Below are 288,358 nucleotides of genomic sequence, written 5' to 3' on the forward strand. Positions count from 1 at the left end.
TGCTTTGTCTGTTACCTTCCCCTTGAGTGTGGGTGAGACTTATCAATTGCTTCTAACTAATAGAATATGGCAAAGGCGACATGATGAACTAGATTATGTGTATATATTACAAAAGATTGTGACCCATCTTGCCAAGAGACTCTCTCTCACTGGATTTGAAGAAGTGAGCTGCCATGTTGTGAGGCACCATGTGGACAAGGACATGTGGCAAGGAGCAGAGGCTAGCCCTTGACTTACAGCCAGCAGGAAACTGAGGCCCTCAGTCTGGCAATCTGCAAGGGACTGAATTCTGCCAACAACACTGTGAGTTTGGAAGCTGATCCCTCCCAACTGAGCCTCCGATAAGATCCCCATTTGGCAGACACATTGATTGCAGCTTTGTGAGACCCTGAAGCAGAGGACTCAGCTACACTGTGCTCAGACTCCTGCCCTGGAGAAACTGTGAGGTAAGAAATGTGTGCTGTTTTAAGCCACTAAGATTATAGCATGATTGTTAAGCAGCAATAGATAACTAGTACACTGAGTTTTACAATGTTCATTTTAATTTAAACACTGAACACAACTCCTGAATTTGATTTTATTCATTTGCTCTAAATGAGCACTCCTGTTGAAATTTGCCACATGAATGGGAAAAATAGCCAACCTTTATTGGACTCTTCCTAGGTACCAAGCATGCACTAAGCACTTTACAGGCATTATCTTACTGACTGTTTTCCAGCATGGAAGATACACCTCTCATCATCATCCATTAAATCAGTCATCAATCAATCAGTCTGAAAATCACAATGCACCTTCAGTACAGATAGAAGAGAAAGCACTTAACTCTAAGAAATAGCTGGTAGGCTGTAACAACCAGAATTCACTGAGCACAAAACTCTGTTACTAATAATACAGATTATTGAAAACAAGCAAAATTCTCACAATCTTTGGCAAAATTATTAAAGACAAACTACTGGCTTTGAATCAGTATGACATCGACATCATCTCACTCAACCCTCTTGATAGAATCAATAACTCATCTTGACAGATGAAATTATATGAGAAATGTAATCACCAGAAGGGATGAAAAACAAAGAGACACATGTGCCATTTGCAAGCAGTTGTCTACAATAAGGTCATGATTATAATGTATCCTCCAAGAGGCAAAGATGAAACGTAAATTACCAACGCAAAGATGTTTATTTCAAATCATAATCTTCTTTTAAAGAAAATCCTTAAAAAGAGAAAAATAACATGTCAAAGACCTGCAGACAGTAAAAGAGTTTGAACTATCCTCTAACATGTTGGATGTAAACTTATTACTACCAACCTCCTGACTTAAAAGCAACAAAATATTTTTATAAAATATCGTTCAAATTTAATATGCAGATTCCCAAAAGAACCTCATGATAGGACTTCAGAGTCGTATTTTGGTTACTTAAAATGTAGTAATATCAGTGATGTATTTGCTTTTACAGAAAGTATTGACATGACATTAGAATTTCTTCAAATGTATTTTTTTATTTGGAACCAATAAAACTTTTAGTTTTTCTGAAATATTTGTCTGTGCATTACTATGACTACATATATAGGCTTCTGTTCAACTTGGTGATTTACTGTTCCCTTTGAACTAAATCTTATTAATATATTATCTTATCTGAATTACTTCATTTGAATTGTTCAAATTTGTTTAACAATGAATACACTATTAGTATTTCCTTTCACACAATCATATTATATTTGACTTTATTTTCCTGTAAATATTTTAATATATTTACTTTATATTATTTTTCTTGTTTGTCTCCAAGGTTGGTAGAAATTTACTGTAAATTTTGAAATTTTGTGTATATAACTATGGAGTGCTGTTTTTAAATGGATAAAACTGTTTCCCTTCCATAAAAATTGAAATTATATTTTCAATTTTTCCCCAGTATAGGTATGACTAACAATATTTAACTTTTGTCTGGAACTTTTTCTAATTAAATTGAGATATGTCTCATAACCTGGCAGATGGTAATCAACTTAGAGTTACCACATGAAGTGATTTCTCTCATTTTACAAATGAAGTAGTCAACCATGAATGTTGAAATGACTTACACTTGATCCTACTGATAGTAGAAAGTGGAGTCAGGTTGGATCCAATGATTGTGAGATTCTAAAACTGATGTTCATTTAAGAGCGAAAATTAAGAGTCTTAACCAAAATAACATCCCATCTGTGATGGCCTATATGATTTCAGCTTAACATTGTTTTGTAAATATTAAACTGTCACTTTTTATTTGTTTATTTCTCCAGAAACATCTCCTTAATATAACCATACACACACATTTGAACTGAAAGTAGTTTTTCTATGCTTTGTGTGTTTATTTTGTGTTTACTGTTTCCTTGTGTCTTGTTATGAGGCCACGAGTAGGGTGAGAAGGAAAGGGTTAATATGTTCTGCCCCTCTGAAATTACTACCCACAACCAAAATCATAGCTTAGTTTCTTCTCAAAACACATGTTTGCCATTTTTAATCACAGACTCAGTGATTAAGAATGGAATGAAAAAGAGACATGACTAAGGAGCAATTCAAACAAACAAAGAATTAAGATGTTGTGATATGTTTATAAAGACTAGAGACATCTGGAATATTCCAACTAAATAGTACAGATAATGCACTCTTTCTTTTAATAAGGGCTTTGAGTACCATAAAATATCAAAGTGCTTAAGTATTCCTGAGATCTTCTTTTATTTTTCTTTTGTCTTCTAGTATATGCCAAGTTCTGGGTTTTTCTTTATCCCAATGTGTATTATGTTCACTACTCCTGACTCATATTAGATTTTAATCTTTTTTATTAAAGAGAATATTGTATTCAAATAGTATCATGTTAATCAAATCTTGATGAATTATGCTTGTCATATGATTATTCACTTAGGCTGTCTCTATTCAAAAGGAAGATATGCGATGTTAAATTGGCGGTAAACATTCTGATACTAAACAGAGTTTCTCCTTTATTTGAAAGAGAGTAATATATAAATATGGAATAATTTTTATAATCTGTGACTGTATCAGTCAAGGTCCAGTTGCAAGAACTATTAGGCAATCTAGCTGCTTCAAGAAGCACATTTAGGGAATTAGTGCTTTCAGAATTATTGGGAGGGTGCTAGAAACAGAAATACACTACCATGGGCACTGTGAATTCTGCCACAATCAGTGAGGTAGAGAAATAGGAGGTCATCACTGAAATAACTAACTTCACCAACCCCCCGAAATAACTGTGATCTGGGGTTAGAAATTCCCTGCAGCTGCAAATGGAACAATTGTTGCTTCTCAACACACACAGATTGGACACTGGCACACCAATGTGGATATGCATCCATGGCTTTGCTGGCTGGCAGAGAAAGAGCTAAGCAAAATGAAGACAGCCTCTTGCATCTGTTTAGCTAACAAATTCCATGTCTGTGCATTTAAATAGAGGAATATTATATGAAGAACCATGGATGAGAGAGTGTCTGAAGTTTCTAGAAATGCATACTAGAGGTAGGCTGGAAGGAATAGAAGGCAAGCGTCAAGCCACAATACCCACCATAGTGTTTTGATTTTTTTTTTAAATTTCTCATTAAATATTCTTTGTAGTACTGTTCTATATCCTCTTTTGAGCCCCTGGAATCATCTGTGAGTACCACCTTTTACCACATTTTAGAAAATAATATTTTCAACTGTGGCATTCAAACTACTTATTCCTGCATTTTTAAATTTTTTGTGTGTGTGAGGAAGAATTGCCCTGAGCTAACATCTGTGCCAATCTGCCTCTACTTTGTATGCAGGATGCCTCCATAGCGTGGCTGATGAGTGGACTAGGTCCGCACCCAGGATCCAAACCTGGGAACTCAGGCCACCAAAGAGGAACACATGGAAATTTAACCACTTAGCCACCAGGCTGGCCCCCTTTATTCTTAGTTTTAAGCATCCTATGTAGGATGAAATTGAGCAAACATTTGTTGAATACCATCTGAATTCCAGCTATCACACTAGTTTCAGAGAAAACAAAATTATTTATTTTCCCTGCACCTGTGACATCATGCCAGTCAATATATCCTAATTAAGACAAAGTAGTAGAAGGAGGAGCAGAAAGAGGAAGCTAGAAATAAAGTTTTATGAATACTTAGTCTCTAGACAACAGAAATAATTACAAATTTAAAAGAAAGGTAGGTATTTAGAGAGGAAAACAAATAGTTTTAACAACAATAGCAGCAACACCGAAAACAACATCTGAAACGTCAATTGATTAAATTAGCAATGAACATGAATGATTTCTTTTAAAAAAAGGAAAACAAATAGCTAATATGTGACAAATGTAGTAGAAATACATGTTAAAAGAAGGTACCTCTTTAATCCCCCTTAGGGCCAGGATTTAAGAAGTGCTATATTAAAATGCATTTGTTTCTCTGTTTTGCTGGGAGGAGAGCTCTGACACACCTTGGTTTCGATTATAAATTGGTGCATCATTTCTGGAAAGCAACTTGGTAATAATAATAAGGGTCATTAAAAATTTAAATTCTGTTTAAATTTCTATAATTTGACTAAACATGGCAGAAACTATGTCTATTTTAAACACCACTGTATCTTCTGTAGCTTTTAAAGTACCTGACACAGTTAGTTTTCAATAAATTTTGTTGGATGAATGAATGATGATTATCAAAGCATGAATTTTAAGAGCAAAGTAAACTAGAAAAAGTCTGAATATTAACATTAAAGGAACTATTAATAATTTTTGGCCTATTCATAAGACAACATATTATTCAGCTAATAAAATAATATTTATATAAAATTATAATAGCAAAGGAATGCCCATTAAGCAATAATACAAAATAAGATAGTCTCATAGTAGCCTGTACTCCATTATCTCAAATAAATTTAAAAGAGAAGATATGATAAAATGTCAGTTGTGGGTCAAGGTTATTTGTGTTCTTACAATCCACTCTTGTGGTAGGATTCTCCTAATTCTTCACTCGCCTGTTGATGATGGAAGTTACAGTTCAAATTGTTCTGCATTTTCAAAATGTTTCATATGTTAAAAGTCTAGTAAACCTAGACAGAATATCAGATCATTCTATTTAACACTTCCTGACATGACAAATAGATATATTACATATAAATTAAAGGCATCTATTTTCTTTTTTCTCTTTATATTCTAGCATGAAATTCAATGTCAGATTCATTTTAATGTTAATGCAGTCTTTGACTATTACCCTTATTAATATATTTTTAGTTTGAGGTAAATTGGACACTTATTACTAATAAAGATTAAAATATGACGAACTCTTGACATATATATTTCAACAAAAGGGTAGATTGTCACAAACAGTTGCTGGACTGAGCAGTTTCTCCAAATTATGGTAGGTAATTGCTAGTTTGTGGCAAATGCCACAATATTCAGAAACCTAGTCTCACATTTAGTATAAGCAATTTCCATTCCAGTGGGTTTACTCACATACTCACATGCACTATATTATGAAGGATTTTAAACCTAACCCTTCATTTTGTTTCTCCCATAAGTGTGATGTTAAAAAATATGACTTTAGTTTCCATCGTGTAGTTTCAGATTTATTCACATACACCAGTGGTTCCACCTAATCTTTGGAAATTGAACACTGGCCAGAAAAAAATGGGTAAACATACATATATATATATAATATAGAAAGGAGATATGGAAATGGAAGGAGAAAGTTAAGTATCAAATAATAAAGACTAGAAAATTTTTATAAAAGACTAGAAAGGATGAAAGTTTAGAAAAAATAGCTTTTGCTTCTACCCAGGGCTGCCTTGAGGCAATTATTGCCAGTTTCTCTACAGAGATCAGCAACAGCAGCCAAGACATCAGTGTCCTCATGAAGTAAGTGCCAACTGACTAACCAGTTGCCCTTAGGCATCAAATATCTCATCCTACTCTCTAAAAATCCCCAGGGCTGTGGATTATAATTTTTTCGTGGATTACAATTACAAGGGAGATTGTCACTTCACAATCATAGTACACCTCATAGTTTAAAATTTGAGATTACAAAAGGTCAAAAGGTAAAAGAAAAAAATACAGTTGATGTAAAACAGACATAGAAACTTTGAATCATGTTCAAAATATTGACTTTATATTTATACACATATATGTAAAAAAAGAAAGATTACAAATGGGAATGATCAACAGTGGTCACCTGGTAGAGTTTTCAGTACAAGGCCTATCTCTTACGCTCTAAAACAGAGGTCAGCAAATGCAGCCTGCAGGCCAACTTGGGCCTGCTTCCTATTTTTGTAAATAAAGTTTTATCGGAACACAGCCATACCAAATAATTTACATATTATCTATAGCTGCTGTCACATTACAAGGGCAAGGTTAAGTAGTGTGACAGAGACCGTCTGGCCCTCAAAACCTAAAATATTTACTATCTTGGCTTTTACAGAAAAATTTTAGTCTAAACTCACAGACAGGCCTGGCCTTTTATCCCTCCTCAGCACACATTACCAGCACAGCCGACACCCACTAGAAAAACAGCTCACGAGCCAAAATAACTAAACACATAAGGAAAGCAATATTTCAGAGAAAGACAAACTGGACAACGTAAGCCACAATAAGGAAAGAACTTTAACAGATCAAACCAGTCAAAAATAAGTGTGTTAAAGATAGATGATTGAGTGATAGATAGATATTGTCAATACAAAACAAGAATTAAAATTCATTTAAAAATGAATGAAGTAGAAATATTAGATATGAAAAAGTATGAGTTAGTATAAAGAGAACAAAAGATTAATCAGTGATAGATTGGATAGACCTGAAGGGTGAAATAATGAGTTGGAACATCAGATTGAGAAAATTTCCCAGAAGACAATAAGAAAAGCTAAAGAGACCTGGCTTACCGATAAGTACCAAATAACGAAATTTCGCAAAGGAGGAGAAAAAAAATGGAAAGAGAAAAATATTTGAAGAAATAATGGAGATAGACTTACTATGCTGGTAATATGGCAGTCTATTACTCAGCACTAAAAACAACTAAATTACTAAATTCTAAAATATTTTCTTAAAAGATCAAAGAGCTGACATAATGTGATAATTAGGATTACCATATGAAGTCTAGGAAAAGATGAGAACCCATAGAGGTAAACTCGACATTGAAGTAGCTTTTGCCCTGAGGACATTTGCCAAACTTCACAAATATGAGCTTTGGCTTTTAAGGTGTAGTAGGGTGTGAGAGTGAAGAGAAAAAGCCCAGGCTTCCCCACAGGTGTGGAATCCAATAGGAAACTTCTCTCAAACCTGGAGCCCCCAAATCCCAAGTCTCCTGTTAAGATGACTAGATGCATTTACCCAGTCACACCCTCTTCTCCAAAAGCCTGAAAATAAAGTTGCCTTGGCACTGATTAGACTGAGAAGTGGAGAAGGGGAAACCTGTCCCTAAGAATGTGGAGCCACAAGGCAGCTCTTAAAATCATACCGTTGAGATGGTGCAGAAAAGTCCCTCAAGTTGTGAATTCACCATATTTCATTGTTCTAAGACCCAATTTTCTGGAGGGGGGGTCCCATTTTAAGATTTATCAGTCAGGATGTGTATTATATTTGCTAAAGGCCCAGCAGCAGTTGTGACTTAATCATTGGTTGACCGTACATGAACGTTAAATATGCAGTGTCTGGGGCTGGCCTGGTGTCACAGCGGTTAAGTTCACATGTTCTGCTTCTGCCACCTGGGGTTCGCCGGTTTGGATCCTGGATGTGGACATGGCACTGCTTGGCAAAGCCATGCTGTGGTAGGTGTCCCATGTATAAAGTAGAGGAAGATGGGCATGGTTGTTAGCTCAGGGTCAGTCTTCCTCAGCAAAAAAGAGGAGGATTGGCAGTGGATGTTAGCTCAGGGCTAACCTTCCTCAAAAAAAAAAAAAAAAGTGCGCTGTCAGTATGTCAGAAAAAAAAATCAAAGAGATAATAAAGGAGCACTTTTTCAATAAATGCTATACCACTTTGAGCTGGATTTTCAATGTGAAAAAGATCTAAGAGTACCTTGTTGAATTTATTTATTTATTTATTTATTTTGAGGAGGATTAGCCCTGAGTAACTGCTGCCAATCCTCCTCTTTTTGCCAAGGAAGACTGGCCCTGAGCTAACATCCATGCCAATCTTCCTCTACTTTATACATGGGACGCCTACCACAGAATGGCTTTTTGCCAAGCAGTACCATGTCCTCATCCAAGATCCGAACCAGGGAACCCTAGGCCACCAAGAAGTGGAACATGCGAACATAACCACTGTGCCACTGGGATGGCCCCAAATTTATTTTGCTTGTTGTTTCCTTTTGATACATAGAGATGAATGACACTTAACAACAATCTAAGTGAGTCTAAAAGAACTCTTTAAATAAAAATCCAAAGTGATGATACAGCATTTCTTATGGTTTACTTGGCAGCATTACTTAGTGATTCACAAAATATTGTTGCTTTTTCATTCTTGACATTTATCATCAATGAAAACAGCAGTATTTTCAGACTAATGGTAACTCACAAGCACCCAAAGGAAGAATAATCAGATCTTCTTTATAGGAGCTCACCTATCCTAAGCCTTAAGGAACATCACAAATAATTTGCCAATGAAAATGACCAGTTCATATTCAAACATAACTAATCACACAAGGAAACAAGTTAATATGAGCCAATATCATCAAAAAAATGAAGGCAGAAACAGAAAATTAAATATTTCTGAAATTGGAATTGTCAGACACATATTTGAAACAACATCAAAATTATGTTCAACATTTTCAAAGAAATGGAAAACAAGCTTGCAAATATCTGCAGGGGATAGTAAACTACAAAACATAGCAGGATGTTAAGTTATAAGAATTCAGTAATTAAGCTGAAAATTAAATGGATGATTTCAGAAGTAGGTTAGAAACAGCTGAAGAGAGAATTAGAGAACTGGAAGAAAGTCAGAAAAATTTATTCAGAATAAAGTATAGAGAAAGTAAAAAGGAAAATATTACAGTGATATTAAGACACATGGAAGATATCATAAGAAGTTCTAATATATGTCTAAGTTGAGTTCCAGAAGGAAAAGCAAGAAGAAGAAAACCAGGAGGGTTATTTCCAAATCTAATGGCTGAACATTTTCCAGAAATAATGAAAGAATGATTTGCATCATGAAGACTTTCATTTCCAAGCAAGATACAAAAGCCTTTACACTGACACACACATATCAAAGTAAAACTGCAAAACACCAAAAATAAAGAGTGATTTTAACAACAGTTGGTGAAAAGTGACAGACTGTCTTGAGCAAGAGATAAAAATTTAGAAATAAGAATTGGATGGCAAAACAAAAGTTAAACTTCTGTGTAATTAAACTGTGCTGACAAATATGGATAGTGATGATTCTGAGAAAAAAAATTCACGTGAATTGAACTATCAATGTATAGCATTAGAAACACCCTAATTTATTGCTTCATTTTTCCTTTTTTCATGTTTCCACTAGAATGGCATATGACAAAGAAAAAATCTAGGTCTAAATGATTCTAAAATAGCTTTGAATTTAAAATTTTGTTCTTAAAGAAAAAGTCTTTGAAGAACAGGTGTGCTATAAAATGTTTCTACCAGCAGCTGCTATTCTAAAGGAAATTCCAAAAGATATATTTCAGGCAGAATGTGAGTGGTCCAGGATAGAAAGTATGTGATAGAAGAAACATTGAAAAGCAAAAATTGTGTGAAATAAATTATTGCCTTTTTAAAAATAAAAATGCTATACAAGGTTAAAATAAAATCAAGTATTAACAAGCAACACCAAATTAAGATGTAAGTTGGGGGGCTGGCCCTGTGGTCAAGTGGTTAAGTTCGTGCGCTCTGCTTCACTGGCCCAGGGTTTCGCTGGTTCAGATCCTGGCTGCAGACATGACACTGCTCATCAGCCCATGCTGAGGCGGTGTCCCACATGCCACAGCTAGAAGGACTCACAAGTAAAATATACAACTATGTACTGGGGGGATTTGGGGAGAAGAAGCAGAAAAAAAATCAAAAAAGAAGATTGGCAACAGTTGTTAGCTCAGGTGCCAATCTTTAAAAAAATAAAAAAAGATGTAAGTTGGGAAGTAAATGAATGTATTTAAAATGTATTGTTCAAGAATAAGCCTCCTTTTTCCTTAAGGTATTCAATTATTTTAGACTTTGAGAAGAATGTATTTTGTAATTTTTGGAGGTAAAACTAAAATAGTTGAAACAGAGCATATATCTTCCAAAGTAGTAGAAGAAAGTAAAAGAAATATCTAATTAATTAAAAATAAGGTAAGAATCATAGAAGTAAACAAAAACAGAAAACTAGAGAAAAATAGCAAAACAAAATCAGATAGGAGATACAAACAGAAATATGAGTAGTTATATCACATGTAAATAGACTAAAACTCCAGTTAAGAGACAATGATCATTAGAATGTTGATAAAAACCAGTGAACGTTTTCAAATATAATGCAGGGTCAAAAGGACACTTTTAAAACATTAGGATACAGAGACTATGAAATGAAAAGATAGAAAAAAATCAATCATGATAATACCAAAGAATGCTGGTTACCTGTGCATGTGTCAGACACAAGTATACTTTAAGGATGAGTACATTATTTGGGATAAAGGCAGTCACATCTCAATTAGAAAAGGTTTCATTCACAAGGAATATATAAAAATTATGTGTATTTATTATTTATATATATATATATATATATATAAGTATGCCTTAAAATACAAAACAAGAATAGCTACATAACTATAAGGAGATTTAACTCTGCAATCATAAATGCAGATTTAATATGCTTCTTTTAGTATCAATGCATGAAGCCAACAGAAAATAAGTAATAGTATATAAGATTTTGAATACCATGATTAACAAACAACTTAATGGATGTAGATAGAACACTGAAGCCAAGAGCTGCAGTGTTCATATTCTTTTCTGAGTGTTATTAACTTATCTGAAATCTTGAGACAGGATGAAATCACCAAGGGACTGAGCGCTTAGAAAACAGAAGGGGACAATTTGTCTCTTGAGCCCTCGGGTGTTACATAGTAAAACATCTGAGACTGAAAAGTAGTGGTCCATGAGGCGGGATGGCGTCCTGGGAGAAAAATGAGTCAAGTTAATCAAAGAGAAGGAAGTAATCAAGTGGAACCTTAATAAGAAAAATTTCTGTGCATTACTTTGGGTAAAACTGATTAGAGCCTGTTAGGAAAAGAGAGGAGAGAAATCGGAGACTTCTTTCTATCATAGATTATCCAATTTGAACATAACTCAATGAGTAAGTAGTAACAAAGGGCTATAGAGCTATGTATCAGGGAAGGTCATGAAAGGTAGCAGGGTTTGCTGAAGGAGAGGGCTGTTTATTAGTCTACACATATTTTAAATGTAATTATACATTAATCAATGATCTTGTGCTGCAGAGGAAACTATAACATAAACTGATAAATATTTAAAGGTGAATGTTAATGAAATCACTACGTGTAATATTTTGTAATTAATAGTTTGTAGAGTAAGGCTAATGCAGTACTCTGAGGGATATTTACAGCTTTAAATAAATTTATCAGGAAATAAGGAAATCTAAAATACTGAATTAAACATTTAGCACACGAAGTTGGAAAGCAACAGAGCCAGACCAAAGAAATAAGAGTAAGAGAATTAATACAGAAAAGGACAAAGATCCTATCCACCTGCATCAATGTTATCAAGAACCAGTTACAAGAACCAGTATTAAACTCATTCCAAATCAACGTTGAATTCACATCACTAACGACACATCTGAAATTCAGTCAATCGGCAAAAGCTAGTCTAGTAATTTCAATTCCACGGGTAAAAATTAACCAATCTCTAACCTTTCCCACTTCTGAAAGTTTGCCATCTTAAACCCCATGCTTCCCCAAGCCTAACCAAGATCAATTCTCTTCTTTGCCCAGAAACACTGCGTCCTACAAAGACAGCTCTCTCTTGTGTAGCAGTCAGGTATTCATTTTGGATATGGAGTCGAGGCCTCTTCCTTTGACACTATATATCACAAAGATATTCACTTCCACATGGTGATAATTACAAGGATGTTCATCGCAGACTAATCTGTGATGTGAGGAAGGTGGAGGCAAACTGGATGACTCTAACTCTGTAAGTAGAAAGGTGAAGATTAACGGAGACACACCTTATAGTAAAAGGCAAAAGTCAGAAACGATCATTTAGATGTACACATGGCAACATGTATGAATCTTAACGACAAAGTGCTTGGTGAAAAAGGTAAGAAACAAGATGAGACACATATACAAATAACCCAAACCATTTACTTGGAGTAAAGATACAGGACAACTAAATAATACATATTTTGCAAAAACATGGAAACAAAAAGATACACATTTCACTCATTAGAATGTTTACCTCTGGGAGTCCTGTAATGGGAGTGAAGAATGATAAGGAGAGGAGAAGAGAGTAACGTAGATTAGAGTAAACAGAAGTGAACAAAATATAGTAAAGTGAGGGGAGAGGAGGATGGAGGAGAGGAGGGGAAAGTAGAAAGATTAGAGGAGGGTAGGGAAGAGAGGAGAAGGAGCTGGAAGGGAAGAAAGAAGAAAAAGGAGATGAGGAGAAGGAAGAAAGGGAAAGGAAGGGGAAGAGAAACACAGGGCAAGAAGGAAGAAGAAGATAAGAGGAGAGAGGAAAGGAGAAGAGACAAAGAGGAGGCAGGCAGGAGAATCTTTTTCTGGAACAATGTTGCTAACGCGTCATGAATTGAAGAGTATGACTAACTTAATTTCCTTCACCTGGGGTCTAAAACATGAAAAAAATTATTTCAGGCATTTAATGAAGTAATGATGGCAATGTGTACAGATCAGGATAACGGATTGTTATGAAAGCTATTTGTTTTAATGTATGTTCTAAAATTCAAATGAGTTGTATTCTCCAGTTTCTTTCACGCTTGGACATAAAAATAGAATTTTCCCCCATGGTCTATTAAAATTGATCAATATCTTCTCTTCTAGAAGCATCTAATTTCATGTTTCTAGAAAGCTTTCAGTAATTTTTTTCTCAAAATAATTAAACTTTTGGTGGAAAAGCAATTATAAACTAAACTTTGTTTTTTCGTGCATACAATCTCTACATGTCTTTATTTTCTTTCATTTTACATTTTTAGGGGTATCTTTACTTTTTTATCATGCATCATATTATCACAATTTTTGAAATCCAAAGGAGAAAAAATAAAATATAACAAAGGCTTCATTCCTTGTCTTTCATTAAAATCATTGTCCATATCATACCGTAAGTTTGGTATCTATGCATACGTAGATTGTAATTTTATGTGTAGATTTTACCTATAAACTAATGTGTTACTTTAAAGAAGTTATCATGGAAAGGTTTCACTTATTCAAATAACCACACTATCGTCTAAATCATTTTTGATCATCCTCTTTAAGAATTATTCAAAAAGTTATTTTATGTACTGATATATGCACATTTTCTGTATTCCTTAATTTTGCCATATCTTGTTTTTTATAATAAAAATATATATTATACAGAATGAACACTCCCTAGTCCACAAAATGACTGATTTTCACCTTTCCCCCAATTAAATCCACTCATAAATGCTGCAGATTTAATACTATTGAGACTAAACATGAAGATTATCCCACAGGCTCTCCAAACAGGCAAGCAAACAAACAAAAGTACCTGATCTACAAGTATCTAAATCTTTTCTTTCTACTTCTTCCTACCTGAATGCCTGAATTGTGGAGGATTAGCAAAAACACAGCAACAACAAACAAGCAAAAACACCCTAACATTCTCTTAAAATCACGTATCATACGCATGTTTCGTAAAAATTTTTGGTTCCACTTTAATCTACTTATCTTTGTTGGCTAAATTACACTGAAATAATGGTATCGAGATATGAATTTTTGAGAAAAGGCTTAAAAATGTCTCTGTTTTAAAGGAACGGTTTCCAATGCTTTCAAAAGTTTTCAAGTCCTAAAAATACAGAAATGAAACTTAACTGTCTTGTCTGTTTCCAATTCACTCATTATGTATACACTGTATGTATATTATATGCAGTACAGGAATATGTAGAAGTGAATGTTCTAACCTAAACAAAGCGATTGGTGGTAGCATTTTTAGTATTCAGGTTTCCATATATGGGTTTTGGGTTACAGGCTGTCCGCATCAGAGGATTTGAATTTGCTGTTGGCCCTATTGCTCTTAAATTTTTTTTTTTTACCTTAAATAAAGAAAGGCACCAGGAGATTCCTACAGATCTTTTTTCTTTGCCACTATCCCTAGGCAAGAAGGAGGAATTAGCCTTGAAACCAGATCCTTCTAGTCCCTGTATTTAATTTTAAGTAAGAAATCAGGCGACCGAAGATGTAAGATTGTCAGAGAACAGCAGAGGGCAGTATTTACTCATGGCTGAATCGTCTCCGTGCTCAGAAAAGTTTTAAATTTGGAGGGGTCACCGTGGCAGAAATGCATGACATATGCCCTATATTTGCATTGCTTGGCTTAAATTCTGATTTTCTAAATGGTTTCCCTTAAAGGGGAAAGAATACTGACCTAATTCCTAGTCACATTTTTTATTCTTTTAAAGAAGCGACGCATGCTACCACAAAAACTAGCTACAGTAGATGGCAGGGGAATTAATGGGAGTGCAGTACGTGGCACATGGACATTTTTAAAATTTCATTTTTTTCTATTTCTTTCTATTTTTCTCATATCTGTTCTTTCCCCAGACCAAAAAACAAACCACAACACAACGAAACAAAATTTCATCATGATTCCTTTGGCTACAAAATGTCAAGGGGGAAATACTACAACAGAGATCAAAATTCCAAACTTTGCAACAGGAAAAGATCTCCATCTTTCCAAAGGGCTACCATTGTTATTGTTGAAACTCTAAGGTTTGGCTACCGGCACCTGGGATCCATTTGGGAAGGGAAACAAAACAAACACGAAGTTCCCCTGGCTTTTCCTATAGGAAGTCCAAAGTGCGGCTGGTACCGAGACCTTGGTGTCACCTGGAAGGTGGGGGACGGGGCAAGTGGGTGCAGGTTTAGGGTTCAGCTCGCCCTGGACCGCAGGGAGCTCACTCTGTAGACAGAGGAGGAATGGGAGGATCGGGTTTGGATTCTGTCGGATCCCATTGTACAGCAGCTCCCTCCCCTCCCATCGAAAGAGACGGGGCAGGAAACGGTTAAAGCAAATCCTCGCTGTGCATTCCCAGACAGGCTTTGCTTAATCCTTCCTCCCCGCACGAACAGACCCTCACCCCCCGCCTTTCTTTTATTTCTCTCGACCCCCTTACCCCTGAATTATTACTAGCATAACAACCCAACGGTCTTCCCCCAACCCCCGCCACTAAAGTTATTTATCTGCAAACCTGACCCCGCCTCCATCTATTCTGCGGCAGCTTTTTGCTGTTATTGCTCTGACGCCGGCCAAGATTTGACCAAAAGTAAAAAAAAGGGAAAAAAGTCAGCCCCCCTCTCAGCGCCTCCGACTCGCCGGGCTCCCACACCCGACCGCCTCGGTCCTCCGGGAGGCTGGAGTGATTAGCATCCCGAGAAGCCAGTCGGAGGCCGAAAACGCCGGCGAGCGCTCGCGGTAGGAGTTCCAGGCGGGGCTGCTTCAGCTCCGGCCCAATGGGGCCGGGGCGAGGGAGGGGCAGTAGGTGACAGGACCGGGAGCTAGGGGGAGTCCTGGCGAACTAAAGTGCGGGGATCAATGAGTGGCGAGCAAAGTTTCTGAGTCTGGCTCCAGCTCGCGGTCTTCCCTCCCCCTCTGTTTGTGTTTCGGCGACGCGCTGTGTGTGTGTGTGTGTGCGTGTGTGTGTGCGCGCGCGCGCGTGCAGCAGGGAAGGGGCGGGGAGTGTGAGGGACCCGCCGGAGGTGGAGAGGGGCTCTCTGTGCTCCGGCTCCTCAGCGGTACAACCCTCAGCCCGGGCAGGCGAGAAGGAGAGCGCTGACAGCGCGGTCCCGAGCTGCCGCGGGCGCCGCCACCGCCCAGCGCCGACCTCCCCGCCTCCACCGCCAGCGGGGAAGGAGACCGAAGGACCAACCACCCCCCGCCCCAAACAAAAAGCCTTGTGGATTACAAAGTGAAACTGACACGGGACAATAAAAACAAAGATAACCAGGGCAGGGGCGAGGCGCACGAGAGTGGGCTTCTGACTGGGGCCGCCGGAGAACGAACCCCCTGGCATGGTGAGGGGAGGGGACTCGGGGACCGCGCGCTGCTCCAGCCCGACCCCTGCGAGGCCAAGAAGAAAGGGGGACTTGCGCTCGATTTGGATGTACAAATAATGGGTCGGCATTGCTCCCCAGCACAGGTAAAAATTAAAAAATAAAAAAATGCCAAGGAGCGCTGGATGTTGCCTGCGCCCGACCACGGGCTCGAAGCCGCACCAGGGGCGGCGGCGGCGGCTGCTGGAAGAGAAGGGACGGAGCTGAGCGCTCCCAGGTCCCGGAGCCCTAGCGCCAACTCGAGCGCCAGGAACGCAGTTCGAGAGCTGCTCGCGCGCAGACGCCGCCGCCTGGGCCTCAGCGGCCGCTCCTGCAGCCCTGTTGGAGGGGCGTTGCAGCCTTGTTCTTTGAGGAGTGGGGGCTCGAGGAAATCCCTCGTCTCCAGCTTTTGGGAAAGGAATTCGATCATCTCCCGGTTCCCCATCGCCCTCTTCTCCGGGCGCATTTGTTCGTTCCACACATCGCTCCAGACGCTCGTTCTTCCCTCTTCACTTTCTCTGCCTTGGGTAAGTTCTAAAGTTTCTGAAGACAATTGTTTGCAATGATTCCTCATATACCTTAAATACAGGCAACCTCTCCCAACTCACATCCTCCACCCGGGCGAAAACGCTCAGACTCTGGATTCAAAAACAAAGTGAAGAGGGAAAATATAGGAGGTTTGAGAAACTTTTCAGGGAACTCATCAACGCGCAGGAGTGTCCCGCGGAATGCCGTGCCGCTTTTCGTCCCGGCATCTCTCTCGCACTACGCGCCCAAATGGCTACCTGGAGCCTTTGGATGATGCGACTTGCTTCTGCTGGGCTGGAGGTTCTTTGAAATAGCAGGGCTCTCAGAGCCATCGGCTGCATTTTTGCTGGGGCTACTTAATCCCTGTCATTATCACTCCCTTTGCCTCACCTCTTCCTTCTCTTTATCACACCGTTCCAGGGAGCCAGGACCATGGACTTGGCAGCAGACAGGGCTCCTGGCCGCCCGTGGCTCCCGCTGCCCACTCTGTCAGTATTTCAGCTCTTTCGCATCTTTTGGCTGCTGTCACTGCTCCCGGGGCCGGCCCAGGTGAGCGGGGCAGAGCAGCGCCAGGTTTTCCAAGTGCTGGAGGAGCAACCTCCCGGCACGCAGGTGGGCACCATCCAGACGCGCCCCGGCTTCACCTACCGGCTCAGCGAAAGCCACGCCCTGTTTGCCATAAACAGTAGCACCGGCACCCTGTACACCACCGCCACCATCGACCGCGAGAGCCTCCCCAGCGACGTGATCAACTTGGTGGTCCTTTCCAGCTCGCCCACCTACCCCACAGAAGTGCGAGTGCTGGTGCGGGACCTCAACGACAACGCCCCCGTCTTCCCAGACCCCTCGATCGTGGTCACTTTCAAGGAGGACAGTAGCAGCGGGCGCCAAGTCATCTTGGATACGGCCACCGACTCAGACATCGGCTCCAATGGTGTGGACCACCGCTCCTACCGCATCATCCAGGGCAACGAGGCGGGTCGCTTCCGCCTAGACATCACCCTGAACCCGAGCGGCGAGGGCGCGTTCCTGCATCTGGTGTCAAAGGGCGGGCTGGACCGCGAGGTCACTCCGCAGTACCAGCTATTGGTGGAAGTGGAGGACAAGGGCGAGCCTAAGCGGCGGGGCTACCTTCAGGTAAACGTGACTGTGCAAGACATTAATGACAACCCCCCGGTTTTTGGCAGTTCCCACTACCAGGCGGGGGTGCCTGAGGACGCGGCCGTGGGCTCCAGCGTCCTCCAGGTGGCGGCGGCGGACGCGGACGAGGGCACCAACGCGGACATCCGCTATCGGCTGCAGGACGAGGGGACCCCCTTCCAAATGGACCCCGAAACCGGGCTTATCACGGTGCGAGAGCCCCTGGACTTCGAGGCCCGGCGCCAGTACTCGCTTACGGTGCAGGCTATGGACAGAGGCGTGCCTTCCCTGACTGGGCGCGCCGAGGCGCTGATTCAGCTGCTGGACGTGAACGACAATGACCCTGTGGTGAAATTCCGCTACTTTCCTGCCACCTCGCGCTACGCCTCGGTGGATGAGAACGCTCAAGTGGGCACTGTGGTGGCTCTGCTCACCGTGACCGACGCAGACTCCCCCGCGGCCAACGGGAACATCTCCGTGCAGATTCTCGGGGGCAATGAGCAGCGCCACTTTGAGGTGCAGAGCAGCAAAGTGCCGAATCTGAGCCTCATTAAAGTAGCCAGCGCCCTGGATCGCGAGCGCATCCCTTCTTACAACCTAACAGTTTCCGTCTCTGATAACTATGGGGCGCCCCCTGCCGCAGCGGTCCAGGCGCGCTCTTCTGTGGCAAGCCTGGTGATTTTCGTCAATGACATCAATGACCACCCTCCTGTCTTTGCACAGCAAGTGTACAGAGTGAACCTGAGCGAGGAGGCGCCCCCGGGAAGCTATGTGAGTGGAGTGTCTGCCACCGATGGCGACTCTGGTCTCAATGCCAATCTGCGTTACAGCATCGTCTCTGGCAATGGACTAGGTTGGTTCCATATTAGTGAACATAGCGGCCTGGTGACCACTGGGGCTGCTGGGGGCTTGGACCGTGAACTTGCTTCTCAGATTGTACTGAATATCAGCGCTCGGGACCAGGGGGTTCACCCCAAGGTTTCCTATGCCCAGCTTGTAGTAACTCTCCTGGATGTGAATGATGAAAAGCCAGTATTTAGCCAGCTAGAAGGGTACGATGTATCTGTGGTTGAGAATGCCCCAACAGGGACGGAACTATTGGTGCTGGGAGCAACTGATGGGGATCTGGGTGACAATGGCACAGTGCGCTTCTCCTTACAAGAGGCTGAGACTGACCAGAGGTCCTTCCGTCTGGATTCTGTGTCTGGGAGGTTGAGTACTATTTCCTCCTTGGACAGAGAGGAGCAAGGTTTCTACTCCCTGTTGGTTCTGGCCACAGATCTAGGCTCCCCTCCCCAGTCTTCAATAGCTCGCATCAATGTGAGTCTCTTGGATGTGAATGACAACAGCCCTGTGTTCTACCCAGTCCAATACTTTGCTCATATTCAGGAGAATGAGCCTGGAGGCAGCTACATCACCACAGTGTCTGCTACTGACCCAGACTTGGGTCTCAATGGAACTGTCAGATATAGTATATCAGCTGGGGACAGGTCTCGGTTTCAGGTCAATGCTCAGAGTGGGGTTATTTCTACAAGAATGGCCCTAGACAGAGAAGAGAAAACAGCTTACCAATTGCAAATTGTCGCTACTGATGGTGGCAATTTACAGTCTCCCAACCAGGCAATAGTAACCATCACTGTATTGGACACTCAAGACAACCCACCTGTATTCAGCCAGGCTGCCTACAGCTTCGTGGTCTTTGAGAATGTGGCTCTGGGATATCATGTGGGTAGTGTGTCTGCATCCACCATGGATCTCAATTCCAACATCAGTTATCTCATTACTACTGGGGATCAGAAAGGTATGTTTGCTATCAACCAGGTCACTGGGCAGCTTACCACAGCAAGTGTGATTGACAGAGAAGAGCAATCGTTTTATCAGCTGAAAGTAGTGGCCAGTGGGGGCACAGTGACTGGAGACACTATGGTTAACATAACAGTTAAGGATTTGAATGACAACTCTCCCCATTTCCTTCAGGCGGTAGAGAGTGTGAATGTGGTGGAGAATTGGCAGACAGGTCACAGCATTTTCCAGGCCAAAGCTGTGGACCCTGATGAAGGTGTCAATGGCATGGTACTCTATAGCTTGAAGCAAAATCCAAAGAACCTGTTTACTATCAATGAAAAGAATGGTAATATTAGTCTGCTAGGGCCCCTGGATGTTCATGCTGGTTCCTACCAGATAGAGATCTTGGCATCTGATATGGGTGTTCCACAGCTCTCCTCTAGTTTCATCTTAACAGTTTATGTCCATGATGTAAATGACAACCCACCAGTGTTTGACCAACTTTCTTATGAGGTCACCCTTTCTGAGTCAGAACCTGTGAATTCTCGATTTTTTAAAGTGCAAGCTTTTGATAAGGATTCAGGAGCAAATGGTGAAATTGCATACAGCATTGCTGAAGGAAATACAGGGGATGCTTTTGGCATATTCCCAGATGGTCAGTTGTATATAAAAAGTGAACTGGATCGTGAACTTCAAGACAGATATGTTTTACTGGTTATTGCTTCTGACAGAGCAGTGGAACCCCTTAGTGCTACTGTGAATGTTACTGTAATTTTAGAAGATGTAAATGATAACAGACCTCTTTTTAACAGTACCAATTACACATTTTACTTTGAAGAGGAGCAGAGAGCTGGGTCATCTGTTGGCAAAGTAAGTGCTCTAGATAAAGACTTTGGGCCAAATGGAGAAGTAAGGTATTCTTTTGAAATGGTGCAGCCCGATTTTGAGTTGCATGCTATCAGTGGGGAAATTACAAACACTCGCCAGTTTGACAGGGAGTCCCTTATGAGGCAGAGAGGGACTGCAGTGTTTAGCTTTACAGTCATTGCTACAGACCAGGGGCTCCCTCAGCCTCTCAAGGATCAGGCCACAGTACATGTTTATATGAAGGATATAAACGATAATACTCCCAAATTTTTAAAAGACTTTTACCAAGCTACAATATCAGAGTCAGCAGCCAACCTGACACAAGTTTTGAGAGTATCTGCCTCAGATGTCGATGAAGGTAATAATGGACTTATTCATTATTACGTAATAAAAGGAAATGAAGAAAGACAGTTTGCTATAGACAGTACCTCTGGTCAGGTGACACTAATTGGCAAATTAGACTATGAAGCAACACCTGCCTATTCCCTTGTAATTCAAGCAGTGGATTCAGGGGCAACCTCCCTCAATTCAACCTGTACCTTAAATATTGATATTTTAGATGAAAATGACAATACCCCTTCTTTCCCTAAATCAACACTATTTGTTGATGTTTTGGAAAACATGAGAATTGGTGAACTCGTGTCTTCTGTTACTGCAACTGATTCAGATTCTGGTGACAATGCTGATTTACATTACAGTATTACTGGGACTAACAACCACGGAACTTTTAGCATTAGCCCAAACACTGGGAGTATTTTTCTTGCCAAAAAACTGGACTTTGAGACACAGTCTTTGTACAAATTAAATATAACAGCAAAAGACCAAGGAAGGCCTCCTCGTTCATCTACGATGTCAGTGATTATACATGTGAGGGACTTCAATGACAATCCTCCTAGCTTTCCTCCTGGGGATATTTTCAAGTCTATTGTTGAGAACATTCCCATTGGAACATCTGTCATTTCAGTGACTGCACGTGACCCTGATGCAGACATTAATGGGCAACTATCCTATACAATCGTTCAACAGATGCCAAGGGGCAACCACTTTGGCATAGATGAAGTCAAAGGCACTATATATACTAACGCTGAAATCGATCGAGAATTTGCTAATCTCTTTGAGTTAACTGTAAAAGCCAATGATCAAGCAGTGCCTATAGAAACTAGACGGTATGCTTTGAAAAACGTGACCATTTTGGTTACAGATCTCAATGACAATGTCCCAATGTTTATATCACAAAATGCTCTTGCTGCAGACCCTTCAGCTGTGATTGGTTCTGTTCTGACAACAATTATGGCTGCCGACCCAGACGAAGGTGCTAATGGCGAGGTGGAGTATGAGATCATCAATGGTGACACAGACACCTTCATTGTGGACCGTTACAGTGGAGACTTGAGAGTTGCTTCAGCACTGGTGCCTTCTCAGCTCATCTATAATCTCATAGTTTCAGCGACAGACCTTGGCCCGGAAAGGAGGAAGTCAACCACTGAATTGACCGTCATTCTTCAGGGCCTTGATGGACCTGTTTTTACTCAACCCAAATATATAACTATTTTGAAGGAAGGAGAACCCATTGGTACCAATGTAATATCCATAGAAGCAGCTAGCCCTAGGGGATCAGAAGCCCCAGTGGAGTATTATATTGTTTCAGTTCGTTGTGAAGAAAAAACTGTTGGACGCCTCTTTACTATTGGACGACAAACGGGCATAATTCAGACGGCAGCCATTCTGGACCGGGAGCAAGGAGCATGTCTTTACCTGGTGGATGTTTATGCCATAGAGAAATCAACTTCATTCCCCAGAACACAGAGAGCAGAGGTAATGATTTTGTAGTCATTTATGAATTATTTGTTGATGTGGTTTTTAGAAAGAGCATTCTCTTTATATTTACTTTCTATAACTATTTACCCTTGTTGTTTATTGTTCATTTTATTCACAGGAACATATAAAAGTGTACTATCACAAAGACTAACAAGAAATACATGCAATTTAGTTTTAATCCTGGTCAAAACCAAACAATGAGCAGTTTTTACTTTGTATTTCACCTCATAGCAATCACGTGGAAGGCCAGGGAGAAATCTTTAGTCATTTCAGAAGTGCAAAACAGAAATCCATGTATCTAAGCTAAATCACCACACTAAACTAAACACCCCTCCATAAGGAAGTCTGCTGGAGGATGGGCAGTTTCGGACTTCTAGGGGGAGTGGCAGTGGAGGATGGACTGACAGTTTACATCAGGGCGGTATTATCTTTCACATCCTCAGCAGTCTTGGCAGTTTCTGTATAGGCAGTGACTAATTTTAATGTGCTGAGCCAAGTTTGGGGAGATTCCTGATTTCATCTGCCTTCACATTTTAGGCACTATCTTCTGACTTGGGGTAATCCTTTCTCTTCCCTCTTGAACTATAAAGCATGCAATGTGCTGTGAATGATCAGAGATTAGAAGCTGTTTCTTGAGACAAAACCGTGTTGTTCAATGCCATGGTATAGGTACATGTTCTTCTGTCTGCTGGTGGGTAAGAAATTCTTGTTTCACAGTATAAGCCAAAAGAATTCCAAGCTTGACCTTCCTTAGGCTTGTACTTCCATGTATCATTGATTTGTTTTTTAATTGAACTACCTCCAAAGTTGTTTTGATAATCAACTAGAAATAATATAGCTATACTCTGGAAAGCTCTCATTTGCTGTCTTCTTTCTCTCTCTCCCTGCTCCCTTCAAAGATATTCTAGCGTCACTCAGCCAAAAACACAAAATATCAAATGTGGTTTGTGATACTTGGCATTAACCCAGATACCACATGCTAGTGAAGTTGAGGCTCGTGTGTTTGTTTTCTTGCTTTCTTTTCTTTTTTGGGGAGGTGAGGGGTTTCCTTCATTTAAAATGTTCATTTGCTATTATTATCTCTCTGAATCCCCTGTGATTTTGTTTTTTTCCGTAACGGCTAACTATGTCTGTTCTATGGATGGAACAGCAAATTCATGGCCTAGAGGGTATTAGAGATATAATTAGAGATATAATCCTTAATAGAGATATAATTCTTAGATATAATTCTTAGAGATGTAATTCTAAGTGGAATTCAGTTTTGTCTTATATACATTGCCCTGAAGGGACTTCTAACCCAAATGTCCTCTTTTGCCTAATTAGGTTTTTAAAGATCTTAACACAGGGCTTATATATTGAGCTATTTGGTTTAACTCAGGCCATGATTTACATGTAATTTTATTTGATTTGAGGTTATTCCTATGCTAAACCCACTTCCTGTCTCTACCTTCCTTCTCTGGAATTATTTCTTAGAGGAAGAGATTTAATTAGCTTGAAAACTGAAATATTTATTAAAGACGGGCAATTAAGTCATTATAGACTTCAGATGAATTTGTTAAACTGCAGAACAAATTATGTTATTGGTTGTTGTTTGGTTTCTTACATTAAATTTTATTAGAACAACATGGAGAATGAGGATAAATGTCCATTGTTATCATTAGAATGTATACTTTGGCTTGTTATTTACTCATTAGATATGCAAAGATTGGTTTAGCTTAAATTTGTTAAATAGTGGTGTCTCTGCAATAGACATGAAGATTAAAATATAAATCATTATAAATTATTTTCTTAGTAGAAGATACTATGTTACTTTTTTAGCCTCAAATGATATCAATGTGAAAAGTTATTCATATTTACTGTACCCTATTTATTTAAAATCTGGGGAGAATTCATTATGATGGCTTTTTTATAGGAAAAAAATTGTTTGTCAGGGTATCTTCTGTGAACTAAAGTGCTGAAATTGTAAACCAAGTTTGAGTTCCCAAGCTCCAACCACTCCTAAAATTAAAAGCAAATGTGTTTCTCCAAAGAATATTGAAAGCAGTAGTTGGGGGCTAGAATTTCATATTATTATTGGTTGTATCTTTCAAGTATATACAATAAAGTTCTTTCTTCCTTCTGCTCAAACAATTAATTTACCGTGGTTCTACCTCTGGTTGTCAGAGGTGATTTTTCAACTGTTTGTTTTCAAGTGCAAACTTCACTCCAGTGGATTTTGTACAAATTTATTCATGTACATTGATAGGAGTCTGGGTTGCTTACTCAGGTTTCTGGCTAGAGTCATGACTGATCACATTCGTGGGCAACAAGAGGGTCAGTGGGTAAAAGAGAATGATTTAATCTGCATTCTTTTCCAAGCTCTGATACTTGTGGAGGAGGACTGGAGACTGCAGATCTGCGGATCTTGCTCATTCTAGAGACCTGTCCAGTTGTCCACCTTCACTCACCCTACTTATTGTATCTCAAACTTTCACATGAACAGGAGTGTCTATGAAGGCTTTTGAGTTGCAGACACCAAGTTTATTATCCTTTTATCCTTGTGTCTTTATAACCTCAGAAGGGTCTTGATTATGTCAAATAGCTCACACAAATTTTGTACCATTTTTTCTAGATTCAGCAAAAAAATGAAGATGTAGTACTTCAATGAGCATTTCTGTTTTAATATGTGTTGGATAGGAACATGTTACTTAGGGACTTGGTTGGACCTCATCAAGGCCAGAGGCTTGGTTTCATTGATCTTTATGATCTCGGAGCCTCATATATTACCGGATGTGTGGTACGTGCTCAGTCCAGGTTTGCTGAGTGAGATGGTAGAAAAGCTAAGACCAGAACATGTGTTCTTGTGCCTCAGAATAAATCAACAGAGAGAAGCTGGGGGAATGGTGGAAGTTAGTAAATTTGATGTTGATCATTAATTGAACTAAGGATATGCTAATTATCTCTGTTCTACAAAAGAATTGAGAATTGTCAGAAAACACAAAGAGGAAAGAGGAACTTAGATGGGTGGTCTCACATGGAACTTAAGGTTTAAATGGAAGGAGATACTGTATAAGCGTCCAGGTTGCAGTTCTAAAATTTGTTGGTTTCAGGACCCCTTTCTGCTCTTAGAAATTGTCAAGGACCCCAAAGAGCTTTTGCTTAGGTGTGTCTTATCTATTGGTATTTATCATTTTGAACATTAAAACAGAAAATTTTAAAATATTTATTAATTCATCTAAAAATCACATTAAACATATAACATTTTTGTTTTATTTTATTTAAAAAAACTTTATTTTAGCAAAATTAAAAAAATAATGAGGGGGCTGCCCTGGTAGCATATAAGTTGGGTTAGTGTACTCTTCTTTGGCAGTGAGGGGTTTGTGGGTTCAGATCCCAGGCACGGGCCAACACACTGCTCATGAAGCCATGCTGTGGTGGTGTCCCACATACAAAATGGAGGAAGACTGGTGTAGATGTTAGCTTAAGGACAGTCTCCCTCAAGCAAAAAGAGGAAGATTGGCAAGAGATGTTGGCTCAGGGCCAATGTTCCTTTAGAAAAAGAAATAATAATAATAATGAAAAGAGAGACATTATTTTACATTTTCTTAATTTTTTAATGTCTGACTTAAGAGAAGACAGCTGGATTCTCAAATCTTCTCATTCAGTCTATTGTAATGTATTATTTTGGTTAAAGTCTATGAAAAGAACCCATCCTCACTCCAACATATGGAGTTGGATAAGGGAGAGAGACTTTGATATCCCTTTTCAGATATTTGTGGGTTTTCTTTTGATACTACACCAGAACTGTAGTATCTGTATCTGTAGTATCACAAGTGGTAGTTTCTTAAAACTTACGTGTGATGTGGAATGTGAAACCATATCAATGAACTTCTCATGTTTTGTTACATAAAAATATATTGATCTATCTTGCATTCTGAATGGATCTTTTACCTATGCATTTCTTAGAAATAAAGATCAGGCATTGATCATTTGGAAAACATTGGTATAGCTTATAAGAATCTTATCAAAACAGTCTTTAAATATATTGACTCTCAACCTCATGGTGATGGCTGGAAGTTTTCCAAAATCCAAATTTTCATTTCAAAGCTCAAATTTTATCATAAATAACATGTATTATAAGTTATTTTCCTTGATGTATCAGCCTGCCTTTGTTCATTTTCAAACAAACGAAAAAATGTCTGCCACATACTCAAGTCCAAAAAGCATAGTTTCTCTGTCAGTGGTTCTTTCAGGTAAAAATCATGTTCCATCAATAAAGCAGCTAGTTCAGCTCGCAACTCAATTGCACGCATGCTTTTCCTTGAAATAGCTACAGTACTTAGGTCCAGATTAATGGTTCTTTGTGCACAGTTCACTATTTGTAATACAAAATATTGAAAAGACATCAAGATTTGAGTCTAGATTTAATAAAATTAATAATGTTACTGTTTCTTCAAGGAAAGTTTTTAAGTGAAATTGGCATTTTGTTTTCGCTGAGATGCCTAGCAGTGAAGAACAGTCTGCTCTAGAAGACTAGGGAACTACTGCTCGGATCGGTGCTCAGGCACAAGCAGCTTCCCCCACCATTGTGTTTGCACCTCTAGTGTAAATGTCAGCACAGGGAAAAAGGCAGACGTTTTGCATTATTACGAAGATAATTTTGATTTTCCGGGCCTCTTTAATCAGTTTCTGGTGTGCCTGGAGCCCCAAGTTCCACAGTCGGAGAACCATTCTTCTAGGTACTGAGATTTTTGCAATTCAGTAAAAGAAGAAACCACTAGAAATACTTTATTAAAAGTGTATTTAGAATATTAGGTGAATGGACTATGATTCGTTAAAGATTAGAAATGAGTTTTAGCAAATTAATAATAAATTAATTTATTTTCACAGTGAAATCATCAAGATTTCCAAGAGAAATGATGGCAACATTTGTAAGATCAGTGCTGAATACCAAGTTTAGAAATAATTTTCTTCCAGAGGGTTTAGAATCGGAATTAGCACACCTTAGATTAAATACCTATATAGCTTGTGTATCATCCTTCACAGGCAAACTATGAGCAACAGAACCGGGTATATTATAATAAATAATTACTACTATTATTATTATAAAATGTATTGAGTATTGCTATGTTCAATCATGGGCTAAGTGCTAAGTGTTTTCTTAGTGATTTTGTCATTTGACCCTGACAACAGTAGTAATATCATTCCCTTCAGAGCTATAAAAACAGTCTCAGAAAAGTTAGATAATTTGCTTAAGGTCAGATAGAAAGAAAAATCACATCCAGACTTGCCTAAGTCCATTATTTGTACTCATAGCTACTATTCTATAAAGTCAGAGCAATCTGTGGTTTTAGTTAAGAGAAGGGCTCTTTACTCTGTAGATATGACTTTATATGTATGCTTTTAATAATCTTGTTTTCATGCCCTTGTTTGTTGTTAAAAAGTCTTTGAAAAGTAGTCTTATGTATTGTCTGAACTACGGGAACCAGGCTTTTTCATGCTTCAGTTAAGGCTGTCGGCAGATGCTGGATTCCTATGGGTCAGTTAGTGGCGGTAGCCGTGAGCCCAAACTGGGCACGTGTGGAAGTGTTTCCGGAGCAGGGCAGAAGGATGAGAACATGAGCAAGGGGAAGCAGAGACAAATGAAGAGCTCAGGTACATGAAGTGCCTCTCCTCATCCACAGGACTAGACAATCTGGAAGAAGTTGTTCCCATTTATAAAGGCGGAGAATCCATTTTTGGATTTTCAGATATGAAATCTTACTCTCCGAAGGAATCATGATAAAGTTGGATGGAGTGCGAAGACTATGTTAAAATTAGGAAAACATCTTATTGCTTTCTCTGCTTTTGATCTCCAGAGTGTTTTTTAAAAAACAACCTGTGATTATTTTCTGATTTGGTTTTTTCTCCCTATTGGTGTGTTTTTAAATTTATTAAAAAAAATACTGTGACTTAGAGGGCTCTATAAATTTTCAGGACATGTACAAATGTGGACCACAAACAGGAATATTGATGGCCAATTAAACTCAGGCTGCATGTTTTATATATGGCTTCAAGATGTTTCATTTGGTCTCTGTTTTGGTGATAGATTTCCATAGACCTAAGTTATTGTCTGATGAATTTATTATTGCTTTTTTGCCTTTATTAAAATCCTAATCATTTTAATCCTTTATTGTTTCATTAGATTTTGAGGCAACTACTCTAGGAACAGTTCTGAAAAATATTTATATACTTAGCATTTTGTGGAATCAATTTTTCATCGTGTTGTCTGCAGCTTGAGCTTTGTCATCATTACAATGAAAAATTGCCTAAGAACCTCATTAGTTGTGAGGCACTGTTGAGTTAATGACTATAAAAAAATTCCACAGGCCCTGAGGTGGGTCCTCTAGTCCAAGAATTAATAAATCTAGGGCTCAGCTTTTTATAATACCCATGAAACTAGGTAGTATTCTGAATTAGGAATGGAAATTGAGAGTGGAAATAGGAAAAGAATAACTGGCAAGTGATATGGGCCAAGATAAAAAGTTCCTTAAAATGTCCTAGATATAGATTATGGTAAATCTTTTCTAATGTTTTCAAGCTTTAAGTAGTCTATGATAACAGTGGCTGATTTTAGTAGTACATTAAATACGGACGAGAGAGTATTTTTTTTTTTTATTTTTCCTTTTTCTCCCAAAGCCCCTGGGTACATAGTTGTGGGTCCTTCTGGTTGTGGCATGTGGGATGCTGCCTCAGCATGACTTGATGAGCGGTGCCATGTCCACGCCCAGGATTCGAACTGGCGAAACACTGGGCTGCCAAAGCGGAGCGCGTGAACCTAACCACTTGGCCACGGGGCCGGCCCCAGAGGGGAGAGTATTAAGCATGCATGCAGACAAGTGAAAAAGAAAATTCTATTAGACAAATATTCTTTATAAAATATACACATATAATATATTATATATTAATATATATAATAGCATATATTAATGGTATGCAACCATTCTACAAAGGCTGCTGAATTTTCCCTGGTGTTCATATCCTAAGACAAAATAGGACAATAATGTCATGAAGATGAAACATAATCTAATTGGCAGATAATTTACATGTGGTAATGAAGAATTGACTATAGGAACACAGTCTTTTTCATTTTCTAGACATATATCCATAATTAAGAAAGAATCAGTGAGTAAAAACCAAGTTTTACAGTATTGAAGAAATGTTGAGAGACATTTACAAACCCTGCTTGACAACTGGCTGTTGGGAGCCAATGGCATTGTTACTGACTGTTTCAGATTATTTGACCTTTTTCTGAAATGTTTTATCATTTATACATTCGAAAATACACAAAGTGCTTACATTATGTCAGACACTGGTAAGCATCAGGGACTGTCTTGCCTTCACAGTAGGTACATATGACATCTCATCATTTGACACGTGAGAATACTGAGGCTCAGGGAGGTTAAGTTTACGGAGCTGGTTTGTGGTCGAAGCAGGATTTGAATCCAGCAGTCTGACTCCAGAGTATGTACATTTGATCCCCACACAGCACTGAGTAAGCACTGACATAAGAGTGGTTGATACTTTCATAGTGGTGACTGAAGAAATATAGGGAAAAGTGAAATTTAGGTAATGACCCAGTAGTAGGTTTACTTTATGCTCTTATCAATCTTTATTTAGGTTAGGCTTGAACAAATGGACCTAGAATCTGTCAGTTCTTCATTTTAATTTTTTAAACTTGAGATGGGAATATATTTCCATTCTTCTAGTTACTGCCTCAGTTATTTCCTTCCCTTTTCAGCAAAAGTTTCTTGAAAGAGTTGCCTATACCTGCCTTCTTTCTTCTCTTTCTCTCTTAAATCCACTCCATCAGGCTTGGCTTCTGCCACTCCAGTGAAATTGCCCTTACCCAGGCCACCAAGATAGTCACATTTCTACATCCAGTGGTCAGTTCTCAGTGCTTACTGTATATATACTTCTGAATCATCATACTCTGTGGATGTTTCTAAGTCATCATAATCTGGGTTTTTCCCCTATTTCTGGGACCAATTCCTTCTCAGCCTCCTTCACCAACTTTTCTCCATCTCCTCAAATTCTAAATGTTGGACTGTCCCCGGAATCAGTGCTTGAAACTCTTCTCTTTTCAAGCTACACTTACTGTACACGTATCTCAATCAATCTCATGATTTTAAATAACATGTACACACTAATGACTCTGAAATTTTGTCTCCACTCTGTGTATATCTCCTAAATTCCATATTTGTATAACCAACTACTTACTCTTTATATTTGATTAGGTTCTTAATAGATATTTTAAATTAACATTTCCAAATCTGAGCTCCTGATATCTTCCCTAATAAAAACCTACTCTACCTTCAGCCATCTCCTCAACTGATGGCAATTCCAATCTTCTAATTGTTCAGGTCAAAAAACTTGGAGTCATCTTTGACTCCTCACTTTCATACCCTATGCACAATCGGTCAGTTAATCTTGACTCTCTCTTAAAAATATATCCAGAAACTGATCATTTCTCATCCCTTCCATTGTTAGTTACTACCTTGGTTTAAGACACCGTCATTTTTCCCTTAGATTATTGAAGACACCTTATTGATCTCTAGCATTCTTTCCTACTATTCTCCTCCCTTGCTTATCTCCTTTACCCACTCTGGCTTCTTGCTGTTCCCAGAACTTGCCAGGCACACACCTGCTTCGGAGCTCTTGCTCCTGGCTCTTCTCTTTGCATGGAACGCTCTTTCCTCCTGATATCTATTTGGATAATTTCCTCTCATGCTTCAAGTATTTGCTCATATCTCACATTCCGAGTGAGAATTAACCTTCCTTTACTAACTTATTACCATCACCACCCCCTCGTCCTTTCTGATCCCTATTTCTCTGCTACATTTTTTCCTCTTCCTCCCCTATAGGATTTACCAGCTTCCTTCACCTGCTTCTTCTCATCTCCCTTGGAATGCCCTTGGAATCAGTCCTTGAAATTTTTCTTTTCTAATCTATACTAATCCATTGAGGAGCTTAACCAATCTCAGTATTCTAAATAATACATAGACACTATACATGTGTCAGTGCCTGTGTGATATAACTTACTGATCTGTAATTTTGATTATGTTTTATCTGTCTTCCTTCTACTAGAATGAAATGCCACAAGGGCAAGTATATTTATCTTCTCTGTTCACTGATGTGCCCCACAAGCCTAGAACATTACTCAGAACGTAGTAGGAACAGATAAATTTTTGTTGAATGGTTGAATGAATGAATGAACTGACTTCCCTTCTTCTGTCCTTGACCCCTTCCGTCTAGTGTAACAGCTGAAGTCATCCTTCAAAATGCAGGTCAGATCATTTCACTCATTTGCTCAAAGCCCGTGGCTTTCCATTTCACTCACAGTAAAAGTCAGATCCTTCTGGTGACCTGTAAGGCCCTATGTGACCTGCTTTGTCAGTTATTTGTCTGCCTTCTTTTCCTGCTGGCTCTCCCACACTGAGCTTGCTCAGCAACCACAGCCAGGGCTCCAGGGCCCGGCCTGGATGCTTGTGCCTCAGGGTCTTTGACTTGCCCTACTGCCTGTCTGAACTGCTCCCTTCACGCTTCCTTCACATCTTTCCTCAAAGTCACCTTGCAAAGTTCTCCTTCCCTTAACTTTCCTTTTTCTCTTTCCTTCTTTTCATTTCTCCTTAGTCTCTCTCATCACCCAACATAACACATATGTTACTTCTTTATTTTGTTTATGATATGTCTTCCTTCTAAAATATATGTTCCATGAGGGGAGAGATTTTCATCTGTTTATTACTGCCGTATTCCCAGCACCTTCAATAGGGCTGGCTCAATGCTGACACTCAGTAAATCTTTGATAAACTAAGGAATTACTGTCGAACACACTGCAGATATGCTGCCTCAGTGCCAGGAACTCAGTCAGTGATGCATGCTGAGGGAAAGGGGTCATTTTTCATATCTCAAGCCAAGCTGTGGAGCTTCCTCTGAAGTTACTGAAGCTGGCTAATTGGCAAGGGCTGATTTTCCTGGATAAAATGACAGTGGCTGCATGACTTGACTGGCTAAGAGCCTGGTAACCCAATCTCTAGAAATCTGAGTGTCTTGAGGTATAGCGCAATCACTGATGCTTATTTTATAGGCATTTTGGTGAAGTAGGACATTTTAGGATATATATCATAATGTATGCTACACTATCACTGTGTCTTATTTCCTTAGAACTTACCTAATTTTGTTTTAGGGTGCAAATCTTAGCTTATGGTAAACCACGTTGCTCTTCAGCAAAAAGATGCATATGGAGACACTTCTTAAAAATTACTATTTTTAATACAGATAACTTTAAGTGCCAGCATTCCTCTTTCAAGTTTGCCATCCTTGCTCAACATTTAACATCCATAATATTAGTAAACTTAAGAAAATGCAGCAAAGAAAATATTGCTTAATAATTCATTGTGATCTGTACTTTAGTTGAAAGAGTGTATGCTTTTGTTTTGGAATAAGTTTGATTTAAATGTTTTCACAGCTACTCTCTGAATCTCATTTTCCTCATCTGGAAAATGGGAATGATAATACCTCTTTCGTAGCTTCTTGTGAGGATGAAAAACAGACAGGTACTCTGTAAAGTTTGTTAGTTCATTTTTCTTTTCTCCAAAGTACAGATATGCACAGAACTATTAACTTTAATAAACACTTTCTAGGGGCGAGCCCAGTGGTGTAGTGGTTAAGTTCGTGTGTTCTGCTTCGGTGGCCTGGGCTTCACTGGTTTGGATCCTGGGTGCAGACCTGCGCATGGCTCATCCAGCCATGCTGTGGAGGTGTCCCACATACAAAATAGAGGAAGATTGGCACAGATGTTAGTTCAGTGACAATCTTCCTCAAGCAAAAAGAGGAACATTGGCAATGGATGTTAGCTCGGGGCCAATCTTCCTCACCAAAAAAAGAGAAAAACACTTTCTATTTCTAAAGTGTTTTAGCGTGCTATCCATCTTTTTTCTTGATTTCCCTAAAAGGTTAGTAAGGAGATAGGTCAGGTGTTTTTCTCTTCATTTAAGTAAAATGCAAAGAGAATTTTTTGGTTTGTGTGTGGTCACAAATATAGACTAACATCCAGGTTCTTCTGACTTTGGTCAACATGCTTGACATTAAACCACACTGCCCAGTCTGTGGTTTAGTTGATGCTATTTACCTGTGTACCATTTTATTGTTGTGACATAATTCAATAATAGTTATAGTCTCTTACCGGAAGTAATTTATTAATCCAACAACTTTACTGGGAGGCCTCATTGCTTATGTAACAAGCAAATTAAAATATAAGATTATTTAGTGTCCATTTCATTTTGAAGACTTATCTCTGATTTAGATAGGGAATATTCATCTGTCAATTTTCAGTGATGATGGTGAAATATTGACTACCATGAAATTGCATGTTTATCTGTGAACCTATTTTGAAAATATTTTTTGGTCAACTACTTAATGCATTTCTCTTAATTGAGGTCAAATTGGCTTCATCGAACACAGGTAAAAGTCTTTCTTCAAAACCGCTTTGTTTTTTACAAAACATATATCCTGGTAACTTCTTAAGTGAGAGTTTTCTAATTCATAAGTAAAACATTTCCCTTAAAAGAAAAATGTTTTATTACTTACTGAAAATTTCAAAATAAGCAAATACTCGAAGATGATGGTCTTCCCCCAGCTTAGTATAGTGTTCTGTAGTATATGACTCTTTGTCCTTTAGTTAAAACTATTACTATTTATATCTATATATGCATCCACTTCATTCTATGATGGATTTGAACCAAGTTACAAAAGGATATATACAATGAAAAGATAAAATAGTTAAATGGATTTCTAAGAAGTAAAAATAAGTATAGCTAAAAAATAACCCTGGACTATATAAGATTAGTGTACAAATCTATACGCCTTGGGTGGGTGGCCTGCTGAGTTTACGTTTAGCTTTCTAAACATCAAATCAAACAGAGAAATGAGATCAGGTATATGTCATGGTGTCCTAAGACTAAACAGACATCTACATGCATAAGAGAGTTAACAAAACAAATATAGATTTTCTAAATGCAGGGACCTAAGAGGAAATTGACTCACAGGTACTCAAAAAAGGATCTATTTTCAAGTGCTGATTTTCTCAATGGTACCCTCACCAGTACAATGACAGGTTTTCAACATCTCTTTATTGTGATGTCTGTTAGTATGGGTTTATGGCAAATTGTGAAAGCATGATTCTAGCAAATACTTTATTTATGGATGAAAAGTAATTCCCCATTGGTAAAGTGCTTTTATATGGCTTTATTTCATGTAGTGGGTTAATATTTTCTAATCACACAGAGAGCATTCCTGCTGGGGTTTTCACATTGGCACATCTGCAGCACATCACGGGGAAAACCTGACTATAGGAGTTTTCAGTAAAATTTTAGCTTAATCCATGAGGAGACTTACTTGTATTTTTTAAGGCAGAATTGGTTAATTTAAACACTATTTGATTAAATTGGTTAAAACACTAGGCACCAAGCTAACAATCTGTGTCTTGGATTGTGACCATTTCTTATAAACATAATTCAGCTTTACTAACTGTTACTTGAATTGATTATATTACTTTATTGTACCATTTTTCCTCGCCAGTAGCTGTATGGCAGTCCTATAATTGCTACCAAATGGTGACTCATAGTCTATTTTTTTAAGATGGTACATTAAGTTCTCCACTAAAAAGATTAAAATTCTAATTCATGTGTAGAACCAAGTGGGACAGCACTACCTGTGTAGCAAGGCCACCTTAATATTTTATTATATTACATAATAAAATAGGGAAGGTAATTTATTTATCCATTGAGGTTATAATTAGTTAAAAGTAAGTCAGGAATCCTTAGTATTTCCAGTCCAGAGCCTGGCAGACTTAACACCATTTGACCCCTGACTTGCTGGAATATGAAGGAAGTGGGAGGACACATTTTTTTATAGGACAAGATGGTTTGGGATGGGAGACACAGCATAAGCGTGCCAAAAATTTGGGTCAAACTGAACCCAGATGGCTGTAGCTGATAGAGGTGTCTATTATTGTAATTTCTTCTCATCAGTTTTCTGTGTGTGTCACTGTGTTTATACTTAGCTGAAGAATTTTTGTTGCTCAGCACCAAGAAAAAATACCTTCAGAGAATCCATTTTTGTTAAAAAAAAAAAAAAATTGGTCGTGGTAGATATTAGATAGTGGAGGATGGGGTCCTGTTGCTATTGAGCTGTATTATCATTCAGCAGAAGCGATTTTCCAGGAGAGAGCTGTTTGTTATGCACGTCTAAAATTAAATACATCACATTGTGCACTTACTTCTTAGCGCGTCTCCACCTCTACCTCAAATAGTATTGGAAAAAAAAATGGCCTAAGTAAATGCATTACGTTAGTTAATAATATACGTTATTATAATACACAGGGTAAACACTTGAAGAAGTGAATCTATAACTGAAATTCTATTTTCATAACATTAATTTTTCCTAAGTTGCATTTTTTTCAAACTTTGATTTAAGAATTTAATGTGTACTTCCTTTCTGAGGGAGTTCTATGTTATTCTTAATATTGAGTGCAGTTGTTCACGGCATGGTTAAATACTAAAATAAACATAAATTTGGAAGTCAGAATAATTTTGTTCAAATCCTGGCTTTACCTTTCCATGCTGTGTGACCTTGAAGCAGAAGCTAAACTTCTCTGAGCTACAGTGCCTTTATCAGTTAAAAAGAGAGAATTCTAACCACGTATCTTTTTAAGTGTTGTGACAAACATGTCCGGTACACACAGCAGTGCAGATTTTCCTAAAAGACTGGTTTACTTTTATTGATGCTACATTCAGTTACTTACTCCTTGTGTGGTCCAGAAGGCAATGGTTTAAAAAACAAAAAAATGTAAACAGCTACCGGGCATGTAAATAGCTACTGTTCATGCAGGACTTGCGATAACATTTCTAATGATACCGTGTGGAAGGAAGCAAAACCAAACTTACAAATTCTATTTCCTGGTTTTAGGAAAATTATTACGGAGGCAAATTAAAAAATACCTCTGTGGTAATTTCCTTCATTATACTGTATCCGGAGGAAAATTAGCTTTTAAATGACAGTGATCAGTGAGCTGAAAGACATAACTAAGAAACGAAAGTTTATTGACTAAGACAGGGAGATGGATGTAGTTTTTAAAATATTGATTTTGCGTATGATTTAAGTAAATTGCAGAATTACTTTCCAAACCTTAGTAGAATGCAAAGCCAGAGCAGCATTATCCAATTTGTAGACCGTGTTCTGATAAGAGTATCAAATATTGAAGTCAGTTTAAAACATGGGCAGCCTATCTGGGCATAATAATAAAAACAAAAACTTTATCGAAAGGTAGGGTGAGCGATTTGTTGATAAATATACCAGAAATTAGACTTCAGAATATATTTAGGGCTCTAAAAGACCTTTATTTTAATTTAATACCACGTTTGGAACATTTAGTCGAGAGAAATCTTTAAATATTCCCACTAATGTCTCATCATTGTAAGCATTGCGGTTTTACAAGTTCTATTCTAGGAAGAGTTATTTTGTTCATTCTATTTGTGCTTTTCTGATGAGGAGTCTTCTTTGTGTTGTAATAGAGGAAATGAAACATGATGCTGCTCTTGTAACATGTTTATTCTGATGTCAAGGCACTTACAGTGGAACAATTTTAAATGTACTATGACTATGCAAGGAAATACACTTCAGCAGAACTGGAGTGAGAGGAGGATGCTAGTTTTTGTTGATTTCCAACTTAAGGGTCAGACATTGTGCTATACACTTTTCAAATATTATCTTCTTTAATTCTCTCAAAAATTCTTTGAAGTAAGTAATGGTATTTTCGTTTCATGGATGTGGAATCTCAAGGACTCTGACAATTTGAGTACATTGTTTTGTGGTAGAACTGGATTTTAATTCATTTGGTTCCAAAGATTTTGTTCTTTCCACCACACTCTAGTGCTCTTTGATTACTGTAAATCATTTTCTGTTAATGTAGTAGAAAGAATGAGATTAAAGGGATAAAACATAAATATAAAAGAAAGCATTGAGTGTTGACCTATATCATTTTGTAATAATATTCACTTTTTTAAGACTAGAAAATATAATCAAATAATATTTTTTAAAGAGTTAATAATCTTGCTTCAAAGGACATCAATGAATCATATTAAATTAACCATTAATCACATTAAAAGGCAAGACATGCTTAGAAACCACAGAAAATTTATATTTGCTGAGGGTTGAATCTATAATTAAGTGGATTAACTTAGATGTTAAAATAACTTTGAAGAGGACATCTCCATCATTGATATACCCAAACATATCTCCTAATTAAATACTTAAAAATGAATAAATCAAAATTTGCTTTTAATAATGGCTCTAGGAGAAGGAAAAATACAATATTTAACTTCAGTTTAATAACTGATAATTAATATAGATTTAGTAATGGAAGACTGGGTAATATAGAGTTTTATACGTTAAAACACCTATATGCATGTAACCAGGTATAGTTCTATGTGGGTTTCTTTGAGGATTAGTATTATTGCATGTCAAATTTTCTTTACAAGAGCAGGTGAACAGGAAAGGATTGTTGAATTCAAATTTTGGAAACCTTGGAAGAGAGATAAAACTTCTCTTTCAGAGAGGCTACATAATACAGTGGGAAGAGGAAGGACTTTTGGTACAGACACACTTGAGTACAATTCGTGACCTAGGGGAAGCTGTCTAATGTATCAGAGTATCAGTTACCTCTTTTGTGCAATCTATTTCACTGAGCTGCTTTGAGAAATAAAATAAATGCACCCAGGATATTTACCCAAAATAAGTATTAGTTCACTGCTGTCTCACTATTTTCATTTGCATAGATGCAAATTTTATCTTTGATCGTGCAAGAGAGCAAGGATACAACATTGAGAACTGCACAATGACACCTCATCTGCCTTGAAAAGAGAACAAGTCTGAGCGCTTTATTGCGGTGTTTCCCAATAGAGTATTCAACCTACTTAGGATTTCCAGTTTTCTTCTAAGATGGAAGATGGACGTAGAGACAGAAGAGATGTTAATCCTTTTCCTGGCCATTTGCCTGGCTGTGTATGTTCACCTTGCTAAAATCTTGTTTCTGCGCATTGTCACTTAGGCAATAACCAAGGACTTCTAAATTAGAAGGGATAAGCACCGGGACCTTGATCTTATTTTTCATTGTGAACAGTTTATTTGCCTTGGTATTGCCTTCCCTTCCCATCCTTAACTTGCTTTCCAGTATTCAACAAGCCAGATATAGTGCTTTGTACTGGGGATTCAAATTTGCATTTTCCAGATCCATGCCTCCAAGAGACAAACAGCCTAGTAGGAAGGCAAACATCACATAAACCATTATCAGAAAATGTAGAAGAGTGCTATGATGCAAAAAGCTTTACCAACTGTTTACAATAACTGGTTTCACACAGTTGAGATTATTTATCCTACTTATGCATTGTTTTTATACTTCATAAGGGGTTGTCTGCATGTTTTAAATTATTTGAAGTGAAATCATTTTCTTGGTCTATATTCTGAGAAAACATCTGTAAAACAACACCTACCTTTATTATCTACCCATTTTTTAAATATTTGGTATGAGATTTCACCATGTAACTAAATGGAGTTTGATTTAAAGTATGCCCACCTTGGATTTCGGCCCAGGGACGCTCTAGTGTCTTCTTGGTCCTAAGGTGCCCTCCCTCCCTTCCTGTTTGGATGCAGGCCCGTTCTGCGCTGCTGCATCTCTGCCCTTCAGAGCTGCCTTTGCCCTAAAGTGTCTCGACTCGTGTTTACATTCAATGGCATTTTTGTACATCATGCTCAAGAACTATATTTGTTCATCTGTCTTTCACTTTATTTCTGTCTCTGGTAATAGCTATTAAACAGTAACAGCATGCTAATTAAATAATAATTACTGAACAATCATAACTACCCCTAAAACAATACAAACTATGTTTTATACTTCTTAATTCAAATCTCAAAATAATGTTATGAAATAGATGTTGCTATTACCATTTTACAGATGAGAAAGCTGAAGCTTAGGGAGGATAAATTGATTCCCTTTGAATCATAGAGCCAAAGGCATAGAGCAGGATTGGAGCCCAGACATTAACTCGAAAACTCATAAACTTCCAGTAGCACATCCTGACTGAAGTTTCTAAGAAAGATATCAGTTTGGGAACTTTTTGAAAAGTAATTAAGATTTTAAATATCAAATATTAATATATTTGTATAGGTTTATGTATGTATATAGCATAGATGGTTTTAAACATAGCACTTTAACTCCTTTTTGGAATGAGTCATAAATAAAAAAAATTGAATGTAAAAGCAGAATTTTAATCAAATGATTCTGGAAAAATATTGTTTAAAATATCATTGACATAAAGTAAGGAAATGTATGAAAACATCATTTTCTTCAATATGTTTTTTCTAGAGCTTTTATTGTTTCTGTTTTGTGGATGCTCTATTTAAGCAAATTTAAAGTTTTCAAAATATTCCATTGTCATATAGTGATATATTTTAGTTTGATTAGTTCTCAAAACTCAATACACGTTAGAATTCCTTATGTGGATGCTTGTTTAAAATGCAGATTATTTTTCAGAAGATTCAAGGAAGGTCCTTGGAACATGTCATTTTAACAAGTCCCTCAAGTGATTCTGATGCAAATGGCCCACAGACCTCATTGTAAGAACCCATTCTTGTTTAATAGGCTAGGTTTTATATAAAGGATTAATTATGCTTTTGCAAATTCGGAAACTTCCCTGAAGTAGTAGTGGTGATACTAACAACAGTCGGACCCACCCGTGGAGCACTGGTGGATAGTTACCTTTTCTAATTTGACGGCTACTCAAAAATACTCCAATACTTTGGCTTTAGTTGACAATATGGCAAGTATCTGTAGCAACTAGTAAAACAGTAAAATGTAAATTGGACTGCATAAAAATGCACACCATCCTATTTATTGATTAAGCTCATGTATATGTGTTATAAAGAGCTATACAGCTTTCAGAATCTCCTTGCCGCCTTCTCAGAAATGATCTTTAAAAGGATAGCTTTTATGTATGTATGTATTTATTGTACATTTAGAAAGAAGATGAGAACAATAGCTTGTTGTTAGTATAAATCAAACTTTAAGTGATTAAGACTTCTTCAGAAATGCAATATTATAGGAAAAAAGAACAATATGAAAGAACTGTGTCGTGTTCCAAGTTCAAGGACTGGCTTTATGAGCCATCCCTAGGAGGTCATGTTCAGGAGGAACTAAAATCAGGATCGTTTGCTCAGAACAGAATGTATGTATGAGGTGTTTTTAAATGTACATGAGGTAGCCTGAGACAGTTGATATATGGAAATTTATGCTAATATTAGAGACTTGGGTTTAATATTAAAGATTTAGATTTAGTAGTAAATGATATATTATGGACTTTACTAACTTATTTGAGTAAGGTCTCTCAGTTTTCATATTCTAGTTCTCTAATTCTGGAATTACTGTTAGTATAGAGTCCTAAAGTGTTTCTTATTTCTGAAGTCTTCTGAGAAGCGAAATGATGGGCAGGTAGAGTAATATTCCCTATGAGAAAACTGATTAGTAATTAATAGAATAAAAAAATTAGAATTCCTCATGCTCTCAATATCTTTTTAAGTTCACTTGATGTGTTGCACAGTATCTTTAATTCATATATATTCTCCTTTATCTAAAAAGCATTCACATGATACAGAGAAGAGTATGTTTACCTGCAGCGATCAAGATACAATCAGCAGCTGTAGATGCAACATTCTATATGTAACAGAGTACGAGAACTCTTGTAATTTAGCTTAATTGAAACATGTGCCTAGCCATCTGGAGCACTTCTGCATAATATAAAGACATTTGGCATTTTAAATAAAGGATTGTGAATTAAACCAGAAATCTTTTGTGTCTTCCAAAGACATTGATTTATTGAGACTATGTGTGGCTTTCCCTCATATGCAAAAGATTAATGATTTCCTAAATGTCCTTTCATTCCTTCGTTTTATAAAATGAATACGTACAGTTAAGCAAAATGAAATCTTTGAGGTTCTGTGAACAAAGGTGGCAGGAAATATTGCAAAGTATTTTGTTTCAACAATTCATTAAATGATACAAAGTACAAATTTTCCCAAAGTAAAAAATGAGCTTGGCATTATTGAATGTTGGTTGAATGAATGAATGAGTAAATATATGACTATCTTAATATTATATATGAGTGATTTTTATGAAACACATTAAAGAGTACTATAAAATAATTCTGGCTTTTGATCGATGAACTTCTAAAATTTCAGCATCGTGGTTGTGTTGATAAACTTAAAGCACTGAGCAGATCTGGTCGTACCAATATGAAGTAGTTTTTGTAACGGTATTTTTGAGAGTAAAATGTTTATTAAGCTCAAATAATTCTAAATCTTATAGTTCAAGTGATTAAAAAAATAGCTTTTATATTGTGAAATATGACATTGAAGTTGCTATTGTTCTTATTATAATAGCTCCTGGTATTTTAACTTTTGAATACTATTTTTAGTTTATCAGGACTATGTAAGTGAAACTATGAATTTATTATTTACAGTCAAAATAAGCACCTGAGTCACTTCTTCAGTGGCCTATTGTAATGCAAAATGTTCATGTGGATGACCACCAGAGAGGCAGATTTTTGTTATTTCTGGTCCAGGACACGCACAAATCTCCATAGTCAAATAAATTAGATGGTTTTATATAGTTACATATATACAGGGTTGGGCAAAAGGGTTACGCCAACAAAAACAGGAAAAAAATCATTTTAGGACCACCACCAAAACCCTGAAAACCCACTTGAAAGTGAGAATTTAATCAATTAGTTCTGTTTTGGCTGATCAGAGCTCCCTTTCACTGACTGACATTTATAATATTCTGAATCAGAAATAAAACCATATACTAAAAAAATACTATGTTATCTGTGCATAAAGCTTGTCTTATGATGTCTAAAATAATTAATAGGTGGTTTACCTTATTAAAGGCATCCATTCAATTCACCAATAATTACAATTGTAGTGAGATTCTGTAGTAGTTAATTTATATTCTAAACCAAAGTGATATGAGAATTGCTAAGTTACTTCTTTGATTATATGTTTGCACGAGAAACACAATGATTTGGTGGAAAAATTAATAAATATAATTATATTTTTAAAATAAATAATTAAATGCACTTTTATATTTTGTTGCTTGTTCGATGGAGTAAATGCATTCTAGTAAATACTCTAGTAAACCTGGAGTAGATTTCTAATCAAAATATTTAGATAATTTATTAAATTGCTATATGATTTTTTTAATTTAATTTTACTGCATGCTTTGAGTTCTAATGTAAATATATCTAATTTTCTTTTGAAAACCTAAAAATTGTATTTTTAATATTGACAGCATGAAGTATGTTATGTATATTTAGAAGAGTATTTTTGTTTAGCATATCACTTTTTATTTGATGTATAAAAGGTTTCTCTTAGATTCTTTTCATATTAAAAAATTGAGGTTTTTATGGTTTCACATTTTAAGGCTCCTTTTATGTTTGAGGCTGCTAAATTCCATCTGTGCATTAGATACTTATTGATGAATGATGGCCATATTATCTTTTTTTGTTTTCTGCTTCCAATATCAGGCAATACAATTTGATTTGTATTATAAATCATCTCATTACACTTGGAAAATATTTCTTTTCTTAGGAAGTTTATTCAAATTGTTACTATAAGTAGCAAGGGCAGTGTCCAAGATTGGTTAGTCGAAGTGTTTCATAATTCTCTCTCTCTCTCTCTCTCTCTCTCTATAGGCACACACGTATACATTTATATACACGAACCCACACACGTATACAAATGGCCATTAATTTTAAAAATGTGATGAGTTTTTGTTAATAGCTTGTATTTGAAACCAAATAATCATATGTTTGGCATTGTATTTTTGTTTAGTGTAGGCTCCTGAATTAGAAAGATTACTTTTTTTAAAGATCTTTTCTCCTATTTTTTATTTACTATAAATATGGTTTTAAATACTAAAAATTCCTAAATACTGTATTTGTCATAATTTAATGTGACCATGGCTCACACTTAAAAATTTTGTAGACGTCATCACATACATATAATTTTATTCTTTATAGTAAGAACAATTGGTTCTTAGAAGAAAGAAACAAAATGTTATATTATTCCATAGCTAAGAATATTAAAATGAGATCTAAAAAGCCATTGAGTAAAGCTTTGTTCATTCATTTTCACTGCTGTTTTTATTTTTTAGTTATTATATTAAAACAAGGTTTTAAACAGAGAAATGTTTCATCTCTGTACAATTTTTTGAGTAAATATTCTAAAGAAAATAAATCAATGCTATATAATTTGGAAACTATACATTGGGTTATAATTAACTGTACTAGCTAATATTAGTTGTATGAGCATTTTAGTTACTAGATAGCAAAAGTTCTGCCCAATTTTACCGTAATTTTACGTAGAAGCTATGTAAGCTCTTTGCAATCAATCATTTTGCAGTTTTCAATCCTATCCAGTGGGTTCTTTGAAAAGAAACCTGTGGTTTTATATGAAGGCCTCTTTATTTTCCCATGAAAGCTGAGGTATGTCTTTAAATTCTCTGTGTCTGCTCTTCTGCATACTGATGGCTTGCCCTGCTTCAGCTAGGGCAGACATTTTCAGAAATGTCATGTTTTATCCCAGTTACATTGAACTCTGTGTCTACTGGTTTAAAAGCAATGATGAATTAAGCAGCTTCAGTCCACGGGCTGGTTCCTTTCTGGCTGTCAGAGCTGGAATCCATAGCACCAGGGCCAGAGGTTGCTCCTACTTCACCATCAGTACGTTACCATCCACTTACTGTGCTATTTCAACCCCTAAATCAGTCAAGAATGTTCGTCTGAGTTATAATTCCATTTGGTTAAGAAAAATTGCTGAAAATTTAATTTTATTTCTTAATATAGTATTAATAGTAATGCTTAACTTTATTTATCTCAAACTTTTAAACGTATTTTTAAAAACCTGAGTTTGAGTATTGACTACCTAATTTGTGAAGAACTTCACTGCTCAAGAAAATAAATTAAAAATACATATTGGCTTTTCTCTGACAGAAAATTTGAGAAGCTATACTACAGAAAAAAAAAATGTAGGAAAAATTGTGTGAGTAAAAAAGTAAATTAGTGAACCACATGATTAGGTAGGTTAATTTGAAAGGGCTTCCTGAAGAGAAGTTTGATCTTGGACTTACATGAATTGTTAAACATCAGTGGGCAGGGAGAAAACACCAGGCATATTCCAAAGGCAAATTCAACCCAGGACTGTGTAAAATGAGGACGCAGAACAGTAATTGAACTAGTCGCAGGGCCATGTCATGTTGCAATAGGTGAATTGATACAGATTTGGTTCGTAATGTGAATTACAGGAAGAGGGCAGGGGGAGTGCATTAGGAGAGAGAGGTTTTTTTGCTATATTAAACAATTTATATTTTTAAAGTTGAGGGACCTCTCATAGCGCAATTAGTACAATGCAGAGACGGTTCTTGATAAATATTGAGCACTGCTATAAATTTTATCAGAGCGTATCCAAGAGATATTGTATACAGATTTTGAATAAGATTATATGCTTTATAAATTTTTTATTTTAATATATTGTACTCTTGATTCCCTCTTTTCGTGTTGAATGAATTTCCCGAATACCTTGAAAAATTAGAAGCAAATTTATCAGGTTAATTATTTCATTTTTGTTGTAATCGAACAAATGGCATGAGCATAGCAAGAGTAGGAGGCCTGGTGCACAATTTAATTTCCTTTTCCTTGTGAACTTACTGATGTGGAGATGCTCCATTAGAGCCAAAGTTTTTGTTGCCAGAAATGTCTGGAGCATACCAGTCCCCAGTTTTGGAATACCTAATTGCTACTGTTGGCCTCTTGCTTGGTCTAGTGATGGACATTACTCGCCTTTCCCATATGGAAGATTCCTTCTCATCATTCACGGTTTGGGTCTAGAACACTCTGAAAAAAATCCTCAGTTGCCTTCCATGTAGAATTAATTATTCCCTTCTCCTAAATTCCTTAACATTTTATTCATACCACAAATGTAACGCTTACCACATTGAACTGCAGTTACTCCGCCCTCGGAGGAGGAGAGCACCTACCCAGGCCGCCTGTCGCTACTGACATTTCCAACCCTCTCTCCCACCTGATTAGGACTCCTTTGTGCCTGGCCCATTTCTCACCCATCCCTCTATCTTCAGCGTCTATAGTGGTGCCTGGCATATGGCAATGATAAATAAATGCTGAGAGAATGAATTCATTATAGTGAATTTTATGAATTACTGTGTTTAGCTTTTCTGGTGCTGTTATAGCTGTTATTTTCAGATTATTTCCCTCTTTTGCCTTCAGGAGGTACATTTATAATTTGATCAGATGTGAATTGCTGATAGAAACAAAGATCATCCTTTCTTTAAAGTGCTATAGTAGCTGACACTTTCTTTTACACATTATAGGTGATCAGTAATGTTTGTGAAATTGGTGAAGTAGGTCAATGTCCAGGTGTCCCCTGGAGGAGACAGTGACTGAAGCCGGTCATCGTCCTGCTTGATGGCCACAGTGTGTATTCTTAATCACCACAATGTGATTTTTACATTGGAAAGTAGGACAGTGGGAAAAAAAACCTCTGTAAAAGAAAAATATTGGACAGTGAAGGCGCTAAGTTTACTTTTTTTGTGTTTTTGTTTTGGGGACTCTGTTTGAAATGACGTCACTGTACTTCTGGTTTCTTCCCCTGTTAACCTTCTGCTGAAGGCCAAAGAGAAATGTCCAGGGACCTCTTAAGAACCATTGGAAAAAAAAGGAAAACGTGATGATAATAATACCTATTGTTTTCCTTTTAGAAAATTATTTTCCCTTAATTTTTTTCTGGGATTTTGTTGATGTTGCTATTATAACCATTTAAAGATAGCTAATCTTAAAGACTACCTTTGATACCACAAAAAGAAAAGTGATACATAAATTATGTGTTATTTTTCCTTCACTTTTCTAGTAGTAAGGGAAAGCATAACTTTAGAAAAAATTCTTCTCTCTCAAGCCTATAGGTAGAGTATAGGCTTTTTAGTAGCACTTAATGATTTTTCCTTCTCCTAAATATTGTTCTGGCATGCATTATTAATGAACTCTGATTGGCATTTGCATGTTGGAATTTCTTTTTGGCTTATAATTAAATTAGAATGCTCTTAGAGTTTTAAAAGATTGTAGTTTACATAACTTACATTATTAGCTTTAACTAGAGTTATAGATTTATCCTTAAAGTGAAGTATTACTGATGTCTATATTTGAAGTAAAATTATATATATATATATGGTGCTTTAAATGTTAACCAGGCAGATTTTCCCAGCCAGAGAGCACTGTCATCGGTGTCACAGTTCAGCTGAGCTGTCGTTATCTGCATAAGATCAATCTTTTGAAGAAGGCAATGAAGGTTTTCTTATTTAATTTGCTTTCAACCAGGCTTCTTTTTTTTTAAATTTTAAGTAATGCTTTTAGCAGGTCATTAGACTTTGAGAGTTACTCACTTTGTTAGTCCAAACACTAAAACCTTGTGTCTTTTAACTCTGATTAGTGACACTTTAATAAAGTCATTTGAAGTTCAGTGGACTGAATTTTCCAACTTTTCTGATGTTTCTATGGTCACGGAAAAGCAACCTGTGTTGAAGCTTGTGTACAATCTTTTAAATGCAAATCTTGGAAAGCTGTGTGATTTTGTGTATCTGACTTCAACGCCAACTGCAAAACGTGAGGGATTAAAATAAAAGCGATAGTAGTGTTTTCCTTCTTTTTTGTTTTTCAAGTCGGGGTACAGTCTGTGGTGGGAAATAGAGAAGTTGTCACTTGGCTAAACTTGGGTCTTTGAAGATAAAAATTTGTGGATGAACTCTTATGGCTACTTTCTTTTGACAAACCAGTAGACCAAACCTCATTTTCTTTCACATGATTGGATAGTAGCGGTAATGCGAAACTACTGAGTGAAAAATTTCTTAGAGATAGATCCTTGAGCTATTTTTTTTCCAAAAAGTAAAGGAAAAGTATGTCCAATGGGCTATAATTAAATCATGCACGGTGCACTCACTTTGGAGGAATTAATGCATTTTGTATTGGATTGTGGACTTGAGTGAACATTTACAACACGTGAGAACGGAAAGGATGAAAAATTATGGTTGTCTTTTGGTTCACAAGAAGCCAAGGAGGCAGGTCATTGACTTGATTTTCATGGGAAGACTGACTCTAGTCTGCTCGCATATTCAGGGCCCCGAACAACCTGGTATTGACAGCCGCGGTTTGGGAGGGGAACATGCCGCAGCATTGTGCCATGGTTTGTTGAGGAAAAACAAGGGAAGATTTAAAACAAAGCTGTGAATAGAAACAGTAGTCCTTGTGTCTTGAAGCTGACTGACTTTTCCTCTGTAGCGCTTCATGAAAGTGTTGCCCTTTTCTCTTACTCAGTCCAGACCGTGCTAAGAGAAATATTTAAGTTATAATTCAGTGACTCTCAGGAGTGAAAGGACTTACACTCTTGGAAGAAAATAAGGTGGCAGCCGTTAGTTGCAAATGCCATAATAAAGCATGAGCCTGCGCAGTGTGCTCTGTGCAAGAAGTATGTAAAAATACTAATACTGAGATGTTCATTTTTCTAAACCAAATGAATTAGTAGCCTTGCATTTTTTTGACTTCTAAATCTTGATATTAATAAATTTGGATATTTGTATTATATGTACAATTATGTAGGAAATATAGCTCAGCATTTAGTTATTGCCTTAGTGAATTTTAAAAGACACTTTTTTTCTTTTATATCAACTTAATTCATCCATGGATATTTTTTATGAGTTAATTTTATGGAAACTCAACAGAAATGTTACTATGTAGGCAGGATCTAATAGCAACAATATCAATATGTTCACTAAGGACTTAACAAATGCTGGTGTCTAACAAGTGAGAACATTCATCCATTATGACAAGGTCATGGAGAAGCTTGTCACTAACGCTGAATAGAGAGCTTTGTTGCATTTTTAATGAGTAGTAAAATATATTGTGTGATGATGAAAATGAATACTTATTTTTAATGAGGTAGTCTTCTGAAAACTGGTAAAAGAACACAGGCGTTCTTCGAGTTGATATCTTGTGAGAATAACTGATAAGAAATGCTTTAATTTTGGTTCCTATAGCCTTAATTAATAAACATCAATCATAGATATATGTTAGCAACTGTATATGCAATATATAGTTTATGTCATATATATACATAATATGTAATATATATTATCCCTCTATATTTCAAACATATGAACTACTTTATATGTAGATATAGACATATACATAGAAAAACCAGTTTATTAATAGTACTAATCAAAAATGATACAAAAAAGTATAAAAAGAAAGATAAGCAAAGACAGTATAGTAACATTTGCAGATATTTTTAGAAGTAAAAGTAAATGTCCATTATACTTGCAGGAGAAAAGTAGTCAGTTTTCTAGAACTACCTCTCTTATACCAGTAACTCTTCAATTTGTTGATATTTAAAAAGATAGCTGCTAACACTTAACCAAAAACATTCATTTTGAAAAAGAAAAATTAATTTGTATGTTTGACTATATATTTGATATATAATTTGAACATTAACTATAAAAGTATAGCATTAATATAAATCATGAATAAGTACCACTAATAAATTACATTAGAATTCTCATTTTGTTGTATTTCCATTGGGGTTTGAATCCATTGTTCACTAGATTAAAATAATAATCACATTTATGTTTGAAAATCAATATAGCTTAAAATGCTGAGATGATGTTAATACATACTTCCTAAAATTTTTAAAAGACCCAAGACTTACAATCACTGAACCTCTGGGATATGTAACTGAAAATTAAGTGACTTTTGGATTTGGATATATAAGCAATTCACCTAGCCATTTTAATTGGATTTACCAGTTATTAACAGCTAGCAATTTTACCATAATAATCATATTGATGCATAATAACCTTTGCATCTACTACTTGGGATTTTTAGAGTTGAGAAAAATTATAACACAACGTTAAAAGAGCTGGAAAGATCAGGAATTTTGGAGTCAGAGGACTCAGGTTTCAAATTTCACATCACTCAGCCCCTGAACTAGCTCTATGACATTGATAAAGCTGCTGAATATTTCTGACCCTCAGTTTCTTTATCCACGAAATAATGATGTTAATACCTACCTTATTTAGTTACTATGTGTCCTATTAGTTAACATAGCAGAACATCTAATATAGTCATTTCTATATTGTAGGCAACATGCTTAAGGAAATAATTGTTTATCACAAGTTGGCACATATCCTTTGATATTATAAAATGGCCCAATAAATACATAACTTCAAGGGCCAGAGAAGATCACAGCAAAATATCAAAGTGCCCACATCTGCAATAGAATGAAGCTCTATATCCAGGGTGAACATTTTGGAAAGGTGAGCGATCCTTTCTGTCCTCATTTGTCCTGCTCATCACGGTATCCCCTGCAATGAGTCCAGCACCTGACAGCTAGAGTGCACTCAATAATGGTTTATTGAGGAAGTGAATAAACACCACAGGATTACGGTAGGAGAAAATTAACTCACGTGAAAATTATATTCTTAACCTGGATTGCACCCTGGCGGGGCTGATTTTTTATTGCCATACCATAAAATACCCATAGTACATAAAATAATAATCCTGGAGTATATATATAGATGATCTAAGTCAGTATCACAACTTGGAATGTATCATGTGCTGTCTACATGGATAATCTCAACCAAAGTGAGGTTGATAATGCTATGTTTTACTTGTGATTGAAGCAAGGCATTTTTCCCTGAAATAGTATGCCAAGTTAATTATGAAATTGAAGATAATTTATATTAAAATGATCATATCTAAGAGAAAACTACAGACATATTTTGTGATGCTAAAGAATATGGAAGAATCTGGGAATTCTATATAGATGATTCTCAGAAAATTTAATTATCTCCCAAAATTCCAATTAAATTCAAGAAGAAGCCTGGAAACTAAAATAAATCATCATACAAGAAATAATTAATCTCTGCATCAGGAATATTGTATATAGTCATGGTTGCTACAATCGAGAAAGATACAATGATACTGAAAAGGGGACATAAATTATCCAGAAGGGTTTAGAAGAGTATAATGAAAATATAAAAATTAGTGCTCTTAAGTCCAGGGAAGAAAATAAAAAAGGTATTTTTATTGAAGTTTATAACTGCTCAAACTGGCATTTGTTCAGAATTTCCCAGTACATTAAATATAGTGGCTAACACTTGTAGCTTGAAAGAGATGTATTTAGGAAAGTAATATACAGTATTCTATTATATATACTATATTAATATATATTTTATGAATTGAATTCCACCAATATCACAAGAAATGAAATGAGCTGAGAGTATAATTTTAAAAGAGGTTTAAGTTAGTCTGTGAATGGCTTTCACACCCTTCTGCAAATGGCCTTGGCCTTCCATAGTCAGAGATGGAATATTGGATCTAGTGACCTGAAGTTCTTGAATTCTAGGTTAAAGTTCATACCTAGAGAGATTTAAAGGGACTTAAGCAGACAAGAAATACAAATAGATTTATATATGTAAAATATGCCATGGCAAGATTTAATATATATGCCTACTTTTAAACTTTTAAATGTCCGGCAGTGCATTTTGGAATATAATAAATGAATTCATTTAGAATGTTGTCATTTTGCTTGACATTCATATTTCACATAAATTAGATTTAAATTATATAGAGATGCACAAAGGCTCATTTCAGAAATAAAAGACAAGTAACTGTGATTAATTTTTACAAAGGTGAAGGACTATAAAAACGGATTAAAATCTGTCTTAATACAATTTGGAGTGCTTTCATAGGGCCCTACACTCAATGTGAAATGTAGACATGAATTTACAATTACTGACTACGTTAAATTTATTTTGTAAATATGATGAGGTTTTCATGTGTGAATCCATTAATTTCAATTAAATTTGGAATCACCAAATTTCTATCCAGTAAAGCCTGGTTATTTGGTACTTCATAAAAATGCACATTTCACATAATGAGTGAATAATTTATGTTATGATTTCTCTTGGGTAGGACAGCTTCTTAAACGAACAGTAAATTTTGATTCCAGCAATTCACACACTTTAGAACCAGTTGAATGTTGAAGTAACTCAGTTGTGTTTATCTTTGGTCACAGTGTTTTCTTTCTTTCTCTCAAACAAGATGAGAGATTTGAAGGTTTTTCTCTACTTGGGCCATGTGAATTCAAAGACAATGAGAAAAGCATAGATTTTGGGTTGACCCTATAATCACTGTAATTTTATCTTTATTTTCCAAGTACAAAAAAATCAAAATATCATACCACTTTATTTAGATGATCTTCCAAAGTCCTGTTCCTTAATGCTGACTTAAAAAAAAAATCTGTTTCAATGACTTAGTTTCTTGTGTACAACAGGAAGAATCCAGTTTGGTCTTTGTAAGGAGTGAAAGACTAGGAAGGAAGTATGTGTTGTATAGCCAGTATTTCGAGTTGGTAGTTTTTGCTTTTGTTTACTGTGTTTCTCATTCAGTCCAAATGTCCCTATCTGTAACAGCTTTGGAGAAGCATCTTTGTCTCCAGAGCTGGCCTCCAGGAAGGCCTGGATCCTTACAAATTTGGAGAAATGGGTACTGGCTGTCATCCACAGGAAAACAGAGCGAGTGTACAGAGCTCCTGCTGATTTCCTTGAAAGTTCTCTTCCCCTTATGCACTGCAGTAAGCCATTTACTGTTACCAGGGAGGTATCTATTCATCTTTCCCAGTCAGGCAGTCCATTACATTTGAGGACGAACGCCTGACCCTTTAAGGCAGCGTGGTTCATCATATTTCCCATCCTGACAATTTCAAATGAAAGGACCGTTAGATTGTTATTTTTATTATTGGGTTAGAGGCATGGGGATAGTGGCTGAGGTTTCTCAGTAGAAGATTCCTGACTCCAGGCCTTGTATCACTCGGCAGCGAACCAGACTTAGGGCGTAGTGGACTTGTGTATGGTCGTAGGATGCGGTTGATCATTCAGATTGGAGTAAACTTTGGTTTTTTTGTTTATTAAATTTTTTTTTTTTAAAGATTGGCACCTGGGCTAACAACTGTTGCCAATCTTTTTTTTTTTTTTCTTGCTTTATCTCCCCAAAACCCCCTGTACTCGGTTGTATATCTTAGTTGTAGGTCCTTCCAGTTGTGGGATGTGGGACGCCGCCTCAATGTGGCCTGACGAGTGGTGCCATGTCCCTGCCCAGGATCCAAACCCTGGGCCGCTGCAGCAGAGCGCGCGAACTTAACCACACGGCCACGGAGCCAGCCCCTTGTTTATTAAATTTTGTTTTACTTCATCTTTATGTAATGAACTTACATTCAAAGGCCATGAATCATATGAGTTTCTAATTTTAGGATTAAAATATTTATAAACATAAGATTGTTGCCATCAATTTGGAATTAAAATGTACGGATGAAATGCAAGAACCATCGCCAATACAGTGACTACATTAAAAGGTTTCATAAATTTCATTTTCATGTTGTTTTTGGTCAATGTGCTCTTTTTACATTTAGTTTTACAATTTTAGTTCCAGCAGTATTAGTCATAAATAAATGAGCAAAACAGAATTTCACGTTTTTGAGAAACCATGAATAACGTGATACATTTTCTTTTGTTATCCTCTGCTGTCTTGCTCACAGACTATTTTTGTCTAGTCATATTATTTGTATCAGCCTGTCTGCAATACTATGAATCTTCACATTTCTCTTTTTTATTGGAATAAGTTCAATTTCTTTGTATGTGCAAGAGCTTTTGTTTGTACCACAGCTTTTTAGCTGTTTCAAGTGATAACTTGATTGTGCTAAGGTACAGAAATCAACTGCATATGAAGTTAAATGCTTAATGAGTGAGGGAGAAGAATTTTTTTATAATTTTTCAAAATTTGTCAGTGAACATCAGAAATATTTGTACAAGTTTCCTCCTAATCATGACCCATGACTAAATTTTTGCATTCACAGTTCTTCCTGCCATAAGATAGTCTTCATTCGGAGAAAGATGGATTCTTCAGAATTCCCACACTTCCTATAGAATTCTAGATTCTTCCTAGCTCGGGATAAACTTGTTTTTGAGGGATATCCCACTTTAGGCAGAGGATTTGGTGCATCAATTCAAATCATCTCAGAAAGATAGATACTCCTGTTGCAGCATTTTATATTGAAATTTCAACAAACAGATATATTAAACTTTTAACGTTATTATAGTATAACTCATATTTTATCCAACAAACACTTTTTTATAAAGGAATTTACATTGTTGCAAATAGTTGTTATTTTGATTTGCATGACTTGTATAATATATAAAATAGTTTTTGTGAAGACTCATACATTGAAGTTCTGTGCTTACATATAGTATAATTCTAAGGGATTATATGAAAGGAAATTAAAATATTCTGGGAGCATTTTTGATCACCTCATGCAGTGATTCCCAAACTAGAGTTGAAGTGGCCTCTAGGGCCTCAGGAAACTATAACCAGTATTTCTTTCCCTCTTCACCATTGCAATCAAAGCAGCTCTAAGTTTAACTGTTTTAAGTATTTTCTTCCACCTAACGTTTACTTTTAATATAACAATTCATTTTTCATGACTAGAAAAAGAGTTTGAACAGAATAGGTAATCACTAAGTGTTTTGTTTGAAAATGTACCAGCGAGTGGGTTGCCAACAAATTTGGGAAATACATCTCCTGTGCTTGATGTCCTCTTAAAGAGTTCTTTTTCAATTGTTACTTTTTAAGGCAACACATCAGCATTTAAAGTACTCCATTTGTGCACGTCACAGTAGATATTTTTAAAGTGGGATTTTGGGGTCCTGACTTCAAAGAGTGGTTCTTCAGATTGCTTCCCCATATGAGTAACTAATGAAAAGGACACTTTCTTCTATGAGTGTGGACTGTCTTCTCCTTTGCAGGTTCAGCATGTGTAAGTTGTCCTTCTATGAAATAAAACTGGGGCTTTGCTATGCTTCTTCCACACACTGTAACCTTGACATTAAAGGGAAAAAGCTAGCATCAACTGTATAGGCCATAATCCAAATTCTATTGGATACTGTAGTGGTATTAGAAAAATTAGTCACTTCCATATTGCCTTGTCCTCAGCAGAGGGCTTTGCACATAACAAGGCTTTAAGGAATGTGTTTTAACTCATAATTAGCCGTCTTCTGTACGGTAATGCTAAAATATGATCCCACTCGAATTTGAAGATATTTTCAAATCCTACTGAAATTTTAGAAGTTGGCAAATTTTAGAAGGATGCAAAGGATGCATTCTTAATGGCTAGGAAAGATTTTAAATGACCCAAATCAGATCTTATTTTTTAAGAATGTCCAATTCTATAGAAAGTTTGGCATTCAGTTAGAATGACTTCTTTATTCAAGCAGTTTTACAATAATTTGAAAATGAAAACCAGCCAGCATTTAGTAGTGATAGTCTACAGAAGTTTCACCAAAACATTACTTCATCACAAACAAAGAAACTATTCATTGCCTGTTAGGCACCATCTCAACATCTGTCCACTATCGACTTGTCCATTTTTATATTGTTCAAGAATATGAGGTAAATTAAATTAAAATTTCACTGTTTTCTTTTTAGTTTACATTGTGTTCTGTCCCCATTGAAATTGGCCCAAAAGTGAGACAAACATGTTTTAAAGTAAACCTTTTTCATAATATGTTTACTATCCTTTGTCAATCTGTTAGCTGATCTAAGACTTGATATTATCTTTAAAAACAGAAGTTAATATTTGTCTTTAAAATAAAACAGTGCTGTGACAGAGATTATGGGCACATAGATTTGGAAGGACCATGGGTCAAATTATATGTGTCACTAAGTAAAAAGTCTCAGTGTTGGTGTTGTGTTATAAAGGAGATCTGTTGTTTCTATAATATGACAGGTACACACATCTTCACTTGTAAACGAATATTTGTTACACTGTAATCTTTAGAGTAAAATAGTTAATGGCTGAAAAATTCCGAATGAAGACTAAGTAGAATATGCTTTGGTTGAACTGTGGTGTTTGTGAATTTACGAAGCCATCATTACGGAATTGACCCAAAGGTCTCAGAAATGTTATATAATCAATCATCCTTTCTTCAGACTGAATTAGATTTTAGTCATCATAGGCAGATAGATATCTATGCTGTTATTCAAATCGTTCCAAAGTGAGTTTAATTCATAAAGTGAAAAGGAAATACTGAAAATATGCTATTAAAAAATAGAAATTGATGTCCATGTTTCAAAGACAAAGATGAGAAATTATATTGCATTTTATAATATTTTAGAAAAATCCTATAAACCACTCTAACTAAGGTTGTTTTAAAAGATTTTGCCCCATATTTCCATAGATTACCTATGGAGCAAATAAATTATTATTTTGTCTAATCAGCTGGTGTTAAAATTAAAGGAAATTTTTTATTTATGAGATTTCTTATTAATGAACGTTTCTATTTGTAACCCTCAACATATATTTTATTTGCTTTTGGATAAAGTTTTTGATCCAAATGCAGAAAGGAATAACTAAGATATTTTGAGTTTATGTGTAGATAGTGTCAACTTTCAAAATTCTACACATAGACTCTTTTTATTGTGGTTATCCATAAATGAATTCTGCTTATTTCTTTGCTGATGGAATATTAAGCAAATTATTACTCTCTTTTCTTATCCAATGTATAATAATAGTGTATGCCAAGTAAGAAAATAGAGTCTCAGGCCAATCTAAAATGATGAAGGTCATTCTTCTAGGTCCCGAGAAACCAGGTCAGGGAGTGAAATTAAACCATAGTCTAGAAGGTCAAAGGCTATAACTAAGAAATTAGTGTCAAGCCTCAAATCCAACAGGGAAATATGCATGGAAATCAGAGTGAAGGGAAGATTAGTGAATTGGAGAGTAATGAATAAGCCACGCAGAGCTTAGTGACAGGAACAGATTGTAACAATTGGGTAAAAGGAAAAATAAATCTGAAGTTCAGTGTTTAACTTGATCAGAGTCTGGGACCAAACATGGTGTCCTAAAAGAAGTGTTCAAAGCAGTATTCTTAGAATGATTTCCGAGACCTTCTGAATTTTTGGATTAAGAAATATGGGAGAAAATCACAACAGTGTAGCCTCAACTGTACATTTGTATCATGGCAACCTTTCCTACAATCCACACATTTTTTCATTCAGGTGTGCATATAAAGAAATTTAGTATAGCCTCCACTTATTAATAATTTCAATACTTCACCTTTCTCAAATAATTCCCTAGATACCATCAACAATTTATATTTTTAGGCCATTTAGTTTTAGAGGAACTTCATGTGGTATATCCATACTGACACAAGAGTTAAAGATCTTTTTAAGGAAGAATTCATTTCTAAGCAAATGATTTATAAATACATTTATATGTATCCTGGTCTTGTGGTGATATGATGGAAAAATGATCACAGATGTAGTTTGAATCTCAGCTCTTTTTACCAGCTCTTGGTCAAATTACTTAACTTTTTCAAACTTACATTTTCTTCTCTGTGAAGTGGGGAAAACACATTTAGGATTTGTAAAGATTAAAGGATGTAATTTATGTGTTATTAAGATAGCAATGCCTTTATGATATAGGTAAAGTATTTGCATATTTATCTCATTTGTTTCTGGTGATCTGGTTCAATCTTTTCCTTTCTTTCTGCATGAATCAGCGGACTCAAGTGAATTGGGATGGATGATTTTTGGGGGAGAGAAAAAATATATGATAATGACGGTGATGATGATGAAAGTGATTTCCAGGATTTATTTTACAGATCATCTTGCTACACGGCCATTGACAATTTGCCTAATACTGTTACAGAGAGGCGCAAGTAGTCTCCCCGCACTCAATATATTTGTGTTAGAGGATTTTCTCTATCACAGCTGCATCCCTTGATTGACACAATAATATCCTGTGAGTAGCAGCCCTGCTGTTTGGATCATGTTTTGTTTTCTGTCAGCAGTGTATCACAAGTATTTTCCTCAGTGGGCTAAACAGACCCCAAGTGGGAGGCTGATAAAAGCAGCCTCGTCCTCATGCATCACTTTGAATGATTTCAAAGAGAAAAGAAGCAGCTGTGACAGTGTTCACACGAGCCACTCAGGGTGGTCTTATCTTTGTAGTCTAACAAAAATAGTACACCCTGGCTTGCATTCCTCAGCTTGAGAAGAGCAAAGTCGCCTAAGAGTCATACATTTTTATTCCTTGACATGTCTTAAAATTGGATCTGTGATAAAGGGAATGACATCTTTACCTCCCTGAGTAATTTGTCTTCAAAGTAAATGTAGAGAAGTGCTGCTTATGGATTTATTGGACGTCTGACTCAATATTTATTTTATACAGATACTTGAACTAATATGTAACAGATTGGTATTCATATTCAGTCTGAAATTTTTTTATTTGATTAGTTAAAGGGTTATGAAAAAAGTCTTCTACATGTGCAGATGATCATTATAGTAGTAATATTCAGCTCTAAAATTGTACATCTAATTTTTTTTGCCATTTTATAGCTCATGAGCCATGTTTACATATTTGAAAATATCCTATGTCGTCGTTATTTTCAAAAGTGGCTGAATAGTGCAAGTGATAAGACCAAGTAATACAAGTAAGATATGGTTGAGTTAGAGAATGTTTTATATAATTTGGCCTAATACGATACACATACAAATGGAAGTCACTCACCAATAGATAGAATGTGGGGCATTGCATTAAATTTCCAGCAGTTCTATGTGGAACATTCATGAATCCAAAAATATGAAAATTAAGTTCCCTGAGGGTGTGACTATGTCTTTGCATTTCTGCTACTTCATAATCTAATCATAACCACCCCAAACATCTTCTATTGCCTATCATACAAAGCACATGGCAATAAGGATGAATTAATGAAATAAAAAGTGAATACACCATATGATGTGTTGTAGAAAATACAACATAAAGCAATACTCCAGTGGAATAATTGATTATCAGTGTGCTCAAGTGTAAAAGTCTGTGTTTCTGTTTCTACAAATAAAAAGGAGCATTAAAACCTCTCAGGTGTCGCAAGGAATCGTAGAGTAAAATGCAAAATTTGCTTCTAGCAAGTAAATGTCTGAATAAGATATTCTTTTTTTTCAGGATTTTTTTTATTTTTCCTTTTTCTACCAAAGCCCCCCAGTACATAGTTGTGTATTCTAAGCCGTGGGTCCCTCCAGTTGTGGCATGTGGGACGCCACCTCAGCATGGCCTGATGAGCGGTGCCATGTCCCTGCCGAGGACTTGAACCGGCGAAACCCTGGGCCGCCGAAGTGGAGTGCGTAAACTCAACCACTCGGCCATGGGCCCGGCCCCAAGATATTCTTGATTCTAGCTATTATGTTGAATGTTGGCAGATGTACAATTTATTTCTAATAAAAATTGTCATTCGCTCGCTTAAATTGATACAGATTCCTATAGAGCAAAAAAGACCCATAAAACCAGATCTGGGATAGGTTTATATTTTAACCCAGGCAATTCTGGACCTTTATTATTACTATAATAACAAAACAAAGGAATCCAATGGAATTTTAATAGAAATTATTTTACTAATATGCCCACCAGCATTTAGCTAAGTGAAATATGTTTAACATTCCAGCTGCATTTGATAACATTAGGTTTTCACACAAAGACACAGGAAATGTTATTTTACTGCTCATTCTTGTGGATTTTACTCCTTTCACTAAAGAGAAACAAAATATTTTATCTCCTCATTGCAGCTCAGATTCAAAGTCTAACAACGAAAGCATAAATTGTTGAACCCTGCTGGCATGTGCTCTGCAGATATGTTTGAATCAAGGGTTTTTACAAAGGGTTCAGACCTTCCTCCTAGGGGGCTGTCATTTACCATCAACTCTCTTGTTCATCGTGGGGAATAGCCTCAGAGAACCTCTCAGCGTTGTTTGTCACATCCTATAGATTAAGGAACTGGGCCATATATCCCTTCCTCTTCACGTATGAAAGGAATAGCTAACTGCTTCATAGAGCTGGAAGATTATTTCCTTTGCCCTTTGGTATTAGTTTCTTTTGTAGTTATTTAATCTCTAAATACATAAATTCAACTGGAGTTCTTTTAAGTAAGCCAACAAGGGGGGAAAAGCCCCACTATTGTTATGAGTGTGTAGTTAGGAAAAAAGTAAGTGGAACTTCAGTTGACTAATGTTTGCCCTTTTTTCCTTAAAAGAATGATGTTTAATTTTAAGTCTCTATTTTTGAAATAATTGGGACTTATTATAAACAAATAACCTATTATGTTGTGAGATATATAATTTTCTATTACCAATTACATGCACATTTTCTGTCTTTTGTGAAGATTTGATGTGGGGTTATGAATTTAGGAGCCAAAACTTATATCTATTCAAAGAAAGAAGGTGACTAGAAATGGAAAGTATGGCAGTTTACATTGTACTTTCTTTAGAACCCACAATCTAGGTATTATAAATTACACATACTTGTTGGCTATCTGACAAACTATTGAGTATTTTACCATTATTTTACTTAGAAAGTAGTTAGCTGTGCATGAGTGGTAATCACCATTGTTAATTTGCTTATATCAAATTTATCATCAGACTTAGTAGCTAAATGTTAGACAAATAATAGAAGCAGCAGCACAAACATCTGTGTAGCATTACCAGGTTCTGTTCTAGTGTGTCGACACAGACTAGCTCATTTGATGTCCCCAACAGTCCAGTGAGGTCGGTATTGCTACTCTCTCCATCTTCCCGATGAGAAAAGTGTCATAGACAAGTGGAGGTAATTCACCCAAGGTCATTAAGGCCAAATGAAAAAATCTTCTTACTGTAGTGAATTAGGTTATTTGTTAAATATCCTTGATTTTAGGGCTATTATTGTTTTCCTAATAAATTTATCTGTATTAGAATGCTAAACTGGCAAAAAAGAGGAATGCTAATATATCCCCCAAATATGTTATCTTCATATATCTTTGCTAAATGGGATATTTTTAGACAACACACTGCTTCCATAGTCAAATGCAAATTATTTTACTGTGGCTGGTCATACTCCTACTCAATAAATCAACTAATGAGTAGTATCAGATTTACCAGCCTTGAAAATCTATTTGTAAGATCATTATTTATAATTCTGTTGTTATCTAATTTTCCTTATAAATCAAAAACATGTACCTTCTTGTCGATATGAGTATGGTAGCCCAAAGAGAATAGAAGCTTCAAAGGGACCACTGCAATAGCGGAGAGTAGCCATTAGAGGAAAATCATCTGTGCGTATAAATTAATATTGAAACGTAACCATGAAACCAGCATTCGGAGAATGAATGCCCTTGTGTTTTGCCTGTTTTTCTGTGTTTTTATTTTCTTGCCTGTTTACTTTTCTTTTGCTCATAGGTCCTAACCAGCATTTCTGGGAGAAATAATTACAAAGTTTACACTCCTTAACCTTACTCTCAAAATGCGACTAGTTGACTCTCCACTGGAATCCCCTTACCCACATTCTCTGCATGGATTTTCCATTGGACACATGCACCTAAATTCAAGTGTTCTAAAGTCCTCTCTTTCTCTCCCTCCTGCCATTGCCTTTTCCTCAGTTTCTCCACTTTGATTCAGCTTATCTTTTATTCTTTTCCATTAACCCTCTGACACTCTAAAAGCTCTCATGTTCCTTCCTAGTGTTTCTTCTTTACACATTCCAGCACCAGCCCTCCTGACACGATAGGAATTATCACTTTCTTCCCTCTTTCCTAAATGGTTAAGAGATCTGGAGTCATAATGTCTGGATTCATAGCCCACTTTCACAATTTACTGGCTTTATGACCTTAGCAAGTCGCTTAACTTCATTAAGCTTCCATTTCTTCATCTTGAAAACGTGGATAACAACATTTCCCTCATAGGCTTGTAAGGAGGATAAAATTATGTAATGAATATAAAGGTCTTAGCAGAGAGTCTGGCACATAGATCACATATTAGCTATTCATATTATTGCTCCCACAGTACAACCCCACTGTTAAGTCATTATTTCTCACATAATTACCTAATTCAGGAACTATTTAATCAAGTCTGTTATGTCCAAGGACCTGAGTAGACAGATACTGTCTTTAAGGAGCTCACAGACCCGTGAGGGAGGCTGACCAGCTGAGGGATAATTATATTGCACCTATACGATTTGCATTGACCAACAATGCATATGCACTGAATTGTAGTAATTCCCCTGGAAATACTCACAAAACTCAACATCTTTAGGGGTGGGGGATGGGTTCTAGACATTATATGAGAGACTTGGCCATCTTTACTTCATTAAAATTTTAATTTACTAAAGTAAAGATTGTAAACATGTAAAATATAATTTTGCTTAGTTTTGGGATAAATATTTATGGATACAAGTACACTAATGTGTATGGTTTCAGGTACTTTTCATTAAATCCAGTGTCAAATTGCTAGTTACTATATGGCTAAATGTTGCATTTTTTCCCTATGGAGCAAAGTTCAATTCAATTAGCTGCAATGAATATGTATTAGATCTCAACTCTCTCAGAGAGGTACTGTGATAGATGTTGGAGGGAATTCAAAGGTAATAATAAAAGTGTCTCTGTTCTTTGGGATTTCAGTCAATTATTAGCTAAGCATATAAAGCAGTTACACATATGAAGCAGTTTGGTATAACATGTACAATGAAAGAAATATAACAAGGTGCAGTGGGAATAAGGGGAATGAGATCCATCAAACTGTGGTAATCTGGAAGGCATCGTGAGGGAGATGGCATTTGACAGCATAAACAAAGGATGATGCATTTTCAACAGTTAGTGATTGAGTAGGGATCCGCATGCCCAAGAGAGATTTGGGAAATATAGTCACTGTCTTTCTTTTAAACTTAGGATGGTGTGCAGGCCATAATGCTGAGAGGTGATCTAACAATGTTCATTCAAAACCTACTACCTTGAACAAAGGACTGTGTTAGATGGTATAAAAAGACATGAACTTTACCATAATAGGGAGGATAAGTATTTAAAACAACTGATTTTAAAATTGTGATATTTGCAAACTTAGGGATATTATAAGCCTCCAAAGCTGCGTAGAGAAGGAGTAATTCACTCTGTTGGTAGAACAGGATCTCACAAGGATGGCGTTATCTGACCTGAGTTATGCTAAATAGAATAAGAGAAAAAAGCAGGGGAGATGCTGTGGGAAGCAAGAACATCCATGTAGAAAAGTCATCATTTCCTCCCCTGTAATTGTTGTTGATCCCTTTTCCTATGTCCTGTGTCCGTCATGAGCTCCATTCATTTATCCTCATGTGCAAGTCCCAGACTCTCTGAGATGGATTTAGTCACTCAAGAAGCACAGGGACTGCCACAAGCAGTGGGAGAAAGGGACTGTTGGGTTCAAACCAGACTTTGACTGCTGGGTAGAATGTTGCCCTGTTTATTTTGTTCCTAACTAAACACGGGTGGACTTTGGATCACATCTTCTCACTGAAAGACCTTTGCAGTTTTCTGATACCCAATTGCTGTGAACGTCCCCTCTCTCACTAGATGCACTCTAGATCCATGACCTACTGATAATACCATATAAATTTCTTTCCATTGTTATTCTATGGTATTACCCCCTCTATAATGGGAGTTATTGCTTAATAATGTGTGTATGTGTGTGCCTGTATGTGTGTGAGCACATGCGTGTTTTTTCTTTCTTAACTCCTTAGGGAAATACAGCCTGCATATTTCCGTTAAAGAAGGCAAGAATGTGTAAACTCCTTGAGGCCAAGCATCATGTTCTTTGCAGCATAATATTCTGAGATCCTAGGCAGACATCAGGTATACATTGAAAGATACTAGCTGAAGGAATAAGTAGAGAGATCATTATGACAAGAATATGGACTACTTTATGGAGTTTGATGGTATGATTTTTAGAAAAGAAATGATTCCTTTTTTTTGACTAAGAAGGATAAAAGGGATAAAGCTTCTCAAAACACAGAAGTGAAGAATCTGTTAGAGGAAACCTTCTATGGAGATAAACAGATTTACTGTTTGACCTTTTCGATATAGTTCAAGGAAATATGAATTTATTAGTAAAATATCCGAAATTAATATTGATAAAAAATAATTTGTTGAACTGTATGTTCTTTGAACAGGGAGCTTAGTCAAGTGAAAGAAAAATAAATACAGGAGAACTTCTATTAAATATATAATATCCAAAGTCTATGTGAGTGGATCCAGCGATTATGATCAAGTCAAGAGGAATGATAATCTTTTTCTAGCTTGGCATTAATGGGATGGTTTATACAAAGGTGGTGAGCCTTTTAGAGCTCATTAGAAAAAATTCTCCAATTATGAAAAAAGAAATTTCTCCTTTAGTTAAAAATAAATGACAAACTATTAAATCAAATTTCACAGCAATTGAAATGCTGTACAATGCAAACTATATACACACATATATATCCATATACATCTATATACATAGGAAGGCATAAATGCATACCTTCAAGGAAGTATAAATTACATGCATTAGTCATGTTCTCAGCTGCAATAAAGCAATATATTAAAGGAATTGTGTGCTTGCCCTGTATTTATATATAATTTCTTAGTTCGAGAGAATAAAATAGAAGCATGTATTCGTATTCAACTATATTGAATATTCACATTCAACTATATTCATGTTCAACTATAATTTCTTCTGTTTGGTCCTTGTTTTAGAGTGATGTGCTCAGAGTGGGATCTTAAAATTATACTTCAGTTTTAGGGTCATCATATCACTTTATCTAGTAAAACTAAAATTTGCTTCTTCTTTGGTTACTTCCCTGAATGTTTTCGTTTATATTCTCTCCCTGTTTCTCTCTGCCTCTCCCTCTCTCTCTCTTTTTTTCTCTCCTAAGGTCCCCCTTGCTACAAATGAAATGGATCTTTTCTCAAAGACCTTTCCTTGAACTTTTCCTCTTCTCTCTCCAGTGTCTCCTTAACAATCTCATAGCATCAGCTGTCTGTCACATTTCTGTTGATCTCCTTTTACCTCTTTCTCTTTACTTCAATAGCATCACATTCCAACTATTTGCTGGAAATTTCTACCTGGAAATTTAGCCTTCAACCTACTCCAAGTTCACCCTGTCCATTGAGAAAAACAATTATTAATAAGGTATTTCAATAAATTATGGTGAGTGTATAACAGAAAAACAAGCCCTTTAAGAATATTTTGGAAGAGAACTGAAACTAGACTGTGGATCACTGAAGGAGACACAATGGAAGTGATATTTAAACTGCAGCTTGAAGGGTCACTGGAAATTAATTAGGCAAAGGTCAGTGGTCAGGAGGCTGTGTTCCATGCAGAAAGAATAGCATACGTTAATGCCCTGAGGTGGGAGAATACACAACTCTGAGTAACTGAAGAAAGAGAAGTTGACTGAGCTGGCACATAGAGTGCTGAAATGAAAGAAGTGAGAGATGACCCTGGAGAGTTACCCTGGGTTTGAATGTACGAGCTCCAGAAGTTGGGTTAAAAGTTTGCTATTTCTCATGCCAAAAGGCAAAGCCACTTAAGAGTTTTCATCAAATTATTGATTTGGTTATATTTGTGTTTTATAAAAAGCCTTCTTCCTGAATGGAACCATGTGTGGATGCAAAGAGACCAGTTAGAGGTTGGGAAAATGATGGTTTTAGTAGTTCAGCATAGAGAACTTGGAGTCCTGGACTAGGAGGTGGCACTGAGGGTGGAGATATGGGCATTGATTTGAGGTGTGTTGACAAGGTGGTACTGGTGGTTCTTGGTGATGAATTGGAAGTGAGTGTGGAAGATGATGGAAGTGACAAGATGCTGGGGAAGGTTCTGCCTTGAACAGCTAAGTGGCTGGTGAGTTAGGGAGCACTGGAGGAGGAACAATAACAAAAAGGTGATGAATGTAGTTTGGGTCCTGTCAAATGTGAGGTTACTCTGAGACACCCAGTGGAAATATCAGGCGGGTGGAAATTTGCATGTGGAGCGCTACAGAACAGTCTAAGTTAAAATTTAAATCTAGAATTTAGTATTTGTGAAAGTAGCCACGAAAGCAGATGTGTTACCCAAGGGAGACTGGGTTCTCTTTATATTAAACACCATCACTGCAAGTTCAAAACCTCAACTTCATCCTTTGATTCCTCTCCTTCTTTCTTTCTTGTTCCTTATGTGTAGGTCAGTTGTCAAGTCTTAGCAGTTTTGCTCTCTATTTTCTTTCTTGTTCATATTGCCGTTTCTACTTCCAATAGTCTAGTTAGGTTCTTATTATTTCTCACCAGAACTGTTATATATTTGAGCCTAGTAAGACTGGTTTCCAGGAAATTAGTAGATTACTGTTGTAAAGAAGGACAGTGATGACTGTCATTAGAACAAGGGTATTAGCTGTGGGGAAAGAGGAAAATGGGTAGATTTAAGAAATACAGGATATGAAAGGAGAGAATGGAAAATGAATACTTGATTAAAACCAGCAGCAGGGAAGACATTAGAAATTTCTCAGCGTGTGTGTATACTAGAACTTTTTTCCCTTTCATTTTTAACATAAAAAAAATGTGTCAAATGGTATTAATTTATTTTACCACACCGCTCTACAAAGCCTCATCTAGCAATAACAATTCTTTCAGGTCAAATTGATTTGAAGCAATTTTTGATAGAGCTAGGAATAATTATTTACCAGACATTTTAAAAAATACTTCAAATATATTAAACCATTGAATATTTATAAAAATTCTGTGAAACACTTCTATTATCTCATCTAACAAATGGGGAAATTGAAGAACAGAAAGGTTATGGTGTGTCCGTCCCAAGGTCATTCAATTTGTAACTGTCAGAAATAGATTTGAACCTAGATGTTTTGTTTCCAGAGTCTGTACTCTTATCCAGGAAAATAAGGAATTACACATGTTTTAAGCACCGACTAATGTGCTAAGAACAATGGAGTATACAAAAGATGCATGACTGAATATTTAAATACACGTAGATATTCAAAATGTCTACAAAAACATGGTATTTAAAAACTCATAGAAATGGAGAGTAGAAAAGTGGTTGCCAGGAGCTGGGGAGGTGGGGGAAATAGAGAGAAGTTGGTAAAAGGGTACAAATTTTCAGCTATAAGATGAATAAGGTCTGAGAATCTAATGTATGACATGGTGACTACAGTTGATAACACTGTATCATATAATTGAAATCCGTTAAGAGAGTAGAACTTAAATGTTCTCACCAGAAAAAGAAAGAAATATGTATGTGAGGTGATTGTTGTGTCACTTAACTAAATGGGGAGAAATCCTTTCACAAGGTATGTATATCAAATCACCACAATGTACACTTTAAATATCTTACAATTTTATATGTCAATTCTACTTCAATAAACCTGAAATTAAAATAAATAAATACCCACAGCTTAAGTATGAGGCTGGGAGAAAAAGAGCATACTCTGTAACTAGTTTTAAATCCATACATTATAGAAAGTTAGCAAGTTATATAGTTGTTCAAAATGAGTCATGTTCAATGAGAGATGGTTGAAATGAAAAAGGTTTCCCGTCGGGGAGATTCAAGGGGCCCGTGGCCATTTGCACTCTGACATCTACAGCATTCACCTTCCCTTCAGCAGCACGTAAGCAACTTCTGCAAACTCGGATATCCAGAAATCAGGTTGGATGACTTCTGCCAGCAGATCTACCCTGGTTTTTGATCAGAGGAAAGGGCGTGTGTGTGTGTGTGGAAATTGCACCCTGTCTCAGGTAGATACACATTGTGAACAAAAGGGGAAAACGCAATTTCCTACCTGATGATGTGGAACTCTCTAAATCTGCCAGTCCAGTTCTTTTTCTCTTCTGTTTTAGGTTTTATAGGACTTTCTAAATAGGCAATTTAGTATTTGTTACTCATTTGGAAATTATTTTTCTGGAGCCAGTATGAAGTGTTAAGTATTTATAGACAGAAACTTTGGCAAAGAATATAGAGAATCTTGAAATGGCCTTTCACTGTGGGAGAGGAGCTTGAACAGATTCAAGCGCAAATCCAGATTTGTAGAGAGTTAAGTGTGAGTTTGTGGAAATAAAGTGTATGATTGAGAAAGTTGGTTTTTCCCTTATGACTTAGTGATTATTAAATAGCTGTGTGTTTTATCTGAATTGCTTGGAGGGAAGCTCCATAGCATTTCGTAGTAAACAATTTATGCAGTTAAAATATGAAAAAGACAAAGAAAAGCAAACTGAAAAGACGTTTTAGAGTAGGATGGGAACTGAGCCAATAAGCTTGACTGGTAGAGTCTTTGGAGGGAAGCCAGGAAGTCTGTGATATTTCTCTAGTTAGGATATATATATGTGGCATTGGATAAAAAATGTTAACTCTTTCCACGGAATTTGAGACTTTCCTGATTCTGAAACTCAAAACTGAATGCAAATTAAGATTTTTTAAAAGTATGATTAAAAAATACCACATGCACACATGACATTTGGCAATGGCTTGAATCTCTCTAAAATGTCAAGATAGGAAAATATCCAAAACCTTTTTTTGAGAAAAAGAGAAAGTTGAATTCTAGCCAAATGCCTGCTGAGGAATTCTTATGAGAATTTCTGGAAACTGTACTTTTTAAGGTAATCATGTTCTCCATGCTTGCATGACCCCAAATGTTACTTGAGTGAATTTAAGGTCTCATCTATTTGTGTCTTGTTGTTGGACATCCTTTAGACTTTGGTGGTCAAGTTTCACTTTGGCGAGGTGACAAAAAAAAAATATTGTATTTGGCACTACACAATCTTAGAATACTTTCAGCATAAATATGCCAAGAAAGAGTCATATTATGTAGCTTGAATTATACTTTTCATGTATGATATGTATGTCTCCTTATGTTAGACAAATCTATATCAGTCTTTTGCATTTCCATTAAAATAAATACACATCAGATACCTGATAGACATGTGCTGTGGTTGGAGGGCATAAGAGAGATATGAGGTCAGGTAAACAGTGTAAAATCAGCAGAACTCTCATCTGAAATTAATGTTTCAAATCTTATCAACATAGCTCTTGAAGGGAGAAAGAATGATCGTCTACAATCAGAAATGGCCAAGAAGAAAAATGCCTAACTTTCTTGCAACAATTGGGGAGATTACTATCACCTATATTAATTAATTCATTCTATTGTTTAATATAAATGGTGAAAATGTGGCTACAGCATTGAGTTTTTGTTTTGTTTTGTTTTTTAATTCGGTAACATAAAATTTGCCATTTTAATCATTTTTAAGTGTACACCATCTACCACCAGAACTTCCCAAACTGAAGCTCTGGATCCATGAAACATTAACCCTCCATTTCCCCCTACCCCTAGCCTCTGGCAACCTCCATTCTGCTTTCTGTCTCTGTGAATTTGATTGCTCTAGATACCTTATATAAGTAGAATCATACAATATTTGTCTTTTGTGATTGACTTATTTCACTTAGTATAATGCCTTCGAGATTCATCTATGTTATAACAAACATCAGAATTTTCTTCCTTTTTAAGGCTGAGTAATTTTCCATGTATATGTACACCACATTTTGTTTATCTATTCATTTGTCAATGGACATTTGGGCTGCTTCCATCTTTTGCTATTGTGTGCATTGTGTTTTAATATTATATGACCCTTAAAAAAGGGTGCCGGGAACATAGGAATGAATAAGATCAACAGTGTATCTCTTTTGGGAGGATCAGTTGTGGGGAGAGATGAATGATGACTCGACAAATATATAAATTGGATAATTCTGGATAATGAAATATTTTATGAATAAAACTAAAGATAGGATGTAGTGGAGAATGATGGAGGTATATGGATAATACCCTTTAGATAGAGTCATTTAGGGAATGCCTCTCTGAGAAGGGAGCATCATAAATGTCAATTGTTTAACTCGTCTACACCATGAAGATGGGAATCATGCTTTCCTTGTTGCCTGGTATATCTGTAATGCCTAATACAGAGCCTGGCACTTGATAGACATTCACTAAATATTTGTTGAATGTAAGAAGAATGAAGTGGAATGACAGTAAACAGGCCTTCACCATGTGAAGGAGCCGTCTCCACCTCCCATAGTTCTTTCTCCCCTGGCTTGTCTGCTCTGGATGTTCCTTTTTCTGTACCTTCCCAGTCAGCCTGGGGAAGTGGTTAGTTCAGAATTTGACAGAGGGAAGACAAATAAACACTGTATTAACAAGAAAAGCAAAAAGAATGATAGATCAACAAAAGTGATATCAATAGTAATGACACGGATAAAATATAGTGTGATAATGCTTTGTAAGTATAAATCACTTTAAAAATATTTTAATAGATATTATGTTAGTTAGTGTTTAGAACTGTTTGAAGTAGTGTGACAGGAATTATTAACTACATTTGATGAGTTTGAGATACTTAGATCACACAACTAGTGAGTGGTGGAGCTGGCTTTAAAAAAGGTTGGGGGCCTTCTCAAATAATCCTCTTCTAATATATGGCACAGCGATTCATGATTAATTGTGGTGTTAGTGTTGAGGGTGGAATTTTTGTAAAAATACAAATCACGTTCATTTACATAATAGTAGTAAACTGATTTCAAAGTGTTTTGATATGCTTGTATCCTTACAATGGTCCAATGAGAAAGACAATATTATCATATTCAGGTTTATAGACATGGAAATAGAGTTGAGAAAAGTTGTCTTGATCAATATCATGTACAATAGCAAATGGAAAACTCATGCTTTTAATCTAGGATAGAATGCTAGAAATCTATGTTCTTATGGATTTCTTTATGCAGTCAAAATACTTTTTAAAAAATTCTAAACTGAAGATTTTTTGTTTTTAAAATAATATATATTGGTTTTTTCTTTTTTACAAAATATTAGCTTCTTATTGTATCGAATTTAGAAAATACACCAAAGAACGAAAGAGGAATGACTACCATTAATAATCTAGTATGAATAATCGAACTCCTTTTTTCCTAAAAAATTGCAAATTTGAAATGTGTTTTTAAATTTATGTAAAAGTGAGGGGATGATTTGATTTAAATCTATTATTTAAATTAATTTTATGAGGCTGGCCCCAAGGCCGAGTAGTTAAGTTCACATCCTCCACTTCCATAACCCGGGGTTTCTCCAGTTTGGACCCTGGTTGGGCACATGGCACCGGTCATCAGGCCATGCTGAGGCAGAGTCTCACATAGCAGAGCCAGAAGGACCTACAGCTAGAAAATATAACTATGTACTAGGAGGCTTTGGAAAGAAGAGGAAGAAGAAAAAAACGAAAAAGGAAGATTGGCAACAGACGTTAACTCAGGTGCCAATCTTTAAAAAAAAAAATGTATTTTAGTGAAGTAATAATAATTCAATGACTTGTTCAAGTTAGAATTGCCATGATGTAGTTTCACATACATGAAGCAAACCAACATGAGGAATATTTCCCTATACTTTCTTTCCTATCTTGATTTTATCTGAATTGCTCTAACAAAGGCATGTTTTATCCAAAAGGAGGTGTAGAGATCAGAATAAGGGTCAGAGCTCTAGAAAAGATTGATATTTATTCCTGTGGGCCTAACAAAATGTTCTTTCTAGTAAGTGAAGCTTTATTTCTATAACTAGAATCTATCTTTGTGTGTATGTGTGTGTTGAATATTTGTGTTCTGTTGCTTACCAAAGACACGTCAGCAGTATGTTATTCAATGAGACGAGGGCTAATATCAGCTCTGTTTTAATGAGCTCTGTGTGCTGGACACTGTTCTATGTGCTTCACACCATTTATCTCATTTGATTATCACCACAGCCTTGTGAGCGAGGTACTTTAATGTCAAGGTTACTGATAAAGAAACAGGGGCACATGCAGGTTAAATAATTTTCTAGTCATACAGGTGAAAATGACAAGGCCAGGATTTGGACCCATCAGTAGAGCTTTAGAGTCCATGTCTTTCTTTAGAAATTAATTGAGGGCAAGAAAAAGCTCTTGTTTAATATCTAATTTCAAATAGCATCTAGATGAAGGTAGTAAATGTATTAGAAAATAATGGAGGCTATATACATTCAATTTTTGACTACTTCTACTTTGAATAAATTAGGATGAATGGCGTATTTGTTAAAGGGTGAAATGTTAGGAAAAATCTCAATTCTAGTCACAGACCTCTACTAACCCTGACATCAGGGATACCACTTTAACACTTTGGCGTCAGATTCTTTATTCAAAGGAATCAGATGAGGTGATGTATAAAGTCTTTGCCAATTCTGAAATTCTGTTGTCATCTTCTATGTTATGACTCGATGGTCTGTGAGTCGTATGGGATGGTGATGGTTTCAGTCTTCTCCACGTTTCTCTAGAATCCTTACTTGTAAAAGTGAAACTGAGCGTCGTGAAAGGATGTAAACCTACGAGCATGTTCGCTTATCTTTGAAGCTCTTGCCACATTCCAGAAGTTTGGGGACAAGCTCCTATTTTCAAAACCATGAAACAGTGTAAATTGGTAAGCTTGACAATATTCCACAACAGACTACTAAAAATATTCTTTGGAAAAACTCAGGAAGGGAGGTGCTCTCTATAAGGAGCCATCTTGGCTTCAGTACAAATAAGTTAAATGCAATAAATATCACTTCCTTATTCTACAGATTTCCTGATTTCAAAAGAACCCTGGCCTACTTTTTAAGAGCTTTAGCAAAATGTATTTCACACATTGTAAAGTTCACTCTTTTAACGAGTACAGTTCAGTAGTTTTTAGTATATTCACAGAACTGTCCAGATTGACCCTTATTTTCTCTCGTTGCTTGTTCACGAGTGTCTATCCCATTAAAGTGTGCAGTGGTGGCGTTCTATCAATATTTGCTGAATAAACCACCTAATGAATATAAGGATAGAGCGGAGGGAGCCAGTTAACCCTAGCTAACCCAAGATGAAATCGCAAAAACACAAGGAATAATTGAGTATTCACATATAGATTCCCAGAAGCATGCAAGTGATTAAAAGAACACATTTATTTGTAATATTAGCACCTAGAGAAGCAATATAGGCTTGTTAGCATCAGATCAATTATCAAGTATGACATTTGTCCCTTATAGAGCTTGAGTAACTTTTTGTAGGACTTAAGTTCACGGACACATCTTGGCATCTTCAGAACAAAATGAATTAACACTGAGGAGTTGTTTTTTTTTTTTAAATATATTATCACTTGAGAAAAGGCATCACATTCAGTGGCAAAGTTTGAAATTTTCCTATAGGCCTTAGTGATTTAGCAACTTAAAACCAAGGAAAAGAAAGTTTGAGCACTGTTTTAGGTTCCTTCTTGGTGAATCTAAATTGAAAGTATAGCAAGAAAATTTTCACTGGCAACTTCTTTTGTCTTAACATTTAATGGCAAAACATTTGGGGACATAATTTGAGATTTCTTTTATTGACATGTTTAAAAACATGCTGTCAAAGAGAATGAAAAATATTAACTTGCTAAACTAACTTTTGAAAAGTGAAAGTAATAGATTGTAAAACTCTAAAAGAAACACATTGATATTTTCTAGTAAATAAGTTGTATGTAGTCAGTCTTTCACTTCAAATTTTGAACTTACTTCATACTTGCTGTATTTTAAAAAATCCAACTTCTAACTTATAGTTCCCATGCTTTTATGGAGTTTATTCTTAGGGAAATTAGGTGGGAGAAGATGGTTATCTACTTAAATATATAAATTGAAAGAGGTAAACCTTGGCTTCTTTGAATACCATTAACATAATCAAGGAGTAATATTAACTTGCAAAAGTCAAGTCATTTTTGTCACAATGAATAGTCTATGTTGAGGTTTTTTTAGAAAATCCTTTAAAAAAGAAGGACCTATACAATGTAATGATGTAATGTACAAGTGATTTTTAAGTTTAATGGGAATTTTACGTAGAAATTTGCATAATGCTTTTTCATGTATAATATGTAGAATATTAAAAATTATTGTCAATAAAATCATGAAGATGTTTAATCACTCTTTAGTATTAGTAAAAGAGTTAATAAAAACTATTAAAACTCTAGTTTATTCTCTTATTAAAAGCTATTCTCTGATTAACTGAATAATCACAGGCTCGAGTGTCTAAGTACAACCATTAGAGGAAAGGGAGAGATTTCCTGTGACATTTATTAATATAAACAGACTGTGAGAATTCTATTAGTCTAGACAGGAGAACTGCAATGTTTCTTTTGTCTTCTTTATTAATTTTGACGGATTTGAAGTGCTTGCAATTCTGTACTACCAGGTTTCCATGATTCACCTACTCAGATATAGTTTAATTTTTGCTTACTTACCAGGTGTTTAAAAAATGTGATCGTTTCTTAAATAGGAGTGCAGAAAAAAGCTAATGAGTAATAGATTACACAAAACATTTTTCTTTCTTTTTGGTTTCACTGAAGAGAGCATACCTTTGAAAAATAAAATCAAAGCATCTATAGATATCGTCCTATTCATAGTTATGTAGTCATAAATTGAGAAGGAGTGAGAATGTATTGGAGAAAATCATCAAACCATATTTCATGGAGAGGGTTAGTTGTAGTCAGTAAGTATTTGTCATTGGCATGTCTCTTCCATTACTCTTGAGTCTTATCTCATGACTTGCATAAGAATACAGATGTTTTATCGTATTTTGCATGATTTTTTCTTTCTACTGGGAGAATATTTTTCTGCTGCAGTTCAAAGATTTCTTGAAAGCGAAATATTTATTTGAAAATTTACCTTTCTTTTGATATTGTTATTTTACTAAAAAACTTGGTACTTTGGCTTTGACAATGAAAAATAGAAGACAGCCTTCGATACTGAAATATTTTTTTTGGAAAACTATTTTGTAATTTATTTCTTTATTTTTGTCGTTCAAAAATTTTCCTCCTATTGATTAGTTTTTACTTTGAAAATTGTCAGGGGACCATTCTTAGGACTTTCATTATTCAACGTTCTTGTAATAGTTGTTGGTTCACCCCTGCTCATGTCCTCTGCTCTTAATTTTGTTTATAAAACACCATTCTCTTCATTTGTGTGTATCTAACAACAAAATGTGCTACTGCAATGAGTACATTGGCTTTTTTTTAGGAAGATTAGCCCTTGGCTAACATGGGCTGCCAATCCTCCTCTTTTTGCTGAGGAAGACTGGCCCTGAGCTAACATCCGTGCCCATCTCTTCTACTTTATATGTGGGACTTTATATGTGAGACACCACAGCATGGCGTGCCAAGCAGCGCCCGGGATGTGAACCAGTGAACCCCGGGCCACGACAGCAGATCGTACGCACTTAACCGCTGCGCCACCAGGCTGGCCCTACATTGGCTTTTAAGTCATTGAATAAACATATATTAAGTGCCCCCGTATGTTAGATATTGTACTAGAAACTAAACATTCCATTGAAGCTCAGAAGAGAAACTGTCTTTCTAAGTTCATTGAAATAGTATTTCCAAATTTAATTAAAGCACAGAACATTGTGAAAAAATTTTATTTGGACAATAAGTTCAAGATTTTCAGAAGATATATTTTACGTTTTACATCAGATAAAAACTATATTCATTCCTGTTTATTGATGAGTTAATACTGTTTCTATAAATGAAAATTATTGTTTTGAAATAAAAACCCCACAAAACTCAAAAATGAGACTTTAATCTTACAGTTTGAGATAGTTGTTTAAAATATATAAGGAAATGTAAGCAATATACTGAGTAACTAAAATAAAATAGGATAAGCTATAAGTCAAAACTTCATGTCTTTCGTATCAAGTAATAGAAATTTCTTCCAAGGTGAAGACTAATGTGCAAAATTGAAATGGGGCAGAGGAATTATTTTGGCATTGCAATAATTCCATAAGAAAAGTCTAGCCAAGCCTCATGTGGTACTTGAAAGCCGCTAAAGATGGAGTCTCTGTATTCATGGGGCTGCATTCTCTTGTTGTAGTTGTGCTATTATTGTTCTCTTGTAGTGTTCCCTTTCTTTCATAATTTTCTACTCTTGAGAAAGACAGTCTGATTCACCCAACCCAGCCATGATTTGCTCCTCTTGAGTCAGGTATTCCCACCCGCTTCGCCTAGTCTTTGGATTGTAGGAGGGGGAACTTGAAGGTCCTGTCTCATTTTGAGCTGCCCTTCTACAAGTTAGGGGTATGGCATATTACGTGAAGATGGAAAGTTATGCAGGGTAGGAAAATTTATTAGTAGGCTCATAGCAGTAAAATATCTCACAGTACAGGCATATCGCAGATATCACTATACATTAACTTTTTTCTCTTCTTTTTGCCTCTTATTTTAAACAGAGCACTAATCCATTATTTAGAACATGAAAATTAAGTAAAATAGTCAGTTAATGAATCCATTGTTTTGCCTTGTGTATCTGTTAACTATTGCCACAATCTTGCTGCATAATAAACAGCCACAAAATCTCAAAGGCCTACAGGAATACACATCTATTTTCATGCATCTGTGAGTAGGCTACAGTTGGGCTGACCTAAGCTGGGCTCAACTGGGAAGCTCTACTTCAGATGACAAGTCTGTCAGTTAGCTGGGACTCCTTGACTCAATAGCTGTTGTTTTCCTTGTGCTACCAGGGGACTGGCAGGGACATATTGTTCTAGCGACCGTGACAAGGTACAAGAGGGCAAGTATATTTCAAGTCTCTACTTGTGTCATATTTGTAAATATCCCATTGACCAAAATAATTATTGTGGATGAGCCCATGGTCAAGAGACAAATTCCACATTTAGGGGGAGGGACTGTGTCATTGCTTACAGGGAGGGTGAAGAATTGGGGTCAATGATTCCATCTACCGCAGTTGTATCTTTAATATAAATCAAATTATTTTTCTGTTTTTCAGCAGTCTTAATAGAAGCCTTATGTATTTTATAAAATCCAGTATCTACTGGGCAAAAACAAAAGTGAAGAAAAAAATTGCTGGGATATTTTCATTTGTTTTATGCTACATTTTCCTTTTGATATGTGTCTGTCACATTCAGATTAACATCTATGAAAAGGGTACTACAGGATGCTTTTGCAGGGTGTTTGTTTTGAAGAATGGTATAAAAATTTCCATAAGTTTCATGTGCAACCACACATATTTTAACTTGATCTTTTATTCTGCATTTACTTTTGGGCGTACTTAAGAATCTGTTAAAATGCAGAAATTATGCAGTATTGATTTCAGGAAAAGTTGAAGTGGTTACACATGATTGCCTTTGCCTTAAAAGAAAACCTTATTTGGTTCTAATTTGAACAATATTGAAAGCACAACAAAACTAGCTTTTTATTATGTCACCACACATTTAGCAAGTTATGGAAAGCATTTTGTTTCAAGAATGGAGTTAACTGTGTCTTGTCCGCACTTCTAGCCATTCTTGTAATTTCTGGCTGCTCTCCAAGTCTGCCTGTTGTTACTCACACATATTTCTTTCCTAGTAAGAAATAGATTGAAATCCCAGGAACATATGTTGTTGACTGCTAGAAGAATTTTAGTGGTGAGAGATTAATGTAATTGCTTTTGTTTGAGAAATATAATTGGTCATAGTTACATACATGTAGCTTATATAAGAAATATGTTCTGCTTTAAAACTCATTATGTTTATCTGTGCTTTAAAAAATTAAACTAAAAAGAATCTCAAATGTCTATCTTCCTTCTTTCTTCATATTCCAAAATACTTGGAATAGAAACAGTACAAATTGGTGTGAAACACATACACAGATAACTAAATATACACATAACTTAATTTCAAAATATTTATTAGCCTAAAATTCCAAAAGGAGGAGTATTCTATTTCTAAAATTAAATGTCACTTCCTCAAATATTATCATTATATAATGTTTCTTTTAGAAAGTGTTTTCTATAAAACAGTATAGTAAAATGGTGTTTAGTATGTATAACATTTTAATGCTTATTTTCCAGTAAAATGCAATGGTTTTTCAATTTTTCCTTGCCTTTCTAAAGAAAAACTGCCCCTAAATGCAGAGATTTACTTTCTGATGGTCCCTGACCTTCAGTAGAGTTTGGGCCTGCAATAGACCTGTGTTCTCAAGAATTTATGGTTCACTCACCCATGCAATAGTGCCTCTATTGGTTTTCCCTAATAGGTCACAACTAGCCCTTGCCAGTCTTTCCTAGCGTGGGATCATAGGTCTTTTCTCCAAAATTTGATTTCTCCCATTTTCTTTAAGATTTCAGTTTCAAAGCTTTTAAAGAAATACCGTCAAGATGAGACAGTACACTATTATTACAGCTACCACAGTCTACTTTGAATTAGGTCGGTTATACATCATAAATAAATAAATACCTAAAAGCATTGTTCACAGAGATGCTCGGACCTTGCATACCTATGTAGTCCAAACATTACGGTCCTGACATTTAGGACTTTTTCAATGTAAACTCTTCTTTGCTAGGGCCTTCTCATAACTAAAATATGAGTCACTTGCAAACCATAATAGATTTTGGCTCTGCAACATGATGAAGTGTTCTGGATGTAGTGAAACATTTCACCCAGACTCATGGCAGCAGAATTCCCAGTGGTCACCCAAAATAGGGAAAGAAATGAAGAACAAAATTGAAGGAAATATGCAAACCCTGGCACCATCCTTTCATGGCAATACAGCTCTTTATTGTTGTTAAGAAATGGAATTACTTAGAGTTTAAACCCATAAATGATAGTACTAGGAAGTGTTGAATTTTCTTTTTCCTAATGGCTGAATTTAACTCTAAACTTGAAATTTTAAAAAGGAGTCAGATATATGTTCTACCAAATGAAAATATGTGGTTAGTTCTACAAAAAAAATAATGTAGAATGTCAAACTTTCTGCTGAAATTTAATTAGACCTTCTGCTATGTAATCTCAGTATATACAGGCTTTGACATAAATTTACTAAATAAAGCCTTGTTATTGGAAGCCTAGATAGCATGCAAAACGTGTCAATCGCATTGAATTAAATGAGTCATGTAGCGTTTGGCTTCATTTAAAGAGAGAACACGTGAAGCTATTGCCAAACAGTTTAAATATAAATTTGATTATTTACTTGAGCCATGGTTTTGATATTTCTATCCTGACATCTTTGTTTAATACATGTTGCTCTTGATTCCCAAGTTTAATGTCAAGTCACAGAATGTTCCTTTGCACACACCACCCTGGCTCGGTGATGTTGAGTTGTCCCTTAGCATTGAGCCTCTCACGGCATTGCAGGCACACTCCTACTGCACACACACTCATCGCAGGCAGGAAAGGTGGAGTTTTCCTTTTCAAGGCCAAGGGAAGTGACAGCTCGGGCGTGATGTTGTACTGATCCCCGGGTGGATTTCAATTTGGTGAATTTGCTTTCGACTTCAACTCCTCTCTTGAGCCTCCATACAGAACATTAAGTGGTGGGTCTCAGCATCTTGTTTCACTCTGATGAAATAAAAATTGTTTTGAGTGTAAGATTAGACTTTTTTCTTCACTAAATTTCAGTAGCACCTACACAATATAAACTAGGACATCATCTAGCAAAGTGTTATTGGAGTGACATCATAATGACCTATTAAGGGTAATGTACACTTGAACAAGCTCAGTTATTCTTTCAGGTTTACTCATGACGTTTGTACTGTTTAGTGTAGCTGCTTCTGAAGTAGTGCTGGGCCTTGCTTAGGATCTTAAATACCAATCTCCCAAGTGGGAGATTTTCTGAACAAAATATACATAAGATGTTTTTCTGAAGCTCTTTAAATTTCAAGTCAACATTCTGAGTATGAAGTTATTGAATTATCAGCTATGACTTCATAGCATAAACATTTTACATGCTGGCATGATGGGCACACAAGAACTAAGAAATCAATAAGATTGCATTGGTTCTAAATATCATTGTAATATAGGACAACTTTGATTAATCACTACTTATACACCAGTAATATATCTATTTTATTAAATATGCTGAGCATGTGACTCCAATAAAAATGTAAAAATAACCTGGGTTTGCTTTTAAAACAGAATTATCTCTAGGGGAAAAGTTACATGCTAGGCATGGATAAGTTATGAGAATGGAAATATGAGCAGGACAATTCTTACTTTCAAAATCTCAGAGCCTAGAAATCACTAAATTGAGCAGAACAAATGACCTTCAGTAACCTGAGGATATTTGCAATGACCAATTTCTGCAATATATGAATTTATTAAAGAAATCAGAGCAAGAAAATACTATTACTGAAGAATATTCTTGGCAGAACTGTTAATTAAAAAGTGTATTTGAATACAATCTTGATGGCATTATCATACTATCTTTGGAGGTCATACGTGTGAACTCTAAGCATTATTTTTGGTGCAATGCTTTGTCACAATTTATGTGGCCTAGGTTATAGTATTATTTGAGGAATTTCATTTTGGGGTGTCAGTTCCACAAAAATAAAAAGACAATAGTGTAAATAATTATGTTTGCCATGAAAAAAACAACTAATCAAGCACTATTTACCTTGGTGCATCTTCTTTTTACTATTTTATAGTTGGTGTATTTTATGTCCATCCCACCAAATGATCTTAATCATTTCTGAAAATGAATATTTATGATTATGTCTTTTAAGAAAAAGAAAGCTTTGTAGACATTTTAAAAGCAATAACCTTCACTGATATCTACAGAGAATTTAACTACAGTTTCTTTACTTACAATATATACCCACCACCTTTCTGCCTTGTCATGAGAACTCTCACAGATTAGTTTCCCTTAATGTAAATATGAAGGAACTTAAAAATGAGCAAGAATGTGGTAAAAAGTATATATGGAGTAGACAAATATTAATTTCTTCAAAAATCATTTTTCTGTGGACATCAAATGCATATTTGTATGCAAGATCATTGTCTTCATGCAAAGATTAGAGGCATTGATCTAAGGCATATCATTCAGCTTGCTCCCAGCTCTGGCTCTCTCTGCAGGTCTCTGGAAAAATCAATGGGCTAGTGTTAGGAGGCTGATGATGGTTTTTCTTAGATAGACCACTTGACATTTCAATGCCTCGCTTTTGATTCTCTGTAAAATAAAGGAGATGGACAGATGATATTTAAGATTCCTTCTAAAATTTTTAATACATCTACTTGCAAGTAAATAGATTTCTGAACTTTTACTACTGTAAAGTCTATAATTTCCCAAAAGGAAAAAAAACCCGATTGTTTTTCATCCTTATTTTATTAGGAACCATTTTATGTAGGTTGCGGGAAGGTTGTGAATTAAAAATATGTTTTAGTTTTTTATCTTGATTCACTAAGAACTACTTTATTTAGCTTGCAGAGAGGTTATGAATTTAAAAATATGTTTTTCGTTGTGGTTGAGATAGTAACCACAGTGCAATTATCAGTTTATTAACCAGGGAATGAGCTCATAGTGGATCTTGCTATTTTAGTCAATTCCTTAGCTGCGACTAAAATGTAGTACTTTCATAATATCAATTTAAATAGATGAAATACCATGTTTTATGGTTATATCTACACATATGTAATGATTTGATAATTGCTATTGCTCATTAACAATTACTAATGGATTATATACTTGTAATCTGATTCATTCACTTAAAAAAATAACGATAAATCCCCAAGACATAATATCATTCTTGATGCAGTGCAGGATAAAATGATAGATTGCATATTACAGAAAAAATTTTAAAAGAGGAAAGCCTTGCACTAATTTCATAGCAACTATTTGCACAGTAAGATTTTTGGTTTCTAAATATCCATTTAACTATTCAGCAAGCTGAATATCAAGGACTCTTTTCCTTCGGCATAAGCAAATTTAGTGACAATATGTAAAGCCATATTCTTTATTTAACTTTTACTTTTATTAAACTACCAAAAGACTGACCGTTTTTGAATTAATAGGTCATTAGCTCCCTTAGTCTCTGTCATGTTTTTGCCTCTAAATATAATTGTTCATTTACCAGGGTTTCACTGCCCAGGGATCAGGTGTCTGAGCTGAGAAAGTCATTATTCTGGAGGTACCTAAATGGTGATGGAGGTGGTAGCAGTGGACAATTGGCTGCAGCTGATGTTTTTGTTATGATTAAGTCAACCACAAAGCTGCCAACTGCCCCTGTAATTGTAGCAGGTGAAACCACATATGTTCCCGAAGGGCCAAATAGCTAGGACAAAGGTCAACACTCGATAGGCAGACGTAAAATATGCAACTGCCTTATCTTCATGGTGTAATGTTTCTTTCATCTTGGAGAGTCAATTTTCATGAACTTTCAGAATTGATACCTTGAGAATGCTGCCTAGACTTAAATTATGGAAGCTGTTGGCAGTTTTTATTTGCTTTGTTTTCATTTAAAATACAGCCATTTGTGAAGGGAAGCTTCCGAGTTCAAAATGAGATTTTGTGGGTTTTTTTCAAAGTGAGTATTTTGGTGCACTTATTTTCTTTATTCAAGCCTAAACAAATGTACAAGATAAATGTAAAGCATTAAAGGGGCAGTGCTAGCCCTCAAAGCTTAGCTATGCAGTAGTTTTTGGTTTGTCTTGTGAAAGAATGGAATGTATTTTTCAACATATACATTGTTTACTTTAGGAATTATAGACTATTTTTAAAGAAAGATCTCAGAATTTTAAAATAAACCACTAATAACCATTGTCTGTATTATTTAAAGGGATCTAAATTGTACAGAAAGAAAAGAGTCTTGACTTAATTCTTGTTTCCAGATATCTTCTCTAAACTTTGTTTGATTCCTGTGTTTTATATGATAACCTTTCAAAACAAATCATACCAAATCTTAGTCCAAAGAAAGCATAGTAATGGAATAAGACTCTTAGGTTGGTGGCAGATCCAAGAGTGAGCCAAGCACATGTGAGGATCTGGAATCGTCAGGAGGATGGTAACCGCCAAGGGCAAGATGTAAGCCAGTTTAAAGAATGATCATTGGCGTAGGGGGCAAACTTCTTGGAAACAAGATGTCAGCAATGTGTTTTCCCAAAGATAACTGTAAATGTTTCTATTTGTATATATTTCTATTTTCAAACTTTCCTTCTTCCGTGCAAGGGACCATGACCTCTCTTATTTTCTTCTGTATTTTTAGTGACTAACGTATGCCTATTACGTGGTAGATTCTACAATATTGAATGAATAAACATTGTAATCAGTGACCACTTTATAGACAAACAGAGTCCACAGTCTTGGAATTCTTGATGGGTAGACACATGGCACAAAGGGTCAGGAGAAGTGAAGGGGTTGCAGGATAACACCTACCTGTGCCAATGAGTTCACATCTCCTCTCCTAGATAATTCGTGCTCCAGGAATGGAGAGAACTTAGAGAAGGTGGGCAGAAAGCTTTCCAGGAATCTCTGAGAAATTGTGGAGTAGAGAAGAGGGACTGAGGGACTGGACAATTAAGAGAAAATACCCAGATTTTCCGAAAAACAAATGGAACATGAAGTTCTTAACTTTTTGATTGACAATCTAACACTGATTTTGGGAAAAAAGACAGCCTGACTTATTAAATGGATGACCTATGGTATCCTTAATCAAAAATATAACCTTTGCGTATATCAGAATACCATCATGAAATGTTCTAGATCTGTGTTCATAACTGGTTGATTATGGCCACATTCAGAAATGTTTAGTTTTGAACTGATTAATATATAACTAAATTTATTCTTTCAAATAAAAAAGGAAACACTTTTCTATACCTGAAATGATACAGTTGGCCCAAATCTCATAGAGCATACATGACGAAAGACTTCTAGTGCTCTGCCTAGGGATCACCTAGTCTAGTTTGTGTTTTATAAAAAATTTTGACACAGAGAAATTTATTGGCTAGCCCAAGGTAATATGTTTAGTTAATTCAAATGTAAGTGATCCAGATACCAGACAGCAATAATATGCACATTTATGAAAATATATTTATATAGCTGTGACATATATTTTTCAAGTATGATTCATTGTGTTTATTGAACACACACTCCTACACATGAGAGAGACGGGTTTGTATAGTAGTAAAGAAAATTTACTGACTTATTGGCTCTGTGGCATTGAGTAATTACTTAACCTTTGTACCTTTGTTAACTCATTTCTCTAATGGGGAGATAATATTATTTGCTTTTGACGATTTTATATGTATAAATACGTGTGTGTATGTGTATGTATGTACACACACACATATACCCTAAAACAATTTCTGGCACGTGTGCTAGTTAGTTTGTTATAACTATTAAAATATAGAAGGGGCTCACTCATTTCATGCACTCACCATTTACAATCAGGAGTCTTTCTGGTCTACCCACATGTTTCTAGTGCGTCGTACTGTTTCCTGATGCATCTTTGATGTCATATTTAATTGATGCCAATCTGGATACTCCCTGCTCTCGATTTAGTATTCTTTCCTACATACACACACACACACACACACTCATATACACTTACATAAACACACACTCATATATGCACATTCTCTCATAACTATATTTACAAAATCTCTCTCATGCACACACACACCCAACCTCACACAAGGTTGGCATGTTGATTTCCATTTAGACCAAGTGACAAAATTATGGATGAAAGATAATTGAGAATCTTAAAAAAATTCTATTAAGTTAAAAAGTCAGGGTTAAATTATGAGCTACTTGGATCAGTTGTCTCTTATTCTTCATTTATTTTTCTACTGTATTTTAGGACTATGCAACATCTATGAAAATTCGCACATATGTAATATGAAGATAATTTCTGATGAATGTTAATGATTATATTCTTGGATGACCTTCAGATGAGATTTCAGAGTTGTTGATTCTTAAATCCGAAGTTTTTAGCCTTTTGAGTTACATGTATATGTATGTATGTGTGTATTTCACAGCTCTTCCTGCGTGAAAGCTTAGGACATATTCACCATGTACCAGAGATGAACAGTGAAGTGTACTGGTTGAATTCAGGTTGTAGGACCTAGAATTCTGATTTAGTGAATCCCTTTTCTCAAGGTCTCTCTCTGGCTCTAAGGAACCCATAGGTCTGTCCTCACAGCTTGAAAACCGAGATTAACTTTTTACTGAACACTTTCCTCTGCGATAAGCATTTTGCCAGCATCATTAAAGTTTAGTCTTCATAAAATTCTCTAAGACACATTATTATCCCCATTTTAAGATGAGGAAATTGAGGCTAAAAGAATTAAGTGCTCAAACTTACCCAGCTAAAAGTTGTAGAGCCATAATCTGAACGCCAGTCTTTCTAATTCGAAAACCCACGCATTTACAACCATTCATGGAAGCCGGAAATGCTCCTTATGGCCTGCAGTTGGAGCTATTGTGGATCTACTCTGAAAGGAAGTGTAGAGAATGATGCTAGCCAAAACCAAAACCAGAAGTGACATATTTCTGCATACCGAGACTGCCTGTCTTAACCATTTCCTAGACTAATTTAAGCCATTTGTTATTATTAAAACTCTCCTATTAAAAGGCAGAACTAGAGGTATAATATTTACTTAGTACTTAATTTTGTATATTGTTTTATGGTGGCGTCTTTTTATCAATCCCTCATCCAGTTATTTGCATGGTTCTCCTATGTTCCCATTCATTCTCTGTCAGAGAATAATGACAGTCCTACCTACTGCTTCTCCCTCCACCCCACCCCATTCCCTCTCCTCCTGGAAGGGAGAAACCAGAATTCTTTTGCTCTCTCCTCATATTAGTCCTCATCACTCTGGGATCTGATGGAGTTTTTACAGTACAACTATAAAACATGACATTTCATCCTGTAAGAAAAATGTCCTGGTTATATCTTAGCTAAATGGATGGGTAGATTTTTCTTCCTGACTTAACTTTGTGACCCAACTGGGGAAACTTTCAGTTTTATTAGCAGCTGTCTTCCCTTTTCTTATCAGATATTCAGCTTTTACGGCACCTAGCTCAAAAGAGAAAACACATGGTTTGAAGTTATTATTTAGACTCCACAAATCCTTCCTTCTAAACAATTTTTTCTTAGGTAGAGAAACAAATAGCTTTGACTAGGATCTTCCAAACCTGTTAATATTTACCATCTATATAAACACTGCATCTGAAAGGAATGGTTGTTTAGCTTTAGTCACATTAAGAAGCCCTGATACGAGTGGAAATAGAAAAGAAGACGTGCGTGCGCATTTTCCCCCCAAAGGTTGCGAGCTGGCTTTAAAGGGGAAAACTCTGAGAGTTTCTTAAAACAAAATGTGAACGTCTTTATTTTCCCCAGACATTAGTTGACAATATGTCAACATTTCGGGAAGAAATTTTATGCCACCTCATCTGTGTGTCAGGCAACATTTAATGGTTGAATGACAGACAGTCGTAAGTCTGGACATTTCTTCACTGATGCGCATATCTGGGAATCAAAATGGCGGTTGCTCAGTGGACCTTTTCTAGTATAAACTCCAAGGCGACTATTTAAAATCAGTTACTGTTAACCAGTCAAATGATCTTTACTTGGATTTTATATTTTCCTACAAAGATTTCACAACTTTCTCTAGGGTATTTTGTTGTTTGGATGTTATGTATAAAGATTCTGACCTTTTTGTGGAAGGCCTTGTTGAATGGACTCCTGGTATACGCTTTAATTGGGATCTTGCAGACATGTGGGGCCTTCACGTGTTGTTTCTTCCTCTCCTTGTAGGTAGAAATAACACTTCAGGATATCAATGACAATCCACCGGTATTTCCAACGGATATGCTGGATCTCACTGTGGAGGAGAACATTGGAGATGGATCTAAGATTATGCAACTGACAGCCATGGATGCTGATGAGGTAGCTCAGAGCCTGCTTCTGAATTTTTGAAACCTAGTATTACAGTGATCTATCAAATTTCTACTATATGTTGACAAATCTTATTACCTAATAGTTAATCTTGAGCACTGTGTGCTCTTTTACAAAGAATATTAATTGTTGAAATGTGATACAAGGATGCCAAGATAGAGACTATCTAGAGGTAATTTTCCTTTGATCCGCAATTCACAATTCAGTTAATTGCTGGTTACATTTTAGATTTCTTACCCGAATTATTTTAATTTCTCAAATAATAGAAAATATCTGCAGACATATCCCTATTTTTTATGCCTTTATCATTCCAATTTGCTATCTTATAGCAGCTAAGGATTGATTTTTATTTTATTTGGAATTGAAAACAGTAAATTATTTAAAATTTTTCATTTAATTTGCATATATATATCAAAATATATAATTCAATAATAGACATATATGTTAAGAAAATTGGGCAAGCTAACAATTTTTCAATTATGTTAATAAACAGGAATTTCTTGCCTAGTGGTGAATGTGAAATTTGGGGGTACAATTTCAATTACTATCCTCTATATTTATATTTTAAGTTTAGCTATGTAATCATCATGCTTTAGATGGAATGGCAACTTATATAATTTGTAATTTACGTTTTCCCATGAAAAAAATCCATTGCTTGTTTTCTCTTTCTTGCTAAATATAAGGTTTAATTAATGTTCTGAAGTTGTGGAAAGCGGAACAATGTTCCCAGACACCAGAATCCTCTTTCTCCTTAAGCTAAGCCCAACACAGATGGGCGAATTTAATTTCCTTACCGTCAATTAAACTCAGAATTATCTGAAAACTTGATTTTGGGCCTATGATTAAGATCTTTAAAAATTTATTTCTTTAACTTTAAAAAGATGAATAAATCAGTAAGATTAATTTTAACAGCCAATACGGAAGTGTAATGGCACTTAGTCATAAATTTTGCCAAAAATCTAAGAAAAAGGAAACAAAATACAGCATAAACATTTAAATGATTGTAGTTTTATGTTACAAAAGATTTGGTGTTTTAAGTTTAGTACCTTGTACTCAATTTTATATACAGAAAAGTTTATTCCTAATTCCAGCTACAATTACAAGAGTCATGTGACTGAATATTTCTATTACTATTGATAGATATGAATATCATCAACTATAATTTAGTAGATATTGCATTTTCTTAAAGCTTATCATTATTAATATATATTTAGGTATTTCAATTCATAAAATTTCATTAACTCATTTAGCAGAATAGCAAAAATGTAAGCTCACGCAAAAGACAATTCATGTCAAAGAGTTGTAAATGTAATGACTATTTCATTGGCTATACTCTCTGTAGGAATAGAACAAATGAATCTTATTTATTTTGAGTGATTTATTCTAAGAGTGAAGCAATAATGATGTTAATTATAATATTTATACAGTCAGCTCTCCATTTCCAAGGGTCCTCTATACATAGATTCAACCAATCATGGATGGAAAGGCCTATGCTGGTTGCATCTGCACTGAACATGTACAGATTTTTTTCCTGTCATTATTCCCTGAACAATACGTATAACAACTATTTACGTAGCATCTGTATCGCATTAGGTATTATAAGTAATCTAGAGACAATTTAGAGTATACAGGAGGATGTGAGTAGGTTGTATGGAAATACTACACCACTTTACATAAGGAACTTGAGTATCTGCTAGATTTCATTATCCACAGGGGGGTCCTGGAACCAATCCCCAGTGAATACTGAGGGATGACTGTATACTCTAATAAGGTATAAGACTGATTATTTGAAGGAGATGCCAACATTCAACCCTTTTAATAGTATTCTGTTGATACTGTTATAATTTTATTTCCATCCCTGTTTTTTCTTTTCAAGATATAGTAAATGAGGGTTAATACAAATGCAGTGCTTCCTGCATGTTTATTTTTCTCCGTCTGACTTTTCTATATGTGTTTGTATGTGTGCACACACTTGCATTGCCTTCAAGTTGATCTTTTGAGATATGTTTATATTTATGATGACTTTTGAGGATGGCTTGGAAGGTCCTTCTGTCTCTCTGGATTTACATCAACACTGGTTTTAGTGCACTTTGTTTTATTTCTATCAATATTTGTTTTTTAAGTTTAAAAAAATGTAAATAAAGGGGCCACCCTGGTGGCATAGTGGTTGAGTTTGCATGATTTGCTTCAGCAGCCCACGGGTTTGGATCCCAAGCACAGACCTACATACCACTCATCCAGCTGTGCTGTGGCAGCTTCCCACATACTAAATACAGGAAGATTGGCACAGATGTTAGCTCAGGGACAATACTCCTCACCGCCCCACTCCCCCGAAAAAAGTAACCTTGCGGACGTTATTGTTACAGCACAAAATTGAGGTTCTCTTGCCTCATGTGCATAAAAAAGCCAATTATTATGGCATCGGCTTTTGGGAAAAGAAATCAGCTTCCTTGCTAGATCCATCTGTGAGGAGACAGAGGCATATGCTCTTAGATCTGTCTCCTTGATTCAGGGCTTTGGCCACAATTTATGGGATGAGGGGCAGGGCGGTCTGAAGTGTGGAGATAGATGATTGGAAGTAAGGAGAAGTGAGGTAATTGATGATCTGGGCAAGGGTAGTCAAGCTTCATGCCTCTTCATAGGACACTTATTCAGAAAATGGGGGTGTTACCATGATCTGTGGGTGGATTTTTTAGCTCCTTGACATAAAAAATGCCACTTATCCAGCACTTGCATGAGCTCAGTTGATTGGTTGGTGGTCTCAACCAGCCTGAACTGGACAAGGGCTTCTGATTCCTGAAAACCCACTCAATTATTCTGTTGATAAGATGGGGTCAGTTGAGCTGGTCCTGGAGGACTAGCCCATGGTAGTTACATTATCACTTAGACATCCTACAAAAAACAAATACTGAATGTAAGGTGATGATATCTAGGATATACAAGAAGTACAGTAGAGGTGAGATAGGGTGGGGAATTAAGGGGCAGAAAAGTGCAAGGCTGCAAAGCAGGAATAGACCAAGGAAATGGAGGGATGGTTGTTAGCAATTCAGGGGAGAGAGGAATGCTGAAAAGTTGTGTTGGGTGTGACTGTACCTGAGGCATAAAGATCTATCGCCTGTACTTTGTAATCAGATCTGTGTCTTTGGGGAGGTAGAGGGGTAGGTAGTGGGGGAAGACAGGAGAGGATGGAAGATTAGGAAGTAGGTTCACCTACAACTTTAAAGGAAAGGAGGACATTTCTGTAAAGCTGCTCTTGCACTATTATTTTTTAAAGATTAAGCTCAAGAAGTTGCTTTCCTTCTTGAATACCTTTTCTCTTAAATTTTTTAGCAGCATTTTAATGACTACTGATTATTTCAACTCCTGACATGAGGAACTAACATTTCGTTGGCCCTATGCCAAACAGAATGGATACCTAGGCTTCTTATGGCATTCAGAATTATTGACTGTTCCTTTATTTGAATGGCTTATAATAAATTAATATTGATGGTTTTAGATGAAACTTTATTTTATTTTCTACTCTATTCTCAGCTTCTTACCTCTTAGTTAAATTTGAAAATATGTATATGTATATTTGAAATGCTTTCTCTCTTACCAAATGTTTTCTTTCTTCATCTAATTTGAGTTGGACTCAATATTGAAATGCAAGGGCTTTCTTTTCCTTGTGATCAGCATGAAATTGTCACACAACTGTCCAATGGATTGATTTTGAAAGATTAATAGAATGCTTTAAAATGCTAAGATTACGTAGGTCATCAGCAACTTATGTGTTGACATATTCTTTATTATTTGTATACTTTTGCTTAATTACTAAATCAAACATGAAAGTATTAGTATCTTAAAGAAATTCTGTTAGGGCACTGGAGAATAATGCCTGGCTAAGGAAATCAGTTTTAAAAACAGCATGAACATTTTCAACTTAATTTAAATATCATTTGAAACATGTGTTGGATCAAGATACACATCTTTCAGAAGCACGTGACTTTGTCAGTCTCTTGTTTCCTTTTATAAACAGAGTTATTCTGCTTGTGATGGGACAGGATACCCGAGTTTTGCTTCATGGTATCATACTTGTTTTTGAAAATCCTATTTAAGGTTGTAAATGCATTTGCAATTTATAGCTATTTACTTTTAGAATTCCTTCCACATGCTTTGTCTCTTGTTCCTCAGGAGAGCAGAATGTTTTTAACCAGCATTATTTCCACCGTGCTACAGCTGAAACATGATATTTGTTTCTTGTGGTATTGCTGATACTGCATATTTTGGATATTAAATAAATAAATAGACTTTTCAAAAGACCTAATTAAATCGTTACTCTTGGCCAGACATTTCAGACATTCACTAGAACTATTAATTCACCGCATCAGCTGATTTTGAATACAAAACAGAGTGTTTTATCAACAGTAGTCGATTCTGTTTGGAAAAACTGTCATAACTTTAGGATTATTAACTATCATAGTCACTTTGTATACAGGGCATTTCTAAATTTCAAACAATTTGTGTAATAGCTTTAAATAAGTTTTTGTTTCTTTCCTTCCCCCTAATTTCCAAATACTTACCATTTTAATAGGTCAGAGTTGAACGTAGCTGTTTTCATACCTGGACTGCTTTACTAGAATAATGGAATTCCTTGTGAAACAGAACAGATAGTACAGAATGTGGTCAGATTAGAAGTCTAAAACTCTCATTGAATGTTTTTGTTAAACCATACAATTACAATAAATATGTTAGATACTCCATGTACACCTGAATATACAAGATAAATGCGGGTAGTATGTCAAACTCAGCTGTTCTATTACTAAACTGAAAAATGCTTTGAGGCATTCACTTTACTAAATTTTAATATTGGCTTGGGGAATGTAGTACAAAAATATAGCAAATGCCACTAGATGCCATACATTTTGAAAGAATATTTTTGCCTTCAAGTGTTAGAAATCATCCCCTTATATGTTTGGCCGTGTAAGATAAAATATATTTAATCTATGAAGGAAAAGATGCATGGAAACTGCAGATGCTCTCATATCCCAGCATGTCAGCCTTATATTCCCGCACAGCCTAAATTTATGTTCTTCCTAATATCTTTCCTGAGAATTCTTAGCCTGGATATTTTAATAAGTAAAATTCTAGAGATTGATAATTGCAAAAGTTAGATTTATTCTATATGAGTATATGTAAATCAAAAAGTAATTTTTGAAGTCAACAATTCCAACACACTTATATCTCAGTGTCAAGACTCAATAATTACATATAGTAGGAAATCAGAAAACATATTTTCCCTGGGATATATAGCAACTCTAATGATATTTTGATTCAAATTACTCATTTGGAGACATATCAGTCATCCAATACACTTAACCTATTGTATTTCTCTTATTAAAAAAATAACAAAAATAGGAATAAAAATAACAACTAGTCATACACTTACTATTTCTCAAGTTCATTATATATTTAACTCATTTAATCCTTGCAAGAGTGCTGTGTTGTAGGCAATATTGTCACCCCAGTTGTCCAGACAAGGAAACATAGGCTCATAGAGGTTAAGTAGTTGCCCAATGGCACACAATTAATAAGTAGCGGAGCAGGATTCAACCCCAAAAATATGACTCCAGAACATCAGATCTCAATCAGCACAGTGTATAATATTTAACTCGATATTTCAGTTATAATATACATAGTTAAAAATATCTAAATCAAACTGCTGATAATTTTAACAATATATAGATAGGTTTATAATAGATTTTAAAACACTGTGAAGTTAGCATGCCCCATCATCAAATCCAGATGGGTGCTTTAATTTTAATTCTCCTTAATTTCTTTACTTTTGGCTCTGCTCAAACCTACTCTTTCTTGAAACCTTCCCCTTAACCTCTGTGGCACGCCTTCTTTTGGGTCTCCTCCTGGATCCCTCCTCTTTCTTCCTCCTTCAATCTCTGTCTCTGTTCCTTCTCCCCACTCTTTAAATGTCCATATTCAGGCCTTATGCTGCTGTTCCTTTTTCTATTTATTCTAATTTAAATTATCAACCTATCTTGTGGCTTCAATTGTCACCTACATATGTTGACATTCATATCTTTTTCTCAACTCCCTTCTCAAATCCTAGTTGCCACATAACCATTTCTGTGAAACTACCCTTCAGTCTTTTAACATACCATACACAAAATTTTCCTGTATAATTTCTCCTGCATCAAAGTAAATCTTATCCTGAAATCTTCAGCATGAGTATTTGCCTAATTCCCAGCCAAAGTAATTTGAAATTAAAAAAATCTTTTTGCTTCTTTTTTACTTTTACCCATCACATAGAATTGTTGAAAGAAGGAAATTGAGAATATATGGGAATGTTCAACAAATGAGGACTATTGTTTCTATTATTTCTATATCCAATAATCTCTCAGATCTTACTAATTTGTCCTGTGCATTATGTTGGGTACATAATAAATTTAGAGTCTAATTTCCAGAGCAGGATAGCCAGGGGTCAAACTCCCATATCTCAGTCTCTTTATCTTCAAAATGGGGATAATACTACTTCTCTAAGTGGTTTGCCTTTAAGGATTAAATCAATTAGTGCCCATGAAGTGAGGCGCTCAGAGCAGTGCTTAGCACTTCATAAACACGGAATGAATATTCTGCTTTCCTCAACCTTTCCATTCCTTCTGCCAACTTCCTAGTTCATGCTTCAAAGTTTTTGAGGACCACAACTCAAAGACCTGAGAGAAGATGAGAAATCATCCCTGCTTTCACTTTATAGGACAGGGACTTGGAACCTGCAAAGAAACAGATTGTGCAAAGTTTCACCTGGAGGAAATGAAGCCCCAGTCTCTTGGGCCCAAATTGTGCTCCCTATCTGCCTTCTCTGAACCCTCCCCACTCTAGTCCATCCTACATTATCAAGAGCCTTAAAAGATTGCTTCCAACTAAAACAAGATGAGTGGTTTCTTGGCTGTAAAACTCAGACCAGTTTGTGTTACAATGCAGATTCTTCAAAATGTACCCATAATGTAATATTTTAGCTTGACTTTCTTCTTTCGTTCTACGTTGAATCTCTCCACACTGCCCAACTGTTCAACAGTGAGTAAGCCAAGCGCATCATTCTCCTTCCCTCTGCACTTTTGCCTCAAATGTTTGTCTTTAGTCTTTGCTTTTAAAACATAAAAAATGCCATTCTACGAAACCCAATTCAGCTCCACACACACTCTCCATTATTTCTTCCCTGCATAAATCAACTCAAAATTATCCCTTTCTCTTCTTGGTTCTTATGGTGCTTATTACAAGCTTCCTCCATTTAGCACTTGCCCAAATGAATGACCTTTTCATGCTGAAGCAAGAAGAGCACAAGCTCAGAGTCAGGTAGATGTGGGTTTGAAATCTACACTAGCACTGCAGTGCAACCATGTGTAAGTTAACAAGCATCTCGGAACCCAGTGTCTTCATTTGTGGAATAGTATGTCACGGAGTTGTGAACTGCAGTAGGATAATGCATACGTAGTGCTTGGCACAGAGCAAGCCTTTAGCAAAACTTCTGGTTATGTGGTTAATAGTAGTAGTATCATCTGTATTTTCCACAGTGACAACTTTACTCCTTTCCATGTGTATATTTTCTGAATTAAAAAATTATGTAGCCAGTGTGTAGCAGGCTGAGATTTGAGTTATTCAATGAAGTGAGTGGTGAAAGACTGTGTAATGATGTACTACACTGGACTGTTAGCTTTTGAAATCTTACAGTATCGTATGAAATTAAGCCCCAAAGCCTCATTTTGTCAAATACGTATTCAACATAAGGAGCACTGCTCTTACTGTTCTAGTTCTAACAGTTCACATCCTCATCTTTTCTTCTTAGGGTGCAAATGCTCTCGTCACATACACCATCATTAGTGGAGCTGATGACAGTTTCCGCATTGACCCTGAATCTGGAGATCTGATAGCTACCAAGAGGTTGGACAGAGAACGCCGTTCCAAATATTCCTTGCTGGTTCGCGCCGATGATGGTCTTCAGTCCTCAGATATGAGAATTAATATCACAGTCAGTGATGTGAACGACCACACACCCAAGTTCTCCAGACCTGTGTATTCTTTTGACATCCCAGAAGACACAACCCCAGGTAGGTGATGCACCCGTAAGTGTATTTGTAGGGATCACCTTTGACTACAGTTATGGACTACATTTTGGCTGTTATTAATTAGTTTAATTAGTGACAAGCTTTTACCATATACTATTAGGTATAAAAATTTGTATGCTGAATTTTTGTGATTAACCATCTTTGCTACAATTCCCAAGCAAATTACTAGACTTCTGAGAGCAGATGAAGTTAGCCATCCATCTGATTACTAATTACAGATATTTCTGTTGCTGAAAGTATTTGTAACATGGGTTGGTAATTTTTCTGGCAACCACAATTTTGATACTGTTTTTCCACTTTAAATATGTCTAATGTGATTATGCTGCTGTGTATAGAAAGAGCAAAGAAAAGCATGTGAAAACCTTTGAGTTCTGGTTCTAACACTTACTAGCTAACTCTATGACCCAGGGCAAGTTACTTCATTTCTCTTAGCTTCAGTTCCTCCTTCCGTAAAACAGAAACAATAATTCCTGTTAGAATTATGGTCAAGGTTAATTTAGAAAGCATATATGAGTTTGCTAACATGTGGCTTGAGGATTTAGTAAGTGCTCAATAATTGTTAGTAGAATATGAATCCTGAATTAATTATCTTATTTCTCTGAACATGTTATGTCGTGGTTGTTGAGTTTAAGTACTTGATATCCATGTTCCTGGTATATGTGTGCTTTGTTTCCGTTATTGGAAATTCTTATCTAAAATTTAAATTTTATTCTCAATTACATTTGGAATGAATTTGCAATAATAAGGCGTATGTTTTGGAAACTCCTTTGACAAAGGAATGAAACACTTATAGATGACTTCTCATTGCGGTTTCTCTTCACTCCCCATGATGAGTTGCTCATGTCTGCCATGAAATTCCCATCACATTTATTTCTTGCCCTACTTATAGCAATGACCGTATGAGCTGTCAAGTGGTATTCCCTGGGCATAAGGCTCTCTTACTGCTTGGAATTCCCAGTTCCTGACACCAGCAATGGGCCCCAATATATGTTCACTGAATTCGTCAGTAGTTTGTGAATTTGCAATACCAAGTAGAAAAATAATGTCAGAAGTACTATTAATTCCCCAGAACATTTACATTGCAACATAAGATCTACTGGATAGCTCATATGCTATATGCTTTGTTAGTATTTGGGAATGTTGGTATCAGTGTTCATGTGGAAATCTGAAGAATGTTGTGTTCACTATATTTTCATAGTTATTCTCTAGCTAAAATATTTTACTGTACTAATAAATTTTTTTGGTGTCTTTGTGTATGTTCTCTTAGCAATACCCTTGTCCCATTAATTTTACGCTATTAATTTATTCTTTTTGATAGGTTCTTTGGTAGCAGCTATTTTAGCTACAGACGATGACTCTGGTGTGAATGGAGAAATTACATATATTGTGAATGAAGATGATGAAGATGGCATATTTTTCCTGAATCCAGTTACTGGAGTCTTTAATTTGACTCGAATATTAGATTATGAAGCACAGCAATATTATATCCTCACTGTTCGAGCTGAAGATGGTGGGGGACAATTTACTACCATCAGGATTTATTTCAATATACTAGATGTAAATGACAACCCACCTATTTTCAGCTTGAATGCATATAGCACATCTTTAATGGAGAATCTGCCTCTGGGATCTACTGTTCTTGTCTTTAACGTTACTGATGCAGATGATGGTATGTACTTTATTTTATATATTTAAAAAAATTAAAAATGTCATAGATTTATATTATATTTATTTGCTGCACTCATCTATCACAAAATTTCATTTTGTGAATATAGGTTCAAAATTGAGGAATAGATTTATCATTTAACTATAAAGGATTAAAAAATAAGTACTTTATCAGTTAAATTCTTATTTATAAGAGTTAAGGAGCAATTGTTTTACCTTTAGAAACGTTATCTTCCTTTTTGCCTCTTAAATGCATGGCGGTGTTGCAGTTAAATAACGCACAAGTCATTAAATGGCTTTTTGGTAGGTTTTGTCCATAAATAAAAATATTTGTTTATATATGTTATTTTAACTTAAAAGGATAAAATTTGGAAGAGAAAAGAAAACCAAAGTCTTAAAAAAAAATGCTTAAAGAATGCATAGTTTGACATTTCTGACTGAAAACTGCTCATAGTATTTTAGCAAATTTTCATGCTTAGACTCAGGGCCATCTCAGATCTCTAACTTCTGTTATATGATCAAGTTGAGATTTTTCATTAAATCTCGACTTTACATGTGTTTGACTTTTATTTATGGCAAAAGCATTTGACAAACTTTCTTTTAAAATACGACTTTTCTGGCCTTTCTTCTAAGATCCGTTTGGCACATACGCATATCAGCTAGTATTGCCTTAGAGATAACACTGTACAGATTATCAGTCTTTAACTAAACTGTTTGGAAAATTAATACCTTGTTTTCTCTTCTGTTAGATGCAGCTAAATGTCCTGTCAGTTGAAAAAACAAGAGACAGCACTTTGAAGAGGAAATAGGCCTCTAGCCCCAGGATATGCCTAGTGATTTAGGCATATCAACCTTAATTTAGAATTTCCTGGTCTTACTGACTTGGATGATTTATGTAATCTCAGAATACCATTCTATCTCAACTTTCTGTTCTATATTTAGTTTCCTTTCAGGAGTGTCTAGAAATGTCACTTAGAAAGATAGGAGAGGAAAAAAGCACAGTATTTTATATATATTTCAATTCACAAAATTGGAAATGCTTTCTTTAGGATTCATTGAGTAAGTGCGTTTGAGGTTTTCCCCTCTTATTCAAGTTAGTATTGGACACTTGATTCTAAATTAGAAGTGGCTGTAATAATTAGCACCACTACTATTGCTAATAATATTAACAACAATGCTCAACATTTGCCAAGTATTAGTATGTACCCAGTCCTGACCTAAGAGTATTGCATACTGTATTTCACCTCCATCAATCCAGCTCTGTGATTGGCCCCAGTTAGACGTTTGTACACAATTGAGGTTACTCTCTATTTAGGAAGTTGATTTCTCTAATACAACCTTAGTTATTTCACCTGCTCCGTGGATATGATGTTTTCTTATTTGTCCTTGTGACTGGTCACTACTTTTCAGTAGTGAAGAATTTTCTGCCATGTTTCTTTGTGATTTATTTATTATGTATTAGCGAGAGCCCTTTGTTTCATAGGGTTGTGTGTTCCTCTGGAATAAATTTCATTTATGCTCATACTTTAAAATGTAGAGAACTGGGAAAATAGCAAAAAAGAATCTTTCTTTGTGAAAACCTGCTGGAATATTCCATGCACACGTATCCATAGACCTATATTAACCATTGACTTCAAGTTACTTTTCATAGGTTTTTTTTTCCCCTTTAATTGTGCTAGGTAAAAGTTTCAAGCTGCGTTTTCCCATTGTTTTAGTTTTGAATACTTTTATCAGTGTAATTTCCTGTACCTTGACCTAAAATATAGGACACAATTCCTATTTTCTCTGAATTTCAAGGATTACGATAAGAGTGTACAAGGGTAACCTTGTTTGTTTAAAATTGCCGTCTCAGTTACACTAAATAGCTGTCAAAGTATTTCACAAACAGTATTATTTAGACGTTATTTTAATTAACAAATTCATTTTAATCTCTGATCAAGAGGTTCCTGATGAACTAATATTATAATATTCTTAGATAAAGAAATTTTATGTGAAAATAAACTTAACATTTTTTGTTATCTATATCTAGATTCTCTCAGAGTTTAACCTAAAATTTTAGGTTACATGATCATTTAATAAGAATAAAGCAAATCTATTGCTGTTTTCACAAGATAAATAGTGTATGTCTTAATGTCAAGGCTTCCATACATATAGTTAAGAAAGGATTATATCGAGGCAAAATATTAAAAATTAAAGCTTCATGGAAATATTCTGGCTTTGATAATCATTTTGTTATTATTCTAGAAATAAATTCATATACTCTTCAAAATATTGGGGAGCCATAGAGTGTTTTGAGAATAAAATAATTGTAATTATTGCTGAATAAATTTACCTATGTATGCTACATACACAATGCAGATCATTTGACCTGTGAAAGGGTTTCGTAGTCCATTGCTCTGATGACCTTGTTGGAACTGCCTCATAAAAATGAATGCTGTCTGAAACACTTCCATGTGTCACAGCTGTGTGATAAGTTAGCAAATACTAGTTCATCACAGAAATAGTTAGACAACATTTATGGATTGTGAATAAATGTACACATTTCATGACAGAACTATATACCCACAGTTATGTGCTATATTTCCTGGAACTAAATTATTCATGAGACTGAAATAAAAAACAACAGCAAAAAAACCCAACACAACGCCCTCCACACAATAAAACTGCCAGAAAGAATTATGTAAACTAAATCACTTTCAGAACGTTGAACACAAATAGTTAGAAATATAGACTGTTTTAAGTTTAAAGATCTGGTGGGCTATAAAACCCCACTATATTCAAGTCCCAACACTTATGGGTAAACTATAGAATTTTAAAGTAAGGTATTTACTGTTTCGTGATTTGGATATTTGATGCAAAGAGCAGAGACAGAAAAATAGCCCGAGCTCTTTATTTTTCAGGATTCTACAAATGGTCAGGGAGAATTTTGAGTTTCAATCTGTCTGCATGTATTTTCTAGATGTAGAGCACATGCCCAGAGTCACTTAGACTTGTCAGGAATGAAAAGTCCTTTTCTTTACGGTAACGTAAATACAGCCGGCTCCCATGGCGGGGAAATGCAAAAGCAACGACTCAGTTCCTGAGATTAGAGCTGTTTCTTAGGTGGCATTGCAATATTTGCACAAAAGTAGTTATATTTTTATGTTTATTTCCTCAAAGTTAACGATCGTTATCGTCAGTTCATTTTTAATGTTACAACCTAATATCTCATATTTGTCATTATGAATTTGAATATAAAATCAAATTCTTTTTTTTCATAATTCTAATTAAAGTTTAATACTTCTTTCTTCCTCCACCCACCTACTCCACCAAACTTTTTCCCTAAAGAAGAGGCTGTTCTGCTGTTTGCAATGAGGCTATAAAATCTTGGTGTCCTGTTCTCTTTTGCCTCTGCAATTTAGTTGTTTACTCAAGGAAGTGGCACACACAGTGCGCCAAGGGTGTTCAGATTGTTGACTGAATTGCTTGCATTCCAGTTGATTTATGTGGAAATGCTGGGTGATCACTTCACAGCCATGTGCAAGTCTGTCAGTATTTTTAATTTCTTTTGATCTTGGGCATGAAAAATTTTACAAGCTTGCATAGAACTAAATTTTATATCTCTGTTTGTTAGTATTATTTTTAATCCAGATGTTTTCATAACTTTTTCTCAATTATAATTGTGGCTGAATTTGTTCCTCAAAGAATAGGAATTCAATATTTACTGTTGGATTTAGCCATAAGAAATGCAGAATATATCTTTAGAGAGTAATTTGATTTTAAAAAATATTAAATATATGTAAAATATATATGAACATATATATTTTTAAAGTCAAATTACTTTCTAAGGAAATAGATATATACAAATTACTTTCCAAGGAGACAGATATATATCTATATATCTATATATTCCACTAGCTGATGGAACTTTTTTTTTGCACCAGTGGATGGAATTTTTCTTCCCTAAATCCATGGAATTTTAAGTCAACGTGTTGAAGTATGCTATTGACCTTATTCTATCCAGATCTTAAAATTCTCTGTATCTCCTTCTTGTGCATTGACCTATGGTCTCCATTAGCTTTATTTATTCATATTTTTCCTGATCCTTAGAGTCCCAAGTATTCTAAACTTTATAAGCTCTGCTTTGCTCACTTGCTAATAGTCTTAAATAAACTATGAAGATTAAAAGTCACAACTCATAATGAGGCAGGAAAATCCTACCTATTCGAAGACCTACTCAAACTTTGCTTAGCTTAGAAATTTTGGGGAATAAGCCAGTGCCTGAAAGTTGTCTTCATAACTATTTTCTCTGAAGCAACTTATAGACAAAGGACATTAGGTAGAGACCATCAAATCACAGGAAAAGAATAACTCTAGCAATTTTTAGAAAGAATACGCAAACCCTACCTGGTAGAAGAGAAAATCCCATTACTCAGCTAAAACTTTCCTTTGTAAGGAATTTGATGAGTTAAGAAAAAGTAGAAGCTAACTCATGTATTCATAGAATCCTGAGAAAAGTCTTTTTTCAAGAAAAAAAGAGGAAAGGGTGACCAAACGATTCCAGAAGACTCTTGGCAAAGAGTGAACATCATTTCTGATGACTGAATGGTTGAAATTAACTTCAGAAATATGGGAGCTTTTTGTAAGCAATTTATGTAACTTAAAAGATTTTACCTAGTGTGGAATCCCAGAGTATAAAATCAGTATGTTTCTTATAATATCCTACAATTCTTATACTATCCTACAATATTCTTATAATCTCCTACAATATTCCAACATTGTTATAATAAAATATAAAAATTCACGTGGCGTTATGGACCAGTGAAGAAAACGCTATTCTGGGGAGGAAATCTGATTTTTCTTTCTCTTTTGACTGCTTATCTATTTACCTTTAAATTACTTACTAAAACAATAGACTGATCCATTCTCCACATCTACTCTGTTAGAAGAATCTTTGCAGTCGTTTTCTGAAATGAAGATTTATGTATCATTTAAAGAAAAATTTTAATTTAGCACATGTTCCAATGAAAACTAGATAAAATATTGTCTAAATATAGCCCAATAAAAGTGTGTGCATTTATATTTGAAGCCTATTTTGTATAATTTTATGCTAACATTTCCTTCAAAGAATACTTTTAAAACCCTTTAAATATACGTATACAGTTTGAAAGAGAATTATTTTCACAAAGGCCATTGGCCAATGCTTATTAGGAATTAAAAAGTATTTATTGATTCTGACGAGAAATGTAAAAGTGGACTGAAAGCCTCCATGACTAATGCCATACATCAGAAAATTTTATTACCCTTCTCTGAAAATCGGTGTCGGCCTCAATAAATTACTGAAGTTATAATGTTTGGCTAATAGTGTAGAGTATGGCACTGTTAATGTTGGACTCTCAGGAATTATGTGATATAAAGAGGAAATGTATAGGAAAATATCCGCTCTCTGGAATATTTTTCTCCTCTTTACTTTTGTAATTTAACATTTCAACACTGTAGTAAATAGCAAGCAGTATATAGATCATTTGTTCACCAGATTGTAAACATCCTTTCAGATCAAAAGTTAACAGGGAAAGAATTATGAGTATGTCTTACTGACAAAGAAAATTAACTGTGGCTAAATCCTCCGGAAGGTGTGTTTGGAGGCGTCACATATCAAATATGCAGTTTCGTCTTATGGAATTTTTGATGCAGCTTAGTTTGCAATCAGCACACATTTAAAAAAATTTAATTTTTTCCTTCCATTTTAGGCATCAATTCCCAGCTGGCTTATAGCATTGCTTCCGGTGACAGCCTCGGGCAGTTTACAGTTGACAAAAACGGTGTCCTGAAAGTCCTCAAAGCTTTGGATCGTGAAAGTCAGTCCTTCTACAACCTGGTTGTTCAGGTGCATGACCTGCCACAGCTTCCAGCCTCCAGATTCACAAGCACTGCTCAAGTCTCCATTATTTTGTTGGATGTAAATGATAACCCACCAACATTTCTTTCCCCTAAACTGACGTACATTCCGGAAAACACACCTATTGATACTGTTGTTTTCAAAGCTCAAGCAACTGACCCAGACAGTGGCCCAAACAGCTATATTGAGTACACCCTGCTGAACCCTTTGGGAAACAAGTTCAGTATTGGGACCATTGATGGTGAAGTAAGGCTCACTGGAGAACTGGATAGAGAAGAGGTTTCCAATTATACTCTAATGGTGGTGGCTACAGACAAAGGTCAACCATCTCTCTCTTCGTCGACAGAGGTTGTAGTTATGGTACTTGACATCAATGATAATAATCCTATTTTTGCACAGGCTTTGTATAAAGTGGAGATTAATGAAAACACACTTACTGGAACTGATATAATACAAGTCTATGCAACAGATGGAGATGAAGGTACAAATGGACAGGTTCGCTATGGCATCGTTGATGGTAATACCAATCAGGAATTTCGGATCGACTCTGTCACAGGTGCAATCACTGTCGCTAAGCCTTTGGATAGAGAGAAGACTCCTACTTACTTTTTAACTGTTCAGGCAACAGATCGGGGCAGTACCCCCAGAACTGATACCTCCACCGTCAGCATTGTTCTACTGGATATTAATGATTTTGTTCCCATATTTGAGCTATCTCCATATTCTGTAAATGTCCCTGAGAATTTAGGGACATTACCCAGAACAATTCTTCAGGTCAGTATACTTAAATAAAACAAATATTGTGTTCACTATAAGACATCTAATTTAATTACAGTATGCATGCTTTCCCCACCCTCTTCCTCATTCTCATCCATAAGTGCTTAATTTCAGATATAGCAAATTCCAAAAGGGAAAAACTTATGAAAATTATACCTAAGAACCTATTGATTTCTTTATAGATTAAATATTGCATTTCAATTATGTTCTTTTGTGTACACTCATGTTTGCACACATTTATGTATTTTTGAATTTTGTCTCAGTATAACAGTAATATCTGCACATGGTAAGAAAAAAAGTGATGTAAAAGTTTGAAAACATAGTTAGAAATGTGGTCCTCCCTTCCCTCTTTACACATCCAACTACCTAGATGAAACTGCTTTTAAAATCTTTTGTGAAGCCTTCCAAAAATTCTGTGCATTGATTTTATGCATATTTTTACACAAATAATGCATACTACTCTATACCATTTTTGTCTTTTACTTCAAACTTAAAAATATATCTTTGGAACCTTTTGATATTGGTTCCTATGGCTCCACCTCATTTTTTAAATGATACGTCTTGTTTCATGGTATACATTGTGTTAGTTTTACTCACACCCATGGCATGTATCATTCTCTTCTGTAGGTGGTGGCAAGAGATGATGATCAAGGTTCTAACAGCAAACTCTCATATGTTCTATTTGGCGGTAATGAAGACAATGCTTTTACTCTCTCAGCTAGTGGAGAACTTCGAGTAACACAGAGTTTGGACCGTGAAACGAAGGAGCACTTTGTCTTGGTGATCACAGCCACAGATGCAGGTAAATCTGGCACAACCTTGTCTGGTTGTAAGGAATTTCTTCATAATGTGAATAAATGAAAGTAGTTTTGTTTACCATTAAATTAAATATTTGTTGAAATTCACTAATGCTTGGAAATCCAGTTGTATCCATATAATTTATAGCACATATCACTTTATGAAATTTATGTGTATCCATATAATTTATAGCACATATCACTTTATGAAATTTATGTGTACCTGGTAAGGGCTTAAGGACTTCACAGGCAAAGCTGTATTCCTGTGAGACAAGGTGTGTCCCTGCCCATAAGCCACCTTAGTACTTCTGGGGTGACCCGATATTCCACCACTTGAGCCAGGAGGCATTTCAAGTACATTAGCTTTGAAAACATCCAGATGGTTCTAACTGGTCATGGAGATGAGAGGGGTCCAGAGTTCTAGTTCATTGGCTCTCTAGGTTCTGCTGAATTGTAAGGAGCTATGATAGGCATTTGATGAAGCCCCACAGAGTTCCAAAAAGAGTATCAGTGAGAGGGAGCTCAGGGTTCTTGTTGAGTTAGCAGTGTAATGGACCAGCACAGAAATAATGAAAAATAGTATACATTTGCTGTTAGTGTTTGGAAATAGTAATTACATAAAGTTGTATAGCAGGTAGCATAAATATAATCTATTAAAAAATATTTCTGTTTACCCCTATTTTGTTTTTCATATTATTGATTATTCATAAATATTGAAGACTTCTAATGCAAACTTGAAACAATTAAAAATTTGTCAAGAATCTTTATGCCTTGAAGAAAGTAGGTATTGGTTAAATAGTTGTTGAATAAATGAATGAATGAGTCATTGATTTCCAGAAGTTTTAGTGAATTATGGAACATAGTCCTTATATAACATTCATTTATAAAAATTTCCACAATTTAGTATCTAAATGTTAAAGAATTTAATAATGTTGACATGTTTTTTAAAATTTGTTGAAATTGTTTTAAGCCCAGGCAGATTTGTTGGAACATTACATGCCTAAAATTATTTATGTATGCATTCATGTAGATGTATAAATGCTGATATAGAAGAACAATTCTGAGTTTTTAAATGAGCTGTTTGTACTGTTGTTGAAATGTTTTTGATGAATATAATGTATTAATATTTTTGTTATGTATGACCACTTTCAGGGTATTCAATATATTGTTTCATGTCACCACTTCTCTGAAAAAAGCCAGAGACTTTGAGATTATTAGTAATGATAAATTTATGTTAAGTATTCAAATGATAGTGTCTCTGATTATTAAATGAAGTGGCTCTCTCTACATATTATTTGCCATTTACTTTTGGGAATGTAATTATCTGAGACGATTGCTTTATGAAAGAAAGCAATATTCTGTGTATTTTTTTAATGTGTGTGAATGACTCTGTTGCATTTTATGCAGAGTGTCAAATCCTGAGGAATGGCGAACAGAATGTAATGTAGTGTAATAACCACGTAAAACTTAAATCAAGTTGATCTGAAACATGTTTCATTATGTGTGTAGTCCGTGTTGTGCTTCGTGGTCAGTGGGCGTGGATGGTAAACAATCTCATGTGAAAAATGCAGTCACTACCACATTGCTCAAATCAACCCAGTATTTCAAGAGTCATCTGGAGAGAAGAGAGGATGAAACTGAGTAGAAACTAGTAGAGAGTCAGATATTTAGAACCAAGGATTTATTACTAAAGGATCCCAGTCATTGCTTTTCTCTCCGGTTACACCTGCCTGGAAATGTGGGGTCCATTCTCAGTGCACGCAAATACAGAGGCTTTGTGGAGGTGAAGTGGGTGAGGAGAAACTAGGACCAGGAATCTATTTCCCTAAGGCATCAGTCACTATAACACTTGCTGCTGAGCATGTGTCACATTGAGGTCAGCCCAGGGTGAGGAGTGGGATGTGACTGTGAGAGCCAGGGGTGCATTGCCAGGTGACCCTGATGGGCAGAGGTTCGTCATCAGAGGATGTGTACTTGGGAACATTCTAAGTCAAAAGCCATACCAGAGAAAGAATGTAACCATGTAGACAAGAGTGCCTGTTTTCAGCCAAATAATTCTGAGAATTTGAAAATCTTTTTGTGCGCCTGTGCAGCCAAGGGGGGTTATTGTGAAAGGGAAGGGAATTTTCTTTATATATGGCCATCTGTGTCATGCAGTATGCCAGATTTTACAGATATTAACCCATTTCTACACATTAATTTTCTTCATCATCTGAAAGACTTAGGTGTTTTTATTTCCATTTTACTTACGGTAATTCCAAACTCAGAGTGGTTAAATAATTTATCCAGGGTAGCAGAGTAGGATTCAGACACTAGCATGGCTGCCTTCCAAGTTCAGGGTATACTGAAGATTTTAGTGTGTAGGTAAAGTAAAATTTAAAAAAAAATACTAATTTCCAAAATTATTTTATTTGCAAATCAAACCAAATAATCTATGTAATATAATGATAAAAGCTTTGTATTTGAATTGGTCTCAATATGAATTCTGGTTCTGTCATAATTATCTTTGTGATTCAGACAAGCTGTAACATCTCTCTCAATTTCAATATCTTCCTCAGTAAAATGGGGATAATAATAATGACAAAGTAGTTTATTGTAAGGTTTAGTTGATACAACATATGTTAAATTGCTAAATACGTGTATCACAGTGTATCTAATGATTGCAATAAGAACTGTGATCCATGTACTTTAAACGTTTTAAAATTCTTAGAAATATATGCTCTGTTCTTTACTTATTAAAAGACTTACGGATTCGTTTAAAACTTTTTTTTTTTAAAAAATTGCAGTTCATAGTGCTTCATTTTATACATTACTACGTTAGGAATTTTTTTGTGTGTATCAGATATTTCTTTTTGAACTTCCCAAGAATATATTGCATAGTAAGCATTTAACCATTCAAAAAGACCACAGATTTTAGAAACCGTAGTGCAGCCAAATTATGGTTAAGGAGGATTTTGTGGGCTAGCCAGCAAACTTAAGTACCACTTGCAATACTGTTTCTCCATCAAAATGACAGCATAAAAGGGACATTTCACTAGGAAAAAAAGAAATAAAGAAAACTTGAAATGATAAAGTTAAAAGTATTCTCTTCTGATAGACGTGGGTGAGTCAGCCTTTTAGGAGGAAATTTCGCAAGGAGGAGATTCAAGAAAGCGTTGGTCTAAGTGTGCAGACCGCGCAAGAACCGACTCCTGGTTCCAGGGGGCCACACTGTGTGAGTTCCTGATGCTATCAATCCTGAGGAAAATTGGGGCCCTGGAATCCCTAATATAAGGACAAATAATAGAAGTATAATCTAATTTCTATGAATAACTGTTGCTATTAAATGAGTAATGTGAAGACCATATGTGTGTAGATTCTGCCCAATATGGAGTTGGGAGAGTTATGAGTTGCGGAGAGTGAACATTCAGATTATCAGTAAAAATAAGATATTTGGAAGTCTGTCATTCAGGGCCTTAAATATGATGCTGAGGAGCGTAGTGGTGGGCATAAATAAGATTCAGTGACGCTGGTGCCTAGGTCACAGTATTTTGACAGTTCTGGAAATTAGAGAATTGATTGAACTTTGCCCCAGTGTACAGATTTTTATGAGTGCCTTCTTCTGGGTTGCCCTGAAATGGGCTGGTGTTTTTGAGGCTGCTGGAGTAGAAGTATTCAATTAGGTGTCTGAAGATCGTTTAATAAACATTATGCAGAAAGCAATCAGAAATTGTGAGGGAAGTTGGACTAGATAATCTTAAGGTCATTAAAACTATATGTGACCATGATTTTCTGTGCAATTCCTTTGCACACGTTTGGTATCGTGAATAATCACTTTTATGGGAGAATGTGAGCATTTTAGATATCAGGCTTCAGAATCTGCGGTTTAATCCTGTTTTCCACGAATGAAGGCTCTGACACAAGATTTAAAATACATATTCACTGCTATGATTTAAAAGTCAAATGGGTTTATGACATGAGAAAATTCAGAAAAATATGGCAGCTTTTAGGTCCCAGATGCCATGTTAGTCTCAAATTTGCAGTGTTCTAAGAACCAGGAAAATATCAAAGTGTTCTAAACAAAAAAAAAAGTTTGACAGTTTTATTCCTTAGCTCACAAATCTCTTTTCCTTTGCTCTTTTTAAATTCTTACCTGATGGCAGCCCCAGGGTGGGTCACTTTGGCAATATGGCAGCAATTGAAGCAGCAGCTTTTTTTATCAACAAACCTCTAAATCTTTGAGTTTTTTCGAGAAAACATTGGCATTCCATTATCATCATATTTTTATTTACTGACTGCATGGCTAAGGAGTAGCACATCTGGAAACTCTCTAACTGCTCCTGTCTACTGTGTGAAATGAGCTGCAACCGCACTGTCATATGTGTGTGGGACTGAATGTTACATTGCTAAATAACAAAACGGAACAGAGTGTAATAATTCTACCTCATTTTTTTCCTATAAGATTAATTTACTAAACAGTAATTTAGTAAGTTGAGACTACAATTCAATTAATGATGGTATTTTATTTGATTATAATTAAAACTATGGCTACTCTGCATTTATTCTGTATTACTCATTGTTATTTCTTCTAGAAAGATGTACTGTATCAAGTAGTAATTCCTAAGAGGCTAAAGCTTCAACCTGGGACAGTGATGCAGAGAACCCAACCTATGAGGTTCCTTCTAAGAGGGGAGCTCTAAAGCAGTTAATGTCTTTCACATGGTTGGGTATCCTATTTCCAGGTAGCCTTCCTTACAGAAGTTTTCCTTGCTATATTCTCATATGTGCAGTAAATAAAATAATTCGGGAATATCAGGGAACCCAGAGCAATCTACTTAAAAAAATAATTCAGAGAACTAATTTACAAAATGGAAGCATATCCCAGAGGTAAATACATAACTTTATAGTTAAACGGAGGTTCAAATCCCACCTCTGCCTTTTCCTAGCTACATGACCTTGGGCAAGTGACCTTCATGTTCATATATGTAAAATGGATATCCTAATTCCTGCATGGAAAGTTTATTGACAAGAATAAGAGAATGACTTACTTTAGCTATTAATGTGAGTCAGCCTGTTTGCTGGACATCTCAAGCTTAGTAAGGCCAAACAAAACTTTTTGACTCTCCACCTCTCCTACCCTCCATAATTCTCTGTCCACAGTTTCACAATTGCTGTTGCCATTCTTCATTCCTCTTTCTCTATCCACATTCAACAAGTCCTTTGAGAAGCAGACTCTGCATCAAAAAAACCCAAAAAATGTCTTGAATTTATCCTGTTTTCATTTCCACTACCACCACCTTAGGCTAAGCCATGGTTGTATGATACCTTCCTAACTGCCTAACTTTTCTCCCCCACAGTACGTTCTCCAACAAGCAGTTCATGACCTTTAAAGCTATAAATTTGATCATCATGCCCCATCGCTTCTTTAAAAACCCTTCAGTGGTTTCCAAGAATAAAACCTGAATTTCCTACCATTGACCACATGGCATTAAATGACCGGGCCTCTGTCCCCATCTCTGACCTCTTCTATCAGCCACTGACTGCCACCTTTATCATGCGCCTGCCATGGTGCACTGGGCAGGCTCAACCATGGTCACCTCTCAGCTTAGTGTTCAGCATTTTCATGTTGGTAGGTTGAAATCTGCCACTGTGGGAGTATTTACACCACAAAAATCAGCAAATGCTATGAATTGGGTGGCTTGCCTCAGGAGAGCAGTTGCTAAACATTTACCGCAAATTGCCAGTGCCAGTTAATCTGGCCTCTAAAATGCCAACGTTTTCCTGCCTTTGGCCCTTTGCACTTGTAGTTCATTCTGCCTGGAATGTTCTAGTCTATAGTGGGCTGTTTTTGTTGCTATTGTTGTTTTTTTAAGGGGGAGCATGTTCATGTCTTGGTCCTTTTGTCATTATATCTGGGTAAAATGTCAACTTCTGTGAGAGGACTTATCTGACCACCAACTTAATTGTCCCACTTCCCCTCTCTCCAAGGTCACTGTCTATCACTTTACCTTGTTGTGATTTCTTCTTAACACTAATTTCTATCTAAAATAATATGCTTATATATAATATACATAAGTATGTATAATTTAGTTACCACATCAATATCTATCATCCTTCCAGTAGATTGTAAACGTCTGAAGTCTTGTTCAAAACTGAATTTCCAGAAACACCTGAACAGAACCTGCCACGTAGCAGGTGCATAATAAATATTTATTGAACGAATTAATGATTTAATGTGTAAAAAAAGATGATAATTAGTATCAATTAATTATCATCCTGTTATTTCATACTTATTTACATACTTATATTTCGTTTATTTTTATATATTTATCACTTGCAGATTTTTCGAAGGACCTACCAAAAGGAAAAGTGCCAATCTTTTTTAACTCATGGCTGAAATTCCAGAAGTTTTTGCTACATTGGTTGTGGTCATTCGGATTGACCTCTGCTTTGAAAAGCAGCACAAGTGTTTAAGACTGTGGTGTTTAGTGTGATGTGATAAATTGCAGTCATATGTAAAGACCCACTGAAGCATTTTATGGCTCTAATTCAGTTTCAAGTGCTTAAAATATTGTTTGAGCTATGTTCTCATGACTCTCCCGTGAACCCTCTGGCTCTTACTCAATTCTGCTATCTATTAGATGTTTCTAGGTAGGTCTTGTCTCTGCTCTGTATGGTGCTGCTTACGTTCCGTATCTCCCAAATACCCGAGTACCCTTTTAGCTACAAAAAATATACCCTACAGGTGGTTTTTGGCTTCATGTAGCTTAAATATAATAGCTTGTACCTCTCCACATAAACATAATATGAAAAGTTTTGCTTGTTTTGAATTTTGTTGTGGAAATTTTGGTGTTTTGCTAAACTATTCCAATTAATATATATCTATACAAGTAATTTTTCCAGATCCCTTAGAAAAAAATTTTCTAACTTAAGATAAATCTTATGCCCTCATCAGTAAGTTCAAAGTGTGTGAGCCATTAATATCTGCCATTACTCTTTCAAAATACCGAATTAGTATATCAAAAAGCAGTAAAATAAGATAGTATGACAATAGAGGTATGTTAAAGTTGTAAATCAATGTGTAATATGGAGGGATTTCTTAAAGAGAACTATACATGAAAAAATTCTAAGTTAGAGAAATCTGATTTAAAATTATAATTTTATAACCAGAAGACTTCTTGGAGATGAGCCAGTCCATTTCCTTCATCTTCCAGATAAGAGAATTGAGGCCTGGAATAATTAGGCAGTTTGCCAGAGCTTGCAGACCCACAGAGTGGCAGAGTCAAGAACAATATCTAGGATTTCTGCCTTTCAACCAAGTTCTTGCTCACCTATACTATATTTATAAATCAGGATCTGCTGAATCTTTGAATAACATAGATTTCCAAAAATGCAATTTTAAGGAAACTTTTCTTGCTCTATGTTATTCACTGTGCTTTAATGTATAAAACATCCAACTGTTGTTTTTCTTTCTCCAAATAAATAATGTTTCAAAATATTTTTTGTGAAGTCAAATTAATTGGAATCAATAATTTCAATATTGATCTTTTGAAAATAAGCTTAAATTTAGGTATTGTTCAAATTAAATGCTAAGTAGGAGAAGATATTAAAAATTCATTTGGCTTTACAGGTGGAAGATAATAATATTGCTGGTTATCACTGCCAGTTGTCATTTTGGATTTATTAAAATCAAACTATGATGCCAATTTAATAGGCCTTATAAGTGAATTCTGATTATAGTCCATGAGACTCTTAGGCTTTTATGGGCTGTGTTAATATACAACCAGCATCTTGATATTATTTTGTTGGAAAATATTTACAGAGCACTCTTCCAGGTATTTTTTTAGGTACTGGAGATACAGTGATAAGAAGGGGAGAGTCTGTGCCCTCCAAGAGGTTACATTCTATTCAAAAAGATAGACCATAAACGAAATAGAATACATAGACCAGGAGTGATATGAGATAACTATGAAGTTAAATGAAGCAGGTTAAGTGACTAGGGAGTGAGGAATTGGTGGTGTTATTTTTGATAGCATAGTTAGGAAAGTGAAATGTGAAGATCTGGGTAAACAGTGTTGCTTGCAGATGAAACAGCCTGAGGCAGGGATCAAGCTGGCTACATCCAAAGACAGTAAGATGGCCTGGATGCTGGACTAGAGGAGAAGAGTAGAGTCTTGGAAGAGGTAGGCAGAGGCGAGATCACATAAACTTTTCAGGCCAGGGTAAAGAACTTTAATTTTATTCAAAGAGTGAGGAGAAACCTTGGTAGGACTTTCAACAGGGAAGTGATAGGGGATTTTGGGAATATCTTGTTTTGTGGCAGTTGTGGAGAACAAGGATAGAAATAGAGACGATAAGTAAAAGGCCATTATAGCAGCCCTTTAGAGCGATGATAGTGTTCAAAATTAAGTGACAATGTGGAGGTGGGATGAAGTAGTGGCATATTTTATCCATTTTGAAGATTGAGCCAACTGGACTTGATGATGGAATTGGAGGTGTGGAAAGTTCGGGAAAGAGATGAGTCAAGCTTGAGTCCTAGATTATTGGCCTGAGACATTTGGAAAAGGGGAGAGGAAAGATTTTAGGGCAGATTATCAAGAATTATTTTTTGGATATGTTATACTTTAGATATTATGATATATCCAGTGGAGATGTCAGGTAGATAGATATAATGGTTTAGTTCTCAGGGAACACATTTGAGTAGAGAAAAACTTGGGGAGTTGTAAACTTTAGATGATACTCATTCTGTGCATACTGAGTGCTTGTATGTGCCAGAATTTGTACTATATTATCTCATTTAATCTCATAACAGCCTTGTGACTTGGATAATGTTATTCCAACTTTATGGATTAAAAGGAAAACATAAACAAAACCAAGTATTAGAGAAAGTAAGCAACTTGACTTAGGCATGTAGCTGTTTATCAGTGAAAACAGGATTTGAAGCCAGTCAATCTGCTCAGGGAGAACATTTCCTACCCATTATTCACTGCTTCCCACATAGTAGCTTGTCTACTATATTATATTTTATATGGACCAATTTTATGAGTTTCCTCTCTTTTGATTAATATTGTTTTGTATTAAAAAGAGCATTGGTTTATGAAGCAAAAAACTTGTGATTTTTCAGCCGTTAAAACAGCTCATAAAATAAGAATATTCATAAATCTGAAATTAAAGGTTGCTCTTCATCAAATTAGGGAATGCACATCCAAAGATATTATGAGTGCAGAACAAATGTCAGATATTATACTAAGAGTATACAGTGTGTGTGACACACACACGTACAATGGTTCAGTTGGGCTGTGTGTGTTTGCATTTGATTTGGAGAAGGGAGATTAATCAGTGCACGAATTAAATACATTATTGTTTATCTGTTCTCAGTCTAATATACAAAAGGGATCTAGAGATACTCTGGCTATAGGTTTGGTCAAAAATTTTAGTTATGAAGTGTCTATGTGTCAGCATAATTAATAGGTCTTAGCAGAGAAGTTCATATATTAGCATTTCTAATTAAGGGCATTTATCATCTGACTGAAAGAGGGAATAAACTTCATTCCTATGCAGAGATTGGAAATTACTTTTTAATGGACGGGAAACATGATGCTTTTGCAAAAGTTAATTCTCAAAGCTAAGAAGGCTAATCACCATGCTTTGTTTTCTCCTTGAGGACATGATGACATTTAAATTAATACTATCTGTCATATTGTTTAGTTGAGAGGGTCATTGCATTGCAAATGGCTCTATAATCAAAAGAGAGGTCAGAAGTGTGGAATATGACATTTTACATCTGAAGATAGTTGTTTTTTAAATATTCCAGAAAGATTGCTTTTTGTCAGTATTATTTGTGGGAAAATATTGGAAAAGAGCTTGGCTTGTCTGTTATGATGAACATTTTTAATAAGGAAAATTGCTTGAAAACTTTCCATAAGGCACCCATGATCCCATAAATCAAATAGTGCTAGGATTATCTTCAATTACTAGAAATTAATTGCATTTAACTTGCTTCTATATTTGAGTCTAAAGCAGTTTTGCTTATTTCCAATGGAATCATTAAAAGAAAATTTTTCCACAGACAATTTACTGTTCTAGTAGGCTTTTATTCAGCAATTCATGAATTAAGCAGCATCCAATCTAGCAGATCGAAAGGAGCTTCAAAGAGCTATACAAGGCAAGAGATTTTTTATAGATCAAAGTGAGCAGGAACAAGAAGGTTATATTGGACATTTGCTGATGGGTTGAAGCGGAGTTACTTTCCTTAATGGAGTGAAAGGAAATCTTGGAGCTGGGTCAGGTAACTTGTGTGGAGCAAGCAAGTGCTGATTGGTTGAGCCAGGCCTTGCCTTTCTGGGAGATCCCAGCGTAGACAGTTAAGTTCTGCTTTGCTGACCTGGGACTTAGCATGAGCGACTCCATCTTGGGCTTGATCTGGTTCCTTTAACAGCATGTTTGTCTTAGATAATAATTTTGTTTCCAAGGTTGATAACAGGTGATTGTTTTACTTCCTCTTGTTTCTGTAAGGTTTTTTACCATATCTGTCAGTGACAGATTATTATAAATCACTTATTCAAATAATTTTCTTTAAATCAGCTACCCTTTAGTAGGAAAAATTCTACATAGAATTTCATTTGTATATTTATAAGATATAAATACAAAAAAAGGTGATTTAACTTTCAAAATTCTATTAAATTGGGGCTAGAATTATTATATTGCATAGAATTAAAACTTATAAAATAATTTCTACTCTTCATTTACTTTGCTTAAGCTATAAATCTGAGCAGACAAAGGATCCAGTTTTGAAATGGAAACAAACTATTTGAAATATTAAGGAAAATGTTTCTATTACCTAAAAGGTAAATATTAAATATCATGGAAAATAACATGATCTCATTGTACAGAAATTTTTTTCTTTTCAAAAAATTTCCTCAAAATGAATCCTGTTAAAATGTAATCATTTTCTAGCCAGTTTGGTAATTATTCCATAAATATATAATTTGATGTTTTCACTAAGTAGGCAGGAGGCAGGATGTATTTAGAATGTCGTGGGAGCTGCTAGTGTGTCAGAGTTTCAACATATGTTGAGGGTTCTTTTTTTAATGTCCTTTAAAAAATAATTCCTCATGATGTGCTTTTTGTTGGGGATAAAATATTTAGTTAACGTTATATTTTACTTCATTAAATTTTTTAAAATTGTGGTTGAAATATAATAAAGTTTACCATTTTAATCATTTTTAAGTGTACAATTCTGCAGCATTAAGTACATTCACGTGGTTGTGCAACTTTTCAGTGTCATTTTCATAGCATTATTAAAAAGTTTCTTGGGCCGGCCCAGTGGTGCAGCGGTTGACTGTGCACATTCCACTTCAGCGGCCCAGGGTTCGCAGATTCGGTCCCGGGTGGGGACATGGCAACGCTTGGCATGCCATGCTGTGGTAGGCGTCCTACATATAAAGTAGAGGAAGATAGGCACAGATGTTAGCTCAGGGCCAGTCTTCCTCAGCAAAAAAGAGGAGCATTGGCAGCAGTTAGCTCAAGGCTAATCTTCCTAAAAAAAGAAAAAAAAAATTCTTTAGTTTTACTTGTCACCTCTATTTAATATAAGCATTTCTATTAAGGAAATACAGTGTTTTTGATAAAGTTTCCTGGAGAAATAATTAAAAAATCAAGTGTTACATAAGCGTATATAAACCTAAATTATCCAAATATATTTGTAGAACTAATTAGCAGCAATAAATTATGTTATAAAATAGAATTTTTAAAATACAAAGCTGTTGGTCATATTTATTTATTTATTTTTTAAAGATTTTATTTTTTTTCCTTTTTCTCCCCAAAGCCCCCCAGTAAATAGTTGTATATTCTTAGTTGTGGGTCCTTCCAGTTGTGACATGTGGGACTCCGCCTCAGTGTGGCTGGATGAGTGGTGCCATGTCCCCGCCCAGGATTCGAACCAGCTGTTGGTCATATTTAGAATGTTCCACATTTATTTGTTTCGTACGTTTTCTGGATTCAAATTTAAATCTAACCACATAAGTTTCCATGTTAATGTAGAATGGCTGAATTTCAGTACATTTTCACTGGATGGCTTACTTACTATGAGAAAAACCTGTTTATTCATGGGAAGAAAAGAAGTTAATACTATACTACAACAAACACACACCCAGTCAGGGGACCTATTCACCAAATGTTTGATGTCAAGAATGAAATCGGCTTTGTTGCAAAGCAACAGCTTTCAGTCAAGCAAAAATTCTGTTTCTGCTGAATAGTTTTTCATGTTTCAGTAAAGTATGTTTAATTTATAGGGGCTAACATAGAAAATGTAATCTGCCTGCAGTTTGAACTTTAGTCATTTAAACTCATTCATTACACTTATTAAAGAAGTATTTTCTGATAGAGCAGTTGCCTGAGCCTTTTTTCTTTTGAAAATCTTATTTTAAATTACCTTTATCTTCATTTCGATATGTTTGCCCCTATTAAGCCACTAGTGTAAAACAGCAGTACTAATCCTTTCCAAAATTCACGGGTGTAAAATATAACTCAAAGAAAGCTACCCACAGTAAAATGGACTGTCTGAAGATTAAGCTGTGAATAATCTTTCTGTGTGTGTGTTTGTGTATGGTGTGTGTGTGTGTGTGACTTGGTTTTGCACTCTGAAAAATGCTTTTCGGAATCATATGTATTCTTTGCTAGTTGCTCTAAAAATTTCAGAAGGTTCCTATCAATTTATCTGTTTGTTTTATATTTATATTTGTATATGTACATATATACACACATACACAGATGTACATATATAAAGAATACATAAAATTTTGCAAAATGAAATTTGAGGTTCCATTTATCTTCTGACTTCTACTTGTATTTCGAATGTCCAGTGCACCTTCCTAGCCTCAACAATTATAAATTTCTGAGACATTGACCTTTTATTTCACTTGTGTCTTCAGCTCCTTTCACTGGCTCACTACCTTCTACCAGCAGTCTGTTGTTACATCCTGCCTCTTCTTTCTGGTTGCATCTGTTTCCCACAAATCAATGCCAGATGAAATTGAACAATCTTGTCCTATTGAGCCACTGCCTGTATAATTCATCATTATCAGATCTATCCAGGCTGTACATTGGCCCCTAGTATTCTGATTCTTCTCATGGGATTCAGGATTAATTGGGACCCTCTGTTTATAAGTAGTAGACTATCTCCAAAACTTTGACTCTTGACTGCAGTCTTGTTCTCTGACCCCAGCCTTAGGCTAAGGCCTGTACTCCCAGATGTATATTTCTAGATGTGTTCAGCTCTTTGATCTTTCAGCCATGTAGTCACTAGACCAGATTTTCATATATAGAATCAAAGGAACAGTGAATACGGAGAAAGGGTTAGGCCTAATGGTGTGCATTATAGGTTTATATAAAGATGAATTAAACAATTATTCCTTCTCTCAATTAGCTTACAACTTAATATAGGATATGGCAGAAGTACATTTATAATAATAATAATATAAACATTTGCAATAAGAGTGGCATAGTTTTATCTGAGCCTAATGAGCTAAGAAAAAAAATATTTTTAAGAGTTCAGAATTGGGCTTGCTCTCTGTCCACTATGGCTGAATGTTAATAAATTGCTTAAATTCTTTGAATCTCAAGTTTTTCATTTAAAAAAATTAAACAATAATACCTACTTCATGGAACCTATGTTTTAAATGAGTAATACATATATAAAATACGTATATATGCTATCAAATAAGTGTTCAATAATATGTATATACAAATATATATATATATGTATTTCAATTTATGTATAAATGTATGGGCTAAGTTTACAAAGAATAATTACGATTTCAGTTTTTGACATACTAATGTTGAGGCTCTTTGACAATTTGCAAGAGGAGACAGAAAATAGTTGAATGTATTAGCCTGGAGCCAGCAGAAAGTTCTGGACTCAAGATAAAGTAATAATAAACATCATGCAGCACTTGACATGAGGTATAAAAACAATGTTGGGAAACGAACATAAGCGCCTTAGACCACTTGTTTCCATGGTTAAGAGAAAGGGTCAAAACCAAGGAAACACAGAAAAGCAACAACAAAAACATGGCTTCATCCTTCAATTAGCAGATAAGAGGACATGCTAAGAGTTGTGTGGGCCTCTTAAGAACTGAGGACCTTGTGTCCTTCATCTGAGAAGAGCGATGTAGAAGTAAGACTAACTCACTTGAAGTCAGGGGGCGTTCCCATTTTTCTGCCTTGATTTCATCTTCCTGCCTGAAGCTGAGAGGCCGTGACTTCTGGAGCTCACGCTATCCATGGACAAAGATGAGGCTGGAGTAGGGTGAGCAGAGGTAGGCCCTATCCCCAAGAATAAAAGTAAAAAATATTGGAGCAGTATTCAAATTTGAGGTTAGTCAAATCTCAGCAAAAGCCTTAGAAATTTAGAACAATGCCTTTGTAAGGTTTCCTTGTAAAATTGAAAAAAGTAAATAAGACCTGTGAGTCCGTCCTCTGGGGCAACAAGAAAGTGAAGCTGTGGGAGAGATTGTGCTTCACTCTATCAATTCTTGAAGAAAATAGGAAGAGAAGAACCCCACTGCTTACAGAGGGGGGTGTGGCAGCTAATAAGAGGAGAAAAGGGACTCTGGGGATTGCTTTGACTTGAGAAGAGGTCCTGTGTGGATATGGGATCACCTATGGGCTTGCTTCTCAAGCCAGGACCATCTATTGTGGCTGATGTGCTTTTAAAATCTTCTGAAGAGACTAGACATTTTCTGGGATGAAGGCAGTGAGATTCAACTTCTGAATATTTTCCTGGGTAAACAATATTTTTTTCTTTTTGCTTACTAATTCAGAAACACATCAGCAACAATATTTATAGACAAAGAAAAAAATCACATGTTCCTGACCAAATGACTTAGTCATCATTTTATGTGGTTTTCCATATGTGTGTCATCAGACACTTTAGAATTCCAAAGATGAAATTTTTGCTTGGCATTTACTGGGTTATTTTCTTCTTCTTCTTTTTTTTAAAGATTGGGGCCTGAGCTAACATCTGTTGCCAATCTTTTTCTTCCCAAAGCCCCCCAGTACATAGTCATATAGTCTAGCTGTAGGTCCTTCTAGTTCTGCTATGTGGGACGCCGCCTCAGCATGGCTTGATGAGTGGTACTAGGTCCTTGCCCAGGATCTGAACCAGCAAAACCCTGGGTGACCAAAGCGGAGTGCATGAACTTAACCACTCAGCCATGGAGCCAGTCCCCTGGGTCATTTCTTAACAAGATTAAGTATTGTTGACTACAGAGCAATGTGCATGTCAAAATATTCAGATATTCTTTAAGCTCTCACAGTACATTTTTAAATTTTGCATTTTCGGATTTCCAATTTGTCTTCCACAAAGCTGTGAAAGTTTTGAGAGCTGTGTCTCATGTATTTGTACTACGAAGGAATTAAGAGGAAAAAATGACTCAAAATATTTTCCTGAGTAATATTATCATTGGATTGAGTCAGAAGTTTTGTGGGGGAACAAAAATCCTGAGAACTATGACACAGAAAACCATAAGGTTAAAAGTAGACCTTTTATATGTCAATTTCCCATTTTTCTTGTTTCTAAAACATGTACAAAAACAACCGGTAATATAGAGTATGTTTTAACAACGCCCCGGGCATTATCCTAAGCTTGTTACAATCTCGTCAGTACCTCTGTGTGGTAGATTCTAGTCTTATTATTCCCATTTTACAGACGAGGCGACTGAGATTTAGTGAGTAGAGTGCAAGGTCAGTAAAGATATAGACTAGCCTTCCATCTCCTTCCATCCTTTGCCTCTGGGGCTTTGATTTAGTTATCTCCTCTCTCAGTTCATCATTTGCACACTCTCTTTCCCATAATGTCCCATTTTGCCCACACAAATGCACAGATATTCTTTAGTTAATTTTTTAAAAAATGCAACCAATGGGAGAGATACTAACATGATGCAGGTCATTAACGTCAATTTCACGGAATTGTATATAATTATACACACATTCAAGATTTTTAGGCCAAACATTGATCGTCAATAATACCCCCAAAAATATTTGTTTTAGGTTTAACATGTCCCTTGTGAGAAATTCAAAAGCCGTGACAAGATTATTGTCTCCAAATGCCTCACAAACTTCAACTAGCAAATAGGGAGTCCCTTACACATGGGCCTTTTCCTCCACCTCATGCCTTGTGTTGTTCTCTGGGCTCAGCTTGTCCAGAGTTCTAGCACATCTCACTGAGTGGCACCTGTCCTGCTAGCAACACCTTCCAGCTTTTCGCCAGTGTAAACAGCTTCACATCCCCATCACACAGATCAAATCCCAGCTTCCCCGCTACGTCTCTGGCCTTGAAAAAGTCACTTAACCTTTGCAACCATCAGTTTATTTATATATAAAGCAGAGATCACAGTGGTATTAACTTATGAGGATTAGACAAAGTAATTTATGGGAACTTAAACCAGTACTTGCACACCTAAGGACTCAATAAGTCTTTGCTATTATCGTTATTAATAGCTTGAGAGAGATGTTTAAAGGCTTATTTTGATGTGCTACTCCAAGGTTTATGATACTTCCAGATCTGCTTTGTGTTTGAAATATTTGTGACATCATCTTACCATTGTTTACGCAACTAGTGAAAAGGCATTTTTACTATTTTGAAGTTTGTAATTAATTATACATTTAAGTAATAGAATGAGGACCAATTTTCTTTCCTTTAATGTAAAATCAAACACATAAAAGGTAAGATTTTGGCAGTCATGAATTTAAAAATATGTTAATGTAAACGGGATACTTAATATAAAATATCTTACTGAGAAAGATATATATGGCGACTATTACCAGCATGCAGCCCATATTTAATTGCATAGGTTTCTGAGAGGTGTCATGCCTGGTTACAGTGCCTAGCTCAACTGGTCATATACATTTTTCATCTAACCTAGAAATTGAGTTTTCTTGTATAAAGCACAAAAATAACAGATCACCAACACCATAGTATTTCATAATTTCCTAGTCTGTTGATCTTCGTTCCTATACATTTGAGCATAAAAGCTGATTGGTGCCATGCTATAATTGCAATCTAAGAACACAAAAACAAGTTTGAATAGTAGTAAAGGAAATGTCAGCAAATCACAAGATTATTAGAAAAAATAATATTGGAAGGTTGTGAATCTCAGCACCATTCTGTGATAGTAAAAGGGTGCTCCATAACCATTTTACAGAGAAATGAATGAGAAAATGAATGAATGGATTTATTTACAAATTATTGAATATTAGAACCCAGTAGAATTTAAACTATATAAGGGGAAATAATTTTCTGGGAGGAAAAGTAATATCTTAAATAGAAAAGAAGAGTATTCAGGGCTTTATTTTGTTTTGGATAGATAGAGGTAAACGGATCTTCATGGTTTCTATTTAGAGAAATTAAAATTTGAAAAATGATTTTGAAAGCATAACTAAAGACAGATGATTATGGGACAACCAACAGAGTTTAACCAAATATGGCATCTGACCTTCACCGCAAAGAGCCTGCTAACCTCGTGTGGTCCAGAGAGTGTACTCCAAGGTTTTGGTAAATGTGGGGTTTTCACTATATCTTGATAACAGAGCTAAAACAGGAACTAGAAATAAATTATTTCATATTTTTATTAAATAAACAGCAAATGCAACAAAAATGATTCCAAGTCAGCTTATTGACAATGTTATTTCCAGCAAGTGGAAGATTATAGTTTTGATATATAACTTGAAGCTTTTTTTCCCCTACAAATATTGGCTAGTACAGAACAGGAGATTTAAAGACCTCAGAAACCCAGTTGAAATCTTTGATATTAACATTGATAGTCGCAGATAGGCAAGCAGTTTTGAGCACTGCCTTGTCAGGTGGCCAGCTAATCCATGCCCATGGGGATTCTACAAATGTGACTCGAGCTATTCTAATGTAATTTCAGAGAAACCAGCAGTGCCTCCTTTGTGGCATTTAAATGACATTGTTGTGTTCTACGTTGTCGAATCAACACCTTTAAAATAGAATAAAAGATTGACACACTCTTTGTGCAGTCTCACTAGGAAAGAGTGACATACTAGTTTATAAGTGAAAATATTTTTCATGTAACAAAATTAAAGTCATTCAATGTCTTATCTGTATCTTCAGAAATTTTACTTTAAGATGTTTTCTAAATTCTCTTCGGTAGTATTGTCAACAGCTAATTATTGTTAAATTTGCTATTATTTTTCTTATTTGTAAACAAAATCTGATTTTCTTTTTCTTTTAGGGTCCCCTGCCCTGACTGGAACTGGAACAATCAATGTCATAGTAGATGACATCAATGACAATGTCCCCACTTTTGCCAGTAAAATGTATCTCACCACAATTCCTGAAGATGCACCAACTGGAACAGATGTTTTACTGGTAAATGCCTCTGACGCTGACGCTTCAACAAATGCAGTTATCAGGTCAGTACATTTTCCTTTGTAAATTTTGACTATTTTTCTCATTAAACATTAGTCTTTGGACTAAATGAATATAATGCTTAACTTTGCTAGAAATTCCGTCACGTTAACACATAGCCCTACTGTGGTTATCTATTGCTAAATAACCAACTATGCCTAAAATGAGGATTAAAACAATAATGGTTTTATTTATTGTCCTAAGATTTTATTTTATTTCTTAATTTTATTTATATGCTTGTCAGAGCTCATAATTTTGTAGTTCAGGAATTAGGGCAGGATTCAGTGAGAGATTCTTCTGCTTCATGTGGTTGATTGGTGTCACTTAGTGGTATTTCCTTGGTGACTGGGCGGTCTGGAAGGTCCCAGATGGCTTCATTCATATGCCTGGTGCCTTGGCAGAGATGCCTGGAAGGTTGGGCTCAGCTGAGCCCCTGTCTCTGATGTTGTGGCCTCAGGGCTCCTCACTGTGGTTTCTTAGCAGGGTAGTTGGACTTCTTACTTGGTAGCTCTGGGTTCCAAGAACTTCATGTGAAAGCTGCCAGTGCTCTTTGAGACCAGGCCTAGAAGTGGCATAGCATCACTTCCATAACACTTTATTTGTCAAAGCAGCCATGACCAGCCCAGATTCACTGGAGGAGAAATACACATCACTTCTTGATGGGAGGAGTGTCAAAATATTGGGCCACTTTTAATCCACCACTAGCCCCAATAAAAATATTTGTGTTTCCTAAGTTTAAAAAGTTTATTTTACTCTACTTAAATCCTTTTAAAATGGAGAAGAATAATATGGTACCTTGTTCAGAAAGGATGTGAAAGCAATTGGGTTGTAACAGTTGGTTGATCCAGCTGTGTCCCCTTCTCCCATGCCTATTCTAAACTTTAAGAAATAAAGATTTCCAAATTTCCCAGAGAAAAGTCTCAAAGACCTTAGTATTTTTGTCCACCTACATCATCCCTACCTTCTGTAGGCTGATGGTAAGGAAATTATAGTAGATTAGATGGCTATGAAACTAACAGATCAGAAGAGGCAATCTGAGAGTTCAGAGGAATTGTCAGTCAAGGGTGGCCTATGCATATTGATATAGTGATGACTTGGTTAATGATTTATTTTGTTTGTTACTAATTTCCTATTTAAAAAATCGCTTTAGGAAACTGGCATTAATTAGTTTCTTCCTGCTAGCAGAGATGACTGAGTTAGGTAGGAGGCCTCAAGATATTTTTCATCTAATAAACATTTATTGAGTCGCTAGCATGAATAACGATGATGAACAGGACAAAGATTTTTGCTCTCTTTGAGCCTACCTTTTTTTGAGGTAGATAAGTAAATATAAAATAAATAAGATTACTTCGTATAGTGATGACAGCCTTGAAAATTAAACAAGATAATACAATAGAGAGTGACAAGGAACAAAGGTGTGATTATTGTAGAAGGCCCCTCTAAGGAGGTGACCATTAGGCTAGAAGTACTGGGCTGTGGGCTTTAAGCTTGATGTGTGAACTTAGGTTTATGAGTCTGGACCAGGGTGAGAAAGGGGTCGGAGAGGTCGGCAGGGCCCAGGTCATGCAGGCCATATAAGGCTTTTAGGTCATGCTAAAGAACTGGGATTTTAAAATTTATTTTTAGGTGGGAAACTCTTGGTGGATTTCAAGCAGGGAGCAACATAAACTGATCCATATTTGGATTGGATTGGAGGAGGCAGGACTTTAGGGGGAGGCTTTAGAGAGAGAAATCAGTGAGACCATTTAGGTGTTAATTAATAGAGTGATTCAAACAAAAGATAGAGTGGCCTTGTACCAGGGTGGAGAAATGAAAATTGAGTGAACAGATTTGGAGCATACCTTTGAGATTGTAAGTGGGAATAAAAGAGAGAAATCAGTTATCTCCTAAGTTTTTGGCTTGAACACCTGGGCTTATGGTGGCATGATTTACTGGAGTAGATAGGAGTGGAGGAGAAACAGGTTTGGGAGAAACCAGGAGTTCTTATTTGAATACACTTTGATGACTATTAGTTATGCACATAGAGCTATCAACTAGGACATTGAAGATATGAGTGTGAAGCTAAGGTTCGGGGTCAGGGCTGGAGGCACAGATTTGGCAGTCATCAATGTTTAGGGTACATTTAAAACCAAGGAACTGAATACGAATATTCTAGGAGACAGTGCAGAGAGATAAGGAAAGAGGAGCAGGTAATTCTGGTTACCAAGAATTCTCCCAACACGTGAAAGGAAGGTTTAGAAGGAAGAGTCACCAACGTGGCTAAGAATGTCTAGGAGGAGATACAGGAAGCAATCCAGGAGCAAATGGACATTGACGTGCACTGCATAAGCAGGGAAGGCTACACACAAACTTCCTTCCAGAGTCTGGGACATAATTCCAAGAGAAGAGCTGAATTCTCAGAGGCTTATCCAGTCGAATCATTAAAGATGGGGAAAATTTCTGCCCAGGGTCATCTCTACATGCCTTTTTGGGTCACTGTGCTTAGCACCACCTGAAGATAGGCAGGTACTACTTAACTTCTTCCTGGTGTGACCTCAACAGGCTGGTAAATACCATCTCCTGTACTTGTCCTACACCAAAGCATGGAAATAATGGGATCTATATCCTAAGAATGTACTCAGTGTTCAGCTTAATGTTAAGAGCACAGCCTTGGGAATCAAGCTGCGTAGAGTTGGATCCTGACTCTACTATTTCTAATTGCAGAGCCGCTTATTTAACATTTCTGGGCATGAGTTTTCTTACTCATGGAATAGGTATACTAATAATAAAACTGACTTTGCAGAGTTATTATGAGGATAAATAAAACGTTTAAGTGAACTACTTACAATAGTGCCTAGAATAAAAAATACTGAATACCTGTCAACCTATACTATCCTAATCCATGAAGCACTTATCCCTCTGCTTGTCATCTGTTAGTGCTCAGTGAGTTTCTGACAATAGTTTTGGAAGAATTTCTTATTCATTGTAGTATTATAATCTAATAAATCTTTGTCTGCCATGCAGAGAAAACTGTCTCTAAAGTTAGCACATAGAATATTGCCTGTCAATAGCAGGACAGTTCTCTTGTCTGAGCTGTTTCAGTTTCTGATTGTGAAGCTGCATATTTACAGAATTGATCCCAAAGTCCAGTTATTAGAGTAAAATGTTGTGATGATAGGCTGTTTTCTTCCAGTGTATGTCAAAGTTTTACTGCTAAATGGTATCCCGTGTTTGGGAGAAATGGAGATCAATGTAAAGTTGGTCTGGAAAATTCTGTTCATGTTTTCAGAACGTTTTACAGAGTTGTACTGGCAGGTCTGATGTGATTGTTTTGATTTAATAGTATGTATTTTGGTTGTTTGATTCACTGATTGGACTTTCTTTTTCCTTTAATATCAGAGAATTAACTTTATGCTTTTACATTCACTGAAATCTGTAAAACGCCTCTATGAAAATCTTCAAATGATTATGCTGTCATACAGTCAGATAAAATTAAAATTGAAGCTATTTTTATCTTATAAAAATGATTCAATTCACTTTTAGATTAATTTAAGACAGATAATCTTACAGCTTAAATTTAATATATTTTCATACATAAAGTGAGTAGTTATGCCAACATAAACCTTATTTACGCTGGCCTGATATATTTCAATGGAATATCTATATTAGATGTTAATCAATCCATGCTGTTCATGGGATCCAGGAGAAAATCCTTTCTTTATTCTGGTTAACACAGCTATTTTATGTTAATTTTTATATTGATTATTTAAATATTACATACGTAAGTCATTATCCAACTATCGATGCACTCTCCAATAGCACAACCCTTTATGAGTCATGTAATTCGTTAATTTTCTCTTATGGTCTACCATGATCTTGTATATGGCAGCCACCCAATGAATATTTATTTATATTTTTCTTTCTACCCATTTGATCAAGCTACACATTTTTATGGATGGTGCACTTATTTTGAGTTATACATTTTACTTCAGTTTTAATATTTCCCCCCTGGTAAACCAGCCTGCTTTAATTCCTGGTCTTTATCTATTTTATATCTTTGCTTCCCAGACACCCATTCCAGAATTTAGCTTTTATAGATATGTATCCCCCTTTCTCCCAACTGGATCAAATCTCCATTCAGATCTCACTTCTAACTCTTTTATGTCACAACACTGGAGAAAGTCACAAAACTATCGACAAGGTCGACATTCAAAGGTAAATCCCTTACTCTGTGCTCTTAATCCCATCCCATTCAATTTCCTCCAAATCTTTAATCCAACAGCAATTGCATTTCTCTCTTGGGTCTTCAAGTTATCCCTCTTCTCTGGATCATATCCCTCCAGAAATGCTCAGAATATCTGGTATTGAATTCTGGATCCTTTATTTACCTACCATGACTTAGGAAAGTCATTTTAGTGTCTCTAAGGCTCATAGATCCGTAAGTAAATGTGGAGATAAGAAGTGCTACTTTACAATTTGTGAGAATTAAATATATGTTGACCACCTGCTATGTGTCAAGGAGTATACATGTTATCAGTTAATATGCGTAAGTGTCTTTAATATGATTATTGGGACATAAAAGTCACTAAATGAATGTGTGTTTTTTTTCTTTTTATCCTTCACATATGTATTTTGTTCCCAATATATTCTCCCTTGCACAATGTCTGCAACACAATAGTGCCTGACAACTACGTAAACGCATTGAATAAATGCTTCTAGTATTCTTTAGAATCGCTGCTTTTACTCATTTTTTTTTACACCACATTTTGGAGAGAGTAGGTCACTATCTCACAGTTTTCTCCAGCCATTTATTCCTGAAAATCTTTCAGTCTGATTTTCTCCTCCACTGATTTACTGATTCTAACTGAAGATTCTACTGAAATTTATGAAGTTCAGTGACTTTTTTGGAGTTTTTATTCTCCTTTACCCTTTGCAATATTTGCACTACAGGTCATCCTTTCTTTTTGGCATCTTCTTTTCTCCTCAATGTCTGTGTAAATGTGACTTTCTGTTGTTTCTCACCCTGCTTCTCTGACCACGTCTTTCAATTTGCCTTCTGTATCTCCTCTTTCTCTGCAAAGTAATTTGGACATTCCCTACAAAATTTTTTCTCAGTCCTTTTATTCCTTTCTTTATCTTTGTATGTGTGTGTGTGTGTGTGTGTGTGTGTGTGTGTGTGTGTATGAGAGAGAGAGGAGAGATAGAGTGTGGGAGAGAGAAAGAGAATGATTCATTTCCAGGGCTGCAAGCACACAGAAGATGATGCAGAAAACCTCTAAATCTGTACTATCAACTCTGACTCCTTCCCAGAGATTCCCACGCGTATTTATAACTCCCTGATAGACGCTTCTACCACCTGGAGGTTCTGTTGGCATCAAAAGCACAACATGTCAGAAACTCCTAACCTGTCCTGTGTCTCATCTCAGCATTCTGCTTTCTCTTACTGATGTTGCTTTGCTTTCTTCATCCACGCTTGATGGCTGAGGGTCATCCTCTCCCCTACACTCAGTCAGCAGACGAGTTCTCATGTTTCTTCTTTCTAATGCCCCTGGCGCCCATTCTTTTCTGTGCAATCCTCCTGCCAAGATCCTAGTTCAGTTCATAATTACATCATGCCTGGACTATTACAATAAAAATTAACCTACTTCCCTGACTCTGATTTCTAACCTCTCCAATCTGTACTCCACACTATACTATAGAATTTTTGAGCCCTTACTATGTCCCAGGCACTTTGTTAAATTCTGAAGAGTGAGGGCACTCTAGATCCTGCAAGAAGAACAGTTTAATATAGGGGTAATTTTGTAATCTTGTAATTACAGTGCTTTGTAACAAGTATAGTTTAAGCACAGAATGGATGGAAAGAAAAATGTAGTCACTGCTACCTGAGGAAACCAGTAGATGCTTCAAGAAATTGATTTTTGGAAACACAGAGAAGTAGTTTATGGACAAATAAGGGATGAAAGACATTCTGGGCAAAGTTAATAACAGAGAAAAAGGCAAGGAGCTATGTAAAAGTATGGCATCAGAGCAACCATGCTGTTCAGTATGGTTGGTGTGGGTTAGGAATGGGCCTCGTATACCATAGAAAAAATTCTCATTTCCTTTCTGCATCTAATGGGAAGAACGGCTGAAGTTTTTTAAGCTGGGCAATAACATAACAGTTTCCCTTTTATGATGATTCTTCTCTCAATGTTGTAAGAAGTAATTTGGACAAAGCACAGCCTGAGTCAGTGAATGAAAGGGCAATGGAGTCCTATGAACCTGCTTGAGCCTTCCGTGGCTTAGCTTAACAATGGTGCTCCCTTGCTCAAAATCTTTCAACTTCCAGTTTGCCTGTGGCATAACACCCAGTCTCTGTATTCCAGTCACTTCACATAATGGCCCCAGCATCTTTCCAAGCTTATTCTGCACAAATGTCCAACATATAGCCAAACTTTCAGCCTCCCTGGACCACTTTCTGCTCCTGAGAAAAGGATCTGTGCTTTCCCAAGCCTTATGGTTTTGTTCAAGTCCTTCTGTATCCTAGCCCAATGTTCTGCAAACTGCAGCCTGCAGGCCAAATCCGGCCCAGTGCCTGCTTTTGTAAATAAAGTGTTATTGGAGCATCGCCATGCCCATTCAAGTATGTTTTGTCTATGACTGCTTTTGCACTGCAACGGCAAGTTGAGCATTGCAAGAGAAAGCTCACCACCACCAAAGCTGAAAATATTAACTAACTGTCCCTTTACAGAAAAAATTTGCTGACTCTTGGCTTAGAACACCTTTTTTCTTCCTTTTCAATGCTATTGTAAGATGGGTAGCTCCTGTAAAACCTAGCTTACATTTGTCCTTCTCTAAGGAAGGCTTAATTTTAATCATTCTAGTCAAAAGTGGTCTCTCTGTCTTCTGAATACCTAGAGCAATGCTTCATCACAGTTCCATAGCACGTAAACATACTGCCTTGTTTTGTATTTACTTTTCTATGTATCTTTCTTCCATTTAGGATGTAAGCTTAAAGACAGAATTTTTACTTATTCATGTCTATATCTATTAGTCCATCTATTTATTTAACTAAATATGTAGGTAGATTATAATAGATTATACATAATAGATTATTATATTATAATTATACATGTATATATACTCTGTGATGTATGTAAATCTAGACTTTTAATTCTCATCATATACCAATTACAACGCCAAGTGCATTTCATACAAAATTACATTTAATGCTCAAAACTACCCAATGAAAGGAATACATGTGTGATCAACACTTTATAGCTAGAGAGAAGGCTTAGAAAGGTTAAGAAATTTTACGTTAATTTAAGTGCAATGAGTGAGGTAAAAATTCGTGTCAAGGTAAATTGTGTTCCAAAGCATACATCTCTTAACTATTATTAAATTATTGTATGCTAGCAGCATACAGACCAGTGCCTTATGATCCTAGTACATCTGAGAAAGAGGCAGAAAAGGTTAGAAAAATCAATTGGAGATAATTTAGCTTTACAGATGCAAAAATGATGGGTTTAGATTTTAGATAATGATCTCAGTTTATGCCAATAATTTGAAACGATAATTCTTATTCTTGAATCAGCAAATAAATGAACACATTTACTGATTTGCATTGAACTAAATCAGTGTAAACCAAGTCTACATTGAAACACCTTGAGTCAGAGTCTCTTTTTGCCTTAGCAAGCAGGTACAGTATTTCTTGTCTTCACTACATTCCTTTAGACTGAGTTTTACCTTCTTCACACTGTGGTATAATGGAAAAAGTGCATGTTGAAGTCATAAAGACAGAAGTTCAAACTCTACATTTACCATTTATACATTGTATGCTTCTTTACACAACCATATTAATCTCCCTTAGATTCAGATTCCTCGTCTATAAAATATCCAAAACAAAATCCACTAGGATTGTTCTGAAGTTAAATGAGAGCATATATAAAATGCCTAAGAATGTGCGTGGTGCACACTAAGAACACAGTAGTGTGCTGCAAGTCATTAAAGACCAGTATAGATTTTTAGATGTTAAGAAGTTAAAACAAAACACAACCTGATGAAGTTCATAATTTTAAAAGAGATTAACGTGGACCAGAGAAGCAGGAAAGATATCCACAAAGGGATGAGAACCAAACCAAGACTTTAATAATAGAGGTAGGGAAAACCTGGGCATATTATCTTGGCAGTCTATCCATTTATCCAGCCACTTGTGTTCCTTCTATCTCTCTATTTTTTTTAACTTACAAGTATAAGTTACATGAAACTAGCATGGTAGATATTATGGGACATTAGAGAATACTTCATATTTAAAACACACTTTTGATAACTTCAGAATCAGGTAAAGTCTAGAAAAAAATTAGTCACATATTTACATGATTTATTCTTTAATTTTTAAAAATAGTAAATATATTACTTACTTTTAAGCAGATGATCATATGGGCCATAGCATGTATAATGGCATAAAATAAAGAATAAGAATTTACAGTACAAGATTCCTTTACAGATTATTTAGTTCCTGGACTAGAACTCACATCATTTGTGTTTTAACACATTGCTCTTTCTAATCCACCATGATCTTGCCATATACAAGACATTCCAATCCAAATTTCCATGCACTTTTCATCATTCTTATGTTGTTTTTGTTTGTGAATGCTCAGGGAACAAATATTTGATTGAACCCTGATCTTTGCTGTGATAAAGCTGTAAGAAATTTTGTGGTGCTGTGAATTAATTTTTTTCCCCTATTAAATTATTTGGTAATTTCTACATCCACTGATAGAAACAAGACTTCCCAGAATAAAATCACACAATTCTCATAAACCAAGTTCCTACAGACTTTATGGGAGAAAAAAGGCAATTTGATTATTTCAGAGGTCCTGAATTTTTAACTTTAAGAATTCATTTATAAACCTCTGATATTTTTATTTTGATAAAAGGCATAGATATCTCTATGGACAGCTAATCTTCGACAAAGGAGCAGAGGGCCTACAATGGAGAAAAGAAAGTCTCTTCAACAAATGGTGCTGGGAAAACTGGACAGCCACATGCAAAAGATTGAAAATCGACCATTCTTTTTCACCACACACCAAAATAAACTCAAAATGGATCAAAGACCTAAAGATTAGGCCTGAGACAATAAGTCTTTTGGAAGAGAATATAGGCAGTACACTCTTTGACATCAGTTTCAAAAGAATCTTTTCGGACACTGTAACTCCTCAGTTGAGGGAAACAATAGAAAGAATAAACAAATGGGACTTCATCAGACTAAAGAGCTTCTTCAAGGCAAGGGAAAACAGAATTGAAACAAAAAAACAGCTCACTAATTGGGAAAAAATATTTACAAGCCACTTATCCGACAAAGGGTTAATCTCCATAATATACAAAGAACTCACACTGCTTAACAACAAAAAAACAAACAACCCGATCAAAAAATGGGCAGAGGACATGAACAGACATTTCTCAAAAGAAGATATGAATATGGCCAATAGACACATGAAAAGATGTTCATCATCGCTAATCATCAGGGAAATGCAAATCAAAACTACACTAAGATATCACCTTACCCCCGTTAGATTGGCAAAAACATCCAAAACCAAGAACGACAAATGTTGGAGAGGTTGTGGAGAAAGAGGAACCCTCATACACTGTTGGTGGGAATGCAAACTGGTACAGCCACTATGGAAAACAGTATGGAGATTTCTCAAAAAGTTAAAAATAGAAATACCCTATGACCCAGCCATCCCATTACTGGGTATCTATCCTAAGAACCTGATATCAGATATCTCAAGAGTCCGTTGCACCCCTATGTTCATCGCAGCATTATTTACAATAGCCAAGACGTGGAACCAGCCTACATGCCCAGAAACTGATGATTGGATAAAGAAGATGTGGTATATATACACAATGGAATACTACTCAGCCATAAAAAAAGACGAAATTGGCCCATTCACAACAATGTGGATGGACCTCGAGGGCATTATGTTAAGCGAAATAAGTCAGTCAGAGAAAGACGAACTCTATATGACTCCACTCATAGGTGGAAATTAGTATATTGAGAAGGAGATCTGATCGGTGGTTACCAGGGAAAAGGGGGGGTGGGGGGAGGGCACGGAGGGGGAAGTGGTGTACCCACAACATGACTAACAAAAATGTACAACTGAAATTTCACAAGCTTGTAATCCATCATAACATTAATAAAAAAAAAAAAAAAAAACAATACGCAGAACTTAACTAAATACAAAAAAAAAGGCATAGATATCTTTTACTGTACAAGGGTAGTAATTATGCTTTATAAAGAGTCACTTCTGGTCTAGGAAATATAGTTGGTGCTATCTCTTCTTATTCATTCCTGATGCTGGCATAGGGGTGTGCCAGAAAGTGTTAAAAATGCGAGGGATATCAAGTACCTTATAAATACTGAAATAATTTCTCAACCCACCTCCCTCTCTATTCTTTTTTAAATTTTCCTATCATTTTATAGAATCCCTGTTTTTTAAAATATCGGTTCCCCAACAGTGCATTATTTCTCTAAAAAAGGATGAAAATGCTGAAATGTTTGTTTTAAGCTGTCAACTTCATAGGAGGAATGTATACGCCACTGGCTGCAATGCAGGCTCTTTTCTGCTGTTTCTATTACACACTTGCTGTTGCTATGTTTTTATGGACACAAACCAAACTATAGAAACATGCAGTTAATTCCAACAAGGGCAATTCTGTGTTGGTATAAAGGAGACAACTTTTAAAGACGTCTATTTTCTACCCTCCAACTTTAAAACTTATGGCCCACAGCCAACTTCTGAACCCCCAAGTTTAGCTACTTCTGTCCTGGCTGATCTCTCAGGAATACACAGATACCGTTCCTCTTCAGAAAGAAGAGTGAAGCTATTTTCAGTGGAAACTCCTGCCCGTTAACAAATCTGGTTAACATCAAACATCCATGAAAATGTCATACCTCTCCTGACAACAAGAAAGCAAAGCAACAGAGCCGTATGAGGAATGACAAATGAGAGAATTAGTAACGAAGAATGTCTCTGTATAAATAATCAGTTCTTTAGTTGTTCTGGATAGTCAATATATGTCAAATCCAGTGTTTGTCTTTAAAGACTAAGATCTTCAACTGATCTTCTCTGGTATACTTTGGTACACAGCAGAAAAATGATTTTTAGATTCATTTAACAGATGTTCATTTGTGATCCTGGCCACTAACCACAATATTAGAGCAAAGCCCTGATTTATGCTTTCAGGCTCGCTTATTTAAAACACAGTGGTCTTCTGGGTATATTTTTGGACCTTACGTGATTTAAGAAGTCCACAAACCTTGCAAGGACCTGCTTGAGGTCAACAGACATCTCACAATAAAGATCGTCAGTGTAATGTTCACATGAAATTTGAAATATTTAACTTCTAGCTATATTTTTTCACTGTTGAGTGATCTTACCTGTAATGTTTTTCTTTACATTTCTGTCTCAGCTTTGAGATTATAGTAAATAGATGCTAAATGTACTGAAACTAGAAGAAACAAGCTCATCTCTGCTGTCTGCTTTAGTTACAGGCTCATTGGTGGAAACTCTCAGTTCACCATCAACCCATCCACAGGACAAATCATCACCAGTGCATTGCTAGACAGGGAAACAAAGGAGAATTATACTTTAGTCGTGGTCTGCAGTGATGCTGGATCCCCGGAGCCTCTTTCCAGTTCCACCAGTGTGCTCGTCACTGTGACTGATGTCAATGACAATCCACCAAGATTTCAACATCACCCATATGTCACACACATCCCGTCTCCTACTCCTCCAGGTAACCAAACCAACTCTGAGGTCTCATGGATAAATGTACACTATACGTTGGACATTTTCTATAAATATATTTCTGTTATTCTTCTGTATTTCTGATATAGCTTAGTTTGCAAATCTAAAATTCATCTTGTTTTGCCTCATGAAATTGAAGGAACAGTAAATCTCATAAATTAATTCTTTTATCCTAAACCAGTTGTGCTTAAGATTTTATAATTGCCACATCTTTCCTAGGATTATTTCTTAATATTACTTGAATATTGTTAAATTATTAAAATAGATATGACTTTGTAGTCAAAGAGGGCTCTACTCTGAGATATAATTTGTGTAAGATCCCCAAGAAGAGGGACATCATCTCTCTTTTTCATGTCATATCCTAGCACTTGGAACATTATCTGGGAGGCAAGAGGCATTTAACTATTTTTGTTGGTGGAAAAACAAATATTTACTTCCATGCTTCATAGATAGATTTTCAAAAATGTTTCGTGAATGAATACTTCTAATTAGTTATTATTATTAATATTATTTAATTTCAGTTTTTATGGATGGAAGTTTTTTTGTTAGTAAGTTTATGGAGCCATTAATGAACCACTTTCATATCGACACCATGCTTTTATCTTTCTGCATTTAAATTGAATTTGGTTTCATTTGCTTGTTTGCAAAGACTCATATTCTCTTAAGAACTGCACAAATCATCTGCCATTTGTAATCTTTTTTTTTTGAAAAATTCACCTTTTTTTTTTAAAGATTGGCACTTGAGCTAACATCTATTGCCAGTCTTCTCTTTTTCTTTTTCTTCTTCTCCCCAAAGCCCCCCAGTACATAGTTGTATACTCTAGTTGTATATCCCTCTAGTTGTGCTGTGTGGGACGCAGCCTCAGCATGGCCTGACAAGGGGTGCCATGTCCGTGCCCAGGATCCAAACCGGTGAAACCTTGGACCGCTGAAGCGGAGTGCATGAACTTAACCACTCGGCTACAGGGCCGGCCCCCATTTTTAACCTTTGAGATAAGTTTTCAAACAAGAAAATATACAAATATAGGCCATAATTAATTTAATCTTCCTTGCTTCAAAATATTTTTAATCAGAAGAAAAAATAAACTGATCCAGGATTCATCCTCTCACTGATTTTTCATCTTCTATTCACTTGAGAATGTCTAATTGATACCAATTGAAAGTATAAAATTCATAAATTTTGGTGCCAATTTTGTTTCAAAAGGAAATGTTAATATCAAAGTCATAAATCCCTGATGAAGGCCTTTAGCTGAAATGATGCTGGCGGGCAGGAGTCTAATTACATCCAATGTGTGCAGATGCAATATAGCATCTCCTATATCAAGTGAGCAATGCCTCAGCATCTTTTCCTCATTAGACTTATTAAAATTAATCAGAATCCTTGGCCTTTTTTTTTTTTAATAAAGACTTTTCGCTTTTGTCACGAACTCTTCTGTAGGGGTAGGCGTGAAGGTTTGGAAAGGTTTGTGATTGAGTATATCCAAAACATGTCCTTATGGCAGCTTTTCTGCATATTTCTACTACAGTCTGTTCCTTGGCACTCATCCCAGGTGCTATCTTTTGGAATCCAAATTGCGTCCATTCTTCCTCAGTATTTATTTCTTATCATTTTGTAATTGTTCTAATTGATTTATAGATTTATATGTCTATATGTATGTATATGCTTTATCTCCATGTGATAATAGTTCACAGATAAAATATTTGGTTATGAAACAGTGGGTATAAGGAATCAACAACAATTCTTTAAACATATTATTTTTGGTTTTGTGATTACATATATGGTAATTCAAAGATGTTTTTAGAATAATAGAGAAATTATCTTTTTTTGTTGGGCAGAAGCATAGCTCTTAGCAGAGCTCACGTATTATCATGTTTGTTGGAAGTTGTTAGTAGATTTTTCTCCCAGGAACTGTAATTCAGAATGATTAACCATTACTCTTCCCTGTGCTTCTCTCAAAGGCACACTGAAAAATATTACATCCAGTAGACTGTGTGGGTTTTAGTTAGACAATGGCGGATCAGTCCCTGAAGTCTATCATTAAGTAGATTTGACTTGGGAACCTCAAAGTTAGTATAGGAGAAGCTGTTCTTCCCCAGTAATCATGAGAAAGTAAAGTTATAATAGGTAGCAATATGGTGTTTTATATACATTAACCAAATGTTTTATTCGGGTTCTGTGTGATTATAACTGCACACTCCCTCTTTTATAGGTTCCTTCGTCTTTGCGGTTACCGTCACAGATGCTGATATTGGACCCAATTCTGAACTGCATTATTCTCTTTCGGGTAGACACTCTGAAAAATTTCACATTGACCCACTGAGAGGAGCTATAATGGCAGCTGGACCACTAAACGGAGCTTCAGAAGTGACATTTTCTGTGCATGTAAAAGACGGTGGCTCATTTCCAAAGACAGATTCCACAACAGTGACGGTTAGATTTGTGAACAAGGCAGATTTCCCTAAAGTCAGAGCCAAAGAACAAACTTTCATGTTTCCTGAAAACCAACCAGTAGGCACTCTTGTCACCACCATTACAGGATCCTCTTTGAGAGGAGAACCTTTGTCCTATTATATCGCAAGTGGGAATCTTGGCAATACATTCCAAATCGATCAGTTAACAGGGCAGGTGTCCGTTAGTCAACCTCTGGATTTTGAAAAGATTCAAAAATATGTTGTATGGATAGAGGCCAGAGATGGAGGCTTCCCTCCTTTCTCCTCTTATGAGAAACTTGACATAACAGTATTAGATGTTAATGATAATTCCCCAATTTTTAAGGAAGATCCATTTGTATCTGAAATTTTGGAAAACCTTTCTCCTCGAAAAATACTTACTGTTTTGGCAATGGACAAGGACAGCGGACCCAATGGACAGTTAGATTATGAAATAGTTAATGGCAACAAAGAACATAGTTTCAGTATCAATCATGCCACTGGTGAAATTAGAAGCATTCGACCTTTAGACAGGGAAAAAATATCTCAATATGTGCTCACCATAAAGTCCTCAGACAAAGGCTCCCCTTCTCAGAGTACCTCAGTAAAAGTCATCATCAACATTTTAGATGAAAATGATAACGCTCCTAGGTTTTCTCAAATATTTAGTGCCCATGTTCTTGAAAATTCCCCATTAGGATACACAGTTACACGTGTTACAACTTCTGATGAAGACATTGGTATAAATGCAATTAGTAGATATTCTGTAATGGACACAAGTCTTCCATTTACAATTAATCCCAGCACAGGTGATATTGTCATTAGTAGACCTTTAAATAGAGAAGATACGGACCGTTACAGAATTCGAGTTTCTGCACATGATTCTGGATGGACCGTAAGTACAGATGTCACAATATTTGTGACAGATGTCAATGACAATGCTCCAAGATTTAGCAGACCCTCCTATTATTTAGATTGCCCTGAACTTACTGAAATTGGCTCCAAAGTCACTCAGGTATCTGCCTCAGACCCTGACGAGGGGTCAAATGGACAAGTATTTTATTTTATAAAATCTCAGTCAGAGTATTTCAGGATTAATGCCACTACAGGAGAGATTTTCAATAAACAGGTCTTAAAATACCAAAACGTCAGTGGCTTCAGTAATGTAAACATCAACAGACACAGTTTTATAGTGACATCTTCAGATAGAGGTAATCCTTCCTTACTTAGTGAGACAACAGTTACTATCAACACGGTGGACAGTAATGACAATGCACCTCAATTTCTTGAAATGAAGTATTTTACTCCAGTCACCAAAAATGTTAAAGTTGGTACAAAGTTAATCAAAGTTACTGCAGTAGATGATAAAGATTTTGGACTGAATTCTGAAGTAGAGTATTTCATTTCTAGTGAAAATCATTTGGGAAAATTTAAGTTGGACAATAATACAGGGTGGATTTCAGTAGCATCTTCCCTAATTTCTGACTTGAATCAAAACTTTTTGATCACTGTTACCGCAAAGGATAAAGGAAACCCTCCACTTTCATCCCAAGCAACTGTTCAAATAATTGTCACTGAGGAAAACTACCATACACCTGAATTCTCTCAAAGCCACATGAGTGCAACCATCCCTGAAAGCCATAGCATTGGGGCCACTGTCAGAACTGTTTCTGCAAGAGACAGAGACGCAGCTATGAATGGCTTGATTAGGTACAGCATTTCTTCAGGAAATGAAGAGGGCATTTTTGCAATCAATTCCTCCACAGGTGTATTAACACTAGCCAAAGCTCTTGATTATGAGCTATGCCAGAAACACGAAATGACTATTAGTGCTACAGATGGAGGATGGGTTGCAAGAACTGGTTATTGCAGTGTGACTGTAAATGTGGTTGATGTGAATGACAATTCTCCAGTATTCCTCCCTGATGAATATTTCCCTACTGTTTTGGAAAATGCCCCAAGTGGGACAACAGTTATTCACCTAAATGCAACCGATGCTGACTCTGGAACCAATGCTGTGATTGCATATACCATCCAGTCATCTGACAGTGACCTCTTTGTCATTGACCCCAACACAGGAGTCATCACCACTCAAGGCTTCTTGGATTTTGAAACCAAGCAGAGCTACCATCTTACTGTGAAAGCCTTCAATGTCCCCGACGAAGAAAGGTGCAGTTTTGCCACTGTTAATATACAATTAAGAGGGACAAATGAATATGTGCCTCGTTTTGTTTCCAAACTTTACTATTTTGAAATCTCAGAAGCAGCTCCTAAAGGTACTGTTGTTGGAGAAGTGTTTGCCAGCGACCGTGATTTGGGCACTGATGGGGAGGTACACTATTTGATTTTTGGTAACAGTAGAAAGAAAGGTTTCCAGATCAATAAGAAGACTGGACAAATTTATGTTTCCGGACTTCTTGATAGAGAAAAAGAAGAAAGAGTATCTTTGAAGGTATTGGCTAAGAATTTTGGCAGCATTAGGGGTGCAGACATAGATGAAGTCACTGTAAATGTCACCGTGCTTGATGCCAATGACCCACCTGTTTTTAGTCTAAACATCTACAGCGTTCAGATCAGTGAAGGGGTCCCAACAGGAACTCATGTGACCTTTGTCAGCGCCTTTGACTCAGATTCTGTCCCCAGCTGGAGCAGGTTTTCTTACTTCATTGGATCAGGGAATGAAAATGGTGCTTTTTCCATTAATCCACAGACAGGACAGATCACCGTTACTGCAGAATTAGATCGAGAAACCCTACCCATCTATAATCTCACTGTTCTGGCTGTTGATTCGGGGACCCCCTCAGCTACAGGAAGTGCCTCCTTATTGGTCACCCTGGAAGATATAAATGATAATGGGCCGATGTTAACCATCAGTGAAGGAGAAGTTATGGAAAACAAACGCCCAGGAACTCTGGTGATGACCCTTCAGTCCACTGATCCCGATCTCCCTCCCAACCAAGGCCCCTTTACCTATTACCTGCTGAGCACTGGTCCTGCCACCAATTATTTTAGTCTGAACACTGCTGGAGTTCTGAGCACAACCAGGGAGATTGACAGAGAGCAGATTGCAGACTTCTATCTGTCTGTGGTTACAAGAGATTCTGGTGTTCCTCAAATGTCTTCCACAGGAACCGTGCATATCACAGTTATAGACCAAAATGACAATCCTTCGCAGTCTCGGACGGTGGAGGTATTTGTTAATTATTATGGCAATTTGTTTCCTGGTGGGATTTTAGGCTCTGTGAAGCCACAAGATCCAGATGTGTTAGACACCTTCCACTGCTCCCTTACTTCAGGAGTTACAAGCCTCTTCAGTATTCCAAGGGGCACTTGTGATCTGAATTCCCAGCCCAGGTCCACTGATGGCACATTTGATCTGACTGTTCTTAGCAATGATGGAGTTCACAGCACAGTCACAAGCAATATCCGAGTTTTCTTTGCTGGATTTTCCAACACCACAGTGGATAACAGCATCCTCCTTCGTCTCGGTGTACCAACAGTAAAGGACTTCTTGACTAACCACTACCTTCATTTCTTACGCATTGCCAGCTCACAGCTGACAGGCCTAGGGACTGCTGTGCAACTCTATGGTGCATATGAAGAGAACAATAGAACGTTTCTTTTGGCAGCTGTGAAGCGAAGCAATAATCAGTATGTGAATCCTAGTGGTGTAGCCACTTTCTTTGAAAGCATCAAAGAGATCCTTCTCCGGCAGAGTGGAGTAAAGGTAGAATCTGTGGATCATGACTCATGTGTTCATGGTCCATGTCAGAATGGAGGGAGTTGTATAAGAAGACTGGCTGTGAGCTCCACATTAAAAAGCCACGAGAGTCTTCCAGTCATCATTGTGGCAAATGAACCTTTGCAGCCTTTCTTATGCAAGTGTCTTCCAGGTTATGCTGGTAGCTGGTGTGAAATAGATATAGATGAATGCCTTCCATCCCCTTGCCACAATGGTGGGACCTGTCACAATTTAGTGGGAGGATTTTCATGCAGCTGCCCAGATGGCTTCACTGGCAGGGCCTGTGAAAGAGATATCAATGAGTGCCTGCCTAGTCCTTGCAAGAATGGTGCCATCTGCCAGAATTTTCCAGGAAGCTTCAACTGTGTTTGCAAAACTGGATACACAGGTATGACAATCTTTGACTTTTTTCACTAAGACTTTAGCCCTGTCAAGTATAAAAGAAAGATTTGAATTTTGTCATTTTAAAATAATTCTCCATAAAAATGGGCATAATCGTAGCAAAAGCTTTAAGTGTTTGCTATTGGCCGAGCACTGTTCTAAGCACTTTATCTGTATTTATTTTACTGACTTCTCACAAGAAACCTGTGTGGTAGGGATAATTAATAAAGAAGATTAAATCGCTTGCGTTCAGCACGGCACAGAAAGTGATCTGGGTTTTGACTCCAAGCTTGACTCTAGAGCCTCTGCTCTTTATGTGCGTGTCACACTCCATCGTGCTTTGATTTGTACTTGCTAGAGAGTATCATGGTGAGTCCTGTATCTTCTAAGAATGTTTTGTCCATTATTCTGCTTGATCCTCACAAAAAGCCTATGAGGTGATGTACTGGGCTGAGACTGGTCAGAAACTGAAATTACTTTAGGACTTTAAAGTAGGAAGGTATTTAATACAAGGAAATAGCTTACAAAATCTTCAAACTGGCTAAGAGTGAGGGTCAGGAAAATTCACCAACGACCTCAGCAATAAGGACACCGCAGGTATTGGAAGGAATCACAGCTGATCCTCTTGCTCACTTGCAGCACTGTGTTGAGTGACTCCCAGGAGAATGACCCCTGCTTTGCTTCCACCCTTCAAATATCGTTCAACTCTTGCTCACTGGCAGCATCTAAACTGCAGCTCTGCTGGAAGGGAGTCTGGAAAAGGTAGTTTTCCAACTTCCAGCTCCTACAATACAGAAGGATAGGAATGGTACTGAGTGGCAATATTAATATCTAGCATAGAAAGATACTATTATTACTCCTATTATATGTTGTAGGAAACTGATCCTACACTCTGGTAACTCTAGGTCCAGAGTTGCCAAAGACTAGATTGTAGCCAATTTCTGTAAGGCAAGTTATTTGAAGTTATGTATTAATTTTTTATTCTGACTCTCAGAGCTCACATCAGTTCTATTTGCATAATTAGAGATAATCCAACTGATCAGGAATGATATAAACATACATAAAATTGAACGATTAACATGAATCTTACATTTATTGAAGTCATGGAATTCATTGTTTCAAATTCTAAATGCATAGCCCATCCAAGAAAACCAGCAGATAATTAAAGTCAGATAGTTATATGTCTTTTGTTTTGCAGGAAACAGTATAGCAAAAAACCTGGTGACAAATTGTTAATCCACACACTAAATTAGGAACATATTGTTTGAATATCAGTATCTGTTTAATGTCCTTTGTGAAGGGAATCCCTGAAAGATCATTCTGAGTTACTCTTTCTAACTAGCCTTTACCTGGTAACCTGACTCAGGAAGATGGAGCTAACGTGCAAAAACACCTTCAAGAGCTAATCAGAGCTGATAAACTGTAAGACAAAATTCATACATAAGCATATGTATATCGCACAGAATAAATTTTTTAAAATACTCATTCTAGCTAGATTTTACTTCTGTTAACATTAAGTACAGTGCCTTAGCAAAGCCTTCTTCAAGGCCTGTATATATGCAAATATTTTTTGGATCATCAGAATTATTTTTAAACACCTTTATTTTCATGCACTGTTTACTTTATTTGTGGACTTTCACCTGTATTTTTTCAAAGATTTTTAAAGTCTGTGACATTACAAATTAGAGCTGTGAGATTTTCTGAACTTTCTACTTCAAATGGTCCTCAGCCACTACCCCTCATCACACACACACACACACACACACACACACACACACACACACACTGCATATTTCATGTGAAGTTAGAAATTGTGTTAAAGATTGTCACAGTGAGTGACTAATGAATTGATGGAAACCAAGAGACTTTATCCTAAAAATCTCACAGGAAGTGATTAAGTATTAGCTAAGCAGGGATTCTGTGTGGAAAACACCCTGGAAGGATGCAAGAATGGAAATGAAAATTATGTAACAACTACAAGAAGAAGATATGAAAGGATAGAGTTATTATCGTATTGCCACCAGTTTATTCTGATTTTTAATTTTTTAAAAAAAAGTTATTTTCAAGGTTGTGACCATAGGGTCACCTAATAAATACGGAATAAGTATATTTTTAAATAAATGTATGATTTAGAGGGAATGAATTTATTTGTATAAATATGTTGCTGATCTTTTGTTCTTAGTCACTAGAAAAAGAACAAAAGAAAATTGAGAAACATAATGAGACTTCATATTCAGTTATAATCACTTCATATTCCATTTTTAAGGATGGTTTCCTGTAAGTTAATTTTTATATCACTAAATGGATCTTTGATTAGCTGTAATACAAGATATTAGAAAAGATGAATAAATTTTAATGTAGTATAGGACATGTGAAAAACTAATTTCTAGATTTTCACGAAGTTTAATAATAGAAAAAATTATATCAGTTGTCAATATGCCTCAGCAAACCAAAAGAAAATATCTTTCATATTAGTCATGCCTCAGAAGTTCAGGCCCCTGGAGGAAATCAGCAGCTTAATAACTATAAATCCAGTATTTCTTTCCTTATACAAATGAAAGTATCTTGCATTTCATAGAACACTAATTAGGAAGCACAATTATAGTCAGTAACCACTTAGCATTTGTCTTCTTGCTCCGGGTTTCACTGTTTGCAGCACGTCCTTGTGTTACGTCCTTCCTAGGAACGGCTGGTGGCATAAAATTCAGCATGTGGATAGAGCTTATTTCTAAATCTGGGTCTCGCATAATAGAATTAGTTCATCGCCCTTTAACCTTTCCATTTACTTTCACACATCTGGATGCATTTTAGGTATGGTATTTGGAGTAATGCCGGGGTTTATTACCATATGGAGAGGTTTTCCTATGCTCTCAAGTCCTGTTATTTGAGAGGAGGATGAGATTTGTCCATTCATCACTTTTATGTCATTTGACAGTATAAATAGGAATTTTTTCCCAGACATATAAAATCATACACAGGTTGTGCATGGTAATTTTACTGAGGAACTTGGCCAACACTTGCTTTCACGAAGCTGGAAGTGGTAACTAAGAGTCATTCTTTTACAATCACAGCAGTCGCAGTCGTATATTAACGCTCTCAATGATCATGTGATCAGGAAACTAGAATACAAACAGAAGTTAGGGAACAGATATGAAATGAAATTTTCTGTGAGATACAGAAAAGTGACTCATAGAAGAGAGGATAATTCAATTCTTGTTTTGATTTTATTTCCAAGAGTGGAATTAGACAGTTTACATTAAAATATAATTTACAACTTATTAAAGCATTAATAGCAGGCTTCTAGTAGCTTAAATGCTTCTTATTTCCGCATAAAATAAGCACGTATTTGTAAGCTTGCCATGGATGTTACGAATATCATTATACATAATCATCTGTAGTCTCATTGAGATTGTATTTGTGTGTGTTTTAAAATACAAAACAGTTTTTTTACTTTTCCTTTTCTTACTGGCAGCCCTTGTTTAAACATATTTTTGCTTTGTTTTGATGTAAAAAAACATAATACTATTTGATCAGGATATTTAGATGAGCTGTCTTCACAGAGCTTTTCACAAAAATAGGAAACATTTACTTGGTGTGCAAAAAGCAGCTACTTTCTGCCAAAATAATAAAAGGCTTATAAACGTAAATATTCAGAATAAAGAGCATACATGTATTATAGAATTATATTTGTTAATAAAGTCATCAATTTAGATATAAAATGGACTTTGATAGTTACACATAGTCTCCCTCTCCTCTGTGTATAAATACAAGAGATGTGAAAATCATACTTGTGGTGATCTAATATATATCTGAGCTAAGATATTAAATTGATGCCTACATGAACTATAGGATATCAGAAATCGTCATATCCTCATGGGGTGGCCAAATTTAACAGGTGGGAATAAATGTAGCTCAACTCCATATAATCTAACATTAAAATGTGCTATTGGAAGGTGTGAAACTTGAGTTTATATCCTTGTTGAAAAGACCATAGGTGATCACAACAGATTCAACTGATGTTCAACACTTCATCACAGCGTCTGCCTGTGAACACAAAAATATATGCTAAATTTCTCCTGTAAGTTTAAACTATAATCTTGGAAAGTCTGTGGATACCCTGGCCTCCTATTATTCATTCATTGTCATCTTCAGCAATTCCCATTCTCCATGTGCTAAGAGCTTGCACTTCCTGAAGCACGTCTCCTATATGTGATAAATAACGTATGCCAACACAAGTAATTGATGGATGTCAAAGCAATGAGATCAGTTTATTCTTCTAAACAGCTGCTATGACAGTTAACATGTCTTAATAGAAAAAGGCTCCTTGAGTTCAAGAGATGTGGCTGCTTTTCTTTGTGCAAGCCCGATCAGTGTGCTGCCAGGCCTCAAGGCACTGACAAGTATTGTTAATTGACTTGCAGCATTAATGAAGTTAATGATGCAAGATTTTGTTTCACGGTGCTCCAACACATCAAATTTTCTTTTACCAGAAACATGTTAGAGCAATTCAAACTACTGCATTCTCTGATAATTATTATGCCAGGAACATTAGAAAGTAGATAGATGTGTGAAGAAAAACACAGAATTTGTTGCTGACTTCTAATTGGGTAAGAGCGCAAACTTTCCAAACCTGAGAAATATGTATTTAAAGGCTGTCTTTTGATTCTAAGTAAAATTATGACATCTTTCCCTCACATGAAAGAAAAAAAGTTCTTTTAATAATAGTTCAAATTGCAATATTGAGTTTTCAAACTGTATCTTTGAATCTAGTATGCCAACCTCTTTGAAATTCACTAATTGTAAATCAAACTTACTCATAAAATGGAGTACTCAAACTAAACTTTTGAATGGTAAATAATTTACATACTCTAACATCAACAAATAAGACTATTTTTCCCAAATTCAAAAATAAATTCATTTACTTAACCCCTAGCAAAGTCATTTCTTACATTTTTTGGTAAGTATCTACTAAGGGAAAATAACATAAAACTCTGGTCTAAATTGAAATGTTAAATGAAAAGCTGTTTTTTTTCCTTTACAAATGTCTATTTATATTGTATACTCAACGAATCAGATTCCATTGAGAATTTATTTTAACTTTTAAAAGAAATTCATTCTCAAACTATTATTTTCTTAGTTTGTAGATTCTTCTGCCATTTCTGTAGTTGCTATATGTTTATATTTTTCTTGGAGAGCACATATGTCCAAATATTTGAGTAAGTGTACATGACACTACTCCCTAAATTGGCTAGCCATTGTTTCCCATTTCCAGTCTTCAAGAAGTGCAGTTCATAATTTTGTAACCCACTACCATTTTCACAATATATTTCACAGTATTCGGACCACATCTATAAAGTATATTAATCTATGTACTTAATACATGCTACTTTAAACACAATCCTAAAAGAAACTTTCAAAAAAAAATGAAACCTTAGTCCAATAGTGCATGTGAAAATTAAGTGTGCTCTCACAGTGGAAAAAAATGGAAGGAGTGGGATGTGACTTTCCTGACGGCAAATAAATTATCACAAGTATACCCAAAAGGTTTTATTTATTCTTTATTGGGTAATACTGATATTGTATTAAGATATTGTATTGTATTGTATTAATCCACTTCTCTGGAATGATCTGTCACAAATTCAGCTGGAAAACACCATAGGAGAGAGTTTTCCATGGCCTGGCATCTCTTTGGTGTGATGTTTTGTATAGGCTTATAAGAAAGTTGTCCTGCCTGTTTCTTGAAGGCAACACTTTGCTACACAACTTAAACCCTAATTTCTGTGCCTCTAGACCGGTAACTTGTTTATTTTCATTATTTACCCTTAGAATCAAAAGGTACTCTGAAATTGTTAGTGTTTTGCCTTGTAAGGAGGTTCCCAATTTTATTTAGAAAGGAAAACGTGTTATTTTTCTGACCGTATGATGTAGAGGAACGTGTTTAGTTAGCAGTGTCATGAGATCTGACTCACGCTTATAATTTCAAACCAGAACAATTGTGGCTACATAATCAAACCAGAAAAACAGAACTAAATTAAACAAAAACTTTGACTATGTTGTAAGCATGATAATTATGATGAAATGAATTATCTGTGCTCAACATTAAGTCTAGTTGTGCATATAAAACTTACTTGTTTTCATGAGACATTTAATAAAGGCATTAGTGCAATCATGGTGGAAAGTAGAAAATAGCTTTAGAGAAATAAACTCTAAGTAAATAATTAAACCCTCCTGTCAATGAATGGAAATTAACTAAGAACTCTGTAACATCTCATTTCTCAGAATAGGAAAACTAGAAACTAACAAATGTGTGAAATGATTGCAGTAATTTAAAGTTGTAGAACAGTGGCATTAGAGCACATTTAAGTTTATATAAAAGAAAAATATACCTCCACCACCACGACAAAGAAAACCAAATGGGACTAGCCTTATACTCCAAATTTGGTCGGCCAAGTGATTATTCTGTCATAGCTTTGTGAACCCTAGATATGGGAGCAGACCTACATTGGTCTGTGCTATGGTTTTACAATTTCTTAGACAAGATACTCGCCTCCAAGGGCCTCTTCTCCTTCGTCTGTGAAATGTAAATGTTTCCTGTTGTGTGGCTTAATTCCCCCTGCTAAAATGGAAGTACAATGGCAAGATACTTATCTGCTTTTTTCACTGCCATAGCCCCATTTCTAGCAGGCCTGACCCATAATAGGCACTCAATTGTTAATTGTTGGTTGAACTTAACAAGATGATCTATGAAAAACGTCTTTCTAAATTAACAAATATGCTGGTTAGGTATTATTGTTTTAGAAAAAGACAAAGTATATGTAATCTGTAGCCGAGAGTAAATCTTAAGTATTTCAAAATATATTTGATTTATTTTCTTATTTTTGATTCTACTTTACAACAGATGTGTATAAGGAATATTTCTCGAGAGTGAAAGGATCGTAGTTTGACAAATAAGCTAAATGAGATTGATTCTTACCTTTGAAAGATCTGAGTCAAGGACATCTCTACAGTGAAAATTATATGTAAAAGTTTCAAATCTCCAGTTATAAAATGTGAAAAATGAAGCGACATTGGCAAGAGGAAATAAATTCAGTGAAAACATTTAAATATGTTCACCATTTGTGATCTCCCTGAAAACAGGGGTTCCTTCCAAGATGATTATGTAAATTATTTTCTAAATATTATAATGCACATCTTTACAATAGGAAAACTAAGTAAGATTTTGAATGCCGAGATATTCCAATTTCCTCATGTCAAGTAAAATATTCTTATATTTCTTTTCTCCAAGATATCTCTCAGAATAGATTTTGGGCATGATTATTCAGTAATGGTATTAATATATTTGTATGTAAGATTTTTCTTTAATCAGTTTGATGCTTTTTAGGGAAAATGTGTGAATCTTCAGTCAATTACTGTGAATGCAATCCCTGCTTTAATGGCGGTTCCTGCCAAAGTGGAGTGGAGTCATACTATTGTCATTGTCCATTTGGTGAGTATAGCTCAGTTCTTGATATAAAATATCCATCTGTTTGGCACACGGTTTAGCAATTTTGTTTTATTGTGGACATGGTGATTAAGAAAACGTTAGTTGTTTTACACAGGAGGTTTTAGCAAAATAAAAAAGTTTAATATTTTTCAAAGGTAATTATGGAAATCCCATTGAATATATTGCTTTGATCATTACTGGAAAAATAATCAACTTAACATAATTGAATTCGATGTTGTCTCCTCAGGACCTTCCCCCTAAAATATTTATGAATGCCCTCTTTTTAGCCTAGAACCTATCAAAATAAAAGTCCTTTAGCACGATTTGACATCCCTCTCTATTTCAAATCTTTAAGAATAATTAGTCAAAGTGTTTTTTGTTTTGTTTTGCTTTTACTTTTTATTTTTGTTTTTACATTAATTCAACCACTTCTGTTAAAAGGATTTAATAACCAGAGATGCAATTTTCATGATAAACTTTTTGTACATAACTAACTAATCAAAATTCAGACTAATGTATTCTTTGGAGGGAGAAAGTTGTCAGAATTTTTTTTACACATACATATTTATTCATCATGGTGGAATGAACTAGAAGATTCCTTCCAGGCCTCACCCAAATGTCATCCAGCATTGGGACAGCCAAGGATTATGAGAACAGCTTTGGAGGAAGCTTTCATTTTAACTTCGTTTGTTTCTTAGGTTTGTGATTATTCCATTTATTTAAAGGCTGCTTTACCCCACGGTATAGTATTCATCTCCAGATGTCCTTCAGTAGTGACACCCTGTCCCTCTCTATTAGAGAGGAGATGGATGTTTTTCTCATTTTTCCTCGTCCATATTACTATGCTATATGGAGCCTGAAAAGTGAGTCTCAATGTATAATGAAGAATAGAACTTGAAAGAATGTGAGGTTTCTAGTAACTGGTAAAGTGTACTGTTCATTCATTTTCAAATAATACTGTGACTCTCTCTAGTTTTGGGTTTGTAAAGCACATCAGTAGAATGAAAAGAAAAGCAGAATATAAAAATATCTAATCGTGAGCCATGCATTTTAGCAATGGTTCTGAAACCTAAAAGTTGAGGCCTTTGTCTAAAGTCAAAAAATGTAAACAAAACAAAACTACCCCAAGATGATATAGTGACTAAAACTAATTTTGTTTTCAGTCCAGTATGATGTTTGGAGTACCCTGCCTTTTAAAAATTTCTTTGGGATTCTCACCAACAATGCCCATGAAGCAATGAAAAGTAGATAAAGATCAAAATAACCACAATTTTAGATCTCCTAAAACTTCTTTCTGTGTGATCTTTTATCATCCTAAAGAGTGCTGCTTGCTACAGATAACCACAATCAAGTTTCATGATTTACTGTTTAACTTGTGCTTTGGAATGAAAGATAAGGAGATTGGAGTAGAAAGTGGAAAAATGATTTTTCAAGTGATTGAATAAAGGTTTTTACATTCCTAGAGATTCCTTTGCATTCTAATTGCAAATATGAAGATTTAAGATAATTAATACCAAATAAAAACAAATTGTTGCTGCAGCATAGCTGATATAACAGTCACACCTACTGGGTGAAGTGTTTTGGGGTCCAAGTGTACCTTCCCTTCACCCTTCCAGAGATCTCCAGGGAAACAAGATTAGAAAAACCATTTAAATTAAAGAGACAGATCACATGTAGTTGGCAGTGCAAATTTCTCCCCCCATTCCTTCTAGTGGCAAAGACAAAAAACGTTATATAAACTTAGACATTGTCAGTTGACAACACAAGATTTATAAAAGAAAACAGAGCAAAAGAATCTTGAAACAACAATACATGATTTGAGACCAAAGACATAGAATTAAAAGGAAAAAGTATTTTTCTTTTCAAATTGAATGTGGGTGAAACATACAAATAAAAATGGCGGATGGAATGCCTCAAACAAATAGTTGGAGATAGTTACACATGCGTCCTATAAAGCAACATCTTAACTATAATTTTGAAGTTGGAAAAAAACTTTTGCGCTGTTTACTTTCTCATCAGTGAAAGATTTGTTGTTTGGATTTTAAAAAATTTTTTAGATTTTTAGATTTTTTTCTTTTAGATTATATTTTAGAAAAAACAAAGTGCCTAAGACTTCATAAAAAGAGCTTATATAATTATAACTTCATATATATGTACATAGATACATACAGACACACATGATATCCTTTATTAGAGCAATTTTAATAGTTTATCTTGACCTTTATGTAGATTTATTTCATGGCATTCCATTTGGAAGGAAGTTTTAAAATCCTCATTAAATTTTATTATATTTCAAAGACAAAACCTACCTTTCTCTGGAAACAACAACAGAACTCCTTCAGAAGAAAAAATATTTCATAAATATTTTCATGTTTGAAGTAACAGTAGTAATTTAAATAAAAATGCAGAACCTTTTTCCACTATCTATATACTTTCTATATATATTCAATTTTTAAATACATGTTTTTATTTTTATCAAAACTTAATCAGAAGAGACTTGAGAGAACACATAATACAAATTTTTCTTCAATAATCTATTTCATTTGTATGCTTTATCTTTTATTTTTCTTTAACTTTGGCTACTCTTTCTGCATACATAAGAAGGTGTATATAGTATATAAATATATATTTAACATAAATAAATTAAAAATTTTTATTGCATGTAAATATAAATTATATAAAAATATAAGTATTATATGATAGATATAATATATTTGATATATTATATATAAATAAATGTATGCCATATATAACATATATGATATATATAATTTATATGATTCCTCTAATTTCTTTGCTTTTTTTAACTTCAGTTAATGAGTAAAAATAAATTATATATACTTTTTACTCATTTATAATAGAATAATATCTCAGCCTTGACAGAAAAGGAAAAGATAAATGACACAATCTTTTATAGCAGCTTCAAGGCCATTTCAATTTAAAGAACATTTAGATACATAAAATGTGTTGAAGTCAGAACAACTAGACAATCGGTAGATCTGGCCTCAAATTTTGGCTCTGTCTCCCATGGTTCTGTGACCTGGGGCAAGTTTTTAGTATTCTGTAAAGTGATGGTGTTGGTTCTATCTAGCTGAGCAGTTCCCTGACTCTAAATTTAAGGCATTTACAAGAAATGTGCAGCCAAAATTAAGGAATGAAACCTTGCAAGTTAGTAAGAATCATGATGTATTGGCAGGGGTTAATTTTCCAATCATTTGCTCCAGTCTACTAATATTTGTGGGAAAAGAATTTTGGCATAGCCTTGTAACATCAATAAAACTCATTTTTCAAGTTTGAAAAAGAACCAGCACAAACAAGCGGGAATGTTGGGTTTCAGAAAAACAGAAAGCTCTTTCAAAGTAGCCTGCTATAAATCATACCCAAAGAGGGCATAAAACAAGAAAGAGATAAAAACTTAAGACAGTTATTTCCTTCTCTAACAGCAATGATTCCCTTCCTTAATTTTGTAACCCATGAAAATACCATGAGTACAGAGACAGATTTTTTTTAAAGTCAAAACAAAGCCCACCATCCTCAATTGAATTAAAATTGTTTTTAAGAATTACATATTATAAAGAAAATATCTTGGTTGAAAATAACAGCATGTTAAAACTTTAGAAAGATTGACAAGCTAATTTTGAAAGTATTCTAGGAAGGAAATCTCTTCAGGTATACTCCATTCAGTTAATTCTAATTTTGGAAATGGGGCGTACTTAGATATGTTCCCTAATTGGTCACAGAAAAACAATTACATCAGTTTATCATTTCTTATATGCTTTAAAGATCATCAGTTTGTTCTATTTCAATTTAATTTTAGATGGTATTCTTTGGAGAGTAATTTTAAAAATTTGTTAAAAGCCTGACTTAGTATTGTCACTTAAAATATTTTAATCGAAGTCATTTAATAAAACTTCATTGGAATTTGATGTGTCAGTGTGTCGCTTTTTCCATTTACAGGTGTCTTTGGAAAACATTGCGAGTTGAATAGTTATGGATTTGAGGAGTTATCATACATGGAATTTCCCAGCTTGGATCCCAATAACAACTATATTTACGTCAAATTTGCAACTATTAAAAGTCATGCTTTATTGCTTTACAATTATGACAATCAGACAGGGGACAGGGCTGAGTTTTTGGCCCTTGAAATTGCTGAAGAAAGACTAAGATTCTCTTATAATTTAGGCAGTGGTACATATAAACTCACCACCATGAAGACGGTGTCAGACGGACATTTTCACACTGTGATTGCCCGGAGAGCAGGAATGGTAAGACACTTCATTCCACATTAAACTTTGTTTTATTATATATGCAGTCAATCAGGCCTTCAAATTAAAGCCTGAATTGGCTGCAAAATGTATTAAATTATGTTTATTCCTTATTCCTTATTTAACCAATTTTGTTCTGAACTACAGCGGCAAATAGGTAATATTTTCTTTTGTTCGTGACAACTATGCTTATCTCAAAAGAATACTTGCCTCAAAAACAATAAAAAGAGCAAAGAAAAGAAATATCCTAGTGCATAACCATTCTATTTTATACATTTCCTATATATTTTTAAGGCTATGTCAGAACTGTACTTAAAATGGCTACTTTTCTTTTCAAGTATCTGTGCCCTAACTGAAGAAAGAATTTAAAAATAAGAAGGGAAAACTTTTCTGCAAATAAATTACTGATAAAAGATGATACTTAACACATATTTCAATATAGTAGTCAGTAATCCTTATCACACCAGCACCTCAGTATACTGTCATTTGTGAGGTCTATGACATGAGCTTGTGCTAGGATAAAGTTTTGCTTTTTGACTGTCTAAGGTATTCTCAGAATTATAACTCAGTAACATCCAAGATTTCCATATTATATACCATTTAATTATATGGCTCTCATGTTATAACAAGAATGGTACATATTTATTTAGTACTTGTGTTCATTATACTAGTATTTTTCTTTATAAAGGGAAATGCATGAAACCTTTTCCCTGTTAACATTTGAAATCATTGGACTTAAAGTAATAGAGTGGAAGGGCTTCTTTATTTATTTATTCATTCATTTATCTTCTCAACTATCTCTCCGTGGTTCCTCTCATCTTCAACAACTATCAAGGACTTTTGAAAAAGTAAATGCTAACAAAAGCTATTTCAAAAAATGTTTGGACTTTAATGTCAACCTTTTTAAATCATAACTGCTGTTATGATTTGTTTTTTAAAGATTAGCACCTGAGCTAACAACCATTGACAATCTTTTTTTTTTTTTCTGCTTTTTTCTCCCCGGATCCCCCCAGTATATAGTTGTATATTTTACTTGTGAGTCCTTCTAGTTGTGGCATGTGGGACACCGCCTCAATGTGGCCTGACAAGCGGTACCATGTCTATGCCCAGGATCTGAACCAGTGAAACCCTGGGCCGCTGAAGCAGAGCACACGAACTTAACCACTCGGTCATGGGGCCGGCCCCTGCTGTTATGATTTAAAATTTAAGATTTAAGATTTATGATTTAAGATTTCTGTTTCATCCTACGAGAGGAATGGAATTGGTTAGAGTACTAAATCATGTGTTAAAAGAAAAATTAGCCAAAAGAACAAAATTAATGCTCTGAAATCATTTTTTTAAATGAAGAAATCTGGGCTCTAAATGACTGTAGATTTGTTTCTCTGAGCTCTATGTCAATCTAGGAAACATACAGAAAATTTGGTGAGTTATATATTTCTGAGACTGATCAAAGGAATTATATATTTGTCTGATGAGAAAATATTTTTGCCACTAAATTTTGGGAATACTTTATATTGTTGGACTACATATGAGCAACTTTCAGAAACAACATTGAAAATGTTTCTTACCAGTTTTTTCTGTGCTCCATAATTAATTTTAAAAGCAAAATTTTTGTGTCCTCTATAATTATCAGTTACATAAAGGCATAAGACAGAAGCTACATTATAATATTAAACTTTTTCTGACAAATATGGGTAACAGGCAGTCTTTATGAAAGGACAAAATTCTCCGTTTGTTTTCAAGAATACTTTAAATCCATCTTATACAATGACTTTTCTCTCCTCTATTTTAATTTAACACGTTGAAGAAAATTTAAACAACTTTTTAAATACAAACTATTTCCAATTATGAGAAAAAAAAGAATAGCGATTAGCTCTAAAGATGAGCAAATGATTGTAGCACAAGATTACGTTTACCTGCTCAGATCCATTGATGTCACCACATCCGTTGTGTTGCATTCAGGGCCCTACCAGATTATTAGACGTATGTTATTTGAATACAGGTGAGAAAACAGCAAAAGTACTAATGCAAATCTATGAATCACTTTAATTTTACATTGTCTTCCATTTCCTTATGAACTTGGTATTAATATTATGTAACTAACTTTTTTCTGATATATTTAATTTATAAGGTGTTTACTTAATAAAATTACCCCCAACATTCTGAAAATGAGACCTGAACAAGAATAAAATTTAGTTACAATAGTTGTAATGTAGAGCATTTATGTTCTAAAAATGATCTATGAAAAATATTTATTGAAAAGTACTCATTTGGAGCCCTGATTTGATAGCAATTCAAGGTGGCTTTGTTGATTGCGAAGATATTGGGCAGAAAATCAAAATTTGGTCTATAATTGGGGATAATATCTCCCCATTTCAGTATTACTGCAAAGATTAATATCAATCATACCTAAAGTTTCCTATATTTGATATTAAATAGTGCTTAGTAAATGTTTGTCATCCTGAGTTTCCAACTACATTGCCCCATACAGCCTTTTGAAGTAAACAAAAAGTTTTACTTAATTTCATTAAAGCTTAAATTATGAGTGGTGCCTAAAAAGCTACTCCAACTTCAGTGAATTTTAATAGATTCAGCAAACAAATCTTGGAAATAATAATTTTTCAGCTTAGTAATAGGTTACTGCATTCACTCCTGCCTGAGATTTTTTAAACCAGCATAATACCAAACTAGTGTACTCAGAGGAAAAGCTCTAGGAGAATATGGATTTAGAAAATTCCAATATTTCTGATTATTGATGTACCCACGCATATGCAACCTGACGGAATTAGAACAAACACATGGAGTCTTGTCTATATACGTATATCGGGGCTTACATTAGCCATAATAATTTCCTAATAATGACAGGTGACCCTAATGGGGGCTAGTAGGTAGCACCTCACCCCAATTCTCCAAGCACATGTAAGATAACCATATTGCTAAAACTGTTATGTAGAACAGATGGTTTTATAGGATGACCTCCAAGGTCTCTTTAAAACTCATGAACATTTGATTCTGTCAAATTAGGGCTTGGGAGCAAGAGGAAGAGTGAAGAAAGAGGTACTATGAGGTATGCCAAAAGGAATAGAGAAAAACTTCTTTCAGTTCACTTGTAATATGTGACCACAGTCATCAAGCTTTGAATAATACCAAATGTGGAAAAGTACACCTGGTCATTAGGACTTCAGTCAGAGGAAAAACATCTCTTTATTTCAGAAAACATCAAAATAAGGCCCCTTACTGGATTTTGAATGTCATTTTCTACAGTTCAAAAGGCTATTGTTGGACACTGGCAAAATCATTAACTTCTCAGCTTTGAATCATTGCAGGATAGAAACATCTCAATTGACAGCAGTACTCGTAGAAAAAGTCAAATAAAAGAAGGTACATTTTATGCTGAAGATTAAGTTGCACAAGCTGTTATTCAAATAAGACTTCCCCTCAGATGTTCTTTCTTTGAGTTGTATCATCAAGCTTTTAGAAAATAGGCAAAATGTATTAAATATTAAGATTGACTAAAATATGATACCATTTTCTAAGTTGTTTTCTTTTCTAGTTGAGGCATTCATAAATATCCCTGTGATGCTTTCTAGTTTGTGATAACTTTAAGAATCTCTAGAATGGGTGGCCATTTTACATAGTATACACAGAAAAAATGTGTTAACATTTTGTTTTAGAAATAAATTAAAGGGAAGTGCTTAAATCAAATAGTCAACATAAGCAACATACATTTTATCATGAAAACCTAATAATGCTTTTGAGATTGAATGTCTCTCAATTTTATAGACCACTGGAAAAAAAAGAACTATTGCAAAAGTTAACTAAATGGGGCATGCAAGTCTTGACATAGAATTGGAAGTGTAAATGTTCCCTAAAAATGTTAGTATTTATAATTTCCTTGAGAAGGTGGCAAGAAAAAAATTTACATGGCTCATGAGAGTTTATTGTATGGAGCTTATAATGTTATAATAATTAACTGATAGAAATATTTAAAAATATTCTAGCTAGTAATATTTGATGCATAATAGTTGTAAACTGATCCCATTTATTATTTCTGAAACATGAGGTATTAAGATATTCTTTTACAAATCTCTTATCTAAGTATATATTTTTATGGACAATCTCTAAAAGTTATATGCAATATTGATAAAAATCGGATATTAAGGAAATTAATCATTCCCACACAAAATGAAAGTGACCTGATTCACGAAGACAGAAAACCTGACACCTTTGCATGTAAGTGAGATATAATGTTCGTCAACTCGCTTAACCTCCTTGTCTTATGTTTCATACATTTACTGTGCTTTTATTAAACTTAACTTCAAATGATAACCATTCTCATAAATGAATACTTGCACAGTATTTATGTTTCTGTTACACAAATGGACAAAGTTCAATTAGCCCTGTTCTGTGGCGTTCAAATAATTTAGGTAGAATCCTTTATTGTCTGCATTGGGAGAAAGCTTCCGTCCTCCTGTGCTTCTGGATTTGGGGTTATGTCTCTTCCTATGATTTACTGGCCATGTTCTGAAACACCACACTGTGACTATCATCCTTGTAATTTCACCAACTAAAATCTGCAAAGTTTTGTCCTTTGCAGAATTTTATTGTCATTTGGGGAACTAAGGAGGGGCATCACAACAGTATCGAGGAGCACAGAATGACATGGATATGCCACAACCTTGGTCTTAAACTGGACCACAGCCATCTCCGTGGCCAGTGCCCAATATAGAGAGCACTGACTTCTGTCATATTCTTGGATCTTGTGACTATGACTCAATGACTGTTTTATTGATCAAAAGGAGTATGCATATGTTCTGCTAAACAGAAGGCTTTTTTCTCAGGGGTGTATGCATTCCATAGGATACAAAAACATTTACTGTTAGTTGTGACTTAAACATTAGGGAGCGTTTCTGCTGTATAGAAATATATGATAATACATTCTGATCATACTTAGATTTGCTATAATACGCTATTTATAAATAATGATTTTTATTATATATGAAAAGAGCATCTAATGATTTGTTTACATTATCTCAAATTTTATCTTTAATAGAAGTATTACAATCTTCATAGGTTCCTGTGATAGTATTTACACTGTACTTTCAAAATCTTTTTGTCAATAGTATTGACAGATTATTGGAATAAGACTTGCAAATCAGAAATCAAATGTCTTTTCCTTTGTTAGAATAGCTGTAGAGTAGAAAAAACATGCACAGTCTTAAGATGGTAACCTCAAGAAGCTGTCCAAGACTACTGTCTAATATCCTAAGAGATGTCAAGGGCATTATATTACAGTATAATAAATCAAAATGTTACTGCAGGGGCCGGCCCGGTGGTGCAGTGGTTAAGTTTGCACGTTCTGCTTCTCGGCGGCCTGGGGTTTGCCGGTTTGGATCCCTGGTGTGGACATGGCACCACTTGGCAAGCCATGCTGTGGTAGTCGTCCCACATATAAAGTAGAGGAACATGAGCACGGATGTTAGCTCAGGACCAGTCTTCCTCAGCAAAAAGAGGAGGATTGGCAGCAGATGTTAGCTCAGGGCTAATCTTTCTCAAAAAAAAAAAAAAAAAAAATGTTATTGCAATTTTGAAATCACATCCACATAGAAACAAGTCCCGTGCACTGTCGGCTGAAATGAACAGTAGGGACAGTAGAACCCAAGGTGAATGTTTCCTTCTCTTGCTTTATAGGCAGCTTCCTTAACTGTGGACTCTTGTTCTGAGAACCAAGAACCAGGATATTGCACTGTCAGTAATGTGGCAGTTTCAGATGACTGGTAAGCAAAATTATTAGTTTGATCCTTATTATTACTTGACATTAAAAAGGAAATTACATATGTAAAAGTAGTTTTCTCATATTAGGTATTACATAAAAGTTTTAAGATATTTTATCCTCCCCAAAGGGATTTTCATGCTGTAAAATAAAAAGTTAATAATTAGTGTACGAAATGTGTAAAAAAGGTGTGAAATGAAGTGGTAGAGATGACGATAAAGCTCGAGAAGGGAAGATGAATGTAGCCTATACTCTTTGAGAAGCTTCCTGAAATAGTTGCATGTGACCTGGGTCCTGCAAGGTTAGGGTAAGGACCACACCCCCCTGTTAAACACATTCTCTGAAAGTTGTATGTGACAATAATTGACAGATATTTTTCAGTAGCACTTCAGGGTGAAACACAGCATCACCTCACCTAAAACATAAGTAATTTTAATAGAAATAGAAAAATAAATAGTGACACATCATCCATTGCATTAATCAACTTATTGGCATCCCTCATCTTCTCGTTAGCAAAGGAAAAGTGAAATCTGACATTAATGTTAAAGTTGCCATTACTGCATTTTATCTTCTTGCTTATAGTATGCTGTCTCTTGCTAACTCAACATGGTTATATACATCTCATTTAACTAACTGAAAGTATCATTTCCATGCATTTTACTATTTTTCATACTTTGACAACCTAACCATCCTCTAGGGATCTATTTAGAGGAGATGCATCAATAGGTAATGTTTTCCATTGAAATTTACCGTGCTATAATACATGCCAGAAAAAGTTATATTCACCCTTTTTTAAACTAAAACATTCTACTGAAATCTATCCTGTTGGTACTAACATACTCCTATTTCCTTTCTTCTGTAGGACTCTTGACGTCCAGCCAAATCGAGTCACAGTGGGAGGTATCAGATCACTGGAACCAATCCTTCAGAGGCGAGGACACGTGGAAAGCCACGATTTTGTCGGGTGTATAATGGAGTTTGCGGTCAATGGAAGGCCTCTGGAACCCAGCCAAGCTTTGGCAGCACAAGGCATCCTAGATCAGTATGGCAATTTTATTTCTTACTATTTTAAAGAAACAAAAGCAAAAAGTATACGGTAATTGAGCATCAAAAGGTGAAATTATTGTGCCGTAGCCCTAAAAATACCAAATCTTTTACATCACTTTGAATTTTAAATATTTATTTATAGCTGTGAAATTTTAGAAAAAATATGTATGCAGGCATGTATGTATGTATGTGCTTTACCTTACCTTACAGACTTGTGAAGATTATATGAGTCAATTAGGAAAATCACAAAGAAAGGAACCTGGCACATAGCAATATATTCATATTATTAATAACGTATACAGAAAACTATTTGAAATTAAATAGCTTTACATGTAAACATACACATTCTCCCAAAGTGGATACATCGTGAATGACAAGTAATAATTTTATTAATTGTAAATTGTAAACTGTAAGACTTTTTTTTGCTATTAGATTATTGGTTAGGTTCCCAGCAACTTCTTCGGATTTGTAAAAATAATACATTTTATTTTGAAAATTATTTTTGTTCGTATTGAAAATTTTGAAAATTCAGAAAATTTTAAAATAGCCTGTAAACTAACTACCCAGAGACAGCACTGTTAGGTTATTATCATCTTCATGACTGGCTATTGTTCCATAAGATAGATGTGCCCCATTTTAACTATGGTTGTACACTTTAGTTGTTTCCAAGTTTGTTAATATATTAACAACCCTTTGATTAATTTATTTTCACGAAAATCTTTGCTCATGTTATTTTGTTGCTTGAGATTTCTAGAAATAAAATTACAGAGACAAAGCTGTGTCCATTTCCTAATATTTGTGACTTAAGTATTTTAATACAATTTGGAATTTGCCTTTATTTTTCTATTTGTTATTGTTTATTACAAAATAGTACTGTCACACTATAATTAATTACACAGTACAGAAAAATACAGCTTTCTCATTGCTAACCATTGTTGATCATTTAATCTGCACATCCTTGTGTATCTTTCTCCATGGTCACACAAATTTTTTTTAAATACTGAATTTGTTCACTTTAAAATATGTTGTGAACATCTTTTTAGTTCAAAACATAGAAATCTAAGTCATGTGTGTTTTGCCAAATTACTTTCCAGAAAGGTTATAATTGTCATAAATGTAGATAATTTGCTGCCTCTTTATATGCCATCTTAAATAGAATATTCGTACATTAATTTTCACTCAAATTATGCTTCACATGAAGCATATATTTCATATCTCAGAAAATTTGTAAATTGAGATAGAATTTTCTTAAAATGAAAATATTTAATCTAATTTTTCCATCACTCTTTGTCACAAAAGATTCTAAATTTAAGACTGGAGCTTCCCTGGAAATATTTATTTCATCTTATACATAATAAGTTTGATTTTATTTCTAATCATTTTTTATTTTCATATGATGGATATTATTTTCTTTGTATATGTTGGAATAATATAGGATTTAAAAGACTAAATATTTCAAGGACCCCACATTGGAGGATTTACTTTCATTCTTTCATTTCGGATTTACCTAGTGTCCACAGGGACTAACATTTTTTGATAGCTTACTATGTATCTACATTATTCTTCGTATTTTATCTTATTAGTCTGTTTAACCTTTACAAACATTTTGTGAGGCAGACACTATCATTTTCATGTTACAGGTGAGGTAACTGAGTTGCTCAGAGTTTAAAACACTCGCCCAGGGTCGGTCAGCCAGTGAGTAGCAGAGCTGGGTCCCGAGCTAACACTCAGCCTGGTGCTGGAGGCCAATGACTGGAAAGGGCAGGACCTTGCTCTTGAGAACTTCATAGTCTCTGCATTCGTGATTACTGAGCTCTGGTGAGCTCATCATTTTGCCTGGCAATGTATTAGATTGCACCAGTTTAATCATCTTCCCACCACCTCAATGACTGCATCATGCTCCTCTTTCCACAGACCTCAGACGTCGTCTCCTGCATCATCTTTCTCACGGAGTGAATTTGCTTCCTGACTTGCTCACAAAATTGAAGCAACCAGGAGAAAACTCCCAAAACCTCACTCCTTCAATCTGCCAGTGCACCCGCTAGTATATCTTCTATCTATTATTATGAATGAACGGTTTCCACTCCCACAAAAACCAATCCCCCTTTTTTTGCAATAGATTCCATCCTTCAAAACCTTCTAAAAACAGCACTCCAGCTTTCTCAACAGTATTTCTTTTCTCATTTCAATTCATGCTGTTATTTTATTTTAGAAAAAAAACTTTATTGGCTGTAATGGGTATTTTTTTACTGTTGTATTTTGTGGACTCATTTCGTAGATGAAAACCTAACTTGGCGGCAGGGTGAGGGAACTCTTTCCAATATTCTCAGCTCCTCAGCACTGGCCAGAGGTTTAATAAACCATTGTGTTGTGGAGTGAGAGAAGTGGGGATCAAAAAGATGATCAAAGATCTGGCTTTTAGAGTGAAAAAAAGACCAAAAAACCTTTATTCTTTTCTTTTTTTGGTGAGGAAGATTGTCACTGAGCTAACATCTGTGCCAGTCTTCCTCTATTTTGTAAGTGGGATACCACCACAGCATGGCTGATGAGTGGTATGTATGTCCATGCCCAGGATCTAAACCAACCAACCCTGGGCTGCCAAAGTGTAGCATGCAACTTGACCACTACGCCACTGGGCTGGCCCTCTGAAAAAAATTTTATTAATCCCATTTTCCTCTCTAGCTACCAGCCTAATTCTCTCCCTTTTCTTTGAAAAATTACTCTTTTTCAAAGTGATCAATAACCTGTGTTGCTAAAATCAACAGTCAATTCTCATCTATTTTGAACTTCAGCAACATTACGAGCCGTTCATCACCTCCTCCTCCTAAAAATACTTTGTTAGGCTGTCCACTAGCACATGGTACGCTCCAGATTTTCTACTCTGACTCTTCTTTTCATCTCCTTGATCTCTTCTCTTTTGTATCTATATTCATTCTTTAAATAATTTTTTATAGTCCTCAGTTTTAAGTATTGTATCTAAAGCTGGTGACCCTGAAATGTTTATTTTCAACTTGGCCTCTCCTCTGAACTTTAGACTCTCATACCCAACCACTTACTCCATATCCCACGTGTATTCTATCAAATATCTCAAACTTAAGTTTAAAACTGAACTTCTGGTCTTCCTTCCTGACTCATCCCAAATGGACTCCTTCCACAGTTTTCTCTGTCTCAGGTAATGATAAGTCAGTTCACCTGAGGGGACTCAATCAAAACTTTTAGACTTACCTTTGAGTCCACTCTTTCTGATGTACCTCACCTGATCCACCAGCAACCAGAATGACATTTTAAAAACACAAGTCAGCTCTTATCCTGACTTACAAGGCCTCCATGATCTGGCCTCCCCCTTGACTTGCTGACTATCTTCTCCTTGCTCACCCCACTGTAACCATTTTGGGCCCCTTGGTGTTCCTCAAACATACCAGGTTCACTTTCACATTAGGGCTGTCCCACTTGCTGTTTCCTCTCCCTGGAATGATCTTCTACCAGATACACTTTGCTCTCTCACTTTGCTTAGGTCTTTACAAAAATGGGTCCTTCCTTCACTGCCTGATCGATAGATCCAGCAACCCTCCAAAACTCCCGAACCTCTCTCTCTGTTTTAATTTTCCTATAGAGCTTCCTTCTTTCTAACATACTACATGTTTACCAATTTTTTTGTCTTTCTCCCCAACAAGGAAAAACAAATATTCCATGAACACATGGATATTTTTTTCATCATTTAATCTCCATGCCTGGTGTTTAGTGGGTATTCAATAAGCATTAGTTGCATGAGTTGTCTGGTGGAGATGTGCACTCAAACAAACATGTGGCCTGAGATCATTTTAACCAAAGTGTTTATTTGACCAAGAATTCTGGCTCAAGTAAGAATTTAAAGAAGTTATCACCCCTTTCTCTTTATTGTGTAAGATGTTATTCTGTTTAGTCTTCTCCTTTCTGAATGAGGCAGGCCATGTGTTACAGGACAACTCCCAGTTTGCTTAGCTGCTCCAAATGTAGTTGTGACTTGAGTTTCAAAAAATTAAGTCCATGAAACGAGGCAGGTTAATAAAAGTTTGCATCTAATTTAACAAATTACCCCCCCATCTTATTTTGTGTTTTATGAGTTTTTATTCTGATTTCTTTTAGATGCCCTAGACTAGAAGGTGCTTGTACCCGCAGCCCCTGCCAACATGGTGGCACGTGTACGGATTACTGGTCATGGCAGCAGTGTCATTGCAAAGAAGGACTGACTGGGAAGTACTGTGAAAAATGTATGCAAGCTGTTTCATCTTCCACTGGAAATTATAATAACCATGAAAAGTTTAAATATGTGCACCTAAATATGTAATTGAATCAAAAGAATTATCTTTTCATTCTAAATATTAAAAATATTAAATGGGCAATAATTAGTAAAATAAGAGTTACATTTTTAAATTCTATTTTGTTGTTGTTGTTGGGCAAGATTCAACCTGTGCTAACATCTGTTGCCAATCTTCCTCTTTTTTTTTACTCCCCAAAGCCCCGGTGCATACTTGTATATTCTAGTTGTAAGTCCTTCTAGTTCTCTGTGAGCCACTGCCACAGCATGGCACCTGACAGACCAGTGTTGTGGTTCTGCACCTGGGAACAGAACCTGAGCCACCCAAGCAGTGAGAATACTGAACTTCAACCCCTAGTCCATCAGGGCTGGCTCTAAATTCATTTTTTTAACCTGAGGAAGAGTGACATCATTTCAGAATTATTTACTAAATAAATCTTTAGTTTTCATTTTATAAATATATCTTTTAGTTATTTTTGTTTTACCTATAGTCATGCTAGGTAATTTACAAGGCCAGGAGCTATATACAGGCTTTGGCTTAATGTTATCTCACTTTAGCAGATATTTGATGGTGAATATTTTGTATTTGGTAGAAAAGTATAAATATGAAATCACTGACCACTGAGCTCAAAACATCATACAATGGCAATATAACTTATGACAATTAAAGATGATACTTGAATTTTAATTTGTAGTTACTCAAACTGGTTTTAAGTATTAGTTTGTAAATCCTTTTATTAGTTATTTGTTTTAAACCCTAGTGTAATTGTTAATAAGACATCAATGATGTTCAGGCCATCGTTAGAGCATGGCATTCTCTACTTTTACACTGTACATCTCACTAACTAACCCTAATGGGGTTTCTTTTGTAGAAATTGCTTCATTTTCAAATAAGTGGTTACTACTTAAATCATTGTAGTTATCTAACCACGTTTTAATGATTCATTTAATTCTATTATAATATGAGAATGAATAGAAATTCATGATTAAATTAAGGATATACCATAATCATAAAGATCTTAGTAGCAGAAAATATAATTGTGCTTATTTAGGGTGAAATAAAAACATAGAAAAAGCACATTGTCACATGATTTTTTTTTTAAGTAATGAGTTTTTAGTAAGTAGAAACTCAGTTGTATCTGGAGTATGAAATGAGTCATTAGCTTGAGAAATGCCCGAGTTTCTTCCTTTTTATTGAGATATAACGCACATACTATACAAGGTACTTTTAAAAGGGACAATGCAATGCTGAAATCCTTCTGAGCCCATTTGCTTTATTTCCTTTCTTTAGCTACGTTCGCTCTAACAAACTTCCATACTTCACTAGTGTGAACATTTTATCAGACTATGATAACATAATTATACATGATATTATACATATGATAAATTCTACAATTATTACTAAATAAAGATAGTTACAAACATAAATATTTGATTGTATACTTCTTTGGCCAAATTTCTAACATGTCAGAGAGTAAAGATCACAAATCATTTTAACTATGAAAATATATACTCATTTCTGAATTTTGGAAACACAAAGAAACTTATTATAAACAAATTTTCCAACTGCATATTTTTAACAGGTGGCTCGCTCTTCAGGTATTCCTAATTTATACCATGTATCAAATATTTAATGAATCATTCCCAAATGTTTAATGACTGTCATAAAATGTTTTGCATTTCATGGTTCTGAAATAGATTTAATCATTTGAAATCAACTTATACAATAATTTACAAGTGGATATTATTTTTTCAGGAAGAGGATTTAGGGACATTAATTACAAAAATTTAATATTTTCATTGTCCTTTTTAATAATTTTTTGTTACTTATGAAACCCTGTAAGAATGCCTAATTGACGCATGCATTTTCCCCTCTCTTTGCTGCCTTTCAGCTGTTACTCCCGACACTGCCTTATCATTAGAAGGCAAAGGGCGCTTGGAGTATCACATGAGTCAGAATGAGAAGCGGGAATATTTGTTAAGACAGAGCATACGAGGTGCCATGTTGGAGCCTTTTGGTGTGAACAGTCTGGAAGTAAAATTCAGGACAAGAAGCGAGAATGGCATTTTAATCCATATCCAAGAAAGCAGCAATTACACCACTGTGAAGGTAGGATAAAAGCTAATGGTGACTTCATTTGATTAGACCGCCTGCTGTGTCATGGTTTAAATCACGTCTCCCATAATTTCTGTCCTTTTCTTTACAACCCATTAGAGTTCCGACTAACGCTGGGCACTATTCCAATGTCATCTATCTTAACTATTCCTCAGGCTTTGGCCAGAGTAACAAAGATCTGAATGGTTTGGTTTCTAAACACTTTTGTCTTGGTTTAGAGTAGAGACCACTGCTAGGTAGGAGAGCACAGAAAGAATTTGTTGCGATCTATTTTGTCAGAGAAGAATTTATGTTGTTTTTTTCCCTACTTTTAAACAAAGTAAATGTGTCTTTGAAATGGAAAAATATTTTCCTCCATGAATTTTTCCAAATATTGATATGTATATAATATTTGGCTGGCCTAGAATAAGGAAAAACGTTTTGAAATTATCTGGCTTTATTCTGGAGCATATATTCAATTGACTATCTAGGGAAACCTGGTGAAATTAAATATTTTTGGAATTATTGTAAGTAAAATTATAGCTAACTTCTCCAAATAATTTCTAAATAAATAATTTTTAAACATTATATTTCATGAGAACAATGGATTGATTTATCATTAGGCTTTTACATATTTCTTTTCCTCAACTGTAAATGAGATGCTAAACTGGTGAATAATTTCATTAGATATGCATTTCTCATCAGCTCTTATCTTTCTTAATTTCTAAAACTATTATTCTACTTTCTTTGACACAAATAAGACTTCATCCCTTACCATCATTTTCTTTAGTTAAGTTATATTGACAGCTTTCTATTAATGTAATTTTGTATATTGTAATTCTACTCATCATTTTTATATGAATTTTGGTAAATTTTTAAAAAAATAAACCTAGATTTCCTGAATTCTTTTCACCTATAGATCAATATTTTGAAATTACTAAAATCTTAAAGAAAAAAGTCAATATACATCAAAATTTACTAGATGTAATTCACGTATAATACTAAAAATAAAAACAGATGTTCACCTCTAAGTTTCAGCCTCTTTATTCTCAAAATTTCTCTCCATCAAACCAACTCTTATCTTGCATGTACATATCTTTAATAAGTAGTACAAAAAACAACCTTTTCAGAATTTTCATATTATAATTCCCCTAATGCAGTCATTTCCAACTGGGAGTGATTTTGCCCCCGAGGGACAGTTGGCAACGTCTGGAGACAATCTTTATCGTCATGTTTGGGGGAATGCTACTGGCATCTAGTGGGTATCAGTCAGGTATGCCGTTAAACAACCTCCGTACGCCACAACAAAGAATTATCCAGCCTGAACGATCAGTAGTGCTGAGCTAGAGAAACTCTGCCCTAATCTAGTATAAGAGAATATCTTCAGGTTATAGCTTTACCTCCATTATGGAAACAAAGAGCCCAGTTTCGGAATTACTGAAGCAGCTATACAAAACAGCACGTAAGTCATTGTATAATGCTACTATTTGATGTTTATGATTTTCATTGAAAAGTGTATCAGAAGCGAAGAAAGTAAAGAAGTAGAAAGCCATAGACCTTCATAGTCTACAAGAAAAGGTTTTTATATATGTTGGGAGACTTTGACATTGAGGTCTGTGCGTTATCTGTTAAGCTGCTTCCAAGTTCTCGTGCCATTTAAATGACATATGAAATAGTTCTCTCTGTTATCTCCTTAAGCCAAGAGATACAAAATACAACATGGTTGAAGAAATCAGAGACAGGATTTTTTTCTTCCTTAAGGAAGAAGTTGAATGTCAGGATCCATTTTTGTCACCATACAATCTTGCATTTCCAACAGGACAGCCACATGCAACTTTTCCAGATTTCGTTACATTGGTAGCAAGCATTTACAAAGAGATTTTTTGTTTACTGAAGGGAAAGTAAATGCTAATGAATAAAAATAATGACTAATGCAGACCAAAATGCATATTTCTTTTGTATGAAAATTTTGAAAAACAGCCTTGCAGAGATTAAGGCGCTTGGCAGGTAAACTAAGTAGACTAAAAAAGAAAACCCCAGAACAGCAGAGAAGGAGAACTAAATAGACAGGAAGAGAGTTCCTGTTGTAAGCAGGCAAGTGATTTGGATGACAGGAATACGATCTGCTTATACAGGCTAGGAATTACTTATCAGTTAGCTTATCAGTGACCAAGGCCCCTGGTTTTCTTCTTTCTTTCTTTTGGCTCACTTTCTGACAGTTTCCTTCTCTCTTTCTGATTGTTTTGCATACTCTGAATCAGTCAGTCTCTCTCTCTCTCTCTCTCTCTCTGTCACACACACACACAAAGACAGCTAGAAGATACTTTGTGAAAATGAAAAACAGAGTTGGATAAACGGGATTCCATGTAGTCCGAGGAGAAAGTGTCAGGAGTGGGTAGCAAGAGCAATGTGAGGAGAGGGGAGAATATGTAAAATACATAGGATCTCTTTGGATTAAAAAGGAAAGAAAGAGAGAACATTTCAGAGAGAAAAACAAAAGGAAAGCATACTTGGGTATAACTGTGTTGACACTATATTGAAAGTGTTTCACAATTCTCTCTTCTTTTGTAGCATACCGTGTATCTCCATATTTGGAGTTCTGTCATAATGTCAGATGATGGACTTTCTTTCTACTCAAAATCAGTTCTATTGTTTTGGTGTGTAGTTTTTTTGTTTGTTTTTGTTTATAAGTGAGTCTTCATATATTGTACAGAGTTGGGATGAGATTCAGAACTGCATCAATTCAAAAATAAATGAATAAATGAACAAATAAAACTACAAATAAATAAAACCAAGCCAAAAATTAGCATGATGTTTTGAAAGTCAGAAGGATACAAGAGTTAGGTACGGTATTATCGGGAAGAGGGAAAGCATTAAGAATGTCATCAAGGGAACCTATATTTTTATCCAGCCTACTCTGTGGTATATTCTAAAGACTCTCTCATCAGAAATTGGTCAAATGGAAAGATAACATGGTGTGATCAAGTAGAGGAGAAACACAGATCCGGGAAAAGCCTCTTCCCAAGGCTTTTTTTCCAAAAAGACCTCTGGCTATAACCAAAGAGGAGTTGCTGTTTTTACTGTGTGTTTCATGAGACATTGCCCATTTTATGAAATGTTATTGTCATTTAACCACAACTTTCACTTTTTTTCTATCTGCGTTTAGTACTAAAATATATTACCTGGAGAGACTGCTTTAATAAAATATTACAATATGAATGACGTATGTAAATGTGTTAGGCATATTTTCCACAAAGTAAAAATAACTGATTTTTAGTTCTACCAGATGTGTTTGTTGCAAGTAGAAATAGCATTTGATCTGAGTGACAAAATAAACTGATCCATCCTTTCATTCTCGTCATTTGAGATTCAGTGCCACTTCATCCCTGGCTGAGGCACCAGCTCTGTCTGGCAGTAGTGGTGGGATTACGCTCTCTGAACCAAATGTTCATCCTGCCTCATAAATTATTTCATTTTCTAAAGTGTCTACTCAGAAGACTGGAAACTTGGTAGCTGGAAACCAGAGTAGGAGCATCCCAATGTTCTATTGGGCAAAGTACGAGAAACCAAATATCCCTTAGATAAATTGTAACAGACAGTCAAAGGGAAGACTTGCCCAGACACCTCATTATTAAGAACTCACCCTTTATTCATCATAGCTTTCATCTTAATAAATGATATAAACAATAGGCATGATTTTTTTCTAAAATTCCAGTGTGTAATAGATGACAGGTAAAGCAATTTATTTTTGTCTTTGCTTTTCCGACTATGCTTCGTTTTTAGCTAAGCATCGATTTTTCTAAGTAGTTTTAACATTTTTTGATCACTATGAGTCATATACTAAACTGATGGAATTTTTACACTCCAAATTCCCGTTAAAATGTAAGTAATCAATGCCACAACTAGAAGGACCTGCGACTAAGATATACAACTATGTACCAGGGGGATTTGGCGAGATAAAGCAGAAAAAAAATAAAGATTGGCAACAGTTGTTAGCTCAGGTGCCAATCTTTAAAACAAAAAAAAAAGTAAGTAATCACAAAAAGGTGTAATTTACTTACCTTAAAATCTGTATTCACTCTATTATCTCAATTGTATTCTGCAAAATAATTCTGGGCATCTTGAAAAATTAGGTATAAATGTAAGAATATCTTGAAACTATTAAATGTGAAGGTATATTTAGCCTAAAATTGTAGAGACAATATGAGTAAATATACTCCGATATAGTCAGACCCCTCAACCATTCTGTCTTCTTTAAATTGATCAATGTGTTAAGGTTACATTCCATTTTTATTTTATTTTTATTCAAGCATATCATAGTTTAATTGTACATTATTTTTAATATGTCTTACAGATTAAGAATGGCAAAGTGCATTTTATATCGGATGCAGGAGTTGCTGGGAAAGTAGAGAGAAATATTCCTGAAGTTTACGTTGCAGATGGCCACTGGCACACTTTTCTAATTGGAAAAAATGGAACAGTCACAGTATTGTCCATTGACAGAATATATAACAGAGATATCATTCACCCTACTCAGGATTTTGGTGGCCTCGATGTGCTCACTATATCTCTTGGAGGAATTCCACCCAATCAAGCCCATCGAGATACTCAAACAGGTAAATGCTTGTGTTGAATCAAGTCAAAAAGGAAAAGTAACATGTTCCTCTAAAAGTAGTTGGATATCTGATAATATCTATTATGGATATTCTAAGACTATCATGACATGTTCAGAAAGTTTATTATAAATTATTGGCCATCACTTCCTTTAGCCATCATTCTACCAAGTTCATACTTCAGCCCGTGGTACTTTGATCTTTTTCTTGCCCACCAAGCATTTATGTGTACATTCATTCATTTACTCATTCATTTGTTCATTCAACAACAGATATTTACTGAGCCTTGTACTTGGCCCTGGGAATACAGTGCTGGACTAAATAAATAGCCACTCTCTTCATAGAACATATGGCCCAGTAAGGGAGACAAACATCAATTAAATCATTACACAAGGAAATATATTTTTTTAAACTATGATAAATGATGTGAAGGAAGAATGCAGAATTCTAAGAGATTGGGAAAAAAAAGAGAGAAAGAAAAACTTCCGCCTGGGAAATTGACATTTGTCCTTAAATCTGAACTACGAAGATAAGGATGCGAGCATATGAGAGATTAATTTATATTGATGGAAACTAAAAAAAAAGAAAAAAATGTAGATTAAGATCACAGAACCCAGTACACTGGGGGCTGATGTCACAGGTAAAAGATGAAGTTGGAGAATGAAACAAGGCCTTCTAGACCATGTTGCAGTTTTGGTCTTATTCTCAGAACAATGGGAAATTACAAATAAAATTAATTGCAGGACTTTCAAGGTTCAATATATAGTGATAGTAAAGATCATCAGGCTACAGCATGGCAAATGCGCTGGAGGACAAGAGTGGACATGCATAGATTAGCTGGGAAGATATTGCAATGATCCAGACAAGGTGTTGTGTGAGCTTTGACTAGCATGGTGGCAGAGGAGTTAGAAAGAAGGGGATAAGGAAGAAGTATTATAGGAATTACAATCAACCAACTGCTGATGATTTTGGTAAAATTCGGGAAGGTTTCTGATTTCTCAACTAGAAGAAAGGTAATGTCACTGAGAGAACACTGCAGAACCCTGCAGAAAGAAAGATATCTGTGGGAAACATCAAGACTTTGGTTGGGGACATTTTGAGTTTGGAGAATCTTTGAGAAAGACACCTTACAACTCAGGTGTGGACTTCAGCTGGAAATACGTATTTAGGAGTTATCAATGTCAAGCAGGTCATTGAAGCCCTGGGCATGGATGAGATAACCCAACATAAGGGTATAGAGTGAAAAAAAGCCTAAGGCTTTACCTTGAGTTACTCCAGGAGTCAATGGTTGCTTAGAGGAGAAGGAGACGGAAGAGAGGCTAAGTCACAGAAAGAAAACCAAGAGAGGAGGGACAAGAGCAGCAGATGACACAGAAGCTCATGGAAGAGAGTGCATCAAGGAAGGAGATACCGCTAGGTAGAATGATGCACCGAATAAAAGGAAAATCGAAAAATACATAAGAGAGACTTGAGTTAAGGCATAAAAGTTAAAGCCCAAGTCATAAGTCATTTCATGTATTTACCTTACTTTAGAATGCAGATGATCATTCGTTTGGATATTGTAAGAAAACAAGCGAAAGTAAATCATGCTCTGTTGTTAGCGTCAGAATATATTCTTGAGCTCTGCAACGGAAGCATTAGCAATGTTAGAACACAAATATTTGTCTAACAGTGTTTCTCAACTTATTTTTTTTAATCTTGGCCCTCTAAGGAGCCATTTTAGATCTTTTTTCCTAATCCCTGCCATTCCCACTTCATGAAATGCCAATGCCTCTGTTTTACTCTGTGTCTGCCCCTTGGAGACCCACAACCATTGTAACAGCTAAGATTTTTCTTTCGGTCCTCAAAAACCTATGTTCAACTTCTCGGGAGCAATAACACTTCCACTGAGAATATATGGTCTAATGGTTGAGGCTATTGGCCTATTTTTGTTCTTGAAAAGTATGTTTACAATATATTTTACTTCTATATATGCAATTCTTGGTATTAGACTATAAAAATAGAACCAATACATAATTAAATAAATGACAAGAGGGATAAAGAGAAAATCCAGCCTGTTTGAGTCATTCATAAATCTTCAACAGAGCGGGATCTGAGCAATCCACTCCACATGTTTGTTGTGGAAATCTTACACATCGTCCTAAGTTAGGTTGTAAGATGCACAGATTTACTGCCATTGAACTGGAAGAGGGTTCTGAGACTGTGGTTTTTAAACTCTCATGATGTGATCATGGAGCTTCTCTTTACCAGATTGCATTAGTGCAGGGTTTTGAGCTGCTGGTTTTCTCTAAAACGCCTTACTGCTCTGTCTTCCCCCTGCAGGTTTTGATGGCTGCATTGCCTCTATGCTGTACGGTGGAGAAAGTCTTCCTTTCAGCGGGAAGCATAGCTTGGCCTCCATCTCTAAGACAGATCCCTCGGTGAAGATTGGCTGTCGTGGCCCGAACATTTGTGCCAGCAACCCCTGCTGGGGTGATTTACTGTGCATTAATCAGTGGTATGCCTACAAGTGTGTTCCTCCTGGAGACTGTGCCTCCCACCCCTGCCAGAATGGTGGCAGCTGTGAGCCAGGCCTGCACTCTGGCTTCACCTGTAGCTGCCCAGAGTCGCACACGGGGAGGACCTGTGAGACCGTAGTGGCCTGTCTTGGTGTCCTCTGTCCTCAGGGGAGGGTGTGCAAAGCTGGAAGTCCTGGAGGGCATGTCTGTGTTCTGAGTCAAGGCCCTGAAGAGATCTCCTTGCCTCTGTGGGCTGTGCCTGCCATTGTGGGCAGCTGTGCGACAGTCCTGGCCCTCTTGGTCCTGAGCCTGATTCTGTGTAACCAGTGCAGGGGGAAGAAAGCCAAAAATCCCAAAGAAGAGAAGAAACCGAAGGAGAAGAAGAAAAAGGGAAGCGAGAACGTTGCTTTTGATGATCCAGACAATATTCCTCCCTACGGGGATGACATGACTGTGAGGAAGCAGCCTGAAGGGAACCCTAAGCCAGATATCATCGAAAGGGAAAACCCCTACCTCATCTACGATGAGACTGATATTCCCCACAACTCAGAAACCATCCCCAGCGCCCCTTTGGCTTCACCAGAGCAAGAGATAGAGCACTATGACATTGACAACGCCAGTAGCATCGCCCCTTCAGATGCAGACATCATCCAACACTACAAGCAGTTCCGCAGCCACACACCTAAATTTTCTATCCAGAGGCATAGTCCTCTAGGCTTTGCAAGGCAATCCCCCATGCCCTTAGGAGCAAGCAGTTTGACTTACCAGCCTTCGTACAGTCAAGGTTTAAGAACCAGCTCCCTAAGCCACTCGGCTTGCCCAACTCCCAACCCTCTGTCAAGACACAGTCCAGCCCCTTTCTCCAAGTCCTCTACTTTCTATAGGAACAGCCCGGCCAGGGAATTGCATCTGCCTATAAGGGATGGAAATACTTTGGAAATGCATGGTGATGCCTGCCAACCTGGCATTTTCAATTATGCCACGAGGCTGGGAAGGAGAAGCAAGAGTCCCCAGGCCATGGCATCACATGGCTCTAGACCCGGGAGTCGCCTAAAGCAGCCAATTGGGCAAATTCCTCTGGAATCTTCTCCTCCAGTAGGACTCTCAATTGAAGAGGTGGAGAGGCTGAACACCCCTCGCCCTAGAAACCCAAGTATCTGCAGTGCAGATCATGGAAGGTCTTCTTCAGAAGAGGACTGCAGAAGGCCACTGTCCAGAACAAGGAACCCAGCGGATGGCATTCCAGCTCCAGAATCTTCTTCTGATAGTGACTCGCATGAGTCTTTTACTTGCTCAGAAATGGAATATGACAGGGAAAAGCCAATGGTATATACTTCCAGGATGCCCAAATTATCTCAAGTCAATGAATCTGATGCAGATGATGAAGATAATTATGGAGCTAGGCTGAAACCTAGAAGATACCATGGCCGCAGGGCTGAGGGAGGACCTGTGGGCACACAGGCAGCAGCACCGGGGGTTGCTGACAACACACTGCCCTTGAAGCTTGGGCAGCAAGCAGGGAATTTCAACTGGGACAACCTTTTGAACTGGGGCCCTGGCTTTGGCCATTATGTAGATGTTTTTAAAGATTTGGCATCTCTCCCAGAAAAAGCAGCAGCAAATGAAGAAGGCAAAGGTGGGACAGCTAAGCCAGTCCCCAAAGATGGGGAAGCAGAACAGTATGTGTGAACTTTGTATACTGGCATTATAAAATTATAAAAACAAGAAACACTCAAACCGTTGTAAGGTTGCCGACAAGGGTGGGTCACATTTGCAAAACAGGCCAGTATGGACTGGTGTTGGAGGCAAACTTTAAAAATAATAACCACAATGCTGCTGAAACAGACTCAAAACAACTCTTTAATTTAAATATGCTTGGTTGAATTTATTTTCCTGCATGCATCGTATTTTGTAACTAGTTATGTGGCATGCAGGGTTTGGAGAGATTTTTCTTATTTACCAATGTTTGATTTGTGACTTTCAAAATTAGTACCGTTGCCATTGCAGAAATGAACTTGTGCTTTCACAGTGGGGTATGTGTATTGTTTCCATTGTATTATTATTGTTATGTTTTGCATTGCAAGATCCTTGAGGTTTAACCAATCCTTGTAAAGTGTAGAAAGAGCCCTCTTATCCTTGAATGAAAGACTAAGTATTAACACTTTTCAGAATTCTAGATTCCGTATTTGATGTTTCTCAGAAATGTCTGAATATTTGAATAAGTTTTCCATGACAGTGGGTACTAAAATTAAGTCATTTTTGTTCAGCACTTTAGAACTTTCTTACAAAATTGTGTTTAAACTTCTGAATCTTTTTTGTAAACAATTGCAGTCTTCTGACTTTCACCAGGCTTCCATCAGGAACAAAATGATTGCATGTTGTCCCCAGAACACTGCCACTTTCTTACTGTGGAATGATGTTCTCAGCAGCGCTTCTCAGAGACACTTTTAAAAGTTATTTATTGAAAAATGTTCTATGCTTTTGAAATTTTAAAGAATCAACCTAAAGAAAGCCTATGATTGGACTTATTTTTCAACCACTTAACGTTGATTCCAAGTACCCAGTTTTATAATTTATATAAAGTCAAATTTCAACACTTCTTACTTTCTGTCATTTTGTAGATCATTTTTTTAATACTGTGTAAAAACTTTTTTTTACACCTAAGCTGTGTTTTTGATACTGATATTTTCCTATGCTGAATCATTTTCTTGCTTTCAGGGAAGGTAAGAAAATACTTTTTTTACATTTGTTACTTATGTAACATTCATATTTTTCACATTTTGATATTTGTAACATACTGTATGCTTTCTACTTGTAAATGCCAACAATAGAATTAAAATATTTATTTAAAATACTTTGTATTTACAGTGGGATATTAATTTTTCACCTTTCTATACATTTTTCATGCCCATTTGAGAATAGTTTCTAGTTGTCAATAGGGTATGGCAAGTTGGACTTGGGCAACATCATTTTCTTTTAAAGAATATGAGTATGGATAATTGCCAGAACAGATATTTTAAGGTCGTTTTAGTGCATTCCTACCTGTCAGAGTTCTTGGACTTCCCCGGAGCATAACAAATCCAGGCTAGGTTGGGTCTCAGGCGACCGGCTTTGTTATGAACCTTGTTAAAGCATAAATGTTTGGAAGTTCCCAGGAGAGTATGCCCACTGAAGGCGAGCTTTGGACCGGGCTTAAAGTTATAGGAACAGCAATGAATTAAAGCTAATTATTGGAAAATGTCTGGGTCTTATTTTCTCCAAAGAACCAGCCCCAAATCTCCTACGTCCGCTGGTGGGTAGGAAGGATGACAGTGAAAGTTCAGCCAAACATACCTGTCTTTAATTTGTTGATCACTCTGTTGCACAAATTCTAAACAAATTTGATATGCTATCTCAGCCAAAACAAACGTCTATTTTCAAGTGGTTACCCAAGAGAGAAACAGTTCAGGAGAGGAGACTAGCCCAGAACAAGATCCACTTGTGTATAAATAGTTACATCTGAAACAGCAGGACTTCTGCAAATTACCTCACAACCTCAGAACTTTTTATAATGAAATATCTGCCCGATACCTAGTATTTGATGAAGATCTTATCCTCTAACGTGGACCGTACCGTATTCAATAGGGATTTTAACCATATCGAAAAGTTTTTAGTAAGTAAAAGATTATAGTAAATAAAATATTTTTAAATTAATACCAACATATTGAGATATATGCCAGAATTTTGTCATTTAGTAATGTTGAGAGTATTATTTTTTGTTTCAGAATAGGAAATAAAATGTGGGTTTAATCTAAATTATAATATTCCTATAATGGGGTTTAGAGACTGAGTGTAAGATACTAATCTTATTTTCTTTTGTTTATGTCACTTGTGATGAGCCAACATGTTTTAGTATTTCCCTATGAATTTTAGTATTATGAATTCATGCACCAAATATGACAACATATTGATTACTTTTCATAACTCAAAACAGAGTACATTTTTTTCTATAGAAACTCTGAAGCATCTCAATGTCCTCAAGCATATAACCCTATAATTGAGAACAGAGCTAAAAGTAAATTGATAACCATGATTACAGCTAAGGGTTAAGGGGAAAGAACCTGATGCCGAGATTCTGTATTCTAATTCTCTAAGAATTCTTTGTAAGATAGAGAATTACTATGCTCTTGATTAATCAATCCCAGTTTAGGAATAAGATAGGATTTTTATAGGAAAATTTCTGGTCTTTGGTTCTTCTTGGAAATCTTTTTCATTAAAGCAAGAACAATAGTTATAGCAAAACAAATCAGAAATTTAAGGAATGAAAGTCTTACTTAAAATGGAGATTAATAGTTAACTTACTGATGTAGTGAAGTGACAGCATATACTATGGTCAAGGGAGGGATTATAGGCAAGTTGACAAGGTAAAAATTCCCACAAATAAATGGTTAGTAGCGACCTGCATGTTGGCACATAAAATTGTAACCTCAGAATTTTAATCCAGTCCCTGTAAGGATTCATTGGATTGCCCGGAATACTGTCACTCTTTAGGGCTCTTCCTACATCTGTGTTGTTGAGAAAACATTACTTTCCTTCACATGCACACTGAAAATACTTTAGTGGGTATGTTGTCAGGAAAGAAGCATGTATTCACTCAGCCACAAGATCCGTAGGCCTAGAGTAGCATCTTGGCACAGGACTCTGACCGCTCAGTTCTCAAGGAGCACATTGCTGTTGCTTGCAAGGTTGTTTCAGGAATGTACTAAATTAGCTGATATTGTTGATAGCTTGCTCAGATAAATTAAAATCATTTGGAGAAAATGGAGCATCAGAAGGGCCTAGAGACCAACTTCTCACTTACGTGTTGTTCTCATAGTCTTTACCAACACCAAGGTTGACGAGAACTGCAACTGGCTTAAACTATTGAAAGTGATATGCTTGACAAATATTTTATTTATAAGGGAAAATAAAATATATCACCATGTGGCTTTATTACCTCTAGACATTCTGTCTAAGAACAAATCACTATTTTCATGAAAATGCATTTTTATTTACTTGAATTCAACATGATGGTAAAATTAATCTGTGAAAAGTGAAAATAACTTGAAAATTTTGAATCAGTAATTGAGCAATGCACTTTTTCTTTTCACATTTTATGTCATAGATTCCATTATAAAAGGAGTAAGATTTCAAGATGAGTGAATTTACTTTCCCTTAGGAAAAAGAAGCCTAGAAATGAAATGTATTTTAGCATACATTTATTACAGCTTTCATTGTGAAATAAAATATTAAAGTCTATGATTAATCTAGTATATATTCCTTAAAGATATTTAGAGTGAAATGCCACATCATTCATAATTTACGTGGTTACTACTGAGCCAGGCAGTAGTTTTAATAGTTTATCAGTCCAAGAGTTATAGGCCCGTGTCATACATGAATTCAATATTTTCACTTATTATTAACGAGGGGAAAGGTACTAGTTCTAATAAATTTTGGTGCATGCAATTTTGATGCATACAAATAAATATCAATGATTCAATCCTAACATAACCTATGCACCTATGATAATCATTGCAAATAAATATATTCTGGACTAAAGACCACGAAGTACAATACTCTTCCTCAACAGAAAAATAAACGGAAGTAAAAAGTTCAGTGTCCTGGATAAATCCATTTAATCTCAAACCATAATTAGTACCCTTTACATGCCAGGCACTCCTCTAGTTCATGGGATAAAATGGTGGAGAAAACAGACAAAGCAGCTTTCTCGATGGAACTTAGATTCTAGTGGAAGAGATAGGCAACGAATAAATAAGTACAGTAATGACTATGTAGTATAAGGTTTAGTGGGGACAAGAGCTAACAAGCCAACCAAAACAGGATAAGTTTAAGGGCCAGATGTTGATTTGGGAGTGCATATGCTATTTTAGATAGGTTGGTCAGGGAAGACCTTTCTGAGGCGGTGACATTTGAGCAGAGAGCTGAATGAGGCAGGAGAGTGAGCCACGGGAGCACGTGGGTGATGATGCTGCAAGCAGAGGCGGTGGTATGCGTAAGCTTGGAGTGGGAGAACATTACGTGTTAGAGGAACAGCAAGAGAGTCAACGAGGCCAGATCATCATTAACACACCAGCAAGGACTGCAGCATGAAAACCTCAGAGAGGAATGGAGGTGAAGATAAAGAATAAGAATGACAATTTTACAACAAGCTCAGAAACAGAATTATTGCTGAAGCAAATCTTCATTTATGTATATCATCTTGCAAAATAAGAGCATCTCAAAAAACAAGGCAAAGCTTGAGAATGCGGATATGCACCCATTCCGATATCTAAGATCCTGAAGACAAAAGGAGAGACACGTATAATTGAGATGAATGTCTGTCTTAACATTGACTGATTCATGTTATCCTCTATGACCAGTCCAAACTTGTAGGCATATTAATAGGAAGCATATTAAGATATGTGATAGAAAGGCAATCTATTTCCTTATTGCTGAGGCATTTATGCATCCAAAGTATATGATATCTACTGATAAGAAGGTTAAAGAAATTTTCATTTTAAACGTTGATTTCCATTTTTTATTAAATGGATCAATTGCAAGGAAAGTTTTTCAAATGGAATGAGATAGACTTATAGTGGTGGGAGGGAGTGAAAGAAAATGAGGTCTCTCTAAAATACAGTGATAAACCTATGCCTGAATTCAAGGCGACCAAGGCTTGTCCCAATATCTTTTTTTTTTCAAAGATTGGCACCTGAGCTAACAACTATTGCCAATCTTTTTTTTTTTTTTCTGCTTTTTCCCCCCGAATCCCCTGTACATAGTTGTATATTCTAGTCGTGGGTCTTTCTAGTTGTGCCATGTGGGATGCTGCCTCAATGTGGCCTGATGAGTGCTGCCGTGTCTGTGCCCAGGATCCGAACCAGCAAAACCCTGGGCCGCCGAAGCGGATCCCGTGAACTGAACCACTCAACCATGGGGCCGGCCCCCAATTATCTTTTAATGAGTTTTGTTTGTAATGAGCATAGTTAACCTCCACTTATACATCACTAATAAACCTTTTGTAAAGCATGTTAGAATTTCAGTAAGGATCCGAGTTGATTGTAGTGAATTAGGGTTAAGATATGAAGATATATTTTTGGTATTTACCATAAAAACTCTTGGAAGAGGTCTTTTTATGCACTGTAAAATGTGCATATGTCAGACCCATAATGATGTTAGAATTCATGTATGCAATTCTCACAAATGTGTCATTGACATCATATGGGTAACCTAAGGACTCTGCACTTATGAGAGGAATATGCTAAATGAATGACAGACTCATCAAATCCTCATATAACGTGTGATATATTCAAGCGAGATATACTAAAAACATTTGTGAGAGAGTCTGCGTGTCTGAAGATATATAATTAAAAAGGAAAGACCCACAGAATGTTCCCAAAAAACCCTGCATAAAGGCAGATAATTTTCAGGTGACGCATTTGGATACTTCTAATTTTATTAGTTTATGAATCAATTTGCCAGATCCCCAAATTAGGTTGCAAAGCACAAAGTGCAGTCATCCTGGTATTCTGGCAAAAAGTTGGGATCTTAATCTGTGTACCATTCTAACCCGAATAAAATAACCAGCAATGTACAAAATTCTTTGGCAATGCCACTGAGTTCCCAGTTTCAAATGAAAACCATATTGTGCATGGCACAGATGTTGATCAAAATAAGATTCCGTTTTGCCAGAGCAGTCTGCTTACTCAAGTCATCCTTTTCCTACTCTGTTCGCACAATCTTAGGACAGGGTGCTGCTGAAAACAGAGTTACTGATACTTGACTTTGAAGTTGCAAAGTGAAACATTCTAGGGAAATGTCTCTTCAGAAAAACAGTGTGATTAAGACAATAAGTGCAGCATAACCTACTCCAAAAATATGTTAATTCTTTTCCAGCTACTAGTCTGAGGGAAGAGAAAGATATCATGTATTGAATCTGGGACAATGCTATTCAGAAAATCAGACGGTGAAGTGAACTCTTTATAGGAAACTGATAAATTTGAAAAACGGCTTTGAATAAATAGAAAATGAAAGGAACGCTGCCCTCTTTTGCTTTGGCAGAACTGTCCTCAAGAAACTTGAGTTGACAATCATCTACTATTTAGCAGGAAACCGTTCATGTCTTAAAAATATTGCTTCTAACTCATGCAAAAAGCTTATGACAGCACGTGGCTGCATGCACTGATATGTGGGTCTGGAGAGTGAATCAAAACCAAATTATTTTTTTCTTCTAAGTTTTATGGACAGTGAGCATAGACTAGTGCTTCCTGAAAGAGGATGGTTTGGGCTGTCAGCATTATAACATAGAAAAAAGTATATTTGCATTTGAAATTGTCTTAATTTATGCAGCTTCAGATCAAGAACAGAATGAGGTCAAGAAATGCCCAGCAGTTGTTAAAGTGACTTGATAAAGTCAATTATCTATAATTTATAGATGCTTTCTATCCAAATTAAAGCACAATTCCTAGCCACTCTGCATTTAATGGCCACATTTAAATAGACATTTGTGCCGCATCAAATTAAAAACATACCTATGCCGTATACATTAGCCGGTGAGTGAGGCTTGGGGAACCATTTGTTTTTTAATTTGTTCAGCACTATGTGCCAACCACTGGGGAGAGCCAGTAAATAGAGATGACTCTTGCTTTCAAGGAGCTTGCAATTTTGGGTGACTAGACTCTTCCTTTTCTAAAATACTTCAAATTTTGCATATCTTGTTTTCAGAGAATTATTTCAATATTTCCAAAGAAATTTCTATTCACACTTAATGTGTGTTGCACATGCCGTCTCCTGGACAGTCAATATAATCAATAACTTCCTGAAGTTTGGTAGTTGCCTTTTCAAAAGCAAGAAAATAATAGGTTTAGTGAGTTTTAAAGAACATCTAGGAGATTTGCTAGCTATGTTGTCTAGTTATGTAAGACGTAGTTAAAATTCCTGGTATTTGAAAGCTGTTATGCTGAACTTACCATTACCCACTTTGTCCTAAGATATGCTACCTATTTCAGAGCTGGTCCACTTGGTTTCAGGATTATACTTTTTCACAGAATTTGGTGTCATCCTCAGTAAAAAGTATGGGAGGTTATCCAGTTTCACTATGTTTTGCTGAGTCGGTGGTAAATAAGGCTGAAATATAACTTGGGTAAAATTACTGAATAATTACCTATGACAAGTTGTCTAGCTATCTTAAAGTTCCATTTGCCTTCCAATTCAAATTGTTATTGGATCTGTTTGTGGCTATATTCTGTGGAAAGGAGACATTCAAAACTGAAGGAAAAAAGAGTCACTAAATGGTTCATGTTTTTTAGTGACATTTTTGTTTCTCCAACCATACATTTTTCTAATTATTCTGGTGACACTGAATAAAATACCTCTCTGTGTCTTGGTTTTTTTGTAAGTTTCCTCTGGAGTATTCAATACAATTTCATATTACATATTAAGACTTTCTTTTAAGCAAATTACTCCTTTATCTCCTAAAAGTTGCTGTATTAAATAACTAGCAAAAATATTTTTATAGACTCAGTAATCATCATGAGTTAATTGCAAAATAGAATCTAATATTCTCATCATATCTATCATGATCATTAATGTCACAAAATAAGTGAAATGTGTCTATATATACTGAATTCTACTATAAATAAATTTAGAAAACCAACTCATTGCTACCTTTTTAATAGTACTAGAGAACTTCGTTTTATTTTATGGCTCTACCAACCTTAGTTGTATTTTGTTTAACAAGTAGCAAAGACCAATAACAAATTAAAATACTGTGATAGTTTTATTAATAACACTCTCTAACAAAGACAACACACAGAATAATGAATGGGGTGTCCCAGGGAAATCGGAAGTAAGAAAACATTTTGCATATAACATTGAACACTGAAAAAACTTTTGAAGTGCTTAAAATATTAGCTCTCATGATGTATCCTAGTAAACTCTTTTAACTTTGGGGGTTATTGAGAATTTTGGAGCAATTTCAGAGACAAGTATGAAAATACTAATTTCAGGTTTCATTAAGCTAAGGTGATCTCATTAATATTTCCCTAACATTAAAATTATTTTAAAAATATCAATATATAGACAAGATTAGTTAATATAGAAAATGAAAGACAGTAGTAAATCTGACAATTTACACGTGATATCCTGTGACTGCAGCTCTTTGATGCAGGCACTTATGCACACACACCTTAAGGCGAATTGTGACTTTTTTTTTAATTGAAGCCTCTTGAGTATTTTTGACAATTTGATACTATTGAGGTTGAGGAAATATTCTTATCTTCTCAAAACAAGGATTTAAAGAGAATGAATTTGCAGTTAGTAACTGAGTGTTCTCTCAGTTCAGAAAGGATGTGAGGGGATCAGGAAGGTAATGATAGGGATGGTTAGGGAAGGCCTCTCTGCAGAGGGGCTTTTGAAGCTGTGACTTGGAGGAAAAGCAGTCTGTCAGGTGATGAGCTGGGCAAGAGCGTCTCACATAGAGGGAGGAGAATGATCTGAGCCATCACAGTGGAAGAGTCGCTGTGTTCCAAGAGCTGAAAAGGGCCCCGTGGAGAGAGAATTGAGGACAGCGGAGAAGCAGCATTGCAATCGCACAGGGCCTGTGGTGACATATTTGGATCTTACTCTAAACTATCTTCAATGTTCTTGACAAAACAGACCATTCCAAGGTCAATTGTATCTTTAGTTGCTCAAAGTAACTTTTTTTTTAATCTTAGAAAATACAGATAAGATTTTGATAACAGGATGATGGCACTAGGCTCACAACAAAAGCGACGAGCAGGCGATTCATGAATCAGAGTACTCTATGTATATCTTTTTGAAGAATGAGCACTAGGAACCCTTATTGCAAGCATCTTTCTTTCACACAGTCACTGAATATTCATCGAGCACATAATTTGTGTAAGCTACAGCACTATCAAACCGCACAGTCTAAATAAGGATTAATAATCCAACATTTGATTTCTATTACAACATATCTAAGATGCATGAAATTAGAATATACCCATGAAATTATACTTAATTGTTAATTTGCTTTTGTAGTATGTTTTTTCAATAATTGAAACAAATCTCTTCTCAGTAATTGCAATGGCTATACCAATGTGGTAGTTAAAAAAATAAACAAATAACTTTCTCACGCAATTTACCTTCAGCTGTTTCTTTGATATGCAATTGTAAGCCATTACTCTTCAAGCCTGTCATATTACTGTCATTATCATCAGCATTTGTGACTCTGCCTTTTGCATTCAGCATCATTACTGATTCCTTGGTGTAAAGTGGTGAACTAATGCCTTCCTGCTTCAACCCTGGCTGGCTTGTCAGCTCTTTGTATTTCTCTGCAATCCACAGCTAAGCCAATGTTGACGCTTGCCCTCACTGCTGGCAGCCAGCCCACTTCATCCCGTTTTATGACAGCTGTCCAGGCTTTGCTGTCATCCATTCTCTACGCAATTCAAATGCAATGAAATCATGTCATAGTAAACAAATGTTCACTCCCTATAGCTGTGCTACATAACTACATCGCTATGGACTACAAAGGAATTTCCCCTTCATTTTTATTTGAAGACTCCAATGAATTTGGTTCTTTTAGAATCAGGGTAGGTGCTGACTAAATGTTTGGAGAATAATGATCACTATTCGACCGGCTTGGGCTTGGGCTTCTTTTTTGAATTTTGTTTTGCATTTACTGCACGTTGGCTTGTGCTGGTCATGATGGAGCATATGAGAACAGTGTGAAACAATGTCCAAGTCCAGGGACAACCTGATTTATAGATAAGAGATATTCTGTCAAAAAGTAAAAAACAAAGCAATATTTGGCATTAAGATGTAACCCTTTAAAGTAGATATTATTCTCCCCAATTTTAGTTATAAATACTGAGGATCAAAGAGATTAAGTAACTCCTAATCACCACAAAGTTGGTATGGGTCAGAGCTAGGATTTGAACTGGGTTTGAACTGGATTTCAAAGCTCCTTCTTTTTCTCCCACTATCGAATAATTGGATATGTCTTTTCAGCTTTCCAAGAGTTTTCAAATGAGTTATCTAAGTTGAACATTATCTCACACCTGTGGAGTTGATCAGACAAAAATGATTATCATATTTTACTGAGAAGAAAACATGGACTTAAGGAAACCTGCTCAAAAGTCACAGTTAATAGCTGGTTGAGTTAATACTTCTCTCTAAATAGACTTATTAACCCCATCTGGAGGGTTTTTTTTCCCCCAGTATATTATGATAATATGTGGAAAGAATGAAATGCTAGTGTTGACATCTTCAACATTAAACTGCAGGCAATTGAGGAACATTGGGCCAGAAATTGTCATGCTAAAAATAATGATGTTGGAATATTAATCTGGCAATAGTTAATGTTATTGGAAATTAGGAACCAATACTAAAGAAGCTATAAAGAAAATATGGCCTCAAAAAGCTAAAAATAAAGAGCAATGTGTAGAGAAGATTATCGGAACATGCTAAGCACCTTATGTACATTATTCTATCTAATTTAATGAATTGATTTTATTTGTCTCACAGCTACCATAGGATGTAGTAATTTTATTCTTTGATTTGCATATGAGGAAATTGAGGGTTAGGGCCTTGTTCAAGGTTATATAACTGACAAAGAGTAGAACTGGAATTTAAATGCAGGTCTCTCTGAGTTCAAAGTCAATTTTACTACTGAGTATACACAATGACTTTCAAGTTAGTCAAGGTTCTCTCCTAGTTACTATGCCCTAACTCTTGCCTGTGGTTCTTAACAAGTTGTGAGCTTGCCATGCTCTCCACAACATGGCTTATACATCTGGGTCTTTTCCCCTGTTTGTCTTTACCTAAGAAGCTGATCCTGAACAAAATGTGCTTCCGCCATTATTTCCTCTTTGCTATTCTTCTATATGCGTAATAAGGGTAATAATAATATCTACTCATAAGATGATGTAAAGATTGAATGGGTTGATTTATGTAAAGTGGTTTGAACATAAGGTGCCCCACGTATAGTCAGAACTTCATTAGCAATGAGAAAGATGAAGTTGATCATTTCTCTCCAAACTTTTCCTAAGTACCTACAATGATTTTAATCCTGAGACTGGAGTTTCTGTCATTAGACTAGTAGAATCTGATCTGGCCTCTAGTCGAATGAGTAGAAAAGATACTAAAGTAATACTTTAATATTCCTGGTATAAAAGTATAAGCTTTTTACTCCACAGAAGAGTCAAACAAATTTAAAAGATCTTTCTGATATTATTATAAGCCTCCAAGGCAGTTTATACATAAGGTTCTAAGTGGAAAAGCTTAGGGGTTTGTATCTAGACCACAATGTGAGTGACTGTGATATATTGCTAAGTCTATGCTCATCATTAGACTTGAGGTAATGCATTCTAATTTTCAAATATTTCTTGTCAAAAGTGTATTTTTTTCAGAAGGCCATTTTTGATGCATTATTTGACTTTTCCAAAGCTAATGTTTCTCTAATATTGAGATGAGATTGTTTTCCCTTGCAGTTTGCAGCCAGAAAAGTTGCACTCCAGGCATAAATGGCAACCAGTTCAGTTAACATAATCATTTCTAGAACAGCCAATTTAGTACCTTTCTCAAGTACCAGAGTTATAAATCATCGTATGGTCTCTGGGAGAATCATTGCTCTTGTGAAGGGAAACCATGTGTGTAATATTATTGCTCATCAGTTTTTATTGTGAAATAATAGAATACTTAAAAAAAGCTTCAAGTGAAATATGTCAGATAGAGAAAGACAAATACTGTATGATCTCACTTATATGTGGAATCCTAAAAAAAACAAACTCATAGAAATAGAGAACAGATTGGTGGTTGCCGGGGGTTGGGCGAGGGGGCTGGGGAAAATGAGTGAAGATAGTCAAAAGGTACAAACTTCCAGTTATAAGAGAAGTAAGCTCTGGGGATGTAATGTACAGCATGGTGACTATGGCTAAAAACACTGCATTATATATTTGAAAGTTGCTACGACAGTAGACCTGAAATTTTCTCATCACAAGAAAAAAAAATTGTAATTAAGAAAAGTGATGGATGTTAACTAGCCTTATTGTGGTGCTCATTCCTCAATATAGACATATACCAATCATTATGTTGTACTCCTTAAGCTAATGCAGTGTATTATGTCAATTACATCTCAGTGAAACTGGGAAGAAAAGAAATAATATAATGCCTAGGTAAACAAATGGAAAACCTACAAATGAATCTTCTCTGAAATATAAAGCCTTAAATAGGTTATAAGCCCTTTCCAGGATAATAAAATACTATAAAGGAATCAGTTACTCATAAATGTATAAATGGTTTACCGTTTCCTTGCAGTATTCTATGTGGGCACGGTCATCTCTCAAAAATTTTATTTTTAATTTAAACTTTAAAACCTAAAAGTGCTGATTTTTAAAAAATGCTGCTTTAAGAATACATGATCACAACAAGGCAATGGCAAACTCAGGGCAGGAAAGTCTCCTTGAAGATCTTTACAATAATTAGGTGCAGAAAAATGTCTTTGAAAAGTTAATTTTAATTTGCCAAAATGGTTTTCTCCTTACAACATTCCATGTTTTACAAATGAGTTCCAAAGAATAGAAACGTGCTGAACAAAGAGAAGGTACGTTTTCAGGCAAGTCACCAAAAGAACAATTAATAAGGATTAAACATTTTTCACACTTTGTTCAAAAGTGCATGTTTTGATTTGGTTTTCACTTCAGTAATGCTAAATTATAGTAGTGAAGTTCATATGAGCAACCACTCTTCAATAGCCACATTATCCAGGATTACTGTCATTAAATACTAAATTAGCATTAGCTGACTGCTATTGTTTATAAATTATTTTTTTTTCCTGTTTCTGTGAGTTCTATAAATTATATTGTGCAATCTCCTTTCTCTTAAGGGATATAGGGTGTTACAGTGAAAATAACTGTGGCCTAGAAATAAACAAACAAAAAAGAAAAGCTTTATTTATTACGGATCATGCTCGTTTAGGGAACAGGCATTGTTAGAAAATCTTGAGTTTCCTTGTGCCCAATGTCTGCGAATTGAAAATGTCATCACATTCGAACATCAGTGGAAGCTGGGATTTCTAACTACAAAACAGCATTTATCTTCGATGAATTCTTACAAAGCTATTACAGTATCGTACTGGAGTTCTCCTTTCTCTCTCTTTTATTTGATTATATGTATACTTATTGTGTTGATTTATTTTGCTCTTATTTCTTCCTGAGCATACATAGTCAAATGATGTTTCACAATGATTACAACTACGCCTGAAAAGCCCACCAATGGAGAAGAAAGAGGAAAACATTTGATTCAAATGATATTTGAAGCACAATGTATAAAACACATTCACAAAAAATGCCAGAGCTTCTCCTGCTAAATCTTCTCTCTTGGGAGTGTGTGATGGTAGAGGAGAATTGGGGAGCTGGAGGTGTGCCCCCTTGACACTGCCTATTGGACCCCTCTGCACCCAACACAACCTCTTAGGAGTTGGGGTTCTGGAGCAAACTCGGCTTGAAATTTACTCTCATCTCAAAGCCTCCTTCAAAAATCACATTCCCTGCCTGAGGGGAAGGGCGTCGGGCAAGGGCGAAAGGGGTAAAGGGGCACATATGTATGATGATGGATAAAAACTAGATTGTTGGTGGTGAAGACAATGCAGTCTATACAGAAATGTAGTAATGGACACCTGAGATTTACACAATGTTATAAGCCAATATGACCTCAGTAAAATTAAAAAAAGAAATCTCACTGCTACTATATCTAGTTGCTAAAGTTTTCTGAATGAAAGTGTCTTCCATCCTCCCAATAATTGAGAGACTTAATTAAATAGAATATTAAAAAGACACAAATGTAGACTATAAAGCAAAATGCAATATATTTAGGATTGCCTCACAGGTACCCATTTTCAGCACCCCATTCTTGCGTGCGTAGATTCTTTCTTCTAAATCTTGCTAAAGACTGAATAGATCATTTCTCAATGGAAAAGAGAATAATTTCAGATATCTAACCAGAATTTGCTTGACAGTAATAAATTATATTTTCCTATTTTGGATTTCTTGTGTGAAGAATGGAAGCTACCATAAAAGAATGCATAATGTGATTCTTAGTATATATGGTCCAAAATACAGGAGAGAGAAGATATTTCGAGATGTAGTTATTGTATTTTTTAAAAACTTCTGTTTTTTGACTAGGAAATAGAGATGAATAGGACCCTTGAACAAGAAATAAAGCAGACGAAGAAAGAATATAGTGTGGAGACCAATGTTTACTAGGGTGTTAAAATAACGTTGTATTTGATGTAAATTAAAACACTAATAAATTTTACTCTTCTTCTTATGAGTTTAAAGAGTCAGAAAACATTTCTCTCTGGCATCGGGAGTGAGCTCCTGGGGCCATGTCCTGATTTCAACAAGTCAGTTGCCAGCCCCATTTCTTCGGCTTGGAGCTGGTCTCGATTGCTTTGGGTGATGAATTGGTAGTGTCTCTGGATGACTTCATAGTTGGAGCAATACTTTCTGCTCTGACATTGCTTTGGTATTTAGTAAACTGTGAGCTGTTCTTAAAGTCCCACCAATGATTCTAAAGGAGCCCACTCCTAGGATTAAAATATGGGTTTAATATAAAGATTTCTCATCACTATCTATTTTCTATTTATTTGCAGTAACAGGGAAGCCATAATGCTGTGCCTATTTCCAAAACTTTTCACAGAATTGCAACATGATGCATAAATTTATTTATATATTTATCCATGTTACTGATTAAAAATTCAGAACAGGAAGTGAACTAATTCTCATTACAATCTTTTGATATATCCATATGAGTCTTAGACCAGATCTACAAGCAGAAAGATGTTTTAATAAAAGTAGCTATCCTTTTATGGAAGATACGCGATTATATCAGGTTTTCTGACTTTTAGCCAGTCTAGGAAACATTTAAATACATGCTAGCATACTTTATAATCAGCTATAATATTTCCTCATTTTTCTGTTATGTCTATTCTAAGTCTTTCTGAAAATCTTAAGAACGTAGTTTTAGGACTGGAGAAAGTTTTATCAACTGACTTTAGAAAAATAATTATGGGATTGATTGCATTATCCACAAAATTTTTGCTTCACCTTCTTGCAGGGACTACCCCTGGAGGAAAATTTTATTTCTCATCTCACTGACGTCAGGCTTGGCCATGTGAATTCCTTTTGCCAATTAAATGTGAATAGAAGTAATGTGTGACCCTTCTGAACAAATATTTTAAAAGCATCCTCTAAGTCCATCATCATTCTTTTCTCTCTGCTATGAGAACAGCTTATATGAAAAGGAGGCTGCCCCTTTTGCCTGGGTAGTGGAATCGTGAGCATATGGAGCAGAGCTGCAATGAGCGTTAATGAGAGTGAGAAATAAGCCTTTCTTGCAAGCCATTGAAGTGTTGGGGTGATTTGCTACTGTAGCTTAGCCTATTGACTGATAGAGATAAGCTCATGGAACAAAGACTTGAACAGTGCTGAGCTTCAAGTTTTAGTAATGTAAGATGTTCTTAGAACTAAACTGCAGTGAAGATAAAATGTGGTGCAGAAATTGCAGAATAAGCCTTTATACTTTTTTATTACTTAGATTATTTCACTGAAATATCTTGGCATATAAGTAATGTAAATATATTAAGATAGAAAATCATAATTCTACTTTTATCTCCCAACAGATGAGAGCAAGTGAGAATTAATTTGCCTGCAGTTTTCCAGAGGTACACTTAGCCATCTGTTGATTAAATTATTAATACTCTCACTGAATCTGTGTGTTGTTGTTACTTTTCCTTTGGTAACAATTAAGAAGCACTAGTTTGTAGATTCTCCTTCTTCGTGTAATATAAGTTTAATTTATTCTCTATCATTAAAAATTGTATTACAGAGGAACATATTAAAATATTCAACAGAGGGTAATTAGCTGTCCATGTCGTATATGCAGTAATAAGGCTTGAAACTACTTCTAAATTTAGTAAATAAACTCAGGCTAGAGCAAAACCAACTGGTTGTCTGAAGTTAACAGTTAATTCAGACAAACGAAATGGCTTACGGCCCCCTGTGGACTTGTCGGTTTTCTCCTAACTTTCATATTGCTCAGTTTTCTAATCAATAACAGAATCAAAATTACAGGATTTTCTTTCGCTGAGATATAAATTTCCCTAGTGACTCTCACTGAAGGGCGGAACAATCAGCAATGTTCCAGAAAATCTAACAGATACTGTGATTTCGATAAAAAAGGATGTAAATTTGCTAAGTAATTTTGTTATTTAAAAAGCCAGGGACGTTAAGACATCAAAACTAAAAGGCTTAGAACAAAACTTCGCCAAAAGAGTGACTTCAAAATATTTTGATTAACCGGTCTCTGCTTACTTTTCAAAAAAGAGAATACTTAGAGCCAGAGACTATTTTAATCCTGGTGCCAGCTGATCTTTTTTTCTCCCTCATTTAGTGGCAAATTAATCTCCTGACTATTTTATTTCCAAGGCACGGATATAATTTGAGTCAGCTGAAGTTGTATAGCTCGGTAGCAAACCAGATAATTTTTAAATACATAGTTGTATATTGGCTATAATCATTGCAGGTTTGGGATTCTAGTATCTTCAACTAAACCAGCCTGCCTTCTTGTAGAAAGATGTAATCTTTTCTTCCTCTAAGCAATTTACAAAGGCCAAGAGTTTATGAGGGAAAAGAAAAGAAAGCTGAAGAAAACCTGACATTTTGCACAACACTAGTGCAGCATTGAGAAAAGGTCAGAATAGAACTGAAAATCCATTAAACGTTCTGTATCCTAGGGGATAACCATTGCTGATCTGGAATGCACCACAGAAGTTTTTCCATTACAACTTTTTTGGGATGAGTATTTTGTCTTTAATAGTAACATAGTTTTTGGTGTTCCTGTGACTCTCATTAAGCTACTCAAAGAAACACTAACTCACTATCTTGTATCATTACCCTCCTCAGGTAGAAAAGTCTGGATCTGAGGTTTTTGATGTTTGTTTATTATTTTTTTCTTGTTTTATACTCATTTTCCCTTATCAAGAAGCTAACATAAAGTCCCCCTGATCTCTTAATAGAATATATTTTAAAGGATTACAGTGTCTTGTTTTTAGGTGGGGAATTTCTGTAAAAATATTATTTTTGTAAGACACGATCAAGCAAAAAGACGTTCTGGACTTTTATAACAATTTCATGAGTTTCCATAAATAATCTTGGAGAAAATAATTCCTAACTTTTAGTTCATTAAAAAGAAATAGTATAGTATGACTTTAATAAATATAAAAGATTTTAAAGCTAGACAAAAATAAACAGTATTTTTCGGTAAAAATTTAAGTTAGTATAAAAGCATTCCTTCCAAAAGAGGAAACATTTTTCATACATCATTGTGAGAGAAGAAAATCCTACACTTTTAAACCTGGTATAAGAATCATTCAACAAATAAAATAACGTGGCTTCACTATATTCTTACATTGCTTGAAAACATATTTAAATATTAAAACTTTTTCTTTGCACAAAGTGTAGTTCCTATTTTTCAAATAACCAAATGACTCTTTAAAATCATACTTTAAACAGTGAGTGCATGAAAATTACGTCAAGATATTTACTAAGAAATATTCAAGATCCAAAAACTTGGCTCTACCTAATATATTTCACAGAAAAGAACAGCATATGCATTTTTGTATCGGTACTCATACTTGTATATGTTAAAATATGGTTTTTAAAATTGGACAAGCTCAAGTTCATCACCTTCTGATAGTGATAGTGTATGCTAGCAATGTTTCTACAAATAATTTCGTATAAAAAATTAATAAAGAAGGCCAATATTTGGTCTGCAACAACCAATTGAACACTATGCAGTTATTTGATCAGATGCAAGATTGTAGGAGTAGGTAGAAGAGAAGACCTTTGGCACAAGTTGGTCAGTTGGTCATAAAACCAACTGGGATCAATTTGCAGCGTTTCTGAAAAACATGACCTAATTCCTCCTTGTAATGTTGCCCCTCATCAAATGTAAATCTGATAGAATAATGACCACTCCAATCCTCTGAGCACTCAGCAGTTGGTGATATCATGTTTAGTGGTATGGGTGGTGGGTAGGTTACTTGTGTTTTAGTAATCAGAGACTTAATTAGCACTTTTGAAGAAAATGAGTGAGCCATATCCCTTTGCTTTCATGGATTCCTTGCTACAAGCATTCTATAAAGGACCTTCTGTATGGAAAAAGAGCTAGGAGAATGAAAGATGAGAAAGCACCCAGAGAATCCTACACCCTGGGTACTGAGTAGTATTCTCTTTACATTTTTCTGATAGATCCTGTGTGCAACAAGAAAAATCACACTCCTGAACCAGTTCCCATGTAAACACATTTACCTTCAGATGTTCTAACCCCATCAATCATTCATCTATTTAGCAGATATCTATTCAGTGCCTTGCTTATGCATGAGACAAGAATGAAGAAGAGATAGAGACTCTCCTTCATACATCTTAGAGCCCAGAAACACCACAAATCTCTGAGTCTGGGAAAAGTTTTGTGCATGTTAGGAAATGAAAGAAGGAAGTGTGGCTGCATTCCTCTCCTGTTACTGCTATAACAATCACCACAAGTTTATGAGCTTAAAACACCCTAAGTTTATTACCATACATTTCTGGAGGACAGAAATCCAAAATCAGTCTCACTGGGCCCAAATCAAGGTATCATCAGGCTTGCCTTCCTTTTAGAGTATCTAAGGGAGAATTCATTTCCTTGCCTTTTTCAACTTCTAAAGGCGTCGTGTAATTCTTGGAGTGTGGCCCCTTCCTCCATCTTCAAAGCCAGCGTCATATCATCTTCTCTACTCTCTGGTTACTGCTTCCATCTTTACGTCTTCTCTCTCTGACTCTGATCCTCCTGCCTCCCTCTTCTAAGGATCTATGTGATTATATTGAGCCCAGCTGGATAATCCAGGATAATCTTCTATCTCAAGATCGTTAACTTGATCATATTTGCAAAGCTCCTTTTACGTATAAGGTAATATACTCACGGGTTCCTGTGATTAGGATGTGGACATTTTGGGGGACCATATCAGCCTACCGCAGTAGCCAATGATCTGAGATTCAGCAGTGAACAGTGGTACAAGCAGAAGTTGACAAGTGCGGCAGCGATCCGTTCTCCTAAGTTGTTTAGGCTCCTGTATAAAATTCGGATTTATTACTAACACCATGAGAAATCTTTGAAGATTTTTGTTGTTTTTTTTCAAGCAAGAAATTTATATGACCTAATCTATGTCACCTGCTCTGTGAACAACAGATTGGAGTGGAGCAAGAGTAAAAATAAAGACTTACTTGTTTTCTATATTTTCATGCATTTCTTTGGAAAATGAAGTAAGTAGCAATTAGGCTGGTGTTTGTGAGATAAAATATTTTATTTTACTAGCTTAGTTCACCATAAAAGGAGTGCCTTTAGCCTCCATACTAGAAAAGTTATTAACTGTGAAATTGGGAAATTAAGGCCATACTATGCATTAGATTTTACGTGAGTTTAGAGTTCAGTGATAAACTCTCAGAAAATGCATGGGTTGCTGCATAGTTAATTGAAAAACATAGTTCCAGTGTTATGTAACTAAAATCAATTACTCTAAGACACAATAGTCACAGCATCAGTCCTAACCATCATTTAAAGTACCTCTTTAATTTGAATATGATTGTCCCACTTCCATACTTAGCTGAATGCTCATAAAAGTTTGAAATGCCCTCCTAACTCTTCTTCTCTTGCTTTTGTGAGAAAAATAGTGATACTACAAGTTGACAACCCAAAATATCTCGGTCATGTAATTTATTTGTGGGATATATTTAAGAAAGCACTTTGCCTAAAATTCAGGGATCCTATGAATTCTTGACATTGTTACCAATGATTTTCAAATCCACATCCTTGGAAATAGCCATGCGAGGCAGTAGAAATAGTTACTGAAAGATTTTGATGGCAAACTGGATGCGGCTCCCGTCGCTTCAGAGAGGAATGGTCTGTACAGCTGTAACAATTCTCTCACCTTGTAGTTCTGCCACCAGGTGATTTCTCCCAGGAAAAGCTGTGTTCACGTCTAGGGCATGGGTTCAGCTCAGATCTATGTTAACTAATTTGAACCACATGAAGGCTAATTGTTGACTTCTTCCTAAAAGAAAATAAAAACTCAGTGGTTTTAAAACAGTTTTACACAACCGAAACGGAAAAAACTGAAGAAAAGGCAAGGCAGGTTCTATCATAAAACTCAAATGTGGACTTAAGCTTCAGGAGGGCCACACATTTGCCCTCTAAAAATTCTTACTAAACTCTTATGGCTGGCTATGTGTCTGAATTAACATTCGAAGGAACGAGCCAACAAAGTTCCTTTGCCCATCTTGATTCATCTGAAGCAGTATAAACTTAGTTGCTTCATGCATGAGCCTCATGAACGTGGCCATTCTGTCCTGAACGAATGTCCATCTACATGGTATATCTCCGATGGTAAATACACGCATAGGACATGACACTTAGAAATAATTATAATTATAAAAGAAAAGCTGGGCATGAACAGAAGCCACTGTGGTTGTGTTAGGACAATTTTCCTTTAATCAGCTTTTAAGAAAATCAGAACAATTAATAAAGAGGTCCACTGGGACAAGTATTTTGATACTTTTAAGATTTTACAATGTTCAGCCCATGAATGCAATTTCTTTTTACCTCTCAGCCTACTTTAAGGGGCTCTTGCAGAAAGAGAGGTTAAGAATAATGCAGCTTCTCTTAGTAACCACTCTTTACCTAGTGACTAAATAGTCTGGCTCCAAACCACCCAGCTCATTGTTTTTCTTACCCACAGTGTGAAAGAAAAATCATCTTTGTGCCAACCCCACATCATATAAAAACCTAACAATGTGTTGAGTGTGACTTAAGAGCCCATAATGCATTTTTCATGAAGGTAAGGAAAATCCATTAAGGAGATTAATTTGTGTTTGGAGAGTCTACCTCTCTACAGCCAGAAATATTTGTTCTGTTAACTGTGGTTTGCTGATACACTGTGATAGTCCTGAGGCCTAGTAACGGCATTGTTATTTGTACCATTATATCTTCTGCAGATGGATCACATGAATTATTTAAACAGTTATTTCTCAAAGAGAACTATTGATTTGGTGCTAAACTTTCTCTTTTCTTTTTGGCAATTATTATAGTTAAAGGTTAAAAGAAAAAAGACTATTCTAGGCCTAATAATTTCTTCAGGAGTATTCATGTTTGTGGAATGCTGCTGTTTTACACCCAGATAATGTTCATTTGCTGCTACTCTGCTAGAACTTTCTAGAAATGTAATGTCTATATTACATTGTTTAACTGATTAGCAACATCATGGATTTAGCCATTTTGATAATCTTGTTGAAGAAAGATAATTAATTGACTTGAGTTGAATTCTGTAGTTAAGAATTTTGAAATAAGAAAAAGGAGCTTTTATGTTATACATAATTTAAGTCACACAAACTCATTACAATGAGGTGTGGTCTGAGGGAAGGGAGCAGATTGCATGGTTTTATCCTTTACATTGCCTCACAGCTCAGTTATTTATACACATGGGCAGTGATTCTCAACTTTGCTGGTTGGAATTGAAGCATTTAAAAAATAAACATCCCTGGGTCCTCTTTCAGAGTTTCTGATCTAACTGGTCTGGAGTTGAGCCTGAGGATCAGTTGTTTTCCAAGTTCTTCAGGTGATTCTAATCTCCAGCCAAAGTTGAGAACCGTTAAACTAGAGGAAGAAGAAAAGATCTAAAAGTGGTAGAAACGGGCAGGAGAAATGGAAGGAAGCAAATTCTATTTTTTCTCCAAAATATTTTCATCAACCAGGCTGGTTTCATATTTTCCACTTAGGGCTTTTCTGTGAGGTATTACTGTTGCATAGTGCTGTTAACCAGAAATATAAAGCATGTGAGACATGAGGTTCTCATTTTTTTGTAGCTGCTTCAGACTGCATATGTGGCTGCTGCATATGTTTGTGCAAGGTGTTGACTGCACAAAGACACACACCTGGTCATGAAATCGAGCCTGTGCTCCCCTCTTCAGGCTGCACCCTGATGTGGGACTTTTCCTCTCAGAGGAAGAATTGACCTTCTTCTAATTCATAGAGGTGCTGCACAGGATAGTGGTAGACCTGGAAGAAATGGAAGAAATGGAAGATTCATGTTGTAGATTAGATTTTTGGGTGAGCCAATAGAAGGTGCCCTTGCACCAACCTATATTCTGTGATCTCAGAGAGAAGAGTGGCGTCTCAAAGCAAATAGCAGATCCAAACTGGCCTTGGGCACCCAGACATCACACTCATTCAGCAGCCATACTTGACCAAACTCCCGAGGCCAGAAGCAGGATGGACAAGAATTGTGCAGTGATGGCAAAAAAAAAGAAAGGAGTTGATAAAAACTCCCAATCTTCCAAGACAGCTTGATCTTACTATAGGGGATACCCTGTAATAATTATCCTTTTATATAGGAGTAATAAATTTCATGTTTAAGACAGAGGTGTTTGAGATGGCTACTTTTACTTTGAATAAGCTCATAAAGAAGAAAAGCGATCCTACAGGGCCTTGACAGGAGGAATTAGGCTAGACACTTAGAATACTGTAGGATTTATGGAAACACACACACACACTCACCCAAACACACACCACACACGCACAAACTCACAGATCAAGCACATATTTATTTTATTAGAATTCTTGGATGCTCCAACCAAGCTATGTTAGAAACATAGAAAAGTGAGAGAGATATGACAGCAAAATGATTAAGAATGTGGGGTCTAGAGTCAGATTAAATACAATTTTAATTCTGTATAACCTCGAGAAATTCACCTAACTTCTTACATTCTAATTTCCTCAATTAAATAGAGGATAAGAGTGAGGGGACCTACTGTGTATGGTTGTTGTGAAGGTTAAGTAATGTAATCCATGTAAAGAGCTCAGCTCAGAGCTTAGCACATTGTAAGTACTTAATACAAATTAGGTATTATACTTTTTACTAAGTACTCAATCTAAGCTTAACAAAAGAATAAACACCTTAACATTAATTCTCTGCCAACATATTACAAACGCTTCAGAATTGTCCTCATTACAAAGTAGTTTCTACACTGAGGGAGCTTTTCCTTTTTAAAAATTTGCAGTTAAATACAATCATAAGCTTGGAGAGAGACAGGTTTCTAAAATATTGGCAGGGACCCTGGAATTTTTAAAAGTAATAATAATTCTTATCTCCCTTTCAATCATCTGATCCATTCTGATCACTGCCAAAACACTTCTTTGTTACCATGGAGACCCATAGAGACATTCATATATTAAATAACAAACATTACTCAACAAGAATAGAACTGAGGATGAGCTACTCCTCTTTAAATTCCTGAATTAGATTTAATTTTGCCATAAAATGGGCATGAAAGAGATCTGAACATATGGAGAATTCTGCAAGTTTAATTATAAAGCAAATTTTGTGCCTTGAAATACAGTATAATCTGTACAGTGAATAAGTGGGGCTCACTGAGTGTAATGAGAAATTATATTTTCTTCTCTAATAGTCATTATTACACATGGCCATTCTCTATGGGATAATTCTTGCCCATCTTTTTGAATAGAATTAAGAGATTTTTCTGGATGCTCTCAGGTGACAAAATACCGTTTGGTGACTCTAATCCTCCACCCAGTCTCAATTCATAATACACTTTTAATTTGTTAACATGTTTAGTCCTGTAAAATTGTCAAAATGCTGCACTCCTTTCAAAGGAAAATTTCTTGGTCTCTACTGGCTTTGGGTGTGTATTTGTGGTCAGTGGGTGTCTAAGATGCACAATAATCTTATTCTAAGAAATACCCCAAATTCACAACCCTCCTGCCCTCTCCATCTTGTCATCTGTTATATCCTACAAAGGTGAAGGCATTAAGAGCCAAGAGCCACAAAGGATTTTGCTCCCTTCCTTTGCGTGTCCTGCACAGGCATTCTTGAAACCTCCTTTTGGAATTTGGGAGAAGTTAGTGTTTAATGTTCTTGGGCCTTAGTTGAAATCCTTTCTTTTGTAATACTCTCCTGTGTAAACTGGTAGGCTGTGAGGTGTATCTTAGATGGGACAAGGACCATATATTTTAAGGAAGTATTTTCCAGTTCTTGAACTACTGGAGTGCTCAATTTAGCCATAGTAGCTTTTGTTTGTGTGTTTTCTAATTAGTAAAGTGCCATTTAATAAAATGTAGCCACTCTTTAGTCTAAGATGCTACCAGAAAATGTGAGATGTTACCAGGAAAATTAATACAGCTTCCCCAAGTCATTGGATACTGTAGGTATTTTAAATCTTCCACTTTCTCCCTGCTCTACTTCTCTTCTTTCTTTTTCTTTAACAAAAGTAACAAGAACAACAACTAGCAACTTAAGACTTTCTGTGTCTCAGGCAGTGTCCAGGTACACACAGTATACCTTGAAATTTGGCTAAGCGTAATACTCAACAATACTAACTATCCCCGGATAATGTACATCCGGAAGGTGAAACCCAAAAATGAAACTTTATAAATTTTAGCCAATACTTGAGAAAATTGATTCCTCTGAAATCATCCTATCAGCACTAGTATTTATCAGCTTTCATTTTCTGAAAGAACTCCGGGCCAGTCTGGCAAAGTTGCCATGGGTAATTCTTTTTATTTTGAGAAGAGTGGAAAGGCATTTTGTTCTTGTAAGAATCCGGGAAATGTTTTTGTTCAATGGAAAATATTCCATTCTTTCTTTACAAACTGCAGCAGCAACACCTCCCACCTGTCAGAGTTATATATACACCAACAAGAGGATTTAATCATTTTCCCAAGCTTGTGTGGTGGGCTGAGGCCCCGCGTACAATGTGGAGGGAGGTACATATGCATGAGGAAGAGACTCATTAACTCTATGGCAAGTCTGTGGTTCAAAGTATCTATTTTGTGGAGGGTCAAAAAAGGTTATGTAACTCTCATTTTAATCAACATTTCCAAAATGTTAAAGTAGACTTGTTTTCTTTTTAAAAGGACAGGGAAAAAGAAGTAGAGATAATTCCTCTAATAGTATCAAATACACTTAGAGGCAGACATTTGGGAATAAAAAACGTTATGTTCAGATTTTCAAGGGCTTAAAGCTTTTCAAATAAATGTATGCACCATTAGCATTCACTCAGCTATAAAGGCTTTGATCTTCCTTTAAAAGAAGCTAGGAAAAAAAGAAGGGAGTAAAAGAAAGAAGTGAGAAAGCGAAGCTGTCAGCAATTTGAATGCTGCCAATTATCACCCCACTTATAAAGAGCTAATTAAACACGACTGCTTCCAAGAAGAATCATTTTTACTCTTTTTGTGTTCTCTTTTTATTTGTACTGTAAAGAAACTTGGTTATTGATAAGACCCACGTTGCAAGCTGAACTGGAATGTCTTTCTGCAATAATGGTACCATTCCTCTAATTTACTCCAGTCCAGTCTATTTGGTATTTCTGGTTTAGGAATTCTCTTCTCATGACTTCAGCCTTAAGTTCAGTTTCAACAGTTTGCAAATAAAATGGAGCATTACTAAATTTCTGTCTGTATCTCTAGTTCTCTCTCCGTATGCAGACCGGAACATAAATACAATCTGTTTATTAATATTTCCAGCAATTAATAATTATTGTCCAGCAATACACTCAAGACCTGAAATCATTCTAAATGAAGGCTTTCCTCTGCCTCATCTTCTTGTTTTCAATCATCAGGCATATTTATAACTGTCTCCTGACGATCTCTATCTAAATGGTGTCCTTCCTTTCTGTTTGTACTTCCATTGTCTTTGCTCAGGCCCTCACTCCTTCCCTTGGATATTATTGAAATTTGCTCTCAGTTGCAAATGGTTTCCTCCTTATTTTGAAGACTCTCCTCAACAATGCTTTTCTCAGTGGAACCTAAATAATCTTGCTTTTAGAACATTTTAAATGAATAATGAAGTAAAATAATAAATACAGAAAATTTTTCAAAACAAAATTGTACATCTCATGAATTATATTACAAAGCTAACATCTGTGGAACCACCACTCAAGTCAAGAAATCAAACACGGCCAGAACCCAGAATTTCCCCTCATGCCCCAAACCTCATAAACCTAGTGCCTTTGCAAGTATTTTGCTCACTTTCTGTAGGATTGTCTTGTTCTTATTTGTAGGAGTTCTTTATATATTACACACATAGGCCCCTTTTTGTTCATATGTGTGAAAAATTACTTCCCTCTCTCCTTAACTTGGTTTTTATTCTCATTATACTCTCTTTTTTTGGTTTTGGTTTTTTCTCATTTAAGGAAGATTCGCCCTGAGTTAACATCTGTGCCAATCTTCCTCTGTTTTGTATGTGGGTCACTGCCATAGCATGGCCTCTGGCAAGTGGTATAGATCCACGCAGGGGAACTGAACTCAGGCCACCAAAGTAGAGCGTGCCAAACTTCACCACCAGGCCATGGAGCCGGCCCCTCATTGTACTCTCTTTTAATGGACACAAATTTAAAATTTTGATTCCAATTCTTCAGTCTATTTCTTTATGGTGACTGCTTTTTGTGTCCAGTTTAGGTATCCTTCTCTACTCTTATAGCATGAAGACATTCTTGCATTGTATATTTTGGAAGCTATATTATTTTTTAAATCACAATTCAACCTATGATTTACGTCAACTTGATTTTGTGTGTGGTGTGAGGTAGTGGTCAAGTTTCTTCTGCATGGATTTCCAATTTTCCCAGCACTATTTATTGAAAGGATCATCTTTTCCCCAATGCTGTGCAGTGCCAAATTTATTTTATGTCTTGTCCTTGTAGCTGTGCATCTCTGCCTGGGATCTCTGGTTATCTATTGTTGAATTATTTATCTTATAGTACAATGTCTTAATTACTATAACTTCATAAAAAATCTTAAAATCAATTAAAGTAAGTCCTTCCAACTTTCTGAAAAAATATCTTCTTGATTTTTCTTAGTGCTTTGCTGTGTATCATTTTAGATCTACTTATCAAGTTTTAATTGGGATTGCCTTGATTATATAGTAACTATCAGGGAGAGTGACATCTTTACCCTACTGAGTCTTTTGAAACATGAATATATTGTATCCCTCCATTTGTTTAGGTCTTTTAAAATTTCTATTAATAACATTTTATTCCTTTGCATAGAGATCTTAGACGTCTTCCACATCTTCCGTTACATTAATTCCTCCTTATCTCAGATATTTCAAAACTATTATAAAAGCATGTATAGATAGATAGATAGATAGATATGTACTATCTAAATGTTCACGGATTTTATTTAAAAATACAATAGGCCCTTTCTATTGAGTTTTATCTAACCACACTTTGCAAATATCATGTTAATTCCAATAACTGATTCATAGACTTGAATTTTCAAAAAACTTCATTATCTTCTTTCTCTTAGTTTGTTGGATTTAAATCACTATTTTTTGTTTGTCTAAATTTCTAATTGATTTTTAGGGTTTCCCCATTCCTAATACGTGCATTTAAGGCAAGAGTTGTCTTTAAATATGACATGTGTTGATATGTAGCATTTTACAAAATATTAATTATTATTTGTTTATGAATAATTCCCAGTGTCAACTTTAATTTTTTTTCCAACCGCTGCGTTATTTAGGAATGCATAGTCATGCATCGCTTGATGATGGGGATACATTCTGAGAAATGTGCCGTTAGGTGATTTCATCATTGTTTGAACATCGTAGAGTGTATTCACACAAACCTAGATGGTGCAGCCTACTACACACTTAGTCTATATGGTTCTAGTCTTACGGGACCAACATGATATATGTGGTCCCTCCTTGACCAAAGCATCATTATGCAGTGCATGACTACATTCTTTTAAGAACATATCATATTCTGTAGGTTACCGTTTTCTATGATTTCTTGCTTTATTACATTGTTGGATTAAATCTTCTGTATGATTTCAATTTTGAAGCTTATCAAAACAAGCTTTAGACCTGGCATATTTTGTTTATGTTTTATGTGCACTTGAAAATAACGTCCATGTTGCAGCTTTGGAGATTAGAGTTCTTTATATATCCATTACTTCAAGTTTCCAATCATGCTTTTCAGACATACTATGCTCTTAATACCTGTATTTTTCTACTTGTTCAATCCGGTACTGATAGAAATATCTCAAAATCTCCTGTTATTATAAAATTGGCTATTTTCCTTTTATTTATGTCAGATTTTACTTTACATGTTTTGGAGTCATGTTTTTAGGTGCATACAAATTTATAATTTTTATATCTTTCCATTGAATTTTTTTCAATATGAAATATCCCTATTTCTAGTAATAAATTTTACTTGTAAGTCTATATGATTCATATTAATATATCTATACATGTTGTCGTCTTTTGTAATGTTTTATTGTATGTCCTTTTCCTTTCTTTAATTTTCAGTTTTTCTCTTTATTTTATTTTATATCTATAACATAAAAACATTTAACAAAGTTACTTTTTGTGTCTTATCCAACCCAACCATCCTTTCACCTTAATGGCAGCATTCGTTCTATTTATATGAAATAATTGACATAAACTGAGATCAAACTGCTCAGTTCATGAAGTCAAAGTTGTGTATAATAGCCTCTAGAACACAGTTCAAATTTATTATCATACCACAAAAGTTCCTTTGTTAACTGATTCCTTCATATAGCTCTGATCTTATTTTCCCCACCAATGTATATATCTGTTTATCATCCCACAACTTCAAATTCCAATTGTATCTTGAGGTTGAATATATGCATATATATTTCTGTGTCCTAATTTTATGCTAATAATACGCATATACACGAGTACATATTTTTCGAGATCAATAATAAGCTGAAGCTTTGTATAACATCAATATAAATTAGAACTACATAAGTTTTATTCCAATATGGATGGCAAAAAGGATGTTTGATGGTAGATAACAAACTGAGTTACACCACTGGTACTTCTTGCCTATTTAACACACATATAAGCATACAACTACAAAGAGAGTTAAGGTGTTGTATGTCAATTCTAAATATTCGATTTTTCTTCACACATGATAGAAATTGTTTTCAAGTGAACTCACACACAAAGTTCAATTTCAATAGATACTTTTGGATATGTAGATATGGAACTATACAAAAAATATTTATTTGTGCACACCTATTTTATTTACATTATATAGTGACAAATAGCCTGTGTAAAGTGGGCAAATGAGAAATAGTTCAGTCAGAGAATGTTTAATTATGATGAAAATTGGAGAAGAGGGGGGAAGCGGGAATATCTCTCACTTTTTCAGTAAGATGAGCCTCTCCTGAGTAAATGGGGTTATGAATATCCTTTAAACAATAACCAAACAATAAAAATAATATTATCAGCAACAATACCTGAGTGCTCATTATTTGCGAGGTTCTGTTCCAGGTTCTTTACGTGCATAAACCCATTATTCCCCTAATAGCTCATAAGGTAAGTTATTATTATTATCTTCAGTTACAAATTTTTCAAAAATGAGTACAGAGAGATTAGGTAACTGGCCCAAGGTCACAAAGCTGGTAGGTGTCAGAGCTGGTGTTAGATTAAAGGCAGACTTGTTCTGTTTCAAAGTCTGAGCTGTTAAACATGATACTATGTCACATCAGAGCAAGCAAAAGGGTTTGCATTTGTATCATTCGGTGGTTCCTAAACTGAAGTTCTGGAGGCACTGGGGACCTCACTGGAAGCAACAGACGTCTCTGAACGATTTTTATGTTTCTAAGTAGCATGGTTATTACGTATACATTCTCCTGTGATAAAATGTCTCCATTTCCATTTAATCAGTAAATATTTCTGTGCAGGGCTCTCTTTGAGGTCCTGGTGATACAGCACTGAAGAAAACAAAGTTTTTCCCCTCAATAAACTTACATTATATGGGGCCGGCCCGGTGGCGCCATGGTTAAGTTCACACGTTCTGCTTCTTGGAGGGCTGGGGTTCGCCGGCTGGGATCCCGGGTGCGGACATGGCACCGCCTGCACGCCATGCTGTGGTAGGTGTCCCACGTATAAAGTGGAGGAAGATGGGCACGATGTTAGCTCAGGGCCAGGCTTCCTCAGCACAAAGAAGAGGACTGGCAGTAGTTAGCTCAGGACTAATCTTCCTCAAAAAAAAAAAAAAACCAAAACAAAACAAAAAAAAGAAGCTTACATTATAGTAGGGGAAGAGAGATGTTCAGTAAGTGAACAAATAGCATGGTGGACGTTTGATAAGTAAACAGATATAATATAAAGTAATACAGAAACTGGCTCCGCCACTTTCAAGAAGTGTCATCTTGGGAAAATTAGTTAAACTCTCTGTATCTCTGTTACCTCCTCTGTATAAATGTGAAAGGGCAGGGGCAGCCCTGTGGCCGAGTGGTTCAAGTTCTACACACTTTGCTTTGGTGGCCCAGGTTTGCGAGTTCAGATCCTGGGTGTGGACCTACTCCACTCACCAGCCACACTGTGGAGTTGTCCTACATATAAAAAAAAATGGAGGAAGATTGGCACAGATGTTAGCTCAGGGCTAGTCTCCCTCAGCAAAAAAAAAAAAAAAAAAAAAAAAAAGGTGAAGGGGAGAAAATAATACCTACCTTGAGGTGTTATAAAAATTAAATGAATAAATATTTATAAAAGTCTTAGATCTGCGTCTGGTACCAAGTAAGCACTATAAAAGCATGTGCTAAGTAAATTTTATAAAGCATGTTACTAAATGCTTTTACATAAGAGAAATTAAAGAAATTAAGTATTAAGGTAACTAAGAGAGGAATAACTTGGTATTTTAGGAAAAAAATTCTCAGGGAAGTTGTCTCTAAATAAGTTTCCATGTAAGCAGAGACCTGAGAAAAAATTGAGGAAGTGAGCCTTGAGCTACTCGGTAAAGAACATTGCAAGCAATGGGAATAGCAGCCTTGGACATTGGTTGAAGTGTTGAAAGACCATCAGGCAGGGTTCCGAATGTCTGCAGCACCAGGCGAGGGGAGAGAGTGGTGGAGATGAGATCAGAGGGGTCGTTGTAAGAGACACTGGTACAATCTGCTTTGATGGTGAGCGAGTTTAGAGAACAGAGGAGGGTTTTGAGCAGTAGGACTGACACGATTTGACTCACTCTGTGTAATTTTCACACTAATTGCCACTGAGAGCTGAGAGAATTCATTGCAGGAGTCAAGAATGGGAAAAAATCATTAGTCAGAAATTATTCCCCTGGAGAAGTGATGTTGGCCTGAACTAGCTTGTTACTGGAGGAGGGTGTGGGAAGTGATTGGATCCTAGCAGACTTTTCTGCTTTAGATTTGAACGCCCCAAACTGAACTCTTCAGGTTTCTCCCACTGACGCCTCTCTCCTAACTACTCCCTTAAGGATCTTTCTCATCTCAGGAACTGAGGACTGGACTCCAATCCTTCTTTTGTTTAGTTCAAATATGTTTTCTTTCTTTTTCTTCCACCATTCCATCCTTTCTTCTTTCTTTCTTTATTTTATTGAGGCAACATTGATTTGTCACATTATATCAATTTCAGATGTGCGTCATTATATTTTGATTTCTGCGTAGACTACATCATGTTCCTCACCCAGAGACTAATTATCATCTGTCACTGCACAGGGCACTCCTTTGGCCCTCCCCCCTCCCCGCTTCCCCTGTGGTAACCATCAATCTAATCTCTGCCTCTATGTGTTTGTTTGTTGCTGTTGTTGTTATCTTCTTCTTATGAGTGAAATCATATGGTATTTGACTTTGTTTGCCTGAGTTTTCACTTAGCATAGTACCTTCAAGGTCCATCCATGTTGTCACAAATGGAAAGATTTCATCCTTTTTTATAGTTAAGTAGTGTTCCATTGTGCATATATACCACATCTTGTTTATCCATTCATCACTTGATGGGCACTTAGTTTATTTCCAAGTCTTGGGTATGGTGAAAAATGCTTCAGTGAACGTAGGGGTACATGGATCTTTATGCATTTGTGTTTTCATGTTCTTTGGATAAATACCCAGCAGTGGAATAGCTGGTAGCTCTATTCTTAATTTTTTGAGGAATCTCCATACTGTTTTCCATGGTGGCTATACCAGTTTACACTCCCACCAGCAGTGTATGAGAGTTCCCTTTTGTCCACATCCTCTCCAACACTCGTTATTCTTGACTATAGTTCAAATATCTTAAAGTCATCTGTGACTGCCCTTTCTCTCCAACACCTTGTATCACACTCATGAGTGAATCATACCAGTTTATGTTTAAAACATTCTCGTCTAGCCAATTCTCCTACTACCTTCTGAATCTAAGCTGTCACTATGTTTTCGCCTACATTATTAAAATAGCATTGTAATGGTTCTCCCTTCTTTCATCCTCCCCCTTTAAATATGTTCTCAATAGAATGGGTAGAGAGAGAGAAAGTCTGTTTAGATGCATTAGCTTGGGTCAGTCCTTTCTTCTGAATTCTACATCAGCTCCCCATCTCACTGCGAATGGGAGCTGAAGTCCTGCTGGTGGACTCCAAGGCCCCACATGATCTGCTCATCACATCCTGTACCTGGTCTCCCCTTCGTCTTACTTTCACTACTCTGGCTTCTTAGTATTTCTTGAGTATTCTAGGCACAGACCACCTTAGTCTTTAGTATTTCTTTCTCCTCTGCTTGAAATGTTTTGCCCAGTGAAATCCAGATGACAGAGTCTCTCACATCCTTCAAGTCCTTACTCAAAGTCACCTCCATGAAGTCTTCCCTGGCAACCCAATCAAAAGTTTCACACCCCTACGCCTCCACGTACGCACTCTGCTTTGTCCCTTCTCTACTTTTCTTCTTAGCATGTATCACTATCATTACTTAATACAGTATGCATTTCTCTTAGTTATATTGCTTATTGTCTCTGTCTTGTGTTAGAATTTAGAAAGTATCAGACCAAAAATTTTTTGTTTTTATAACCTCTGTCTCCCAGCATATAGAACAGTGTCTAACATACAATAGATGTTCAATAACTATTTATTAAAGAATGAACAGGTTAATGATAATGAATCTAACTTTCTAGAATAAATCCAGTCAATGGTTGACATAATCTCATCTCTCTTATTAAAATCAATGTCCTGTTTTTCAGTTTGGGGAGAGAGGTGAGAAATTAAAAAAGAAAAAACTGCATGTATGTATCTGCATGTATATACAACAGAAGAGTAATTCAATTTAGCTGATAGTTATTGAACACTTACATGTCTCAAGTCTTTTGCTGGGATGTGACAGATATGAAAATTAATAAGCTATGCTTCTGCACACAAGTGGTTCAGAATTTGTATTATTCAAGTTGCTATTTTGTGAACATTTCATGCATGCCAACAGTGAAGCTATCTCAGTTACTTACATAATCTCATTTTATATTCTCAACAGTGTCATGTGCTATGAAAAGCATAAGCTTGAATTTCATCTACATCACTCTCAAGTTTTGTGAATTTGAGCATATTCCTTACATTCCTAGACCTCATTTATCACATTTGAATAATAAAACAGTTATTGAGCATATTTAATGCATTAATACATGGAAACTGCTTAGCATAGTGGTTGTGAAATGGCAAACTGTGTATTTTAATTATATGAATAATTATTCTACATCTATTCTTAATTATTTAATTTTATTATTAAGAGTCTTTCCAACTAAGGAGTTTCTGAGGACAACTATACTATGAATATATAATTAGAAGATAATATTGTTGAAAACACAAAATTATGCAGTTTGGCAATGATATATGAAAATGCCTCCGCTGCTGGTGGGAATGTTATTTGCTACAACACTTCAGGAAAAATTAGGTCACAGGTATCAAGAGGCTTAAAACTGTGGAACAAACATACAGGGTCAGATAAAATCTAAGAATGGAGAGTTTGTTCAGAAAAAAAATCAAAATAAATTGAGTAGCATACACTTAGACTAATTTAAGGAAGCGTTTTAATCTGAGACTAAAAGCTATGGACTTGAACTGCTAGATAATAGAGAATTATTAAAAGGTTTTTTAAGTTTTATTTTCCTAGGACTATGTATAAATTTGCATTGGAAAAGAGGGACACTGAAGAAATGTAGAGTCTACTAAGTATTTACAGCAACTGCCCAAGTATTTAGTAAAGTGACATTGAGCCAGTGGTAATGTTTAAAAGTGAAAAATTTGAGAAGATTATAAAAGAAGAATTGCTAAAAATTCAAGACTTGAAATTTTTTATTTTTTAAATTTCAGCAACTCTGAGCTCCAAACATTAAGAATCTGTAACTTTCTCTTTACTGAAATTTTGACTCATTTTTAACTAGCAAGGATTAGAAAGATCAATGTCTTTTTGACTAAGGGCATGAAATCAAAAGCCTAAGAACAACAAAAACCTCATAAATCATTGAGAAAATTTCACTAAATGTCAATGTAAATTTAAAAAATAAAAAATAAAATAATAAAAAACAATTATATGGAGTTGTCAGTTGAATCAAAGCCATTAATTTGATTTTGAGGGACTAAATTGAATTATTGAGTTCACTAATTTAATTCAGAAATGGCTTCCCCTGTCATAAAGAAATTATTCTCCCTTTTGAGTAACATAAACATTTTTTATAAATTTGTGTCCCTTAATATCACATGCATGTAAAAATTTTATAGTGCTTAAAATATTTCAAAATTTTACTTTTAATTGACATTTGTTGCCAGTAGCAAATAATTACATGCAAAATGCATTTTTGTTTGGGATACTGGTGATTCTTTATTATGAATGGAAAAATTTAACAGAAGCTTATTCTTATAAGTATCCTCACTCCAATTTTTCAGTTTAATTAAACACAGATGGTTTGTACAAGGCTAAATGTTTATCTTTTTTCTTTGGAATTTATTGGTATCTAAACCAGTTGCTTATCGGTTAAGATTCTTCCCTTAAAGTATGTATTTGAATAATAAACTATTATAACATAATAGGGACAAATGGATGTTTACACCTAAACTGAATGATATATAATTTTCATGGTCACCATTTTCTCTTTTCAAAAGCCTATTTTGGCTTTTTTCCAGTTTCCATCCACTTCATTAGTCCTCCATGAATTGTCCAACATGACAGTTATTTGATTTAACCAATTCAAAGGCATCCTACTGAGTAAGTAATCAGGGCCTGCTGATTCAACATTAGACTGTAGGGAATAACTCTTTCAAACTATATTATCTCTCAGTGTATAACAAAGAACACTTGGATTTTAAATTTGGATTAAACCTGATAATTTTCAACTGAAGCTTCCAACTAGGTAAAGATTATCCACTTACGATTATTATAAATACTAAATCTTAACAATTTGCTTAGAAGACAAGTAAACATCCTGTGTCCTTTTTATATTTTAAAATATTACAAAACTTGAATTTCTTTGCAGGAAAAAGCATCCTAAATAATTTATCAAACTACTGTTAAACCCTGAAATAATATCAATATTTAGCAATTCTCTTCATAATTAGTTAAGGGTTTTTTGTTGTTTGTTTTTTGCTTTTTGTCTTTTGTTTTTGTTTTGTTTTAGTTTTTTGTTTGAGGTTCTGGGCACCATTCCACGTTTCCACACAGTTCTAGCAAGATCTAAAAGTTGAGATGTTTCCAAAGCAACAACTGTATGCATATTATCCTTTTTCTTTGAAACCAGAGAAGATGATAGAAGTGATCTACATATGAATGTAATATCTTTCTACTCAAACCACATTTTAAAAAATAATTATAGAATCTTATGGAAATATTTTGTGTCAATTGGTATCTAGCACATGATACATAATTCCAGCCTTGAGCACATTCCATGTGTGATCCTCTTGCCTCCTAAGCCATCATTCAAGTCATTGTCCACAGCCTTCATTATTTTCATCAGCAGAAAGGGAATTTAAGAGTATTACACAGAAGGAGCAACAATTCTTCCTTCTAGGGTCTGGTTCGGGCTGGAAATTGTTCTTCCCATAAGAAGAAAAACTATATTAAGCCTATTTCCAATACTCTAATAGGCTCAGAAAATAGAGAAAGAGAGAAGAGGTGGCACCACTAAAAATAATCCACAATATTTCTATAACAATTAAAACATAAATGGCATTTTCAGTACATTTGAAATGTAGTTAGTATGGAAATATTAACATAAGAAATAGCTATTTCTGATGTATCTGAAATAAAACTATCCTAACCAAAAGTTTCAACAGAATATGACCAAGAAAAGAAGAGAATTAGGAGTAAATGTGGACAGAGAAAATATTTTTCCCCATAAAGGTTCTAAGAATTTGCCAATTCCTTTAGAGCTGATATATCGTAATTGTATTTAAATATTTGTATAAAATTAAATTTAATTGGGGCTGGCCCCGTGGCCGAGTGGTTAAGTTCGCGCGCTCCGCAGCAGGCGGCCCAGTGTTTCGTTAGTTCGAATCCTGGGCGCGGACATGGCACTGCTCATCAGACCACGCTGAGGCAGCGTCCCACATGCCACAACTAGAAGAACCCACAATGAAGAATACACAACTATGTGCCGGGGGGCTTTGGGGAGAAAAAGGAAAAAATAAAATCTTTAAAAAATAAAAATAAATAAATAAATAAATTTAATTATCATTCCACAAAGTGTGTTTTGTCACTCTCTATCTGCTTTGTGTTTTGTCACTCTCTGTCCTTACAAAGGCATGATTTAAAAGAATCTTTTACAAATACAAGAATGAAGCATGAAATAGTAATTGTAATCAAACTCATGTGGTCAGAAAAAGACAGCCATAACAATTAATACTCCTTATTGAAGGATTTCCACCAGATGTTAGGTATTACTAGATCCAGCTTAACTTTACTTTCTTTGAGAATTATTTCTTCTTATCCATCTTCAATGAAATAAAAATATTCTTAGCATTTATTTAAAATTTTAGGGGGAAATGTTGAAGCTGCTGAATCACTGGTATGGACCAGGTTTCCTTAATTTTTGTTTTTGCTCTTGCCATAACTTACATAAATAGAGCATGCCAGGCATATTGTCACCTTATCAGTGCACATCAGTAAAGGAAATGTGCATATTTGTGAAGTTATTTTTAAAAAAATGAATTTAAATACTTTCCTGGAAGTTTGTAACCTTGAAAGGGGAGGGAATTGAAAGTTAAGCAAAACTTTCTTTTAATATTATGTAAAGAAGATTACATCGATTTTAAAACATCATACTGTGGGATCTAAGAAAAAAGGCCTTGAAACATAAAGAGAGGAAATAGTAATTGACAGAATGATCTATAGAACTTTGAACTTAAAGACCTTGGTTCTGGACGTGACCCAAGCTGTTATCAAAAGAAAATTAGGTGACCACTAAGTTCTAAAAATATGCAAGACATCAACAATTTGTAGTTCTATCTTAAAATAGTGGAACATTTCATCTTTGTCTTTATAATTATTTTCAACTATTCATTCATTCTTTCTTTCATTAGGGAATAACATTAGAATTTAATGTTTTTCATCTGTAGTGAAGTTCTTGAAGGGGTGTTTTCAAATATAGACATAAAACAAACAAAACTTATAATATAGAAATTCCACTAGTATTTATAGACCAGATAATTCATACCAAGTTTTCCACCAATATAAATGGAATATCTATCAACCAATGTTGGGTATATTCTAGGAATGTAGAATAGATTTACAATTCTACATTTATTAATGCAATGACTTACCCAGACATGTATGGATAAAGCATTTCATTAATAAAATGAAGGAGAAAAAACATGGGACTTTCTCAATAGATGATAGGGAAGCATTTGATCCAATTCAATATGCATTCATTACTAAATAAATAAACAAATAAAGCTTCCAGTAAATTAGAAATAAACGAAACTTCCCTAATATGATAAAGAAAAACTACATCATAAGTCATACTTAATGACTTTTCTTTATGAAAAAGGGGAAGGAAGTTAGGTAAGGATACATTGACACCTCATTTTTTCAATATTATGCAGCAATTCCTAGCCAGCGTAAAAATTTAAGGCAAAAAAATAAAGGTTTAAGAACTGGTTAAGGAAAAAAGAAAGTTGCTGTTGTTTACAGATATATTATTAGACATATACAAATCTGAAAGGTCTACAAATAAAATATATAAATAAATGTGTTTAGCACTATTTCTACATAAAGGAGTAATATACAAAAAAGTAATTTTATTTATATATCCTACGAAACAATCCTTGAAAATAAGATTTTAAAGATGGTACTCTATATAGGAACATGATAAAGAAAATAACTAGGAATAAATATAGTGAAAGATGTACAAAGTATCTACAGAAAAATTAAATTTTATTGAGAATAATTTTAAAAATAAAGCGAAAACTATACCGTACTTATAGGATAGAAACGTGTCAGTTCTTTAGCAATTTTTGTGTAGATTCTATGCAATCCCCCCAAAATCTCTACCAGTTCTTGTATGAGTTTACAAATTAATTCTAAATTGCATACAGAAATTCAAAAGGTCAAGATTAGAGAAGACTATTTTTAAGATCTGCAAGATGGGAGAAATTACTGAGCATGATATCTTTTCATAAAGTTACATAAACTATGACAGTGCAGCACTGGCAATGAGGATAGCTTGATAGACCAATGGGTCAGAATAAAGAGTCCAGAAACAGACTCGTTCATATCTGCATGCTTGAATTTTGACTTTGAATATCTGCATGCTTTGAATTTGAATGAAAAACAGTGGAAGGATTATCTTTTCATTAATATCCCCACAATGATGGCTGTAGACATGAAAAATAAATAAAATGTGGCCATATCCTTCACACTGTACTCAAAGTCGTTTCTGTTGGATTATAGATATAAATGCAGGTGGCATAACGATTAGCCCCTAAAAATTAATATTAGAGAATATTTTATGGACTCTGAGTGGGGAAAGATTTCTTAAACCAAAAACAAAACACAGTAACATTAACGAGAGATTGATAAAATGGGCTACATTAAAAATAAAAGATTTTATACATCAAAAGATAGCATTAAAATGAAAATGGAATAAAAAATTGCAACATGTGGGGCCAGCCCGGTGGTGCAGTGGTTAAGTTTGCATGTTCTGCTTCGGTGGCCCAGGGTTCACCAGTTCAGATCCTGTGTGCGAACCTATGCACTGCTTATCAAGCCAAGGAAGATGGGCAAGGATGTTAGCTCAGGGCTAACCTTCCTCAGCAAAAAAGAGGAAGATTGGCATCAGATGTTAACTCAGGACTAATCTTCCTCAAAAAAAAAAAAAAAAAACTGCAACATGTATAACAAAAAATCTCATAAAATCTAAAAATCAATGAAAATAATGAGGAAAAAATCCAGTAAATAATGGGTATGAGATTTGAATAGGATATTATTAACTTCACTAAAGTTATCCACATGAACGATTAATATAGGAAAAAGTTGTTTGACTTTATTAATAATTAGGGAAATGCCACTTAGAACCAAAATGAGATACTATAACATACCTAGAAGGGTAGCTAAAATTAAAAAAACTGTCATAATCAAATTTTGTCATAATTGCCAGTGGGAATGTAAATTGGTATAACCACTTGGGAAATTATTTGGCTGCATCTATTTGATTTGAACATATACAGACCTGATGATACATAGCAGAAACATGACTCCTTTCCCAAAGAAATGAATGCATAAGTGTACATAAGACATGTACAAAAATATTGAGAGTAGAATTATACATTAAGAACATGTTACGACTTGATGAAGAAAAAGAAAAGAAAGGAAAATATTCTCTCTGGGATAATGTACAGGGAAGTGAGTTTAGATTCTTTAGCTCCATACACAAGTAAAATACCAATCTAGATTTTCAGAAGAAGAGTAGAATTTCAAAGTAGAATTAGTTATAGCTACCAAAAGTATCAGAAAATCAGAAGTATAAAACTATCAACTCTACCTCTCGGCACATTACTACTTAATTACTTCATGTGCTTAAGCGTCTTACACATGACAGGGGGAAAATAATTAGGTATATGTTCATACACTTCATCTTGGAGAATGTCACATGCTTCTTTTAATATTATCTGTTTAAAAAAACATTGCCTTGTTGGTAGTCAAAGAGTGATATTATATTCTTTACAGGTCAGAGTGTAACATATTTTCCTCAAATATAAAAATTTTGAAATGTAAAGAAACTTCTAAAACTTTGGAAAGAAAAAATTGGAAAAGAGTTTTTTGAGACTGTTTTCTCTTTGAGACTGTTTTGTCTCGCCCAGCTTCAAGTTCACAGTGTTGACAAGATCTTCCTTCCTCGCCTTGGTCCCAAATGCATACTTGAAATGATACAGGATTACCATTCAATGGAAAGGTCTGAGACTCCAGCAGTCTACTTTCCTGCAAAATAAAGATAATTGTGTCCACATTCCAAGGTACAGTGAAATCGTAAAGCATTACAAGGTACTAAAAAGACTAGACACATTTTGTCTCTTGTTTGAAGTTATTATACTAACAACACTGAATTTTCTCCAAGCGTATGCTATTCATGTATGGCTTTAAGGAAGAAACAACATTTTGAATTAATGTATGTTTTCTTTCATGAAAACTCTAAGTACAGATGCTAGAGTAGGCTGAACTGATGAATATTACTCTATGATAAATATAAAATAGGTAATTTACTTCAAGTTTGAAATTTTCTTTTTGTCTTGTATCTAAAATTGTTCTGAGATTCTCAAAGCATGTAAAAAAGATCTAATTAGCTCCAAAGAAGTAAATTTTATTCAGCCAGGAGTTGTGATTATAAGATGGAGGTACTCTTTGCTAACAGATCGTGTTAGAAATCTTAATTTTTAAAAAATCCTAAAACTGATAGCAGCATGGCTGAAATACCAATATGACTTCAAATATAACTTACCAACTTACTTGGTACAATTTTAAATGTTTTGCATCTTTGGTGAATGTTTTTTGGAAGGAGATAAAGTGAATTATTTTCAAGTAAATTTCTCAATAGATTTTTTTTCATTTTTTTTCTCTTGTATCTACCCAAAGCAATAATATACAAATTTGTCTCAGACTTCATTTCAAAGAAGATAACATTAAGATATTCCTTAACAGGCTTTATTTATTTGAGCAAAACAATATATAAAATACAGTGTCTAAAATTTGGCTTTTTAAATCTAACTTAATAGAGTCTAAGGAATTTAAATGAGGACTAGTATAAAATGAGGATTAATGTACTCATCTTCTATTTAACATGTTTAAAATATTTACTATGTATCTAGCATTGGGTTGATTGCTGGAAATTTAATTCCTTGATGTCAGGATATCAACATATTGGCTATGGTCTGAATGTTTGTGTTCCCCAAAGTTCATGCTGAAATCCTAACCCCCAAAGACAATGGTATTAGCAGGTAGGAGCTTTACGAAGCTCCATCCTCATAAGTGGGATTAGTGTTTTTGTAAATGAGATCCCGCAGAGCTCTCTAGCCCCTTTTGACGTGAAGACACAGGTTGAGACCGTCACCTGACCATGCTGGCACCCTGATCTTAGACTTCCAGCCTCCAGAACTGTGAGAAATAAATTTCCGTTGTTTATAAGCGACCCAGTCTGTGGCATTTTGTCACAGCAGCCCAAGTGGACTAAAACAATAATGAATGTGAAGGTTTATTCACCGACTTACAGTGAGGCAAATAAAAATAATGATATTAAAGTGCGATGGGAGCACAAAGGAGGATTCCACTGTGGCAGAAAAGGTGCTAAGAGTCTGCATGTGTGTGAGAATGAGTCTTCTAGAAGGAGGTAAGATTTCAATTGATTCTAAAAAAATGAATATTTTTATGAGCAAAAATAAAAATAAAAATAAAGGTAATGAGCTAGTCCAAGCAGAAATTAAATTTGAAGCAGAGACATCTGGCTTAGGTAGGGTAATTCATTTCTGCTCACATTTAATTGGTTAAAATCATCTCATGGACACCACTGAATCCAAGAAGTTCTGCAAAATATAGCCCATGGTTACACAGCTACTATAGCAAAAATGACACCAATTTCAGAGAGATTATGGAAACAGTCTGACAGCGACAAAATAGGATAGTTCATTTTTCCATTTGTCTATTGCTGTGTAATATACCTCCACAAAACAGTGTGGCCTAAAACTAGAATTTATAATTATTTCTCATGGTACCGAGGTTTCACTAGGAGCAGATGGGTGGCTCATACTTTGAGTCTCTCTTGGTTACAGTCAATTAGTGACTTGGGATGAAGTCATCTGAAGGCTCAACTGTGCTGAATATCCAAGAGGGCTCACTTAGAGAGTTGGCAGTTGATTCCGACTGCCATTTGGGAACCCAAGGCTCTCTACAGAAGTGCCTGCATGTGGTATTTCCATGTGGCTTTAGCTTCTCACAGCATGGCAACTGGAATCTAAAAGCAAGTCTTTCAAAGGGTAGGAAGTATATGCCGTCAGTCTCTTAAGGACTGAGATGAAAATCTATCACAGTCTCACTTCTGTCTTGTTCTGTTGGTCAAAGCAGTCAGAGAGTCCTCCCACAGTCAAGGGAAGGGCAAGCAGGCCCGCATCTTAATGGGAGAAGTTTCAGAGAATGTTGTCCATCTTTAATCCACCATAGTTTTCCCTCTGGTCAAATATTTTTATTCTGGCCCCCTTCCTAAAAAATACATTCACTCCATTCCAAGTCTCTTAAAATTTTATCCCAATACAACATTAGCTCAAAGTTCTGGATCTTATCACCTAAGTTAGAGCCAGGTGTTACGACGCTCCTCAGGTATCATTTTTTGAGTATAGTTCCTCTCATTCTAAAACTGTGTGAACTAAATTGATAAGTTGTTTACTAGTCTCCATCTCCACCCCTCCCTCCCCAAAACCATTACATAATGATAAGACTGAGACAGGATAACCACAATAAGCATTCCTATTCAAAAAGGAGGAAATTCTTAGGCACATACCAGTCACTGTTTTATACAAACTCTGAAATTCAGCCTGGAAGACGTCACCAGTTCCTTGATCAGGACTGAGTCCTGCTTCCTGGGAATATTTTCTCTGGCTCTTAGCTCTATCCCATGGGCTCTTAGTTCTGTCCTCTGAATTATCCTTCTTGGCCCATGTTTACAACCGCATGGCCTTCTCTGTCTGTTTAGAAGACTAGGAGGCCATAAGCTCTCTTTTCATTTTGTACTCTCTCTGTCCCTTTTAGTCCAAGCTATTGTTGCTTCTGATGATATAATTCTCTTAAAAGTCTTGCAGGTTTTCAATGAATATTATTAGGTCACTTGATTAGATAGACCCTTTTCAATCTTGTGAAAGACCCTGTGTGAAGCTTCTTTGGGACAATGTCTTTAAGATTCTTAGAATCACTGTTTCAGAAGAGAAGATCAATAAAGCAATCCCTTTGGCTTTTGACTAGCTGAAAGGGTATGTTCACCACCACAGATTTTTCTGGGGTCTTAACAAAGCATCTTCCAGCTCCACACTGGATTCGATGTGTATCCTGAAGCTATTTCTTAGTTTGAGAAGTTTTTGCTGAAGAGACCATAGATGAGAAACAGATTGATTTTCCAACACAGGAACTCCTTGCTCCTTTATATTTCTTGCATATTATGCTCAAAAGCTGAACAGTTTTTCCTCTTTAGTTCTTCTGTCTTTCACATTTTCTCACAGGCATCTGAGAGAAATGAGTTGGCACCTTCTACCTTCTGCTTAAAAATCTCCAGAGCTAGATTCATAAGTTAATGACAACCTTTCTATTTTCCCCGTTATTGCCAAATTTACTGCCACCACATTATAAGGATATCATTTCCTCTAACCACCAACTACAAATTCCTCTCTGTCCTCTCAACCCTCACCAAAAATTTCATTGAAACTCTTCCAAATTTTATTAAGAATCTCCTCTAGGCCCATCTAACTTTACTGCCACATGGTCCAAAAGTCAGTAATATTTCCAGATTCCAAATTCCATCTTTTCTTGCACACCAAATTACCTCCAAAATTAGAGGTTTAAAACAATAATGATTTTATTTTATCTCATGATTTTGTTGATCAGAAATTCAAGCAAGGATCATCTGACCAAATCTTTTATTCCATGTGGTGTTGATTGAGGCCATTCCATAATATCCAACTGGCAGATAGGCCAGTCTAGAGGGACCAGAGCAGCTTCCCTCATGTGTCTGACACCTTGTCAAAGATGGCAGGAAAGACAGGCTCAGTGTGGACTAGGAACTTCAGTAAACAATGCATGGCCTCCAAGCATGGTTGTCAGGATAGTCAGACTTGTTATATGGTAGATGAGAACTCCTGCAGAGAAAGTTCCCAGAGGCTGACTTGGAAGCTGCCAGTCTATTAAGACCTGATCCTGGACACTGGCACAGTGTCACTTCATCACTTTGCATTGGTGAAAGTAGTCACAGAGCTTATCCAGATTAAAGATGTGCATGTGTGTGTGTGGGGGAGGGCCGTGAGAACTATAAAGGAATTAGCACCCTTATTTAATCCATCACATGTATATTTGGAAAATAAGGTCATAGGAGTACATAATGAATGGGAGATGAGACTAGAGCAACAGGTGGAAATCAGAATTAATGCAATCTTGAATGTCATGAAAAAGAGGTTGAACTTTAACCCTCAAAGCAACGGGAAGTATCAAAGCTATGTTATTGTCAGAGAATTATAAATGTTAACGTAATTAAGAAATGTGATGGAGAAAGAAAAGAGAAACAGGGCAGAGTCTGGATGGGAAGGTAAACATGAATGAAGGTTGGCAGGTTTTGTTTTGTTTTTAATGGCAGAGGGGACTTACACATGATTGTAGGCATTAGGGAAGGACCTTATATGGGAGGAGAGATTGATACACAGAGTAAGGGGATAATTGATGGGACAAGGTCCTGAGGTGAAGCCAGAGCACACGGGATCACTAGGACAGGTGTTGGGATTAGTCCTGGAAAGAAGTAAGCTTGCTCTTTTCCTTCAGTCAAAAAGAATGTGGTAATTATGGCTAAAATATTAACAAATTTGAATTGGAGTATGTGATAGGCTGAAAAAATATATTCTTTTCTTAATCCCTGGATCCTGTGAATGTTACTTTACATGGCAAAAGAGAGTCTTGGCAGATATGATTAAACTAAGGATCTCAAGATGAGGCCATTACCATAGAGGAGCCAGGTGGGCCCTAAATGCCATCACATGTATCCTTAGAAGAGAGAAGCGGAGGGAGATTTCACTACCCACGAGGAGTTGGCAATGTAAAGACAGACCAGAAAGATTTGAAGATGGTGGCCTTGAAGACTGGAATGATGAAGCCACAAGCCCAGGAATGCTGACAGCCAGCGGATTCTGCCTTAGAGCTTCCGGAGGGAGTGCAGCTTTGCCAACACCTTTTGGCCCTCTGGCCTCCGGAACTGTTAGAGGATAAATTGCTGTGGTTTTAAGACACAAAGTTTATGGTAATTTGTTACAATAGACACAAGACATTCATACAGAATGGATGAGAATTATACTATTATACCTCGGCACTGCAGTTTTTGAAATCCCTTAGATAGCATCTTGCATAGATTTCATTTAAAAATATCCAGAGATAGCCTTAGAGTTTGCTTAGGAATGAGGCAGTGTCATTTGGAGAGAGTTCTGGTTTGAGATCCGGATTCTGCATTTATTCACATAGTGATTCTGGACAAATGAACTCCTCTAAATTCTCGTTTTTTTCAATTGTAAAATGGGACTGAAAATAATAGCTATTTTACAGTGTTATTGGGAAGATAAAAAATGAAATGTAAGTATAGTGACAAACGTTGTTAAAAATAGCTCAGTGTGTTTCTGTGTGTGTGTGCACGCACGTGTGTGTTTGGGGAGGGGTACGAATAGCCTGGAGGCAGTGTGCACAACATCGTGGTTGATTTTGAGCTGTGGGGTCAAATTCTCTAAGTTCAATTTCTGGGATTATTACTTTCTGGACTTTCTGGATTATTACTTTCCCTTAAACAAGTTATTCAACTTCTCTGTGCCTCAGTTCTATTCTTTGAAAAATGGTGATAATTATAAAATCTATTTAAAGGAATTGTTTTGTTGATAAAACAATGTATAATAGTAACCCATTTATAGACTGCCTGGACCTTTGTAAAGACCTAACACCCACACTGATAATTTACTGCAGCTTAAGGAAGGTATAAGTGTTGCTTAATTTTTACAAAGATTCTCTTTCCATTCCAGAACTTTCCATTTTATTTTGAATGATTCATCTCATGCTAATTCTATCTGTTCTGGCTCATATATCAATTTATAGATACAGCCCAAGCCTGGGAACATAAAGGGTCTTACTACTTATATGAGCCAAGTAAAGCAATTGATAAAGCTAATGTGGAATATTAGTACATTATTTTATGGTTTTGTACATTGCAAAATGGTCTTCATCAAAATTTGCGGCCTTCACAGCTTCTGTGAGCTGAGAGATAAGGAACTTCTGTGAGGCTTAAGTGTTTGTGGTTAATTCTTCTCAAACCTGTGCTATTAGATACAAAATTACTCTCAACACTGAGGATAATTGCTCTCATTTTGTCTTCAATCAAACTCTTTATGATTGATTGATCAGGAAATCTTTAAGAAGCATGTGGCTTTTCTTTATTTTTCCCTTTAAATACCCAATCCGTAAGGAGATTTCATTTGAAACGAAATGAACAAATGGATATATTGCCATAATTTTATCACAACCTGTAGCACATAATTAAAAATATGCACGTTACGTCTGATACATGTATATTTCTTCTTAACGAAAACAATGAACTTCAGATCTTGAAAGAGCTATGAATTTGTAAAAATCACTACATCTGCAAAATTTCAACCTGTAGTTCTACTTCCCTGCTCACTATGATCACTTTTATTCTTCTGAAGCACCTGGTGACTCCATTCCACTGGAGGAAGGGTGTGCAAACTAGGAAGAAACTCGGAGAAAATTATCTACATCAAACAGTAAACTTAAACTTCTCCTTTTAGGAAGAGGACGAGGAGTGGGGGAGACGTCATTTTAAAAATAAGGGAGAAAGAAGGGTTAGGTTTGAATTTTTGCTGGTAATGTAGGTACAAATAAATGAATGAGACAAAGAGGGCAAAGTACCCTGAAAAGACTTGGTCCATATAAACAGTGCGGTTTATTAATAGAGGTGGTTGAGGAAAGCACAGTCCAGTCTTCTAAGCTCCGGGGCCTCCCACTGCCAGGGGCAGTTGGAGAAGTTGTCTGAGAAGGAAACTGGGCTGCCCCAGCCACACAGGAAGCCAGAGCAGTGCGGGTGGGTTGGAGCTAAAACAAAGGAGCTGCATTAGCCGACACCACTGCCTTTCAAATATCCCCATGAAAGGAAGGACTCATGAAAGACTTGAGAGCTCCAGGGAGCTGATGGTGAAGAGTAAGGAGTAAAAGGGTCAGAAACACGCCCTTTATTTCTTGGCCTTTAAGTTATATTGCAGTTATGATTGTTAAATGTGAAGTTGCATAAAGCAAAGTAAGCTTTAGCATTTATTGTGTAAGGCAGCAAATCACGGAGCTTTAATTCTTCGAAAGGCAGGAGACAAACAGATCGGTGCACAGCACACCACCAAAGGCTAAACCCTTAATTTGTCCACTTCTTTGGTTAGAAGACCAGAAAAGCACAGAGGAGTGCTTGGTTCCAACACTCTACTCAGAGAAATGCAAATACTAAAGGATTTCTAAAGACAAGATTATGGAAGTGTGAAAATCCTGGCCTCTGATTGAAAATGGAAATCAGTTGGCGTCACCAGCTTTGAAACATATGACTTTCTTCCCTGATGTACCTTCTATAACCAGTGCTCTGTTTTAACGTGTCTTCTTTTCCAAGCAAAGGAAAGCCTCAGAAATCTGTGAGTCTGTGTGGGGTCAGAAGAGATGAGCATGTGTGGTGGCTTGTCAAGAGGACACCCCTGCTTAGGACTTTTCTCTTTACCTTATTATTCTTCCCTTATGAAGTGGTTAGTTTACTTTTATAGTTAAAAATGAATGCCAAGTTTGATCCTTTTGGGAAAGAGAAGCAGAAATTCAATTCTGAGGATTTACAATTCCATTTCTATAAGGGTTTCACATTGTGAGTAGCAATTGATTCTTTTTCAGAGGGTAAATTTTGCTTACATATTCAGAGGCTGGTATTCTTCATTCATTCATTCAAAGATAATTCATAAATTATCTAGATGCCATGCACCCAGCTAGGCGTGGGAGTTATAAGGAGGCAAACAAGTTCCCTGGTCTCACAGATCCTGTATTCTAGTGGGAGAGAGAGACAAGTAAACAGATAACGTCAATTAAATAAATAGAGATTGTGATTATTGTTATGAAGGAAACAAAGAACATTGTGATGAGAAAATAAAGTTTGAGATGGGGTAGCTACTTAGAAAAAGTAATCAAGGAACATCTCGCTGAAAAAGTGATCTTTATTCTGGGACTTGAAGGAAGAGAAAGAACCAAACATGAAAAGAGCTTGAGTGAGAGCTCAAGAGATGCAACCAAGAGGCAAAGGAGGCCCAAGAGAAAGGTCTTGTTTGACAAGTGTGTGGTAAGCAGAATTCTAAGACGGCCAGTGCCAAGAGTCCTGTCACCTTTTTATCCAATTTATCCAATTTTATCCAAAGCAGTAGCACTAACCTGGCTACTGCTGGGAAGGGATTTTTCAGATGTAATGGAAGTTGTAGGTCATTTAATCCTAAAATATAGAAGTAATCTGGGTGGGCTTGATGCAACCAGCTGAGCCCTTTAAAAGCGGAAAGTTTTCTCTGGCTGGTGGCGGAAGTCAGAGGGATGAGCTCTTGCTGTCCTTGAGGAAGAAAGGACAGGGTAAATTCTGAACTGCTGGTGAAGATGGGAGGCCTCTAGAAGCTGAGAATGAACTTTTGTCTGCAGCAACCAAGAAGACAGGGAACCTGGTCCTACAATCACTAGGGAATAAATTCTTCTTGGGAAAGGACCACCAGCCTCAGATGAGGATCACGGCCCGGTGAACACCTTGATTTCCATCTGTGAGACCTGAGCAGAGAAGCCAGCTAAACCTGGACTTCTGACAAATGGAAAATGTGAGATGATAAATGTGTACCGTTTTAAGCTGCTAAATTTGTGGTAATTTGTTACAGCAGCAATAGAAAAACTATTACAAAGCTCTAGAGAGGAGCTTCCTGGACAAGGAGGTACAGCCTGAAACAACATTGGCAAGGTAGAGAATAGGAAACAGATAACATAAGTGTGTTTAATGTAATTGGTATGTAATTATTAATCATCTGTTGGAGTGCACAACAGTGTTAAGCATTATGTGGATTATAACCCGGTTTTTTTCATCCCAAACAATTAGGCCCATTGTATGTAATATCCAATATTAGACGTTGAAGATACAAAGGTGGTAAGTGAATGGTCACTAAGATGGAAAAATTTATAATCAAGGACAGCAGAATATGCACATACAAAAATGGTTCTAATTGGTAGAAAGAGCTATGGATAGGGGCCATGTGTATTCAGACAAGTGGTAGAAGAATTCCAAATGTGACCTGGAGGAGTGAGCCTTGAAAAGTGAGTTGAAGTAGCTCAGAAAGAGATTATATAGTGTATGGAAATACGATAGAAAGTATACAGCACCACCTTTGGAATAGTCTTGCCAAAAAAAAAAAGAAAAGAAAAGAAAAAAGACTTAAATATGGTCATGACTTTAAAGTTAACCACCAGCGTCAGAAAATACAGGAGATGGGAAAACATTAAACAATACCAGGGGGACACCTTTAGCCAGATGCAGAATGTTGAAAATCTCCAGAACAAATGATACAGATTACAAAATAAAAATTTACCCTAAAAGTAGATTTCAGAGATAACCAAGCAATCGCAAAATAGACCTCATTGAGATCCTGATTCAAAAATCTCACTATATGAAAGTATTTTTGAGATAATTGTGGAAAAATATAAACAGAGTAGCTATAGGATGATACTGAGGGACTATTTTGATTTTGGTGGATAAGAGGCTCTTAAAAATATCATACTTATTAAAGATATTTATTAATGTATTTATGATTAAAATGATATGATAGCAAATCTATTCAACTGTGTAATTGAACAGTAAGTTAAAAGGGGAAAAAAGGTGATGAACTGGAGACAGCTTTTTGTTTTTTTAATAAACTTTATAAAGGCATGACGATGTTGAGGGGAGGACTTCCACAGAGAGGTTATTGATAGAGTTTTAGGAAGTTTAAAGTAGGCACGCTTGTGTAACGCTTGAGATTAATTTCAGATTACTATGGATGTATATTTTAAGTCTAGATCCTGAAGTCCTAAAATATTGAAGACGTTTGGGCTTCATGACACATAGGCACTCCCGAATGCTTGGGAAAAGTCTATGACCATTTCTACCGCCTCATTATGACTTTTCCCTCTGGCAAATGAATTTGTTCTTTGAAAAGTCAAAAACATCGCAGCTCAATGCTGAACACTCATCTGCTCTCCGTAGCGCTTGCCTTTTGTTTGTCTCTTAGAGCCTGAAGCTGGCATCGGTCAAATTTTTATCCCCTCTCCTTTCCCCATCTAAGTTACCCCCTCACAGAACCATCCGCCGCTACGGCTTTATGCGTGACTGAGGTTTTAGTTTCCAAAAGTGAATCTAAAGGTGTTATGCTCCCTCCCGTCTGCTCTATCCTGACTCCATCTTTCCCACCTCTCAGGCAAGACAACGCCAAGTAACCAAAGAATCCAGACTTTGCTTTCTCATTCCCACATCTCATTTACTGTGGGATATTACGGATGTTAATTCCAGGGCTTCTCACATAGATTTTACCTGTTTTATTGACTGTCAACCATCTCTCTGAGATATATGATTATTTTTTTACAAGAAATGCCTTACTAATCCCTCTCCTGCTTTCCCCTCATTTTAGTTTATGCTGCTCAAATCTTATAGATCAATCTTTTCATAAGTGAACCTCACAGTTCTCTGCTCACAATGACATTACAGCTGGCCAATTGCATGGAGTTAAGCTCAAAGTCACTAACTCTGCCATTCACGAAGCTCCAATTATTTTCCTGTTATAATAAAGTAAGGACTGCGTATGCATTTGTTTATACTTTTATTAGTAGTGATAATAGTAGTAGTAGTAGTAGTAGACTATTTTCCCCTTTATTTATATTTTGGAGTTCAAACAACCCAACTACAGTATTCCAAATCTACCTTCCACTTTTGAATCACCCTTCAAAGTGTTCTATCAGTTTTCGTTTAAAACTAGCAGACCATGGGGGTTGAAGTTTGGGTGGAATCCTTATAGTAACCTCTCCTTTCCTTCACACCTTCCTGCTTTTCCCAGCTGCTCCTGAGGCATCTTCTCTGAAGTCGTACAGGTCTTCATCACAGTTTTAAAACCACTCATTGTAATCTTATGGCCCCTCCTCTACTGGTGGTATCTCCTATTTGGCCATACAGTCCTTCAAGTTAAAGACTGTCTTAATTTTTTTGTATTATCTTAACATAATGTGGAATAGTGTGTTGCACATAATTAAGTTGATAAATGTTATTTAATAATTGTTATTAAATAATAATTAATAGATATTAAAATATATATAATTTGTCACATTTCCATCCCATTTTATAGCAACTTTCCTAGCTAGAAACATGCACTGACATGTAAAAGGGCAGAGTATAGCTATAGAAATCACTCATTTGATCAAAATCTATAATTTCTTTACATTGGTATACCTTTATCTGGAAATGCACCCTCTGCAGATGTGAAGATTTTATGGAGGGCTCTTTCTTCCAGATTACTTATAAAAATCTTAAACAAAACCAGATCCACTAGTCAAGTGTGGAAGATGTTTGAGGAGTAGATATCAAGAAAAGTTCTTGTTTATTTTTATTTTTTGTTTCATACATTTTACATAATTTTCCATTGTGAAAAAGATCTTTTTATTCATAGTTTTGTGGTAATTTGGTTATATATTAGGTCTGTAAAAACCTTTAAGTATTGTCTTTCTCTTCTACCAAAGCTTTTTAAGAATAGAAATGTTGATTTATAGTCTGCACTTTTGTTTACATGGTGCAGCTACCAGAAAGAATTACAAATCTATATCATATTATTTTTTTTAATGAAACATAGAGTTGAATAACAAGAGTCATTAAATGAATGTCAGAGCTACTTGCAGGAAATTTGTTATGGGAAAAACTGATTCACATTTTAAAAAAAATTTGTGTAATTTTTGATAACACGTAAAGTCTTATAAAGAAAAAATTCAGTCTTCATAATTTATTATTTTTGAACTTAAATCTACCAGGATGAGTTTGCAGGTTGATAATCATATACTATTAGTTACAGTACAAAAAAGTAAAACGATGTACAAGCTAGCTTTCAGTTCTTATAGAAGATAAATTAAAACATTCAAATTTAGAAAGCATAATTTTTGTTTTTCATTTAAAAATCATATTTTATATACTTTAGTGACCATTCTAAGTGGGAACACATAACTCTTTGTTAAAAAGATTTTTTGTGAATCTTTAATAGTCAAAAAGTCTCCACGAGTTTGTGATATCTATTTTGAAAGTGTTATTATTATTATTTTTGTAATTTTGTGGTTTCTTTATCCACAGATTAATTATTTGTATGTACTGCATGTAAATTAACACCAAATAAGTTTTTGCCACTTAAGCTTGCTATAGTAGACCCTTGTTTCTGTTTTTTCCTCTATAATATGTGAATAATATTACCTACCTCACTGTATCATTGTGAGGAATAAATTAATACATCTAAAACCCTCAACACAATTCTTGGGACATAGACTTTCAACAGATATTAGCTATTATTACTTATTGTAATTTGAATGATAGAAAAAAATTTTTCAAGTGTATAAAGTGATGTTTTGAATGTCTCACTTCCCTGATGGACAGAAAACACTGAAAGAGAAGTGCCCATGTCTGTTTAAGTCGTCCCAGAATCCTCTGGCCTAGCACAGTGGCTGCCACCGAGAACTCTTGATGGCCGTTCACTGAGTCAATGAATGGTTTAAAGGCCAAATTGATTAGAGTATGAGAAGACTGCATAAGCTAATAAGGAGTTGCCTCTTACTTGCTATGAATCCATATTCAATATTACATAGTTTGCATTATATTTAAATAATTTAAATTACGGGTTAATAATTTTAAAGTAGTTTTATATACTTTGATTTAGTCTTAAGACTATAAACAACAAAAATACAAATAACTGCATTTCATTGCAGTTTTTTCTTATGCACTTTGATGGCAATCTAGAAGACATTTCCATAGTTACATTCAATGAGTATTTCATATTTTTGGTGAATATTTGTGTTTTTATTATAAAATATATATGAAATAACAATAAAATATTTGTCATATTTATTTCAAATATGCATTATAAGAGATATAAGTAATAACAATTTTAATAAGTTTGTGTCTAAGATTTTACATTCATTTTTCATACTCCACATTTAAAATCTTTTCTTTAGGCTTATTATATTCCCAAGTACCTAACTGTTTATAAGACTATAAACTAAAAACAAAACATTTTTATGAATAAGGAGATATTGTTTATCTTATATTTACCCAATGTATACTTCATTTATCATTTGTGATTATTAATTAATCTTTCAATATTTGTTCCTTTTGTTGACATTAGAAGTACATTGTTAAGCAAAATGCTGTCTTTTAAAAAGCAATTCTTTATATTGCTATGCCTTCAAAATTAATGCATGTCTCATAAGCAAAATATTTACATATAATGTATAAAACCAAGAACTTTCATTTTCAGTATCATCCACATTATAGAAGCCTTTTATGCAACACGACACAGTAAATGTATGTTTGCAAAGGGAAGATCTGCCAAATATTTATGTCACATTATACAGGGTTATCTGATTGTGTAATGGAAAAACCCTGTCACAGCATACAATACTAGTGCTAGTTTCAAGTTGCTGTGAGAACCCAACTTCTGAATCTCCTGATTTATGTAGGCTTCAACATCTCAGCTTAACACTGATATAACTTTGTTACATTTAGACTTATGTGCATGTGATTTGTTAATGAGAGTTATGTATGTGTGAATACATAAGTGTGTGCTTGCATAGACAGGGGGCCTAAAATACACATGCAGCCCTCACAGCCATGGAAATCCATGCATGGATTATCACCAGCAATTGCAGGGAAGACAATCTTATACGAGTACTTGAATTCTAAGGTAGATATTCAAGCTAAAATAACATGAGTCAAAGAGAAGAAGAATATGCTGTTTTTACATATGGAATAGATTAATTTTAGAAAGTTGGCTACAAATGTGTCCTTGCAATCAACTGTCAATCTACTAAATTTTTATTAGCTTCCTTAGAATTTGGCTTCAGTTAGGATCCTCTGAGGCGAACCGAGCCATAGGTCCCCAAAACCCAATTTTCTATCAAACATTTCAATATGTTCTGAAATTCAAACTAAAAACTATATTTCATTGGTTGAATACACCCTTGAGTTAGAAACATCATTTTTGAATCAGAGCCACATGCTGCATTCTCCATCTAGTCACCAGCAAAGTAGCAATAAAGCATTACAAAATTATATTAAATCAATTTTTTCCTAGGTAAATTTGTCATCATTTAAGTTTCTGTTTCTAAATGTCAATATGAACTTGGCCTGGTAGTAAAAAGAACTGTATTGGTATTTGGATTTTTATTTTAAATGATTTCCTTATAGAACTGAAAAGTAAAATCTGTGCTGTTATTTCTGAAAAAGTAAAAACTTTAGGCTGATTTTTAAAGGGAATGAAATTTGAGTTAGAACAAAGCAGACTAAAGACCAAATTCTTCATAAAGGCTTCGTTTATACAATCATTTCAGCAAACATTTCCTGAGACTCTACTGGGGGTAAGATAGCCCAAGTAGTCTCAGATCCAAGAAGGCCCTTTATTATAGAAGAGAAGAAGGGAAAGACAGTTCTGAGAGGGTGAAATGATCAAAGACATCACATATTTCTGGAGACTAAGAAGTTGTGATCTTAAAAATCACTAGGGCAGTGGTTCTCAAACTTTGATATGTCTTAAAACCACCTAGGAAACTTATGAGGCCCTAGTCACATCCTTGTGAAGGAGCCTGGGCCTCTATGTTCGTTATTAGGTCTCCAAGTGATTTGGTTACACAACTTTGAAGATCCAGTGCAACACAGCTGCTGGCACAGTAAAAAGGTGAAGCAGAATTGATACCAAACTCCTTAATCTGAAATTTGTGTGCCCAATGCACAATAAGCCAATCCCTGGGACACCTGCTTGGAGATGGAGGAAGGTTTATTCAGATTGGCCAAAATGAGAAGGTGGAAAGATATGTTCTCTCAAATCCACTTAACAAAAGAAGAAATCAGGGGTTTTAATAGAACTAAGGGACTTGGCAGGAAGAGTTTCAAAGAAACAAAGGGGAAATCTGTGTTTCTTTCACTCCAGATAAGGCTTTGGGCAATCTGACTTCTAGGCATCTGGGGATTGCTTATTTGATAATTGTAACTTCTTCCAAAGCATTCTTTTTCTTCTGCAACACAAGCTGATAAATCCTTGTGATCCTTGAGTCACCCCTCAGGTTAAACAGGAAAATTGACAAGATTAACTTCTTTTCATCTATTTCTGTGTTGGGAACAAGGTCAAAGGTAATCATGTTCTTATTGGATAGTTACAGTAACCCTTATGTACCTGGCTTCAGAAACACCAGCACAAGTCTAAGAAGTGATTGGATGTTTGAACTGTCAGCAATGTAGACAGCTCTTTTGATGTGGAGGTCACTGAAAATTCAGAGAGAGAGAGAATAATGTCATGAAAGTGTAGTCCAGTCAAGAGTAGAATGATGGGAATGACGCTGGGACAAAATAGTTCAGGCAAAGATGGGTGTATGATGTCAGGGAAGAGACAGTAAAAAGAGAGAAGGAGAAAGAGAAAAGAAAGATACAGTGCTAGAAGAGATGAGAGGAAACTGGATCCAGAGCTCCACTGCAAAGATTAACTTGAGAAAGAAGGCCATTTTTTCTCTTGAGGAAAAAGGAAGAAGAAGATGAGTAAAGACAGCAAATTTGAGAAGGTGGAGAGAGAATATTAGGGAATTGTGTAAATGCTTCTCCGTCTGCCAAAGGTGAAGGTAGTGTGAATGTGTCAGTGGGTGAGACACAGTAGAAAGACAGCTGTTGGTTTTACAAGAAGTTGCTTAGTGATATAGCAAGAAGAATTAAAACAATACCAAAGTTTGAAGGATTCTATTCTATTGTGCTAATAAGAACATTTCATTTGGTGTGTTATAGCATGCCTAAAATTTACTGAAATTAAAGACTCACTAAATAAATATTAGTTTATTTTCCAGTTTGCAAAGGACTGAAATCTGGACTTTTAATTCTGATTGTATTTTTGCAGTCAGCCTCTAAGATCGTTCTTCAGATCATTAGTTCTTACAGATGTCAGATGCATAAGCTTCATAAAATAAGCAAGAAAAGAGAGCATTAGTTAGCATTTTTACACTGCAATTAAATAGACATAATAGGGATAGTAGTTTGGAAATAAAAATATATTTCCTTTTCTTCCTTGATTCATGTCCCTTCATGTCCTTTTATTTGTCCAAATCCATAGAATGTACACACCAAGAGTGAACCCTAGAGTAAACTATGGACTTTGGGTGATTATGACGTGTCACTGGTAGAGTCATCTTGGTAAAAAATGTACTATTCTGGTGAGTGATGCTGCCGGTAGAGGAGGCTATGCACTTGTGAGGCAGGAGATATATGAGAAATCTCTGTACCTTCCTCTCAAATTTGTTGTCAACCTAAACCTGCTCTAAAAAATAAAGCCCTTAAAACAAACAAACAGGGGCCGGCCCCGTGCTGCAGTGGTTAAGTGTACAAGTTCAGCTTCTCGGCGGCCCGGGGTTTGCTGGTCCGGATCCCAGGTGCGGACATCGTACCGCAAGGGAAAAGCCATGCTGTGGTAGGTGTCCCATACATAAAGTAGAGGAAGATGGGCACAGATGTTAGCTCAGGGCCAGTCTTCCTCAGCAAAAAGAGGAGGATTGACAGTAGTTAGCTCAGGGCTAATCTTCCTCAAAAACAAACAAACAATGTCCTCAATGGCCATAATTGGAATACAAATCTTTTGTTAGTGATTTTTCTCAAATGAGTTTCTTTCTTTGGTCATTGAGAGAAAGATTTTCTAAAACTTGTTTGCAAATAGGACACATACCAATTGTTTGAATTAAAAACAAATAGAGATGTCATAAATTAAATTGATTTATTTTCATTTAAAATAACTTTGGATTATTACCTATTAATTTAATTTAAAACACTGAAAATTATTGAACACATAAAAACTAGGATTTATTTCTGAACTTTATGCTTATAATTTAGTTGTTCTGGGCCATACTTAGGGATTAGAATGACAATAATTACTATAAGTAAAGTAACTATTTAATTTATTGTCATCATGTGATTCTGTTGACACTCAGACAAGGCACTAATATCACACTGGGACAACAGGTAATAATCAGGCTGGTCATGTAATCCACAGTATGGTGAACCCAGCTATAAGAGTGTTCAGACTGAACAGACTATAGAAAAAGATGTGTAGCTGAATAGCATATATATTTTGAGTCAGATATTAAATTACTATAATGTAAATCTTTCTAATTAAAAAAAATCTGTATTATTGGAAATTCTTTACAAGAATATAAATTGTTGTGAATACATATCTAAAATAAGAGTTATAGGGGCTGGCCCCGTGGCCGAGTGGTTAAGTTCGCGCGCTCCGCTGCAGGCGTCCCAGTGGTTCGTTAGTTCGAATCCCGGGTGCGGACACGGCACTGCTCATCAGACCACGCTGAGGCAGCGTCCCACATGCCACAACTAGAAGAACCCACAACGAAGAATGCACAACTATGTACCGGGGGGGCTTTGGGGAGAAAAAGGAAAAAATAAAATCTTTAAAATAAGAGTTATATATCCTCATAAAAGGATGCCCTTATCTCTAAAACCTTAGAGATATAATTTGTTTATTTGGTGATATTGTGGCTGCTGATTATTTATAATTTTATACTTAATTGACCAGGTATGTTTCAGAATTATCAGCGATTTCCAAAGAGCACATTTCTGGTTCTTAACCTCTAAAATTATGTTTATATTTCATAGAGATCATTTTTTCTGAGACATCTCAAAGAGTTTCATTCTTTTTCACACCTTCCAAATGGCAAAATGGAGCCTCAGTAGATATGCTAAAACATAGCTTTAATGGTATAATCAGCAACCATTTTGTTTCTGGCTTATTAGAAAAATAAGGCTGTTACAGATGGAGAAACAATATTTCTTAATCAAACCAGATTGGGGAAAATGAAATTTGGCTAATGATCAGAACTAGTGGAAGAAGAGCTTTTATTAATTAGGCCAGATGGAGACCAACAATAGCAATATTGTGGAAAAGAGTTAAATTAAATTGATAGCTGTTAATTAGCATTAGCTGAAAGCTTCTGAGATTAGAAACTTCTTTCCCCAAAAGTATGCTTCTTGAAATTAAGTTCTTTCTTAACTTTACACCTAGATTTTCTCTTTAGAGTAATTGGACTAAGCCATCAAAATTTGCTCAAAGTATGTAGTAGCCAAGATGGAGAATGACTTATTCATTTGAAAAATACATCCAAAAAAATGCATTAAGCATGCACTGGGTGCCAGGTAAGTACTATGGACAATGTTAACTTAAATAGCAAGAGGTCAGAATCTTAGGTCACAGCAACTTTCAAGAGGCAAAGAATTCAGAATATTTTTTAAAAATAACTCATTCATATGCATCTTATTTTTAATATATGACAAAGCTATCTATATAAAATATGCATATTATATATTAATTTACCCAAGATATGGCTTGGTGTGCATAGCAAAAGTTCTATACAAGTCTAATTTGCTGTGCATTGTTTTAAATTTCCTTCTTTCTTCCTTCCCTCTGACTTCCCTCCCTTCCTTCCTCTGCAGCTCTTTCCATTTATTTATTTTTCAGAAGGAAATTAAGCACCCGCAAAATGGAGGCAAGATTTTTTGCGGTGATTACATTTACAGCCAGAGTTCTTTGAGAAACACGACAGGGAGAGCAGCAAACAGGGTCTAATTTGCATGATAGCTACATGTCACTTGGGAGGAATTCTGATGATAATTTTAAAGGTAATGGTCCAGTCCTCTGATACCAGGAACAAAGAGAAGAGCTGATCTCTATCATCCTAGTCCTGAGCAGATTTAGTTGGAGGTGAGTGAGGGCTGAAAGAGATGCACTGCTCTTGGGGACAGGCTCAGGAGTAGTAAGGAACATCTAGGAAGGCTGCACATATTGGTGTCCCCCTAGCAGAGGGAGCTGTAGAACAAAATAATAAATCTTTGAGGAATACAGAGGTATAATCATTCAGAGGCCAGGCCGTCCAAGGTTAGCTGGAAATCCCGACTTAGAAAAATATATAGTTGGCATTGGTGAAAGCACCCACCGTGGCTTTGACTTCAGTAGTTAAGCAGACCGAAGATATGTAGGGAGTGTCATGATAAAGATTTTGCCCAGACTCATAACAGAAAAATCAGGGTTTATGATAAACACACAGAGTTAAATAACAAACTAACAGAGAAGTAAATTATTTTTGGCACTCAGAATCAATAAAAGAAAGAGATTATCAGTTAGGGAGCATTGAAAATTAAGTGAGGCAAATATACTAACAATTACAATAAAGTCAAGGAATAAGGAAAAAGGGAGAGACATAAAATACAAATCAAAAGAGCAATTCCCTTCCTTAAAGGGTTTAACAAATCATGAGAGAAAGGTTTATAGTCCATTTGAAAAATAGATGAAGGATATTAGCGGCTGTTCTGAAAGTTGTCCATTTTACCCATCGACTAAAAATTTTCAATTTAAAATAATGAGATAGGAGATTGACTTCCAGCAAAACAGCCCGGGGAGCTTCCCTGACCTACTAGCCAGTGAAGCTGGTGAAACTTATCTTAAAGTCCCAACTATTTAAAGCCTTTGGAAATGGTCCTAAGAACAAACAGCAAATGAAGACAGATCTATTCAAGAAAATCCGTGAAAATCCAGTAGGAAACGCAAGAGACTGACGTTTGAACCAAGACCACTCTCTGACTCCTCACTCCCAGCTCAGCAAGGCGGAGACTCCACTCCAGGGGGCTGCAACAAGCACACCAAGCTGCCTCTGCCCTAAGTGCCCAGTCAAAGGGCTCTCCTCCTGGAAGGAGCGTGACTTCAGCATTTCTTCTCCTTCCTCAGCTACGTGTTGCTCAAGGCTGAGCCCTGGTCAGTGGTGGGGAGAAGATGGCACCCTTCTTTCGCCTAGATCCTGCTCATGAAATGGAGACTCCACCTTGAGCATGTGCACCTGAGAATACGAGGGTCTCCATTGCTGTTGCTGACCCATGTTTAATTTATGTTTCCCCAAGACCTACCAGAGCATCACACACATAGTTGGTGCTCAATAAATATTTAGTGGAAAGAAAATGGTTAGAGAAGGAAAAAATGGAGACATAAAGACAAGAGGCATACAGTGAACATTTGAGTAGCAACCAGAAAGTTTATATGCCAAATGTCAACATCAGTAGGCTGTTATATAGAGATGATGTTTGAATCCAATTTAAAATTTGTTCTGGAAGAAAGGGCCAATTGGATAGTAAACTACAGTTTATTTTTTCAACATTGTGACAGAATTGATGGTCTAGTGAGCCTTTAAAACACCATTTTCACAATAAAACTAGTACTTGGGTTTTCTTTTATTGTATACAATTTTGATTTACTGAGCTGGAGTCTGCAGTTCTAAGTAGAAAACTTTATGAACAGAACTATTCTCTTTGACATTTACATTCTCTTCTAGTAACAGGTGCTTTTATTTCATTACCAGACTTTTCCCTGTAAATCAATATAGCATTTCTTTTTTCTTCATTACAATGTCAACTTCTGGTTTTACTACATTCTATTGGATTATACTCAGTCCTGGTGCCAAATATATTTATAGTATTGGCAGGTCAGTTCACAGCATTTGTTTACTTTTTTTCCCTTAATGAGACAAGTACAGTGCAGATTCTTTTTTAAAATTGACAGTAAAAGTAATTTCAAGTGACTTATCAAAGGGCTCACATCTTTAATAAGTTTTCAATTTTATCTAAGAGGACCAGATTCTTTTAATAGGCAACTTCTGCATCTACTTAACTTACTACATATCTTTGTGAAACTGATTTGCCATCCTTACGGAAAATGAGAGAGATATATTGGGTATGACATAGCTGCTTTAATTGTTTTGGAGACAGTCCATTCTAGATTAATTAAATCCTGCTTAGCATGTTGCAGTAGGAACTGTGAAGTTCTTGAAAAATGCCCTTTCTCTTGGAAACATTAATACTGTGAGCTTTAATCAAAAAAAATCTTAATATCAAGTGATGGAACTAGGAAATAAAATTTCGAGCCTCGTAAATTAGTCGCACTCTTTTATTTTGTAATAATGAAAATCTGAGATTTACTGATGGTAATATGATATGTAATTTAATAACTTTTACAGAGTATTGTTTTAATTTGTCATTTCTAAATACTATTTCATTTGAAAAATTCAGTTATGACAAAGGGGAATTCATATTTGACAAAAACCATGTTTTTGTACTATTTATAAGGAAGGGAACTAAAGAAGACGTTTGTAATGCAACACCTGCTATCACCATCAGTGACTCTCCCTAACGCTTCCAGATCTTTTTCTCTTCATGGCCCACCCCGAAAACGATGGCAGGATGTGCAGGGCACGTATGGTAAACTGGCAAAGCTGCTGCTTGAAGGGAAGAGAGCTACTGGTTGCCAAGAGGAACCCTACTCAGCACAAGTGGGACGCTCTGCTCTCTAAAAAACATGCTCGATTGGAGCATAACTATGATTTTTAGGCAATTCTACCAAAAAGCTTATAGGCAAAGAGTATTTGTTACATAGATGAAAGCAATACACAATAAGTAGATATAATTTTCACAAGTCATTTGACTTCATTTAGACTTTCTTCCATTATGATTTCTTTTTCTTGTTCTCTTATAATTCACTACCACAATCAAATTCTTCTAATATTCAACTTCCTCTAATATTACTTTCCTTTTTTTAGGAGGATTAAGCCCTGAGCTAACATCTCTTGCCAATCTTCTTTTTTTTTTTCTTTCCCCAAAGCCCCTGTGCATAGTTGTACATCCTAGTTATAGGTCATTCTAGTTCCTCCATGCAGGGTGCTGCCACAGCACATCTTAATGAGCACTGTGTAGGTCCACACCCAGGATCCCAACAGGCAAAGCCCTGGCCGCTGAAGTGGAGCGCACAAACTTACCCACTCAGCCACGGGCCCACTTTCCTTATCTCCAGAATCCCTATATTCTTTGAACTCAGGTGCAGCATTTTTGTTTTTATTTACGTAAATCTTTGCAAAAGGTACTGTATTTCTTTTATTAGTCATTTAAGACAGCTTCCTGAATTTGGCTTGGTGTAGAATTTGGGACAGTGGAATGGTGGGAAAAGGTTATTTTTTTCTTCTTCATGATGTCATAGTCATATGCATGTAGCATTGAGAAGATCCAGGTAGACAGTTGAGAGCCCTCTAAATATGGGAGCACAGATTATATAAATATAGGGACAAAAGAATATAGGGACAATGATTAAAAGAGTAGGGTTCTCTGTTTTCTCAACTGGAATTCAAGATCTTATTATCAAAATGGGGAATGAGTAGTAAAGAGTTAATGCAGCCAAAATCAAGTCAGTTCAAGAAGAAAACAGGCTTCAAGGCCAGGAATTCCATCACTAAACTTAAATAGTATGGGCCTGAGCCTCAAAATAGGAAACTTAGTCAGTATATGATTGGTGTCCTCAAATTAAAACAGGGTCACTAGACAACCTGATTCTGATGTGGAGGGCTAATGCATGACATATGTCCTATTCTGTTCCACATGTGGGGTTGTGCTGGGCCTGTAGTTTGGTGACAGCATTGAGTGAATTAGTGGGTGAGTAAAAGCTTATTTAAAAAGGTCAGAGAGATAGGGACGAGAGATTCATGTCGGGAATTACACAATTACCTGGCTGGTGATTTAGAGCAGTGGAAGGAGAGGTGTTGATGTGGGCTCGCCTTTGAAACTCCCCTGAGGAAACAAAGGATTGGTAAGATTGTTCCTACATTGGTTTTCTCCCTGCAGTCTCTAGCAGTTACAAAGCACCTTGCTGGTTATCAAATGCAAAATAGTTTGCATATTTGTGCATGAGAAATCAATATTATCCCAAATTCTAACTTAAACTACATAGAATAGAAAATGAAACACCGTCTTTCCTTCGAGTTATAGAGTATAAATAATGTATAAAATATCAAATATGTATTAAATAGCAGATTAATGTATTAAATAGCTGATAAAAATGTACAAAGAAATAGAATGACTAATAGTTTTCAAGTTCATGACCCATAACATGTAAATATATTTGTTTCTACTTCAATTTGATCACCTACTTACCTATGGGGCAGCAATTATATTTCCATTTCCAATCAATAGAATCTCTTTATTCACCATTAAAATTTACAAGATTTGGACAGATTAAATGAAAGGAGTAAAACACATGAAAAAGAAACGTACCAAGATTTTAAAGTACTTTAAAAACTTTTTTTAAAAAAAGACTGATGATCAGTCTTAAACAATCAAATCTTCGTGCATATAAAACACACTAAAAAAAACCCTCAATCTTTTGTGCAGGGTACTTTTTTACCTAATAAACAACTTAAAATTAGTTAATTACCTAAAGCTTTGCATGTACGAAATTCAGTTTCAAGGGGAATTACCTCCCAAATTTTCCACATATAAAAAATTGCCTTTCCTATTTAACCGTAAGGATTAGATTCTGTCTTTCTAAGTTTTCAGATTCTTCTCCCCCTTTCCTTCTCCCCCTTTCTGTATTTGTCTTTGTCTCTCTCCACGCGTGTTTATGTGTATGGAAAGTGTATATAAGTGCATGATTGTCTGCATGTGTACTTACTTACATAATATTAGACAAATTTTCATCTCCCTACATTTTCAATTGTTTATTTTATGGAGCTGTACATTAAATAAAAATTACTCTATTTCTTCAGTCAGTGTATTTACAATATTATGGATTTCTAAGAAAAACATACAATTTAAAAGATATAATCTTAGAGTAAAAATAATGGAAATGGAACAGATATAAAATTATTTTTCCATTGTTTCAAATGTCATCATCCTAAAACAAATCTACATTATCTTATTATTTTATTCTAAGAAAAGATTAACCGTTAAATAACTGCCATAGTGTGAATTTTTTTAGGAATAAGTATTTCATGAAAAATAATCAATTCACTCACATACACGTGTGGGTTTTGTTTGTGCATTTTCTAAAGCCTAGAGACTGCAGGGAATTGATACTAAAGTTTTGTTTTTCCCTGAAAGTACCTTTTGCTTATATTTAGTTTTGATGATTTTATGTAGGAAAAGATGCAGCATGGTACAGCTGAGTAAAGGGGATATTAGTTGCTTCTGACTGGACCTTATAGGATGTTGGTCTTAGAAGAGATCTTGGAACAGCAATAGATGGCCAAGGAGATTGAGGTTGAGGCCAAATTGCAGGGTCTGAGGACTGGGAGAATGCCAGGATCATTCATTTGGTGTAACAGATGTTCCTTCTGCTTTTCCCATGCATATGTATACATCCTGGAAAAGGTGTATTGACAATAACTTTTTAATAAGCATACGGTCCCTATATCAATTGGGTTTGGAATAAATAGACTTTTGTGGATTCTGGAAATTCAGGACGAAATGAGAAAAATCAGAAAAAGGATGGGAGAGGGAGTTGAGGAGGCAAAATGATCTGCAGATGTTGGCAACTGGAGGGGAGCAGGCTGTGTGGCATAGACCGTGTGTGCATTGCAGTCCAGATGGACAGGTGAAGGATGGTATCCTGCAATTGGGCAACGAGTATAGGGACCCAGAAACAGCCAAGCAAAAGGAGATGGAAGAACCAGGTACCTAAGAGTTGGACATTCCTATCGAAAACAGGCTGGGCCAAGCAGCAAGTCCAGGCTACCAGGAATGGTAAGGGGGTTTTGCCAGCGTGTTCCCAGATACTCTGCCTCTTTCATATTTCTAACATACTTTTCCTAGTCTGCTCTAGAAATCCTCTAGAATCCCAAACAGACTGGGAAGTCAGACAGACCTGGCAGCTTCCATTCCTCTCCAGCTATCCTAAACGCCTATCCTCCAAGAAATGTTGGAGACCTGAAAACACGAAACCTGATGCTCTCTGATTTAGCTGAGTTCTGATTTCCAAGATTTAGGATGATAGCAAAATGTTTTTGATGATGATGGTGATGATGTTGATAAAAAAAAGAACAAACAAGACAAAAATCTTAGTATTGCAAGACTACTTGACGCTAGAATTGTATGACTTCTCACTCAACATATCGCATCCTTAGTGACAGGATTTGGCAGAACAAGGTTTAGGGAATGTGTTAGCTAGGTAATACACTATGGAAATAAGCTGAGTTTCTGAGGATTTCAACCAAGATGTGGTTTTTATTTCAGTAGGAATTTATTGCTTTAGATTTTACTCTAGAGTATCCTAAAGGGATCATGTGGTTTTTGATATAAAGCAGAGATCACATATACAGCAATCCTAAAGAGGTTATCAAGAGTCTGCCAAAATTTAACTCATTTCAATTTAGCACAGATGAAATTATTTTGTTGAGGGCAAATCCATCTACTTACAGCCTCTATCCACTAGTTCCACGTCTTTCTTCTGGGGTTAGACACAATAAGTCCAAATGATATCTTTTCAAATATTTAAGATTTTCTTCTTATCACACCTGGTATAAGATACCTTAACCCTCCCATAACCACCTGCTACACACACACACACACGCATTCTTCTTCAGCTAAGCATGGCAAAGTCTCCATACTGGGCATCATCTTGTTCAATTGCCTTTAAATATTCTCAAAGTCCTCAGTGTTTAACTAAACATATTTTTATATGTTACCCAAAATGGAACACAATATTGTAGGGAGACTATTACTTCTTTGAGCTTTATATAGCCATGTTATACTGTTCACTCATATGAAGCTTACAGTTGACTAATCTTTGCCTCTGTCCTCCGTTTTTTCCTCTACATAAAAAATTTTTCCCAACCACACACAACATCTCTTTAGGAACTTGCCTGAACAACCTACTATACACCCTACTTTATTTCTCTTTATGACTTTCTTGGTTCTTTTAGCTATTTACCTTGTGGCTCAATGTCCTTCTACAACACTATCTTATAAATAAACTTGTTAGTTATAGTTTTTGTTTTCTCCCCCAACCTTGACTCTGGATCTTTTTCTTGGCAAAATTGACTTGCTTGGCTAAAAAAAAAAAAATCTGAAGATGAACTTGGTCTCTGGACTGTTGAAGTCTAAATTTTATGCTCCTCAATCATGGTAGAAAGTTCCTAGTCGTAAGAACAGAATCCAAATAGCTAAGCACTGCTTTTAAGCAAAATATTCTCATGCTGTACTGGCACATTGAATGCTATGATGTGCCTCCAGATAGAAAAACACAGCATCACCCTACAGTAGTCTTATGAGGAAACAAACAAAAAAAACAATTCTGATCAAGCCGGTAGACCCAGATACCAATATAAAAGTAAAGTAGGAAGAAGAAATGCTATATTGTTACGGCAAAATCTAGACAGTTAGAAACTGTCAAGGAGAAATACATTGCAAAGTAGAACAATATGGGTGGGTAATCTAGACATTAAAAGTGGAAATTGTTTATTTATTATTAAACTGAAATTTGAAGATTATTGAAAGTTTGATGACATTAAGGAATTATTGTTTTTATTTGTGGTAATGGCATGATGGTTATGTTTTAAAAAGAGGTTTTTATCTTTTAGAGATCTTAATAAAATATTTACAAATGAAAAGACATAACTTCTTGGATTGGCCTCAAAATAATCCACGAAGGGAGAATTGTGTGGGTAGAAATGAAACAAGACGGGAAGTGAAGCAATGGTTATATGGGAAATTATTCTGTGTATTTTGTATATATTGATGTTTCCCATATAAAAACTTTATATATATGTAATGTGTTTTTTAAAGTATTTTGTTGGCTAAATGGCTGATGTAAAAGCACACACACAGACAAATATATATATGCATCATACAAAAAACTTCTTTTTGGTTTAAGGTTCTAAAAGACTCTATTTGTACCTCTAAAAGGTTCAGACAATACTGACAAAAAATAACTTTGAAATTAAAGTACAATGTTAGAGTGCTGGACAAATGCTGGAGAGTATAAGACGTGAATTACGTGAGGTCCCTGTCTCTAACAAACTCATAGTATAATGAAACAAGAAACCACAAAACAATGTCATTAATGTTCTAATATGTGCAAATCAACTGTGCTGTAAAGAAAAGGAAAACTATGACTAATTCTGCCTAGTTGATAAAGTATGAGATAAGTTGGAGGAATAGACAGACCAAGAGAATAAAAAAGAGCAAAAAAGCTGACACTCAATTTTGAAAAGTTCTAAATAATATGTGAAAAAAATTTAATCATGCAGGGAAGTCTTAGAGTTCTGTATTACAGAAAATTACCTTAAACAATACAAAACTTAAAATATTCTGGTAATTTTATGTAGTATGAACAGAAGAGGCGAGGATTTGAAGACAGGAGGCTTGGTTGGAAGACTCTTCTGAACACACACACACACGTTATGTATGTATTACTGGATCTTTCTTTTTTTTTTTGGCCTTGGTATAGTGCTCTAAATAATAACAACTGCTTAATGCATGTCTATGGGAAATTGTAAGAATAAAATAAACATGGGACCAGCCCAGTGGCGCAGTGGTAGGGTTCGCACCTTCCGCTTCAGTGGCCCAGGGTTCACCAGTTCCCATCCTGGGTGCGGACATGCCACCTCTTGTCAAGCCATGCTGTGGCAGGCGTCCCACATATAAAGTAGAGGAAGATGGGCATGGAGGTTAGCTCAGGGCCAGTCTTCCTCAGCAGAAAAAACAAAAAAAAAAAAAGAGGAGGATTGGTGGTAGATGTTAGCTCAGGGCTAATCTTCCTCAAAAAAAAAAACAAAAAAGAATAAAGTAAACACTACCCTGTTGAAACTTCCCTGTGAAGTAATGGATTAGAAATTGAGAATCTTTCTACTAAATGCTAGTATAATCATAACTACTCAGATTTGACTAATACATGTCTTGAGTACTTTCTTTTGTCTGCTAAAAAAAGAATATATATGTATAAATATTTCATATTTTACAAAATTGTACTTAATAAAATCTCTCTCTTCTATTTTAAAACTAACAAAGTTTCGTTTTTCTCCCTAAAGAAATTCTCTTAAAGGAGAATTATTAGTAACCAATATTAGTTGATTACAGGATAAGCCCTAGCAACAAAGATATTCTAAATTTCATTGGCTTATGCAAGATGGAAGTTTATTTCCCTCATATCCCAATTCTATGGTAGGCAGGCATCCAGGGCTGGTAAGTTGCTCTGCCAGAGTCTTTCCAGACTAACATGGGGGCCAAAGCGGGCTGCTCCCGTTCTGGAGCATCTCCAAGTTACTGAAAAGAGGGGAAGAAACTTGGGCAGTGATGCCTATTTGTTTTAGAGCAAGACCTGGAAGTAGTGTATTGTTTTTTAAACTCGTGTTCTCCCTCTTTCTAAAATGTAAATAGCGGTTATCATGTGCTGGTTATTTTTTTAAGCCTTTACAAGATGAGAACATGATGCACACGACATCACAGCATGTAAGTGGCCGTAACCAGTCGCAAAGGAAACTGAGAAATATAACCTTTAGTTTGTCGCCCATGTTCCCAGCTAAAACTCTATGACTGTGGAAGAAAGGAGAACAAATATTGAGGAACCATGAAGAGTTTGCTACAAAGACTAAAAAAAAAAATCACATAAAAAAGAAAGCAAAGAATAGTGACGTGGTGTTGAAGAAAAGCCTTTGTGATTTAAAGAAGGACATAGAGCACCTGATGTGTGTGGTGAGAGTTTACAAAAGTTCTTCCTGTTCTTTTAAAATTTAACCCTGGAGTAATTTATTTCATAAAGAGAGTATTGTTCAGCTGACCCCCAAAAAGGAGAAAAATAGATGGGAGACAAATAATTATTTTTTTTAAATAATGCTCATGTTTTTCCTCCTGTAAGGTAGAAGGAAAAATTCAAAATAACTTAATTCTACTCTCTTAAAAATATTCATGCATGCTAATAGCCCAGTTTCTTTTTCAAAATATTTTGATAGGACTGAAGCATAACAAAGCGCGTATCTTTTTTATTCTAGAATTCAGTCAAAATTAGGGTCATGAGTTACTGTGAAAAAAGACCCTAAAGAAAATTTCTCAAATGGTCTTGTCAGATTTTATAGTATAAAAGAAAATTATCTTGACTGAAATGAACAGAAACATGCATAAACTTTAAAATTTTTAAAAATCTTACAATGTTTGCCTATAACAGACAGCATTTGGGACGAAACTGTAAAACTCATTTGATTGACTGTGCTTGTGGCTAAAGCAGATTAGACCAAGAGGAGGAAAAGAGAGCTATCAAATTGCAAGGAACTGCCAACTTTCTGGCAGTGCCTGGTGAGAGGTTCTTTCTTATCACCACCCCCTGTCCTGACAGTGAGTGTACAAATTACTCAAAATATTCAACTACTCCTGCCTTTCAGTTAAATAGATATGAAACACACAGAAATGGAAACAAGACAGACTTTGAACTTTTGATACTTCATGTGAACCTCCATTTTAAACATGCATTTCTCAGCTGTTAGTTTCACTCCAGTTTCAGAACAATATTTTTGACCTAACCTCCCTACCAAATTCTGCTATATGAAGCGAGTAAGGGTATTCCCCCCTGGGATCCTTGAAAAATGACTTAATTTGACAAAGAAATAATCTCTCTCTCTTTCTCTCTCTCTTTTTTTTGACCATGAGCCAATGTTAAACCTGAAAAATGATATTTTACCCTTATATCAGCAGACTTCTCAAAGCTAAGTAACTAGAAAAGGCTTGCTAAATAAACTACTTAGAGACACTCTAAGATTTCTTTATGGTACTTTTAGCTGTCTAATTAGGCAGGTACAGTAAATCCTGGTGTACAATAACAAGCAGCTATAATAATACAGATGTCTATTTTTTGGCTCATAAAATTAAGAAAAAAAAAATAAGCCCTACATTGCTTTCAATGCAGCAAAAGTTGAATTTAGAACTTTATATAAATCTCAAATCAGTCTGATATGTCATGGGCACAGAGTAAAATACCAGTTTTCAGCTATAATAATTTGCTTGCTTATAAAAGAAAACAGAAACAGTAATAACAGATAAGTTTGGTGTCTGATTATTCTTTTCCTTTACTTTTGTCTGTTACCAATAATTTAGTAACAGATGATTATTCTTAAATTAAAAGTTGAAAGAATAAATGCTCAGAAAAACTTTATTGTCATGAGTCTACAAATTCAGAGGCCTCTAGAAATCTTTTGTCAGTTCACAAGATCTCCACTTTCTGAATAAAACCTAGTTATTTTAGTTGATCTTTCTTCTTTTTAGATTTCTAGCCTATGAGAAGATACTTGTCCAGTTGCAGAAAATACATCTGTGTTCAATAAATTCTAATAATACCAGTGAAATTTCCAAATATTTTGAGATGCTAGTTCAATGACAATCTTCCTCAAGTTAAAAAAAAAAAAAAAGAGGAAGATCAGCAACAGATGTTAGCTCAGGGCCAAACTTACTCATCAAAAAAAAAAAAAAATCATCAATATGGGGTAGAGGAACATCCTAAGACCCTCAAACTTTAATTCAATGATTTCTGGATTTATTTTTTGTTTTGGTTTGGTTTTTGGCTTTTTTTCTTTTTTCCCACCAGGAAAATAACAGACCCAGGATAACTATTGCAGGATTTCATACCTGAATAAAGAAACCTAATAAATAATCCACAGGCTTGGCTTATTTTATGATTTGAAACAACAGTTTCTACCAACTTTCTGTCAAGATACCTATAAATAAAGTTTAAAAAATTAAAAACAACATCAATATCAGAAATTGAGTCTGTTAAATAAAGTAATGCCAGAATCTGGGAGAGCTCTCCATTATAATAGAGCAGATGAAATTGGACTGAGAAAAAATTGTCTTAGGTTTCAGCCTAAAAGATGGTAGAAATTCTCTTCATAATTTGCCACATTTTTAAAGGAACTTCAATCTTAACTAGAAAATTTGGCATCCAGTTTGATACTTTATTTGATTGAGTCCTGACATTTTTAGAAAGCCAGAATAATTAACAATATTAGTAGCTAACATTTCGTAAATTTCATAAACAATATGTGTAGTGGCATGTGCTTTATAAGACTTATTATCACCCACATTTTGTCAATGAGGAAACTGAGCATAGTGAAGTAAATAACTTGGCAAAAGTCACATTCCATTAAGGAATGGAAGGAAAATTTGACCCCAGCACTCTGTCCCCTAGTCTGCGTGTCGAATTTACACTGCCACTGAATATTCCTCTGAAAATCATCTATTTTAGAACCCAAAGTAAATTTCAGGAAAATGTTCAATATTTTCAATGGACTTCGAGAACTCTAAGAAATATAATCCATTGACTAAAAGTAGTCTTTGAGTCTTCAGAAGAACAAGGGTCTTATCTTTAGTAAACTAACAATCATGGGATTTAAAAAGTTGCAAGGGGAGAATATCTGAGACAAAAATTCAATAGGATGAGACGAAAAGGGAAATGAATAAACAAAAGAGGTATTTAAAAAATCTAAAGCAAATAAAATATAACAAAAATATATACTGATGGATGTAAAAGCAAGACTGATTGAGAAACTTAAAATACAGAACAAATGTCAAGTAGATTAAACAATAAGATAGGATTTGATAGATTTGGAGGAAGAAGAAGGGAGATAGCTGATCTTGAAGAACAGAAAACGTGGAAGCAAGAAAGCTTGAAACAATAGAAGAAAGTCTTTTCTTTGCTGACAAAAAACAATGTATCAACAAAAAAGGTATGCCGTATCTCAAGGAAAGCTAGGATGTAAAGATGCTTAACAGGACAAATGCTGGCAAAATATTCTTATTTATAAGGAATAAGAAGAATATTATTCAGGCACGTAAGCAGAACAGAGTTTCACTGCAAAGGAACAAGCTTGCAGTTTTTATCCTGTGCAACTTTAAATGACAGAGTGCAATAACCAGCATCTAGATAATGTTGTGAAAAAACCGTGTGAGCTGAAAATTTCATGTCAAGCTTTTAATGTATGTATCAGTGCAAATCCTTAGTTGTGTAAAACTAAGAAAAACATCACATGAGTATCTTTAAAAATTACTTTCTAAAAAATTTGCTATTCCTCCTGAAGAATTAGAAGTTCTGGGCCATTGAAGATCTTGTCTTACCTCTTTTCTTTTTCTTTACTCTTTGGGTAGCCTAAATAGTCTATTGGGAATAATTTATTATTCCCTATGATGGGGAATCAAAGTATATTGATAAATAATTAGAAAGAAAACCCTCCTTGTCTCACCCTCCTCCCAAAACGAGCAATGTGAGACGGCTAATCAATGGTGCCAGGTACCCACCAACAGCCCAAGAAGATGACAGATCGTAAGCCTCACTCTCTCGCTTTTAACCTCAGTTAATAATTAGTCCTGGATTCCCCTGCCAGACTCCTTGGAAGGGAGCGTGGAGAGCAAAAGGAAGATGGAGCTGGACTTCCTTGGTATATGATTTTGTTTTTGCTCTGTTTTGCTGTGCTTACTTTACCTAGTTTTAGGTTCCTCAGGTTGCCTGGTCCCAAAATCCTCCAACCACTAGGAACTTTTAAACTAAACTAGTCAGCCCAGGTGAGTTATCCAGTCCTGATGGCATTGGAAAACAGGCGGCCTTGAAATCATGGAAACTCAGGTTCCACCATTGCAAGACTGCACTTTCTTTGACCCTTAATTATATTGTGAAACATACTCATATGCCTAAAAAATCCTTTCCTGGCATGTGGCCGAAAGACATTTCAAAGGCCTGTTTTAGCTAACCTTTCTCCTGGGCTTTGTTTACAAGAATTCTAGTTTTATAGGAAACAAATTACTTCATGTGCAAGGCTTTGGGCCCATTTTTTTGATCCAGCCCCATGATATAACTTTAGTAGATTAAAGGTGAACAAACCACAAGTGGTAGCCACAGAAATGAGAAAATTTCTGATACCAGACTCATGTGTGTGTGTGTTAATGCACTGAAACTTGGTCTGAATAAACTGTGTTTTCTGATAAGACAGCCATTCTTGTAAAGTGCATTTAGAAACTCACATTGGACAGTCTACCTTGATAGCTTTTTAAATGTTATGTAATCACTCAGCACATAATTTACGAGAGCTTGAGTGATTGAATCATTTAACTGACAAAAAATACACCTGAATAAAATGAGAAATAATGAGAATATAAAAAAAGTTTGTATTCTAAACTTTATATAGTTAAATTTTACCTTTAGGGAAATGTTGAGACGTAGTTATAATCACTAACAATTGAGAAGCATGCATTATTGAGTAACAAAAACTTATAATTTTCTTATTTACATGTTCAAGTTATGTGTCTTACATTTCATTAAAAGTTGTTAGCTTCCCTTTCCACTTACCCTGTCCTGTCAATACTTCTATCTGTGAGTCTTGTAATAAAAATATCAGCCAAGAAAACATGTGGAAAGTCCTCGTGCCTTTCGACAGAAGAAGTGCTATGGGGTAAGGGCGGTGCAGGGCTGGTAGGCAAACAGCTTCTAATAACAAGAACAGGAGATTTGCCTTGTTTTTTCATTTTGTTTTGTTGTTGCTGTTTGTGTGAAGGTTTATATCACTTTAACGGAAAACCTGGGGAAAATGTGAGAATATATGTTGGTAGAAAGAAATAGTAATACAGTATGGAGGGAACTAAGAAAAAATGTTTCCTTGCTTGAATCTCCCTCCATACTGGGCATTCCTAAATGACAGTGATTGAGAGAATTTGAGAGAATTGTGTAACATGTATACATAATTGAGGGCCTGCATGCTTTGGTCCTGGATATCCGAAATAGGAGTAATGCTAAAGCTCTCCAGGAAAGTGAATGTGAATGAGGTGAATAGATATTTTAAATGCAGATTTATTATAAATGATCCTTAATCTCCATTTATTCAGATAGAACATCCTTATATGTCACACACACACGTTTAGTGAAATCGTATCTTAAAATATTCACCTTTGTGCTTTTCTTTCTTTCCACATCATCAGTCTTCCACAGTGAATCAAGGAGAATTAAGATTTGTATAGCAGAAAAGCTGTAAGAAAGACCCAAATGCTTTGAATATCAAAATAAAATCTTGAGAATTGGGAAGAAAACCTTGGAAACACTGTATCTTGGGGGGCTTTTAATTATTATTTAGTAACAAATTTATTTATTTAGTCTTGGCTATTTAGTACATTATAAAGGGAATAGATGGAAAACCAGATTATCATGCTGTACCCTTTGGCTGGAAGGGGGTAATAGAAGAAACCCTGGATAACTCCATGACATGGGAGAAATATACATGGAGGACAACGTTGAGAGGAGGGAAATCAGCGTGAAGAGACTTCCAATCCCTTTCTATGGCCAGCACTGGAGAATCTCATGGAAGACAAGTATTTCAGTTATCTATTGCTTTGAAACAAATCACTTCACAATTTAATTGATTAAAACGAGAAAAATGATGTGTTATCTCTCACTGTTTCTGTGGGTCATCAATTTGGGTAGGATATCTCTGCTCCATAACATATGAGGTCTCAGTTGCAAGACTTGAAGCCTGGAACCTTGTCATCTTCCAAAGACTTTTTCACTCATGGCTACCAGCTGAGACCTTAATTGGGGCTGTTAGCAGGAATACATACACATAGTCTCTCCATGTCACCTGGGATTCCTTCTAACATGGTGGCTGGGTTCCACAGGTAGGTATCCTGAGAAGGAGAGAAAGAGAGTGAGAGCACCAGACAGAACCTTCTTTATTTATCCAAAAGACTTGAAACCAGGATCTTGAAGAGATATTAGCACTCGTAATAGCAAAGATGTGGAAACAACCAAAATGTCCATTGACAGATAAAAGGATAAAGAAAATGTGGTATATACATACAATGGAATATTATTCAGTATTAAAAGAGAAGGAAATACTACAATATGTGACAAAATGGATGACCCTTGAGGTCATTATGCCAAGTGAAATAAGCCAGTCACAGAAGGGCAGATTCCACTTATATGAGGTATCTAAAATAGTCAAATTCATAGAATCAAAAAGTGGAATAGTGATTGCCTGGGGTTAAGGGGTAGGGGAAATGGGGATTTGCTAAGCAACAGGCACAACCTTTCAATTAAGCAAGATGAATAAGTTCTAGAGATCTGATGTACATCATTGTAACTGTAGTTAGCAATATTGTATTGTACACTTAAAAACTTGTTAAGAAGGTAGAGCTCATGTTAAATGTTCTTACTACAAGAATCAATTTTTTAAAAAGTCATATAGTATCACTTCCATAGTACTCCAATGGTTGGGGCAATTACAAGTCCTTGTCCAGGTTCAAGGGAGGGAACACAGGTCCCATCAATTCATATACATATTGCTGTCTTCACAAAATACAATCTGTCAAACTGAGGAGATGTCAGCAAATCTTGCCTGATCACTCAGATCAGGATATCATGACATCTGTGGGGAGAAGCCACAGCAGGTCTCCTTTCACTTGCAGTTTGAATGAGAGCTTTGTTTGATAGCAGCAACATAGAATTTCCTGTGGAGGATGAAAGCTTACTCCTCAGGACTTTGGTGAGCCCCATCCAAAAGCTGCACAGGGCACTGGATCCTCTCAAGCCCCTTGAAACTTCAGGTCAAGTCTTTGTCACCTAAGGAATGTTGGAAGTTTGGAAGGAAACACTCAAGCTCCAGAAACTGACCTGTTACAGCGAAGAAAACTGTCAAGGATGCTGCTGTTAGCTGCTCCCACATTTTACCTCTACTCACTTGATCTGTGCTGTTTTCACAACTCATTGTCACTTGCATTCCAGAATAGCCCTCCATGCATCCAGAGCCCCACAGTTGTCTTTAAATGAAACTAGCAGTTTTTTAAACTCTTTTCCTCACAGAGATCTCAAAAAGAGTTCAGAAGACATTTCTGTGTGAGAAAGATGTTATTCCATTCCTCAGACTGTATCTCTTTCTCACCAACTCACTTCATAAAACATTTTTCTTTTCCAATTACAACAAAAAAATGTTACCACACATATGAATAGCTACTCAGTAACTGAAGGATGTGAAGGGGTTCCTGAATATTGGTCCACAACTCTGGTCATTCGAAATGATGTCTGCAAGTTCTTTGCATTCCTCCCATCAAAAAGTAAATTTAATTTCCTTTCATCTTCAAATCTTTGTGGCACAAACATTAGAATATGGTGTAGGTGACATTGTGAGACTTATGAGGCTGGATTAAAAAAGACCATGAAGCTTCCGCTGGTTTCTCTGGGTAGCTGACCTTGGAAGCCCAGCTGTCATCAAAGAAACCAGACTACCCTGAAGCTGCCAAGTGGAGAGACTTCACCAAGATGAGAGAGAGGCCCAAGGAGCTCCAGATGTCTTTTTTTTTGCTAACAACTTCATTGGAGGTAATTCACATGCCATACAATTCACCCACTTAAAATGTACGATTCAAGGGCTTTCAGCGTACTCACATACTTATGCAACCAGTTCCTCAATCAATTTTAGAACATTTTCATTACCCCAAGAAGAAACCTCACACCCCTTGGCCATTATCCTTGACCTTCCTATTTGCATCCTCCACTCACCAGCCCAAGGCAACCTCTAATCTACTTTCTGTCTCTGTGCATCTGCCTATTCTGGACATTTTATATAAATAGGATCATACAATATGTGGCCTTTTGTGACTGGCTTCTTTCTCTTATAACGTTTTCAAGGTTTATCCTTTGTATCATGTATGAGTACTTCATTCCTTTGTATTGCTGAGTAATATTCTATTGTATGGATATAGCATATTATATATTTATTCATTAGTTGACGGACACTTGGAATATTCCCACTTTTTGGCTATCATGAATAATGCTCTCTGAATACTCAGGTATGAGTTTTTGTGTGGACATGTGTTTCCATTTCTCTTGTATATTTACCTGGGAGTGAAATGCCCTCAACTGCTTGAGTCTTCCCCACCCAAATACCAGGCATGTGCGTGGAGAAAGTTCTGATATGCTCCCTCTGGTGGTAACTGAACCGGACCCTGAGTGAAAACTGCTGTGACAAGTCAAAATCCAGATTCATAAGAAGAATAACGGATTATTATTGTGTTAAGCCATTGTTTTATGGTGGATTATTGCACAACAATAGAAAGAACAGAAAAAACACCAACCACATTATTGTCCGCTGGGCTACTAGAGAAATACACCTATTCTGAGGGCTCATCTTTGATCTAGGTGTTTCAAAACTACCTTTTTTCAGTTTTTATTTTTACAAAATCCTGAAATGAGCCTGTCAAATGAAAGTGATGCACAAAATCCAAGTAAAAAGTTCAAGTATTAAAAAGTCCAAGGTGGACAAGATTCCTTCACTACTTCATAGGTAATGCTGTATTCTACATAATTTTAACTGTTAATCCATGACTTTGCAAAATTAGAAGAGTGTCCCATTCAAAAGAGAAAGATAATTTAGGATGCACTGATTATGTAAAATGTAAGTTCTTTCCCCTACATAACTTCATTTAGGCCACAAACCATTGTGCACGGTAGACTGGCACACAATCATTGCAATTTTTAAAGCAGAAAAAAAAAAAGTATAATATTGACATCAAAGGGGCTAGAGGAACATTTTGGGGTGATGGATATGTTCTATATGATGATTGTGGTGACAGTTAAAAAAGTATATGTGTTAGACAAAATTAATCAAATTTTAAATTTAAAATTGCTAAATATTCTTATATGTATGCTATAACTGATTAAATTGCTAAGAAAAACAAATCATCCATGGGCTGTCATTGGTGAAGCTGAAGGTGATGGGTACATGGGAATTCATCATACTATTCTCTCTATAAGTTTCTATGTTAAAAAGTTAAAAATTCTATGTTGTTAATGCAAGACAGGAAAGTTACATGGTTCCCTACGAGTATGTGACAAAATGAATCAAGCTTAAACTGACAGAGATGGTGATGCTTAAGGAAAGCTTGATGTGAAGGAAAATTAGAGTTAACTAGGTGAAAAAGCACGCTGGGTTTTAGGAGAAATTCTCTCGGCACAGGAACAGCTTTGTAGCAGGACTGAAAACAGCATAATTGAAGGACAAAAAAGGAGACCAGGATGGCTAGAGCTCTGAAAATAGATTTTATTATAAAGTTCCAAGTGCAACAGATTTGATCATTAAAATAGTCAAGGCATAAATTTCAGTTGGCATTTCATGATGCCAAGAGCAGAGATGAAGCCAGTCTCCCCAGTCTGAAGAGAACATAAAATTGATGCCTTCAGTCTCGTCTCATTTAAATCGGATAAAATAATTTTAAAAAAAAGTTTAAAATAAAACATTAGAGAAATTCTAAGGCAATCGGAGGATAATTCAAAAGCTGACAATATTCCAGGTGTACATGACAAATGGTTAAAACATGCAAAGATCAATGCATTTAGCTTGTACTTAGATAACGTGTGAAGTTGAAGCTAATTTTCAAAGAAGGTGGTAGAATTCTTCAAATGTAACTTTATTAAAGAGTAGAAACAATTTTTCAACCTCCTCATATTAGAGTTTTGATGAAACTTCTTTTCAGGCAAATATCAAGCCATAGGTAATATCACAGGTTAAGGCAGAGAGGAGAGACGCCCACCCAACTCCATACTTTGAGCTTTTCAAAGGTTTTGCTCTGCACTTTGAGGGAGAACATGGGAAAGACCTTTCTTAGCTGGTTGTAGCCACATTCACCACCAAGACATCAGCAAGACAAGGAAGAGGGCTGAGTCAGTTTCTTCGTGCTCCCATGTTAATGTGCCCCTGTGCCAAGTGCGTCAGAGACCTTTAGTTTCTTTTAAGCCTTAGTTTCTCCGATACTGAATGAAATGATCCAGCATTATCTTTTTTTGGTCTTTTTTTATCTCTTGTATCTCCAGTGCTAAAAGAGGACCTGACAGATATTAGGCTCTAACGAATATTTGTTGAATAAAATCCTTAACCTAAAATAATTATTGCTTTTAACAGTGTAGGAAAGAGAATTGACCACCTAGGACTTTTTGTTAATTACTATTATACTGTTGGTTTAAAATTCCTCATTCTCTGATCAGTAGCATTTGTTCCTAATTTGAGTTAATATTAATATAAATCACTACTTAATAAAGTTCTATTTGAATTATTTTGTACATTCTTGAGAGAAAATGCCTCCAATCTCAACTTTCCAGGCACTCCTACAATTTACTCATGTGTGTGCTTGTACAATATAGCATTTTGTATTTTTCTGAAAAAAAAAAGGTAATGTATTTTCAACTAAAATATTTCCAGCCGATACATATCAACTAACATATATCTGTTTCAGCCCAATAAATGTAGTTTCTACAATCTTGCAGACTTAGTTAATAAGTTATAAAATATATAAAAATGGTAAGGTTTTACTTTATTTTGAACATTCACATGTGTTTTAGTATGGCTTTTGTATGACTAGACTGATAAAAAATATTGGAGGATAAAACAGCTTTGAGCAATGTATAAAAATATCAGTCTGGGAGAAAATATTATAAGATAAATCCTTTGCAAATGGGGATGGATTGTGATTTAGGGAAATATCCAGTTTTTCTAATTTTTCGGCATCAGGGGCTGATGTAATAACTGTTATAAACTTTAGAGTCAAGACAAGTGGCTTGGCGTCTGAGCCGGCAGTCGTCATTCCATATCATGTCGTCTAAATCTTTGGAACTATGAAAACCTGACGCTTTTTCCCTCTTGTTGAAGGAAGTCTGTGTGGGATCTGGAAATTGCCCACTTTTCAGTAAGGCTTCCCCTTCCTCCCTTTTTCTCCCCTCCAGGCAACCCTCAGGCGATTTTTTTCTTCACTTTCTGTTTTCCTGTCTTTAGCCTCACTCCCTATACCACTGCCTTCTTGTCATACAGGGCATTATGCAGAGCATTCACAAACTGTTATTTTCTGTAAGAGATAAAACACAGGAGATCTGGATAATAAACAAAGTCATTTCTGAGTGATCTTTTAATTCACTTGTACTCATTTCACTTGATAAAAGAAACTCCCACCGTTTGCTTCTGGAACAAGTCTTTCATCCTTTATCTCTGTATTCTCTGAGGCTAGATAAACTATACATACTGTTGCTATACGTTTCATTTCCTTCCTTTAATTTCCTCATCACTAGTTTCCTTAAAAGTTTGACATTAGTCAGTTCTCTAAAAAAGAATAAAAATGACATGATTCTATGTCTACGCACAGAAAATCTACACGACGTGATTTCTTCCTACTCTATTTTCCGTGAAAGGGCTAATATAAAAATCTACTCTCTGGGTCATCGATCTGCTGCTGGAAGAGCAACTGTTGCTTTGAGGCTGCTGCTGTGGCTGTATGTGTGCCCAACAGATGCAAAATACTGGATTGGCATGATGGGGTGGGGGCACCAGGCAGCTGGATCCCAGCCCCATAGAAATCATTCTATAAAGTCAATAATTCAAGTTTTTTAAACATACAACACAACTTTTACTAGATGAGAAACCTGGAAATCCTAGGATTCACAAAAAATGTCACACATGAATGGGTAGTCACTGCTCAAAAACTAAGTTCAGTTGTAGGAGAAACATGAGAAATTTAAAAATGGCTTTCCAGCGCTAAAGATGAAGAATCAGTGGTGTATTGGTAAACATTTAACAATGGCTCTCAGGGGAGGAGGAAACCTTGACGTACAGCATTTGCTGCTTTCTATGGTGTAAATACTCCCACTCTGGCCAATTTTGAGCTACCCAGAAGACATCAGTAACGGTGGAGTTGGGAAGAAATGTGTGCAATTAGTTCTTGGGAGCAAGTCTGAGCAGTCTCCAGCATCCCACTGTGAGATGAACAAAAGAAAGTATTTGAATCTGGCCTTAGAAATCACTTTGAAATCAGTGCTTTAGGAAACATGCATATCAAATATTACATGTTTTTGCTACTAAAAGAAAAACATTGAGTGATTTAGGGTGAAATGCTTCAAATCAAATAAATAAACAAACTTGAAAGGGAAGGGAAGTTTGGATTGAGGAAAGCATTGTTTCTGGTGCAGGTTTAAATTCAGTTCATGTAAGTAATACAACCTGTTTGTAGTTTCTATATGTCAATTTCTTTTATTGTCTTCCATTCCTTTGTGGCGTTGGAAATGAATCTCAATCAATTTGAGATCAACTCTTTTTCTTAAGAGGTATACAATATTAAGGAGGCTTATGTAGTAATAAGGCATCAGTATTGAGACATCACCATCAGTGCCATTTGTCCTCTTTTGGCATCTGCTGAGATAGCTATAGAACATTCTGGAACTCAGTTCTTGATCCATGCCATGGAAATGTCCCCATTTCCAGTTGCATGGCTTCCAGGTTTGCCCAGTTCTATCCACTGTTTTCTTGGCATCGTGGAAACATAGAAGTGGATCCCTTTCTCCAACATCTCTCTGTTGTGATATCAACTAAGGCTCTATCTGTCTAGATACAACATGTAAACACTTCTATCTGAGAACAATTCATTATCCCCTCCTCTACTCTCAATATCCACAAGCCTATCTGTGCCTTTTGCTCTTCCCCAAGGGCTTCATCCAAGCGTTCAGGTATAGGGTCTCTCCCTCTCTGAGACCCATCTTTATCCACATAAACAGAATTTCCCTCCAGCTATCCCTCATGCTCTGGGGCGCCTGTCCTCTGTCCTGGGTTGAGTGGTGGGGCAGGGGAGCCCTGGACTAATTAATGAAGCTTTGTTTCAAATCTTTTCCCAGGTCATGAGCACTCTGTCTTCTTTTAAGGGCTTTACATTTGAAACTCTGGAGTTGGGGAAAGAGACCCCCTTTTCTCCTCAATAGTGTTACTTTCCTCTTTAAGCAAAAGAGTGCTAAATGGTCTAGCATTTAACTTGTAAGAAGAGAGAGGAGCAGGGGAAGGAAATGTCAGAGGAAAAAAACTTTTTGTAACATGATAGCAGTATCACACCACACTGCGTTATTGGAGCAGTAATTCTTACATTTTTACTAAATGTGTCTGTTCCAAGTAAAGGAGAGCTAGTGGCCTACCCACAAAGAGGTTTTTTCTTCAACATTAGATTCTGAGAATCACTAAAATCATAAACAAAAACTAAAATTTGAAAGAGCCCATGGGAAAAAGACTCAAAGGACTGAGGAAATTCGGGGCAGTTTAACACCACAGCCCCCAACAGCACGAGCGATTGCGCTCAGAGAAACTGCGGGGCCTCAGCACAAACACCTAGAAAGTTTACATTTTTAACAAACACAAAATATCAGAAATCCCCAGAAGGCAAAATGAAGTGGGAACTTAAAATTAGAGCAATAAATTTGCAATATTCTATTGAACTGATACAGTGGTGGCTGTAAGGGTTTCACAGCAGTAATGGGAACTAAGGGACAAGGTCTGGGATGGCAATGTCCATTCTGGGACAGGACACACGGTCCCTGGAGTGAAAGTACGAAAGCCAGAACTGAGATCACTGGATAAAGCTGGGGTCTGTCACTATCCCAGGAGAATGAAAAAAAAAAGATGAGTCAATTCCTAGGAGGAAAAGAAAAAAAATACATATGTGCATAATCTCTCCTTATGTATATACAAATGTATTCTCTTTATTATGTGTGCATTATATATACATATAAAATACATACACATATGCATACATGTACATATATGCATTTTCATATTAATATCTTCCACGAAAATTCTGAAACCCCAGCACTGCTGTGTTACATGTAGTATAAAGTGTGAATTAACATTGTCTGTATGCAATGGAAATTTCTAAATCAAAGAACAACATAAATTTGAGACTGGTTAGAAAATAACATTATATTCCTTTTAGGTAATACTGTTTGTTCCCCTCGTCCTGCGCTATTTAACCTTCATAGCAATCATTGTCAACTGACACAGTTTGATTTCATGTTTGTTTATAAATTTTCTGTCTCCTCTACTATGTGTAATTTCCTGGAAGTCAGGGACTTGCTCTATCCTCATTCCCAGAGAAGAGGGCCCCGTCCATGGCAGAAATATGATGAGTAAGCTTCTGGCAGGTTGGTGTGGTAACTGCTGTTGACACAATCCACTAAAAGGACAGCAAACTGCCCAAGATTATTATTCCATAAAATTGTAACAATAAGGAGATTTTAAATTAGATTTTTAAAAGAGTCTCTTTTAAAAGGATCAATACTTAATAAATAAAAGCAGATATGAAAAATAAAGTTCTAAAAATTACGCATACACACACATTTGTTTAAATTAAAAGGACTATATGAAGTGAAAGTAAAAAACCTATGTTCGCTCTCTTTGAAGTCATAGATGGAAAGAAATGGAAACCATGAGTCAGTTATATATTCAGGGCTAAGAATGTGGGCTCTGGAATCATACTCCAGAGGTTCAGTTGAGCAAGTGAATTTTTTTTAATGCTTTTTAACACATGCTACCAGAGAAAGAGAAAGAGGCAAGACAGGAAGGGAGAGGGAAGGAGAGAGAGAAGAAGGGATTAGGAAGGAAAGGAGGGAGAGAAGTAGGCAATGACAGAAAAAAGGAAAGGGTGAGAGTGAGTCTCAACATCTAGGTCCGTGGTTTTCAAAGTTCCCAGTAACAGAGAAGAGGATTCAACCAGCCTGCTTTGCTCTCAGACTTTTTCTCGTTCCCAGTTTTAAATTGTCCTGTATTTTCCAATGACTTCGGCCTGCACATTCTCTAATATCCTATCCTTTAGGACAGTCTTACAGCCTTTCAGTTGCGGAGCTCCTGTTGAAACTCTCCTTCTTTTTACAGGTAAGTGTTGTGGGTGTGTGGGCGTGTGTGTGGGTGTGTCTATTGAGTCCCTGAATATCAGGAAACAGAAGAAAACTGAATCATAGATCTCTTCTTCCTTTTCTTAACTTTTAAACTATTGTGTGCGTAACTTCGTATAATCTCCCAGCCATTTACTTTGTAAAGAGATAGGTCACAAATGTACATTTTCAGTGTGCATATCTACTGAAATACCTTTTAGATTATTGTCTAACTTAACCGCCAAAGAGACTGATTGTTCATGGGATGTTACTGTGTCTTTATCAAAATGGAGATGAAGAATGTGGTTGTGGCAGGAAACATATTTATTGAATTCATTAATCCAACTCTTCTCTGTATACTTAACCTCAAGATAATTTTTTTGATTAGGTATGTCATCTCCATGAATTAGAATTTTGAGACTGGAAAAAGTTGTGTGAGCTTTAACCTGGCACAAAATGCAAGATATACAGACTCTGAATAAAATTATAGATAGAGTCAATTTCCAACAAATAGAGCCTCTTAATAAGAAACAAATAACATTTAAAGAAACACTTAGAATGTGGCAGAGAAAAGTAAATAATAGAACAATTTGTAATATTATACAGGGTTTAGTTTGAAACTGCCAAAATATGTATGCATATGTGCATATATGTATATTTGATAGTATCATTTGTTAAACTTATACATTAAGATATTTTTATAAATATTTAAAATCAGAAGGAACCAATGAAATATAAATGATGAAAAAGAATAAATAATACTTTCACAGTCTTCAAAATGCAAGTTTTTGGCTATAAGCAACGAATAAATACTTTGATACAAAAATATGTATTTGAAATATTAATAGTTAGGGACTATCCTGAAATATATTGCCATGATAATTTTAAAATTTAAGCTGATACCACCCTCCTAATGTGCTGAGCTTTCTCTAGCCTTCAGAAATAGTTATTTATAACTCTGTAATCTGAACTAGTTATTCTTTGGTATTATCAGTATATTTTGTTCCTTTTCTAAATATGTCATCCTATATATGCTGGTAACTATTAATTAGGTAAATAGTCAAAGAAATAGTCAAACAATGTTTCTAAGCCATTTTTTAAAATAGGATTGTTACCATATGTACAGATGGTTCACATATACTGAAGAGCTTTCCATAAATGGCCCATGAACTTATAATTAATATTTCATGGGGTATAACCTACAGAGGAATAAGATGCAAAACCTCTGGCTTAAGTATCTGTTAATTGGAAAGGGCCTTGAAAGGCACAATGGATTGAGGGCACCACTAGTTCACTGGGTATGCTTTCCAAAAAGCGAATGCAGTATTTTGACATGGACTTTGAAGATTGAAGCATGTAGTAGCTTCCTAGACATGGAGTTAAAAGGAAGAAAACTTGGAGCTGTTGTAAAATAAACATTTATTTAATGTTGTAAAATAAACATATTTATTTAATATTTGTAAGGAGCTTTTCCCCAATGTTTCAAAAGGCTATTATCTTCTCCTTTTTGTTTTCCAAAATTTAATAGCTTAGTTCACTAGTATGAGTAGACATGTTAGACTAGTTTTCTGGCTTATTAAATTAGGTTAAACAGAGGCTAAATAATTAGTTTTTCAGTGAATCTTCTCAAACAGGGGAGAATTTTTTATAGAAAGTTGGAATTTTGCCTCAGGACACGCATTCGTTCATTCATTCAACTACTTAATGAGAATTGTTTATCACATGCAATGTTATCTGCTATGCCAAGGGCTAGTATTTAAGGGCACAATGATGGCAGGAGAGGATTCCCAACCTTGAGAAGGTCTTAATCTAGTGACAGACAAACACGTTACCAGCTAATTGTGTTTGTAGGTGTTTTAATGTGGATGCTTTGGACACTTACTGAAATATGTAAGTTTCACTTTTCCTTACCATAAATCACAATCAAGGATTTAATCATTAAAGTCAATATATTTTGGAAGAGATTTCACAGAAAACAAGTAGACTAAATTCAGAAGTACAAATTAGAATATTACCCAAAGTACACGTGAAGAAAGAAGACAGCTTCAGAAATGCTGGATTAATGACAGCCATTTCCAGAATCAAACTACGTATCACAAGGAACTCGAGGCAAAACACAAAGGAATGAAGTAACCAAAAGGAATTTCTTAATTGTTGATGCGGATAAAACTTGAAATTGCCCTTAGACTCAGCTAACAAAGAAAACTTGGACTATATACTGGGCTGAAACTTTTACTTTTCTTTTCAGATGAAACGTACAGATAAGAGACCTAAAAATTTCAGCAGTTTTTGAAAAATGGCAAGCCTGGCTAAAGAATAATTTATGTAAATCTTCTGAGTTTGCTTGCTGGTTTCAAATATTTTAATCAAATAAAAGCTGATGTGCCAGGACTGGTGAGAAAGTACTTCTTACCCGAGGCCTTGAGAGGAGGTCTTTTCCATTTTCTTAGCAGATAAGACTCCTGGGGGTTGTATGAGAGTGGGGGAGGATGTTGGTCTTGAACTTCACTGTGAGGGTCTCATCCCTCTGTGGCTGTACTTTGACATTGACAAATGCTGGTCTTCCACAGTGTGGGGGGCACTATTGGTGTCTTCTCAACTGAAACTATAACTTGTCTCAAATGTGCCTAATATCTAGAGCTATGCTACAACCATCCAGCCTGCTCCTTCCCACCCAGGGCACTGCATGTAGAAGGTGCCCTTCCATGCAATACCTCACCAATACCTGTCTCTGCTGTCTCTCTGGGAAGCTGCCTTCTGAAACAGGCCTAGCAGCTGCTTCTCATGAAGCTCTAGCACAACCTGCTCTCCCAACAACCCAGTTCTTCGTCAAGAGCCTGGGTCTTGGAAAACATAAGCTTCAACTCTTGCCCCACAGGAAGAATATCCTTAGTCCTCCTGGAGCTAAGCCCTGCTGGCCCTCTTTAAAGGTGAAAGGAAAATGTTTCTTATCCTTTCTTATTTGGAAAACACAGTTAAGTTCCTCTCCCAGAGGGTTATGTAACAGACATAGTTAACCTAATTGCTCCCTCTCAGGTAACACAATTTTGTTTGCAATAAAAGCTAAAAATAAAATATCAAATTCTCAATACTGGGAAGGAAGTTGAAAGCTGTGTTATGACTTTTGGATGCTGAAGTTAAACAAAACAGCAAACAAAAACAAGTAAATAGTGAAAAAACAAGTATTAAAAGTGACTTCAGAATGTTTTCTTTCAGATAAATATAATTATGGAATTCAATTTTCAAGGATGGTTTTCTGGACAGAAGTTTTACACAGATTTTAATCCTTAAGGGCTCTTTTTTGTTTGATTTCAATAGACTTCAAGATCAAAGTCTTGTTGCTGTTTCATTCCAATGCCACGTGATTGGGCTGCATTAACTCACTAGGTGAATGACCAGGGCTCATGTGTTGACCATTTCTCAATAGATTTAGAATTTTTACTCTTCATTTCAAAACGAAAAATCTGCTGAAATCTGAACACGTCACAGTCAAAAGACCAGATTATTCATTATTTTTGTTCCCTTAGGAAATTGTAAGGAGTAATCTGCTGACCATATTGTTCCGTTCAATTAAGTCGTTTTGTTTTTTTGAACAGAAAAATGTCAAGTTGAAAATGTTCTTTTTCTTTTCTTTATCATTTTAAAGAGTCACTCAACCACATCAAGTAATTGAAAAAATGACACTGTTTTTATGTGAACCAAAACTTCTTCACATACCCAGAAACAAACGCTAAATTACATTTTAATCAGGTCTGATCATTTTACATGGAAGGGATTACTATCAAAATGATCTCTGAGAGTACTAATAATTAGATTTTGTTATAAAATTTGTAAAGCTGTTGACCTGTATTCTATTGCTAAGTTTCAAGTATATTTGTGAGATGATCTTATAAATCACAGCACAATCACAGTTAAAAAGAAGAAATGAATAAAAAAGCAAAAATAAGTGCTACTTCATCTATATAACATTTTTTGGTTTTTGATACTTAAACCAAAATAAGTCCAGGAAAGAATAGCTCCCAAATGATGCTAGCTCGCCAACGTGGTTTGAGTGTTGAGGTGCAGATCTTGTCTAGATAAGTGTAGAGCTGGCTTCAAGGATACAGTATTTATGTCTTTGCCTTTACTAGTTTTTGCAACATTTCATCTATAGACCACTGCCTTTAACGATTCCCACTTCTATGACTAGGATTCAGGATTGAAGGTAAAGATAAAGAAACTAAATATTTTCTTTATCCACATTTCATATTCTCACATAAAAATTTATTTCCTAGCAATACACTGATATATTGAGAAATATTTTGATGAGTAGTTTCTACATATTTATACTAAAAGTTTAGAATACGTTTTAAAATATGACTTTCTCTGGTTGATATACATCTATTTACAGTTTGGAATTTATCATCCATTAATAAATATATTTTAAAACTATTAATTATAAATAGATGCCTTTTAAAGTCTGCAATATAAGGGATTGTGAAGGGAATGAGTTCTACGTGACTCCAGGGTCCGTACTCCTCATCACTGTGACATACGTCTAATTGGATTTTCAACAAGAGCCGATAGTTAGCTAGGGGAGATGTCTGGGAGATGTTTGAGAACTCTGTACATAACAGTGCTGCTTAATAGCCCAGGGAAGCTGTGGCATGAAATTACATAGACGTTTAGTCCCCTCCCCGCCCCCAACACCCAACATCTATACGGAACTCATATCTCCTCTGGAACTCTGTTGAATCGTCAGTTAAAGTTTGGGCATCTGGAGACAATACTCGGACACAGATGCTGATGTTCTCTTAAGAGACATTGTTAGCAATACCTATGTGGAAGTTTCTTTGTTTTGTGGGCAGTAGTTGTGAAACTGGTACAAGAGAGGAAAAACATGATGGATGCTTTGTGGTGACTATGGCAAAGTTGCCCTTTGAAGGGTCTCTTGGTGAAGATTCTTTACGTGGAATCTTTATAGATGAGGATACCATGAATACTCTGTTAAAATAAAGTGGATTCAGTGATATCTATATTAACGTAAATGTATATGTTTCCACATATTAGGAAGATTCAGTAGACACATATAGCCTATTTCTGTGTGAAGAGGAGATGATCTCCCATATATAACTTTAATTTTTAAAGTGAACTAACAATTTTATCATTTTTGCCAACTGCATATGTACAATCTATATAATATGAATCTCTTTTCAATCAGTTTATCTAGGACATTGCCAGAGAGCTCAGAAGTGATTGGATACACATTCGTTACTATCAGCAGCTTGAATGATTCAATTTTCAGAAACAGCTTAAGCCAACCCCTTCTAGACTAATCTTCCACTAGAATATCACCCCCATGAAAGCAGTATCTGTTCTGTATTATTTACCACTTCCATATCCTTAGTACATAGAAAAAAAACTAGATACAAAGTAAATATTAATTAAATATTTTTTTAATGAATGAATGGATTTCCTTTGACCTTAGATGGTCTGTGCTTTATTTCAGTACAAAGAGAGAGAAGCCTTATTTCTAAATTGTTTTTGTCCCTCATTCACAAGATCTTATCTTCCATCCTCACCTCGCCTTCTCCTCCCATCCTCAGCCTCTTCATCCACACCTTCTCCAGAACCTCAATTTCCTACATCTGCTCTTCATATACCGCCTCTTAACCTTCACGTTTATTTCTTTGAACAATTTTTAGACTTCATAAGGACCTCTCAAACCATATTCCCACCATCTTTCCCTGTCTCTCATGTCCCTATGTCTTTACCCTTCCTGTCCCTACGGTCCATCTTTACAACCATTTCGTAGCATCTGTCCTCTGCTCCCTTGCTCCTCTCTCCCTTTGCAAAACTTCAACCCTCCTTAAAACCACAACTTAATTCAAGTAATTGAATGTGTAGGGAATAAAAAGACATGCAACAATGCCAAATGGATATCCTTAAAGTTTTTACCACTCTTGGATGTTGTCTCTATTCCTGATGTTTATTTCCAAACGAGTATAACTCAATTAGCCTAATTCCAGATCTCACTGATTGCCTTATAGAAGTTAAATGGAAACAAAATGACGTTACTTCAAGTTGGATTCTAATAGAACAAAGAGAAGGGGAGGAAAAAGAAATTACTGGCTGATTTCAATATTTCTCATAGGTATAAACATTATTTAAAAAATCAACATTCCAACCCCCAAAAATGGGTGCCTACGGATATTATATAAAGGTATAAGAATAGTTGCAACTGTGTTAGATTGCAAAAAATTCTTCATGTCTCCCGTTTCCCTCCCGCTCTGGGCTTAGCCATATTATTTCCTTTGGCTCGAGGGAAGTTAACAAATAACAATTCAAAGAGAGGTTTGAAAAACTACTTGCCTGTTGCTCCTTGGTTCTTATAACTCTGCCTTTGTGGTAAGAGGATGTCTGGTCTCTGCTGGCTGGAGAAAAGACACAGGTGGAAAGAACTAAGCTGTCCCCGTCAACGGCCAGCATAGCCCCGGTTTAAACCAGAGGAACCCCGCAGCCGAAATCACTGATCCACACACTTGTGAACTAAGTCGATGCTTGTTATTTTAAACACTGATTTTGGGGTGATTTTTTTTTTTATCCAACGTAATAGTGGAAATACAACCAGTACTGTAAACATTTAAGAAATGCAAACCTTTATAAATGCCAAAAGGTATACCGATAACTACACACACACACACATAGAGAAAGAGAACATATAAAACCAGCTACATAATGCAAATCTACGTGGGTGTGTGTAACACAAATAATACGAAAGAACTGAGACCACAGTCATTATTCATACTGATAGTTGTGTAATACCTTAAATTATCTATGATAGAAAAAAATTTTTTTCAAATTGCCTAATGAAGCAAAACTCGATACTCTATGCTATATTCACAAGACAGACCTAAAACAAATATTCTGAAGGGGTAAAAAGGTGAAGAAAGAGCAATGTTATACCAGAAAAATGCAAATAAAAAAGGAAGCAAGTTGATATCTGACAGATAAGATTTAGACCAAAAAACATTAAAAGAAGGAGGAAAAAATGACATAGATTAAAATTCAAAATGAAGATGTGGCATATATTAATATCTGTGCACCCGATAATTGAGCATCACTTTTCATACAAGCAAAATAAATTTGTGAGAAAACAGCCATAAATAAGTAAATCCTAATCTTGGTTCTTTACAAAAATTTTTTGAAAAAGAACGCTATTGAAAGACAGCTAGCTAACTTAATGAAAACATGGTGGTAGTGAGAGATTGGGGTGGGAGTGGGGAACAAAGCATAACACACAGAAATAACAAGGCTAAAATCATCATCAAAATAGAAGCAACTGTAAAAATAATAATGAAGAGACCTACTTTGTACAACTTCATGCAAATTAGTTTGAAAAGACCTAGATGAAAACCCAGATAATTTTCTCTCTTACCAAAAAAAAAAAAAAATAGCCTACATAGATCAGTTTAACATTGAGGAAATAAAGTACTTGAAAAGACTTGGCATTTTATTTTAGCTGTTAACTAAAGTGTTCTTTGTAGGTCAATGAGGTTAAACTGGTTAATAGTTGTTCAAATCTTCTACAAGTTGTTAAAATCTTCAAATATGATTTTAGGCTCTTCTATTTCTCCTTTAAATCTGCCATATTTACTATGTACATTTCAAAGCTCTATTATTGTATACCCACTGATTTTGGATTCTTCTATCTTTCCATACAATTTATTCTTTTACCATTTTGAAATATCTCTTTTTCTCTAGTAGTACCCATTGTCTTGTCTTCTTTGCTGACTGTTAATAAATATATAATAGCTGTCTTTTGGTTTTGTATGCACAGTATAGACTTTTTCATTCTTTTTATCCTCTCTCTATCATTATATTTCAAATGTATCTCTAATAAACAACATGTAATTTGGTTTTGATATTTTTACCAAGTTAGACAAATGTTGCCTTTTAATTGGATTTTTGTCCATTTATATGTTTTGCAGTTCCTGATATATTTGTATTTAATGGCACATATTGCTATTTGTCCCATGTGTTCTCCATTTCTTTTTCTTTTCACACATTTTTAGATTAATCTAGTTTTTAAAATTCTATATTAGATTTTTAGTTATATATTCTTATACAGTTCCCTTAGTGTTTCTCTAAAATGGCAATGAACATTCTTGATTTCTATTTTATTTTTTCATTTTACTCATGATTAAAACTAGTACAGTTCCATGTATTTCAGCTGAATTTCAGGCAAGAATAAGAGAAAGGGTCACATCAACCATAAGAATATATAACTGAAAATCTAATATAGAATTTTAAAAACTAGATTAATCTAAAAATGCATGAAAAGAAAAAGAAATGAAGAACACAATTGAGATGATGAGCATATCCATCATCTCCAAAATTCTTTCTTGCCTCTTTGTAATCCTTTCTTTTTGCCCACCCACCAATGGTCAGACATCATTGATCTTCTTTCTGTCACTGTAGATGAGCTTTTTGAAGAATATTTGATATACAATAAACATCAGCTATTTGAAGTGTACAATCTGATAAATTTTTACATATGTATGCATGCACCAATGGAACTATTACCACAGTTGAGATAAGGAACATACCCACCATCCCCCAAATTCTCTCTTGTCTCTTTATTTTATTTATTTATTTTTTTGAGGAAGACTAGCTCTGAGCTAACATGTGCCACCAATCCTCCTCTTTTTTGCTGAGGAAGACTGGCCCTGAGCTAATATCCATCCCCATCTTCCTCTACTTTATATGTGGGACGCCTGCCACAGCATGGCTTGATAAGCAGTGTGTAAGTCCACACCTGGGATCTGAACCGGGGTCCTGGGCCACCAAAGCAGAATGTACAAACTTAACAGTTGTGCCACTAGGTTGATGCCTCTTGCCTCTTTGTAATCCTTTCTTTTTGCTCACCCACCAATGCTCAGACATCATTGATCTTCTTTCTGTCACTGCAGATGAGTTTGCATTTCTCGAATTTCATATAAACCAAAATATACAGTATTACTATTTTTTGGGGACTGCCTTCTTCATTCTTTATATTTATTTTGAGATAAATCTAAGTTGTTCTATGATTCAATAATTTTTTTCTTTTGAGGAAGATTAGCCCTGAGCTAGCATCTGCTGCCAATTCTCCCATTTTTTGCTGAGGAAGACTGGCCCTTAGCTAAAATCCATGTTCATCTTCCTCTACTTTATATGTGGGACATCTGCCACAGCATGGCTTGAGACAAAAGTGCCCAGGTCCACACCCAGGATCCCAACCCATGAACCCCAGGATGCCGAAGTGGAACATGCGAACTTAACTGCTGTGCCACTGGGCTGGCCTCCCATGATTCAATAATTTGTTTCTCTTTATTGCTGGATAGTACTTCACTTCATTGCATACCACAATTTGTTTATCCATTCACCTGTTGATGCGCATTTGGGTTATTTCTAGTTTTTGGCTATTACATTTTAAGCCTGCAGAAACATTCAGGTACAATTCTTTATATGGGCATGTGTTTTCCTTTCTCTTTGGTAAATACTTAGGAATAGAATAGCCAGTCATGTAGTAGGTGTATGTTCAACGTTTTTACACGAAGTTCAAAAACACATAAAACTAATCTATGAAAGAGTTGAGAAGAACAGCGAATTTGGGGGTACATTAATTGGAAAGGAGCATGCTTGGATGCTGGAAATGTTTATATTTTGACCTAGATGGTCATTAAACAGATAAATACTTGTATAAGATTTGTGCACTTTGCTATAAGTTATACCTGAGTTAAAAAACAATAATAATAATAACAACGATATCTGTCCAAACACATTTCAGAGATGTTGGGGGATAATTGAACATACACAAGATATTTAATGGTATTCGTGAATAATAAATGATCATCCTGATGTAATAAGAGTTTTTGTGGTTTTGTGTAAAGTATCCGTATCTTTTAGAGATATATATTGAAGTACTTACTGATGAAAACATACAATGCCTGAGATCCATTTAAAATAAACCAGTGAATGTTGGTATAACTCAAGGAAGATTGGTCATATCTCATAATTGTTGAATCTGGATGATGAGCACATTGGATTAATTATATTATTCTTTCTACTTACATAAATGTACATTTTCAATAATAAAAGCTTGTTTTTAAGGCATTGTTTAGTTTAGATTTCCATACTCAGGATATTAACTTCTGGGCTCTTTCCTAAAATGGCTTGGTGAGTCTTCCACCCTCCATGCTGTGCCTTTCTCATTAATAATAGTAACAGTTGCTATTTATTGACTCTTAGCAATCACCAGGCTCTGAAATAATTGTTTTATACATATGAAAGTAAATAGATACGTTGATAGGTAAATAAACAAATTAATTAATAAACGAATTAAATTCTATCTTTCTCTCTAATCAGCTAAAAAGAAGCAGTCTTTGCTTTTTTGTTTTTTTCTGAATCTTGGGAGGGTTGAAACAATGGGATTGAGAAAAAGTATTGAAAGCATCCATGAGCTATTTGATTTCATTGTAAAAATCAGAGATTACAGCCAGAAAAGATTGGAAAAGGTGAGAAGAAGGGTACGAAAAACCAAAGGCAGCAGCAGCCAGTGGCTTCTAGGTGGAGAATTGCAGAGTTTAGGAGAGAAGAGGGGAGTTGGGGCCGATCAGCTGGCTGGGCTACGTGAGTGGCACTAGAGAGAGGAGAAAGTGCTTCTAAAAACCTTTTGCACTATGTCATGAGTGAAATCTCTCCTTAGCCTAGTTTTACCCTACAAACAAATTTTAAATTTCCTTTAAAAAAAATAGTGATCAGCTACCCGATACTCATTTCTTTACATTTCCAAGCAAATACATTAAAGTTTCTGAGAAGTCCTGATAGAAAACAACACTCAAAAATTTTTTAATCCAGAAAGTCCAGAATTATTTGACCACTCCTCTCCACACACACACACACACACACACACACACACATATTTTTTGGCCCCTATGCTCATCTTCTCAGTCTAGTGTTTGGAACACTGTTTGGCAGTGCTTCCTCAGATTTACAATCCACTTCAAGTCTGCTTTGGTTCGAAACCTCTCTCGAAACCTTTGGTTGCCAGGATTCTGCCTAATCTCTTCCTGTCCTGATCTGCAGCTCAGCCTGTGACCATCCAAGTTCCGCTTAGAGGACAATCTTTCCTCTGATATCTTTAACAGTCGTATTTTCAAATACCGCATTTTACTTCCTTATTTTTATTTTGCTAGCAATACATATTTCAATTGGATTATCTTTCTCACAAGTTCCAATTCTGAAATCCTATGTTTTTTTAATTTCATGAAGAAATGTTGCCTCATGGAACAATGTGATGCTGAAGGAGAATGCTCCCTTGGAGTAATATTTCTAAGGGAGAATTGGAAGACTTCTTCCTTTAATAGAATAAAGAATATACTAGCACAACTGGATTTATAACTCAAGTAATTGTGGGTATGCCCTGCCGTAGATCACCTTGGGAAGTTATCTTTTAAATAATAGTAAGAAAACTGGTGTTGTGACCTTCAAGAAGCTGGAATAACACTTTAGGGACTTTCTGCGTCAGCTCAAACACACAGACGTGTCTGGTGGCAAAGGTCCATAGTCGCAGGACCATACTGATCCTTTCACAGGTTCGGGCTGACTGCTGTTCTGCAAGCTGGACTTACTTGGATATTTCTGTTAGGTCATCTTTTATAAGACTCCATGGAAAGATCCAAAAACAGGAAAAATATATAAAGTGAACATATTTTTCTAAATGAGAAAAGACCAGCAAACCGTCTCTAAAGAATGCCTGAATATAAAAAAATGGAAACGAGTTAGTACTACAAAATTGACCTATTTATTTAGAATTCATTTGCTGCCTTGTAATTAGTATTTACATTTTTGTACATGGTTTAGCACTTTTTGAACTAAACCATAACGGCCTGGGAACAGGAACCATATTTGACATGGCTTTGCAACCACTGAATTGCCCAAAGCAGGGACAATAAGTCTTGAAACACATGGTTAATACTGGGAGAATGAAGGTCAGTTTCAAAAGTCAAGACAAATCAACTGAGTTAATATGTACCTAATGACCAGAGAATCCTAAGACAAATATCAAACAGTGTACTAAGAAGAATATGATCAAGAGCCTAAAACACAAGAAAGTGACTGAAAAGTATTAAGAGAGAAGCCTTTGGATTTGAACAAAAGAGGAACAAGGGTGATTTCAACAAAAGCAGTTTAAGTGGAGTTAAGTATAAAATAAACTTTCACGTTCAGGATCAGGATGATGTGACAGGGAGAAGATAGATGATTATTCAAGAATTTTTATCAAATAAGAGAGAGAAACACAATAAAGGATAACAAAATGAAATTATTTTAAAAGATATTGAGAAATTAAAGATGTCAGAACTTGAATACTTAGTACTATTTAGAATAGAAGGGGAAGAAACTGATGAGAAGAATTTGAAGTTATCATAAGGACAGCTTTGATCATTAGAGATTACAAATAAAATTCAGAGTTTTCTGAACTTTAAATCAGTGGCAAATAGTCTCTCTCTCTCTGAGGCTTGATAAGGCGAAAGATGTGGTTATCATTTGGAGTAGGAATTTGAGGTTCTCAGTCACTGCAATAAACTTGATCTAAAAACAGTATTGACAATTGCATTGTATTTTGAGGTAATTAAGACCAGTCATTCCCATAAAATTCCTTCTCAGTACCCCATTGTGTAATTGATTTACTTTCCCCTTAACATAGTTTGCAATTCCTAACATTAGAGGCATTTCTTCAAATTAGACAAGAAAACTAGAGAAATATTTTTGAAGGCATAATTTACAAGGGCACAATGCTAAGTTTCTGAAATTCCTCCAAATATATTCATGCAAGATATTATTTATTTTATTTGCTAACATTTATATATTAATTATACTCTTTTTTTTCCAAAGAGAATTTATTTTGGATAAAATCAATGTGAAATCCAAGAATAAAAGTAGAATGAGAAAATATATGAGTTGAGATATTTGAGTTATTGATAAATTAAGCTTGGTTGAACTAGAGATACCATTAGAATTGAATGAGATTATGGTATAAGTACTGGATTTAGCTAAAATCATATTGACAACCTTATATCTATCAACAGTTTAATTTTACACTGATATGGCACATGTCTCATCCCAGGAATGATGGTAGAAGATCATTTTCCTTGCCATGAAACAGCAGAGATTGGTGACATCACAGTATTTCCATACTCAAAAGTGTGCATTTGTTCTTCTCTCTTCTAAAATGATGTATTCGTGCCTGGATAAAGGTAGAAATTCTATAGAATTTTAGGAACGGATGCAGAAGGAAAGAAAAGGAAAAAATAAAATAAAACAATGCAGAATTCCATATTCAAGTATGATTTGTATTTTCAATACTTATACTAGAATTTTCTTACTTCTTACATATATTTTATCATTCTAATAGGAATATCTTGCTATGCTCATTTACTAATAGTTGCCTGACCTATTAAAATATAACTCTGATTAGTTTCTCTATTATAAATTAATGAAATCATTACTATTTCTGATTAAAAGGCAAAATTTTGGAGGGACATTTGCTGTATAAATTGACTGATTAATCTTTGGATATTTTTATAGAATTCATCTTTGTCTATTTTATAGCAGTCAGAATAAGACAATTTAGTTACTTAGAAATTTGTTTCTTATAATTATCTATAGGACCTCCAAAAAAGTTTAATAAATATTAATGATTTTGAATTTTTATTTTCTTCTCATTGCCAAGCTTATAAATCTCTATTCTTAGAACAAATTACTAGTATTGGATATTAATGAAATATAACCCTCAGATAGAACATTGAGGAAAATATTATCAGTAACTAGTTCATTCTAAATAATTGTTGCAAATAAATAAGGTATTTAGCTTTAAGATGATAGTCACCAAAATTTAAATTATATTACAGACACATGTTTTTTTTAAAATTCTAATATGTGAGACTTGCATTTGAAATGTATCACTTGATCCAAAGATTAACATATCAACCAATTTTAAGTGAAACAGAGACTTGGAAAATAGAGACATGAGGCTTCAAGCAAGTTTCTTGTTTTTCTCATCTCTGTCCTCTCTCTTCTCACTGTGGGCATTAGCCTCAGACCCAGCCCCTTTCCCACCACCCTCAGTAACTGCACCTCTTCCCAAAGCCCTGATCCAACAGGTCAACCTTAATCTCTAGCCTTAACCTCCGCCTTGGCATGCTGTCCTGTGTGTTCAACAAATCAGTGGACACTTTCATTTTAAAAATGACCACAAATTGGGGCCAGCCAAGTGGCTCAGTGGTTAAGTTTGCATGCTCTGCTTCGGCAGCCCAGGGTTTGTGGGTTTGGATCCTGGGCATGTACCTATATACTGCTCAAGCCATGCTGTAGTGGAGTCCCGCATACAAAATAGAGAAAATTGGCATAGATGTTAGCTCAGGGACAATCTTCCTCAAACAAAAAGAGGAAGATTGGCAATGGATGTTGGCTCAGGGCCAATCTTCCTCACCAAAAAATAAAAATAAAAAAAATAAGACCACAAATAAATTGTCTAAAATTCAGCTGATTTTCTCCTTCCTGGCAATGTGAGCCAGTCTTGCCACTGCTCAAATTTCTAAAAAAATACCAATATATATTTATAAAATCTTGCTCCTTTGGTGCAGGTAACTTTGGAAGTAGCAATCTGTCAACTGCCCAGTTATAGGACTTCATGTGTAAAGAAGGGCACATAACTATGGCCTGGTAGGAGACAGGAAGGAAAGGAAAGCCCACTCCCAAGGAGGCCACCACTGCATCGGGTGGTCTGCCTGGGGAAGGGAAGGAACACCACAGTTTTCAGGTAAATAGTACAAAGAGGGCTTTATTTTTATCTAAAAAATAATGACAACAGAATCTATAAAAGGTTCCTGAAGGCATTATTTCCATGGTAAGAAAAAATATAAATAATTCCTTCATGGAAGGAGATTCTAAATAAGCAGCCAAAAATTAACAAAATACCACATTTCTATTTTCATAGTATTTTGTGTCAGGAAAGTCCCAGACTGTCACTATTGAGGATTATCTACTTTTTAAATTGTCATTTAATAGCAAAGAAATGCCTTTTGTGGGTTCTTGGTTTTAGGAAGATATCTTATAGCCTATGCTTCTTCAGAAACACACTCAGCTCCAGAGCCATGTAAATGTTCCAACAGCATCCTTTCAAAATAGAGAGACAAATGTTTCTAGCTCATTCAAACGTAGACACCCAGATGACAAATATAACTGCATATTTTTATGTGATTTGAGGAGGCATTTTTCCTCCAATGCAGAAGGTATAAAAACATGGATTAATTTATTTTTTAAAAAACCTGAAAATAATTGATTTCCTTTGAATTAAAAAAATTCCACAGTTGATCTTGCAAATAAACACAAATTTTGCTACCTAATTACCTAATATTTTCCGTGTCCATCCTGTGTGAAATCATTCAAGGATTTGCACATCTTTTTATCAAAAGTATAGAAATGCCAGCAGTGTGAGAGTCATTTGGGAGCTTGTTACAAATGCAGAATCTCGGGTCCCAACTTGATCAGAGAGACTGAATCAGAATTTGCGTTTTAACAAGATTCTCTGATGATCCAAATGAACATTAAGTGTGAGAAGCCATGGAGGAGATCATAGTGGTAGCAGCCAGAAGAAATCTGATCGGGGTAATTAAAAAATTTGATTCAATGGATTTTAAACAAAATTGCTGGAAATAAGTCATTTCTTGGAGACACGTTGCTTAATTCTGTCTCGAATCTTACTACTTCACTGCTTTCTCAATTTTACCATACTATCTATCTTGTAAAATCTTTCCTATATTATTTGGCTTTCATTTTTTCATATTTGGGGATGGAAAACCACAAACTATTTTTCAAGTATTTCTATACTGTATTGTCTTAAAGTTTTATGAGAGAAAAATTGTGAAGAACATTCAGAATCTTAGATAAAAGTGGTCTCGAATTTATTGTTAGCCTTCTGCAATTATGTAAAACTGTTGTACCAATTAGATCACTGTGGAAAGACACTAACTGGGAGAAATATGAGTTATCAGAGTTATCGTCTCCTTTATATTTTTATTATATTTCCCCTGACCCCTGTCCTGCAGCCTCCACTCTGAGGCACATACACGAATCCCCAAAAAGATGAAGTATTATTATTGTCCTTTGTTAACACATTTTTCTAGTCACAGAAGTGGTGTCACATATGGGTGGGAGACCAAATGAATGTTCCCCTCAAACCCTTTCCTAGCCTCAATGCACAGCGCAGCAATGTGGTGTAATTTCCCACTCTTTGATCAGTTCCGTGTAATCCCAAGAAAAACTTGCTTTCTCAGCTTTGGATATCCTGACTTCAAAATCTCTTCAGTCTCCTGCCAGATCTAAACTGGAACAGGTTTGAGTGTGACTGACATGAGTGAGAGGAGACTAATCCCTGCCACCCATCATTGTGAAGTTTGCAAAATTAACTCACTTTCTCTGTATCAGTGTAGACGGAAAGAATGAAAGTCGCAGAAATATACATGATTTCACTATTAAGTTTGTTAATTATGCTCACCTCTATTTTCTATTTGGAAAGATATTTGATAGCGTTTCTGTGAAGAGCGGTCCCAGTTTTCATTAGTGAGTTTTGCAGCTGCTCGGGGTTCCTGGCAGGCAACATCGTTTAAGGCTGTGTAAGTCTAAAATGTTTTCCCTAACGTTTCAGTTCATATTGAAAACAGACACACACTCTTGAATGTTTAAAGCAGAATTGTTTCTGGCCAAATTTTCAGCGTCAACACAAAACGCTGCAGAAGAAATTACATTTTAGTTTTCTTTTCTTCTTTGAGGATTTCAAAAATCAAGAGAAAAAATAAAGGAAGAAAGAGGTGGAGGAAAAAGAGAAGAGAAGAAAGAAAAGACAATCTATATCTTCCACATATTTTAATCCAAGTTTATGAGGATTAATTTTAAGGAAATAATAAGAATCTATTAAGTTTTCCCAAGGAAGTTAATTGAAATTTAACATTTAAAGAGGCTTGCTTCTAATAATGTAAAACAAAAACTTTTGTAAAGACAAGTTAATTCTTACATATCATAATTCACTCTCTAGTGCCTAAGTGATTAATCAAAGAATATCATTTCAATGATTTTCTTCCACAGAAAAATTGAGTGGCTTGATTATCAAGAACAGCAGAAATATATTACAAAAATGAAAAAAATTCTTATTGAGGACACATACAATTTCTAAAAATTTTATATTTGAAATTTTTTTTGCATTATTCTCAAAAATATTTGTGTTAGTAAAGTTTGTTAATAAGATATTTCATAATAAGAATGATTCCTTTTAAAGAATGTAAAGAATATTTAGTAATATTCCGAACCATGTAATAAGAATGTCTCTCATCAGTTCAGAAACATAGAATCTATTTTTTTAAAGATTGGCACATCAGCTAACATCTGTTGCCAATCTTCCTTTTTTTTTTTTCTTCTTTTTCTTCTCTCCAAAGCCCCCCAGTACATAATTGTATATTCCATTTGTAGGTCCCTCTGGCTCTGCTATGTGGGACGCTGCCTCAGCATGGCCTGACGAGCAGTACTGGGTCTGTGCCGAGGATCTGAACTGGCAAAACCCTAGGCCACTGAAGCAGAGTGTGAAATTAGCCAGTTGGCCACGGGGCTGACCCTTTAGAATCTTCTTTATAGAGAGAGTTGGCCTTTGAAAATCACAGTTAAAACTTTGTATTGTTTTGAAAATTTTCTCTTTCTAATTCTATTTTAATAGAATAATGTAGTAGATAATTTAGAATAACAGATTTTTTTCTCCTTTTTAACCATAAAACGATTTATTTGCTATGAAAATGAAATGACAAGGCAAATGAAGAAGTGAGATGGTACACGTGACACCCAGTTAAGCACATGGAAGTGATCAAACTTACATTTTATGAGTGTGAGAATGATGAAAGACATTTGATTATGACCAGAGAGTAATGGGCACATGCATATTGGGATTCCAGGGCTTAAATATGTGGAAGCTATTTAACGTGGAGGAAGGAGAAGCTGACCAGTAACTAACCACGTAAAGCTAGGATCATTGAACATGTTATACTTTCAGTAAAAAAGAGCTAGAAAGTATCTGCCTGTTGCCAAAATGAGACTAAAAGAATCCCCATCTTTCTCTGTTGTGCTCTGGGTGGAAAACTTTGTCACCATCATCATCATTTATCAACAAGCTCCAAATTTTGTCACTGTAAGCCTGCTCCCAGATGGATGAGAAATTCTAATTTATATTACCCGCCCCACCACCACCCCTTGGGGAATCCCAAACCAAGAAATAATATTGAAGAATTTCTAGTTTGCAGTGTCCCTTGATGCTAGGAAGAAACAAAGGTAAAACTTCCCTGAGGTCCCCTGTGATTGTCACAAGTTAAGTTCTCAGCAGTCAAGATTTGTTCAATTACATATGAACAAAAAAAAATTATATATAAAACGAAAAATAATAGGCCACCATGAGAGAAAATCAATAGAAAAAAGAAGAAATTTAAGCCATCCATAGGAGAAAATGGCATTATCGGATAAAGAAAATAAAGTACATCTATATGAAGCAGTTTAAAGAGATAAAAGGTGAAGTCAATAAGCAGAGTAAAGGGACAACCAAAATGACCAGGCACAATAGAAAATTAGTCAAAGAGAACTTCTAAGGGAAGAAAAAAATCTTGTGAAGAATGAGAGAAAGGACAAACGATACACAGCTGAAGAGACGATCAATAACCTGGAAATTGAGGCTGAAAGAAGTTCCCAGAATTCAGCATAGAAAGGTAAAGAAACAGGAAACATGGAAGAATGTTGAGACGTGGAACATAGAATGACAAGTTCTACTTCAATATTGTGATGTAATAATTATATATTTGGGATAGCTCTTTTTCCACTGAATATAATTATATATTTGGTCTTCGAGCCTCATTCCTGGCTTCACATGCCATAGGATCTATGGTAAACCTACTAATTCTGAGCCAAAGACAGTAATAAAAGAATGGTAGAATCTGTGCTCCAATAAAACTTTATTTATAAAAATTAGTGATGGACCAGATTTGGCCCTTTGCTGTAGTCTGATCTTGGAGCTTCAGCACCATCTTGGGAATGACCCTCCATCATTTGGGCTTTATCCTTTAGAATGTGCTATATGAAACTAAACCAACAGTTGTATATATCTAGCAGTATGCCACCCAGGGACCAAGGGGTGAAAATATGATTGACACTTCTCACCTTCATCCAAGCAACTTACCTATAGAGTTCTGGCTGCCAAGCCTTGAAAGCTTAGACAATGCTGGATTTAAGGTGTTGGCTCCCAGGGTGATGAATGCTTTCAACAGTGTGGCTCAGTAAGAGTTCTATTGAAACTGAAGCTCTGGTTATCATCTGATTACTTTGGACTCCTCATGATGGTGGCCTAGCAATCAAAGAACAAAGTTACTATGTTGGCAGGAATAATCAATTCTGATTATCACAAGGAGCAATGATTTCTGCTAGATAAAGATGGCACCAGAGCATATCAAGTTACTTCAATTCCCAATGAAAATAGTGAATGTGCAATTTCAGCAACTATGGTTCTATTAAGAGAAGGTAATCAAGAACCCAGATTTCTTTGGGATGAAAGTCTGGGTCAAACTACAGGAATACAACCCAGATTACCATAAATTCTAGCTAAGGAAAGGAATATCTAGAATGGATATTGGAGGAGAGACATTATGAATATCAATTATGATCAGGTAAACAATTGCAGTTGCAGGAACTGAAGCTTGGTATACTAACCTTCATATGTTATATATTTCGTAAAGATTGCGGGCCATTGCCTTGAATACTCCACAATAGCAAAAATTTAATTAGGTCACAAATGGATTTGATTGATGCAAAGAATGGACTGCATCAAATGCTTTTGTTTATTCTTAGTATCACCTCTGATTTCAGTTATGTAGTGGATAGTTCTGTATGTGTATTGATACTCTTCTTGCCAGAAGTAGCCCACTTAAAGAACACGCTACATGGCTTCATTTTCTGCCTGAGTTCCCCCCAATGTTGCGGCCATTGGTGGAAACTTATTTGGAATGTGTGTATGAGCAGCTGAGAAATGTGGGGGAGATAATATTCCCATAGGCAGTCATTGGTTAAAGGACACCGAAGGTGATAGATGTATGTTCCCACCTTTCATCCTCTAGGTAGCTATGTCTCACAGGTCTTCTGGACAGGTCTCTGGACATTTTAGCACAGTTGGGCCCCTATAACCCACTGTGGTGTTTTGGATAAATTACATTTACACTGACATTCCTGCCATCCATGCATCAGTCTGCCTCGTTCTTCCTCCCTGCTGTTGGGCTGAGCTCCAAAGGAAACTCCCTGAATCAACATTTTGCCTCAGCTTCTACGTAGTGAAAAAATAATCTAAGAAAACTAGTAAAATAAAAATGCCTATAATTTAATGTAAAAGCATTTAAAAAGATAATGAGAAAGGACGAATACATTTATAAGATTAAATTTGAAAACTTACAAGACATGCATTCTTAAACTGAAACGAGAAGAAATTGACCACCTGACTGGTTGTATACCTGGAAAAGAATTGATTGACTCATTCGTATAACATTCTTCCATGGGAGGAAAACAAAGACAAACAGAAACAGCCTCAGTCTGTCCAAATATTAAGAATATTTTTGAAGAGTCTGTCAAAATATTAAGAGGAGGAAGGAAAACAGAAAGAAATGGTAACTTTTCAAATTTGTTAAACAAGTTGGTAAAACTCTGACATCAAAACCATACCAAGTTCTCTTAACCAAGTACTTTGATTACTAATATAACTTTCCACGTCAGCACACTAAAGGAGAAGAAAATCATGTGCTTTATTTCAATGGATTTAGCAAAAGCATGGATAAATTTCAACACTCATTCATCATAGAAACTTGATATAAAGCTACAGATAAAAGGGAAACTTCTTGAACGTATAAAGGATAATTATTGAAAACCTAAAACAAACATAATACTTAATGAATATTTAAAGCATTTTCTTTAAGGTCAGACATATGTGTGCCCACTACCTCCAATTTTATTCAACATAGTACTTTAGGTCTCAGCTAGGATGATAATAGACATGAAGAAGATACAAAATATGGGGGCCGGCCCTGTGGCACATCAGTTAAGTGCACACGTTCCACTTTGGCGGCCCGGGGTTCTCCGGTTTGGATCCCTGGTGCAGACATGGCATCGCTTGGCATGCCATGCTGTGGTAGGCGTCCCACATACAAAGTGGAGGAAGATGGGCATGGATGTTAGCTCAGGGCCAGTCTTCCTCAGCAAAAAGAGGAGGATTGGCGGCAGTTAGCTCAGGGCTAATCTTCCTCAAAAAAAAAAATACCAAAATAAATTATAGATAGAGAAACACACTACAATTTAAAATTGATGTGATTATATTTAGAAAGCCAAAATAGTCCCCAAAAAAGTTATCAGATTTAATATTTTATTTTAGCCAGTGTATTTACAATGTTAATTATTGTAAATTATTAGTAACTCTGCATTGTTAAATTTAATTTTATTGAAATTTATGCTATTAGTCAGTGTCATCCAGAATATAATTGCTTCCCAGAGGAACTTACAATTTTATTGTAAATAAAATATTATATAATGCTTTTCATCATTTTAGCATGGATTCCTTTTATTTGTCTGAAAAATTGAGCCGCTTTCTGCCACTACCTCAAGGATTCTTTTTATAAAGTAAGAATTGAAAATGTTGAAATGGAGTCATTCTTTTTATTAAATAATAATTAAGAATAACAAGCAAGAAAGGAAAGTCACCAATGAGCCTTTTAAGAATCACAGCAAAATTCAATAATTCAAAATGTACCCATAACTACAAAACATCTTCTATATTTAAAATTCACCAGTGCGATAAATTCTGGTGTGATAGTTCTACTAGCAATGTTTCTCCATATTAAACAGAATCAGACATTTTGTTGTCATGAGTAAAAATAATATCTTCGAGAGCAAGATGCTTATAGATTGGCAATAGTGGGTTATTATACAGCAATATCACTAGAACTTGAAATATGTTTGTGACTACTCTAAAGTTTTCTCTAGTAACTCTTATTTTCCTGCTTTAAGAAGAAAGATATAGTGCTCTTGTACTGAACAAAGTAAATAATGGTTCATGCCAGGCATCTCCTCTTACCTGCCAAGTGATGCGCTAGTTTACAAAATCAGGGGGTTTTATTTTTGCAGTAGATAATTGATAGGAAAGATACTGAATAAAAGGAAAAATAAGACGTGAAAGAAAGACGTAAGATAGAATTGGGAGATAAAAGTATTAGAGGAGGAAATGGTGCTGCGTGTGAGGAATGGTGTTCCCTCATCTCCGCTCCGTGCCTCTTCCAGCAAGCGTGTCTCCCAAATGCCCTTAGGGATAAAGATCTGGATACAAATTACATTCACTTGTGCAAGACGTGGCAGATGAAAGTGAGACGAAGGCCATCTTGTGGCAGCCAGGTCGTAGAGACATTGGGGATCTATGGCAGCAGGGGCCACGTGGCTAGTGTTGTCACCAGTGTCGTAGTGTGAGGGGCAGTTGGTAGTCTTGTAGTAGTGCTTGCAGCAGAAGTGGGCTGAACACTGAACTGCACATAGGGGGCCGTGGCCTTTAACTCAGTAATGCAATGGTTAGCCCAGCTTCTGATCCTCTAGATCTTTTTAAGGTACTTGTGTACACTTACTGCCCTTGATTTGTCTAGTGTGGGTGTCCATTTGCTGTGCTAATTTCAGGCTGATTCAGGGAAGGGTGGCGTCCTGCTGCTTGTTTAATTTCTCTTCATGTTAAGTGGATGTGGCGCATGAACTCTTCCACTGAAACTGGGATAGCTCTTTTTCCACTGAAGACAGTTTTTCTCAATAATGTAATGCATCTGTTTTTGGAGAAGGCTTCGGCTAATGCTGAATTCTACACCTCTGCGGCTTCCTAAAATTATAACACTGTTGTTCTTATTTAAATACAAAGCCCAATTTGGGTAGAAAGGAAAGCAGCCATATCTCAGGCATCAGGTCATCCCCTGGTTTGGTGATATGCCAGCCTTCAGCACGGGTCTGCCAAGTATTCATCTCTGTGTGCCACGACTAAAGCATTTGCCAAACATTCCAGGTGTCAATTGCTTTACTTATGCTTTGTTGGAAAGGATAAAAAGAAATGCACTAGGAAATATTGCCAATTAAGAAAAATAGCTTTTTTAATGGGGATGTATTATTTTCTCCTTAAATTCCACTGGGTACTTAGTTTTCAGATTTTCATATGTTTTACAGATTCAAAGATAATTTTCCAGTTTGGCATGTGCATAGTTTGGCTACATTTGAATATGTGCATAAGAAAATATGTTTACTGGACAGATGAATCTCGGTTTCTGCCATATCGTCATCCCTGTATGAGAAACCTGCTCCATCCCTACCACTGGCTGAGGAGAGCCCCAGAGTGGCCCTACTTCATAATCAACCCCAAGAGCTACGCGAAGTAGGTCTGCTGTGGGCTCCTGACACAACGACAGGTAACAGAGACTGACCAGGGCTCCTCTATAAGCTGTCTGGTATTTAAAAATCTACCCACACGAGGATGATGACAGTTGGGTTGGCCAATGAGATATTTTTCTCAGGAATTTGAACTGGTCCCAGTCTATTAGCAGCTGGAAAAGTGAGAAGACCTACAAATTGAAGCAGAGAAAGCTCAAGAATTATGCCTATTTTTTCCTCAACTTTGAGGGTATGATTTGAAAATGTCTCTCAAAACCACTTAAACAGTGGATCAAATACATTAATTTATTTTAAAATTTTAAAAATATCTTTTCCTTTGAAACCATCCTAGAATATTGCTCTTGTAGTCAGGATTTTGAAAAGACCTTATGATTGGTTCACAATAGCCACGGTTCAATTTAAATTGCTCTAATTGATTGACACGAGATCTTAATTCTATATTCTGAATCCATCATACTCTCTCAATTACGCATCTAGATGGTGCATAACACTATAGCATTTTGTATCATATGTGTAAAATTCATGATTACAAACTATGTGTATGTACAGGTATTAGGCACAGCTTGCATATCTTTAAGTATCTGACATAAAATGTATACACGTGCATACACACACACACACACACAAGGAATGATGGCTGTTTCTGCATTGCTTTTGGTTGTTCCCTGTCTTCATGGCATGTCCATATTCTCGGTACATTGCAGGATATACTTCCTATATATCTCACATTCAAATTTACTCCAGGTTGGGACATCATTATCGTTCGAATGAGATAAATTTTACTAAGGTATATACTTCTTTTTCTCTGAAAAGTTTGCCTATTCACCTAAGTATGTACAACAAAGAACTATATAGAAGCCATGGGATTCCAACCTAGCCTGCCAGATCTGCTTAATCAACTCTGGAAGGAAATGGAGTGACAGTTGTCCAAACTGGATCACACTTATATTCTCATCGAGTCAGTTAATCTTGTTCAACCAACTGTTATTATGAAGAGTGAAAAGGATCCTACCTTCTGGCAGCTAGCAGTGTGGTTTGGAAAACAAAAACATATATAAAGAGATATAATCCCATACAGGCCACAATGAGAATTAAAGTAGAATTACAAATTACAAAGGCAGAAGTAGGGAAGAAAAGATTGTTTTTGATTGGCAAAGACTTGGAAGCCATGCGACTTGAGTTTGACTTTAAAGGATATGGAAGATTTCATTGTTTTAAACTTTGCAAGCAGATTGTGCATTTTATCTCTGCTAATATGCACTATTCCAGTTCTTACTTAACTCATTTCTGGTTGGTCTCTCTCCTACGCCCATCATACATTTATAGATAATCCAAAATTTTACAGCATATCCGTTTTGCCCCATGTTTCTCCCATTACACAATATCCTTCATTTGGTAACTACTTTGTAAATTCTGAAAAGAGCGTTAGGATATGTATACCCTTTTTCCTTCGTATTTCCTATCATTCACTTCAAGATTTGGGTAAAAAATATTATTCTAATTTCCCCTAATTTACTATTAATAAAATGCCCCATATACTAAGCAATTTATGCATAGCTTTTATTTCCAACTTTGACAAGTTACATTTGACTCATATTTATTAGATCCCCTTTATGTATGTTCTACAGATTTTTTTGCATTTTTTTAGTTCAGTATATTATGAGTCAAGAATTCTATGCTAATCACAAGAAAGCATCCCTCTTGTGCTGTAGCTTATGCTTGTCTGTGGCAAAAAGGAAAAAGAGTGTATGCAAAGCAAACATTGAGACATTTCCAGCCAGTACACTACTTTCAATTATTTGATGTTTGTCAAAAGAGTTACAGACCTGAATTATTCAGATAATTTCCCAAATGACATTTTAAAGTGAAGCAAAATGTCACATGCTAATATGTTCAGAAATGGTCTGTCACCCCATGTCTAGTTTATTAGGCGTTGAACAATGTCACTAATTCTTCCAAGATATAATGATACCATTTATTGCATTATCGTTGCAGTACATCAGGGATGATCACAGAATTATCTAAAACTATATTGAATTGAATTTTAGATTCAATTATGTTGCAAGTTTTATCGTCTCAGATAAAATACTAATTTCCTTGAACTGTGTTTTGCAATCTTGTTCTTGAGGTCCTAAAGCATTGTTTTGTCCCCATTGGCATCTTACCTTATTATATTTGTACTGTCTTTACCACCAATCCTAATTTTTAATTATTATTAATATTGTGTAATACATTCTAAATAGTAACTTAGTGGCTTAATGAATTTTAGAAATCTCCCTGGGCTCCTCATCACTACCAGGGAGGAACTTTTAGAGAAGAATAACATTTCTTGATGTGTGCTCCAATCTAGAAGTCCCCCCACAATGTGCAAAACTACGAACTAAAAATATTGCAAACATGAAATAAATTCTTGAGCTTTGAGAAGAGTTCCTTCCAGATTTTTATCAATAATTTCAGTTTTATTCATGCACATTCTTGAAGTGCGTTTCAGTAAACAGCTCGTTAAATTGCACTGGTGTGGAAAGTTAATATTCACTCCTTCGGGATTTATTGGAATTGGTTCTGTGCTAACCTTGATTTGTCAGGACTTGAAATGCTTCTATGATACAGATAAGGTCAGAAGATAAACAAGATTTTGACCATAACCTGACCCAGAGATAGGCCCAGTGAGACTCCAAACTGTCTTGGCATTCCTCCCCCCATTCCTGAGTATAGTTGAAATGAATTTTCTCAGCAACCACAGAATCCTCATACACTCCCTAAGTGGAGATCCCTTTAAGTCTGCCACCATAAGAAAACTGTAAATGAAAAATAAATGAAGTATTTGTCTAGATAGAAAAAGACAGTACACAAAAGGAAATAAAGACTATAATAAAAAAAGAAACAAAAAGTGTGAAAAATATGACATAGGATAAAATATAACTTTATGGCTATATCTATAATTTTTAAATAATATATTTATGATATGGGGATATCACTCTATATATTTTTGTCAAAAAATAATGGTTGTTGCATACGCTTTTCAAACAAGAAAAAAATTCTTGGAAAGAATCTATAAGTTTAATAGGATGTAGATTAAAACAAAAAAATTAGGAGTTTTCTGTAACAGTTCTTTTAAAATTTAGAAAAATTCAGAGGGGATATTTGTTCTGTTGAAATTATACATAAAGCTTCACAATGTGAGAAATGATAGGGACTTGAGGATTTATCTAGACATTTTTAGGGCTTTGAGTGATAGAGGAAAGACTAGAATTGTGTTTCCTACATCACAGAACAATTTTCTTCCCTTACATTAAGATGCCCTTCAGGGAACAAGTATAAGGTCAGATACAAAATCAAATACAGAAGCAAAATATATATATACATGTATGTTTTTACACATGTGCACACGTTTGCAATGGTTACATGTAACAGCAATGGAATAGAAGCAATTCTGTGTGATTAATGGTTACCAATAGATAATACAAAGTTGACACCCTGGAAATCTTTTGGTTCCCCCAAGTGTCGTTAAAATCACTGCGTCATTAAAGTCATCGTGTCCGTGTGGGTGTGTATGTATGTGTTTAGGGGAGTTTATATTGTTTTATTTTAATCATTGACTCCATCAGTTGATAATTGCTCACCTATGAAAAGGCTCAATTATCATAACAAAATCGCTGATTTTTTGTCAAATAGAAGTTAAAAAACATATCATGATATAAATTCAAATACTGAGATATGGTTCTAAAATTCATTAGGATGTCCTGTTTTTCTTTATTTATAGCTGATTTCCTAGCAAACCGGTTATCACAGTAAATTTATAAGACAAAGACTATGGACTTTACAACAGAAGATAATTCTCCAGGCAGTGGTTGCTGCTTGTCATGAAATTTCTTTCAACTGTCAGAGCATATTTATGTGCACCAATATTGTAAACTTCCAAGGAAGGAAACAACTTTTGACAGTTCTGCTGACATGTCTCATCTGATTTAACCAAATATATCAGAATACCCAAGTCATTACCTAATTTTTAGATATTTCATAGATGTGAAAACTCTTTTACAAAGTATAAAAATGGCTAAACTTATTGAGACTATTCCGAAAAAAAAAGGGCTGATAATATAAGATTACACTATTTGATCAATAGGTGATGATGTTTAGAAATAATATCTTCCTTGCCAAATTCCCCACAAATCTAATAAGTGACATAACCAGTTTGTTGTTCCTATGGTGTAACTTCTTTCCAGAGCATGGAACCCAAATTATATTGCATATTTAACCCAATTTTATTTTCTAATTTATCTTTTCTTTTGAACAACCCTTTTTTTAAAAAATAAGAAGTGAAATAATTGAAATATGTTTGTAAATTTATTTCCTTCTCATGCATTAAAAAATTTCAATGAAAGTTTTTGATTTTCATTTTTATTTCTACTATGTAATTCTTCAGTGATAAAATATTCTTTTTTCTGTATGAAAGGTATGTTGTTTTCCTAAATGTAAATTATAAAACTAACTCATACATTATTTGTTTAATTTAATCCATCTGGATCAATAAGTGATGATGTTTAGAACAACGGTATCTTCTTTGTTGATTCCGTGTACATATATGTGTGAAATAATTTTAATGTTCCCACGGAGTTTCTTTCTAGATCAGAAAATAACTCAAATCATATTATGTGTTAGATCTAATGTCATTTTCTATATTTATATTTTAAGAGTAATTATAAATTACATACAAAAAGTCCATTAGAACCAATGACTAGGCCTTTCCACAATGCACTAAGCAAAATGTATAAGTAAGAAACTATAGCCCAGATTCAGAGGCTTCTTGAGGGAATTCCCATATTGCTTTGTGTTTGACTTTACTGTAAGTTTTACGGTGGTTCAAAACTAAAAAAAACTATGAATTTGACCACATTCTTGAAAGTTTTAAAAAATACGCAATAGCTGTTTTAAATTACTCTTTCATTATTCATAATTCTAAGGTCTTTAGAAAGTAGTATTTTAGAAATCTGTAAAAAGGACAGTTCTCTTTCAAGTTCTTCCTCTTGCCAAGATAAGATGGCTGGATACAGGGTAAGAAGATATTTTAAATAATGCATAAGCTTTTTAGGATAAATAATTTTGGAGACAAAATAAGAGTAGACAAACAGAAGCAAGTTGGGGAAAATAGTCTTTAAATGTTAACTTAAAAATCTGGTTCAAAATGAGAAGTTCAACATGCATTTTTACCTTTCTTCCGCAAAAATCCTATTGATGTAAGGATGTAGCCCATGGTCTATCATTGGGCCAAGTACTTTATAGTTTTCTAAAAGTGAAAAGAATTAGAATGGAATTACATGTAATTTTCCTAGGGGAAAAGAGATGGAACTCACTCTTTCTCTGGCAGAGACTCTTGAAGCCTGGAATCCACATGTGTAAGGCCAGCCTTGGGAAAGGGAGTAGAAACCACCCACATGTCTAAGGCCAGCCTGGGGAAAGAGAGTAGAAAGTGGAAATTTCCTGAGACTTCCGAGACCAATGAGTAGGTCAGTCTCTACCCAACCCCCCTCCTCATGCTTGTGATTGCAAAGCTACTGGCAACAAGATATTGTTCCTAAGCTAACAAAATTGCAAAGTTATTGGCAACAAGACTTGTCCCTAAGTCAAGCTAAGCCATCTTCTTAAAACTTACCAGTTTTCCTACGGAGAGCCAGGGCGCAGGTCCTGTGGCCTTTGAGAAAGCTTTCTTATTTTGACTTGAGAGCTGTGATTGTGAAGTGATGAAGGGAATTTTCCCTTCTTGCCTCTTGCAATTTATTCTGATATGAAGCCAATTCTACGCACATAATAGAATTTTCTGTCAGTGCTCCCATTTAAGGGAGGGGGATAGGCATAGATTTACAGAAATGGAGCAGAGGAAACACAACCTAAGCAGTGGCCTCAAGGGAGCGTGACTTGTGGGAGGGAGGGATGGGTGGGAGATCATGTGACTCTTTTCACTGGCCATAAATACGCCTTGTTTTTATAATCATGATAATAACTCACATTGGGAGAAGTACAGAACATAATTATATTATAAAAACAAAATGGGAAAAACCTCCCTTTGTATACATTTTACAATATGAAACTTTGATTTCCTGAAATCATCTTCCGCTCAAAAGCGGCAATTCTTACCTTGCAGACCCTTACATGGATTGCATTTTACAAGTGAGTATGATTTTACTCCCCAGTTACAGCTATAGTAGAGGAAACGCTTATATATGTATTTAGAACAAATATTTACAGTATTTTAAAAGTAAATTCATGATGGTCACATGCAGAAAGTGCATAATTATGTGGTAAAAACCAGCAGAAAGAACGTTTCCTGGCAATTAGGGTCTGATAAAAATAACAGTACTAAAGTCACGTTACCTTTGCCAACAGGCTATTTTTAGCATCACAGGAAATGTCTCCTCATCAGTAGTGACTGGTATTAGAAATGTTGGCACAACTGCTTAAACAAACACACTTATGTGTGGAATAAGGTTGTGCTGAAGTAGAAATTCCCTGGAATGAAGTACCATAAGAAGTTCAGGCTCTCTCTCCACAGCAGGGCTCTCGACCTCAGCATGATTGACATTTTGGATCAGAGAGTCCTTTGTTGTGGGGGAGCTGTCCCGTGCATTGTTTATCAGCATTGCTGGCCTCTACCCACGAGATGCCAGTAGTACTGCCAAGTTGTGACAAACAAAAATGTCTC

General features: G+C 35.7%; 1 protein-coding gene across 3 annotated transcripts; it reads left to right on the forward strand.

The window, feature by feature from the left end:
- The first annotated feature begins 16,214 nt into the window (after positions 1-16,214).
- On the forward strand, positions 16,215-174,720 carry FAT4 (FAT atypical cadherin 4). Of its 3 annotated transcripts, XM_070504723.1 has the most exons (19): positions 16,215-16,733; positions 17,155-19,675; positions 21,779-22,341; positions 85,966-86,097; positions 93,941-94,202; positions 95,539-95,889; positions 101,615-102,537; positions 103,168-103,342; positions 121,571-121,751; positions 133,253-133,503; positions 135,725-140,074; positions 147,449-147,553; positions 151,508-151,815; positions 157,507-157,592; positions 158,451-158,630; positions 162,761-162,885; positions 164,825-165,042; positions 169,382-169,643; positions 171,963-174,720. In XM_070504723.1, exons 1-19 carry the CDS (start codon positions 16,353-16,355, stop codon positions 173,825-173,827), a joined length of 13,239 nt encoding a protein of 4,412 aa, XP_070360824.1. In that variant the 5' UTR covers positions 16,215-16,352; the 3' UTR covers positions 173,828-174,720. The 3 variants fall into 3 exon arrangements, with proteins under 3 accessions (XP_070360824.1, XP_044623196.2, XP_070360823.1); XM_044767261.2 differs by having other exon boundaries at positions 17,155-22,341; XM_070504722.1 differs by lacking the exons at positions 169,382-169,643; positions 171,963-174,720 and adding an exon at positions 167,599-167,794 and having other exon boundaries at positions 17,155-22,341.
- Positions 174,721-288,358: the final 113,638 nt, after the last annotated feature.

This window comes from Equus asinus, chromosome 3 (genome assembly GCF_041296235.1).
Source record: "Equus asinus isolate D_3611 breed Donkey chromosome 3, EquAss-T2T_v2, whole genome shotgun sequence".
Classification (NCBI taxonomy): Eukaryota; Metazoa; Chordata; class Mammalia; order Perissodactyla; family Equidae; genus Equus; species Equus asinus.

Bases quoted from the DNA above. Each gene is read 5' to 3' on its own strand.
- FAT4 (XM_044767261.2), top strand. From the start codon at position 16,353: ATGTTGCCTGCGCCCGACCACGGGCTCGAAGCCGCACCAGGGGCGGCG. The intron at 121,752-133,252 runs GTCAGTACATTT...TGTCTGCTTTAG, and splicing joins TCAACAAATGCAGTTATCAG to TTACAGGCTCATTGGTGGAA. The intron at 165,043-169,381 runs GTAGGATAAAAG...TATGTCTTACAG, and splicing joins GCAATTACACCACTGTGAAG to ATTAAGAATGGCAAAGTGCA.